Consider the following 288,358-nt stretch of genomic DNA (forward strand, 5'->3'; position numbering starts at 1 on the left):
CCCCTCCTCAAAATTACTGATGGTCCCACCCAGGCAGCCTTCAGCCCTCTCTCCTCGAAATCTCTTTCCAGGTCTGGGCCCTTCCCAGCCGGAAGAGGCACGAAGCAGCCTCCCATCTCTCTGTATTCCCAGCGCCTCTGACAAGGTAAATGTTGGTTGATGGGGCCTGAGCCGACCCGACAGGTGGTGGGAACTTGGGAAAATGAGGTGAAGCCGCCGCGAGGCCCCGGGGCACGCCTCCCCCTCCCGGCGCCCCGCACTGCAGGCCCGGTGCTCCTCGCACTGAGTTCCTCCATCCCTCCACCCGGGTGGCTGCCGGGGCGCAGGGGCGCAGGGGCGCGCGGAGCCCTCGGGGGGCGCAGGCCCGGGAGGCCGGCCCGCGCGTCTGAGCCGCGGCGCCGGCAGACGGGCCCGGCCGTTCCGCGCTCGGAGGTAGGTGGTGCTGTTGCCGTAACTGTCTTCCTCATTGGCGCGGGGCGGAGAGGCGGAATGTTCAACTCCTGACTCGGGCGGAAGCGTGGGAGCCGCGCGGGCCGCCGTCCTCTCGACCCCCCCCGACCCCCACGGTCGCCGGCCCTGCCCTCGCCGCGCGCGGGGCCTCGGCGCCCCCCGGCTGCTGCTCGCGCCCGGCCCGGGAGCCAGGTAAGGGGCCGGCCGGAGGCCGCGGCGGGCGAGGGTGGGTCGGAGGCCCGCCGCGCTCGCGAGGCTCGGGGCCGAGGCCCTGGCGGCCTGCGGGGCCCCGCGGCGCACCCTCCCCGACCCGGGGCCCGCGGAGGCGGCTGCGGCCGGGGCGAGCGTTCCCGGCGCCCGCGGAGTTTCGCGCGGCGGCCCAAAGGGCCCGGCGAAGTTCGGGCCGGTCCCACGCAGAAGTTGGCGTCCGGAAGGGCGGGCGCAGCCTGTCGGGCTTTCCCGGCCCTGCGCGCGGCGGGGTGCGGGGGCCGCCGCTTCCCCTCGCCGGGCGCCGGACACCGCCGGCCGAGCCCGCCAGCCCCGGGGCCTGAGCGTCGCAGCGCCGGCCTGGCCGCGGGCGACCCGGCCCCTCTGCGAGGCGAAACGCGAGTCTTCCAGATGAGGGCAGGGCGCGGGCCACTTCCCAGCAGAGGGCTGTGCGTGCGAGGAGGGACCACTGACTTCTGCTTTCCGCCCGGCCGGGGTGGCTTCTCCCACCGCGAGCCGCCCTCCGCGGCCCCCCCCGGGGCAGCGTGCAGCTCGCGCCGCCCGCACCCTCCAGCGGCCCCTCTGCCTCCCACGTGGGGCGAGGGTGCTGTTCGGCGACCCCGTGGCGTCCCTTGGTCCCCGGGCTCCGAGACTTGCCCCAGGCCGGGAGGGCCAAGCGGAGGTCCTGACAGCTTGCAGACCAACTTTACTACGGACCCGACGAGATGGCTCCGGATTGCCTAAAAAACGGGGCCGGTCGTTGTTAGATTGCTGAAAATGTGTGTTTCTGATGCGCCTCGAGATGTTCGCGAAGCCCTGTTTATGGAGGACTTAATTAGTATTTCTGTTAGTTTCTTTAATAACGAAAGCAGCATCATTTAGTGGCCCGATCCAATGATATTACAATAAGCAGCTCTCTATTAATAACGGTGTTTTAGAATCCGCTTACAGAATTAATGCGAGGGTATCTGAGTTAAGATGGTTGCTCAAGTATGCTCCTGTGTTATCCCTGAAGCTGTTTTAGGAGAGCCTTCTTGCTTTCCTGACCTCAGTTGAAGTGAACGGTCGGGATTCAGTGGATCCGAACCAACAAACACATAGAAAGACAAAAATAAACAAGCGCTTCAAGGCAGTTAATGGCTTCTTTGTGGTAGGCCTATCTCCACAGCGAAATTTCATGTCGTTTTTTGATTTTCAAAAAAATACACGACGGATGCATTTTAATTATGGTTTTGGTCATTTGTAGAGCCTTTGTTTAAAGTTCCTGCTACAATAGTGAGAGATTAGGGAGATTGCAAATGAACATGAATTTGGTTTGTTTGGAAAGAGTGAATTAAGATAAAGGAAAATGGTCCCATAAAGCAATGTGTACTGTTTATTTTAGTCTTTCACAACATAATTCCTATTATAACTTTTCTGGGAGTTTTTTTCTTTTTTAACCTGGAAAATATTGTTTGATTCAGAAGTTATAGTGATGATAATTCCAGAGTAAATGACCACAAGGCAGTGGCAAGGACCCTTTTTTTTTTGTCTAGGAAAGCAAATAGATGACTGATCTCTTCTTACTCTTTTAGGGAACACATAAGACACATTAAAAAGAGAGAGAGAAATACCCAAATATTAAGCAGGAGGATTTGGATCTAAAAATGGATGGTCAAAGATCTTGGGAACTAAGGGACCTTCTTGCCAAATAAGGAAACTTGGCAAGCTGCACTGTGTATTTTAAGTTAGCACAAGAGTGAGTGTTATTGGCAATATATTGGCCGAGTGCCTATCTGGAATGAGCGGTGGAACTGACTTTGACAGGGCTACAAAACTATAAACAGGAGTTATGAGGGGTGTGGAGGGAATAATCTAGTCAGAGAAAACACGGGGAAATTACAGTGATGTTTCGTGAAAAGAGGTCAGACATACAGTGAAGCTATTAGTGTGGCGTAAAAGAGAAAAATGGATAGTTTTTAGAAATTGTTAGATTCAGAGAAAAGAGAGGAGAGAATCAATGATTCTTTTCTTTTTAAACCCAGAAAAAGGTGTTTGTGTATAGTACTTCTTGGAATAAGAGAGCTTTGAATCTGTATCCAGAGATACTGAAAATAAAAATCTATTTGGATCATTTGTTTTCCATTTTATTCTACCCAGGACAGATTGACAGGGAGGGTGTCTTGTCTATCTAAATGTAATAGGAATAGCTAAGGCACCTTTTGGTCTTACTGCAGTGAAGATTTAGGCTACTTCTTTTGTGGCTATTAACCTTTGCCCCACTACACCCAAATAAGCAAGAGTTCCAGCTGTGACCAGAAAACTGTACCTGTTAAGGAAAGAGAGCTATAAATGCTAGAGTTTAGATTGGTTTGCCTGATACATGGGTGCTTTTGTATCAGACCCTCCTACGGACAGCTGAAGCATCGATTATGCCCTAATAGCAGTTAAATAATCCCAACACAGGAGAAGATTCTGTGAGAACAAAGCAGCTGCGCATTGACACCCTAACCCCGCATCACAATTGCTAATAGGAAATTAAAGCCTCAAATTGAACTTTAGGTGGATAATAAGCAATCTAGTGATTACTGTCACGAGGAAAGGGTTTGCTTAAAGAAAAAAAAGGCAGATTTGAAGGAGGAGACAGAATGATACAGTGGGAAAAAGACATATGATATGGTGAAAAAAAATGATAACGACTCTGAAGTCAGAGCTGAGTCTGAATCCTGGTCATGTCACTTGTAAGTTAGGTGGTTGGCTTGGGCAGTTTTCACTCCCTTCATCATCCGTTTTCTCTCATGTGTAAATTGGGGACAATAATACCTGCTTGCTGCATAAGCATATGGGACAGCCTGTGGAAATGCTTGAACCAGCACCCGAAACTTCAGCAACCATACCTGAGTGGTAGAGAACATTTGTTTTTCCACATTCCCCAGTCAGACACAGAGCAAGCTGCTTGTTTAACTCTACCCAGGTAAGACTCGCCCTCGGTAGCTGGCCCCGATCCCAAAAGCATACTTCTGGTGAGCATGCAGGGCTGGGAGGATTTCCTAGCCACTCTCCTGCCTTAAGTATAAGGATTTGTAGAGCAGCTGTGTGTACCTCTGTGTTTATATACAACTTTATGATATTTTGGGGAAAGAATCTGAAGATTATTGCATTTAAATATCTATATGAGGAATTTGAAGAACTCGGGAGTGATATGAATAAGGGAATGTTATGACCTAGAAGACCAAAACCAAAGTTACTTGGAACCATTCTTATAGCTGGCTTCGAGCACAGCTTATCTTCAGGGGCTGACATCCTTCTTTCTGGAGTCTGTATAGGAAAACCAAAAACCAAGGCAGGCAAGACTCTCTATCTAAAGGTCATGGAATGAATCTTTGCTTATGAAACTTTCCTACCAAAGTACCCTGTTGTGGAGAAGAATGTATTTCTTCAGGGATCTGTAAATATAGCCACAAATACCACCCCCCATGTAAGCAAGCACTTTCTTTAAAATCTTGTACTTCATCTTAATTCATGTGAATGTTGCATTCTCTTCTGTTGAAGAGACCGGTACAGACAGTTTTATTGAACAAACCAGTACAGACACTCGTGGCGTGTTTATTCCCCAAAATCGACTTGTAGGACGGGTTTTTTTTTTGTTTTTTTTTTTAAAGATTTTATTTATTTATTTGACAGAGAGCTAGAGAGAGAGAACAAGCAGGCAGAGAGGCAGGCAGAGGGAGAGGGAGAAGCAGGCTCCCTGCAGAGCAGGGAGCCCGATGCGGGGCTCGATCCCAGGACCCTGGGATCATGACCTGAGCCGAAGGCAGCCACTTAACCGACTGAGCCACCCAGGCGCCCAGGACGGGGGTTTATTACACCTTCTGCACAGTGCTGGGTACTGCACATGTGGAGGACGAGGAGCCTGGTTCTGACAAATGGATGTGCACCATTAGGCTTTGCAGCCTAGCCCACTACAGGGGGTAACGCACTTCCATTTTGCAGAGAAAAGAATAGCAGTAGATCATCATCCAGAGAGTTTTTGTTTTTGGTGGTTATCCTGTGGCTTTCAGTGTGAACAAAGTTCTTTGCTTTGGGAACGGAGGAGAGGGAGGGGGGAGGGGAAAGGATAGTTGTAGGATAGAAATCCGGAATATGACTCTTACCTTCCCAGCCAGTTTGGGAGGAGAAATTGAGGAGTATGGCCCAGTCATCCATCGTCTTCATCGCTGACGGCGATCGCTGCTACTCCGCCTTGCCAGGGACTCTTAGGTTCGTGACTGTATCCCTGGGAAGGGAGACCATCCATCCTTTCTAGTAAGTTGATGTCCTAGAATACTCATAGGGTCGCTGCCTGGCTGTTGCAAGAATCGCCTATTCCGCATGCCCACCTCCCGTTGAACACTCTCTTCGATAGGCAGCTCACTACTAGACAGAGAGGCATATTTTCTTCTTTGGCAACTCTAATAACCAGGAGTTCTCTCTGTAATTTTTAGGTTGGCGATGTATAATATGGGGTCTTCCGTGGCCTTCTCTGGTTTTAACAATCCCCATTTGCTTTCATCTTATGTCGAGGTTACCAGGTTTTAACTGTCCTATTTACCTTTCTCTGGGAACATTCGTTCTAGGTAATTAGTCCAAGACTGTACCTATTTGTTAGCAGCCAGGATGGGTCAGATAGTTTCTGTTTGACAGAAAATGGTTCAAGGGTAGAAACAAAAGCCAAGTAGTAGAAGCATTGGGATGGGTAGGCCTGCTGACTGAAGTAAGCCTTGTTTACTCTTGTTTTCTCCCCCACCCCCACTGCCACCCCCAATCTGTGAATTCTTCTTCCAGCCAGCCCGTGGAAATGTGCCCTCTCAATGCTCCTTTACTCGTAGACTCTGTCCCAGCTCTCTTCCCAGGCCTCCAGTCCTTGGACACAGTGCCTCTGCAGGGACCCCATGTCACCGATCATACCTGCATCATGTCGCCTAGTTGGGCTTCTGTTAGAGCACACACACATTTTCACACAGTATTTCTGTGGTGTAAGTGCCCCTGCTTCCTGCATTCCTCTTTCTCCAGTGTTTTGCCTCCAGTAATGACATTTCTGGCAAAGAAGTGTGTCATGGAAGTCTGTTTTCATTAATTGAAATATTAAGGTACAAATAAGAATGTTTCTTTTAACTGGCTCATTTTTATTTTAACCTTTGCTCTAATTAGAGGGATTTGTTACTTGTATGGTGAGGCATAGACACAAAAAAATGAAACAGTAGCTGTTCTATTTTTTAGAGTCTCACAGTCTACTTCTCTCTGATATCCATGACTAAAGATCCTGTTCACTGGGCCCAACCTGTTCTGCACAAGATCTGCTGCTTTCCAGTGGCAGCCTTGGAGGAAAGAAGGAATATCTATGATAGACACAAATACTGGTTGGTCCTATTTGCATACTTAGTCTTACAGATCTTTTTTGAGTGGTTTAAAAACAAAAACAGTGGAACAGCCCTGTCCAAGAACAGAATCTTAGAATCTTTGTCCTTGCTGTTATGAACAAAGACACCAAACTCAAGCTCTCCCCATGTTTTGAAGATTAGACTGGTAGGAAAAAAATCATTGTAGAAACATAATCCAAGTGGTATTGTTTTAAGACACATGATGATAAAGCACATTTTTTTTAATTAAAAAAAAATTTTTTTTTTAAAGATTTTTTGTTTTTTTTATTTGACAGCACAAGCAGGGAGAGTGGCAGGCAGAGGGAGAGGGAGAAGCAGGCTCCCCAAGGAGCAGGGACCCCAATGTGGGGCTCAGTCCCAGGACCCTGGGATCATGACCTGAGCCGAAGGCAGATGCTTAACTGTCTGAGCCACCCAGGCGCCCCTGTTTTATTCACTAATCTCTGTTAAGGAGGCTGAAACAATACTAGCATAAATAAATACTAGAGCAGCAAGGTTGGCGGAAGAAGTTGTTGAGGGCTGTTTTCTAAAAGGTTTTTTTTTGGTCCTATTAAGGTCATTCTAAAATAAATTAGTTTTTTGGGGCACCTGGGTGGCTCAGTCGGTTAAGCGTCTGCCTTTGGCTCAGGTTATGATCCCAGGGTCCTGGGATCGAGTCCTGCATCGGGCTCCCTGCTCAGCGGGAAGCCTGCTTCTCCCTCTTCCACTCCCCTACTTGTGTTCCCTCTCTCGCTGTCTCTCTCTCTCTCTGTCAAATAAATAAATAAAATCTTTAAAAAAAATTAGTTTTTTTTCTATAGTGAATCAAAAATAAACTTGTAACTTTTGTGAAAAAGGGAAAAAGGAAAATGTAAATTAGGGATAGAAGAAGAGGAAGAATCTGCATTCAGAAATTATAGGCCCATATAAATCTAAAAAATAGAAAAATCCAGAAAAAGTCCAAAGACCTATTTTCTAGTAAAGTTAGTTCTTTTATAAGGTGGATTTAATTTTAAAAAGTTACGATTTGCAGGTATCTAATGAAGGTAGTTGCAATTTCTTGAATCCATTTGATATGCAGTAGGTAAGATCTAAAGGCAGGACAGTGGCCAGCATGGAAAGTAGGTATACTCTAGGAACCTACCAAAGTGAATGCTATAATTGAAATAAATAGGTCCTAGAAACTCTGTTATCTAAAAAGTGCAAAAAAAAAAAAAGGTATCGTCTTTTAATAACTTATTTTCCTTATGAAAAAGTTTAAAAGAAAATTATAATTACGCACCAATAAGACCTTGCAAAAGTGGCCAAAACCAAAAGCAGCAAACAGAGGGGTGAGGAAAAAATTAAAACATACACAGATAAGAAGGATTTAGGGGGGGCACCTGGGTGGCTCAGTTGTTAAGCGTCTGCCTTCGGCTCAGGTCATGATCCCGGAGTCCTGGGATCGAGCCCCGCATCCGGCTCCCTGCTTGGCAGGAAGCCTGCTTCTCCCTCTCCCACTCCCCTTGCTTGTGTTCCCTCTCTCGCTGTATCTCTCTCTGTCAAGTAAATAAAATCTTTAAAAAAAAATAAAAAAGGATTTAGGGACCAGTAGTACATTTATCTATTAATCATTGCTCTGCCAAACTAATGGAGATGTAAAACGATTCTGAAAACAGAGGGAAGAAAACTATGGAGGAGAGCATGCCGAAAGATGAAAGCCGAAGAAATCGATGGCTAAATATAACAAGACTTACTAAGATAACTTGACACCCGTCATTTCCATTTGTTGAGTATTGTATACTTGGCACTGGGCACTTTCAAAGCATCTCCCACTTCCCGGCACCAAGCAGGATGGGTATTATTACCAGTGAGAAAACTGAGATCAGAGAGGCACCGTACCTGGGCCAAGGTCTAACAGCTAGTAAATTCACATTTGCTACTTGATCTAACTGGGGTCTTTCCCCTGGACCATGCTGCTTTTGTGTGGAAATAGCTGTTATTTGGAAAGAAGACTCATTAAAGAAGTCAAATAATATTCTGCAAACTTGATAACTTTTGAGCTAGCAACTTTGAGTCATTTGGTAACAGAATGGAAGAGATTTCAAATTTTTTACTTATTGGGTCTAGAAATGTCATGGTCAGAAAATGTGATTCGTTGAAGGGTTAGCAAGAGCTAGAGGCAGAGTTCAAACTCATCTAATCCTAAATCTTGTGGGGTTTTGTTTTGTTTTTTTTTTATGTTAGAATGTTAGCAGGGTTTTTTCTTGTTTTATTTTGTTGTTTTTAATTCAGGACAAAAGTCCGTTTTTTGGACTAGAAAGCTGAAAACTTTAAAGTCAAATAATACTCCCATTTAAGGTTTTCTGGTTCCATATGGTTTCACTTTTGACAGTTCTCTAATGGTCATATACACACACACACACACATACATGCTTTCAGCAATTTAGTTAATAGTTAAAAATCTTTTTAAAATTCAATTTTCACATTTTAAAAAAAATTGAAGAAGTTTCTTACTATTCAAGTACTCAAATGATTGAACTCCACCAGCACATTAGCGATTTTCAGCATTTTCAGTGCTGTGACACCCTGTTATACTTTGATTTTTGTAATATCTCCGCTCTAGCTTACCCTTCAGGGCTGTGTGGTAGATACTTATTAATATTTAAAACAGCTGTGAGAGTTTATGAAACAAAAGTTAAAATGCTACAAAATTAGGACTGGGAATTGTTGCATGGAGAAAAATTGCCTTGTGTAAAAGCAATTATTTTAACATGGTGGAATATACACATCATTTGATTGGGTATGCTAGGTAAATACATTTATATAGATGACTCATTAAATTTGGGTGTGTTCACTGGAGAACACCTCTGAAAAATTAGAACATAATTTGATCAGGTAGTAGTCTTCCCCAAGATGCTCTAAGTATGATTAATCAGCAACTCGTATTTTCCATTCTTCTGATCATAAGTTGATCCTCTTAGAATAATGATTTTAAATTAAAGGGGGATAGCTCAAGGGGAAAAATAAATATACAAGTATCTTCCACTTTTTGAAAATTTGCGTTACACCACTTTGCTCTTATGAAAGACCTACATTAATACCTGGTTTTGCTAACTGAAAGAAATCTGAAGAGGATTTTCACTTTTAGGGGGAAAAAAGGCAAAAAGGGAAAATCGCATTTAGCGTTTGTTTTGCAGAGAGCTGTTAAAAGAGGCGGCACGCACCCCAACCTCCTCCCCCTGGGACCACTCTCAGCATCTCAGCATCAAGCCACCATAGCTTTGAACTGTGTCTGAGAGCATCTGTACTTTATTTCTCTTGATTTATTTTGTGCCCTAAGCTATCCGAAAAGCCTAAGAGGGGTTAATTTTGGAGTCTGGAAATACTCAAAATTTTCTCCTTGTAAATTAATGGCAGTTGTTTTTTTGCTTTACACCATTTTGGCTAATGAAAGGTTTCATAGGAAGGCTCTACTTTTGGATAGTGGGGGAAACCTGTACGGGGTCTGACACTCTTATATATAGAAGGCAGTGGGAATTTCAGTCAGGTTTTTCAGCTAAGTCCGTGATGGTTTGCCAAACTCACTGGAATTAAAACCTGTATTCATACTCCCCAGAATTGTTAGTCTCTTCAGTAATAAGATGGGACTTAATTTTTTATGGTCTCAATAAAACATTCAAGTAACTACATAGTTCCATTCATACATAGCCATTTTCCAAATGGCAAGATGTATCACAAAGTGAGTAACAGTGATTCTGGGAAGAACACGATTAGTTGCCTCATCCCAAGGAATGAAGGTCCTGGAGAACAATACTTCTCAGAGGTCAACCTTCCTCTGGTATCCTTAGGTCAGTTTCAAATGTAACTGATCCTACCTCACTTCATCCATATTCCCTGGACTTGCTCTGTACAAAAGGTTTAGATTTATTCATACTGATCTCATCCTGGTTTAGATCTCTAGGTTTGTTTTGAAAAGAATTTCCTTCCTCTTTCTCCTCTTGTTCCTCCTCCTTTTTTTTTTTTTAATGTTTTATTTATTTATTCATGAGAGTCAGAGAGAGAGAGAGAGAGAGAGAGGCAGAGGCAGAGGGAGAAGCAGGCTCCCCGCCTAGCAGGGAGCCCGATGTGGGACTCGCTCCCAGGACCCCGGGATCATGACCTGAGCCGAAGGCAGACGCTTAACCATCTGAGCCACCCAGGCGCCCCCTTGTTCCTCCTTCTCTTCCTGTCCTTTGATACCCAATGCTGGAGTCCCAAATATACTCTCAGTTTCCCAACAAGCCTAGGTGGCAGTTTCCAACTCAGGATTTGCTTCACGATCCTTGGGGAGAACTTGTAAACACTACAGATGTCAGATTTTACTTAGCCTGATTGGAATCTTTCTAGCTGCAAAAAGTATAAGGGAAGAATAGCCAGAAACTGTTCATTCATTTGTTCATTCAGCAATTTTTGAATGGAAAATGTGCAACGTGCCTGGCTGTGTACTAGGTGCTGGAGATCCAGATATAAATAGAAATGAGCTTTGCCTTTAAGGGATTTATAGTCTGGTGGGAAGTAAGTGGGAAAGCTGAATGGGTAAAGAAAGGTGCTAAGGCCCAAAAGGAGAATTTAATTTGGCTTATGAGACTTGAAGCAGATAGTCAGGGACAGGAGTTTCCTGGGCAGAGAAAGACCTTCAAAGTAGAACTAGGTTATGCAAAGGTATGGAGATGTGAGAGAGGTTAGCAGGTACTGGGAACTGCATGTAGTTCCTCATGTGTGTATGAGAAAACAAGAAGTAAAAGCTGTAAGTGGTAAAGGAATAGCGGAAGAAAATTCCCGGAATTAAAAGACATGAGTTCACTGAGAGTACAGGCTGAGAGAGTTCACTGAATGTCCTACCAGTGAATGAAAAAGACTCACTCTAAACATGTGCTGTTAATTTCAGGCTTCTGGAAATGAACACAGGGTCCTAAAAGCTTTCAGGGAAGAAGTAATAGTATAAAAAGGGTTAGTTACCAGAGCAGTATCAGGCTGCTTTACAGCCACATTAGAAACTAGAAGACTATGAAGTAATACTTCTGAAATTATAAGGAAATTTGGGGATGATGGTGAAGGGAAGTTCCAGTCCAAGTCAGGCCTATGTAGCAACCATCCAGCCAGATTGAGTCAAGATGAAGAGTACAGGAGGAATGTCTCTAAGAAAACAATAGAACACTCTCCCCCAAATTACCTGATGTTTTCACTTTATTAGAGGAGTTTTGCAGCTTGGGAGAGTTTGATGAGGTACGTAAGTGCTAAGAATATAAAAAGCTAAGCAAACAACAAAAACGGAGCAACTAATAATTCTAAGAGAAACAAAAAGTTACCCAAGAAAGGAAAAATCATTGAATCCTACATAGCAGTTCTGGGAATATTTACTTTGTCTACAGTAGTTAGACTACTGACTATTGATTTAACTAAATGTTACAATGTATTTGGAAGCTAGGAGGATTGGGCAAGTGTGACGTATTTCTGTGCAAGGAGTAAAGAGGGTATATGCAAACTAAATCCTCTTCCATAGGGGGAAGTTAATAGGTAATATCTGAAATGGAACAATCAAGAAATAGAAATATGAACACATTTTGTAGAAATATGGAGGTAAATAGCAGAAGAAAATGCTAAAGGAGTTAAAATTAGTTCCCTCTGGAGAGAGAATTGGATGTGCGGAGGGATGGAGTAGGAGAGTTCTATTTTTTATTATAAGCTTCGTAGTCCTATTTTATTTTTATACTTTGATAAAATTAAAATGATAACAATATAGGCCTAGCATCAGTGACACTGAGGGAATCTTGCAAGTAGTGCTTTGCATTTTGTTGAACCAACTTTTTAGCTTGCCTATTCTTTGTACCTACCTTTGGCACATTCCTAAATTTTATCCAAACTTTCTTCTTTTCTATAATTAAGTAAATATGAATTGAAGCAAAAGTTAGTAAGGTAAATTGTTGACTCACATGTGTGTATAGACTAAAGCTGGATGCAGTAGGTTTTTTTGCCCTGTATTTTTATGTAGACTGTAAGCTAGCTTTTAAACTTTAGATGATAAACAATCCTCTCTCTTGCCTTCTCCCCAGAGCAGAGCAGAGTTTGACTTTGTGTAAGAAATCAGCAATCTTGGGGCATCTGGCTGGCTCAGTAGGTAGAGCATGTGACTCCTGATCTCGGGGTTGTGAGTTCAAGCCCCCCATTAGGCATAGAGCTTACTTAAAAAAAAATCCGCATTCTTCAGTGACATGATGTTCCTAAAATGGGATTGCCAGTCAGCTGCACATTAGGATCTCTGAGCTGACTGTGTACATCACTCAGCAGAGCTTCAAGTTGTTTATGAAGAAACTTTGACCATTTATATAGATACAAACTGCCCCCTCCACCTTTTTATTTTGAAAATAATCAAACCCCACAGAGAAATGGAAAGAGTAGTGAAACACTCCTATAACTTTTGCCTAGATTCACCAGTTCTTAACATTTTGCCTCATTTGCTTCCCCTCTCTATATACCTATGCACTGTTTTTGGAGGTTGAGGGGGGCTGAACCATTTTAAATGAAGTTATAGGTATAATGCTTAAATGTGTCTCCCAGTAGATCTCCCAAGAACAAAGACATTCTCCTACCGGACCAGAATACCATTATTATCCATGGATAAAATAATAGTACGTAATATATAGTTAGTATTCAGGTTTTCCTCAAATCCCAATAATACTTTGTGTAGATTTTGTTTTTTGATGCCAGTATCCAGCAGTGGTCAGTCATTGCCTTAAGTCATCATATTTATTTATGTCTCCTTAGGAAATTTTCCTGCTTTTTGTTTTTTTTAATCTTTCCTGACATTGACTGTTATGAGGACCCCAGGCCAGTTGTTTTGCATGCATATGGATATGTCTTTTCGCTCCCTCATTGTGAGATTCTGGTTTACAGTTTGGCGGGAACTTGTGTACAGACTTTTGTTATCTACTTGCTTTTTATGCAGGTTCAAAATTTTAGTCCATTGTTTTCTTGTTTGTATGTTTTTGTTTTGTTTTTCCTGCTAATCTGTGGTTTGGCATGGGGTGTAAAGAATGACCGCTTACCCGGGTAATAGTAAAACTCCTTAGACTGCAGAAAATATCACTGTAATAATCTCTGGGAGGGGTAATCTGTTCCTCTGGAGACAAACATAATATTTTTTTTTTTTTAAACATTCTTGGCAGACTTCTTTGGATGACTTAATATATTGTAATCAAGGGCAGATTTTCTCCTCTTTAATTAAGTTCTGCTACAGTATACAGTCCAGGGAGCTACTTGTGGAAAACACTTGGCCAGCTTTCCTATCATCCCTAAACGGAACGTTTGCTCTCGGACTAGAAACCCTGAACGTGTGCTGAGTTTGCAGCATGGTGGCCCTCCTTGTGCAGGATGCCCCGGAGCTTAGGTTATGTATATTTCGCGTAAAGTGAGCACAACGTGGAGAGCCGGCGTGCCTCGGATGCCGGGAGAGCTATGCAAGCGTGCTGCCGAAAGCATGCCTCCCGCTTGTCAGGGCTTAGTGATAGACCTGGTGACACAGTAGCCTTTAGGCAGAGCTCCTGGGGATGTGCAGGAAGTGCCGCGACGGGTTTTGTCGGGGGGGAAATCTGAGCCATTTCTCTGTGGACAGCTGTGTTTCAAAGTCTAGGACAAGTGGCTGTTGACTTTTGCCCGGGCTGCCAGGGTAAGGGTTTTCACTTTGACTCGTTCATAGTCTCGCTTTCCTTTCTCCTAAGTCATCCGGTTCTTTCTGGAAGTTTCACAGTGCTTGTTACACGTTATCAAAAGTGGGATTCCGAGGATTTGTTCTAACATGTTTATAATCCAACTTTTGCTTTCTCTCTGCAGATTTTGTGGGAGTCTAATACTTTGTCATTATGAGATGTCGTCTCTCGGTACCTCCTTTGTGCAAATTAAATTTGATGACTTGCAGTTTTTTGAAAACTGCGGTGGAGGAAGTTTTGGGAGTGTATATCGAGCCAGATGGATATCCCAGGACAAGGAGGTGGCTGTAAAGAAGCTGCTCAAAATAGAGAAAGAGGTAAGGTCTTTTTCTGCTGTCAGAAATGGTTGCGATTGCACTTATGTAACTTTTCAACCGAGTCAGAGGGCACGGGCTGTCAGGGCCCTAGCAAGTGAGGCCTTTGGGGCTGATCCATGAGGCTGTTTCCCAGTTTCCATTCTGGGAGCCCCATAAATAGAAATCATTGCCACATGTGCTTTAGGGTTGAGTTCTCCTAGGGGTCATCTGAACTGAGAGGATTTCTTTCCATGGCATGAAAGACCTGAATGTTCTCTGAGCTCTCCTTGAGGGGAAGGTGAGGTTTCAGACCTTCCTAGGCTTCAGGCTTTGCTTTTCCCCAGGTCAGCCGAGAGGGGTCAGTAGAGAGTAACGTGTGAACATTTTTATTCCCTTTCTATTTTGGGTTTCGTCAGTTTGTGGCCATCAGGAATTGTCTTTTAAAAAATAAAAAGCGTTGGGGCGCCTGGGTGGCTCAGTCCATTAAGCGGCTGCTTTCGGCTCAGGTCATGATCCTGGGGTCTTGGGATCGAGCCCCACATCCGGCTCCCTGCTCAGCAGAGAGCCTGTTTCTCCCTCTCCATCTGCCTGTCACTCTGCCTACTTGTGCTCTCTCTCTGTCAAATAAATAAATAAAATCTTTAAAAAAAAAAATAAAATAAAAAGCGTTATTTTTCTACTGAAATATAAACAATACTAGATTCTTGGATTTCACCTCTACTAGAAGCCAAAAGTGATGGACTTTGTTTAATAAGGAATTAACAGGTGCTAGACAAAGAAAGGGCTGCCCTATTTGTAACATCAGAAAAGAGTCTTGGCCTCCCGAGTCTGGGACTTGTGCTGGTCCTGGAGGGAGCGCAGAGCTCCTACCTAGGCCCTTCCTCTTCCTTAGGAATATGACACAGCTTGGTCCCCACGTTCAGTTTGGGACCTGGAGAATAAAGCTAACGGTGGAGCTGACCTGCAGGGGCTCAGTGCATTGATAGCTTTTAACAGCTACCCTCTGGAGCTTGTTCCGGCCATTTCTCTTTATGTCCTCTTTTGGCTAATTATTGGTTTTTTTCCCCAATGTCTTTTTAAAGGGAACTTTTCCATAAATATCTTTTAATCTTCCCTGAATGATTTCATTTTTTTTTTTTTTTATTAACTGCTGTCAGTGAACCATAGCAATTGATTAGAGAAGGAGACCCGAATGGCAACACTTTGTGGCATTTCCTCCCAGCAGTGCTGTGTGACTCTGTGGTCACCAGCTGGGTTTCCAATTGTTGAAGCCAGGTGAGAAGGACTAAGATCTTTCTGCCTTGGCGTAACCTGTAGGTTGTGGAAAGCATTAAGGAGCGATAGCTTTTAACGCCAGCGTCCACACAAAACAGAAGGGTGCTATGTAGAAAAAGTTTCCTCCCCCTTATTTCTTGATCAACACATTTGAAAATAGTAACCACATAGTAAAACCATTTCTTACCCTGGATGGAACCTAGCTTCTTTTATCTAGTGAACGCTACGTCCTTTACAGGCAAACATTATTGTACCCATTTTATAGATGGGGAAACAGAGATTTGAAAAATGTATTAAGGGGCCTCAGGAGGGGCAAGTAAAATCCAGGAGATCAGACCCCGTTCTGTAGTTCTTAACTCTGATATCTGTAGTTGACCAGGTTAGACAGAAAATAAACCAGTTCCATCAAATTTATATTCAAAATATTTAAGCATGCTAATGTTTGTAAGCATTATGTCATGCAGCTTCTGTACAACAAGCATGTTCTTATATGATTGTTGGATGTGAGAAAGACTTTTCGAGTCATAGAACAAATTTTGCCAGGAAAACAGTAATTGCAACCTATTCACTCCACCCCCACCCCCCATACATAATACCACTTATTTTTTAATTTTTTTAATTTTATTTTTTTTACTATCTTTGAGAAAGCTAGGGAAATGACATAGGAAAGCACAGGGGTGAAAGCAGGAGTTGGAAACCACCAAGTCCTGCTCTTACGTAGGTATTTAACCTAAATGGGTTATCATTCAGAAATTGAGTTGATTTATAGTAAACTGCAGGAACATAACTCATAAACTTTAAGTAGGAAAACCAGAAACTCAGTTTCAGCTTTGGGGGCTTGGTTAGTCAGTGACTGTCAGTGATAAGGAGACATGGTCAATTATTGCAAAGCATCCCCACACTTACTGACTCAACATGAGTTTGAGATGTAGAACATTTTGGCTAGGGGTTGGCAGTTACTGGGAAAGAAAATATGCATTTCTTAGGTTGATTTTTGTTTATGAACTGTGTACTGGCTTTCCAGCTAGGTGTTTTCTAAGTAAGGTAAAGGTAATGAGCTCTGGATTTTTTTCCACCGTGTAGATTCAGTTTTATGTTACTTGGTCATTTTTGCCAAGAAGCAATGGGACGTTTAATAATATGTTTGAAGCTCACTCATGTAACTCTTGAAGGGTATCTGATATCTGATTATGTTTTATGAACTTCATGAAAGGTGGAGAAAATATTTACCAAACTCTTGAACTTCACATATGTAAGGGGATAGAGAATGACTTTCTATTTTGACTTTTTTTTGTAGACCTCTAATTTAGTATGTATTACTTTTGTCTGCTTTAGTGAGTATCTATTACTTTTTTAATTTAGAAGAAAGAGAAAAATGGAATTTACTTAAAATCTATGTAGTTATTTAAAACTTAATTTTTAAAAAATTTTTACACCTAGGGAGTAACTACAAGAATAGTACCTTGAATTCTAGCATTCTCCTAGAATCACCACTTACTAACATTATTCAGCATTTGCTTTCTCTTTATATATTATATTAATTTATACATATTCATACATGTTTTTGTTTGTTTAGAGATTTATTTATTTTGAGAGAGATTAAGAGAGAGAGAGAGAGAGAGAGGGCAGAAGGAGAGAATCCTCAAGCAGACTCCCTGCTGAGTGTGGAGCCCGATGCAGGACACAGTCTCATGACCCTGAGATCATGATCTGAGCTGAGACCAAGAGTTGGATGCTTAACCGACTGAGCCACCCAGGCACCCCTGTATTCATACATATTTTATTGAACCATGAGATAAATTGCAGATACTAGGTACATCCATCCCTAAACACTTTAGAATCTCCTGAGAATGCAACCGTAATACAACTATCCAATCAGAAAATTTAATACTAATGCAATAATATTACCTATCCTACAGTCTGTATTCAGTTTTGTTGACTGTCCCAATAAGGACTTTTTATGGCAGTTTTTTTCAACCCAGGATCCAATCAGGATCACATATTGCACTTAATTGGTGTATCTATTTAGTCTGCTTTAATTGAGCAGTTTCTCTGGTTTTCTTTGTCTTTTAAACTTTGACATTTTTGAAGAGTGCAGGACAGTTGTGTAGAATGTCCCTCATTTTGGGTTTATCTGATTTTCCCTTCCTCTTGCCTAGTTTAAGGTTATGTGGTTTTGGTAGGAATACTTCAGAGGTCATATGCCCTTGGCATATTTTAACGGGAGACTATGATGTCCGTTTGTCTCGTTATTGGTGATACTAATTTTGAACCCTCGACTAAGGGGTTCGCCCAATTTCTCTACAGTAAAAATACCTTTTTTCTCCCCTTTGTAATTAATAATTAAGCTGTTGGAAGATACTTTGAGGCTATGTAAGTATCATCTCCCAACACAAGTTACTCAATGTTTTAAGCATCTGTTGGCGATTCTTGTTTGAATCGGGTATTATTATGACAGTTACTGTGTAGACAGCAAAAAGGTCTAGCGTAAATGAGAGCCTTCCTTTCTTCACTTGTTTATTCACCTGTTCATTCATTTATTGTTTCATTGTAGACTTATGGATTCTTTTTCAAATTCAAATGTTGTATTACATTGTTACTCACTTTCATGCTGAAAATGTCCCGATGCAAGAGTCCCTTCAAGTTAGTTCCTGTGTCCTTTTGATGTCTCCATCACTTTTTAGCATTTTCTTCCTGGCACAAGAAGATGTTCCAGGCTGATCTAGTTCCTTCCTGATTCCAGGAATCAGCCATTTCTTCAAGAAGCCCTGGTTCCTGGGGCACCTGGGTGGCTCAGTCGTTAAGCGTCTGCCTTCGGCTCAGGTCATGATCCCAGGGTCCTGGGATCGAGCCCTACATCGGGCTCCCTGCTTGGTGGGAAGCCTTCTTCTCCTTCTCCCTCTCCCACTCCCCCTGCTTCTGGTCCCTCTCTTGCTGTGTCTCTCTCTGTCAAATAAATAAAATCTTAAAAAAAAAAAAAAAGCCCTGGTTCTGGGTACTTGATTTGGGACTATGATATTTAGAAACCAAGATTTGGATACTAGTTTTGTTTATTGTAGACTTACTTTTTAAAAAGAGCCTTTGGGGGCACCTGGGTGGCACAGTTGGTTAAACATCCGACTCTCCGTTGCTGCTCAGGTCATGATCTCAGGGTTGTGAGATGGAGCCCCATATTGGGCTCTGCGTTCAGTGCGGAGTCTGCTTAAGATTCTCTCTGCCTCTCCCTCTGCCCCTCCTCACCCCACACTGTCTCTCTCTTTCTCTCTCAGATAAATAAATAAATCTTAAACAATAAAAAAGAGCCTTTGTTCTTTGGGAGAAAGAATGGTTATAGATAAATTTTACTTCTGGAGGCGTTTAATGTAAACATTAATGTCACATGTATGGCTAGCTATGATCTGTGATATGCTCCTGTTAGGGATGTAAGTTCTTGGAAAGAGATTAGCAAAACGTATCAAAAATCTTAAAATATTTACTTTCTTTGAGCCAGAAATTTTACTTCTATGACTTTATCCTAAGGAAATAATCAGAGATGTGCAGAAAGATGGAGGTAATGGCTGCTCATCTCAGAGGGATAATGGTGAAGAACTGGAAAGGACTCAAGTGTTCTATAACAAATTATCTTATAAATTATGCTACTTCTCAAACACACACACACAAATGCAAATATGGGAGGTGATAGATGTGTTACTCCTATTGTGAATCCTTTCACAGTATATACATATAGTAAAATCATCGTGGTTTATCCTTTTAAGATATTACAATTTTATTTGTTGATTATACCTCAGTAAAGCTGAAAAAAATTATTCTATGTCTGTACAATGGAATTCCGTTGCATTTGGAGGAATGTTGAAAGAGCTAAGGAAATACTCATTCTGTACTGCTAAGTGGTAAAGCAAGTTACAAAGCACTGTATGTAGTAAGACCTTCGGTGCCTGCTTGCTGTCTCTATGGTGTTTTTATTTTTCTTATACTTCCTTTGTTTTCCATATTTTTCTGTAATGATCTCATGTCTTTCCCCAACATTTTATTATGAACATTTCAAACATGAAGAAGAGCTGAAAGAGTTTTCTAGTGAATATATGTCTACCATCTAGGGTCTGTCATTAACATAAATACTTGCTTCACATATATATTCAGCTACGTGTCCTATCCATCAATCCGTTTTGTTGCATTTCAAAATAAGTTGCAGGCATCAGTACCTTTCCCCTTAAATACTTCAGCATGCATATTCAGTCTGTGTTTACTATTTTGTTTTCTTTTGAGGTAAAATTTACATACAACGAAGTGCACAAATCACTCGCTTTTGACAAATGTGAACACCATGTGAGCCATATATTTACTTTTATAATTGGAAAAAACTCAAAAAAAAATTATAGCTCTCACAATCCATGTCCCTTTCTCAGGATGTTCAAGTGAATTGAATTTTATAAAACTCTTTAATATGCCACAGATTACTAATTTTACAGTCTCAATATGTGCCTCTAAAATGTTTAATGTTGGGCGCCTGGGTGGCTCAGTTGGTTAAGCGACTGCCTTCGGCTCAGGTCATGATCCTGGAGTCGCGGGATCGAGTCCCGCATCGGGCTCCCTGCTCGGCAGGGAGTCTGCTTCTCCCTCTGACCCTCCTCCCTCTCATGCTCTCTGTCTCTCATTCTCTCTCTCTCTCAAATAAATAAATAAAATCTTTAAAAATAAAAAAAATAAAAATAAAACGTTTAATGTTTACTATTCCGTCGATTTTCTGTAGCAGTGCCAAGGAATTTTTCCGTGTTAATTTAGCTTGTTTATATTAGTTGCAGATTTACTTACAGTGCACTCCTTATTTTTGTTTAAAAAAAAAGTTTTCAATGGGAAAAGAAATAGTACCTTAAGGATCTATACCAAAGGTTAAGAAAAGAAGCCAGTATTGTATCTTTTTGGTAAATTCCACATGAGTTGAGATCAAACCATACCGTGCAGGCAGAAATCGAAGCAAGGAGTGGAGAGGGCAGAGAAGGACGTTGTGGGTCAGTGTCCTTTTTCCAACCACTGACCTCACACAATAAGGAGATCATCAGCTTCACAGCCCTTTCAGGAAGGCTTAATCACAACAGCTTCATTTTGCTCTTGCAGTGTATTTAATGGTATGTTGAACCAGACACGTCTGCACATGGTATGTTTTTCAAAAAGGTGGAAACCAAGCATTTATGTTACCTTGATACTTGTGGATATCCAACTGATAGTAGGAAACCAGACTTAAGTATGAGATATGAAACATGATTCTTTTTGTTTCCCCAAAAGAATTGAAAGGTAACAGAGTGCTCAAGAGGTGAAAGATGAAGATTCATTTGCCTTGCCTTTTGCAAGGCACCACTCCCTTTGTTAAAAAAGAAAAAAATTCTTACCAAATTTGTTGTAGAAATGTTGAAAGCCAGATAAATTCAAGTTTCGAAACTGTCCCACACTGTAGATATTTATAAAGAGAGAAGATCAAAATGTCAAAACAGGGCATAAGAACAGGAACAACCAATAAGTTTTCATATAAAAGGGGAAATACCTGTGTGAAATAGAAAATACAATCTCGAAATAGACACAGAACTCAGTGAACCAAAAATGAAAGTTTTCATCATACAGACTTTATCAACGTGACAACATTTAGTGCTTCATAGAAGGCTAGCGAATGTTTTTATCACTTTATTAGCTCGTTGGAAGACCCGTTTACCTTTTCTTTGCAGTTCTGTAGCTGACTTTTTAATAAATTATTTGCATTTACTTTTAACTGTAGGAGTGCTATTTTAGTATTTTCCCGTCTCCGAACACAGTACAGAAGAATAAAACGGCAAAATCCTCTCTGTATTTCAATACATTGATGAGACCAATGTAAACAAAAATCTCTCGGATACTTGATACCTGCCGAGTTCTGGCATAGTTGCGGTGATAATTTGTCCAGAACGGTGCTCAAGCTTGGCCACGTGGTATTTTTAAGCACCCAGAGGGCAGACTTCACTATGCTAGACCTGCTATTTTAGGTTCCTGCTTTCAAGTGCCCGTATGCTACAGCATCTCCACTTACCTAGTCTGATTCTTCCCCTTCACTCAGGAGTCCTGTCCTGAGTTCTTATTTAAGACAACCCCATGCACAGTTTTGCCTGTCCCCAGTCAGAATTTACCCATTCTGGATTTTTTTCTTTGAGGTCAGCGGTTCTCAAAGTGTGCCCTTTGGACCAGGAGCATCAAGCATCACCTGGGAACTTGTTAGAAATGCAACTTCATGGGCCTCACGGCTACGGAGTCAGAAACCCAGGTGTGTGGGGCCTGGCAGTGTGGGCTGTAACGAGCTTTCCAGATGTTTCTGACGCCCACCAGAGTTTGAGAACTCTAGCTTGTCTCCAGCCAATCATAGGGCACATGCGTATGGTCAGGATATTACCTTTAGTTTGGAAGTTTAGGTCCCCTGTCAAACCTGGTAGTGGTTGTTAGAGGCTTTTCAGACCCTTAAATTTCCCATGTTCAGGTGACCCCCTGTGCACAGGGGCTGCCTGGCAGGCTCACTGAGCATGATGAACGAAGGCTGACTTAGCAGTGGTAAACATCTGTGGAACCTCAGGCAAATGCCTTCGGATTCCAAACTTTCCCCTCTTGGCTCCTCACCTGCCTTGGCAGCCGTGTCTTTCGTTTTCTGACCCGAACCCCCCACTCCTGTCGCCCTTTTCCATTTCTGTGACCCTGTTCCCTCTTTCCTGCAGCTGTAATGCCCTTGTCCTCCCCGCCTGGGCAGATCCTTCCCACTCTCTGGCTTTGATTTCTTCCTTCCCTGCGAGAAATAGGCTCAGGTCCTACCAGCATCCTTTTTCTTCTCATTCTGAACTTACTAACGCTCGTACTACTAACATGACTTGTGATTATAATTGCCCTGCGACACTAGGACACTGGGAGCTACCGCCACTTAACTTTTCCTGTGAATGTGCCAGGTCACCGTACTCTGAAGTCACGGTGGCAGATTGGTGTCATGTTGGTTCCTAGAACCTTATGTGGGAAAGGTGTCAGAGGCCACGTTTGCTGTCTGCAGGCAGGAGCCACGGCAGGGCTCGGCGTGCTGGTGGAAGGGCAGGAGGGTACACGGTGTATTCCCCTGTTGGCAGCTCTCTGCGGGCAAGGGCTGGCTTTACCTTTGTTGCCAATGCTGTCACCATCCTGACCGTCTTCACTGTACCAAGTACAACTACCGCCATGGTCACCTGGTTAGGGCCTTTACCTGGCTGATATAAACAGCGCCCTTCCTTGCCTGCCTTACCTCACCCAGCACTGCGCCCCTTGCTCACAGTAAAGTGTCTGTCCCTTGATACTTGGTATCATGATGCAGTCCACTGTCCTTTCTTTCTCATCCAGGGAAGGCATCCTGTATCAGTGTACCTACATTTTCTTCATTTACTCTCTGAGCCGCCAGGGAGGATGGAACACCCCAGTCTTTGCTTATTGGTGCTGACTTCCCTCAGCTACACAGTAACAGAACTCTTAGTTGTTCCCTTTTCTTTAAGGTACCTGATGTGGGATTTTGACAAGTGCCCATGTTTTGCTACCTTTTATGCTGGCATGCCATTTCCACGTAAGAAATTTTAAACAATTCAGTGTGCCGTACTTTGATTTTGTGCTACATATATAACTCATCACTTGGAGAATAAGCAATTTAAAATGAATCATTTTATTTGATAATTCATGTAGTCATCATCCAGAAGTATATACTGAGCAGCTATCCATCACTCAGCCCTTTTCCTCAAGGCAGTTCTGTTCGTGTCTTATCATTTAAGACACCCCAAAGTGACCCGCTATCAAGAGATTTAAGAAATGAGACACATATTGAACAAATGCACAAATTAAACGAGTAAGCATGTATTACTGATCTTTCTGAAGGCAACATAAACCTTACAGGAGAGGTAACCTTAGAGTGAGGAAAAGCCACAGGAATGGTTTCTCCTAGAACCAAGAGGAGTTTAGAAAATCACCTGAATTATAATGTTCTTATCATTGTATGTGAAATGCAGTTACACTAAGACAAACTTCACTTTTTCAGATTAACGATATGACCATAAAAATGTTTTATTTGCAAGAAAAACCCCCTGTCCTTTTTATTTTTGCTTCTTAGCTGTTTTACATTTTTAAAATCCTTTCAAAATTTTGTTAGATTATGTTTACTTGCACGTGGAAGTCATTTTTGACTGGCCATATGAGGAACATTATTGCAGCTGTTATTTCAGCTTTTCATTAAAGTATTATTGATCTCGGTATATTAAGCAATAAACATCTCAGTTAATATTACTCAGTTAATTAATATCCAGCCGTGCTCTAAATATTGTGCTGAAACCAAACCAATGAATATTGATTCCAGTAAAAACGTTATATTCTGACTGGTGTTATACAAAGCTAGGCTCTTGCTTCATAAAAATAGTATGAAGCACAAATTGGATTTCTGTGAAATTCAAAGCCTAATACAGAGAGACCAGTTGAAAAATTGGAGGAGAGGAAGAGCCATCTGTGAGTATTTCAGACAGTTTCAAAATAGATATGATTGGCTGTCTTCAGAATAGGATTATCTCACTTGGCTATTAAAAAGGTACCTCGGGGTGCCTGGGTGGCTCAGTTGGTTAAGCGTCTGATTTTGGCTTGGGTGGTGATCTCAGTGTCCTGGGATTGAGCCCCGGGGTCCAGCTCCGCCCTCAGCAGGGAGTCTGCTTGTCCTTCTGCCCCTCCCCCTGCTCATGCCCCCCCCAAATAAATAAAAATCTTTAAAGATAAATAAATAAATAGGTACCTAGAATTTTCTTCTCTGCTTTCTGGTGAAGACAGGAAGTCACACAAAATTACCCAAGATAGAGACTATCTTATCAATTCTTTTTTCACTCATGCCTAATTCCTGCTCCTGGTTAGGACACCCCGTTTCTGTTTGAATACTGCCTTTGATGACACGTGAGCTGCAGGCTGTTTAGTGTAATTCTTAGAAAGTTCTTTTTTTTTTTTTTTTAAGATTTTTATTCATTTGTGAGAGAGAGAATGAGAGACAGAGAGCATGAGAGGGAGGAGGGTCAGAGGGAGAAGCAGGCTCCCCGCCGAGCAGGGAGCCCGATGCGGGACTCGATCCAGGGACTCCAGGATCACGACCTGAGCCGAAGGCAGTCGCTTAACCGACTGAGCCACCCAGGCGCCCAGAAAGTTCTTTATTAATATAACTTCCAGACATTAATAATGGGCTCCAGCTCCGGGGCCACATAGAACAAATCTTACCCTCTTCTATACATCAGCTTCTTGAGCACAGGATCTAGATCTTATTGATCTTTGTATTTCCTGAGCTCACTATAAGCAATCAATGTATAGGGCATAAATAAACAAAATAATAAACACGGTCTTCACACCTCAACTTTCTTCTTTTGTAAGAGTTACAGAAAGGTTTTGTATTCCTGAGTCTACAGAAAAGAACACAGTTTGACATTCCTAGTCTACTTCATAGCCTTTCCTTCTCCATGTTTGGCTGAGTTTTTGAGGTCTTAATAAATTCGTTTTGTCTTTGAATGAAAGGTTCTGTTCTGTAGCAGCTGGGAAGGCTTTTCCTGGCCATGGTTCTTACTTGGTTTGTTTTTTTTTTAACATGTTTCCAAAAAAGGAATCCACGATGCCTTTTTCTTAGCTCTGTTAATATCAGATATTCATTGATTGATGACCTGAGAAAAATTAAGGTGTCCTAAATGAAACGAGACTGCCGGAATCTTAATGACTTGAGAATATGACTTTCATCCCTGTTGCTGTTCTTCAGAAAGTAGTGCTTGGTAAAATTAGCTCCGTTAGCACAGTTATGCTGGTGAGGGTGACCGAGTCTGGTGCGCGTTCGTGCGGGCTTTGTTCAGGAAGGAGGGAGCTATACGGCTGCTCTGCTTTTAAAGAGAGATTATATTAAGCAATTAATGGAACAAAATCCGTTTAACTCACTGAATTTTTAGAACATGTAGAACAGCGCTCTTTAGTGAGAAACTGAATTGCTTCTGTTATTAGAGAGTTGGAGAGTCAATCTTAAGCAACAGGTATGCATTTTTACATCATCGGATGGGTATTTTAAATAGAGTCCATAGTTCACTTGGCATCTCAACTGACTTTTCCTAAACCAGTTCAATTGTGGGCAAACCTTTAAAGTTGTGAAAGTGGACAACTTTTTCCCCTTAGAATCTCAGGACAGTTTCTCAACCACAAACTAAGGCCCCTAAGTGTAATTTGCATTCTTCCTTGGGAAACAGTTCATACTCCAAAGAACCTGGGAACTGGGGCTAAGGCCAGATTACATGTCTCAGAACAATGAGGATATGTGGGGAACTCTGATTCTAGATAGACTCACCTCAAGTGCTCAGCAGGCCAAGAACAGATTTTTAGTAAGAGATTAAGAAATTAATAACTGGACTCAGGAATGTGGAATGTTAAAAATTTATACGCTGCCTTGTTTCGAAAATGATTTAAGATTGTTAGCAGACAGAATAAGTATATTTCTGAGGTTCCACGGAAGACCCTATGAGTCCCCAAAATCTCTCTCTCCCAAATGTAGGGTAAAGAAATAAAATTGACATTTCTTGAGTTCCTGTTATTTGCAGCCGCTATTCTAAGCAGTTGATCTATATTTTCTATTTAATCCTATTACTAATGCCTCAAATTTTGGTATTGTAATTTCACTCTTTAAAATAGTTTCTCCTGGGCTCCTGGGTGGCTCAGTTGGTTGAGCAACTGCCTTCGGCTCAGGTCATGATCCTGGAGTCCGGGGATCGAGTCCCGCATCGGGCTCCCTGCTCAGCAGGGAGTCTGCTTCTCCCTCTGACCCTCCTCCCTCTCATGCTCTGTCTCTCTCATTCTCTCTCTCAAATAAATAAATAAAATCTTAAAAAAAAATAGTTTCTCCTAATAAAACTGCAAATACCACTGAGAAAGGTAACTCAACATGTTAGTAATACCTTAGAATGAATGACTTGTGATTTTTCTCCTGAGCACACTTTTCTAGGTGAGGGATATATAATTGTTGCTGTAGGACACTATGACCTAAACAGATTACTAGGAAATCTCCTTTTTGGTATTCTGTCATCCAAAAATATTATTACATGCTAGGTACTATTTTAGACACTGGAGCCATATCGGTAATAAAATAGACAAAAATTCATGTCCTTTTAGAGTTTACCTTCAAATGTGGGAATAAAAAAATTAAATTGTATGTTAAAACATAAAGATGCTTATCCCTCTTAAATATGGGCCTGAACTTAGTGACTCACTTGAAAAGATTGGAGTATAGGAAAGGAAACACTAGGAACTTTAGGCTTAGTAACTTTATAATGGGCAGACCTGGCAGACGCCACCTGAACCAAGTGATCTGGGTTAGCATCACTAGGGATAAGCCGCATCAGCACATGTACCCCTGATGTGATGAGAAACAAAACCCATCTCTGTGGTCGTCTTCCCCAAAACCTATAATCCCCGTCTAGTTGTGAGGAGAACACCAGATAAACCCAAATTGATAGATATTCTACAAAATACCTGGCCACTGCCTCTCAGGGTGTTGTTAACAGAAATGTCACAATCCAGAAGAGGTTAAGGAGGCATAGAAACCAAACATTTGGTATCCGGAACTGCATTCTAGAATAGGGGGGGAAAAAAAAGGCATTGGTGGAGAAAATGGTGAAATCCAAATAAAGTCCTGAGTTTAATTAATAGTAATGCGCCATTGATGGTTTCTTAGCTTTGACAAATCTGAGTGGTGCAACATTTTAAATTAGGGGAAACAAAGGACTGTCTGCCCTATTTTTTCAACTTTACATCTGAAATTATTCCCAAATTAAAAGTTTATAAAAATATAAGGAAAAACACAGAGTAAAGGAAATTAGGAGTACCAGCATGGGGTCAAGGTTGCAACTTAAAATGGGTTGGGCAGGGGAGGCCTCACTGAGAAGGTGATTTTGGGTAAAAACTTGACGGAAGCGAGAGAGGGAGCCCCATGCTTACATGCAGGTAAAACTGGGGACAGGTAAATGCCAGGTGGGAGCATAGCTGTTACATTGGAGAAATAACAAGGAGGCCATTGTGGCTGGAGTGGAGCGGATGAGGGGAGGAAACACAGGAAATGGGGCCAGAGAGGTAACAAGGCTGAATGGTATAGGGCTTGGTAGGCAGCTCTAGGAGCTTCTGATTTAAATTGGTGGGAAATAGGGAGCAAGTGAATGCTTTAGGTTAGAGCAGTGAAATTATTCGACTTACGTTTTAATATGGCTACTCTGGATACTCTGTAGAAAAGACCATATGGGGCAGAGGCAGGGACAGAAAGACCAGTTAGGATTACCGTCCAGATGAGAGGTATTTGTGTCTGGGGCCAGGAAGGTTGCAGTGGAGGCAGTAAGAAGTGGTTACATTTGGGGTATGTTTTAAAGGTAGAGCTCACCAGATTTGCTCACTGATTGGACATGCCGTGTGAGTGGAGAGTCCTGGAAGCCTCAAAGGCTTTGCTCTGAGGAGATGAAGGATGTATTTGCCATCTTGTGAAGTGGGGAAGAGTGTGGGTGGGACAGATATGTGAGGGAAGATCAGGAGTTCATTTTTGATACAAGCAGTGAAAAGGTGGAATTAGCAGCCTAAAGAAACACCGTTTGCAATACAACAAAAATATGAAATAGTTGGAAACATCCCAAATACCCATCAACAGATGAATGGATAAACAAAATATCGTATGTGGATGCAGTGGAATAGTATTCCGTCCTTAAAAAGGAATGAGATTTGGATACATGCTACAACATGAATGAATCTTGAAAACAGTATGCTAAGCAAAAGAAGCCAAACACAAAAGGACAAGTACTGTGTGATTTCGCTTATATGAAGTACCCAGAATAGGCAGATTCAGATGCAGAAAGCAGTATCATGGTTACCAGGGGCCGGGGGACATAGGGAATTATTATTTAATTGGTCCAGAGTTTCTATTTGGGATGATGAACAAATTCTGGAAGAGGATAGTGGGGATGGTTGCACAGCAATGTGAAGGTACTTAATGCGTTGTGCACTTAAAATGGTTGAAATGGTAAGTTTTATATTATGTACCACAACTAAACTATAAAGTTCTATTTCTAAAAACTATGAAATACTGAAGGATAAATTTAACAAAAGAGCTGTGTAAGATCTTAGACTGAAAACTATTAAACCCTGCTGAGAGAAACAAGAGGAGGCCTTAGTAAATGGAGAGATACACTACGTTCATAGGTCAGAATGGATGCGATTAAGATGCCAGTTCTCCTGAAATTGATTTGTAGCTTCAGGGCAATCCCCATTATAACACCAGCCAGTTTTTGGTGGCAGTTGGTAAGCAGGTTGTAAAACCTATATGGAAATGTAAAGGACCTGGCATAACCAAAACACTTTTGAAGAAGAACGATGTTGGAGGACTCATACAATATACTACCTTATGTCGTTACTTACTCTAAAGCTCCAGTTATCAAGCTTGTGCGGTATTCATGCCCTAGATCAACCAGTGGAACAGTCCAGAAATAGATCCATATTTGGTCAAAAGATTTTTGATGAAGGAACCAAGGCAATCCCATGAAGGAAAGGTTAATCTTTTCAACAAATGGTGCTGAAACAATTAACATCTATCTGCAGGACCCTGAGAACCATAGGACTAAGGAAATGGAGGATGGCGGCTGAGCAGTGAGAATGGTGTGTGTTTTCTCAGCCCTTTTCAGCTCCACAGGTACAGGAGTGGAATAGACAGAGAACTGGGTTTTTTAAGGGTCGTGGTTTTCCTGAGTACAGTGAAGTGAAAAGTGCAAGGGAGGTGAGGATGGATGCAAAGGAAGGTTCTGTGATTTGCCAAGGGATTTCGGCTAGGTAAGGAAGGAAGGGAAGACCTTTGGGAGGCAAGTGGCGCCAAAGCGGTGCTTCTGGGTCGTGGGACCTTAGGAGCCCACGTCCTAAAGGTGGAGCTGGGAATAAAGGAGGTGGGATGGGTGGGTTTCGGAATGTGGGGGGGGTGCGGTAATGAAAATGCTGGGTCTAGGGTGTGACCAAAGGAATGCGTGACAGAGGTGTGGTGCAGGATTAGATTGTTGCAGGGGAGTTCAAGGACTTGAGAGGACAAGTGCCAGAGCCTCATTTATGTGCCTGTGAACATGCCCACACTGTGAGACAAGAATAGTCATTGGAGAAAATGACAGTGAGCCAGGAGCTAAAATCATCAAGAAATGAAGGGGAGCTATTTGGAATTGTTGGTGTGTGTTGGCAACAATGAAGGATGACGGGTGATGCAATCTAATGACATAAGATTCAGCTTTGAGGGAGGAGGGGGGAGAGCTGTCTGGAAGTGGTACCGAGGAGCTGCAGGGAGGACACCTTGCTCACCTCCAGACTTGGAGCAAGTGCTGAGAGAGACTGGCCTGCTGCCATTGAGAGAGAGGCCCGCAGAGGAGAGCCCGGCTTCCGTCAGAGAAGATGAGGCAGAGTTTAGGGAAGAGGTTCAGAATAGAGGGGTCTAGCTGCGGGTGGAGCAAGAGGGCACAGTGGGAGGGTTTCAGGCGTTGTGGAAAACTGGGAAATAGGGTCTAGCTGGACTCTGTGGTGTCATGTAGGAGTTAGCCTGTGGGAGATGGTGGCCGGGTAACCTGGGGCCCGGGCTGTCTTGTGGTGAAGACATAAACAGGGACCACAGGCACAGTGAGATTAGTCCTGGAGTATTCCAGTCAGAGAGTAGTGGCCGGGCCGTGGAGGCAGGAAGGGGTGGGTGTTAGGGCTCCTCTGACCTTGGACACAAGAGACCTGAGGAGGAGCATACGGACTAGGAAAATCTCTTTAACAACAGAAGGGATTTTCCTTGACTCCAGGTTGTGTCATCTGGAATTTGTCAGTGACTCTCTGAGGCGATAACTGTCTGAGAACAAGGCCATTCTAGACAAGCCAGGAAAAACTTCTTTCCAGCAGCATGTCCTTAACAGGGAATCCGTCCACGGGCTGAGATAGCAGTCACAATATTTACGAAGGCTATAGAATGAATTTTCATTTGCATCTTAAACCAAATTGTCGGTCTTTTGTTGAAGATGGAGGCATTAATTCCTAGGAAGCTCCCGAGCCAAGTGTTTTAAGAGCCTGCCCTCTGGAGTCAGGCCGTGGAGATTCAAATCCTGGCCGCACTAGTCATTACTTAGCCAGGTCTTAGTTTCCTCCTCTATAAAATGGAGATAATAATAGGGCCTGCTTCATAAGGTTATTAGGAGGGCCAGATGAGGTAATCCATGTCAGTACACTCAGCATGCTTCCCGGCACCTGGTCAGCTTTCAACATTTGTGACTGTTGTTATTACTGTTAGTTCAGCAGCTTATAGTCCGAACACACCCAGTGCTTATGCTCTCCTCTGTGGCTTGGTGAGCACATTTCAGAATAGCTTTCTTCTTTAAGAGCTGTCGGTAACTAGGTACTTACATTATCCTATTGTAGAGTGTTTCCCAGACTTCTAAAATGCACGTTTTCTGTGGTGCTTTCTTATCCTATTTTTTTTTCATTTTCTTACCAGCCAATAATATTTCATCATTTACCTAATGTATTTGTGTCATTAAGTAGAATATTTTAACCTTTTTTAAAACTATACCTGTTCCCTCCCCTTTCCCTGTCCTCCAGAAGTTGGTATCTTCCCCCCAGTGGAGAATCACGGTCACATAGGACCCTTCCGGTGGCATCATAGAACAGTATGGAGATATTTTCCCCCATACAAGATTGGTGCGGGTGGGAAGGAATGATGGCACTTAGTGCTGGGTGAGAGTGTGCGATCATGGGCACACTCCTCTCTTGGTGTATGCTGGCAACATATGAACAGTGAAGGATGATACAGTCTAATGACCTAACATTCAGCTTTCAGGGAGGAGGGGGAGAGCTGTCAGGAAGTGGTACTGAGCAGGGAGGACACCTTGCTCACTTCCAGGCCCAATGGAGCAAGTGCTGAGAGAGACCGGCCTGCTGCCATTGAGAGAAAAGCCTGCAGAGGAGAGCCCGGCTTCCGTCAGAGAAGAGAAGCAGAGTTCAGAGAAGTTTAGACTTTCAGTGGACGTCTAAAATGGCATGACCTTCTGGAGGGCAGTTTGGGAGATTCACAAAAGTCTTGAAATGTCATTTGACCCCTCGCCCTCACTTGTGAGAATTTGTTCTGAGGGAATAATTGGAAAAGATGCACATGCAAATGCATTCAGTGTTGTGTATGGCCATGAAAAATGGGAAACAAATGCATGGAATCTTACTTATGGCACGGAGACAGGGAAAATATCTTTATAATTGGTCTGTTCTGTACACATAGGCAGTTCACCTCCTGATTAGTTTTGAATCATGCAAAGTACTTTGAAGTTTACTCATATATATTTTTAAAGATTTTATTTATTTGAGAGAGAATGAGAGAGAGAGCATGAGGGGGGGAGGGTCAGAGGGAGAAGCAGACTCCTCGCTGAGCAAGGAGCCCGATGCGGGACTCGATCCTGGGACTCCAGGATCATGACCTGAGCCGAAGGCAGTCGTTTAACCAACTGAGCCACCCAGGCGCCCTACTCATATGTTTTTTGATATTTTCTGCTTCACCTCTCCCAGAATATCGTTGATGACCCAGAATTTTAATCTCCTTGTTTATCTTTTTCCTCCCAATTTCTTTTCTGTCATGAAGCTCTGCATACATATGGTATAAAGTAAACATGAATTCTACTTAAGAGTTTCTCCAGGTCTTAGTTGATAGCTGGAGAAACACTACAGACATTTTAAGTTAAATGTAATTTGCATTTATCTGGGCACTTGGCACCTTCCTTTTAGTATTCTTTAGGAATACAAATAGAACATTTGGTTGCTAACCAATGAGGCTTTAGAACCTTGCCCGTGTTTCTAGTTGTTCCAGATCTGGTAATTATAAAGGGGGAGAAATCTGTATTTGCTCTGTAGGTGAAAATGTATAAAGAACCTGTAACTCAGTACTTGGGTGGTATTCAAAATATGTCTTTTCCTTTATTGTGGTGGATTTTTTTTTTCTCTTTGTTTTAGCAAACTCATAAAGGTTCTGGAATGTTTACCCACAGCCATTTGTCAGGATAAGTTAGGAAGAAATTTTCCAAGAATGCTATATAAACAGAGAAAAACATTTCACACCTGTTTATCTTAGCAGGGCCTGCAGAAAGGGGAGGGGGGAGGTAGATTCTCCATTAACTCTTCCATTAAGAGAGGAGTTTAGAAAAGAGACAGAGTATCCTGTGACCTTGTCAGCTTTGGATAAGAGCACTCAGAGCCAGATGGAGGGGTCCACCATTTGTGTCTACACACAAAGACCTTTCCAAAGTTTCTCTTTTTGAGCCCATCTTTCAGCTCACCCTGAGCCCATCTTTCAGCTCACCTAGCTGAATTGTCTATGTTCATAAGATACTTCTTTAATACATTTTCAGAATAGACTTTGGGGTTTAGAATTTTTTTCTTTAATGAAAACCATCTTTCAGTTTTGGTCCGCATTTGATACAATAAATATCTCTCTCATCCTAGTATTTTAAGAAATCTTGTTGGAGGGTGGCATATGATATATTTGTCTCCTCTAGAGGAACGTTTGATGATCCTTTTTAAAGATATTATTAATTCAATTCTGTAATAAGTAAGACATAATAAATTAATACTTTAAAAAGAAAGTCTTTTTTTTTTTTTTTTGGATGTGTAGTGTTCCATGATTCATTGTTTGCGTATAACACCCAGTGCTCCATGCACTACGTGCCCTCTTTAATACCCATCACCAGGCAAACCCAGCCCCCCACCCCCCTCCCCTCTAGACAGAGTCCTTTTTTTTTTTTTTTAAAGATTTTATTTATTTATTTGAGACAGAGAGAATGAGAGACAGAGAGCATGAGAGGGAGGAGGGTCAGAGGGAGAAGCAGACTCCCTGCCGAGCAGGGAGCCCGATGCGGGACTCGATCCCGGGACTCCAGGATCATGACCTGAGCCGAAGGCAGTCGCTCAACCGACTGAACCACCCAGGCGCCCCTAGACAGAGTCCTTTTTAATACAACTTCTAAATCAAAACAAGTGGTGTCCTCTTTGACAGAATCAGTTCATAAGCTAGATAAGAAAGTTAGTCTGTTTTTCTGTCTGCCTCCACGTCTTCTCACTGAGTCTCTCTTCATGCAACCACTTGAAGCACTCGATCTTGCAGACATTCCCACCTTACGTGCTTTCGGTGCCTGCCTCGGTTAATGTCTCTGCCCTGTCTTTGACCATGCCCCTGTGTGAATTTGGTACCCACTCGACGGCCCTCTGAGCCGACTGCGGACTCTCTCACCACCCGGCTCCACTGCCCTGCAGCCACTTATGGGTAAAACCTTCAACATCTCCTAGCTTAGAACCGCTCTACCTGGAAAATAGTGAGCCCGAGCTTCCCTTCTCTGCCCATAATTTATCTTACCCAGTCTTCCAGCATCTCTGCTTTTCTTTACCCTTATCATGACATCTGGCCTGTGTTCTTCAAACTCAGCACTCCCTTTTTAAAAAACAAAAACAAAAACAAAACTTTTTGTAATTGAAGTGGTGTCGACATACAATATTACATTAGTTTCAGGTATTCCGCATAGTCCTTTACTGTTATATACATTACGAAATGCTCACCACAATAAGTGTACCAAGTTAGTACAGTGTCATTGACTAGGTTCCCCCGTTTGGATTCACTTACCTCCAAGCCTGCAGGTTTCCTACCATGTACTTCTTTCAGTGCTCACCTCTTAATCCTATTAAATCCCTTTCTTTTCATCTCCTTAACCTGCTACTCCTTGCAGACAAAGACAGTGGCTTTGTGCATCTGTGCATCACCTTCAACAGTGTGTATTTTCTTAATACGCAAACGCAAGTTAACATTTTCACAGATTTAGTTCTAATAACTTTTGGCTGTGTCAAAAATTAATAAACCTACCATCAGAAGACAAATATTTATCACATCAACGAACCCAGTTAATAGAATTGCAAGGTCTGTACTTTCAGGGCTGCAGACTCCAGAGTCTATACACAGTAACCTACGGGAGCGAAGGGGGCCAGATGTCACACAGTGGGACGTGCTGGAGCTGGGGAAGCCCAGACGTAGCCTCTGCGCTGTGCAGCTAGCTGTGTGCTAGTCCCCCAGGGCTGTCATTGTTCAGGGCATGGTCCAGATTGGTAGCTCTTGGGGGCATCTGTACTGCAGATGCATTCTGTTTGGTCCACGTAGTAGTCTAATTTTTGAAAATTCATTGTCAACATTTAAAAGTTTGATGATTTTAGGTAAAAATCCAGATCCTAGCTTCCTTGAAAAAGAAGCAAACTGGATCTCTGGTGTTGATTGGTAACACTGGTGGCTTCATTGATAAGAGCAAGGCTCATTTGGAAGTGTCAGGTTTTTTTGGTTTTTTTAGACTTATTTATTGTTCAGAGAGAGAGAGCATACGCATGTCGGGGGAGGGGCAGAGGGAGAGAATCTCAAGCCGACTCTCTGCTGAGAGCGGAGTCCAACACGGGCTCCATCTCATAACCCTGAGATCACAACCTGAGCTGAAACCAAGAGTCAGACTCTCAACTGACCGAGCCACCCAGGCGCCCCTGAAGGACCAGTTCTAAAGGATTAGTGAAGTTCAGTACTATAATTTTATAATGAAGTCTCATATAATAAGATGCGATTTTCATTAGCATTTAACAATGCAATCAATAAAATAAAAGCCTTGGTCTTTTCAAAATATTTATCTGTGAAGTGTATCTGAAAGACTAGGGAGTGTTAAGCTGAATTCTCTTAAGAATGCCCAAAAGAGTTCCTCTTATGAAGTAGGGATATATCTGTATAAACTTCTAAATTTCCTCATTAATTTTTTTTCCTAATAAAACATACTAAAATTTATTCTTGGAATTCATGGTAGCACAAAAAAGCTTACATACCAATACAAACATGCAAAATGTAAAAAAACAACAGCTGAAATGTACATTTAAGCAAGCAGCAGCTTTCTGAGAACGGCAGATGCCACGTCCACATGTGCTGAATTATTTCTGATTTGATAGCAGTATATTCCTTGCCTCTACTCGTTTTCCCGAACTACAGCCATAGCGATTATTTTTATGTGGTGTAAAGTATTAATGCAGTGATTCTTTTGTTCCACTACTGCAGTGGCAATAAAGGAATGAGACGAAAACCAAGAACAGTGATAAGATCACTGTCTCTTTTCCATTTTCTTCTCCCACGTGAAGCTCTCTCTGACCTCTGTTATCCCTGTGAGGAAAACTACTCTAAGAAAAAAAACCTTTCTTTGAAAATTCTGGAATGATCAGGCTGTGCACATTCCTCTTGTTTTTACTTTTATTGCTTCTGTGATCGCGAAAGATGTAAAACACGTAACATCTTATACATGGTAGAATATTATATTAGCAGACATTTCCATTCCATTGAAAGGCTTCTCCCACCCTCAGCTCTTTCAGGATTTTTTTCCAAAAGCATAAGGAGTGTTAAATGCATTGGTATATTTAATTTTTGGTTTGATTGAAGAGTTTTTTTTTAAAAAATGATGACATTTGTAATAGTAAAAAGATAAGATTGTATATGAATTGGCTTCTCGATGATTTACCCTTACATGAAAATAATACCAAGGTTCTCACACACGTCATCTATTTTGCTACTTATTTTCTTAATAAAATTTTACCTTTTAGATTGTAACATAAATATCCTTAATTGTACAGAAGAACTGATTACGAATTTCCAAGCTTATACAGGACCGACCAAATATTAGGATAGTCTAGAGGAGTGCTTATCTAGAAAATGCATCTGAATGAGGCAAACAGACATAAATCATTTTTAGCTACGGAAATTTTTATTAATCTCTTCTGGCACCTAATAATGAGACACTGTCCTCTTTCCCCCTAAGGCATATTAGAAAACACCTAAGTTATATAAAGGCCTTCTCTGTTTAGTTAGAGCGATATACCTGCCGTTAGTCAAGGTAAGGACGGGAGAATGGATGGCAGGTGCTTGGGAGAGTGATAAATGGAGAGAGATGTGACAAGAATGCAGATCTAAGTCTCTGGTATGGCAGGAGATTTGCCTCAAGGGGTTTTCTGTTCTTTATACAATCATCATCAGAAAATTTTGAACCTGAAAGCATACGATCTGAGGCCAGCTCTTTTTGGCTCGCATATTTTACAAATGGAGGGATCTAGCCATGTAGCAGACCATAAGATTAATTAGGTTCTGTTTCTTTTCTCTTTGTAATTCCATTTTCCTTGAAGTCAGAATAATTCTTAGTTTATCGTATTGTTTACATTGAAGGAGATAAAAATCTTTCTTTAAATAGATGTGCCTCAGAGAATAAGATCTGAGGTTAGTAACGTAGTGAGTCTAGTTGGGGGAACAAAAACTAACCACAGAGTTTTATGGACCTCTTAGTTTCTTGAAATTACTTCCAGATTCTTGTCCCTGTGTTATGGGTTTGTGGTAGGGGAGCAATTTAGAAAAAGCAGCAAGTAAAAAATGTCGCCTATAACTATCTTGTGTGTTGGTGACGCGGGTTCCCCGTGCATCTAAATCTGATCCCTGTGGCCACGAACACTCAGGGGCCACATGCATGCACACAGCACAGCCAACACACTTCCCCTCAGCTTTTTACAAGCCTTTGTTCCGGATACAGTGATCTTAGAAGGTAAAGCGTGCAATGGAGACTCTGTTCGACAAAGAGACGTCCTGGATTCTTGGACGGTGAGAGTCCTTAATGGCAAGACTTGACTTAGAAGCTGGTAGCGATTGTGCCCGTTCCCCAGCCTTGTTTGCATCTGTGTCATCATGGTATGTTAGACTTGATTTCAGACTGTCTTCTTTCATTCAAGAATTTACAACTTCCTGTTACTTACTGGAAATATGATCAAAATAATTTTAAAGTCATTGTAATTAAGTTTTGAAAGGACAGTTTGTACAGTTAGTAAATCTAGTCCCAAGGGTAATACCACGATTTGGGAGATTCTTCAGTACAAAACAGTAGATCCTATCAGTCAGGATCCAGTCAAGAGCCAGAAAGCATACCCGCAATTTGAACAGTGCACATTTAATACTAAAATTACCAACTAGCAAAGGGTCAACTGCTATTAACTATCAAAAGCCTCTAAAGAGTATAGGAGTAGCAAATGTAGGGGGCAGCTACCACCTCTAGAGCTTAGGGAGAATACTGCAGGGAGGAACAGACGTAGAACGTAGACCCCCCTGGAGAGGATCTGGCTGTAGCCCACTGGACGTTGGAGGGCTCTGCTGTGCCGTCACAGGCTGGAGCCGGCTGGCAGGTAGCCGTCCGCTGGGCTACTTGTTCTCTGTGGTGCCATGGGCTGGGGCCGGTGTGCAGGAAGCCGCCTGGTGAGATATGGTTGGCTGAAGCTGGTCCATAGAGTCTTCCCACGGAGGTGCTAGTAAAACATTTGAGGGTGAGTAACATTGGATCTGGCATGTGCTGCTGGTGACCATGGCCAGTGGGAAAAAAGTCCCACGGGAAGCAGGAAGAGAAGTCTCCTCCTCTGCTGTGCCTTGCAGTGTCCCTCCAGTGCCCTTTACTGACACAGCCTAACCTTGTGCCAGGTGGCAAAGGAAAAATGTTTGTGGGGGCTAGCTCCGGTATCACAAGGCAGAACACAAAACAATAGATAGGGTGCTGAGACGCAGCAAATTATTAACTGGCACAGTTCTTGCCTTTGGCTGCTTGGCTTCTCTGTATACCCTTTACGCACATTTGAACTTCCAAATAATAATGAAACAACGCTATGCTTTTACCAGTTAAGGTCAGCTATCCTCCGTACAAATGAAGTTCTTACCCTTTCCTGCAAATAAGGAGACACACGGTGCCAATAGTCATTGTATCCATTGCTGACTTTATTAATTTCTCTTTGAAGTCCATCATAGTCCCACTGAATACTCTCTTACCTAAAATCTAAATCATAAAGTGAACCTCTAACAATGTGTATGTAAAATATGGAGGAAATAGACATTCTTCCAAAGAAGACATACAGTTAGCCAACAGGTATATGAAAAGATGCTCAACATCACTCATCATCAGGGAAATACAAATCAAAACCACAGTGAGATACCACCTGACACATGCTAGTCTGGCTGTTATCAAAAAGTCAAAGGATAACAGGTGTTGGCAAGGATGTAGAGAAAGGGGAACCTTTATATACTGTTGGTGGGAATGTAAATTAGCACAGCCACTATGGAAAACAGTATGGGGTTCCTCAAAAGAATTAAAAATGGAGCCACCATATGATCCAGCAATCCCACCTCTGGGTGTATGTCCGAAGGAAGTAAAATCACTGTCTTGAAAAGAAATCTGTACTCCCATGTGCATTGCAGCATTATTCACAGTAGCTAAGATATGGAAACAACCTAACAACCTAAGTGTTGTTGATAGATGAATGGATAAAGAAAATGTGGTATGTAAGGTACAAACTTTCAGTTATAAGATAAATAAGTCCTGGAGACTTAATATACAACATGGTGACTATAGTTAATACTAATGTGAAATTTACTAAGTCAATCTTAAGAGGTGTCATCACACACATGCGAGATGACAGTTATGTGTTAATTAGCATGATTGTGGTAATTTCACAATGTCTATGTATATCAAACCATCCTATTGTGTATCTTAAATATATACAATTTTTGTCAGTCGTACCTCAGTAAAGCTAGGAAAAAGATAAAATAAGGAGAAGAAAAAGAAGAAATAGTTGATGTACACAAATAAGGGTATATATTTAGATATGGATATACAGATACCAAGCAAAAGGAAAAATACACAAAGCTACTACCATCCTTATTTACAGTCCTCATTTCTGTAATTAGTCACGATCTCTGGCTTTCTTCCACTCCTCATTTTCTATTTCAGTTTTCCCTCAGCCAAAACCCCAGCTGGCTGGGAGTCTTTACCTGCTGGGGTGACCTGATTTGCATTCCTGAAGGTTCCGAGTCCTCAGTAGTCCTGCCTGTTATTGGTTGTTATAGTGTTTCATTAACTTTTATTCTTGGGCATAGAAGTACTAGGAGTCACCCCATAGAATCTTCTGGGTTTCAGACTTAGACTTCCTTGCCCCGACTATTTGGCAACAACCCAATTTTCCTTTGGTAATTGGGATCCATCGCTTTGGTCAGTAGAGGAAACTCTTTTTTTGCTTGTTGGCTCAGTGACATAAAAAAGCTAAAATAGCCAAGTGGCAGTATCCAGTTTCAGTTCACTGGAATCATTATTGTGTCCCCTGGTGGAAAAATTTCCGTCACTGGGAGCTAAGACCTCCACACCAGCAGAGCTCAAAATTGTTGGGATGGGGAGCAAATAATCTGAGAATAGATGATTATATACAATAGTGATAGGAACCATTCTCACTTCCCTTTCTTTTCTTCCTTTTAAGATTTATTTATTTATTTTAGAGAGAGAGAGAGAGAGAAAGCGCACAAGTGCGTGCACAAGTTGGGCAGGGGGGAGGGACAGGGGAGAGGGAGAGAGAGAGAGAATCTCAAGCAGACTCCACACTGAGTGCAGAGCCCAAGACCGGGCTCTGTCTCACGGCCCTGAGATCATGACCTGAGCCAAAACCAAGAGTTGGGCACTTAACCGACTGAGCCTGGTTAGATGTGGTTGGCTGAAGCTGGTCCACAAAGGCCCCTCCACCAGCCTTTCTTGATTACCAGATCCAGTGGCCTCTGATTCAAAGCATATGCCTCATCCTCTAAGTCAGAAATGCTTTTAGGATGTTCTCTCAACTTGATGATATAACCCAGACTTCCTAAGCCATTCCACCTTTCTGTTAGGCTAGCTGCTTCTGAGTGAATTGATATGTGGTGAGACCAATTAATCCCAGGTGTTTGAGCCCATTGCTGTACTTTCTTTGCTGCGAAATGGTTTCTCCCACAGAAGCCGCGCAGTGTGGAAGACTGTCATGGTGAAGGAGGCATGCATGTTGCAGCTGGTGAAGATTCGGTCAGTGACAGGTGTTACTGCTGTTCATTTTCGATGCAGGGGAAGTCCGTGTTGTTGGGCTCACTCAGAGTCTCCATCCCTGTCAGTGGTAGCATCTCCTGTGGTCATACCTGGTCTACAAATGAGAATGGCCAGAGTTCTTCAGAGATGCCATATTGCTTTTTAATGTATTTTTCAATGTCTTAGTGCAAGGAGAGTCTCTGGTCCTTCACAGGAGATGTAGTTGGGGTAGGTGGGTGGAGATGCAGTGTGCATAGGATAAATCCACTCCAACTTTCTTTTCTTCCTAAGCCTTTAGATTCCTTCCTCCATATCATGCAGGGAAGCCCTGGCATCTCAGCCTTATTACATGTAGGCTACCATTGGGCTCAAGTTTCAGTCAACCAACCAAGTAAGCTATTAAGACACTTCTGGCTTCATGAGCTAATGCATTAACCTGGAATCCCTAGGAAATGCATCCATATCCATGAGATCAGTCAGATCTATATAGTCCCACCCTCCTCTAACACCTTTGGTATTTACTCCCCCCACATATTCCCTGGGTTTTTCCAATATATATTAACAAAAACCTTGTAGTTTTTTTGGCTGTAAATTATTTTCTTCTGGGTGGTACTATGTACCTGACCCTCTGAAGCATGTTAAAATTTGAGAACAGTGGGTGGTTTGGGCAGGTCTTGAGAAGAACAAGCATCCCTTTGTCCTCTCCAGGCAAGGCTATCCAGCAGTTTTCCAGCAAAAGAAAGCTAGTCTCTTGAGACACAGGAGGACAAGCTACCTCCCTAGGTAGGGGAGCCTCGGGATGACTTTAAGGTTTGAAATTGTGAGTTTCATCTTGAATCCAAGCAGATGTACCCCTTTCCAGGTGTCACGTCCCATTCTTCTCCAATCAGTACACTGACTTCCCCAGGAGGAACTTGGTGAGGTTGTGAATTCAACTGATGTTGTCATTCAGCAACACACACAATAAAGTTTGTTCTTGATTTCTGGAAATATCGGCCCTGTGGCTACAGTTAAAAAAGATTTAGATCCGCTATGGAAGCGTTGTGGTTCTTAGACTATGACTTGGACTGGGGATTAAAGGACCTGAACTTGTCATTTTCTTCTGGTAAATACCTCCTTGCTCTCAGAAGACTCCGGTCCTCCCCACAACCCTTCTGTTCATCATGGCTGCCGTAAGGGCGGCAGCCACTCTGACTGTCGGGCCTTGTTTCCGTTGGAACTCCGTGCACTTAATCACAGATGTGAGCATGACTGATTTTGATGCCACTTTAGGCTGTGGATTATTAATATCCCGTTTCTCATTGACAGGAAACCGCCCCCTGCATTCCTGTCCAAGCGTATGAGCAAACCCTAAAATCCTATTTTTGAGGGTCTGTAGCCTGGGACCACACCCTGTACCAGTTCTGTATTAGTCAGGAAAATTAATGTAGAGAATTATTAACTAGTGAAAGACGGCAAACTACTCAACGCTCCAGCTCCCTGGCGGTGAGGGCCACTACTCCGGGAAGCCGGCTGTGATGGAGCCGCGCTGGAGACGCTGGGGCTGTGTCGGGCGATGGCGGAGTGGACCGCGGCCGCGTGCGCCCAGGCCGGTTCCCAGGCCTGCCGGGCTGCTGGCTTACGCGCCCCAGCAGCCCCTCGCTGCGTTACCTGTGGGCCAGCGCTGGTGGGCAGGCAGCTGCCCCTTAGGATGTGGCTCAAGAGTCCAGCTGCCCGGGCGCCGGGAAGCTTGCTGGAGGCCGAGCTCCCCTGGATCTCCCCTGCAAGCTTGGGAAGAGCTGAGGAGCAGGGAAGAGAAGCCCCTTCCTCTGATTTGCCTTGCAGTGACCCTCCCATGCCTGTATTAACAAAGCCTAAAAGGACACCCACTAAGGAGAAGTGCCTACAGGGTCCAGCTCAAGTATTACAGAGGAGAGCGAAGTGTAGGCGCAGAACTGAGAGGCAGTTAATTCATACCTGGCATGTCTTTATATAAAGTACCAGGTCATTTTGAGAAGAAATGGATGTACATTGAAAATCAGTTGCCTAGTCATTTGTTTATGTATTTTGTGGACGATGTGCATGTTTTGTTCACTTTTAAATAGATCCCTTGTAGAATGTCACACATCTAACCTCCTAAAAGAAAGCACTTTCTCAGTGTAATAAATTCTTGCCCATGTATTTCAGTCTTCAGATCATTAATATCCCCATGATTCCTGGGACTATAACTAAAGAATGTATATTGTTTTATGGCTTTTTAGCTCTCATCACAGCAAAACAAAGTTCTCAGATTACCTTGGTAGCAGCCTCAGTTGCTTGTGTTTTCCTGCCTAGAAGCCTCTTCCTTACAGTTTGAAAATAGAAAACAAAGTCAAATTTCAGATATGTTCATTGCAAATAGAACCTTATGTTATTGAATGTACAGGTATGGTCTAACACTCAAAATATCAGTACACACTGAAGAATAGAAGATGCGTTTCATTCCAGAGAGGAGTTTTCTCAAAAGGCTTTCTTTTCTTTTACTTTTCTAAATTGAGGGATGTAGAGCTTCAGTTCTGTTTTACAGTGCATTATACAGTACAATGTACATTGCGCAGTGCAGTGTGCATTACACTATACCACTAGCATGATTAAAGACAAATGCCTTGAAGCGACATCATTAAATTTCTCTATGGAACTTTTAATACGTTTAATCCAAAGAACGAGACGTCGTCTCTAAATAGGTCTATTCTAAAAGCACTTTGTGTGAGGTTTTTGTCCATGGTACTTCCATAGGATTTATATAAATCAGAGTATAGAGTTTTGGATTTGGTGCTGTATAGCAGGGAATAGAATGCCCGGCAGAGGACATGACAGAGAGGATGCTAGGGTTTCCCAGCGCTGGTGCCCAAAGTAACAAAGCAGGCTTCTTTACAAAGAGAATATTCATTTCCTATTTCTTTGGTCAGTCCAGGAGAGAGAGCTCCAGTTGCAGAAAGCTCTGGCAGACCATTTGCGACAGTGAAGCTTGCTGAGAAGAGCAGGGTAAATAGGCAGCAGCCCCATGCTTAACCCTGCCATTGGCCACTACAACGAGTAGGAGGTTTGTGTTTTCTCGATTTGAGAAAATGCAATGGAGCCTGCAAGGATTGTTCACCTATGTGACAGCCATGTGGTTTCGAAATGGACATTTATTCTCTCGCCAAACCACAATCCTATCTGGGTTGGTTTTCTAGTGTTTTTTTTTTTTTTTTTGAACAGCAAGAGGAAGTAGGGACTAGCATTATAACCACTTAGTAAACACCAGGATTTTGATCGCAAAACAAATACGGAGTAGGAAAGCAAATTTTTTTTTTTTAAAGATTTATTTATTTATTTGAGAGAGCGAGAATGAGAGAGAGTACATGAGAGGGGGGAGGGTCAGAGGGAGAAGCAGACTCCCTGCTGAGCAGGGAGCCCGATGCGGGACTCGATCCCGGGACTCCAGGATCATGACCTGAGCCGAAGGCAGTTGCTTAACCAACTGAGCCACCCAGGCGCCCCAGGAAAGCAAATTTTAATTGCAGAGGACCACCCAGTGGTCATTTCCCTCTGATTTCTTCAGTGAGCCTAAGAAAGAACGTAAAGGTGGATGGATGGACATACACTGATTATAAACTCTCATTCCTGCATTCCATTTTCCTACCTCATTTATTTTTTTTAAAGATTTTATTTATTTATTTGAAAGAGCGAGAATGAGAGCGTGAAAGAGCAAGCATTGGGGGTGGGGTGGGGAGCAGGGGCAGAGGGAGAAGCAAACTGCCCCCTGAGCAGGGAGTCTGATGCGGGGCTCTATCCCAGGACCCTGAGATCATGACCTGAGCCTAAGGCAGGCGCTTAACTGACTGAGCCACTCAGGTGCCCCTTCCTACCTCATTTAAACATTCTGTTCATAGTTAAATAATGTAACAATTTACTACTCTTTCACCCTTTCTTTTAAGACTTGTGCTGTTCAAAATGGGGGAAAGAGAGGAAAAATACTTTTGTAAATAATTTGCTTAGAAGCAGAATTTTGCTTTTCTGAGCATTCCATTAAAAATATGACCTTTAGAATTAGCATCTTTCAAATTTAGGACCCCAGCTGAAAATAAGCATGTTTATATTTTGAGTTCTTGGTGGGGAAGAAAAATGATGAAAACTGGTATGAATAGGAGAAAAAGCTAAAATGTACGCTTTTAGTAAACAAACCTTAGACCCTCTTTCTTGGGAAGCTTTAAAAAAAAAAAAACAACAAACGCCTAATTCCTAAATGAGATGGGGAGGAAAGTTCTCACCCCAGAAATGTATATATTGATTTGGAATACAATGTTAGTAAAAATTGCCCTAAATTTGGGCAAAAGAAGTAAGAGATGAAGTCAGAAGCCCCATAATTTACACATAACAACTAGTAATAATATTCAAAATCCTTTATTAAACTTTTCCCATTTGCCAGCACTCCGTGAGCATAGGTAACAGCTTAGTGAGTTAGGTATTGTGACCAACACACAGGTAAAGAAATGCAGAGAAGTGAACTTACTGCCCAAAGGCACGTAGTGAGGGGTAGATCTGAAACTTGAACCCAGGCCGTCTTGGCTCCCTGTGAGCTAAAGCACAGCTCGTGGAAACCTTCCCACGCCTGGTTCTACATTTCCTCTCGACTCCGATGAGAGAGAGATTCAGTGAATTCATTTTGTGGCAGAAAAATTCATGAAAATTATTGAAAGAGCAAGAGAACGTCAGTTTTCCCTCTAATACTAGGTTTGTCCCACACTCCTGCTTGCGGCCCTCCCCAGGATTTCTCGTGAGGAGTTTCGTCCTTGTAAGTCCCAGGGAACAGTGCTGTGTGGTGGTGCATATGCAACAGATCCCGTGACAGAGCAGCAGATGGGGAACATTACGGTTACACTGACTGTAATTGGAAGTGTCCACGCTGTTCTTTGCATTATTTTTTCCCATAGCTATTTGGTGACTGTTTGAGATCATGATTTTAAGATATTACTGAGCGATTCTTTCCTAAAAGTGCAAGGTAATAGATCACTTCCTGCTCAAATAGGATTTCCTTTAATGGACATTATTATACTAGCACCTGTTTTATCTGTAATAATTTTAAAATGAAGAATGTTCAACTGTTTTACAATAAAATATGGTTCAAGGAACTAAAAAACATTCTTCAACTCACTTTTAGAAATCTTAAACATTAAAAACAAAATTACAGAACTGTGTAACACTGCATCAATAATGAGTAACATTCCTGGAGTGTTTGTTGTGCTAAAACTCAGAGATGCTTCATGTCATTTCATCCTGACCACAGCCCTGTGAGGTTGGTACTACCGTGTCTCATCAAATCTAAGGTGCTTTTCTTTCTTTTTTTTTAAAGATTTTATTTATTTATTTGAGAGAGAGAGCACATGAGAGGGGGGACGGTCAGAGGGAGAAGCAGACTCCCCGCCGAGCAGGGAGCCCGATGCGGGACTTGATCCCGGGACTCCAGGATGATGACCTGAGCAGTCGCTTAACCAACTGAGCCACCCAAGTGCCCTCTAAGGTGCTTTTCATTTAAAATGAGCCATTACTGTATGTACCACAACGAAAGAGAAAAGGCTGCCTGTGAAAGTTGTTGGGGGACACCCGTTTTCATACGACCTTAATGCTAGTGATACCTGGAGAAGGAAGTGTACATCTTAGAATCCATGAAATTCAACATTGTTGCCAGCTTGACATATGATAAAATTGAAACACAGAGAATGAAATAACTTGTCTCCGATCACTAGGTGCTGGGTAGGAGAGCGGAGATTGGGGCCCAGGTCTCTGGCAGTGAGTTTTATGTTCATAATGGTTACATTTGTGATTTCACAAATGCTTTCCTTAAGGGATTTGGGAGTATTTTGAAGTGAAACTTTACTATATTTGACCTATTAAAACTAAGTTGAAACTGCCTTTTGAAAATTTATACATAATTAGAAATTAGAGTCAAACCCATTTAAGTAGAGTCAAGAACTTAGGGCCAAACACACTAATATAAAAAGGACTTGAAGGGACTTTTCATGAAAAAATAGACTATTCACTGTCGATAAAGACTAATGCAAATTCTCACTACTAGTGAGGATGGATACTCTCTTAAATTGTAGGTAGAAGCATAAGTTGATATACTTCTAAAGTGCCTCTTTGCATTATGTATAAAAACATGCGTGTTTTTTTTTAAAGATTTTTATTTATTTACTCAACACAGAGAGAGAGAGAGGGAGAGAGTAGGCACAAGCAGGGGGAAGCAGCAGAGGAAGAGGGAGAGGCAGGCTCTCCGCTGAGCAGGGAGCCCGATGTGGGGCTTAATCCAGGACCCTGGGATCATGACCTGAGCCGAAGGCAGCCGCCTAACTGACTGAGCCACCCAGGCGCCCCAAAACGTGTATTTTTTGACTAGGCATTTCACAACTAAGAATATATCCGAAGGTTATGGGTCAACAGGTGCATCTGGTAAATGTATAATTGTACAGTGATGTTTTTATAGCCATGGAAAATTAGACACAACTGAGGTGTTCAACAGAGGACCAGGTAAATCAGTTCTGGTATTCCCATTTGATGAAAATTAAGCTGGTAAGGAAAACAACAATCCTGATCCATATTTATTGACATGGAAAAGTGTCCATAGTATATCACTGTTGGTTTTTTTTTCCCCCAAGAAAGCATCTTATACCCAATATATATATACTTAATGAAGAACTGTTTTTTTTTTTTTTTAAGATTTATTTACTTTAGAGAGAGCATGAGTGGGAGGAGGGGCAGAGGGAGAGGGAGAGAATCTCAAGCAGACTCCCCACTGAGTGCAGAGCCTATGCTGGGCTCGATTCCAGGACCCCGAGATCATGGCCTGAGCCAAAATCAAGAGCTGGACACCCAACCAACTGAGCCACCCAGGTGCCCCAATGAAGAACTATTTTGAGATGATACCCACTTAATTTCTGTTACTATATATGAAAAAAAAAAGGGCACAAAAAGCATCATGAGACTAGTATTTCTATGCTGTCAAGTAGAAAGCAGCATTCATGTTTTTGTCCTAGATTCTGGAAGCATCCTTTACCACTCTGGTTCCCTTCTGTAAAATGAAAGGGTTAAAAAATAGAATGGTAAAAATGATGAGACTCCTTCCAGTTCGAAATTTAAATACACCTTCACTAAAGAGCAGAATGGCATATGACAGGAGAATGTGTTGGATCCCATCCAAAGTGTGCTAGTCCGCAGGGATGCCCAGAGAGGGTGTGATGGGGCTGGGACAGGCGCTGAACACCCAGCCAGGAGAGTGCTCTGCAGGGGTGGACTTTGCATTTCTGCCCCGACTGTCTAGTAGATGAAATGAGATCAGCATTGTGAGAGGGACAGTTAGGCTGATGATTGTTAAAACCACTAGAGTGTCATTATATCAGTGTAAAACAAAAACTTCGGGGTGCCTGGGTGGCTCAGTCGTTAAGCATCTGCCTTCGGCTCAGGTCATGATCCCAGGGTCCTGGAATCGAGCCCCGAATCGGGCTCTCTGCTCAGCGGGAAGCCTGCTTCTCCTTCTCTACTCCCCCTGCTTGTGTTCCCTCTCTCGCTGTCTCTCTCTGTCAAATAAATAAAAAAAATCTTTAAAAAATCTTTAAAAAACAAAAACTTCAGCCGCACCAGGGTTCAGAGTTTGACAAGATTTGAGAATCTACCAAAATTCTATTGAAATGTGGTAATGCCTAACACAAGAGGCCTGTTTGAGATTTTGACTAGTCTCTCGGCACCTTTGAAAACAATGTGCATACAGTTTCTTAGGGATTATAATTACTTCACATAGTAGTGGCATTTGTACAGAGTTTTTGTCTGCCTGGATAAAATCGTTGGCTGTGTCGTCTAAGTTGGAGAAAATAGCAGAGCCAGCACCAGGCCAGAGATCTTAAATCATCCTTGTGCATACACTCATTTTGTTTTTCTGCTCTGGCTTTTATCCGCTAGAGGGGATAATGCATTGTCTCCGGAGAATTCTATGTGCCTTATAGAATATAAAGGAGATTAAGTAATACACACACATATAAAGTTCCATGTATAGTAATTGACATTAGGTGCTCCATTAAACAATGAAATGCCACAGTGTACCAGTTCTTCAGGACATGTTGCCATGGATACCCAGTGTGATGGAGATGGGGAAAGAGTTGCTTAGGAATTCAACAGTTTCGTTTTGAGGTGGAGTGAAAAATAAACCATCCAGAGATGAGAACCATTAAACCAGTTACATTTATAAATTGTTTTCAAAATTGTCAATGAAAAGAAAAACACATTTCAAAATGAGTATCAATTAACAACCGTAGCAGTGCAGAATTCATCATTTCAGCTAGAAAGTGATGTGGCATTTAGATATTCTTAAGAGAAGATATTTTAATCACAAATAAATAAATCTCAAAAAATCAAGTGTAGAAATACGGAAGGATGACAGAGGGACAGCGGGAGGCAGGTCCTCTGAGGGTCTGCTCGGATGCACTCGGTGTTGTGGACCCTTGGCTGGCTTCTGAGTTTGTTGAAAACCATTTGGAAAAGGAGCGAGTTTTAAGAACTAATAGAAGCAGTGGTAAGGATGGCAGCTAACTGGTTTGATGTGATTTCCTGTCCTCCCCTGTGTCTGAGAGTAGTTTTGCAACCAAGACCAGTTCTAATCCCTCCATTTCCTGGAGAGAGCCCCCCTCTCACCCCCAGCCCTCCCCAGGGGAATTCTCATCTCTAATGGAATGCATTTCAAAACAAAGTCCCTGGAATGGAAAGACAGAGCTTCTGAGGAAATGGGTTCTCCTTTAGCTGTAATCTTAGCCATGTAAATTTTGTTGACAACGGAAAGTGGGGCTTTTTGTTTTTGTTTTTGTTTGGAATTGGTGCTCTCTTCTCTCCATCTCTGCTTCTCTTAATTCATTATTATCTCTCCGTCCAGAATCTGGCTATTTTCCCCTTTCTGATCCATCTGCCATATGGATACCAAATTAAAAAAAAAGAAAGAAAGAAAAAGAAAAACAGATCAGATCATGTCATTTCTGCAGCAGAAACTTTTGATAGTTCTTCATTACCCATAGAATAAATTCTAACTCCTTAAGGTGACATTAGGCCCTTTAACAAAATTTCCACACTCTCCTGCTACCTTCCCCTCCTGCAGGCTGTGTATCAGCTTCGGGAGAGGACAGAATGTTCTCCAAAGGGGCAGTGTGCTTTCCTGCCTCCAGCACTTCTACCCGCTCCCAGGCAGTCAGGAGCCTGATGTCCTTAAAATACCTGTCCCTAAAAGCTCTTCCAACCCTCCCCCCCTCCCCAGCAGAGTTCAGTTTTCCCTCTGTGTTTTCATAGAACTCTGCTGACACCTCTCTGGAGCACTTGTCTTAGGCTGCTTTTGTGAGCCTTAACCCTTCCTTCATCGGGACGTGGAGCGGCGTGGTTAGCAGTACGGACTCCGTGTACTGCAGTGGCTGGAAATACAGGCTCGGAAGTGGTCGTCCTGGTGTAAAGTCTCTTGCAGCCGGTCCACTTACCAGCTTAGTGCCCCAGGGCACGTGACTTCACCACCAAGTCTCACTTTCTTCATTTGCAAGCTAGAGAGTAGATTGGTAGTTCTCATAGGCTTGCAGGAATTGCAAGAGAAAACGCACATGGTAAGCATTAGACAAATGTTAGGAATATGCACTGTGGATCGCTTTTCATCTTCCATTTCCCACCTCCCAGTGGCACTTTACATACAGTAGGCACTCAGAAATATTTATTGATTAAAAACTGGCTCATTTCAAGAGTCCTCAGTAAGTTTTTAGTACGAAGGTGATGGAGTTACATGAAATTTAAGAAACATTATTATAATTATTATTTTAAATATTTATTTGAGAGAGAGAGAGAGGACTGCGTGGGGAGGGGTAGAGGGAGAGAGGGAGTAAAGCAGACTCCACTAAGTGCGGAGCCCCACCCCGGCCAGTCTCAAAATCCTGAGATCATGACCTAAGCCGAAATCAAGAGTCCCACGCTTAACCGACTGAGCCACCCAGGCGCCCCAGGAACATTATTTTTGAATGCTTGACCTAAATATTTGTGTATTCAAAGAGGGGAAATATGGTGAAGAATACAGATTTTATATGTAACTTCTAAATTTTAGAAGACCATAGCGAAGCGATGTAAACGTCTCACAGTCCTTCACCCATAAAGCTGATGTCATTGTTTTTCTGCATCGTCACAAAAGTGGCTTGGATCTGAAAACAGATTGGGTAACGTGTAGAAAGATGACGCGCAACTGGGAAACTCCAAGTGGACACTGACTTCCTGGAAAAAGCTCTCACAATAACTGTTAACAGAAAGGACAAAGTGAAAGGAGAGTTTGGTGTAAAGAGAGTCAGTCAGGGACCATAACGTCTGTAGTACTTCAGAAGTTTAACTGCAGCAATAATAAAGTGAAGAGACAAATGAAAGCACATCTTCATAAAATTAGAGCTTAAAGTTGAGAAGAACCTCACAAGTCTAGTCTTCCTAATTTTGGCCACACATCAGAATGACCTAGTGGGCTTGTTAATACACACATAGCTCGGTCCTACTTCGAGGATTCTGATTTAGCAGTTCCAGAGAAGAGCCTAGTGTGTGTGTATAAGAAACATTTATCCCTGATGTAGCAGGTCAGTGGACTGGTGTTTAGGAACCACTGGTCTACCCTAACCAAAGATTCTCAGGATGGGGTTATTTCCCCCCATTGTCTGGTCATCTGGACACTTTAAATACCACTGATAATAGGAACCTTATAGTAAGGCACCCTTTTTTTTTCTCTTGTGGTGTTCTCTTTTAAAGGCCTTAGTTGGTTTCAGTTAGAATTTGCTACCCTTTAACTCGGTCCATTGATTCCAGTACTGTCCACTGGTACCGAATAAATTGGGTCCGGCACATCCTCCTGGCAGCCCTCAGATATTTGGAGACAGGTGTGATGTCTTTTTTAAACCTTTTATTTAGGCTGTAGCGCCCTCTCCATCCTTATTGTGCTGTGATTTCACCTTACTTCAGAAGCCATTTATTAAGGACTTGATCTATGCCAGAACTTGGTGGACGTTGGAGGAGCCACAGGGATCTTACAGGGGAACCGGGAGAGAGAAGCTTGTAGACAAACACCTTCCATACAGAGGCAGTGGATTGAAGTGTGGGTTCCAGAGTCAGACCTGTGTTGGAATCCCTTGCGCAGTCGCTTGACTAGCATAGTCTTTGTGCCCTGTGTCCTCAGGTCTCAAGTAAGGACACTACCAGCACCTACCTCAGAGTACCTTCGGGGGAAGGCAAGGTTTTCAATGCAATGCTTGGCATAGAGCAAGTGCTCAATACATTTTGGCTCAAAAACACGCTAAGGATCATAATAGTGATAGGAACAAAGAGGATGGATTACAGTGTGGAAGGCAAAATTTATCTGCTGCTGCAATAAAAATATCGAAATAAAGTTTCCATGTACAAATTAGGTGAATTTGTACATACTCTTACAAGTACGTAAAGAACACCTAATCTTTGTGCAATTAAATAATTTTACTCATGTCCTATTCAACACTTAGACATTAATAATTTAGGTAGCACCTGACTCAGTATGATAGTAGGAGAAGTAGTTGACGTGTTAAAAGGCACAATAAGGTCAAGAATCTGAAAAGAGGGGCGCCTGGGTGGCTCAGTCGTTAAGTGTCTGCCTTCAGTTCAGGTCATGATCCCAGGGTCCTGGGATCGAGCCCCACATTGGGCTCTCCGCTCCACGGGAAGCCTGCTTCTCCCTCTCCCGCTCCCCCTGCTTGTGTTCCCTCTCTCTATCAAGTAAATAAAATCTTAAAAAAAAAAAAAAAGAATCTGAAAAGAATTCAACAGATGACAGCAATGAGCCAGGAGATGGGAAGGCAACATCTTAGACATTGGAAAGCTAAGTGGAAATAGATGATGAGGACGATATGGCTTAACAGAAGGACATTTTGTATTTGGCTTACTGTGAGTTAAAGTGTGATGTATTTGCTGGAGAAGCTAATATGATTTTTTAGACTGTGATAAGAGAAACTTAGGATCCTGAGCAATGGAGACCATGCCCTATTCTTCTCTGTTTAAACTTCTAGAGCTTCTTCTACTTTGCTCCTATTGACCGGGATGTAGGGCAAGTCAGCTAACTCTGGAACTTAGTTTCTTCATCTATAAAATGGGTTTAATTCCTGCTTAGTTATATTTCCCTTGAATTGTAAAAATCAAATATAATGAATGCAAGTGGTATTATTGTCACTCTAGAGAATTTTGTCGTATTTTATTCATATGGTTCAAAACCCTTTTTCCTTGATGTGACTGATAACATCACTAGTCTTTATTAACCATCCAGAGTTTTAATGAACTGACATTTAAACTAACTAAAATCTTAGAGATTGTAGTACAGATATTATTGCTCATCTTGTTTTAGATTCAGTAGAAATATGGGCATCCAAGTGGCTGGTAAACGGTGAATTATTTTTTACCTTTTATTTTGTGTATTCACTGCCAAACCTAACTGTGCTAAACTGACCGGGATGTTTTAGAATAAGTCAAATTGAACACCTTAACGGCCTCAGTGCTAAGATTAGCTACAGCAGAGCAGCATGAACCACCTCACTGAATAAGCCTGTGTTCTACTTTTAGGGAAAAAGGGTACTCCAGGGATGTAGGAAAAGAACAGGGTGATAGTTTCTTCTGCAGTCTTTGCTGCTGGTGACTTGTGCTTTTTATGGGGGGGAGGGCGGGGAGTGGGGAGAGGAGGCTCCTTTTTCCAGTGCTCGCTCGCTCTCTCTCTGTCCCTGTCTCTTTCTTACTCCACTGTTAGAACAACAAAAATTCATAATATGGAGATCAAGATCCTGCAGACTAGAATTCTTTCTAATTATGTTTTAAACCCAAACATGAAAATTAGAATCCTTCTACACACAATCTGACCATTTTCCATCAGCCTTAAATTGGCATTTTGGATTGTGTTCTACTGAAGAGCCTTGGTGGAGGAGGAAAGAGAAGGTGAGAAAGAAAGGAAGATTGTAAATGACAGTCTTTTGAATAGTGTAAGTTCAATCCCTAAAACAAAAAGCAAGATCTTTTTTTCCCCTAAATAATGTGCTCTCCAGCTTCACCTCTCATCCTGGGAAACATGAAAGGGAAAGTAAAAGAGGTGACCCAAATCACAGAGTGCCTTTGATAGGAGAAATTCAGCTGTTTTGAACACTTACAATCAAAGGAAGTGGTTTCCCTAATTACATGAACTATGTGAAATCTCTCAGAATAGCTCTTCCACCCCAGGATTCCTTGCACTTTAGAAGTTTGCATAAAAGCTCACATGGAGAATCAGATGCAAAGTGTTTGATTCAGATTTTATTAGGCAGAAGAGTGCCCACATCCATCCTGCGGTTTGCCAGCTACTTAGGTTAGGGCCACTATACCTGGTTTTGATGTGGGTATCCTTCAGACCTGCAACATTAAGATCTTTGTTCTATCCTTTCCTTGCAAGAGGTACCACTTTTTTTTTTTTTTAAGATTTTATTTATTTATTTATTTGAGAGAGAATGAGAGAGAGAGAGAGAGCACATGAGAGGGGGGAGGGTCAGAGGGAGAAGCAGACTCCCTGCTGAGCAGGGAGCCCGATGCGGGACTCAATCCTGGGACTCCAGGATCATGACCTGAGCCGAAGGCAGTCGCTTAACCAACTGAGCCACCCAGGCACCCAAGAGGTACCACTTTTCAGGAGCAGTAGCTATGAAAATATTCAGGCGATTGGTCTTCCCAATTTGTCTCTCAACCTGAAAAGGATCATGGCTGTGTTTGTGCACTTTGCCTGGGAAAACATGATTTCCTGTGTTTGTTGCTAGGGAGTGTTAAACTGCTGGATTTTATTAAGCTCTTCGTTACATTTTTTTATATTTTAAATAATGATTTACCAGAATTTATATGCAGAATTCCCCGTTTACTGTCAGAATCTAGAGTCCGGATCTGCCAAAACACTTGGTCGAAAGAATAATAGTGATTATGACTGTATTAAGTCTTTTGTATTTTGATAGTCACCTTGTTCCTGAGGCATACAGTGTGGTGCAGGTGTGTAAAGAAGAGAATTATAAATATCCCAAGTTCTCTGTTTGGGGAGGCAGGCTCAAGAAGACAGAAGCATCCATTTTAATTAAAATGTCAGCTTGAAAAGATCTTTTTCTGGGCGAGTAATTTTATGTGTAAGGGAGATTGTCTGGTAATCATATGTAGCAGTAAAATCTCTTCCAGTGAATAGGTATGCTGCTCTTACTGTATTTTATATTCTGTTGAAAATCTGTGGATGCTAAGAAACAAATGGGAGTCTATGAGCAGAAACAGAAGGAAATTTGATTTTGTCTAGTGTTTAAAGTACAGTAGTGACTGAAATTGTAACCCACATAAAATTTTCTGATACGAGGACTGTTGGCTCTTGGGCAGCCAGGATTAAGTAAAAGAAAGTAAAAGTGCTCTTCAGTCAGTCAGCCTACAAAAATTTATTTAAACAATTATCCAGCCATTTCTTTCTACTTTAACAGTTCTCATTTATTCCAGGTAAATTAATAAATATTTGTGATTTTAGGATATTTAAAATCTGAAAGTGTTCATGATTGAACTAAGTGACTTTCTTTTCTGTGCGTTGTGAACTCCTAATTATGGATGGCTTAAGATTTAGCTACTTTGTATATAGTCACGTCAAGATAGTAAGAGGGGATTTGAAAGATGATGCAGGATTGATACTGTGGTAGGTGTTTTGCTTATTGGGTTGATTTGCACATAATTATGAAAAGGTCTATTATCTTAGAAATCTAATACAGTAATCAAACTGAACTTTTTTTCTTTTTTTTTTTTTTAAAGATTTTATTTATTTATTTGACAGAGAGAGACACAGCGAGAGAGGGAACACAAGCAGGGGGAGTGGGAGAGGGAGAAGCAGGCTTCCCGCTGAGCAGGGAGCCCGATGCGGGGCTCGATCCCAGGACCTGGAATCATGACCGGAGCCAAAGGCAGACGCTTAACGACTGAGCCCCCCAGGCGCCCCCAAACTGAACTTTTAATAGCTGTTTTAATCTGACGGTCCCAAACCTCCAAAAATCAGTAATTGGAAGTACAGCATAGTTATGTTGGGTAGCAATAAATCCAGTCCTAGGGCCCAGGTCTTTGCTTTGCCAGTTTGGAGCTCTCGTCAGGAGCACACTGTCAAGTTCCTACTGTGTGTGTTAGATCTTAAATGACATTCAGCTGCCTACCCTATGCTTTTATGCCTTAAAGAAGGTTAAATATGGCATTTGGTAACACTTCCACATTAGCAGTAAAAGGTCACTTTGCTTTTCTTCGTAGTGTTTCTAGGAGCTACGGAAGTAGCACCACATAAATCACAATTGAGCTTCTTGTTCTAGATCAAGATTTTATCTAAGTCATCACAGATACTGAAAATATCTATCTCTTGTTAAAATTCCACAGCTTCTCTGGAAAAATGGGTTCTATGATCCTTACCATTCAGAAATCTGCTTAATGGCTGGCTTAAATAACTTCTGTTAGGGTTTTAGCCCAGTATCCCTTGCATTATCCTCAAATGATAATATTATTCAGCTAGCGCTTTTATCATTTAGAAAGCACTGTTATTTATATCATTTCCTTTATAAATGGTGGAACAGGTTTAGTATGATTCCCAAAATTATACGGGAGAAAACAGAACTTTATCTTGGGTTTTCTGGCTCTGGATCCAGTGCTGTTTATCCTTGGAACCTCAGCTTTGGAAAAGACCTCAATCAACCATATTTCTGATGCCCAAATCTCCTCTGCAACATTCCTGTTGCAAATAAGCATTTTGCTTCTGTTTGAATTCTGATTACTAATGATGGAGAACTCATTAACCTCCTGGGACAATCCATTTCATCTTTGGAAAACTGACCATCAGAAAGCTCTTCTCTAAATTATTCTGAGTCTATACCACATGCTAACAGTTTTGGCCCAGCATTAAAAGAATAATGCAGTACTGTAATGTGATTTTTTAAAAGAACATTAAAATTATACTCAGGAAACTCTTACCAAGTGATATTTATTAAGTGTCTAATTGTCCCCTAATTCTTATCTTATTAATAAGTACTATAGCTCCATTTATTGTGACTTTTTAGGTTTCTGCAAAATTTTTGAAGTGGTTTTTTTTTTTTTTTTTCTTTTTGGAATCTCTTCCTAGTATTAAAAGTGATCAGTTCTTACTTAAATGAATGTAACTTGGAGACAGTATACTAATAATAGGAAAATAGATTTCTAAATAGTATATCTTATTTGATATACTTCAGTATCATGCCTCTTCTTTATTTTTTTTAAAGATTTTATTTATTTGACAGAGAGAGAGATAGCGAGAGCAGGAACACAAGCAGGGGGAGTGGGAGAGGGAGAAGCAGACTTCCTGCCGAGCAGGGAGCCCAGTGTGGGACTTGATCCCAGGACCCTGGGATCATGACCTGAGCTGAAGGCAGACGCTTAACGACTGAGTCACCCAGGCACCCCCATGCTTCTTCTTTAAGTTTCTACTTTTATCCATTTGTTCACTATGCTATACTTATAACCAGATATTTCCATATTATATTTATTTTCCAGATTTTATTTTTTACATTAAAAAATGATGCATGCTCATTCTAAAAAAAAAAAAAAATCAAACATTACAGCAGCCTGTAAAGAAGCAAAACATTTCTCCTCCCTATAGTCTTATACTCTAAAACTTATCAGTTTATGAATAACTTTCCAGATTAATTTTTTCTCTGCATTTATAAGCTGTACTAATATTTTTCCCTCCATAAAAATGGATTATATTTCCAGAAAGGGTGGCATGAGGGAAATTTATGATGGAACTGCCTATATCTTGATTGTGGTGGTGATCGCTTGAATATATGTATGATAAAATTGTCTAGAACTTAACATACGCACACACACAAGTGCATATAAAACTGGTGAGATCTGAATAAGATCTGTGGATTATATCAGTATCAATTTCCTGATTATGATATTGTGCTGAAGGTATGCAGAATATAAACTGGGTAGAGTATATGGGATTTTACAGTTGCATAGTTATCTCAAAATAAAATGTTAAAAACTTGGGTCATGCTGTTATATGTATATATTGTCTTGAAACTTGGGTTTTAAACTTAGTATATTGAGGTACTATGTGACTATATAGAGAGCTCTTTCATTTCTTTTAGTAGCTTTTATATTTTGTGTTTAAATAGTATTCATTTACCCTTACTTATTATAGCAAATTATATTCTTGGCCAATGTACAATAAAAAATTACTGGACACATGGAGAAACATGAAAATGTTTTACTGGAAACTCTGAGATGACCCAGATGTTGTAATTAGCAGACAATTTAAAGCAGCTTTTATTAACAGGTTCAAGAACTTAAAGGGAAACACGGTCATAATGAAAGAACAGAATGGGAAATTCAGCAGAAAGAAAGGAACTAAAAATTCTAGACATGAAAAACTGCTGTCTTTGAAGTTTTTATTTTATTAGATGCAGCTTAATAGCAAATTAGGGAAGGCAAAAGGAAGAGTCAATATATATAAAAACAAATTAATAGAATTTATCAAATCTGAAGAATATAAGGGAAAAAAGACTTAAAAAAATGGAAAGCTCAGTAATATGAGACAGTATCAGTCTAAAACATATAATTGGACTTCCTGAAGGAAAGGAGAGAGAGGGTGGACAGAAAAAAAATTGAAGAAATGATAACTTAAAATTTCCCGACTTTGGTGGAAAATATATAGGTCCTAAAAGTTAAGCAGACCCCAAGCAAGATAAATCATTTTGCCTACTTTCGCCATTTGTGTTCGGTATTGTACTGGAAGTCCTAGTCAGAACAGTAAGACAAGAAAAAGAAGCAAGGGCGCCTGGGTGGCTCAGTTGGTTAAGCGACTGCCTTCAGCTCAGGTCATGATCCTGGAGTCCCAGGATCGAGTCCCGCATCGGGCTCCCTGCTCAGCGGGGAGTCTGCTTCTCCCTCTCCCGCTCCCCCCTCTTGTGCTCTTTCTCTCTCTCACTCTCTCTCTCTCAAATAAATAAATAAAATCTTTAAAAAAAAAAAAAGAAAAAGAAGCAAAAGGCTAAAGTTTGGAAAGGAAGAAATAAATCTGCCTTTATTTGCAGATGAAATCATTATTTACATAGAAAATCTTAAGTGTTCAAAACAACTCTTAGAAGTGATGGATTAATTTAGTAAAGTTACAAGAAGCAAGTTGATTATATTGCTATATACTAGGAGCAAACAATTCAAAAAATAAAATTTCTTTAGAAAACATTATTTAGAATAGCATCAAACAAGAAATACTGAGAAATAAATTTAATGGAAGGTATGAAAAATTTCCACGCTGAAAACTACAAAACATTGCTGAGAAAAATTAAAGATGATCCAAATAAGAAGACAGAGATCATGTCCGTGGATTTTAAAACATACTATTGTTCAGATGTCACTTCCCCCTAAAAATTGATTTGTATAAGAAGAACATTGTTGAAGGATTCACACTTCTTGATTTCAAGACTTACTGCAAAAGTCCAGTAATTCAGATGGTGTGGTATTGGCGTAAAGATAGAAACATAGATCAATGCAACAGAATTTCAGATTTAGCCCCCCACATATTAAAGTCTGTTGAATTTTAATAAACATGCCAATGTAATTAAATGCAGAAGAGGAAATATTTTTAGTAAATATTTCTGGAATAGTAGGTATGCATAGTTAAAAAACTTAACTCCTACTTTACACCATACACAAAAAATTATTTCAAGATCCATTATAAACCAAAATGTAAAATTTAAAACCAAAAAATTTCTATAAGAAAAGGAATATTTTACAATCTTATGGTAGCCAAACCACAAAAAATGTCAGTAATAAAAGTAAAAATTGATGACTAGAGTTTCATCAAATTTTAAATTTCTGCTCATGAAAAGAAATGGTTTAAAAAATAAAGAAGCAGGCACAGACTGGGAAAAAGTATTTATAATAGATGTATCTATCAAAGGACTTATATCTAGAATATTTAAGAACTCCTACAAATCAATATTAAAAAGATAAATAAAGGTGCCTGGGTGGCTCAGTTGGTTAAGCGACTGCCTTCAGCTCAGGTCATGATCCCAGAGTTCTGGGATCAAGTCCCACATCCGGCTCCTGGCTCAGTGGGGAGCCTGCTTCTCCCTCTGACCCTCTCCCCTCTCATGCTGTTTCTCTCTCTCATAAATAAATAAATAAAATCTTCAAAAAAAATAAGATAAATAAGAAAATTTTAAAATAGAAGATTTGAACAGTCACTCCACAAAAGATATTCAGTTGCCTCTTGAACAACATGGGTGTGGATTGTGCAGGGCCCCTGATATGTGGGTTTTTTGATAAATACAGCACTATATATATATATATTTTAAGATTTTATTTATTGACAGAGACACAGCAAGAGAGGGAACACAAGCAGGGGGAGTGGGAGAGGGAGAAGCAGGCCTCCTGCTGAGCAGGGAGCCCAACGCAGGGCTCAATCCCAGGACCCTGGGATCATGACCTGAGCTGAAGGCAGACGCTTAACAACTGAGCCACCCAGGCGCCCCACAGCAGTGTATTTTTTTAATGATTTTTCTCAACATTTTCTCTAGCTTACTTTATTGTAATAATACAGTATATAGTACATATACAAAATATGTGTTAATTGACTGGCTACATTATCGGTAAGGCCTCTGGTGAACAGTAGGCTATTAGTAGTTAAATTTTGGAGGGGGGTGGAGTCAATAGTCTTTTGACTGCACAGAGGGTCAGTGCACCAATCCCTGTGTTCAAGGGTCAACTGTAGATGGATAATCAGTAAGCATGTGTGAAAGTGCTCAATAGTATTAGTCATTAGGGAAATGCAAATTAAAACCACAGTGAGATTCATTTCACACCCATTAGAATGGCTAAAATTTTTAAAACCAGCAACACCAAATATTGGTGAGAATGTAGATTAGCACCTTTTCATAGAGTGTGAAATGGTATGACCACTTTGGGGTGTTTTTTGCCTGTTTCTTCAAAAATTAAGCCCCCAGCTTACCCTGCCTATGATCTAGCGATTCAACTTACAGGTATTTACCCAAGTGGAATGAAAACGTATGTTCAAAAAAGACTAGTATAAGAATATTTGTAGCATCTTTATCTATAATAGCTCAAAATTGAGAATAACCCACATACTCATTAATAGGAAAATAGATAAATAAACAATATTATATTGATAAAATGGAATTCTAATTAGCTATAAAAAGAATGAACTGATAAATGCAGCAACATAGATGAATCTCAAAAACATACTGTTTAGTAAAAAATCGTACATATGGTATGATTCCATTTATGTGAATTTCAAAAGGCAAAACTAATCAGTGGTACTAGAAAGAATAGTTTTGGGACGCCTGGGTGGCTCAGTCGGTTAAGCGTCCTACTCTTGATTTTGGCTCAGGTCATGATCTCAGGGTCATGAGATGGAACCCCACATGGGCTCCAGGCTCAGTGGGAGTCTGCTTGAGATCCTTTCCCCTTTCCCTCTGCCCCTCCACCTGCTCACGCACTCTCTAAAATAAACAGATCTTTAAAAAAAAAAAAAAAAAAAAAAAAACAGTGCCTATGAGGGGTGGTATTGACAAAAAGGCACATGGAAAGATAGAAATAGTCCATATCCTGATTGCGATGAAACACAAATACCTACATGTATCAAAGCTCTTTACATTATTCATTTAAAATCTGTTTATTTTATGATATATAAATTTTACCTTAGTTAAAAAACGAAAGTTCAGTTTTTTAAAAAGGCGAAAGAATAAGCCAATCAAGTCTGTTGCCTTTTAAAGGGCTTCTCCCAAAGCACCAATCAATAATTTCATATTTATAAATATATACATGTATATTCATATGTAACACTGAATATGAAATAAATATCCACACACCATATAACCCATGCATTTAAAGTGTACAATTAAATGGTTTTTACTACATTCACAATTACGCCGTTATAATCATAATCACTTTTAGAATATTTTCACCCCAAAAAGAAATCCAGACCCGTTTACAGTAATATCTCATATTCCCTCAACTCCCCCACAACCTAGCCCTAAGCAACCACTAATCTACTTGCTTTTTCTATAGATTTGCCTTTTCTGGATATTTCATATAAATAGAATTATATAATATGTGGCTTTTTGTGACTGGATTCTTGGACTTTGCATGTTTTCCGGGCTCATCCATGTTGTAGCATGTATCTACTTAAATGGGTTCCTGGACCTAATTCCGGTGTGGGGAGGGGTTGTTTCCACACAAACCAGTAGGGTGTCCTACCATTCAACTCAATTCTGACACAGTCTGCCTGGAGACAGCCGCAGACAACACAGGCTAAGCCCAGGTTGTGACCGGTAATTGGGACGGACTGACTGAAAATCAGAGGTTTCTATGATCCCCTTCTTGGGTTCATTTAATTTGCTAGAGCGGCCAATAGAACTCAGGAAAACATTTTTACTTACTGGATCATCGTTTATTACAAAAGGATATCATTCGGGACCGGCCAGATGGAAGAGATGCCTAAGGCAAGGCCATGCGAGGCTGATGAGACTTCCTTCCCCTCTTCAGGCATGCGCTCCCCCAGCCCCTCCATGCGTCCACCAGCCTGGAAGCTCCTGAACCCTGTCCATCTGTGGAGGCTTCAGTACCCAGGCATGATTGACTAAATCTTTGGCCATTGGCAAATGATTCACCCTCCAGCCCCTCTCCCCTCCCTGGAGGCCAGGGGGGAGGGGAATGAAAGTTCTAACCCTCTAATCACAGGGTTGGTTCTCCTGGGAACTAGCCCCCAACCTTAGGTGCTTTCCAAAGTCACCTCATTAACAGAACAAAAGACCCCTTTTCACTCTCATCAGTTAGGAAATTCCAAGGGTTTTAGGAGCTCTGTGCCAGAAATGGGGAAGAAGACCAAATATATACTTATTATAAATCACAGTATCACATACTTTATTTCTTTCTATTGCCAAATATCCCATTGTATGGATATGCCACGTTTTATTTATCTGTTTATCAGGTGATAGACATTTGGATTGTTTTCTACTTTTTGGTTATTAGGAATAATGCTGATATGAACATTTGTGTATGGACATAGGATTTTTCTTTTCTTGCCACTATTCCTAGGAGTAGAATTGCTGAGTCACACGATAGCTCTGTATTTATTGTTTGAGTAGCGGTCAGTACTGTTTTACATCCCTACTAGAAGGGTGTGAAGGTTCTAATTTCTGGATAAATCTTTACCAACACTTGTTATTCTCTTTTTTATTATTATTGTAGCCACCCTAGTGGGTATGAAATGGAATCTCATAGTGGTTTTGATTTGTAGTTTTCCAGTGAATACTGGTGTTGAGCATCTTTTCATGTGCTTATTGGCCATTTGAATATCTTTTTTGGAAAACTGTTCAGATTCTTTACCTATTTTTAACTGGGTTATTTGTCTCTTTATTATTGAGTTGTAAGAATTTTTATACATTCTAAATACAAGTCCCTTATCAGATATATTATTTACAAATGTATTCTTTGATTCTCTGACTTTTCTTTTTCGTTTTCTTTGTGGTGTCTGTTGAAGCACTAATGTTTTTAATTTTTATAAAGTTCAATATACTGATTCTTTTGTTGCTCTTGCTTTTAGTGTCATATCTAAGAAGGCTTTGCCTGACCCAGGGTCACAAAGATTTACTCTGATATTTTCTTCTAAAATGTTTTGTAGTCTTAGCTCATTGTTTGTGTTTATAATCCATTTTGAGTTAATTTTTGTGTATGGTGTGAGGAAGGGGGTCCAACTTTATTTTTTGTATGTGAATAGTAACTTCTTACCTCTTTTAGCCAGAATTGTATTCCATGGCCACGTTTAGCGAGGAGCCGGTTGGAAGGTGAAAGGCACGGTTGGGGCATGGCTGCCAGAAACACAACAGAAGGCAGCCAGCAGCAGTTGCCACGGCATGCACCCTCTTTACTTTTGACTCAAAACAGTATGCCACCAGACTTCACAACGAATAATCCAAACCTCTCTGAAATATGAATTTGATCAAGAAGCGTTCTATAACTGGCTTCAGAAAAGACTTAAAAAAAGTTTTCAGGATTTTATTTGTTAATATGGTTTTCCTGAAGATAATGCTGAAAGCTGAAATAGCTGGGTTGCTATTCATTACAACTAAAGAAGTTACTCTTTCTTGTGCCTCTGCTCAGCTGTTTGTCCACCATCTTTTTCTCTCTGTCCCACTCCCCTGCCCTCTCCCTCCCTCCCACATATTGGAGTTTTTGTCTGCTAACATTACATTATATTTAATGGGTTTGACATACATACTCTTAAGTGGACACTCAGTCTAACACCCAGCCTTCCTCTGAATCTAAAAATTACTCCAGAATACTAAGTTTATTTTTAAAAATTTTATTTAGAAGTTCTTCCTATCCCCTATTCCAGAGATTTCTAATGTTTGAAAGGCTAGGTAGCTTGCTGTCTAGCGCCCAGGGGAGTGGAGAAACCAGACCCTGGAACCCAGTCCATGCATTGCCAGCTCAATGCCTGTGTTCAGTGCTGCTTCAGTAAGAACGCACTGCTTCCCATGGCAGCCTCCGCACGGATAAGATCTTCATTTTACAACCAGTAGATCACTATGATCTGTGTTCACTACTGGAAAAATAACTCAAAAAATGTTTGCCGTTGAGGTTGAGCCAGTGGCCCTTCCATATTTGAATGGAGAAGATAGTACATGTCTGATTAAACCAATACAATAGAAACCTCACCATGATGAATGATGACAGGTGTTTTGAAAAAAGAATGATGGCATGGTGTGGTCTTCTGTGACCCCTGACGCAGAAACCTGAGGATGGGCAGGCAATAGAAACACAAGCACGGCCCCATCAAATTCAGATTCATTCCACGGGTGCAGTAATTGGGAGGCTAGTGATGCTAAGCCAGATTCCTTACCCTGGGAGTGGCAAGGAGAAGTGATGTTCAATGTCTTCAGCTTGGCACTTGATCTTTTAAAATAGTAGGGTACTTTAAGAGATTTATTTAGAGGTTTAAAGAATCAGGCTTAACACCTTTGGTCATCTTGGTGTATTTTGGTCTTTTAATTAGAGGTTCTTCCCGGGTATGATTATTACGGGAGTCTGCTGGATGACTTATGCCTTACCTCTCTACTGATGCTGTATTCACTGGACTCTCTGGTCTGTGCTCGGTGTCCTGCCCAGACCTGTGCTTTGGCCTCTTTCTTTTACGAGTTTCACTGGGCTGTTGCTGCCAGTCTGTGGATCTCTTTGCTAGCAATGCATAGTTCTAGCTGATGTTCTGTATATCTGAGTTCAGTTCTGTGTATCTTTTAACATTTTTTTCTTTGAATCACTCTAGGTACAGTCGCTAGTAGCTAACATTTATTGGGGAAAATTGGGGTCTAGCGAGTACTTTCCATTTAAATTTGGTCCTCACAGCTATTTTAAGTAGGTATCAGTTTTCTTCATTTTGTAGATAAAGACCAAGCTCGGTGACATTAAGAGACTTGCAGGGTCACGTAGTTCATACCTGGTAGAGCTGATATTTAGCCCAGGCATTTTCTGACTCCATAGTAACTAGACCACCATTCAGGTTTGCCCCAGAACCACCCTCCAGGCCGGTGGGTCTATGTCCTGGCTGCTCACCTAAGCCATGTTAGAGTCACCTGAGAAGCTTCCAAGAAACACCCGCACCTGGGCTCCACCCTGTACTAATGGAATCTGATTTAAGACAGAATTATAGAGTTGAAGAGATTTTAGATCATTCATTCTGTCTTTTTTACCTTCACATTTTGACATTTTATCTGTAGGTAAGCTGACTCCGAATCACACAGCTGTCAAGTGTCAGAAGCAAGACTAGAATGCAGATCTCTTGATTCTGATTCTAGAGTTCTCTCCATACTTGGGTCAAATAAATATGTTAGAGTATTTACTGTTTACAAAGTCCTAGGCACAAGTATCATCATAGGTGAGTTTATCCGTATGTAATATCTAGAAATATGTGTGCATGTACATCTGTGTACATGTATACACACGTACGTCTGTGTGATTTTGGAAATTGATATTCATTTGAGAGAGAGGCAGTATTGCATCACGGTTGAACTCCTGGTTTGAGTTTTGGTTTAATTGCTTCTTACACCGTGGGCGGTTACTTAATCTCTCTGTTCTTTGGGGCGCCTGGGTGGCTCAGTCGTTGGGCGTCTGCCTTCGGCTCAGGTCATGATCCCAGAGTCCTGGGATCGAGCCCCGCATCGGGCTCCCTGCTCAGTGGGAGGCCTGCTTCTCCCTCTTCCACTCCCCCTGCTTGTGTTCCTGCTCTCACTGTCTCTGTCAAATAAATAAATAAAAAATCTTAAAAAAAAAAAAATCTCTCTGTTCTTTGGTTTCTTAGAGATAAACTGGGGATAGTAATAGTGCTTACTTCATGGATTAAATGAGCTAATGGATGTGAGGTGATGAGACAGTGTTGACACACAGGAAGCTTTCCATTAGCATTAGGTAGAGTAATGTATGAGGAAGGATGTACTCAGCTTCCAGCTTTCGGAACTCCATGGCTTCTACATCCATTGATTACAAAAGAATTACAATAATGATAGTATTTCTTTTTTTTTTTTTTTAAGATTTTTTATTCATATATTTGAGAGAGACACAGCGAGAGAGGGAACACAAGCAGGGGGAGCGGGAGAGGGAGAAGCAGGCTTCCCACAGAGCAGGGAGCCCGATGCGGGGCTCGATCTCAGGACCCCGGGATCATGACCTGAGCCGAAGGCAGACGCTTAACGACTGAGCCACCCAGGTGCCCAATGATAGTATTTCTGTGATGTGGGTCACCTGTATGAAATCCCTTTCTCTCAGCCTTAAAGACATATGTATAGCTTTCTGGAGGCCCTTAACAGGGTCTATACACGCATGATTTATAGTTCACAATCTTCTATCTGTCTTCTAAAACATGGTGGTGTTCTAATATATTTTCTTCTTTATCTCTTGGCCCGCTGTTACATCTCAGCCATATTCAGCCATGACTTTCTGTGTGTTTTGTTAAATGCCTTGGGCTGCCAGAGGTTGCTCTGGTGTAGGTTGGTATATGGCATCAATCATCTCCAGGTTTATATTTATTTACATGCAAAACAGTTCTCGTCTCTTCAGAGTCATGTGTAGTTGATAAATAGTTTTATACAGAAAATTTTGAATTATTTTCTCTTAGACTTTTAGTGATAAAGTCTTTTACATGAGACAAGTTCCACCTAGAGAACTCCAGGTACCAACTGAGGCCTGTCCCTGATCTCACCGGGGTCCTTTGCATTGTTGCAAGAAATAAAAGGAATCCGTTACACAAACACTGCTTTAGTTAACCAGCATGGAAGAATGGATCCATTTACAGTATCATTAAGTACCATTTACCAAATGCCTTTAAAGGAACTCCTTCTCTTCCTTTCTGCTCAGAGGTATTAAGTAGAGTCATAGTCAGATTAAGGATACCAACTGACTCTTCAAGCAAAGAGAAAAGTTGGAATTTGGGGTGAGGGGGTGTTTGGAAATGAGATAAAAATCTGAACTGAAATGGATCTAGCAAGCAAGTTCAATTCAAGAACACAGGAAGTTACATGAGTCAGCTCTAGTAATTTGAAACGATTAAAATAGGCTATCATGAAAAGTAGTTTCCTGCTATAGGAGATCTTAAGGCTCCCAAGGATATAGTAAAGGTACGTCCTAGGCAAAGCTCATAGCTACCCAAATAGGTCCCTAGTAAGGTAGCTTTTGCTTTATGTGTTCAGAAATTTCATCTTCGGAGCGGCGGACTCAGGATGCTAAGTCCCGTTAACATATTTGACTGTGACTGAGGAATAAAATCAATTTGCTAATTTGAAAATTTTCTATTTGTAGGTGAGTTATATGGGAAACAAACTTACAAAGACATTGCTTTATGAGTGTGGATTCAGAGCAAGAGGAGTTCGTAATGGGATGTGAATATATTCTAATACTGCGTTCTGCTAACAGTCTGATTTGTCTGCCCTTAAACAGGAGGCGCCTTCTCCCTGGGCAAGTTCCTCTGCCTTAACCCCTCCCCCTGTCTCTCCTCCCTGCCAGTGTTTACTTTTTTTACTTTTTTACTTTTTACTAAAAGAGTCTTTGACTCTTTTCCAGGCCGTGGTGGTTGACCATCTCTAACTATCACCAAATACACACATACGTGTGTGCCCATGCAAACACACTTCTTTATTAAATATGTTGGTACTTTCAGTCAAGTTATCTCCTGTCCTCCGGTCCTGGAAGGATCTTTCACTCTAGGGTGACTCAACCCATCTCCAGTTTCACCCATTTAGATCAATCATTTCTCAGTTCCCAATAAAACATCCTCTGGTGTTGACCTGTCATTGGGAGTGTTCAGTCAGAGGTTGGTGTCTATTTCTTGGAATATCCCTACGGGGATAACTTCATTAAGAGGCCAGTTGGAGCAGATGACCTTTAAGTTCCATGGGGTCATAAATTAGTAACTCTTTCACCTCCATAGACCTCACTGATCCTGAAAGGTTCTCTTTGAACCTTTGAAGTGTTTTTTCACTTTTTAGGAGTGGCTCCTAGTGAAATGCGACGTGAAAATCAGCTTGGCATGTGTTGCCATGTTGCTGCGTGTTAGCAATTCCATTACCTACTTCTGTTTCCCTGCATGTGTTTCACATTCACAGTCAAACGGAGGTGCTTCTGTTCCTCGAGCTTGCTGCCCTGTGCTGCCTGTCCACCAAAGCTCTTGCTCTTTCTTCTGCTTGGACTGGCAGACCTTCCCAGCTATTAGTCAGCATCTTAACCGTTCTTCATGGTCCAGTTGAAGCTTTCCATTAGCCCATGCCATCGCCAGATCTGCACATGGATCCTCCACAGCACTCTGTCCTTCTCGTGGTTATTTTGCACTTCTCTTTTCCCTTTGATACTGTGTAAGCCCTTGACAGTAGTGGTTTATTTATTTCCATTGGACTTACAGTGCCTGTCCCATCCTTGTTTTCATTCGTATCAGGATATAACACAAGTACAGAAGCTAAAGACAATATCAGATGTTAAGGGGAAGGGGCGCCCGGGTGGCTCAGTTGGTTAAGCGACTGCCTTCGGCTCAGGTCATGATCCTGGAGTCCCTGGATCGAGTCCCGCGTCGGGCTCCCTGCTCGGCAGGGAGTCTGCTTCTCCCTCTGACCCTCCCCCCTCTCATGTGCACTCTCTCTCTCTCTCTCTGTCTCAAATAAATAAATGAATAAAATCTTAAAAAAAAAAAAAAGAATGTTAAGGGGAAGAAGCATGGTTATATTTAACTAGAAAACTGAGAATAGAAACTATGTAGAATATTTAAAAGATCAGAATTCAGTTATTAGGGAAATTTTAACAATAGAATAAAAATCCAGCCAAACATAATGCGATTAAGGGGTGAATAGAAAGTGAGGAAATAGAATTTAAGGTGAAGTATTATTTCAAGAAGTTTTGATGTTTAGGAAAGTAGGTTGAGAAGGAGATGAGGGTCAAGGAAAGTAGTTTGGTTCTTGGAGAGATGAAACTCAAGCATTTTTTAACCTAGAGGAGAGACTTAGAAAGAGATTAAAGATTCCAGAAAGGACATAATTGATGGTGTATCACATCCTGAGGGAAGAAAGGGGGATATAAAGAGCACAGGTGTCAGGGTAAGGTCTGGGGGGATGGAAGGCTCTCTTTTTCTCTGGGGCAGAAAGGAAGACCGGGAGTGTAAGGTAGGAAAGCTGAAGGCGGTTATACCTGTTTCCCCAGCGTAAGAGTATTCATAGTAATCTGAGGATGACAGGACTAGCTAAAGGACATAAGACTTGAGGTTTATTATAATTGACTCCTGAAAATTGTCTTGTTTTTAATTTTTTTAAAGATTTTATTTATTTATTTGACAGAAAGAGAGAGAGAGCACGAGCATGAGCAGGGGGAGCATCAGGCAGAGGGAGAGGGAGAAGCAGGCTCGCGGGACTTGATCCCAGGACACTGGGATCATGACCTGAGTTGAAGGCAGACACTTAACTGACTGAGCCACCCAGGCATCCCTCATTTATTTCTTGATATCATTGTCTTCCTCCAGTAGATCATAAGCTCCATGAAGGCAAGGGTTTTGCTATCTTGTTCACCACTATCCTCAGCACCAAAAAATTGTGCCTGGCACATTGACAATATTTGTTGGGTGAATGGAGAATGAAAAGGGGAGCCAGTTGCAGATACTCAAAATTATTGCTATCATCTTTTAGCTTTCAATAAATGTACAGACTATAAATATACCATGTTAATTGTCTCAGGACGTTTCTGTCCTAAAAGCTTCTCTGAAAGCACTGAGAAACATAGAAAGGTAGTTATTGGATTTTTTCATACTTAGAAATTGGTAGGATGAGAACTAGAGCTTTAGAGTTTTGCAGTATTTGACCAAGGAGTGTAAAGTTATGTGTAGTATCTTGAAGACCCTTTTATTAGAAGCTTGATCGCCAACAGCTTGGTGCTATGGCATTAACTATTAGTTATCCACCCAATATCTATTCCCCTTGTCTTTCTTAGGATTCATGTATTGTTAGATATGCTACTGTAACTTAAAACTACATTCTCCAGCCTTCTCTGAAAATAAGATGAAATTTCTGAGAAAGCTCTTTAAAAGAGGCTGACCTAGGAGGAAACTGTTATGTACTATCCTCCCTCCTGCTTCCTGGAATGTGAATATAATGGCTTGGAACCCCAGGAATTATATTGTGACCATTAGGTAACCTTGAGGATGCAAGCCAATGCTAACGATGGTGGAAAAGAGTATAGTTGTGGAGCAGCCATATTGGGCTTCCTGCAGCCTTCTTGTTTTTGAGACAACATAAAGTGTTTTGTTTAAACTACTGTTATTTTGTATCTCTGTTTCTTTCAGGAGAACTCTGTTGATTAGAAAGGAAAAACTGAAAGGAATTAAGGGTAAGAGACCTCAGTGGGCCAAATGAAGAACAGTTTTAATGGGAGTAAGGATAAGAGGTTGAGGTCAGAGAGGGGTTTTTAAGCTTGAGATGGGTGGGTAATGAAAGAGTCTAAGGAATTGTTATACGTTGCTAAAGCAGAATGCTGTTGATGTCTCCTGGAGAAGAGAAAGTCAAGGAAATAGTATTTGAATACACAGATAGGTAACCAGGAGCTAACTCTTCAATTAGACCAGTGTATCTTTGAATTTTGATTTCATGGGCCACCAAGGATCTCTCTGTAGACCAGGAATCTTAAGGGTTCTAATTTGAGACGCACTACAAAATATTATTTTATTGTATGGCTTTCTTGTCGAAATGATTTAAAGCAACTAATAAAGATACTAATTGTGGGGTTAAAAAAATTTAAAAATAGGAAAATGGGGGAGAGAGCAAACATGGTAAAAAACAAAATGGAAGTAGGAATGAAGTTAGTATGATAAAAACGCACCCATGAGGTTCTCTGTATTTTTAGATGTAGGCAAGAGATTTGGGTAGAAGCTTTCCAGCAGTCAGCATGAAAAATGTAACATGATAGGTTCTTATAGTAATCACAGGAGGAGTGGTATAAAAACAAGTCAGTTCAGGAAAATTAGAAATAATTTCTTTTACTAGGACTATTTTACTTGAATCCTAACTTTATGTGATTGAATTACATAATATCAGAAGTTTTCTTTTAGGTGGGGGAGGAGAATATCAAAAGACAGGTTTTAGGAGAACCACCATAAACAAGTTTACACCATACCCCAACATCAGGGAAAAAAGTGAATATAGTTGGGCAGCTCTACAGAATGCCAATTATCTGACCATGTTTTCAGAATGACTATTGTCTTTGCATAGACATAGGTAGATAACCAAAAGACTGAAAAATAAGACATGTCAAGAAAATTGGTAAGAATTAGAATGGTTAGGCTTAGGAGAAACTATCCTGGACATTAGCCTTCAGGAAGTAGTCATTAGGCTTCAGGAATTCTCTTTCACTGTCTCCTACTGAGCACCAATACAGACTTGTATTTCAGCATGAGGGTAAGTAAAAAGAAAGGATATCGTGGTTGCTGGTGATGGTTATTAGGTATTGGAGGCTCTTTTCATTAAAACTTTACGGGAAAACGATCTTTTGCCTTTAAAAATGAATTGCTTTAAGGTGGGGCTTGTGGTTGGGGGCAGTGAAAGAAAAGACTGGAAGACTTCAAATCCCTTCCATTCTTCAGAATCTATGACTCAAGACTATTTTTACCATATATTTGTTAGGGTTTGGTACTTAAAAAAAAATCCGTAATCTGGCAGGTGTCACCCACATACCTTTGTCATTCATTGTTGCTTGAGTATGCTGACAGAACCCCGAAATAGTGAGATCATTAATTTAGCTGAAGAATCCAGGTATTCAAGATACTGTCTAAGTGGCATCTACAAGATATTAAAGGACTTTTCAGACTATTTTAATATTAAATTTGCCTGAATTCTTCTAAATGATTTTGCAGATTTCCATAATAAATGTGGCAAACATTTCTCTTATAGGATGTAAATAATCAAACTCTGTTGCACTGTAGAGTAATATTATAAAGCACTTAGCTAATCAGATTGTGAGAGTCGCTCAAAATTCCTAACCGTGTAATTTTTGCATAGAGAGAGGGTGCTTCATGCTGTGCAATTAACTGGTTTTATTAGCTATAAATTTGGTTGTTGCTAGCTGGCCTGACGGGCTGGTGCCTGTGGAGAATTGGATCTTGGTTTTTGACTTGATAACTGCACAATCGAGTGTCAGGAAGGCATGGGAATTTGTAGTGGGGGCAGCAGCTGAGGCCCTAAGAGGGAGTCGATGAGGAGTTGTTTTTCACACTTGTGTAACGAACTAGAGAGAGCTTTGGAATTTTCTAGGCCTGTTGTAATTTCTGGATGTTCTATAAACTAATATTCCATTCCATATTCAAATAAGGTTTATGAAGTAAAATGGGGTGGTTTAGTGATTGTAAGTAGGACCTCAAACTACCTGTGTTGAAAATCTGGCTTTGCCATTTATCATGCCCTTGGGCAAGTTTTAAGATTTCTCTGTGCCTAGATTTCTTCCCTTGAGTAAGGGCCATAGTAGTAGGCCCTAGGCTCATGGTGTGCTGTGAGGGTTTGAAGGTTCAATCTGCATGATGCGCTTGGCCTGGCTCATAGTGGGCACTCAGTAAATGGTAGCTATGATTGTGGAGGAGTCAGCAAATTGGAATCTCTTTGAGCAAGGGCAGCTTCTAATAAAAAAATGTTTAGATGAAAGGACTCATATTTTTATTGGCCTTTTTTTTTTTTTTTTGGAGAGAGGGAGGAAATATATAAAAAGAGGCAGAGGTAAGAGATCTAGACTCAAATTTTATTAGACTTCAACTCGGCTCCTGGAAAGTGAACTTAAAGATCCAGTTTTCTTCACTCTTAAACACGATAAAATAGCTAACTTATTTGTGAGGATCCTATAAGACAAGTGTTTTGAAAATGTTAAAGTGCTATAATTAGGGAAATATATGGAAATATTTTTATCTACACATGGAAAGTCGCATATAGTGAAATAAATGAAGCTAATTAAAACAAGCAGATTATGACAGTAGCATCCACTGCTGGAAGAGATCTGAATTTGCTCAGAAGCTTGACTTGAGTCTGAAGAATAGATTGATTATCAAGGAAGGGGAAAGCTGACAGAGAACGGAATTAGCATTGGTCAAACACCTGGCATTTGCTGGGCACTGGGGTAGGATTACTGTCCCCATCTTATAGATGAGGAGCCTGAGGCCCAGACAGGTTAAATAACTTCCTCAGAGTCACCACGTTTATAAGTGGCAGAGCCACCACTCATGCTCAAGCCTGTTTGACTCTAGAGGATGTCCTAACACGCCATGGTCAATTATTCTGTTGAGTTTATCCAATATTTATTGAGTATCCACTCTGTATAACGTACTGTTAATAAGACATCAATTTTTTTATAGAAATGGATAGAAATTTAAAGCATGAAGGAATCTGAAAGATAATTCTGTCCAGTCAGGTTATTTTCTGGGAAGAAAACAAGGTCCACAGTGACCAGGAAGCTTTAGGGCCATGCATTTTGGAATTAGAATTTAAATTCCACTCACCTGTCAATATTTGATTAAATGGTATTGCTTTTAATCTTTTAAAAGCCTAATCATTCATTAGTTCATACTTCAAGCCTTATTTAAAGGCTATCTTTGGGGTGGGGGAGGGGAGATTCTGTGTAATTTTAGCGCCAAGTGATCTCAGCGACCAAGCTACAGGAGTTGTTTTGTGAAAAGCAGGGTGCTTTTTTTCCCCCCAGGCCATCAAATTAGGTAGGACTGTATGTAGACAGAAGAATGAAGAAATGCACCATGCACAGCTTTTGTCACCCAAACTGAATGCAGATTGTTTACAATGTGTTTGACTTTTTCTTTCTTTTTTTTTTTTTTTTTTAAGATTTTATTTATTTATTTGCGAGAGAGAGAATGAGAGACAGAGAGCATGAGAGGGAGGAGGGTCAGAGGGAGAAGCAGACTCCCCGCCGAGCAGGGAGCCCGATGCGGGACTCGATTCTGGGACTCCAGGATCATGACCTGAGCCAAAGGCAGTCGCTTAACCAGCTGAGCCACCCAGGCGCCCCTGTGTTTGACTTTTTCATGCCATCATGGCAACATTCTCTTGCCAGCATGAAGAATGTAAAATCTCTTAGCCTTTTTATGCTTTGGAAAGATGTCTTCATTTCTTAAGTCTTCACTATTTGTCTCATTCAGTTTTAGCCACCCTCCTATCCTCCCAGGTTAGCCTGCCCTTAGTCAGGTATGGCCTTAACTAGAGAGCAGCCTAATCCCTGGAGGGGAGCCCCCGCTGCTGTCTGAGTGACTGCGCGTGGAGTCTGCTGCAACTCACCAGGAAAACCATTGAGCAATAGGCTTCCCAGCACTAGTGATGTTTGTAATAAATCCCACATGGCTCCATCTTGGGTGTTCATGATGAATGAGCAAAATGATTGGCTTATTTTTTCTTCTTAGTATCTCTAGCCATTTTCCTTCCAAAGAAAAGTCTTCATGATGTCAAACATCGTTAGGAATATGGGCTATATGATATTATAGAACCTGAATTCAGTTCATTTATCCTTCTTTACTTCCCTGAATACCTAAAGGACAGCATTTAAAAGAGAACCTACAGAACTGTGAGGGTTGCTGCTTGTCACATGACTTGTTATTGAATGGGTCTGATTAAACCTAAAGTGACTCGGAGAGCATGACCTGTGTCTGACACTCTGGTGATTAAATATGGGATTGAAAGGCATCCAAGCCTACCTTTATAAGTTATTCTTGTGGCATAGCATTTTTAGGAGCAGAGGGGCTGGTTTTCCCTCTTGCCATACACATAAGAAAACAAGCTTTTATTTTAGGAAAATGCTCCTAACCATGATACTCTTGGGGTAAAAATGCAATTAATTAAACAGTATTTTGGGGATGCCTGGGTGGCTCAGCTGGTTAAGTGTCTGACCCTTGATTTCAGCTCAGGTCATGATCTTGGGGTTGTGAGATTGAGCCCTGCATTGGGCGCCGAGATAAGTGTGGAGTCTGCTTGAGATTCTCTTTCTCCCTCTCCCCCTCCCTCTGCTTACTCTCTCTCTCTTTCTCAGTAAATAAAACCTTAAAAAAAAAATTAAACAGTATTTTCTTGGTTTTGACCCTGGTTTTGTGGTCTGATGCATATAAATCTTTTGATTACTGAGACTGAGCATTCTGCCGCGGTTATCTTTATAATCCGAGCCTACAGCAGAAGAGAAGTTCTGCCTGTGCCTTGCCTGAAAAAGCTAGGTGTGTTGACCTTACAGATTTGTAAGTACTATTTTAGGACTTTTTAAATCAAGAATTTCCCTTTGTCCCTTACCTTTTGCCGCTAAGTACAATAGTTCTGGGCTCTGTGGTGATAAAGAGAAGAGGTATGCTGTACAGAGAAGACCAGTGGCTGTGTCTTTTCGAATCGTCCTGTTGGTAAGAGACCTGGTTGAATTACTGTGGACTTTTAGGACACTGGCCCAAGCTGGCTCCTTTAACAGAACACTAAAGACAGGGTGATTTATAAACAACAAACATTAATCTTCATAGTTGTGGAAGCTGGGAAGTCTGAGATCAAGGTATTAGCAGCTTCCGTGTCTGGTGAGAGCCTGCTTCCTGGTTCATAGATGGCCATCTCCTTGCCGTGTCCTCACCTGGTGGGAGGGGCAAGGGAACTCTCTGGGGTCTCTTTTGTAAGGGCGCAACCCCATTCCTGAGGATTCTACTCTTATAATCTAGTCATCTTCCAAAGGCCTCATCTTCAGATACCATGACACTGGGGATTAGATTTCAGCATATGAATTTTGGGGGAATACAAACATTCAGTGTACAGCAGGGAGCATCTACCATGGTGTTCAGGTAGAACAGTGGGTATGGAAAGTGTGTGGACTTGATGAAAGGCTGGTTTATCTTCAGAGGTGATTTTGGAAATAGAGTTGATCCTTGAACAACGTGGGGTTAGAGGCACCAATTACTTTCCACCCCAAGCACAGTCAGAACTCTGCGTATAACTTTTGACTCCCCCAGAACTTAACTACTAATAGCTACTGTTAACTGAAAGCCTTACAGATAATATAAACAGTTGATTAACAAATATTTTGTATGTTACATGTATTATATACCCTATTCTTACAATAAAGTAAGCTAGAGAAAAGAAAATGTTATTAAGAAAATCATAAAGGAGAGAAAATACATTTAGAGTACCATACTGTATTTATTTATAAAACCCACGTATAAGTGGACTCGCACAGTTCAAATCTGGTCAACTGTATGTGGTAAAACGTATTGGGTAGAAAATTGGAAATGGAAGGTTGAAGACTAAGCAAGGCTCTGCATTGTGAATCTGAAAGAGTACAATGTCAAAGCAAGGGCATGCCAGAGAATAGCAAAGCAGGAAAGGACTCAAGAAATTGTGCTCATGTGATCATCTTGGGCTGCAGACGCAAAGTGCAAGTCTTGATTCTGAAAGTTTAAATCAACAATGAGCTAGTGAGCACAAATTTTGGATGGGGCTTCTACTACAGTTATGTAATTGATTGACTGTCATTCTTATCAAATACCAGCCTTAGAAACAGCCTTTATGCATGTGGAAGAACAGAATGCATACTGAAGCAAATCTACATCCTCTGGCATTTTACTCTTCCCACTTTGCTGTTCAGAGTAAACATTTACTAACGTGCACTCTCTCTAGCAGTTATTTAAACACACTAAATATCATTATCATCAAATACTGTATATTCGTTCTGCAGACAAGATTGAGTGCTTCCTATATATAAAGTATTTGGCCTTTCTCCCTCATGCGGTATTATACTAGACATTTTACAAGATGAGCAGTGTAGGAAAGGCTTCTCTAAAGGGCAGCAGGCCACAGAAGCAAATGTAAAAAGGTGGAGGAGATCATTTAATAAAAGTGCAGATACTGAGTAGGTTGAAATCAATCTAGATTTCAGTTTCCAGCACCCACATCTGTGGTCTTATGGCCTCTCAGGACCTGTGGCCTTCTTCAAGAATAACTCAGGTGAATATTAATTTGTTCCAGACCCAGGTCAGTAGAAACTCACAGCTCAGAGGTTAACTGAACTAGTTTTTATATGTCTAGGGTAGTTCTGGGAAGGTAAGGAAAGAGTATTACTTCTTCCTGATCTAATCCTAGAGAAAATCAGAATTTCCATGCAAATAAATATTTTTCATTTTATATTTATATTTTCTGGTCATATATATTGCATGCATGCTTTTTGTGATTAAAAATTATGTAGGTTTAGGATTGCCTGGGTGGCTTAGTCAGTTAAGCATTTGCCTTCGGCTCAGGTCATGATCTCAGGGTCCTGGGATCAGCCCCATGTTCTCCCTCTCCCTCTGCTCCTCCCCCTGCTCGTGCTCTCTCTCTCTCTCTCAAATAAATAATCTTTATTTTTTATTTTTTTAAAGATTTTATTTATTTATTTGACAGAGAGCGAGAGCAGGAACACAAGCAGGGGGAGTGGGAGAGGGAGAAGCAGGTTTCCCACGGAGCAGGGGGCCTGATGTGGGGCTCGCTCCCAGGACCCTGGGATCATGACCTGAGCCGAAGGCAGACGCTTAACAACTGAGCCACCCAGGCGCCCTAATAAAAATAATCTTTAAAAAAATTTTAAAAAACTATATAGGCTTATTGTGAAGAATTTTAGAAATACATAAAAATTTAAAATCATTTGATTCTTTCTGCTACCTAGAGATGACTGTAATTAATATTTTGTTTCTTTTCAGTCTCTCTTACATATATAATTTCTATTTTTAAAAAGGGGGATCATCTCCTATCTTCTTGAACTTTGAGAGAATATACTGATCCTGGATCATATTGGTATTTTGGAGACAGAGCTGTCATTGGAGAAAGCCTTTGACCTTGAATGCACAGTGTGAAGGACACTACTTCTTTTGAATGATTGAATGAGCCACTCCTTTTTTTTTTTTTTTTTTTTTACTATCATACTCTGATGGAATCAGAGAATCTTAGAATTGTTGAGGACCTCAGAGATCAGGGTCCCGGGAATGTTTTAAATGTTATGTGCGCCAGAGGGCAAGAAGGAGCAGTTGACAGTGGGCAGTAGACGCATACCTTGGATTTTATTATACCCACTGTCTTTGTTGTCAGTATCACATCACAGGCAGAAGGATACATTCCTGTTGTTATGTGGAGGATAATAGCTATTGACAACCTGGGAGAAAAGCCTGTTCCTAAGAGAAGATGTAAATAGAGCCTGCCAGCCTAATGCTGTGGGTCTTCAGAAACTATTTCTTTCGTTAATATTGTCCGTAGATCAATAGAGTGCTATCAATATCTTTACTTTCTTTCAAAAAGGAAGTGAACTCACTTTTATTAACAATTTATTTATCTCAGGGGCACTTGGGTGGCTCAGTTGGTTAAGCGTCCAACTCCTGATCTGAGCTCAGGTCGTGATCTCAGGGTTGTGCTTGATCTCAGTTCAAGCCCCATGTTGGGCTCCATGCTGGGTGTGGAGCCTACTTAAAAAATATATATATACATATATATATATTTATCACATAAATACATATGGACTATGTCAGTGGAATGTAAAAAATGTAAAACAAGCCTTAAAAACAGAATCTTTAAGGATTTTATGGCAGCTCTCCTAATTTAAACAAATTTAAATTTGGGATAAGGTTGAAAAACTTTTAGTTATAAAATAAGTCATGGAGATGTAATATAGAGCATGGTGACTACAGTTAATAATACTGTATTGTATAGTCGAAAGTTGCTAAGGCAGTAGGTCTTAAAAGTTCTCATCACAAGAAAAAAGAACTTGTCATTGTGTGTGGTGATGGATGTTAACGACTAATTGTGGTGATTAATATATATAAATATTGAATCATCATGTTTTACATCTGAAACTAATATAATATGTGTCAATTATATCTCAATTTTTTTCAAAAAGGCAGTTTTGCCAAAATAGAAAATAAGTTTTTGTTTTGTTTTGTTTTGTTTTTTTAAAGCTTTTATTTATTTGACAGAGAGGGAGAGACAATGAGAGAGGGAACACAAGCAGGGGGAGTGGGAGAGGGAGAAGCAGGCTTCCCGCGGAGCAGGGAGCCCGATGCGGGGCTCGATCCCAGGACCCCAGGATCATGACCTGAGCTGAAGGCAGACGCTTAATGACTGAGCCACCCAGGCGGCCCTAAAAATAAGTTCTGAATTGAGGGAAAGGGATTGCTCTGAAGATAAAGATACTAATTGACTTAAAATCTTCTTTTAAGACTGTTGCAAGTACTTTGAAAGAAGAGGATTAAAACAAATTCCCTTAAATTTATTTAAATTATGATATTTAGTTAAATTTAGTTTAAATTATAATATTTAACTTCTCTTAATCTCTCTGAATCGGCCATTTGGAACCCGTATGCTGGCTGACTTCTGAAAACATGGTAAATTGAGCTAGCAGCTCATCGGTCCATATAAACATAGAGAAGGGCCAGATAAAATAAAGCCTGTTCCTAAGAGAAGATGTAAGTAGAGCCTGCCAGCCTAATGATGTGGGTCTTCAGAAACCATTTCTTTCGCTAGTGTTGTCCGTAGATCAATAGAGTGCTATCAGTATCTTTACTTTCTTTCGTTAGTGTTGTCATATAACAAAATACCTCCTCCCCCTGGATCTGTTCACTAAAATGCCTGTAATCCTTCCTATAAAGAAAGAAGAAGAGAAGTAGGAAGGGAGGGGAGGAGAGAGGAGAGAGGAAGAAACCAGCCTGCTGGAAGTAGGAGCAGTCACGTATCTTACGTCTGTGTAGACATTTTTGTACTCTGATGAGGACATTTTTATGGATAGACTGTGGGAACTTCTCTTCTATATCAGATTGGGACCCTTTATGGAGAGTCTCTGGGCCAGAGTTAAAATTGTTGTAGTCTGTCACAGACTTTCCTTACTTCCTTAAATCCTAATCTGGAAAAGTACTTATTTACCCAAGGATATTTAGACCTTGAGTTCTGTAACTTTGAGATGATTATTATGGTGTATGTATGTATGTGTACACATATATGTATATAAATATATAGGGAAAGAATATGATCATCTCTATAAAAGTCTAGAATAGCATTTTTTATTTATTTTTTGAGAGCTCTCCTATTTTATTTTTTAAATTTATTTTATTTAAATTCAGTTAATTAACATATAGTGTATTAGTTTGAGAGGTAGTAGAGTTCAGTGATTCATCAGTTGCATATAACACCCATTGCTCATTACATCATGTACCCTCCTTAATGCCCATCACCCCAGTACCTGAGCCCCCCAGCCTCCTCCCCTCTAGCAACCCTCATTTTGTTTCCTATGCTTAAGAGTCTCTTCTGGTTTTTCTCCCTCTCTGATTTCATCTTCTTTCATTTTTCCCTCCCTTCTTCTATGTTCCTCTGTTTTGTTTCTTAAATTCCATATATGACTGAAATCATATGGTAATTCTTTCTCTGATTGACTTACTTCACTTAGTATAATACCCTCTAGTTCCATCCGTGTCGTTAAAAATGGCAAGATTTCTTTTTATTTCTGATAGCTGAGTAGTATTCCACTGTATATAGATACCACTTCTTCTTTATCCATTCATCTGTCGATGGACATCTGGGCTCTTTCCACAGTTTGGCTATTGTGGACATTGCTGCTATAAACATTGGGGTGCAGGTGCCTCTCCTGATCACTACATTTGTATCTTTGGGGTAAATACCTAGTAGCACAATTGCTGGGTGGTAGGGTAGTTCTATTTTTAACTTCTTGAGGACCCTCCATACTGTTTTCTAGAGTGGCTGCACCAGCTTGCATTCCCACCAACAGTGTAGGAGGGTTCCCCTTTTTCCGTGTCCTTGCCAACATCTGTCATTTCCTGACTTGTTAATTTTAGCCATTCTGACTGCATTTTTAAAACATTTTTTATTGTGGTAAAATATATATAGCATGAAATCTGCCATTTTAACCATATTTTAAGTGTACACTTTGGTGGCATTAATTGCATTCACAGTGTTGTACAACCATTACTATGATCTATTTCCAAATTTTTTTCATCACTCCAAACAGGGACTCTGCACATTAAGCAGCAGCTCCCCATTCCCTCCTCCTCCAGCGCTGGTGTAACCTCTAACCTGCATTCTTTATCTCTGAATTTGACAATTCAAGATATGTTGTAAAAGAAGGGTCATGTGATATTTGTCATTTTGTGTCTGGCTTATTCACTTAGCGTAATGTTTTCAAGGTTGATCTGTATTGTAACATGTATCAGAACTTAAAAATTAATGCCTTTTTATAGCTAAATTAATATTCCATTGTATTTATATATCACATTTTGTTTCTCTGCCCAGCTCAGCTTGCTTCTGCCTTTTGGTTATTGTGAGTAATGCTGCAGTGAACACTGGCATACATATCTCTGTTTGAGTTCCTAGAATGGCATTTTGCAAACTGAGAAATATATAGAAATATTAGTCATCTGTATGTCTAATGTTGATTAAAATTATTATTTCAGGGTGCCTGGGTGGCTCAGTTGGTTGGGCGACTGCCTTCGGCTCAGGTCATGATCCTGGAGTCCCGGGATCGAGTCCCGCATCGGGCTCCCTGCTCGTCAGGGAGTCTGCTTCTCCCTCTGACCCTCCCCTCTCTCATGTACTCTCTCTCTCTCTCTCATTCTCGCTCTCTCAAATAAATAAATAAATATTTTTAAAAAATTATTTCAGTGTAACTTAAGTATACACAGCATAAAACTAAGACCTACTTATCCTTTTTTTTTTTAGGGTTTTATTTTTAAGTAATCTCTATACCGAACATGAGACACAAACTCACAACCCTGAGATCGAGAGTCCCATGCTTTACTGACTGAGCCAGCCAGGCACCCCAGAAGTCGTGCTTATAGCGCTTGTAAAATCAAAACCAATTTTTCAATTAAGTAAAAATAAAAGTATAAAGTCAACATAACTAAAATGAACCATTTTCATCAAATTACATTTACTGAAAATAAATGGCTTTTGTTGATGTTGATAGTGTAAAAAAAATTTTTTTGGCACAATGAACCATTATATTTAGCCTTCATCATTAGTATGTTTCCTTAATAACAGTGAACTTCTTAACCACTAAGCCATTATTTTGATGGGCAGTCTATTTGCTAGAGTATTCCAAAACATAAATCTGGAAAACAACAATTTAAAGAGAAGCTTTTTGTTACTATAACAGTTGCATTAACGAACTGTTGGCAAGCAGGTGCCTATAAAGGCAGATCTACAGAATACATCCACTTGCTGTCAGATGCTGATCGCCACAGCCCAGATTTTAGTCACTTCGCTAATCCCACAGTTTTTTTTTTCTTTCTTTTTTAAGATTTTATTTATTTATTTGACAGAGAGAGACAGCGAGAGAGGGAACACAAGCAGGGGGAGTGGGAGAGGGAGAAGCAGGCTTCCCGCTGAGCAGGGAGCCTGATGCGGGGCTCCATCCCAAGACACTGGGATCATGACCTGAGCCGAAGGCAGACGCTTAACGACTGAGCCACCCAGGCGCCCTCCCACAGTTATTTCTATTGGAGCTTGCTTCAGTTGCTCACATCAAGACATTACTTGATCTTCCTTTATTGCAAATATCATTTATTTAGTCTCTCTCTGCTTATTATAAGACCATTTACATGGAACCAGTACAGCACTCTAAAGTAGTATGTTGTTTTTATAATGTTAAATCAAAATCTTAGTTTGTTAAATTAGAACAAAGTCTTATTCTGTGAAAATGTCTTTTTTTTTTTTAAGATTTTATTTATTTATTTGAGAGAGAATGAGAGAGAGAGAGAGCACATGAGAGGGGGGAGGGTCAGGGGGAGAAGCAGACTCCCTGCCGAGCAGGGGGCCCGATGCGGGACTCGATCCCGATGCGGGACTCGATCCCGATGCGGGACTCGATCCCGATGCGGGACTCGATCCCGATGCGGGACTCGATCCCGATGCGGGACTCGATCCCGATGCGGGACTCGATCCTGGGACTCCAGGATCATGACCTGAGCCGAAGGCAGCCGCTCAACCAACTGAGCCACCCAGGCGCCCCTGTGAAATTGTCTTTTACTTACAAATTATACCACAAGAATTTAGTTTTTGCTAACTATAAAAAAAGTTTAAATGAGCTAACAATGGGACACAAAATAATGGTTGTTATTTTAACATCTGCATATGTTTACCAGCACTTGAAAGATAAATTTTGTCTTTCCAAGGCAGCACTTGGCAATATCTTAAATGTAAACATGAAGATTAGCTGGAACATTGAAAATCCCATGTGGTGCTGAATTATAAAATGGTCATCCAAAGATTTAGAATATTCTTTCTTTTGTTTTGTTTTGTTTTTAAAGTAAGTTCTACGCTCAACGTGGGGCTCGAACTTACAACCCTGAGATCAGGAGTCACATGCTCTATCAACTGAGCCAGCCCAGGCACCCCTTGATTTAAACATTTTTAATGGTTACAGAATTTGGATACCCCAAAGAATACACCAAAACATACCAAAGGCTAACACTCCCCTATTTTGATAAATATTGGTCCAAACATTAGTGCTTTATTGCATTGAATTCTAATGCTCTACTCACAAAGAGTTGATCTGCTTTGAAAATAGGGGCGCTTATGTTTTCCAAACTTCACATGAACTCTTTTTTTTTTTTTAAGATTTTATTGATTTATTGGGCGGAGGGGAGAGAGCATGAGAGGAGTAGGAGGCAGAGGGAGAAGCAAACTCCCCGCTGGGCAGGGAGCCCTACTCAGGGCTCCATCCCAGGAACCCCAGGATCATGACCCGAGCTGAAGGCAGATGCTTAACCGACTGAGCCACCCAGGTGTCCCTCACCTGAACTCTGTTTTAAGAACAAAGTTCATTTATTATTTCTTAATAAGAATAGAATTGCCATACTGATGAATAATTGTCTTGCTCAGTGAATGCATTTTCTTTTTACTTGGAAAACTAAACTATGGGAAGAAAGTTGTTTGATGAACATAGAACTAGAACCTCTGCACACAGTAGGCACTCAGGGAGTGTGAAAGAAGTGTTTTGATAGCCCCCTTCAGCACCTGCATCACTAAAAGAAGAACACTAGCAAAGAAGCTTTGATAAACGTCTCATCCAGTCAATGATAATTTTCCTTTCTCTTGATTCCATACTGACCCCATGCCAACCCTTAAACTTCTGTTTTTGTACTTAGTTATACCACCTTAAAAACAAATTTCACAGTGTTTTTAATGAAATCTCGATTCATATCCTATGACAAAAAATTTGTAACAAATAATACTAATTTACATTGAGCAGATTCCCAAAGGGGAGTCCCCTTTCGAACCAAACCCTGTTCCATTTTTCCTTATTTGCTTACCTTCTGAATACCCTTTCTGGAATGGGGAATTATAAATCTCCTATTTATTTACTTACAATAACATGCTTTTCATTTAAAAACAAATTTTTTTTGCACCTAAATGATTTTGTATCTAATTGTATTTATAATTCCTGATTAGCCATATTTTATCTCCACAAAAGTAACAAGTACATATGACTTAGTTAATTTAGAGAATGCTCTTCTTATAGACATTAGCAGATATACACTGCAGTATCTCTGTTTTTTCATTTAAAAAATTAAGTTTCATGTTTTTTATGATGTCACTCTGCAAGAGAGTGTTCTGGTATTTAATACATTTCAAATATAAAGCATGGCTCCCCTACTTCCCAAATCACTACTGAAGGGCAGGAACCCACCACTTTGCTGCATACAGTACAAGAGCAAGGATATATTTTGAATGATTAGATAAATAATATAAATGGGTATTACCTGAACCTGTTTCAGTAATAGTTAAGAAATCCTCCATTAATTTTGTCATGACTACTCATCCAACTGGTAGAAGTTCAGTTTTGAGTCTCCCGCAAGAGACACGATGCAGAAAAAACATATTCAACTATTAGGAAGAGGGCTTTTCTGTAAACAGCTATGGCCTCTCGCCTCGCCGCCACCCTCCTCGCTTCCTGTCCTGCTGGCTTGCTAGGACGTACCTCTACTGCTTCACCTTCATCCCATTTCCTTTTTATTTTTTATTTTTTTATTTCTTTTTAAAGATTTTATTTATTTGACAGCGAGAGATACAGCGAGAGAGGGGAACACAAGCGGGGGCGTGGGAGAAGGAGAAGCAGGCTTCCCACGGAGCAGGGAGCCCAATGCGGGACTCGATCCCAGGACCCTGGGATTATGACCTGAGCCGAAGGCAGACGCTCAACGACTGAGCCACCCAGACACCCCCCCCATTTCCTTTTTAAATTGTCAGAAAGCTTCAATCAAAATTCTTAAACTTTTAAGAAGGCTGCTAAAGACAGTTCTATCAGTATCGCATACTTGTTGAGCACATATCTATCTTTGTAAATGTATGTAAAAGGAAACTGAATGGGAAACCTCTTTTATGAGACTTTTATAAATGTGAAATCTTACGTAACTTTGTATTTGATTTTCGTACAGGCAGAAATACTCAGTGTCCTCAGTCACAGAAACATCATCCAGTTTTACGGAGTAATTCTCGAACCTCCCAACTATGGGATCGTCACAGGTAGGCACGCATTATTTGATTTCTTTCTTTCCCCAATTACCTAGCTTTAGACTCCTTAATATGCTAAAATGCTTAATATTAGGTTCAGTCGTGAATTGTGTGCCACTGTCAGATGTCACTTTTGTTGCTATAAAGCATTAATAAAACTGATTATATCAATATAATTAAGAATGGTGTTTCCACTTCTACCCATGTTTAATTGTGCTAATTATATCTGCGTAAATGCTATTTAAATGCACTCGCAGCTGCAATACCAATATTTAAAGGTGTCGTTTAACTAAAATTTCATTTAATTAGCTGAAATGAGCGATGCTTTTTGTAACTCTGTGACCTTTTACAAATTAGGATTTCTTGAGCTGTTCATGTTGTAATTCTTTACAAGGTATTTCAATCCCATTAGAGCATTCTTCCTTCAAGGTCTCTGACGTGAGAACAGCATTTTTCAGGTTTGGTCGTCTGGGTTGGTAATGACCTTGATCTAAATTATCTCATTTGGAGCAGTAGTTTGTAACTGATGGGAATACCCTTTCCAAAGAGGAGCACACAGAAAATTTTGCCATATAAAAACAAAGACACATATTTTTAATACTCTGCACTCAAACTTATACAATCCAGTGAGCAGCTTTAGGTTCATAGTAAGTATAACGTTCAATTTTATAATAATTAACTTTGCTCAGGTTCTTTATCATGACAGTTCTTTGATGAAAACAAAACCAACAAGAAAACCTCAAAAGATTAACCCCGTCTTCTTCTGCTGTAGTGTTAACAACTTGGTTTGTCTTTACAGAGAATAAGAACAAAACATCCTCAGTAAAGAGTTGTGGGTTAGGTCCTCTTTATAAATGATCTCACCTAATACTTACAATGACCCCATGAGATAGGTAAAATAATTTCTATAAATAATTTTTATAAATAAGAAACTAAGACTCTAACTTAAGTACACTTCCCGAGGTCATCCAGCTGGTGGTAGACCACTAGTATACATTTCTCAGGTTGATCTTTTTTTTTTTTTTTTTTTTTTTTAAGATTTTTTTTATTTATTTGAGAGAGAAGATGAGAGGAGAGAGAGAGCACATGAGAGGGGGGAGGGTCAGAAGGAGAAGCAGACTCCCTGCCGAGCAGGGAGCCCGATGCGGGACTCGATCCCGGGACTCCAGGATCAGGACCTGAGCCGAAGGCAATCGCTTAACCAACTGAGCCACCCAGGCGCCCTCTCAGGTTGATCTTAATAGAAGCTCCTCTTCTTGTACATGGGCTAGGTTCCAGAAGGCTGCGCACACTGGTTCTTACCCGCATAGGGACATGGTTGCTGTTATTTCCACCTTCAAGCAGCAAGCAGTTTAACATTGCTTTTACTCTGATAAACAGCGTTTTTACCTAAGTTCTTACATGGAGGGCATTTTATCCCCATTCAGCTATGTTTAGATCTATGCCTAAAACGGGGTAATGTGGCAGCTTTCAGTCTTGAATCTGTACATTTCCTATTAACCTGAATACCTAAGAGTGGGTTATATTGTTGGGGTGTAAACCACGTCTAATCTTTTAAGTCATATTTCTGATTTTTAGTTATATCCTGTCTCTGACCCAGTTACCATATTGCTCCGCCTTTCCCAGTCCATTGTATTTACTTTTTTACTAGTTGGGTTTACCTTAAAAATCTGAATCCAGTTTTCTTTTTTAAGATTTTATTTATTTATTAGAGAAAGAGCACAAGGCGGGGAGCGGCAGGCAGAGGGAGAAACAGACTTCCCCCTGGGCAGGGAGCCCGAAGAGGGGCTCAATCCCAGGACCCTGAGACCATGACCTGAGTCAAAGGCAGACTTTTAATGGACTGAGCCACCCAGGCACCCCTGAATCCAGTTTTCTGATCCTTGTTTGTGGCTTAAGTAATTCTTTCTAGCAGATGAAAATGTGGTGCTCTAAAGAGATTAGAAACTGGGCTTCTTGTCTTGTACCCTTGACCTAATTTGATGCTTTTGAGTGGAAGACTTTAGCTTTAATGAACTCAATAGACTAAGTTTTCTAGTTTCTTGAGGTGAGGATGAGGAATAGAAAAAGGACTTAAGTCATGGTGTGAATTCCTTTTTCCAAGAGTTTATTCTGAGTCCCAGGAGGATGCGAAACACATTCATTGCTAGCCAGCATTCTCAACCCGGGTCTTCTCGAGCAAAAGAGGAAGAAAGTATCCAAGCAGTTGGATGAGTGAATTTGATTTTACTTAGTTACTTTATGGACTAGCCAGTCCTCTGTTTCCTGCACCTCTCTAGCATTCCCTCCCTATACCTACACCAAATCTTTGGTTATAATTGATTAGGTCTTTTTAGATCTATAACTGTTTCCCTGTAGAGCCAGGAATAAGCAACTGGTAACAGTAAACATTTCTTTAAAACCACACAAGTTTCACAACTGTCAGGTGATAGTAAATTATGTATTTATAGCTCCTTTATTGACCTGTGAGGTTGATTATTAAAGACGCTTCTTAACCAAGTTTTGGTGTTTTAAAATGTATTAATTTGATAAGATTAGTTTTGTTTCTAGAGATACTAATTTTAATTATATGTTTACAAGTATCTACCAAAGAAATATCAGAGCTCTTCAAACCACCTCCTGCAGCTTAAAGATCAAGCTGTGTTCTGTGCATGGGTAGAAGCAGTCCATTTGCCAACTGAGCCTAGTTCGGGAGCTCAGGGGTTGGGGATTATAGCACTTCTGCCTCTTGAAATGAACACAAATACGTCTTAATATGGGAAGGTTAAGAGAGAAAAGAGAGACAAGCAAGCACAGAGGCCTTGATCACTCAGCTTAGCTGCCCCCCGCTTTTGACCTCTGTCATCTTCCTCAGTTGTTGGGGTTCTGGGGGGGGGAACTTGAATGGCTTGAATCCATTCCACTTGAGTTTGTTCACAGGAAAGCTGGTGCAGTAAAGCAGCTGTTGGTACTCAGATGGAGGATTTGAAAGAATGATTTATCGGAGTGTCAGAATGGAATGTCACTGGTATGGGGACTGGGAGACGTGAGTCTTGTCATGATTCTGCCCAGGCTGCACAGATGGGTCTCCGACGATCAGCGTCTCAGTTTTCTTCTATGTGCGTGAAGGGTGGGAGTGTGTATGCGTGTGTGTGCAGGGGTGCACGCATGTGTGTCAAAACTTTTCATCACAGACTTAGAAAACCTGCTTATAGGGGGACCCAGGGAAGAGTCCAAGAGACAGCTGCCACTTGATATCCCTCAGAGGGTAAGGAGGGGAAGTGAGCATCTTTCCCCTAGATCTACAAAGAAATGGAGTGACTACAACCTCAGACTCCAAAGTCAAAAGAAACAATACGATAATGGATCACATTTTCTTGGATCTTTGGAAACCTCTTAATTCTGTATTACTCCCATTCTTTTATCTTTTTTTTCTTTCTTTTCTTAACAAGTATTTATGCAAATCCTTGATGGCTGGGAGTGTAACAGTGAGATAACTCCTGGGAAGGAGGGTGGGATTGTGAGATACTGGGTCGTGTTGTTCTTCTGGAGCCAGTTTGGAGAGGAACGCTGCACAAAGTACCTAGAAGCAGGTTGGGTCCCGGGACTCCAGAGGAAGGTGGCTGAGGGTCTCAGAGGCCTGGGGAATTACATCTTTGTGCTCTAGGGCTGCTGTCACCTCTTAAATTTGTTACAGATTCTACATGACCTCTTACTACTACTCTAAGAGAGGATACTGGTTCTATATGATTCTTTGACAGGCCCAAATCCTCATTAAAACTCAACCATGGAAAACATACTAATTTTTAAGTACCTGAACTCATTTCCTTGAACTCAATCTTGATTTATTTCAGTCAGAGACCCATTTAATTTGCATGTTTTGATATTGTGCTGGTCTTTTCTTATTAGCCAATTAGAAATAAATGTCATGTCTTGTTAAAACCATTTCCAGACATTTACCTAAATTCGTTTGTACTATTAGTCCAAACTAAGCTTGCTTGGTAATATTTTATTATAAAGAGATTTTGTGATAATGGTATTTGTTTCAACGAGACTGACTATATGTTTACATTTTTCAAAGCCAGCTATGGTTGCCATAAAACTAAAAGGGAAAAATAAACTTAGAAATCAAAAGGAAATGTTTCTTTAATATGGTTCTTAATGACCCTTTTTTAAAGAATTAAAACAAATACTTTATACCAAAGTCCAATAAACTGTGTTCTAGGGAGAAGTGAAGTGGTTTGTAAAGCATATAATCATGTGTGTATAAGGTGGGTCCTCAATTTCCAATGAGAAGACCAAAAAAATGAGAAGAATTATATACCTTTTTAAAATGGTTTATCTACCAACGTATTTACAGATCATGTTTTATATGAAATAATATAATAGTACTGCCTTTCTTGCACCCTCACGTTCATGAAGCAATTTCATTTCATAATGTATCTTCTACATCCATGTTTTTTTCATTATCTGAATCCATTTTTAAATGATCTTAACATGGTTTTCAGAGTACATCTCTAATGGAAAAACACCGTGCTGTGTGTCTCCTCCACTCCCAGTACTGTCTTCACTTTGCGCACTTCTGGTCACCAGATGTGCGGTAGTTTTCCCACACCAAGTGATTCTGTGATACCATCTGGGTATTCTACAGTTTAATTCTCTTCCTACATGATCTACCTGGAGATAGCGTCAGATATCACAGGTTAGGGTTCAGTCCCACACGAGTGCCCCCCCCCCCCCAGATGCCAGTTTCAAGTTCAGGTTGTCACCTGCACTTTTGCCTACTGGCTATAAATAGGAGGTTCCCACTATGCCCTCTTTGGATTTGACCAAATTTTGGAGAAGCTCTCAGAACTCAGGAAAACAGCTTACTTACTAGATTAGTACTGGTTTATTACAAAGGATATTAAGGCGTATCAGATGAAGAGATACATAGGGTGAAGTCCAGAAGGGTCCCGAGCACAGGGGTTTCTGTCCCTTTGGAGTTTGGGGTGAGCCCTCCCAGCATGTGGATGTGTTCTCCACCAATCTTGAAGCTCTCTGAACCCCATCCTTTTGGATTTTTATATGTTTCATTACATAGGATGGTTAATTAAGCACTGGTGGTTGGTGATTTTCAGCCTCCAGCCCTCTCCCCTCCCCAAAGGTGCATGTGTGTGTGTTGGGGGGGAGGGATTCTAATCACAGTTGCTTGTTCTCTTGGAGAATAGCTCCCATCCTTAGGGGCTTTTCAAAAGCCACTTCATTAACATAAACGCAGATGTGGTTGAAAGGGGCTTGTTATGAATAACAAGACATTCCTTTCACCTTGATGGCTCTGGAGCTCTTTGAGGAACCAATGACAAAGACCAAATATTATAACAAAAGATGCTCCCATTACTCTTATTGCTTAGAAAATTCCACGGGCTTTAGGAACTTTGTTTCAGAAACAGGAAGAAGACAGATACATATTTTGTAATATAAATCACAGTATCACAAAATCATCTTCACTGTAGTCTAAGATGTTCAAAGTATGGTAGGTTTTGGATTTCTGTATGAGCTATGTCTGGATGTTCCTCTCAAGCTTCAAGTAGCCAATGGCATAACATTAGGATTGTTGGATATTTTAGTCCCACAGGGCATATTTGTAACCATAACTGTATTACTTTTTTTTTTTTTTAAGATTTTATTTATTTGAGAGAGAGAGAGAGAGAGCACACACGAGCAGGGGAAGAGGGAGAAGCAGGCTCCCTGCCAAGCAGGGAGTCCGATGCAGGGCTCAATCCCAGGACCTTGGGATCATAACCTGAGCCGAAGGCAGATGCTTAACCAACTGAGGCACCCAGGAGCCCCAATAACTGTATTACTTTTTAAGTGATCTTTAGAAGACTTGTTTTCAGTGACATCCCACAGTTGCAGTTGAGAGTCCATAGGTCCAGAAGTAATTATTCTGTCTGTGTTAAGTTTTGTTGCCTCTTTTTTGTGTTTCTCGCTCATACGGGTGACTTGATAAGCCTTTAAAATTTGCCTTTGATTAAGGTAATCTCAGGCTCAGATATTTTTCCCCAAATATGTTTTGCTGTACAAAATAAAGTAATTGAGAGAGCACCCTATGAGAGATTTTAGAAGTATCTTAATAAAAGGTGACTCTTTTCTGAGGAGTAATTTTTTTTGGTGGTGGGGGTGAACATTACCTTATATTTGGCATTTACAGTAACTCTTAAAGGTGCTGAGAGAATCTTCTACTAAATGCTATTTTAGTAACCAAAAACTATTTGAATAGTGTATCACCAGGGATATTTTTATTTATAGACAGCAGCTTACTTGTCTAGATTATGTGGTAGTATAGACTTCTAATGCCTTCATTGTTACATTGGACCAAACTATTTCATAGTAAAACTTAAAGCTCTTCTTTGCCATTCCTTTGTTCATCTAATATTATCATTGTAATTTTATGCTATTTGGTGGCTATTAATAACTTTGAGGTAAAAATAAAAATTACACACACACACACAAAAACAGTGAATCAAACAACAGAGACTCTCATCAAGCCAATCGAATTTTTTTTTTAAAAAATAGGACCCCATGGAAATTCTGGGGTGGAAAAGGACAATAATTAAAATGAAAAATTCTCTAGACTGACTTAACAGCAGATTTGAGATAGCAAAGAAAAAAAAAGATCAGTGAACTTAAAACTGGGCCAATAGCAATTATCCAGTCTGAAAAAGAGAAAAAATTTGAGTGAGGATGAATAGAACCTCAGAGATCTATGGACAACATCAAGTGTACCGATTAATGTATAGTAGCAGAGAGAGAAGAGGAGTAGAAAAATATAAAAATAGAAAATGGAAAAAATAGAAAAGTATTTGAAGAAATAATGGCCAAAAAAACTTCCTGAATTTGATAAAATGCATTCATCTACATACTGGAGAAGCTCAATGAACTCTAAGTAGGATAGGTGCAAAAGAATCCACCCCTAGACACATCCTAGTCAAACTGTGTTGTTAAAGACAAAGTGAAAATCTTGGAAGTAGCAAATAAAAACAACTTCTTACCTATAAAGGAACAACAATATGATTAATGGGTAACTTCTTATCTACAACAATAAAGGCCAAAAGCAGTAGGCATTTAAAATGCTGAAAGAAAAAACTATACCAGCAAAAATTATCTTTTAAAAATGAAAAAAAAGCAAAGATGTGCTTGGATAAAAGATGAGAAAATTTGTTGCTATTAGTTCTGCCTTACAAGAAATACTAAAGGCAGTCAATTCTTCAGGCAGAAAGAAAATGACAGTAGATAGTAATTCAAGGAAAAATAAAGGGAACTGGAAATGATAAATATGTAGGTTAATATAAAAGACTCCATGGATATATTTGTTCTTATTTCTTCTCTTAACATCCTTAAAAACATAAGATTGTATAAAGCAATAATTAGAACACTGTTTTGCTTACTTAAAAAATGTAGATGGGGTGGTTCAGTTGGTTAAGTGTCCTACTCTTGGTTTTGGCTCAGGTCATAATCTCAGGGTCGTGAGATTGGGCCCTGCGTTGGGCTCTGCAGTCAGTATGGAGTCTGCTTGTCCCTCTCCCTCTGCTCCTCCCCCTACTCTCTCTCTCTCTTTCTCTCTCAAATAAATAAATTTTTAAAAAATGTAGATGTATTTTACAGTAATAGCATAAAAATGAGGGAATGGAGCTGTATCAGAGAAAAGTTTCTGTATTTTACTAGAATTAAGTTAGTGTTAAGCTAAAGTAGATTATACTAAATTAAGATGCATTTTATATTCCCTTTAGCCACCACTAAGAAAGTCCACTAAAAAAATACAGAAAAAAATCAACTGAGGAATTAAAGTGATAAGTAAAAAATATCAGCACAGAAGGCAGTAAAGGAGGAACAGATGACTGAGAAGGACAGGAGACATGTAAAAACAATATGGCAAAATCAAATCCAAGCATATCAATAATTACATTAAATGTGAATGGTGTAAACATCCCAGTTAAAAGACAGAGATTGTCCAGAATGGACAAAAAAACCAAGCTCCAACTATATGCTGTCTACAAGAGACACACTTTAGATTCAAAGACACAGACAGGTTGAAAGTAAGTGGATGGAAAAAGACATACTATGGAAACAATAACAATGAGAGAATGGGAGTAACTGTATTAATTTCAGACAAAATAGACTTAAAAAAATATTAGAAATGAACAAGGTAATTTCATAAATGATAAAAGGATCAGTACCTTAGGAGGATATAGCAGTTGTAAAGGTATACATACCTAACAGCAGGTCCCCAAAGGACATAAAACAAAAACTGACAGAATTTAAAGGATAAATAGGCAATTCAGCAATACTTGATTTCAGCCCAACAAACAATACATATTCTTTTCAAGTACACATCCAGCATTCTCCAGAATATAGCATAAGTTAGGCTATGAAATAAATCTTTTTTTTTTTAAGATTTTATTTATTTATTTGACAGACAGAGATACAGCCAGAGAGGGAACACAAGCAGGGGGAGTGGGAGAGGGAGAAGCAGGCTTCCTGTGGAGTAGGGAGCCCAATGCAGGGCTCGATCCCAGGACCCTGGGATCATGACCTGAGCCGAAGGCAGACATTTAACGACTGAGCCACCCAGGCACCTCTTTGAAATAAATCTTGATATAAATCTTGACACATCTGAAAGGATTGGAATACTGCAATACTGTTCTCTAACTACAATAAAATTAAGTTAAAAATCAACACCAGAAAGAAATCTGAAAAATCCCTCCAAATATTTTGAAATTAAACAACACACTTCTAAATACTCCGTGAGTCAAAGAAGAAATCACAATAGACTTTAAAATATTTTGGACAGAAAAAATAATGAAAAATGCAACATAACAATATTATAGGAGGCAGGTAAAGTAATACTTAAAGGGAGATTTATAACTTTAAACATCTGTGTCACAAAAAGAAAGGTCTGACATCGATCATCCGAGCTTCAACCTTAAGAAACTACAAAAAAGAACCATATAAACCCAGAGCAAGCCAAAGAAAGGAAATAATAAAGATGAAAGCAGAACATGATAAAATAGAAAACAGAAAAATAATAGAGAAAAATCAGTGAAACTAAAAATTTGGTCTTTGAAAAGATCATTAAAACTGACAAACCTTTAGTTAGATTGACCAAGAGAAAAGAGAGAAGATACATATTAGCAAACTCAGAAATGAAGGAGAGGACAGCACTATGGCCTCTACAGATTTAAAGGGATTATAAGGGAATGGTGTCATCAATTTTATGCCACCAAATTAGGCAATTTAGATGCAATAAACAAATTCCTATAAAGATACAAATTATCAAAACTGACTCAAGAAGAAACAGAAAATCTGAACAGACCTATAATAAAGAAATTTGAATTAATAATATAAAATATTTCCATAATGAAAAGCCTGGACCCAGATGATTGCACTCGTGAATTCTATCAAATGTTTATGGAAAAAAACACCATCAATCCTTCCCATATTCTCTCAGAAAATAAAGGAGGAAGGAACACTTACTAACTCATTCTGTAAGGCCAGTATTATCCCAATACCGAAGCCAGACAAAAACATATTAAGAAAAGAAAACTATAGACCAATATCCTTCATGAACATAGACGTAAAAATTCTTAACTACATACAGAAGGTTCCCAAACTACAGTGGTTCAACTTACAGTTTTTTGACTTTATGTTGGTGCGAAAGCAATGTGCATTCAGTTGAAACCGTACTTCAGGACTTGAGATACTGAGGTTTGATCTTTCCTGGGGCTGATAATATGTGGTACCGTGTTCTGTGATGCTGGTCAGCGGCGGCAAGAGCCACAGCTCCCGGTCAGCCACATGATCCCAAGAGTAAGCAACTGACATACTTACCACCGTTCTTTCCCCGTACAGTCATCCTATCTTTCACTTTCAGTACAGTACTCAGTAAATTACACGAGGTATTCAACACTTCCTTATAAAACAGGTTTTGCATTAGACAATTTTGCCCAACTATGGGCTAATCTAAGTGTTCTGAGCGCTTAGTTTAAAATAGGCTAGGCTGGGGTGCCTGGGTGGCTCAGTCGTTGAGCGTCTGCCTTCAGCTCAGGTCATGATCCCAGAGTCCTGGGATCGAGCCCCACATCGGGCTCCCTGCTGAGCGGGGAGCCCTCTTCTCCCTCTCCCTCTCTCCCCCTGCTTGTGTTCCTGCTCTCGCTATCTCTCTGTCAAATAAATGAATAAAATCTTTAAAAAAAATAAAAGAAAAGAAAATAGGCTAGGCTAAGCTATGATGTTTGGTAGGTTAGGTGTACTAAATGCGTTTACTATTTTTTTAAGATTTTATTTATTTGAGCGGGGGCAGAAGGAGAGAGATAATCCTCAGACTCCCCACTGAGCACAAAGCCCAGTGCGGGGCTCGATCCCACAACCCTGAGACCACGACCTGAGCTGAAATGAAGAATCGGATGTCCAACCAACTATACCACCCAGGTGCCCCTAAATGCATTTTTCAACTTAACTGTGTCTTCAACTTATGATGGGCTTATTGATATGTAACCCCATTGTAAGTCGAGGAAGAGCTGTATTAGCAAACTGAATCCAGCCACCTGTAAAAAGGATTATATACCATTACCAAATGGAATTTATCCCAAAAACGCAAGGTTGGTTTAACATCTAAAATCAGTTAACGTAAGGCACTAAAATTGATAATAGAATAAAAAGACAAAACTTTTTGGCATAGTACAACAGCCATTTATCATTAGAAATCTCAACAGAGTAGGAACAGAAGGGAATTTTCTCAGCCTGATAAATAGCATCTAAACCCACAGCTAATGTCACACTTAATGGTGAAATTGAATGTTCTTACCCTAAGACTGGGGACAAGGCAGTGAGGTTCTGCTCTTGCCACATCTATTCAACATTATACTTATACTGAAGGTTCTAAGCCAGTACAATTAGACAAGAAAAATAAAAGGAGACCATACTGGAAAGGAAGAAATAAAACTGTCTTACATGACGTGATCCTGTATGTAGAAAATCCCAAGGAATCCACAAATTAATTAATTAAGAAACAGTTTCATTCAGGGCATGTGGCTGGCTCAGTCAGTAGGGCATGTGACCCTTGATCTTGGGGTTGTGAGTTCGAGCCCCATGGTGGATGTAGTGGTTACTTAAAAATAAAATCTTAAAAAAATACAATTTCATTCACAGTAGTATCAAAAAGAATAAAATAGTTGAGTATAAATTTAATAAAGTGTAAGACTTTTTATCATGAAAAGTATAAAACATTGCTGAGACAAACTATAGATCTAAACAATATGAAGAACATTACATGTTCATGGTTTGGAAGACTCGTTATTGTCAAGATGGCAATTCTCCCCAAATTCAAAATAATTCCTATCTAAATCCCAGCAGGTTTTTTAAAATAAGAAACTACAAGGTGATTCTAAAATTCACAAAGAAATGCAAAAGACATAGAATTTTAAAAGAACTAAGGTTGAAGACTTAGACTACCTCATTTCAATATTTACTATAAATCTGTGGTAGTCAGTGATATTAGGATACATGCAATATCGGCCCAAGGACAGGCATGTAGCCAATGGAACAAAATTAAGAATTTAGGGGAAAAACTCTTAACACTGATTGATAATTGATTTTCAACAAAGGTGCCGAGACAATTCAATGGGTAAAAGATAGTATTTTCTTTCTTTTTTTTTTTTTAACTTTAAAAAAAATTTATTTTATTTATTTATTTGTTAGAGAGCACAAGCAGGGGGAGTGGCAGGCAGAGGGAGAAGTAGGCTTCCGGCTGAGGCAAGGAACCTGATGCGGGGCTTGATCCCAGGATTCTGGGATCATGACCTGAGCCAAAGGCAGATGCATAACTGACCGAGCAACCTAGGCATCCCAAAAGATAGTATTTTCAACAAATTGTGCTGGGACAATTAGAAATCCACATGTAAAAAAATGGTATTAAATCCTAAACCATGGGGCGCCTGGGTGGCTCAGTCGGTTGAGCATCTGCCTTCGGCTCAGGTCATGATCCCAGGGTCCTGGGATTGAGCCCCACGTCGGGCTCTCTGCTCAGCGGAAAGCCTGCTTCTCCCTCTCCCACTCCCCCTGCTTGTGTTCCCTCTCTCTCGCTGTGTCTCTCTCTGTCAAATAAATAAATAAAATCTTTAAATCCTAAACCACACACAAAAAATAAGTCATAGACCCAACATGGGTCATAGACCTAAGTGTTAAGAGCTAAAACTGTAGAACTCTCAGAAGAAAAATAGGAGAAAATCTTTTTACCTTTGAGTTAGGCAGAATTCTTAGATACGACACCAAAAACAATCTATAAAAGAGAAAATGATGAATTTGACTTCATCAAAATTAAGAATTTCTGGTCTTTGAAAGGTGCTGTTAAGAGAATGAAAAGACAAGTTCCAGACTGGGAGAAAATGCTTACAAATCATAAATCTGATAAAGGACCTGCTTCCAGAATAAACAAGGAAATCCTAAAATTCATGTTAACAAAACAACCAAATTTTAAAGCGGGCAAACTATTGGAATAAACATTTTGCCTAAGAATATATTCTCGGGGCTCCTGGGCACGTGAAAAGATGTTGAACTTTATTAGTCATTAGGAAAGTGCAGTTAACAATATGAGATACCACTGGAATTATACTCACTAAAACGGCTGTGATTAAGAACATGGACAGTACCAGGTGTTGGCAAGGATGTGAAGAAACTGAAGTCCTCGTAGAGTGCTAGTGGGAGTATAAAATGGTACAGCCTCTTTGGAAAGCAGTTTGACAGTTTCTTAGAAAGTTAAACCGAAACTCCCTATATGTCCCAGCAGTTCCACATCTAGGAATCTACCCAAGAGAAATGAAAACATTATTTCCATACAAAGGAATGTACACAGTGTTCATAGGACATTATTCCTAATAGCCAAATATCAGGAACAGCCCAAATGTCTGTTGCCCGGTGAGTGAATAAAATAATTGTGGTAAATCCTCACAACGGACTGTTACTGAGCAATAGAAAGGATTGAAGTTCTGATACATGCTACGGCATGAATGAAGCTTGGAATCATCTTGTGAAGGAAAAGAAGTCAGACACAAAAGGCCACACACTGTATGATTCCATGTATATGAAATATCCAGAAAAGGTACATTTGTAGAGCCAGAAATGAGGCTGCGGGGCTGGGGTTGAGAGTGGGGCTGAACTGCAAATAGGGACAAGGGAACTGTTCGGAGTGCTGGAAAGGTTCTAAAATTGGATTGTGGCGGTGGTGGCCCAGCTCTCTCAATTTACTGAAAATCACCCAATTGTACACTGATAGTAGGTGAATTTTATGGTATGTAATTTATATCTCAAAGCAATTTTTTAAAAAAGATTTTATTTATTTATTTGACAGCGAGAGCAGGAACACAAGCAGGGGGAGAGGGAGAGGGAGAAGCAGGCTTCCCATGGAGCAAGGAGCCCGATGTGGGGTTTGATCCCAGAACCCTGGAATCATGACCTGAGCTGAAGGCGGATGCACTCAAAGCCATTTTTAAAGGAATTTTCTCACTCTCTTGTGGTTTTTATGTGTGTGTGCTTAAGTTTTGAGAGCTCTTCTAAATCCTGATGCAACAAGGATTGATTTGTTTACCTTGTCACATAAATGCTCTGCTTATATATTTTAATTTCCTCTGTCTCATTAGAATGATAGTTTTTAAAGAAATACCTGTATACATGTCTGCCTTTGTTTCAGATGCATTCTTCCAACACCTCCCTGTGTTTCTCAGTTCCATCCAGAAGGCTCTTGAGTTCATCCTGAGTTGAAGTTTTACCATTCATTCTGTCAGTGGTCTTGTCCTTAACAAATTTCTTTTCAGGAGGATAATGACTTTTAGAAACCACAGCGTGGAACAGTTTTTATGTGCTTTTAATGTCCTTTGGTAAATTCTTTAACACATTTTCCTGATGAGAATTAAAGTCTTATTTTTTATTGTTTTTTGTTTTTTCATTTGGGTAGAGTTGATATATATTAGTTTCAGGTGTACACAGTCTTATTTCTGAAATGCCCCTTGGTTTTAATTGTATGCTTATCTTTTTCTTTGAAACTAGAATATGCTTCTCTGGGATCACTCTATGATTACATTAACAGTAACAGAAGTGAAGAGATGGACATGGATCACATTATGACCTGGGCCACTGATGTAGCCAAAGGTAATAAAGCTTCCTGTATTCTTACAGAATTGGTGGGGCATGTTTTCCCTTCGTGACATGGTGACTTAAGGTTGAAGATTTGTTACTCTTTTTTAGACTATAACTAGCAAGAATTCTGCAACTTTCTGTACAGATTATTTTATTTTATTTTATTCCAGTATAGTTATATAACAGTGTTACATTTGCTTCAGGTGTACAATATAGTGATTCAACAATTCTGTATATTAGTCCTCATCACAACAAGTGCACTCCTTAATCCTCTTCACCTGTTTCACGACCCGCCTCCCCCCACAACCTCGCCTCTGGTAAACATCTGTTCTCTATAGTTAAGAGTCTTTTCTTGGTTTGTCTCTTTCTCATTCTCTCTCTCTTTTTTGGGGGGTTGGGGGGGTTTATAGATATTTTAAGTCACTGCCTATCCACTCCTGCATTCCTTTTCTTTCTTCACTTTTTTTTTAAAAGATTTTATTTATTTATTTATTTGAGAGAGAGAGAGAAACATCATGAGAGGGGAGAGGGTCAGAGGGAGAAGCAGGCTCCCCGCTGAGCCAGGATCCCGATGTGGGACTCGATCCCAGGATTCCGGGATCATGACCTGAGCTGAAGGCAGTCGCTTAACCAACTGAGCCACCCAGGCGCCCTCTCTTCGCTTTCTTTCCCTAAAACTAAGTTCTAACAAAATCAGTGATTTTCACGGAAATCAGTAAAAACAATAAAAAATAAGACTTTAGATTCTCATTTGATTCCAGAAATCAAAGAATGAATAATTCATTTCAAAGCCATTTTTGCCACATTTTGTGACATTGTAATTGACCAGCCTCCTTGACACATTAAACAGAAAGCTCATAATTCTGTTGTTCCGCAAGTCTCCACTTAGACTCAGTACCCAGAAAAAGTGATTTATTGTAGGATTAGTCCTACTCAATTTGTGTACATAATAATATGGTAAAAACCGTAACCACTTTGAAAAAAAAGTTTTATTTGCCCTGCCATGTGAAAGCAATTCAGATTTTATTTTCTATTTAATGTAAACTTGGAAATCACCCTGGAAATGAAATATTTTTAATACACAGAACCCCTAAACAAGGTGCCCAGTTCTTTTTCCCTCATAAATTCCGGCATAGACTAATGCTTTCTAAGGCAATTTAAATTCCATTTATTTTTATCTTTTTTTTTCCATTTTCCTAACTGAAGGTTTCTGAGTTTTATTTATAACTGTCAAAGTTGCTTTGGAAACAGCTTCATCTAAATAATGAACACTGTTAGTTACATTTGTATTCTAGCAACCCCTAGAAAGCAAGTTGTCCAGATTTTACCAGGGCAATTCACTCCTTTGCATTTTGCTCCTCCAATCTCTACAAGCATCTCTTTACAGATCAAGTCAAAGGATATTTAGCGCTCAGTAAGGAGAGCAACTCATACTTGGCTTTCACTGGGAAGTCATACAATGATTTCCAAAAGTAACAGTCTTTCCTTTGGGGAATTTTCTTGTCAGTTTTAAGTTTCATCAACACCTGCCAAATTCTTCAAATAGGGAAAGTGAAAAAAAATTTTTTTTTTAATTTCATGCAAAATGCTGCTGCTGAACGATACTTCATTACCTTATAAGAATAATAAGCTCTATGTTTAGGATGGTGTACTTAAGGCTTTGGCTGTGTTAATTAACTTAATTGTGTATTCATGATCAAGCATTTCAAATCAAACTTAAATTCTCGCATTCTTCAAGACATTTTCGTGTAACATCATAGTCAAGTCTGTAGTATGCAGGAACCACCTGTTTGTAAGCCGGGAGCCGCGAGAAGCATTGTGGAAGTACACTTCCATAAATGTAATATATATCCCAGCAGTCTTCGACTGAACGCACTTCACCTTACAGACATTTGCATTTAGGGTGCTTAGCCAATTACACCCATGTTATTAGTTAATGGCACTTAGGATAGATAGACAGCAAACAAATCAACTGACATCAGTCACTCTGCTTCCTGCTGTGCACACGCTCCGTAAGCTTCCTTGGGACCCCCGTTCCCCGGGCCTGGGCTGGGCCTGTAAACCTTGTCCCTCCCCGCCCTTCCCCAGTGCAGTCCCTGTCTGAGGGGCAAGTCCCTTGGCTGCAGATCAGCTCAGTTATTCCTGGGCTTTCTCAAGCCCGCTGGCACTCTATCAGAAGGACAAAGAAGAGAAAGAACAGGGCTAATGAAGTAGCAGACTGGAACTCCAGGTAAATAGGGGAGGGGGAAGTGAGAGAGGGCAGGGGACCGTGTGCCAAACTGCAGCGCAATAAAATCACCTTCTTGTGGCTGCGGAATTGCCCTGAGAGGCAGGTTCGAATGTGTTTGGCCCCAGGTGAGAAGAGTGAGGCAGAGAAGAAACTTACTTATTTATAGTCACGAGTAACACTATTTAAAATGGCCTATAAAAGGAAGAAGAAATCAGTGCTTTCAGAATGAGTTCAACTCTCTCTGGCAGAGCTGTGCACAGAACTCGGAGATGAAGTAGGAAGCCTTGATTTTTGTTGATTCTGTGTCCCATTCAGCTCTGCAACCTTTCAGTCTGACCGTGATGGAAGACACTGGAGCAACAAGATGTTGAGAAATCAAAGAGTGAATAATTCATTTCAAATAAGAGTTGATTCATGCATTTTGAAGTAGGCATTGCTTAACATCACTGCCGAGAGAATACCTCCTCAAAGCCAAAAAAAAAAGAGAAAAAGGGAAAAAAAAAGCCCTTCTCCTTTCTGGGTAGAAAGGGATGTGAAGGGCGAACCAGCAGGTACATCTAAAAGTCTTGTGAGTCCCTCCCCAGTGTGTACGCGGAACAGTTCAAGCAGGTGCACCGGGATCCAGTCTCAGAAGGGTCCTCACTGATTCCCCGTCTCTCCCGAATGACACCAGTCAAATTTTTTATTTTAGGAACCCTGAATCTTAAAACCGATGATGGTGGGGTTTTTTTTTAGCCTTCTTCATTGTTTGCAATAAAAATAAGGCAGAATTATGGATGGCTCCATAAAAACAAGTTAAACAGACTTTTCTATGATTGTGATTACTACTGTGTTTATGCACACTAAATATAAAAGCATACTATACATTATACCCAAATAACTTAGTTTTTTTTTTCTCATAGTATCTGCCATAAGGAAGAAAATGCCTCTATTTAAAGCTTTAGTCCCTGAGTGTTGTTTTTGGAATTCTTTACTTGTCAGCCAGTGTAGACCCTATCTAGCCCTTCCTCTAATGGTAATTAAACAGATTCTACCTGACTTTAGTTCTTAAGCAAGAAAGAGGTAACTATGAAATTCAGTCCTAGAAGTTATTAAAAGTTATCCAGGTTGTAGCTATTGAATCTTCAGTGTGTAGTATGTAGAACTTTGTGTTAGAAGAATGCTCTCCTGTATTCTAGCTATATCTTGTTTAAGATCGCTAAAATTACTGATACTTTTGTAAATGGGACTCTTTCCCGTCATGTCTTTGTATCTCAGGAGTTTAAATTTTTTAATTTTCTTTGTTCTTACAGGACCTTCAATATCTAAGAATCAGAATGGTAGAAAAAGAATAGATTATTTTTAAAAATTAGCCTTTATAAAATTGAAATTTTCTGTATGCTCAGAAAAAGAACCAAAGCCTACTTATTACATGTAATGGATAGTTCATTAACAGAAGGAGCTTGTTTGGTTGTGGCAGTGGGGAAGCTGTTTCTTCCATTATTTAGAAAAGACAACTTGAGAAGTAAAGGGAAAGGAAATAATATATTTCAATAGAAAATGTTCTTTTGCTTTATCCTGAGGGGGTATACAATACATAAATACAGAAAAAGAGTCAAATACTACTAAGAGGATCACTATGAAATATGTCTTTTAAAGTATAATTTTAAAATATATTTTATTCAAAATAATAAAACTATATACATTCAGTTTACTGAAGTAACTTGATACACATTCTCAATTTGTTGGACAGAATTTTGGAGTGCATTTAAATATAGATTATCCCAAAGATTCATCCTTGTAAAGAGAATATTTTGTAACTACTGTAAATTTTTCTGAGGATCATAAAGCCCTTTACCAACCACAACTTATGAATCCAACCAGTTCCCTCCGCGCTCCACCTCTCCCAAGGTCTTACTGGAATGAGTACTGAGAAAATAAACCAGGCTGCAACTGGGTAGCTGCAGACATCCAAATGAAAGCTGAAAACCTTGGTCGGAGCTTTGGCGGATCTAGAGCGCAACTGGTAGTGGAATACCTTAGTCATTGGAGCACTTCTTTTAGTTGTAACTGTGCTGTTTTTGTGCAGACTCCAGAAAAGGTGTCCTTAAGTATTGTAATAACTTTACCCACAATCAAATTCTAACTTCTAAGAGATTAAAGCACATGAATTTTCCTTAGCATATAAATTTTCCTAATGTAGACATATCCTGTCTCTATTTTATCAATCATGTAAGAATAGAACACAAGAATTTAGTTTCTGCTACTGAATCCTTTGCAAAAATATGAAAGGTAGTACTGATGTTTTAAAATAGAAAGTTAATACTAATGCAATGTTGGAAAATGATATTAAAAGCCTTTCTTCCTTCTTGTATGAAAAGGAATGCACTATTTACATATGGAGGCTCCTGTCAAGGTGATTCACAGAGATCTCAAGTCACGAAATGGTAATGTAGTCCTATGTTTTTATTTTACTTATTTTATTACGAAATACGTACACCTTGTTATAGAAATAGGCTCGTGTTTTTCATATCTTTTGTACCCTGATGTTTTGACTCATCACTGATACCATGAAAATCTTTCCATTGTTAATGAATATCAGAATTCTTTGTTATTTCAAGGAGCTGCATAGTATTCCATTGTATCAGCACAGAATGTGGACATTTGGGTTATTTACATTTTTTTCTATGATAAAAAATGTTGAGCTTGATATTTCTCAGCAAAAATTTTTAACACATCTTTAATTATTTCTCTAGAATCACTTTCTAGAAGAGGTATTGCTAGATCAAAGCATGTAGTCATATACTTCTAGTCTCCTATTTTTAGATGGTTCTCCGTACTAGCAGTTTTGAGTTTTGTTCTTTTTACTCCTGAATTATTTGGTGTAAACTTTTTATGTCTGTCATTTTACCTGGTGTTGTGCCCAAAAATGATCAAAACATTTCAGAGTTTGGAAAGCAAAGGCTTTCTTTTTCTTCTTTCTCTTCTTCTGTACTCTCTAAAGTTTATTTATGATCTTATATTTTTTAATTTAGAAAGTGAGCATTTTAAAATGTCTCGCAGGATTAGACATTATTACTTTTCAGTAGGGAGGTAACAGAATGCTTCTCCTATTATGTCACTTGGAAGTTAATGGACAAAGGCAGTGAGTGGGATTATTTAGCTGGCCCACACTAGCTAAAGTAAATGTTAGAGCTTGCCACTTAAAAAAAAAAAAAATCTTGCTGTCAATTTATTTACATGTTTTACTTATTTACATGCTTTCTAAGTAATTCTTCTAAGTAAGGAGGAAGAGAACTAATTTTTTTTTAAATCTTTCAATCACTGCAGTTAAAATGGGTGCATGCTAAGAGTGTGATCCTTGCAGTGGGTGGTCGTGGTAAGTGGAGGAAGAGAAGCAGGGGCCCGGCCGGCTGTCCTTGCTGGGCCTCCGGGACCATGAGGTCTGTGGAGTGGAGAAAGGGAAGTTCTTGGCGGCTGCCACTCATCAGCCATCCGGGTTGGACCACCAGCTCGACCCTACCCGGCAACTGGGGCTGACTGTTCTCTCCTTTGTCTAGGTCATCACTTATCCTTTGGCTCTTCATAGACATAAACTTCCTGGAGCTAAACACTTTCGAGATGAGTTGGCTAAGAGGAAGTTGTTAGGAAATAATTTAGAATCTAGTAGGAAGTATCAGAATCTTATGACTATAGATTTTTATTTTTTTTATTTTTTTATTTTTTTTTAAGATTTTATTTATTTATTTGAGACAGAGAGAATGAGAGAGAGAGCACATGAGGGGGGGAGGGACAGAGGGAGAAGCAGGCTCCCCGCTGAGCAGGGAGCCCGATGCGGGACTCGATCCCGGGACTCCAGGATCATGACCTGAGCCGAAAGCAGTCGCTTAACCAACTGAGCCACCCAGGCGCCCCATGACTATAGATTTTTAGTTCATGCTCAGAATTTCAATCCACACAAGTTACTTGACTTCTCTTTTTTAAGTCTGTTTTATCAGAATATCTTGAATATCTCATGGGATGAGAATGATTAAGTTACAGATTTATCCATGCTCTCATTATGAAAACTAAGTAACAATGGAGACTGTCCGGATTTTTACAAATTACAATTTGTGCAGTTACTTGATGGGAAAACACATTGAAAAAATATTGACCTAACTTTTAGCAATTTTTTTTTTTGGTTCTGAAATGGAATAACAAGACTCTTATTTTCTATGTTACATGTTTTTATGTTAGGTTCTTTTTTAATGAAGCACTTGTTAATCTTATAATGAGAAAAAAGAAGCAGAGGTATTTTTAAAAAGTAACTGAATATGGTATTAACAGTATTTCTATCTTTATTTGAAAAAATTGGCAGTTTATATATAGTATCACATTTACCCTTAGGCTATTCCATGCAAAGAGTCTATTTTCCCCACTTACCAAGGTCATTAGTAATAGCTCAGTAAGAATTGATCAGCTAGTGTGTTCAGGGCGCTGTGTGGCTTACAAAAGAAATGCCAGGGGGCACCTGGGTGGCTCAGTCAGTTGCTTCCAACTCTTGATTTCGGCTGGGGTCATGATCTCAAGCTTGTGAGATGGAACCCTCCATCAGGCTCTGCACTCAGTGCAGAGTCTGCTTGAGATTCTGTCTTTTCCTCTGCCTCTCCCCCTGCTTGCTCATTCACTCTCTCTAATATAAATGAATAAAATATTTAATTTAAAAAAAAAGGAAAGAAATGCCAGACGGTTCTTTAAGGTCTACCTTGGGTCTCCTCGCCTCTTCTCCTCTTATTTACCCACTCCCATAAAAGCCCCATCTGCATATTAGGACTCCCAGACAGAGCGTAGCTGCAGAACTACGTGTCTGTCTGCTTAGTGGGAGATGCCACATAGATATTTGTATGACCCTAAGATATATCATGTCCCCATTGATCTTGTCATTTCCTCTCTGCCCCCCAAAAGTTATTTCTATATTCCTTTTCTCCATGAATGGCAATACCAATTGCCTAAGCCAGAAATGAGATAAAAAGGAACAGTTTGATTGCAGAGATCTTGCTCTAATCATTATGCTGTATTGCCTCGTTATTTGATTTCATCCTTGAGTCCTCCCCCCCCATTGCTTAAGTCCAGTTGATTTGGTCTCCTAGATGTTTTTTTTTTCTTTCTCTTTCTTTCTTTCTCTTTCTTTCTTTCTTTCTTTCTTTCTTTCTTTCTTTCTTTCTTTCTTTCTTTCTTTCTTTCTTTCTTTCTTTCTTTTTCTTTCTTTCTCTCTCTCTCTCTTTTTTCTCTTTTTTTCTTTCTTTCTCTTTCTTTCTCTCTCTCTCTCTCTTTCTTCTTTCTTTCTTTCTTTCGTTCTTTCTTTCTTATTCATTTATTTGAGAGAGAGTGTTCCAGTGAGGGAGCACAAGCAACAGGAGGGGTAGAGGGAGAGGGAGAAGAAGACGCCCCACTGAGCAGGGAGCCCGATGTGGGACTCGATCCCAGGACCCTAGGATCATGACTTGAGCCAAAGGCAGACGCTTAACGACTGAGCCACCCAGGCAAATATTTAAAAATATTTAAAATATTTAAAAAAAATATTTTAGAGAGATACAGTATGTGAGCAGGGGGAGGGGCAGAGGGAGAGGGGAGGCAGACTCCCCACTGAAGGTGGAGTCCAACACAGGGCTCCCATAACCCGTGAGATCATAACGCATGAGATCACAACCTGAGCCAAAACCAAGAATCCAGCGCTAAACCAACAGAGCCACCCAGGTGCCCCTGATTTGGCCTCCTAAATGTTTCTTGACTTGGTCCACCTCTCCTGTTCTGTGCCACAGCCTTTGTCTGGGCATCCTTTTGTCCTTTGGACTACAACCACTTGGGTGCACAGTGATCTCCTTGCCTCCAGTTCTGTTCTTCTCTCATATGCTCTCCCCTCTGCACATTTGACCATTTCATTTCTCTGCTTAAAATTGTTCATTGGATTTCCATTTCTCACAAAGGCCCTCCCGGACCAGGCCCCTGCCTTCCAAAATTGCCTGCATTTCCCTCTGCTCCTGACCTTCTGCAAGGTCTTTTTTCTGCCTAGAAAATGCTGTCCTCCCGCAGCGCTTCTCTGTCTGGTTAGTCCCAGCATGTTCTTCAGGTCTTAGTGTGAGCACCATTTCTTCCAGAAAACTCCTGCTGACCTTCTTAGACTTAGATACCCCTGCTCTTTGATTCCAAGGCAATCTCTGTGTCTCTCATCATAGAATTTATCCCACATAATTATATATTTAAAAATTTTTTTAAATGTTAATTCCAGTATAATTAACATACAGTATTATATTAATTTTAGGTGTTATCCCATTTGATTATAGACATTGGTTTCAGTGTCTCTCCCATGAGACTGTAAGCTCCACAGGGGCAGAGAAAAGCCAGTCTTGCTCACCTTCCTCTTCCAGAACATAGTACATTGCCTCGCCCATAACAGGTGCTTGGCAAATATTTGTTAAGTGAGTGAATGTATGAATAAGTGAATGAATGAATGTTGTCCCTGCCTACAAGAGAATCACTCTTCAGTTGGGAGGAAAGATAGATACCAGGAAGTGGTAATTGCTAGTGACGTCCTCAGTACCACGCTGGTAGAATCGTGGCAGAACCCAAGTAAAAAATTTGGTTCTTGGGGTGCCTGGGTGGCTCAGTCAGTTAAGCATCTGCCAGTCAGGTCATGATCCCAGGGTCCGTCCTACAGCGGGCATGCGGAAAGAGAGAGAGAGAGCATGAGCATGGGGAAGGGACAGAGGGAGAGGGAGAAGAGACTCCCCACTGAGCGGGGAGCCCGCCATGGGATACTGAGGAGGTCACTAGCACTCTCTTTCTCTCTCTCCTAAATAAATCAATAAAATCTTTAAAAAGGTGTTGGTTCTCTTTACTGCTACTAAGCTGTGCCATTTTTACAGGACCTTAGTACTACATTTGATTTAAACAAATGTTTCGAAAGCCTTTTAGTCAGTACCTCATGGAATTAGTTTTTTGTTCTTGTTTTAAAAGCTTCAGTGCAGTAAATACTTCAGTTTTACCTTTCATATGCCATATGGAAGATAGAAGTAGAAGTTTATGGGTTTTTTTCGGCATAAGATGACTCAAATAAATTAGATGATTGTCATAATTTTTTTCTTTCCTTTTTTTTTTTTTAGTTGTTATAGCTGCTGATGGGGTATTGAAGGTAGGACTCCTTTTAATTTTTTTCAAAAGTATTTGTTAACTTCGGATGTAAGTTTTTGTGACAGATAATTCTTTTATTAATCAGTGGTTGAAGGTTGATACTTGTTTCTCTTTTCTCAGATATGCGATTTTGGTGCCTCTCGGTTCCATAACCATACAACACACATGTCCTTGGTTGGAACTTTCCCATGGATGGCCCCAGAAGTTATCCAAAGTCTCCCTGTGTCTGAAACTTGTGACACATATTCCTATGGTGTGGTGAGTTCATTTCTAATTTTTTTTTGTTGCTCAGGGAAATCTAAAAAAGCAAACACCTCCAGGAGTGGGATACAGCAATTTAACACAGTTTTAAGACAACGATGCTGTTTCCAGTGGAATGCCTAGAGCAATGGCCACAGACAGAACACTTCCTAATTGCCAGAATGTTCATTTTGATCACTTTTCTGCATCCGAGTTATTTTGTCCTGTGTTGAGAAGAAACCAATGCTACTTCCAAAGAGCAATTAGATGGAATCTAAAATAATGCCGGGCCTGATGCACTCATGTGGAGAGTGCTTTCCTGGGCTGGACGCATGACTGTGGAGTATCCGTGTTAAGTCAGTGGAAACGTGGGTCATCTGGAACAGGACTTCACTGTAGTAAGTTGCTCAAAACACACTAGGTCTGCCCCATGAGTGAATTACAGGAGATTTTTGAATGTCAACTATTAAAATGATTAGTGAGTTTCCGGAGAGTACAGAAGAAAACGTACTTAGCTTTTATGGCCTTGTCCAAGCCTGCTGCCAGTCTTATAAAGTAGTGTGACTCTCTGAGGCGTGACTCTAAGGTATGTAAAAATCACAACAGAGCAGCACAGAGGGGAACAGGATAATGTGGGGGTTGGGATGCTCAGGGAATGGAGCCACAGGAAGGACTCCCTTAAGGAGCAGAAGCTTCTGGAGGAAGGGTTTTGAGGTGGATCATTCTTGAGGAATAAGCAGAGAGAAAGAAGTTAAGTGGAATGGGGGAACAGTAGGGTGGGAGGGGAAGAAGGGCACAGTGGTTCTTTGGTGGTAGAAGGAATTTATTTGTTGTTTTTTATCCTTAAAAATACTGTGTATCTTTTAAAAAGTCCGAAGTAGTATTTGACACTCCTTCTCTTCGGGTCTCATCTCTCAATCATACTAACCTCTATATTTATATTATTACTCTTAAAAGGACATTTTCATAATAACGGGAAAAGGAGCAGACTGATTTTGGCCCAAACCCCCATGCCTCCTCTTCCCGGACTTCTGTGGTTTCTATTGAAAGTGACAGCTGATGGCCCAAGAGGAGACCTGCATTGTCACATGTATTCCTGATTCTCTAGAGGCCATCAGCCTCTCGGGATTTACTGCTGGCTTCATTACTTAAGTCTTGGGCTTGTTTTCTTTGGCAAACTTTTTCTAAATTATAATATATCTTATGTGTACCAAATTAATTATTTTTTTAAAGATTTTATTAGAGAGAGCACAAACAGGGGGAGCGGCAGGCAGAGGGAGAAGCAGGCCCTCCGCTGAGCCGGGAGCCCTACTTGGGGCTCGATCCCAGGACCCTGGGATCATAACCTGAGCTGAAGACAGATGCTTAACTGACTGAGCCACCCAGGTGCCCTACTAAGTTAATATAATAGAGATGAATTTTATTGGCTATTGGAAAAAGTCATTACAAGAATGAGATATGTGCTTTTAGCAAAAGGCTAGAATTTTATTTTAATAGTATTTTTTTTTTTTTTTAAGATTTTATTTATTTATATGACAGAGAGAGACAGCGAGAACAGGAACACAAGCAGGGGGAGTGGGAGAGGGAGAAGCAGGCTTCCCGCTGAGCCGGGAGCCCGATGCAGGGCTCGATCCCAGGACCCTGGGATCATGACCTGAGCCGAAGGCAGACGCTTAACGACTGAGCCACCCAGGCGCCCCTAGAATTTTATTTTATTTTTTTAAAGATTTTATTTATTGGGGCGCCTGGGTGGCTCAGTTGGTTAAGCGACTGCCTTCGGCTCAGGTCATGGTCCCGGAGTCCTGGGATCGAGTCCCACATCGGGCTCCCGGCTCAGCGGGGAGCCTGCTTCTCCCCCTGACCCTCTCCCCTCTCATGCTGTTTCTCTCTCAATTAAATAAATAAATAAAATCTTAAAAAAATTTTTTTAAAGATTTTATTTATTTATTTGACAGAGAGAGGGAACACAAGCAGGGAGAGTGGGAGAGGGAGAAGCAGGCTCCCTGCTCAGCAGGGAGCCCGATGTGGGGCTTGATCCCAGGACCCCGGGACCATGACCTGAGCCAAAGGCAGATGCTTAATGACTGAGCCACCCAGGCGCCCCAAAAGGCTAGGATTTTAAAGGTTGGAAGACAACAGTAGCTTCAGGCTAAAAATCTCATTTCCCTTAATTCTGGGTATTTCTAAGACTGAAGGCTATAAACTACTATAGACAGCGATCAAATAAGTCTCATTGAAAGATGGGGAAGAAACATAAGTTCCTGAAGAGACCTGATTCTAAAACTCTTCTCTGTGTCAAAAGTTACTACATTCTGACCATCCTACCAATCACCTGCTGGGGAGGTCTGAAAATGGGGGAATTTGTTGCAATTTCAGACTTTAGTGAGATGTTTTCTCTTAGGAAGTTATGTACCTTCATTTTTAAGCACCAGTGTGTTTATCGTGCCAGGCAGGGTGTTAGACACGGATGCGGGTAATGTAAATTGGACTTCACCTGCTCATTGGGACCAGTGTTCTATCCTGTGGAACAGGAACAAGCAAACTATTTCTGTAAAGGACCAGAGAGTAAATATTTGAGACCTTGAGGCTCACTAGGAGTCCCCATTGTGTATTCTTTTGTGTTTTTACAACCCTTTACAAATGGTAAAACCACCGTGCGCTCCGCAACAGGGCTCAGTCCACAGAGAAAGCTGTGTGGAGCTGGAGGGAGGGAAAGGAAGCCGCAGGGCTGGAGTAGGTCACAGTGAGTCAGCAAGAGACCACACTTCTCACACTCTCACTTGCCTGTGCATATAGATACACACACACATATTTAGGCTGTTATAGTTTTTAAATTATTTTTGCATATGAACTAGGAGACTTTAGAGGCTCATTTTAGGACTCCCCAAGCTCTGGTATAGCACTTGTACTTTGAAAATTCTCCCCAGTTCTTGGACTTTTCCTATCTCAGAAATGTTTGCTCTGAAAGACAACTGTGGGTTCCAGATAGAGTGAACTTTTGGTTTCAGTATTACTCACTTATGAAAACAAACCTCACACCGCTTCCTTCTAGAACCTTACTGAATCAGGGGCGTCACTGGGTTTCCTGAGCCAGAGTAGAATCTCAGTCCCAGTAACCAAGGACCAATTCATTTTCACAGGCAAACTATCAAAGATATTAGTGACTTCCATGTTTCCTATATCTTTTTAAATCCTTTTCACTCATTCCTCATCGACCCCCTCATGTTAAACATACTTTGAATCAACCTTTCCGAGGCTGCAAATGTTGCTTACATTATTAAGCTTTTCTTTCAAGTAACTGTGCGCAACCTCTTAGTAGATGGGCCTGAACGTTTCTATTGGTGAATGAGGTTTTCTCTGGACTTGTTTACTGACCCTTCGTTCTGTTCTGAGGGATTTAACAAATGCTTAACAAATCATTCCATCAAGTAGTTTCACTTACTGTCGCAAACTCGATAGCCACTCACTGAACATTTGCAGTGTCATTTGATATTTAGACACTGGATGCTGCTCTGCGGGACCTGTCCGCCCCAGTCACCTGCTTCTGCGGTCAGGTTAGAGGCTTCTTTTGACTGGTGGAAACAAAAATGCCTTTCCAGTGACTCTGTTTGTTTTAAACAGTATCTTAAAGAGAAAGGTTTACTTGGAATTCTGGTTATGCTCAACCCATAGCTGTATCAACAGAGTTCCACTCAAAGTTGCACATAGGGGTGCCTGGGTGGCTCGGTTGTTAAGCGTCTGCCTTCGGCTCAGGTCATGATCCCAGGGTCCTGAGATCGAGTCCCACATCGGGCTCTCTGCTCCGCGGGAAGCCTGCTTCTCCCTTTCCCACTCCCCCTGCTTGTGTTCCTGCTCTCGCTATCTCTCTCTCTGTCAAATAAATAAATAAAATCTTAAAAAAAAAAAAAGCCCTACATATAAAGTTGCACATAAACCAGTTGAATTATAAATGAGAATTCAAGATTTTATTTAATACTGACCCCTTCCCATTATGTTCTAGATAAACACCATTTAGTGAAAGAAATAGTACAAGGCATGCTTTCCAGAGCTTTTTGTTTAAACAATCACAAATTTTTGAAAAATAAAGAAAGCACTGCATGGTCAAAGTAGTTATTACCTAAAAGAGCAGGAGAGAATGGTTGTTAAGGTAGGGGCATGTTAGTTTTAGAACTTTGTTGTCCAAAGACTGAAAATAATACTCACCTAGGAAAGCAGTGTGGTTATTTAGAATTTTTAATGTCCTTTCAATAATAGGTGAGTAGCCAGGACCATTTGTCAGTACAGTATCTCTTGGCATAAAACATCCCATAGTTCATGAAGGGTCCATTCTGTTCATGTGCCTACACACACACACACACACACACACACACTCTCTCTCTCGCAGATGAGTAAGACCCTAAAAAAGAGTGGTCCTTTTTTGAAACCCACCTCAAAAAAAAACACCTAATATATTTTTGCTTTTCATTTTTCTATTTTTCAGACTTGCTGTAAAAATGTAGCCCCTAGTATTATCGAAGTCCCTCACCCCCGCAACTTGATAAACCTGTGTTGCTTCTTAACTCATGGCAAGACCAACCAGCCTTAGCCAGCCTTAAAATAAATGTGCTGTGAATGCCAGAAGTGGATCTTGTGATCCTTGCTTCTAAGCTGATAAACTTTGCTGGGCAGGCAGTTGTTTCTCTCTCCATTTTACAAGAGAGGAGATTGTGCTACCCCTTTACAGTGATCTCTCTTGAAGGACGCAACCAGAGGAGTGTTTAGTATGTTATCCACAAAAAAGAAAAGACTCAAGGAAAGCAAAAATCATTGACAGAACAAGCCTTCTGAGAACACAAGGCCTAGCCACTCTTCAAAAACAAAGCTGTCCTAAAGACAATGCAGAAAGGATTACCTTCCCAGAAGCTTCTGAGCCAGAACCACAATTTGAAGAGAGGGGCTTAGGAGTGAGCATCTGTGTGTGGCTTGTGTGTGAGCCCTGTTCCAGAACAATCCGGGCTCAGGTAATGGCTTGCCATTGTTTGTCAAAGAAAGGGCAGGAAAAGTACACAGCCTTGTCCAAGTTTCTCTGCAAACTGAAAATAGAAATTTTTCCTTGTGAGCACAGTTCAGACGTAAATACGTCTCAAGATAGAATGAGCTGGAAAGTATTTTTAAGGGGAAAGATCACAATAATGTTTGGCCTGCATTCCCGTCACTGATGTTTTCAGGCCTAGTTTAATATATTTTTAGACCTTCACATGACTTCCTCCACAAAGGACTGTGTTGTGCCGAGTGCCATTGTTTAGTGCAGAAACCGCTGTTGTCCTGTCTCGTGGCGCCTGCTTTCTGCCACACTCCTGCACCTGGGGGATCGGTCACAGGGACTCGGCGCGCGCTGGCGCTGGGCTTACGCGGGGACTTCACGTGGCCCCGGCGGCGCCTGGGCCGCGCCCGCACCCCGCACCCCGCGCCCCGCACGTGCGCCGCCCGCACGGGGCCCCTCGGCTGTGGCGGCTCGCCCGCAACCCGCACGCGGATGAAAACGAAACTCTTATTTTTCCAGGGAAACAGGACTCAGACCTTAGTAGATTTGGGCTATTTTCCAACTGAATATTTGGGAATAAAGAATGGCATAAATCTTTTTGTCTGTCACTTCCCAAGCTCTTGGTTTTGCATTTTACCTCGTAAAACCCAGTCAGCCTTTGTGTGTGCGCCTGCGCAGTGGGTTGTGCGTGCAGCCCAGGGTCAGAAAGCAGGGGCGGGGGGCTGGAGGCCACCTCCCTGGACGTTTTGGGGTCTGGAGCATTTGATTTATTTGAGGCTGAGTCACTGTTCCCTTTCTCCTTAGGAAGGCCAAATTCCTCAGTTTGCTTGCTCTGCATATCCCTCTGCCTCCCCAGCCTCAGCACCAGGGGAGTGGTAAGGGCGTGCAATGGAGGGGCTTCATTTCCTGCTCAGCCCTCTCGCTGCTCCATCCCTCTCCCCTGTGCGGGCAGGGTCTCAGGGGTGATTGCATACGTGGTCTGGTCCTCACGCTGCCTTTGCTTACAGTGCTTGCTAGAATCATCCCCTTCTGGGATGCCCCTTACCTTTTCCTAATCACTTCTGGGATTCAAATAGAATTATTCAGTAGCTCTTCTAAAGAAGTACCTTACACACTTGATTAAAAGCCCAAAGAGGCTTCAGTGAATTTTTTTTCTCCTGCTTGAGCAGCATCTGCCAATTTCCCTGATTTTCCTGCTAATTAGCCAGAGTTCATTTAGCATGTTCTGATTCGAATATGACTGAGCACTGGCTGAGGAAACAGTGGATACAGAGTTAAAGGTTTGTAGGACCTGCTTGAATAGAGTACATGTTCTCAGTCTACATTCTTATTTAGAAATGGGTTTTTTGTTTTTAGAACAAGAGCAATCTAAATCAAAACTGCTGAATTCATTTGCTTGTCACCTCTGCCATGGCTCCACACCTGAAATATGGCACGTCACATTCTCTCTCACTGCAGCCTCCCTACTCTAGACTTATGTCAGGTGAAGAGCTTGACCATTAGGGTGAGGCAGCAAGTTCATATTCTTGCTCTGCCACTTGATAACAGAGTGGCTGTGGGCAAGTTTATTTGACTTTCTGAAGCCTTAGTTTCCTCATCTATAAAATGAGGATCACTTCTATTCGCTGGGATTGATATTAACCATGACAACACCTGTAAAGAGTTTAACAAAGTATCTGGAACATAATCACTCAGTAAATGATAGTCGTTGTTATGAATATTGATAAAATTATAATTGTTTTGCACTTCACAAAATATTGGTAGACTCAGATTTTGATGCCCATCTGTATAAATCGAGAAAGTTAACTGAATGTAAAAATCTCCATTACTTAGTATTTTAAATGAAACTCAAATCATTGGCTGTTTTCAGCATTCCTAGCATCAGTTTGCTTTCTTTGGGCATACCAGTGCAGATTTATTAATCGTGCTGATCTCAAGGATTGCAGAGAGATGAACACACACATACATTCCCCCCCCACACACACACACCTAGCCTATATATATGAACATAAAGTGTTTATTATATTTTAGAACAGATAGTAAATTATGTTATAGGTGGAAGAAAATGACTCCCTTAGACCAACTCATTTTGAGAGAGCTTCCTCCAAAACACAAAATTTAAATGTTACAGTTCTGCGAGTACCTACCATTATGGGGTGAATGGTTTAGCCAGTGATTTGGATTTAGGGCTCAATATTTTTTATCAGACCATTACTGATCCTTTAAAAATACGGTCGAATTCCCAGTTACTATCTTATAGAGAAATTTATTGGTGATTGAAGGTAGAAAGAGTTTGACTAACAAAATATAAAACCTAATTTGTGGGAATCTGTGAGAATTCTAGCAACTTACAAGATAAATTATGTAGGCCCATTGGTTTCATAAGTCTGGCTCTAAATGTTCTGATTTCTAAACTAGTTTTTTTTCTTTATAAAAATGAACAAAAAATGAATGTATGTCTGTGTGTCTGTGTGTGTGTGTATATATATAATGTGTATATATATATATATATATAATATGTGTGTATGTGTATATATATATATATAATATTTGGGAGAAGTCCTAGGCATGAATATATATGTTTTTTCCAAGTTTCTACAGGTGGGGTTGGTTTTGTCTGGTAATTGGATACAGTTAAGTGTTAGATAAAGTTTCAGTAATATACCAAAAATATAAAGTACAAGAATAAAAATTCCATTTTCTTTTTGTTCCAGGTTCTCTGGGAGATGCTAACAAGGGAGGTCCCCTTTAAAGGTTTGGAAGGATTACAAGTAGCTTGGCTTGTAGTGGAAAAAAACGAGGTAAGACTACGATTCTCCATTCAGGTACATAGATCAGAAAACAGTATTGGGGTTTTGCAAAAGACTTTTTCATCTTCTTCAAATTGAAAGTAAGTTCACGCTTATGGAAAGATTAGCAGTAGGAGCTAACACAAAGGGTCAAAGTGATGTTATTCCTCATGAATGGACCCTTTACATCTAATTGTTGCAGCTTCACGTCGTGATGCTGTAGATCAAAAATTGTACAAGTACTGTACTAGTTTCTCAGTCTCAATTGTAAAACCTAGGGGTTTGTTCTTAGTGATGAAAGAAGCCATTGCGTCCAAGGTAGGGGAACAGTTTAACTCCATCTCCTGCGTTTAGGACATCTTTTTTACTGGCCGGGAGTTGATATATCTGTAAGAGACCTTCAGCTACTTCAACTTACCTCTCCCAGCAGGAGTCACTATAGTACAAGAAACTGTCGCTTAGATGAGAATTTCAAAAATAAAAGAAGAAAAAATAGTTTCAAAAAAGGGAAAAATTACAGTTTTGCCACCTACGTTGAACACTACATTGAAGATGAGCTCCTCACTGGAATTGGCGAGGCAGTGGCGTAACTGTTCCCGTCTTCATGCAGAGCCTTTCCATTTCAAAAGAACTTCAGTGGCGTAAACACCGTTTGTGCTGTGTCCCCAGCCTCGCTTTTCTTCTTCCCACAAATTGAGGCTTTCAGTTAGTTGGACCTATGAGCCTACATCAGAGAACGTGGTACATTCATATCAAAGAGAGCAACTACATTTTGAAAGGCTTAAAATTGTGACTGAAATGCACAGGCATGGAAATCCTCAGCATAAGGATGAAGCATCCAGTATCAAGGTACTATGAGAACTTAGATCCGGTAATGGAAGCACGCAGTTGTCTTTGCAATGCAAAACAACCTTACTTCACAGAGCTTCCTTTCCAGATCTGATCTGTGCGCTCTGCAGAAGGTAAGAGTGCGACCTGAGGATAAAATAATTTGCAAAAAGGTGAATACGTGGAGATAGGCCCTTTTTAAGGCTATGAAAGAATGAGATTGATCTGCTCCCCATGTGAGTGCAGGAACAGACTAGATTAACCAAACAGCTGCTATTGACTAAGAGAAACCAAGTTTCCGTAGTTTAGATCACATAATCCCGCTACCTTATTAATTTGTCCTCCTGAGCTATTGAGAACAGATGAAATGTTCATGATAGCTGAACTTGATGGGAGAGAGCTGCCAATTTAAGAAAAAGCAAAAGGAGTTATATTCAAGAATGTGTCTTGCTCAGTGTTTCACAGGAGCTGTTCTGTTTTAATTAAGTGTCCTGCTTATTCCCGGTGTGCTATTAAATCAGACCCTCGTACACAGGATAACTGATATTTTCATGATAGGAGAACCCGCTTGTCTCTGTTCTATTTCTCTTGCCAGTGAGGTGATTAGATGTTTGGTTCTGGGTTTACAAATGGGAGTGAAGAAAACAATTGACCTAATGTTGACTTTGGAGTGGAACACTCAATGTAACTTTTTCCCCTCTACATTGTTCTAAGAAAAATTAGAAGAAAGTGTTTTAAAAGCTGACTGGACCCTCCAAATACGTATAAGAAAAAACAATATTTTAAAATAATATTTCATCTAAAGGATGGCAGAAGAGGTGCGCTTCTAAAGCACTTTCAAAACATGAGTATCCATCAAGGATGATTAAAGCAGACAAGAAAAATGAATTTAGAAGCTGCCTTTGGATAGCTGGCTTGGGGGCTGGAATCACCCATAAATAACCTTGAGAACTTCCTCAACATGTACAGGAGGAGGCTGTAAACCCCCCCCCCCGCCCTTTTCCTCAGGGATTCCCTGGAGTAGAACGTACTGTTTTTTCCGTGGTGTGACCTGATTGATAGTCGCCTAATAACCGATGGAGACCACTCAGGTACCTCCCCTTCTGTACGCAGAATAGTAAGTTCAAGGAACCCCACATGGTGAAACAAGTTTTCTCAACTTTCTACTGAACTTAAGGAAAATTGGGTATTGAAGGCTACTTACCTGTCTACTCTCACTCTGCACAATATTTGTCAAAAATATGGAATTTAAGTTTAACTGTACTTTCCATTGTCATCATTCACAAAGGAGTCTTCATTTCATCTCATAAATGTAGACACGTATTACCAAAACAAATTCTGTTGACATAACATTAAAAGAATTGCCAAGTCTCAACTATATAGAACAAACTGAAGGGGTTGCTAGAGGGGAGGTGGGCGGGGGATGGGCTAAAGGGATGATGAGGACTAGGGAGGGCACTTGTTCTGATGAGCACTGGGTGTTGTATGTAAGTGTTGAATCACTATATTGTACACTTGAAACTAATATACTGTATATTAACTAACTGGAATTTAAATGAAAACTTGGAAAAAATGGCCAAGGATTTATTTCATAGAAAAATTGAGACTCTGACTTAAAAATAATTTACAAAATCCTTTCAACTTCCAATTATTTCATTTATTTTTACTTTGGAATACCTTGGATTCTTGAGTTGAAAAGAGCAAGCTGTTTTGTTTGTTTTTTTTTTTAACAGGCCTCATTTAAATAAAGAATGATGTGTTTAAACCTAGGGATACATTTTAAATGTAAGCCAGTCACCCTAGAATGCACCTATATCCAAATATTAGAGTTACCTTTTCTTTCTAACTTTTTATTTTGAAATAATTATAGACTAACAGGAATTTGCAAAAATATTAGGAGGGATTCTGTGTACCTTCATCCAGCTACCCCCACTGGTGAGAAACAGGTATAGGCCAATACCAAAACCAGAAAGTTGACATTGATACATTACTCTTAACCAGACTCTCGACCTTATTCAGTTTCACCATTTAGATTGCTTTTTGGATCTATAGGAAGATCAATACGGTCTAAAAATATCTGAAGGTGTTTGCTTCTAAATGCTTAATATAATTTTTCCTAATAGTAAATCCCATTAAAACTAGATACATAAAGCACTGTTAAAGACTGAACCCTTTAGGAGGGTATTACTAATAAATTTTGTAATTTTTATAGACATGTATGTTTGTCTTCGTAATTTCTATAAAACTGAATTAGTGGTCATTCAAAATATTCTGACAGTATAATTTCTATCTTTACAAATACTTAGATTCTCATAAAATATGTTTTGTTCTAAGTAGCAAAACAATTTTTTTCTTTTAGAGAGCGCGCACAGGCACACATATACGGGAGCAGGGGGAGGGACGGAGGGAGAGAGAGAATCCTAAGCAGGCTCCCTCTCTCGGCCCTGAGATCATGACCTGGGCATTGTCAGTCACTTAACCAAAGTATTCTTAATAGGCGCCCCAAACTATTAACAGAAATCCTCAATCCATTGTTGACTACATTTTGGAAAAAAGATAATAAAAAATAACTGACAAAAAGTAATTTTTTGCATCTTATGTAGAAAATGGTGCAGAAAAAGAATATGCTTTTTAAAAAATGTCATGCCTAATTTAGTGGTTGGGAAATATTTTCATTTTAATTTTGGAACTTTTAAAATATTTAAGTTTGAAGTAGTACGGCTAAATCTGTTGCTAATATCTGGTTATTTCGGGATGTTTTAATGCATTAAGAATGCCCACAGTTCTGTAAACAGGACTTAAATACTTCGATTTTCTTTTAAAGTACTTTTTAATAAACCAAAATAAACCCTTACATTAGTGTCTGAGTCTAGATTTAACTGATATCTGACCATATGAGATGATCTAAAATAATTATGTCTTCTTTCATAATGTCTCAGATGCAGTAGCTAAGAAGTTTCTCAGTAAGAAAAGATGATAGAAAAGATTAACATCCATCCATATTCATCCAGGTCACATTTCAGTTCTTAGAAAAATGTGAAAAAGTTATATTGAAAATGTTCCCTTTTATGAGAAATTTCCATGGGGTGCATTTAGCTGAGTAATCGCAATCACTTTGTTTCTCTTAGTTGCCAAATATTTTTAAAAAATAAACACCTGATTTTCCTTTTGATCTTCATCAAAAGGTTTCCAGTTCACATTACAGTAAAATAAGAGTACAGCTTACCAGATCTCCTCTCTTCTATGTAATCAGTTAAAAAAATGTTTAGCATAGCCTTTAATTTGGCGAGGGCTGTTTTGTTTAAAGCTTTCAGGTTTTATATATTTTAGTTTATTTTTATTTTAAGGTTATCTGTAATTCTAAATACAGATCCCCATCTGTTTTCTTGCCAGGGCAACTCTTTTTCTAGTTTTATGCGTAGCCTCCCCCAAATCCAACTAAGTTCAGTTTCAGTTTTTTATTTGCAAAACTTCTTTGGTAAACAATACTGCATAATAAATCTTCTTAGTACTTCTTAGTGCGGTGGTTCTCAACCGTCATACCCAGGCCTCTCTTGATAACAACTCTTTTCATGCTCCCTCTACTTGCTGGAAGTGAAATTCAGATGTAGTACAACCTACCCACACACATTGTACTTTAAAGTCAACATAATGCTCTCGTCGTAGTACACAGAAGAAATAAATACGTATTACGGTGTATAAATGCGCAGGCACAACCGCAGGAGAGGAGAAAATGGAATAGTTTCAGAGCTTGTACCTATGGATAAATAGGATTCAACAGCTACAAATGCAGAATGGAGTTGAATTGTATCAATGATTCCAGCAGCATGAGCAATGCTGTTGTAGGTGACATTTTCTAAAAATCTTGGTAAGGTTATGAATAATGCAAAGATCAATCTGCCCTTGATTTATTTTATTTGGTAGTTGCATTCTTAGTTCATTGCATTTTAAATCTGCTCAAAATATACTTTGTGTTTATTGTAAATCAAAGAGAGTCTAGAGCCAGAAAAATGATTAAACCTCGTTGTTTGATTGCACAGGGGGCATCTGAAGTTTGGTGGAGTGCAAGGGAGTACTTAGAGATTTACCAACATAGTGAAGGATGTCCAGCATTCTTGACCCGCTCCAGGTGCAACTCTCCAGTCTTTAAAACAAAAATGCCTCCATAGATATCTAAAGAGCCTCCAGGGGCATGGCAAGTTCTAGAGAAGCACTTCTGTAAAATGTTGGAACAGGACAGATGCTCACAGTGTAATCTTTGTCGTATCCAGCCCTTGTGCTTTAGCCATAATGAGTCATATGTCCAGAATCTCTTATTGGCCAATGAGAAGAGGCACACTTCTTTCAAATGATCTCTGGGACGGTCTGTGCTAAACACGTTTCCAGAGGTGTCACGCCTACCGCCAGCTGCTTTCCTAGCTGCCTGGGCTGTGTGCCTATTTCATAACCGCCTGCGCAAAGATTGGTGGTTTTAGGCCTTGCCCTTCTCCTACTGTAGTTTCCTTCAGACTTGAGTCTATGTTTCATTGTATTTGTTGTGCGGAACCCGACTTCTCCATCCACTGGGATGCCTTTTTGGAAGAACAGTATTAAAAGTCTCTTTAGAGATACGATGTATCTAAACATAAATTCTCATCTGCCATCTATCAATCAATGGAAGCTTAAAATTTAATGACCTGTTTGTGCTCTAAATGTTACTCTTTTATGAACTTTCAGTGAGGATCTGCTTACCTTCATGAGTAAATCCTTGTGTTGTCTTTCCTTCTCTGTGGTAGAGATTAACCATTCCAAGCAGCTGCCCCAGAAGTTTTGCTGAGCTGTTACGTCAGTGTTGGGAAGCTGATGCCAAGGTATGTTAAGTCAGGTTTTTTTTTTTTTTGGTCGTCATTCAGAATTCTGAAATTTCACTTGTTTGTTTGGCTTTGAGTTAAAACTTAGGGTAATGAGCGTCATTACAAAGTAAAGCTAGATTGCTGTTCCTGTGAGCCCCAGATGGACTGTTAAGGCTTTCTGTTGTTATCTGCTTATCTTGATCCTTAGAAATTCATTACTGGCTCTTTCTTACAGCCTCTCTGGCACTCTTGATTCAACAAAGAATTGCATTCCTTTGTTTTTAATCTTTAATAAGAACTGTTGCACCTTCGTGTTCTAAAATGGCCAGCACACAGTGCTTATTCTGTGCCAGGCACTATTCCAAGCACTTTATGTACATTAGCTCATTTGTTCCTCAGAATAGCTCTATGATACAAGTTGTGTTATTCCACCCATTTTCCAGATGAAGAATCAAGGCATGCAGAAGTTAAGTAATGCTCAAGGCCACAGCTAGTACATGCTGAGACTGGAGAATGAGCCCAAGTGGTCTGAACCAAAGACCAGGCCAGAGTAGCACTTCTATTTGTTTTGTTTTGTTTTTTTTTTTTAAGATTTTATTTATTTATTTGACAGAGACACAGCGAGAGAGGGAACACAGGCAGGGGGAGTGGGAGAGGGAGAAGCAGGCTTCCCGCAGAGCAGGGAGCCCGATGCGGGGCTCGATCCCAGGATCCTGGGATCATGACCCGAGCCGAAGGCAGACGCTTAACGCCTGAGCCACCCAGGCGCCCCCAGGGTAGCCCTTCTGGAGAAACTCGGTACATACTCCTTGTTCGGATTCATGCTGTTTTGAAGCCATCACAACAGAGTTGGAGACATTCCAAAATGTGGACTTTCCTGTGGGTAGCACATCTGAGCATGAAGGCCCATTTCCTTTCCCTGCAAAGATCGTTTTAAAAGACTCTTACATACATACGGAAATATTTATGGATAAAATGACAGGCGAATCTTGGATTTACTCCAAAATAAAATGAAAGGACATAGATGGTGGTGTAGATTAAACAAGATTGGCCATGATAATTTTTGAAGCCAAGTGATAAGTATATGGAGGTTCATTTTTTTTTTTCCTAAGAATTTTTAAAACTTGAATACAGTTCAAATCAGTGGGCTGGGTTCACTTCAGCTCTTTCACTGCCAAACCTGGGAGCAGGGACTGCTTCAGTTGCTCTGCCTTCTCCTTGTCCGTGATGACCAAGGTGTAAAGGTGTCTGCTGCACCGAGCTTTAAACTTCACGTTATCCTTATTTTTCTTAATCTTGACGGATTTGGCGTCCTTTCGCCTGGCCGTGAGCACAAAGTCCTTGATTTCCTCGATTTTGGGAGGCATGGCCACCGGGGGGCGCAGGGGAGCACGCGGCCGCCACCCAATCATGGGTTACCCCGATTAGTGCCCCGTTTGCCGCCCGAAACACTCACCTATATGGAGGTTCATTACATTGTTCTCTCTACATTTGTTTGTTTGAAATTTTTCATAATAGAAAGTTAGAAAGTAAAAAAAGACCCTCACAGATTAAACACAAAGAAGAGACAGACCCAAGAAAGGAACTGTAATTCTATCGTTCAGATTTGTCCACTCTTTCATGGAAATAGATATATTGCAAACTGACTTTTTAAATAGAGATCTAAAAACAAAGACAGGAATGGAATTTCTTCCTTAATTTAAACCCCGTTCCAATCGGGCCCCCAGGAGAATGCATGCGGGTAACACACAGCATCTTTCTCTAGTGGGAAGGACGCACAACCGCTAAGTTGGAGTCCTCACCGCCGAATCACACACGTGACGCAGCACGTGGCTCCGCCCCACCACGTGAGAACAGCTCAACGCCAAGTGCAGTGGTCTGTACGGTAGCGCAGCCGATAGAGCAGCCGGGCGCGCGGATCTGCGAGGCCTCTGCCCCGTGTGCGCCCTGCTGGCTGGCCCGGCCCGGCCGGTGCCTTGTCTCCGAGGAGATTGTTGTGGGGGCTTCCCGGATTTGCACATGTCACCTTTGACCTGAGAACCAGCAGCCTTAATCTTTGCTTTCACCCCTGTTCATCAAACTACCTTCACCCTTTTTTTTTAAAAGGGGAGTCTTATATTTACTTAGTATTGTTTGTTATTAAAGAATTTAACATTTTTAAATTCTGTTAGTGTTTTTATTTAGTATCACTTTTTATTAGCATCCATGACAAAGTTGCATAGGTATGGCATGGTCTGCCCTGCCTCTGTTTAGGTCCTATTATTTTTATTTATTTTTAAAAGATTTTATTTATTTGACAGAGGGACAACAGCGAGAGAGGGAACACCAGCAGGGGGAGTGGGAGAGGGAGAAGCAGGCTTCCCGCCGAGCAGGGAGCCCGATGCGGGGCTCGATCCCAGGACCCTGGGATCATGACTTGAGCCGAAGGCAGACGCTTAACGACTGAGCCACCCAGGCGCCCCTAGGTCCTATTATTTTAGTGTGTGATTTGCAGAATATGGGGTTTTTAAGCTTTAAGAGAAATGCCTGCACTTTATAGCTAATCCAGCAGAAAATATACTCAGCCATTTACAGGCTTGCTCTAGAACATTTGTATTTTTAAAATGCTATCGTACTACCTTCTCCATACTCTTCCTACCAGTTGTGTCCATTGTGGCATATATAGTCATTTTGGCAGTATTTTTCTGCTACTTAAATAAAAATTTCACCTGAAATTATTTGCATTGAATTAGATTAATGCAACTAGATTCTCTGTAATTGCAATTATATTTCAGTATGCAAAGCAGGTTTTGAATTTCTTAATCGGAAACTGTACTTCATTAATTAAAATTCTAAGAATATACATTTATGGTGCATTAATTAAATAATAGTGTAAACACCTAACACAGAAAGGACATTAGGCCTGCTGTTGATGCTATGAAGCTGGCATGTCTTTAACATGCAGCAAGTTTATCCTTCTTTAGGACGAGTGGCATCTTGTGTTCTAGCCAGGTGAAGTATAAAGAAAGTTTAAGATTGATTTTTACTTCCGAAATTCAAGGTATTTTATTCTGATACAATTAATACAGCCCCCCTGTATTTAAGTATACACCCCACATTTCCAGTGCTCTCTGTGGCTGATCTCCAGTCAGGCCTTACACACCTTCCTTCCCTAGGCATGCCCTCTTCTTTTCTTTCCTCCCTGAGGTCTTTGCTGGCCCGCCTTCCCTAGCTGTTCTATTTACCCCAGCCCATACTTTGTCCTCCTTTTCCTAAACCAGAGTCCGGGCTACTGCCTTACCCTGTGCGGTTGTATTTTTCAAATCTCTCTTCCTACATGGATTGCAGCCTCTTTGAGGGAACGAAGCTGCTCTTAGCACCTCACACATGCATAGTAAGTAGAGGCCCAGTGTGTTGACTGAAGTAGCCAGACCAAGGCACATTTTAGTTCTCTGGCTGTAAGTATGTGGCAGTTCAAGCTCTCGTGGATGCCACTCCTGTGCATACAGAGAGAGCTATTGCTGGCTAAACACTTTCGTTTCTTTTTTTCTCCCTAGCCCTTAATGCTTTAAAAACATAGATGAAAATACTCGGCTCACCTGTAGAAAAATGTTCTTTTGCAGTGAGGAGGGGGAAGGGAATACAAGAGAAAGCTGGTGTTGGGTAAATGTCAGGTCATGCCAGTGGCTTACACCAGGTGCTCAAAGTGTTGTATCGAAGAGAAGAAGGAAGTAAAGGTGGGTATTGTTTCCAGTTCTAAAATGGCATTTCTAAATAGGGAAAAAAAAAAAAAAGGCAAAAAAGCCCTGAGTTTGATAGGAAGTAACATCTTACCCTCATGTGATAAAACACATTGGAGGGTTTAAGAGCCTTGCCCCTGATTCAGAAACTTGCTTCATGTGTGATACTGGGCAATCCATACTTTTCTGAGATGGATTTTTCTTATCTATAAAATGAAGATAACAAGGGGCGCCTGAGTGGCTCAGTCGGTTAAGCGTCTGCCTTCAGCTCAGGTCATGATCCCAGGGCCCTTGGGATCTAGCCCCGCATTGGGCTCCCTGCTCAGCGGAGAGCCTGCTTCTCCGTCTCCCTCTGCCTGCCACTCTATCTGTGCTCTCTCTCTCTCTGTCAAATAAATAAAATCTTAAAAAAAAAAATGAAGTTAACAAATAATGTATATAGATGCTTAATAGGTGATCCTAGCTATAATTACCACAAAATTCTACATTGTTGTTTTTAAAATGTTAACTTTGAAATTTCCATCTGAGAGTATATTCTACCTATAAAATTAACGTTTTTCTAGGGATACTTGTCACCTAATTTCAAGAGTTTTACTTTATTTCAAGAATGATTAAATGTAGGGAAAAATATTCTTTAAAAATTCATTAGCCTCTCCTGCTTTTCCATGCAAAATGAAAATTCTATATTTATTATATAATTCCTGTGCAAACAGCTCAAACATTTTTCCTTTCACACAGTGACACACAGTAGGAGGAATTAAATGGGAATAAAGTTAAAAGAAGACAGTATTTTTCAAATTTCCTACTTCAGGCATTTACTTCTTTTATTAGAACGCTTTAATGTGGATCAGATACTTACGCCCTCTACTTAAAACACACACAGGCACACATTCCCTTAAGAGTGCAATGAAGGCAGAACTCAGAATAAATATCCCAGTTTTATATTTATATTCCTGAGAAATGGAAAAATCATCCCTCTTAATGTAGGAAGCACTCAAGTCCTGAGAGCAAGCCACCTCAACATTGTTCCTTCTTGTTTTGTGCTCCTAAATTAAAATGCATGTTTTAATTGCTGCAACTGTAATTTGCTCAGAAATGGTATAATTATGAGGCATGATGAAGAGAGAATGTGCATCATCCTTTTATTATCTTTCTTCCATTTTTGTTTTAACCTTTTGTCTCAGCTTTGGCTAGAGTCTAAAGAGACAGACAAGTACAGTTACTGCTGGCTGAAGAAATGCAGCTAACCGCTGCTTTATCATTTCTAGTAAACAGTACCTTAGAGTTTCACGGCTCCAAATGGGTTATGATGTGGAATAAACATTGGGAACAATGAAGTTAAGATGGCTTGAAAATTGGGGAATTTTTCTCTGAGCAAGTGGTTGAGGAAATTGTATTAGTTCTCATAGATTAGCTAGGGTTTTCCCCAACATTTTATTATAAGAATTTGAAACCTGCAGAAAGGGTGAAAGAATCTTAATGGTGAACACCAGGACCCCTACCACGCAGAATCTACCGTTAACTTTTCCTAAATGTGCTCTATCCCATAGGTTTTTAAAGGACTTGCCTTTTCCCTTTTAGGAGTCCTTAATCAGACCCAAGAGAGAATTCGTACTTTCCTTACCTGGAGAAAAGCTGTCATTCCAACCTTAGGCCACAAGATAGAATAATGACATCTGACTCTGTTCTTATAAGTTATTGAAAGTAAGGAATATGGTCCCCTTCAACCTGAGCAGTCTGACAGTTGTAAGAGAACTCAGGACATTGTGGGCCATTTTATTTTGTTGTGGTGTGTCGAGCTTATTGCTGTGCTTGTGGATTTTCTCTTCAAGACTTGCTTTCTTAAGTCCCAGCAAGTGATTATTTTCTCTTCCTCAGAAACGGCCATCTTTTAAGCAAATCATTTCAATTCTGGAGTCCATGTCAAACGACACTAACCTTCCCGACCAGTGTAACTCATTCCTGCACAACAAGGCAGAGTGGAGGTAAGTAAGCCTTGTACCAAGTCATGACCTCTCGCTTTGAAAGACCATGACCAGCTTCACTGAAGAAGAGCACCAGTGAACTTGAGGACAGTCCTGACTTCTAAGCATAACTTAGAGTTTTGTTTGTTGTTTATGTTAAATTTTTTTGGACATCTAATAAGTCCTCCTTTTCATATGTAAACAAAAAAGCAATCCTCTAAGCTTGTTGCCTTATCATATATCTAAGTATTTGGAAAGAATATTGAAATCACATCTTCTGAGACAAAAGATAGTTACCAGACATTTCTCTGTATTACACGCTGTGTTAGGAAGCCTTGGCATCTGTCCAGTGAGAAATAAAAATACTGTTTGCCTAGGGATTTGCAGAGTACTGTATCTGTTGATGGAGGGGGTAGGGAGACTATAAAAACACTTAAAAGAAAACTTTTGATGTTATAAATCCTATTAAATTTTGTCAAGTGTAAAACAAACTTAGTAATGAGAGAATTGTATTGTGTGAGTGGAAGAAGCAAGCCTGGGATGAGACAGTTGAGCCGGGTCACGTGCTGCAGGAATATAAATAGCATGTTTGGGAGCTGACATTATTCCTCCCTGACGCAGCAGAGATTTAAGTAACTTCTCTCCGCTCTTGAGAGCCTCCGTGGTAGTGCGATGCCTTACGCCACCTGCTGATGCCCAGGGAATACTGCATGTACTCTGAAAACGATGGCGTTGTTAACTCCTGTGATTAGACATTTCCTTGGGCTTTCTGTTTGATTGTGTTTTACAATAACCTTATTTATTTTTATTCCTTTGAACTCTATCCAGGGCCAGTGAGTTAAATGGATTTTTATTTAGGGAAACAAAAGTCATACTGTCTGCTTGAGTGTAGGTATGACGGGTTTTGTTCTGGACTTAAATAATTAACAAAACAAGTAATAATGTTGCCTACAAGATCAGTGGAAATCTAATCAGATGACCCCGCTTTTAAATCCACGTAGGGGATTACTCTAGTACAAAGGCCAATGCTTCACAAGACTCATGAGACCCTTTGTGCTTTGACCTCAGCAGTCTTACCTCAGGAGCATAGTTCTGCCTCTTAATTTCTGGCTTCTGGTCCCTCAACAGATGCGTATTTCTTCCTCATGCAGAGTCCTTGCAAATGCAGTTTCTTCTGTATAAAATTCATCCCTTTCAGCGGCGTACCACCCCTGACACCCACATCCAGCTTGGCTCCTATTCGTCACAGAGAGCAACTGAAATAACATGTCTTTAGGGAAATGTTTCTGACCCTAGATAGATGAGGTTCCACTTTATGTGCCCTGAGAGCACCTCCTTCATAGCCACGACTGCTGTTGGAATGAATAAGTTAGTTCTGTAGTCTGTTGTTTAATCTGTGTCTCGCTGGCCGAAATGTAAACGGGTCAGATAATTTCTTTTGTTCATTACTATAACTGCAGCATCTAGAATGTGCCTTGAACACAGCAGTGGCTCCATAAATACTAGAGGAAGGAAACACCACGGTGGTAGTAATATTAAAAGACATTACGGTATTACACAAGGGAAAATAAATATGTAAGCTACTTTGCTGACTATGACAAGTGTGCCTCTGACATTCGTTCATTCAGATAGTGCCTGAATCTCTGCCGCGGCAAGGTGCTCCTGTCCGGTGCTGTGGCGGTGAGCAGAAGGGCCCCAGTGCACATGGACTGGGGTGTCTCATGTCAAACTGCTAAATATAAATATACAAGTAACGTTTTAGGACTCTTGATAAGTATGATGACAGAGAAGTACTGGACATGTGAGACTATACAACTATGAAATCTAATCTAGTCTGACAAGGTAATAAGAGGATTTCCTGGGGAGAAGCTGTTTGATCTGTTCTCCAAAAGATCAGTGGGATTTTAACATTACTACTGATACCCTTGAGATGTAGTATCTCAGATACTGTATATCAGAATATAGGGAGGGAGTTGGTAAGTTTTCGATATAAAAATGTAAAAGCTCCCTATGGCCAAAAGCAATAGCCGTCACGAACTTCCAACGCAAAGGCCATCTGCTCGACAACCATTTCCCCCCATATAATAGCTCAGCACATCTCAAAGTTTTTGGTCTCAGGACTCCATTATACTCTAAAAAATTATTGAGGACTACAAAGAGATTTTGTTTCAGTGAGTTACATCTGTCAATATTTACCACACTCAAAATGAGAATGGAGAAAAAAATGTAAATATGTAGTTATTGATTCATTTAAGAAACAATAAATCCTGCCTCTACATTCAGCCTGTGGCTTTGCCACCTCTCATGAAGCCTCTGGAAACAGTCTGTACGCTCGTGAGAGAATGAGAGTTGAAAAGGCAAATCATGTCTTAATGTTATTCTGAAAACAGTTTAACCTCTTGAATCGTTTGAAAACCTCTCATGGGTCCCCAGATCACACTTTGAAAACCGCTGTAGTAGACAAAGTTACTGTCTAAAATAATACTTTAATTATAGTCCCATTCTAAAGGACATGAAAGGCATTTCACAAAAGGGGAAATCAAATGGCCAATAAATATATGAAAAATAGTTAACCTCACTTACCAATCAGGTAACTATAAGGGAACATAATTCATTTACCAGATTGGCAAAGTTTTACATTATGAAAATATCCAGCATTATAAACTTTCTAGTATGTTGCTGGTGAAAATACTACCTTTCAGACCCCTCCAACACTACCATTTTATCTCTAAGAAAATAAATGGAAAGGTTGTGCAAGAATGTATGGACACCTGCTTATTAGCACAGCGTCGTTTAGAATTGCAAACTAGAATGGCATAAAGTACAATAAAAAGATTTTGGGGTTTTTGTGGTTTTTATGGTTTTAAAAACTGATAATATCTCCATATACAGAATAGATGGAGCCATTCATGATATAACAGATCTGACAGATGATTTAAAAATAGAGGCACTAGGGTCCAGTATGACTGGAATGATTCCGGTTTTTTGTAAAATAGACATATTTATGTGTATATGCTGTGTGCACATAGAGAAAAGTATCAAAAGGCCAGTATTACCATTGGATAATGAAATTATGAGAGAGTGGTTTCTCTTTGGAGATCTTTATGTCCTGCAAACCTGGATAGTTGAATAATACATTTTTTAAATGCTTCACAATGAAAAGATGAGGAAAATAACATTGGTAGTACATTAATGTATTTTTAGTAAAAAGCAAGCAGTTGCCTAGCTGGCTTCTTCCTTGGCTGTCCTTCAGGAGCTAATTAATCCTGAGGGCTGGTGAGAGAATACCTATCTTTACCTGAACCACTAAACTAGTCTGAGAAGTCGTAGAGCTGTTTTAACTGAACTTGGCAACTGGTTAAAAACATAGGGGGTAGTAATGATGTTAGAGTCACAATACACACAGCTGTCATTCATTATATTCTTACCAGATGCTTGTACTTTATCTGGATCATCTTGTTTTAATCCACATGACCATCCTAACTTCTTTCACAGATGTAAAATCTGAGGCCTGGACAGGTTGGGTCACCTGTCCCAGATCACACCGTGTAAGACAGAGCCAGTGCTAGAACCCACGTGGTCTGGTCCCACAGGCCTGCCGGGGCACACAGTCTATGCGGTGCTGTTCCTGGACCCCCATGGCCGGTGCCAAGCCTTCCACTCATCTAGCACGCGGAGTTCACTTGACTCGATTCCTTTGCGCAAAGAGAAATACTACAGAGCATGATTACTTTAGGTTATGATTAAGACAAAACAACTATCCTACTCTATGCCACATACTAGAAAGAATTAAATGCTTTGTCAGATCATCTGGATATTTCTAAGAACAACACATTCAGACTGTTCCCTTTTGTCTGGTGTCTGAAACCACGTGACTAGGGCCAAAAGCATGTGTAGGAAATCTGGTGTTTCTGGCAAACGCTTGTTTTCTGGTAGAGCTTCCTTACACATAGACCCGATGAAACATCCTGTTTTAGAGAATTAGATGGTTCTTAAAATTGTTTTTAAAACTAGGTTATTAACAACCACATAAACTATGTTTTTTTCTTTTGACCTATTAGATGATAGGAAAGAAATCTGTCAGGCATTTCCTTGTTCATCATATCTTCAGCTTGTCTCTCCTTTTATTGACTTATTAGCAATAATAGCAGTGAGTATTAAGAACAGGAAATGTGTCACCCTCTTGGTCATGTTTGCAATTTTCATTGCCCCACGTGACTGTCTCCAGACCCGTGGTAATCCGCACTGAGCAAGCTCTGTGGTGCTGGATGGCGTGTTCGGAGTTGGGCCTCTTGTCAGAATACTTTGCTGGTTGTAGTCCTCCTTGGTGATCAGAATACTCTCGCTGTGGCATGCCTTGTTAAAAACAAAAAACAGATAAAAAAATGTAACCTTTGCAATTTGGATATTAGCACCAATCATTTAATATATAACATTACTATACACTATACATACTACCTATTTATCGTCAGGTATAATATGGCTGTTTTTACAAATTGACCTTAAAAAGAGAACTCCAGTTCACTCTGTTTTTCGCATATGGAGAATTGATACTAGGGGAAGTCAACCTTAGTTAGATTTGGGTTAAGAAAAAAACCATAATTTTCATCAACTAAACACTTTTTTAAAACACTTTTATTTATCGAACAGGAAGGTGATACAGGCACATCAACAGATGCTTTGATGCAAAACAGTGCATGGGCAACACAGGGAACAGCGAGGGGGGCAGCTGTCCTGATGCCCCCCTGGGGTCTGCGTTGCATCCGACACTCCCTGCAGACCCGGGGCGCCTGGGGGAGCAGAGCTGGAAGTGCTGAGCCTGAGGAGATGGGTTGAGGAAGCACATTCTACTCAGTGTTTGGTTCCCTGTGTCGCAGCTTTCAGCTTACTTAACTGTTGATCTGTTTTCCAGAAGGGCTCAAAATCACAGTCGGCTCCCAGAGCTGAAATGTGGCTTAAATTACGAGGGAACTCGAATGTGCTGGCCGTGTACCCCGACCAAACGGTCTGGGCGCGCTCCGTCCCTCTGGCAGGGGTGTGGGCGGCGGGGCTGAAGCACTGAGCACACCGCAACCGCAGCCCCAGGCCCCGGCCGTCCGCCACGGAGCGTGCAGCCTTCTCCCATCACCCGCTCACCCCCTCCGTTTCCCAGGGTGGCTCGTCCGTCCTTCCTTCGTCACACAAGTTTCACCTAAGGTTTCCCACAGTGGTTTTTTCCCCCTCAGTCCTCCATTTGGAAAATAAACGCAAACTCACCTCTGAAGGGGCATAATACTCTTGTCAGAAATACCCAGAAATATACAATCTGGATTTTAGGACAGTCATGATTCTGAAAGATTGCTGACTTAGTGCCTTTCTTTAGGGTATGTAGTATGACTCTATCGTTCTATCATTTTCAAATGGCACCAGGAAAAGGGCTGGAGCGCTGACAGCAGATGCTTTTACACTCACTTGCTACCTCCCTGGCGCCAAGGTGTACCTTTCAGACAGCCAGGGAAGCAAAGTGCCGGGCCGAGATCCAGACCCCCCTCAGTAGCTGCTCCCTGTCTTGGATGTTGCCAGTTAATGCCCATAGCATTTTTGTTTTCATTTCGTTCTCATCCACAAGGGCATTGGAATGAGATGGCCGTGTATTCTAATTTTCCCTGGAGCTAAAAGGCAGATTTGGGTTACATAGGTCTGGGGCAGTACCTTCCATAGTCAGGGTCCCAGCCAGCCTCATGCCATGGGTACAGCAGGTGTGGCTCAGTGGCACCCGGAAGCAGCACGTAGTTAACCTCCAGCCATCAGCTGCTTCCAGGCCTTTCAGAAACCCAAGGGAAGGCACTTCCAGCTCTCAGAGCGTAACTGAGACTTACACACTGTGACAGCCTTGAAGGAAGACAGCTTGTGTTGAGCAATGTCAACAGTTCATTTTCTACAAAGGACGGGTTCCTAGAACTGGACAAATTCCAAGGGGTGAGCTTGGTTGGCCTATTGAGACTAAGGAGGGAACTTCCAAAAAAATGATTAGACTTTGAAAAGAATCGTAGAGTTCATCTGGCCCACACTTGCCTGATTATAAAAGTCACCTGGGTCTTTTATTAAATAATGGAAATTCCTAGGCCCCACCCAGCCCTACTGAATCATGAGCCCTAAAGAAGGGTCCTGGGAATCTGTGTTTTGTTGTATATTTGTTAACAAGCTGCCCAGGTAGTTATTAGGATCAGGCAAGGGGGGAACCCTGATGTAAGATAATCATCACCCCCTAGAGCTGAGGAAACTGGGTCAGTTAATCAGTTGACTGAGGCACCCAGCTAGGGAATAAGCGAACGTGAGTTTACTGGTGATGTGGTGTGGATCACCTAACCTGAATATCATTTCCCCATCTGTATGGGATTAGTACCTGTTTCTGGGGGCTGTTACAGGAATAAGATGAGATACTGTGTAATAGTGCTTTCTGAACTGTAAAGGGCTACCTGAAGGTCAGCATTCCCTAACTAGCTAACCCAGGATGCAGCTCTGTAGCTCAGGCTCTACCCCAGGGGGTCTTCAGTGCTTCGTTAAAGAGGTGATTTTAAAGAAGTGTTTTGAACTTCTTTTCCCAAACTAGAAACTACCTGTTGATTTTACAGGATATGACAGATTTTCTTCTTTGATAGTTGACTGTTTGGTTTAGAAGCACGTTTTCCCAACCTCACAGGTAAAAAGGATCAGATTGACGGTTACCAGAGGTTGGGGGGGAGGGCATATAGGAGGAAGGTGGTCAAAAGGCATAAACTTCTAGTTACAAGATACGTAAGTCCAAGGAATGTAATGTGTAGCACGATGACTATAGTCTAATGTATTATATATGTGAAAGTTGTTTAGAGAGTCAATCTTAGAATTCTCATCACAAGAAAAAATTTTTTTTTGCTTTCTCTGTATGAGATGATGGATACTAACGAAATTTATAGTGGTCATCATTTCACAGTATGTGTAACTCAGGTTAGTATGCTGTACACCTTAAACTTCCACAGTGATGTAGGTCCATTAGATCTCAATAAAACTGGTGAAAAATAAAAGCGCAAATGTTAGCCTTTTACAGTGATTAAGCATTCTGATGAACCACTAAGCGTTTACTAACTCTTGAGCAAAGCTGAGACTTAAACCAGTCATCCCTGTGCAGGTGCGAAATCGAGGCAACTCTCGAGAGGCTGAAGAAACTCGAACGGGACCTCAGCTGTAAAGAGCAAGAACTCAAAGAAAGGGAAAGACGTCTGAGGATGTGGGAGCAAAAGCTGACGGAGCAGTCCAACACCCCGGTGAGTGCTCCCACCAGGGTGGCTCAGCCCCCCACTTAGAAAATGTAGCCAAGCGGGGCAGCATGGCAGCCCCCCCCCCCCCGCCACTAGTGGGCACTATTACCCCCACTGCCACCACCTCACTTGCTGCCTTCTGCCTGCACAGGAACAGGGCTGTGTTGACACTCAAGTAACACGCAGATCTAATTTCAATTAACAAAATGCCAGAAATTTAAAAGAAAAGCTTAGCCTATTTCTGGCTCTTTCTCTAAGAACTGTTATTATCAGTGTGTTTGTATATTAGAATTACAAAAATAAAATGCAGTGAATTTTCATACCATCTGTTAGATCCCCAGAACATGTGCCTAAAGGCTGATTAACTCCATGGAGTCCATCAGTAATTAATAAGCGTAATGCCGCGGCAGCTAGCTGTCCAAGAGTCTTGATGTGGCAGAACTTAACCAAGTTTTCCTCCTAAAAGAAAGCAAACTTAGTGACATATAAATGACAAGCATTAATATTCCTCGCTCGATTTAGTGTTATAATCATTGCAGCAAGAGATTGGAAAAAGACTTCCCTTGGGACAAGCCTCCAGTATTTACTACACTTAGGAAATACCTTGGTTTTCTTCCAAGTCTTCTATTTAGAGGAAAATAAAAATTCTTTTTAAGGATTTCACTAGTTACATATTTAGCTTGTGCCTATATCTTGCCATGATATATTAAAGTCTAATCAAATTTTAGGATTCTTCCCTATTTTGAATGATTTATCATTTCAGGAATTGTTTATCATTGGCTTTTCCAGGGTTCTTAATGGGTAATAAATCACAAGTAATGGTAAAATTAGAGGTAATCTTGTTATGTATCTTAAATTAATTTTGGTAGTTGCTGTGGCAGTTATATCCAAAAAATACTTAAATGCCCTTCACTTTGTAATCTTCAAAAAGGTTTCCTATTTTTAAAAGCCTTAATCTTCATTAAGCAGCCAGTGCCCAGGTGCAAAGTATTTTCCAGTGTCTAAAGAATAAAAGAGTTTGCCTCCTTTTCCAGTTCATGTGGAGAAGCAACCTGATATCCAGAAAAGGGAAATACAGTGAAGTTAAATGTTTATTATCAGATTTAACTTTTTCCGAAATGACTTTGGCTGTGCAGGGATTTCCAAAGTAAGAACTGAATTGCTATACGTAAGACTACCAGTACTAAAAGGTACCACATTTTATAAGTTCAGTGAATTTAACTTGCCTCCCAAGAAGGAAGTCGAGGGAAGTCTCCTGTTCTGGTTGAATTGGTACCAACCGGCAGACTCAGAAAGCATTACCCTAAGGGTCTGCAAGGAGCACTGCTTCTCCCAGAGCTCAGGAGAGGCAGAAATATGGCTGTCTTCTGAAGGCTGAGAGGTGTTGTTTTTTGTTTTTAAGTACATTGAAATCTTAAGCTATAAAGCACTGCATGGCTTGACTCCTTCTAAATGTAGCATTGTTAAAAAAAAAAAAACTTTAAAATACCTGTTACAGTATGCCTTAGAATCTTTCTTTGGTTTATTGGCATTAGTTTTGCTAAGAAATCATGGGCTGCCTTGCACACATTATTGCTATTAGTAACATTGTTGTGTAAAACATAATGAAACCGTAGGAGTGCTCAGTAGGTTATATGCTTGCGTTTTAACTCCAGAAAACTTTCTGTAAAGGACCTGCTCTGAAGGCTACCATCTAACAATGGACAGTATGAAGCATGGTCTCAGATTTTTTTTTTCTTTCTTTTTTTCTTTTTCTTTTTTCTTTTTTTTACCTATGAGGGCTAAGTTTTCTTTCTTACAGTACTTGCTTTTAATGTCTCTTCTGCTTAGAGCTGGTATTTCTGAAGGAAAGAAAGTTTGTGCTCAGGCATTTTCTAAGTAGGTATTTTCTTTTATCCTTACATCAGTTTCTAGTTGACTTTAAATGAGGTTTCTGAGAGAAAGATAAAACAAACCTTTTTAAAAGGAAGTAGCTGGAGGCTTAGGCTTTCCATATGTGTGTAGCCTCATCTTAATTATAAAAGTTTAACATTTATGTAACTTCATAAAAGATGGAATTATTGGATTTTTAGGAAGGACACTATTATCTTTCCTGAAATTAAAACATTAGTTGAAGGTATCTGGGAAGATGAATTCTCCATACATAAATATGGACAATGTTTATTTTTTAATTGTTGTTGTAGCTTGATGTAAAAATTTTTTTTCAAAATAAAAACTTACTTGAGAGACAGCTGTTGAGAACTTAACATAATGTGAGGAAGGACCCATGAAATAATAAAATAAATCAGCAACAAAGCACTCCCTAAGAGAATCTAACATTTGAAAACAAATCTGAAAAGCTGGGAAGTTTGACTGCAAGGGAAGTAACATCTGTTTCCAGTGTTAACGGATCTAAAGCAATTTTTTTCTTCCATATAACTGGTACTTTTTAGCTGAAGCTTATGAAGTTGTTAATGAGCTAACAACTCTGGAGATCTTTTCCTAATAGAGTAAGATATTTTTTAAAAAAACTTGTGACTCCAGGGGGCGCCTTGTTGGCTGAGTTGGAGGAACATGCAACGCTTGATCTCTTGGCGTCATGAGTTCAAGCCCCACATAGGTTGTAGAGATTACTTTAAAAAAAACAAAAAAACAAAAAAAACTTAAAAAAACAAACAAACCCCAAAACTCCAATTTAAAAATTAGGAAATCGACCTTAAAATGTATCTTTACATCCAGGATGTAAAGGTCATTCCGTATGTTACTTGTAAATTGTTTATCATAAATTTACCAATATTTAAGCAATACCAAAAATATAAGCCTCAGTTTGCTTATTCCTCAAAAGAAGCAGGAACACTTTTTAGATCCTGACAATTCTACCTCTGAAATGAATATGATCAATACTTAATGGGAATAGGTTAGCTGTTCAAAATAATTACATAAGGTAGAAAATAGATGTCAGTGTCCACGGTGAGAGGGGGAATTCCTAGAAAACAAATTTTGCTAAAAGGACACTTAGAGAATAGAGCACAAGGTAACAGTCTAAATTAATACTAATTCCCTCTCCTCCCAATTGTCATTTGTATTTACATACTTGTTTATAAATTATTAGAGACAGATCTAGAGTTTGTTTACATGTGAATTATGTCATAAGTTGAATAGCATATTTGGCTGTAATAAATAATAAATGGAAACCAGTGAATTCTAGACTCATTTTTAGTTTAGTGTCAAATAGTAATCTAGATAAAAAGGAGATTAATGGCCCAGGTTTCCGTAGAAGGGTATTTACCACTGAACTGTTCTCACGCTTCCTCTAAGCTTTATTCTTTGGTACAACATTTCTTGATTTTTTTACTTGAGATTTAATCTCTACTTATTTTCTTTTTTAATTTCATAGTTAGCTAAATGTTTCTGTGAAAGTGAAATTGGGAAAAATTAAGTGCAATCCTCAAAACTATTTTAAGTGATATGAGGGCTTAAAACTTGCAACTTCCTTCCCATTTGAAATTTGGCCTGCCATGATGCTTTGCAAACTTTTGGTTGTGATTTACTCTGTCATTTATAAATTACGGCAAATATGCTGGAGCCAAACCTGCCATTAAATAAATTCTCACATAATTCCCGACATTCATTTGTTTCACTAATCATTTACCTTCGGTGCAGCACCCACTAATTTTGTGGTATCTGTTTCTTTTATTTAAATTGGTCCTAATTTCTCTTTTTACTTCTGTCCTTTCTTTCCTCATGATAGCTTCTCTTGCCTCTTGCTGCAAGAATGTCTGAGGAGTCTTACTTTGAATCTAAGACAGAGGAGTCAAACAGTGCAGAGATGTCATGTCAGATCACAGCAGCAAGTAACGGGGAGGGCCATGGCATGAACCAGAGTCTGCAGGCCATGATGCTGATGGGCTTTGGGGATGTCTTCTCCATGAACAAAGCAGGAGCTGTGTTGCATTCTGGGATGCAGATAAACATGCAAGCCAAGCAGAATTCTTCCAAAACCACATCTAAGAGAAGGGGGAAGAAGGTCAACATGGCCCTGGGGTTCAGTGATTTTGACTTGTCAGAAGGTGACGATGATGATGATGATGACGGTGAGGAGGAGGATAATGACATGGATAACAATAGTGAATGAAACCAGAAAGCAAAGTAATAAAATTGAAAATGTTTGGAAAAACGAAAGAAACTTGCTATCTCAGTCTGTACAAAAACCAGTAAGGAGGCAGAAAACTAAGCACTGAATTTGTAGGCCAATCACATTTCTATGACAGTCATTTCTTGAATGATTTTACTTTTTTTTTTCTGCTTACAGAAAAATGGGGGGCGGGGGGGATTAAGCCAGAAAGGTATATTTAATGAGTCAGCAAATGTGGTGCCTGATTATAGAAATTTGTGATTCTATTACAATATAGTAGTTTTAACTAATTACATTCTGGCTTTTTTTTTTTTTAAACAAATACTTTAACGTTTGTATTTGATTTGATTTCATTTATTTAATTGCTTAAGAAGACTTACATTTTGAAAAAGCACTCTTACCTCCTCTAATTCTTCTTTGACACTGATTTTCCTGTAACACACTACATTTTTTTTCTTATGATAATACACTGCACTGTCAGAAATAATTGATAGTGACTACAAAATCTTACAATAAAAAAACTGAGATGAAAGAAGGCTATAACAAATACTTCTTCCGAAATACCGAAATGCCAAGAATTTTCGATCCTTAATGGCACAACTACTCACAATAAAATCTGAGAGATATTCTCAATAGTACATTGGGAGAAGAAATGCTCTAATTTGAAACCAACAGCAGATGTTGTAGGCTTTCATACCAGTGCTAGTCCTGGAAGCTTCTGAACAACACACAGTCATCTAAGGCTTAGTTTATAAAAGGAGAAAGAGATGGTCTTAAAGGGCTACTTGTAGGCTGATACCAAGTGCTGACACAGACCAGCTGTGCACCCCCCGTGCGGTGTGCATGTGTTTGTTTTCCAGAGGGGCAGGAGCATCCTGGGTTCTAGATACATGTATAAAGGTTTCAAAGAGGGAACGAAAAGATTATGAAAGGAATAGCACAGGTAAGTTAAACTTACTGAGACAGAAGTACCCGATGAAGGGTCCTTTTTAGATCAAATCCAGCCTTCCAGAGTTGTCTTTTTTTTTTTCTTTTAACCCTGACTCAGCCATGCCAGTGTTAAACGGGAGTAAATGCAGGTGCTGCTCCGACAACCTAGTTCACCAGAGAAATATTCTCAGAATGTTATCATATTTGTCAAAGCTTGTTTAAACTGTAAAACACTGATAAAAAAACTACAAAACATTTGTAGTCATATATATGTACGCATACACACACACGCACGCACGCGCGCGCACACACACACACAGAAAGGCAAAGGCACAAGAACTTTTTTTCACTCTGCATTGGGAAGAAGTGCCATTCATTTGACTATTAAACTAAAATACTTCTGGTGGTTCTTTTTATGGGAAATTTAAGAAAGGATATCATCATAGATATTATCTAATACTATTTCCAACTATATTCAATCATAAAAAGCCTCTTGAAATTTGAAACATGACATGCTTCTAATCCCTATTAACAGCTGAAAAATATCACAAAATGATCAGTACGCTGTGCCAGCTTTATTTGGAGAAAAATAACTATTAAAATGTTCTGGGTGTGAAATGTAGAACAATCTATATACTATACACAGTGAGATAGAAGAATCCGGAGTCAAATTAGGATTCAGAACTGCTGTGTAATCTGTTAAAAATTTTTTAACCTCTGTGTGTCTGTCTGCTCATTTTTGACATGGGAATAATAACAGGACCCACTTGAAAGGACTGTTGTAAGGATGAAATGAAATATTACATGTAAAGCACTTAACACAGTACCAGGCCCATGGTAAGTGGTCAGTTAATTTTAGCCAGTGAAAAGATACTAAAAAAATAAGTAGTTACAGTAACCTGGAAAACAAAACTATCAATTTCAAGTCATGTTTGTTGAGTAGTAGGAGACGGAAGTTAAAGTGAATAGCTTTCAAGAAAGATATAAGAGAACATTCTTAGAATATAAACTATATAAACAAATTTAATCTGTTGCTCTTTGAAGCCTATGTACCTGAGGCGTTTGCAGGCCCTGCCTCCACCCACAGACTAAGTAAAAACAGAAGGAATAGGTAGACCTTTCCCCTAGAGGATGGGTTCCCTAGTAGCCAGTGGCACACCTTCTGTCCATGCAAACATACACAGATACGTGCTCACCGCCAAGCTAGTCCTGGCGGCACCCAGGCACGAGCACATCCAGGCATCCTGTCTGTGCTCAGCAGAGATGTGCTCCCTCCCTCAGGCTGAGCCCCTCAAGCAGAACATCTGGGAGTGCAGCAGAGGGATGGTTTTCAATTCTCGACTTTGCAGCATGTCCAGGTCACTGTGGTCTAGCAACCTGAAGGAGAGAGCCAAAGAGGAAGCAGTTTAAAAGCCTCTTGCACATCTTTCTGGTAAAGATAGTTACTCGTTCCACAGATATTCATTGAGCCCCCTCTCTGTGCCAGGTACTGTTCGAGGGACCAGCTAGAGGGGAATGCTTGCGCTCATGGAGCATCCATGCCAGTGAGCAGAGAGCCTGACAATCAACAAAACAAATGCCTTACGTTATGTAAACGTTTGACAAGAGCATGCTGAGAAGGGGAGCAGGGGAAAGAGGATAACACACACAGGGGAGTGTTGCGGAGTTTACACTGGGCAGAGAAGGCCTCACTGACAGGAATCTCTGGGCTGATATTGGGATCTGTGCCCTTTACATAAGAATCTAAACCCTGTCTCTCCTCTGTAAGAATCATCAACAAAATTAGAACATATAAACAGAATGAAACTGATATTTTTCTTCATTTACATAATAAACCTATTGTAATTACACATAAAATTTTGGTGCATTAATAAAAGGAGCCAGTTAGGGCCCAAAGTGAAAGGTAATAGGACTCTCTATACTCAGACCAAGGTTTACCATTAATTAGGTAAGATTTCCCCAATCTCTCAAGTGCTGCCATTTTCCTCACCAGTATTCCAGAGATGGTTGTAGCTCCATACTCTTACCACGAAGAAACCTCAGGGATTTAGGATACAGCAGAATTGAAAGCTTCAGTGATAAGCATGAAATTGTTCTCCACTTGGCATCGTATTTTAATTGCCACACAGCATTATTTTACTCTGTTCCAAATCAGTGTCTTTCTACGGTTTTGAACATCCCTAAAATCTGAATCATATAAACAGAATTTTAAAGGGGTCTCACTCTGTGAAGATTATGTAGAAGACTTTTAGACTCTATTATTAGTTTTATTACTTTTTAAAAGAACTGTTTATTACATAGAATTTCTAAAGATGATGTTAATTGTGCACCTTCTAATTCACTTTTCAGATCAGTTTTTGAAATGGCAAATTACTGATGTTGGATGTATTTCCAGTTACTTGACTTACAAGAATGTACATTTATAAAGAGAATAATTAAACACTAAGAAATTTAAAGATTCAAAATGATAACAAACTCTGTAGTAATAATTGTCAGAGCCATACAACTGAAAACATAACTACTCTTCTTCATCTTTTTTTCTGTATTCATATAGTCGATCATACAGATCATACACTTTCCTCTGGGGCCCCTAATGGTGTTCCCGAGTGCTGGGACAGATTTTGGGTTGTCACAGGGACTGGGCGTGTGTGGAGTGCCCAGCGCCAGGGGCAGCCCCACCCAGTGAAGAACTCCATCCACAATACCAACAGCATTGTCCCTCCCCCCACTGAGAAACTTGCTAAAGCTGGCAGTTTTAGAGTTCTACATCTCATTTCCCACCTAAACAAACTTGCTCAAGTCAAAAGATGCAGTTTCAAAATGACAACTGCTATACAATATGAATTTTGTAGGTTGGTGACATTTATCTTAAATCCCCACCTGTAGAAAAATGGGTTCTTTCCCCTGAAGAATGCTGGTGGAGACTTTATAAAATAGCAAAATGATGTATTTGGGGGAGGGGGTCCCTCTCCTATCAGACTAATTCCAAAATAAAAAAGAAACCCATCACCGAGGGAGGTTAATTTAAAAGGACTCCCTGTTGTAAAATCACATTTTAATATTCTACATTTCATAACCAAGGGGAGGCAGTTGAAGGCACAGAGCACACTTGTTTTGGATGGTCTGGAAATGTTGAGGGCCGGCGTGCAGCCAGTGGTTTTTAACACGCAGCACATTTGTTAGACTTCAGCAACAGCTGAGGTGTTCAGAACAGATCCCCATTAAAATCAAGGAGTCGGAGGTAAGATGTGGGAGAGAGCCAGAAGGACTTCTCATAGCACTGTGATGTGTACATAACTTTATTTTTCAGAGTGCTCACTGAGCATTTCATAAAAGATCATTTTAAAAGCTACTCTGAGTTAAATGTTGATACCCTTTTTGGTTTTTGGTAACACTGGACTCGCTGCGGGCCTGTTACACCGGGCATTGTCTCACCACACCACGTTTATGGTAGAGCATCATTTTTCTATCATCAGGCACCTTTTGCTGCTTTGGAGTCAGACTGCTTTCCTGTTCTGACTTTAAGCGTTGCCAGAGAGAAGAATCTGTTCTGTTCTGTTTGGGTTGTGGCCCAGCCTGCAAGTGGTAGCATTTCTGTGATGGAAAGGGAGTGTGTACCAGGGAACCCGAAGGGCTACGCCGTTCCCTCGGGCTGCAGCTGAGTTGCATTCTGTGGCCTGGGAGGAGCTTTCGGGCATGTGATTACTGACTTTACAACTAGCGTTTTCAGCAGCTACATTAATTATTTTATATAATGTGCAGAATAGCTTATCTTTTAACGGCAGATACGATACACTGCACATACTGCTTTTGCGCTCTTTTAAAAAATTTTGTACTAAATAATAGGAAATATTTATATTCTTGGAGTGTGCGCTTCGAATACAGGATGGCATTATCACTTTATTTTTTTAACAAAACCTTTTCCTCAACTATTCTATTACAATGTTATTCTGAGCAAATCCTATGCCATATATCTTGTATAATGTTTTATGGAAGATTACATTTCACTCGTGTGTGGTAAGACTACTCATTATCGATTTCGTAGTTGGAATTTGATATTCCAGCACAGAGTCCACAATGTATTCAGAAATCCAAGTTGGTGTCATACATTTCATTTTGATGTGAACTTTTCTTTGCTTTTCTTTGTTTTAAGACTCCATTTTGCAATAAACGTTTTGACAGTAAATCCCTTTGTAATGTGTTGCTGTGTATATTAGATCTTTGCTAGACTGGATTCCCAACATCCTTGGAAGGAATCACTGTCACATGCATGCACACGAATGTGAGCTTTTCTCTCCCGACATCAGTTGGGTATAAATAACGAATTTGCAAAGTGATGGGACAGTCCACAAGGTGGATTTTTTTTTTTAATCCCCAAAGAACAAAAGGCTTAGAGCTCACCCTACAGCAGATACACTGACATGCTAAGAAGGTACAGAAAGCATAAAGGAAATGGTAAACCACAATGTGGCTGGAGATCATTAACTCTTACCTCGGTCTTGCCAAATTCAAACCGTCTTGAAGTAGTGCCTGGCTCCCGCCTCCCCCTCACTGATCTCTGCAAGCCTGGGGCAAGAATCCTGCCGGAGGGATTAGCAAGCTGAATCTGTGCCTTTCTCTCGGCATCAAAATCTTGCTGAGTCACCCTCAGAAGGCTCGAGAACTCTTCCCCTCTCCTTTGGACCCTAAAACCAAATATGTTGGTTTTGATTAGTTGTCACGTGTACAACTTTTATTCAAGAAATACTTATTTCTCTATTTTGTTTAGCACACCATTTGGGAATTGTATACAAACCAAAACACTACAATCGCCCCACTCCCTGTAGAGGCTAGCCTTAATGCAGGGAAATATTTCTGTAACTCAGTCTATTGTTCCTTGAACTTTTCAAAAAAGTTCCTTGTTTCACATTGGTTTCTGTGATGGGAAAAGGGAATGACACATTTCTGCAGCGTGTATTCAGCTGCCTTGTGAAGACATAAGACTTGTCATGTACCTTCTGTGATCAAATTCAGTTTTAGATTTTCTTCAAGTCATTTTCCTTTCTGCATCATTGAAGCAGGTGAGTGCATGTGACGATTCTGACACATGTCAAGTATTTCAGAGGAGGAGAGGGGCAATCCTGAGGGAACTAGGGCACATGGGTACATACAGAAGAGCAGTGATTTATACCCTTGCAGCTTAGCCATAATATTCAAACTCTACACATTCAAATATCCTGTAACTTGCAGGTTTGTTTTGTTTTGTTTTAAACCTGCTTGGCTCCCTAGAGATTTTAACCGTTGCCAGCGAGAATTTAAGCATTTTCAGCAAAGCTGTTAAGCGTTTCCCCTTTATCCTCCAAACATGCTCACACTGCATCCAGTGCTCCGGTAAGGCAAACATGCCCCCCTTCCCTCCTCTGCCCCCTACCACTGCCAGTGTTTGGCCTTCTTGCCTCTCCTCACCCAGAATCGCTTCCCTCTTTCTTGCCCTATAGTACCCAGCTCAAACCACCATGCCTTCTGTTCCCCCATCTTAGTCTGTGAAACCCTCGCTTTTCCCGTGCTAAACCCAGAGAACTGAGCATTTTAGTTAAATGTACCTTGCAGTTGTATTCATTCAAAAACATGGTTCAACAAAAACTTACCAAGGATTGTATGCCAGGCACTGAGTAGACCAGCGTGAAGGTAGCCTTGAACTCCTCCATCTATAATCCATATCTATTTCATATCTATTTCACCCCCAATTAAATTAAAAGCTGCTTGAAGGGAGGGGCATACTTTTCCTAGCAGGGATTTAAGCATGTGAGTTCAAAATATTTGCAGATTAGAAGGATTAACTCACCCACCCTCTGATTTTGAGAGTAATATGAAAAGCAACCAAATTCAACTTCTTTTTTCCACTCATTCACAGAAAAAATCTCTGTAACAAAGGTTGAAAGACACTTTGCCATGTTCTCTTATGAGCAATCCAACCATTCTGGCAAGATAAGTTAGTTAAAGCTAATGCCTATGGCAAACTTTAACTCAAGACACAGGACACACCAAGATTTTTCAGATTATGGAGGCATGTCTCATTTAGTCTGTGGCCATGGGCACATATTGAAACGAGTAGCTCTCTGGCTTTGCAAATGATGCAGGCCAACGTTCTTTTGCAAAGGCACCTTTCGTGTCTACCCCTGATAGGTTAGTTGAGTTTCCATTATAGCAAACTCTGCAACCTGGGTTTCTTGGGACAGAGTCCCATCTAACTCGTCTTTCATCCATGGGTCCTAATACTTGGTTAATGCCAATGAGTCATTTGGTTAAACACTTAGAAATTCTCCTGTGAACAGCAGCATGTAAGTCATCTGAGTACCAAAGAGTTGCTTTGGAGTTTTCTTTAGTAATCATGTGATCTTCATGCTGACTGTGAATTCCAAGGGCGGCTCTGGTTTCTGGCAAATGTCAGCAACTCTTGACTGCCAAGCCCCATTGAGGGAGATGTGTGTGTCAAGTACCAAGAGAGGACGGTATCAAGATCTACAGTCCCGCTGCCACAGTTCGCCAAGTGCAAGGAATTGTCATAGAGGAGCTGGTGCCCGTGGTTGGCTTCTGTGGGCACAGTGCTTGGGGCACTGAGAAATGGCCCATACGGTCAGGAACCTCACCTGTAGGAGGAACCAAGCCAGAGCAGCAGTGGAAAGCTGAAATGGGAAGACAAGGGATAAGCCAAAAAGACAATGGTAATATTGCTTTTGTTTTTCACTGCGTTCGTATTTCCCATGCAGCTGCTGCCCTCCTTTGAGATTGGCTCGTGGACTGAAGACGACGTGGTAAGCCTGCTTCTGTTAACGCCTCGTTTGGCCCGGGCAGGTGGTTCAGACGTTCGTCCACAAGTTACAAATGCAGCCCGAGGGGTCTGGGCCTTAGCAAAGTCTAAGTAGGAGAAGTTGACAAATTCCTTGCTTTTCTATTTTTAATGCAGTAATGATTTAAAATAAGGCCTCAAGAGCAAAGCAAGTATCTCTTCAAATCTTACAAGAGGATTCCACCTCCCTATTTGCTCTGAAAGGTATTCCAGAATACTACCATGAATACCAATGACAGTGTTAAAGGAGTGATCCAGGATACCGAATGAACATTTGTGAAAAAAAAATTTGATCTTAAATTTTCCTATAATACCAAGGATGGACTTGAACCACAGCGGAAAAAGATGTGGTAAAGGCAGTGCTAGCTGGGATTCTGCAGAACTGGGTTTCCTTCCTACCTCAGGCCTGTTTGGAAGTGACAGGTTCATCTTTACTCTGGCCTTCCCAAGGAGGAATGGCCGCCAGCTCCCAGACATTCTCTGCAGCTGGAGCCAAAGGATGAGGACAGATTATTTAGGTCCAAAGGAAGTTCTATACCTTACACTTGGGTAGAAACCCTAAGGGGTAATCCTTCTTAGCCTGTTGCGTCTCTCTGTGTCTTTAGTGAAAGGCCCAGAAAATTCTTGATCAGAGACCTCAGGGGCTTACGCCTGTCCAGGTCCTCTTTATATGCTCAAGGTATCATTATATGAAAAACAGCTGTAATGCCAGGCCGCAGGGAGCCCCTACCCCAGGGGACAGACCGGATGCCACAGGGTACAAACTCACTACTGCAAACTCTTAGGAAGGTCTGTTTACCTAACTCAACCTGGTTTCTGGACTGGGGCATTTTCCTCTCTGCCTACTGTATTCTGGTGAAGTAAAACTGTTTTCAACATTAGCTAACTTTGGCTTATAGCATAGGGTGTAAGAAAACTTGGCACCACTTGTCTCCACTTCTTCCCATTCATTGGGCCTCCTTGATTGTAAAGTTCCACCAGCCCTGCTTTAACAAGGAAAAAGAACTTAGGATCTCCTTTTTCATGGGCCTGGATAGAATCTCTTTATCCCGAGCTGCAAAGTTGGCCCCTCTCATTTGAGAAGAAATTTTTTAAAAAGCACTGAGCTCTAATAGTTATTTTTAGTCTTTTCTCTGAGGTCGAGTGATTTTCAAGCCATGTAAATAAAATCCCAGGGTTAAGGGCTCCCCAGAGAATTGCTGGGACTGGGTCTGGCCTCCCTTCCATCTATGTGAGAGGCTACCAATAAACACGTGCCAAGTTAAATTCAGGGACTGAGGGTCACTGGGTCCAACTTCATTCTATACAGGAAGTTCTGAGCTTTAACCTGTCTTGGGCCACATAGCTACTTCCTGACCAGGCCTAGAACACAGGGCATATTCTGCCCACTCCTCTGTCCACCGCTGTGTGGTCCCTGTTCCTCATACAATTCCCGGGGAAACCAGTACCTCTCAGCAACCCCAGGGACCACCAGCACATAAAAAGAAAAATCATTATAAGTAAGAACCTTCTTGAAGGATTTTTAAAAATCTCCCAAATAAGGAGGAAAACCAACATTCCCTTAAGTGTCCCAAGACTTCCACAGGGAGGGATATCTCCTACTTGAAAGCTTGAAGTTTTAAAACCATAAAGAGAATGTCTTTCATTTTACCTTTGTGGTTGAGTCAGAAAATTACAGATATTTTAATCTATTGAAAAGTGTGTTTTACTGTGAAGTCGGCCAATGACCACGTGTGAATCTTCAAAACCATGTATGTCCTCTCTTTCACAGTATTTTTGGGTTCAGCAGCTCGTCAGAAAAGGCAAGTGGAATAACTTAACCTTCTTAATTCATGCAGTTAACTTTGCTCTGGACAGGATTTCTTCTAATGTTGTTCTGCCTTCTGATCCCTTCCTTCAGGAGACTCTTCAGCAGAGATGAGCATATATGCAAGCTTGTTTAAGGAAAACAACATTACAGGAAAGCGACTGCTTCTTCTGGAGGAAGAAGACTTGAAAGACATGGGCATTGTCTCCAAAGGGCACATCATTCACCTGAAGGTACCTCAGAGAGGGAAGACGTTCGGTCAACAGTCTTTGCTGAGCGCCTACCCTGTAGCAGACCCTGTGCGAGAGGCTGAGGATACACATACACAAAGGCACTGGCTGATCCAATACTGAATACTTCCGCACCAGCTCCTAATTAGCTGCCATCCCCATGGGACCCGTACTCCCTCCTCATAGTCCAACAGCAAAAGGGTTAACATCCGGCACAGCAGAAGTCACCTAGATACACCTGAATATCACTCCATGGCCTCAGGAAGTCTCCAATCTAGTAGAGAAGATAGGTGTTAATCATGCAAGAATGGTCAAATGACAGTTGTAGGAAATGCCACAAAGGAGAAGTGAGGTTGGGTGAGGAAAGTCTTCTGCAGAGAAGTTAAGAAGGAGAGCTGAAGGGCGCCTGGGTGGCTCAGTCGGTTAAGCGACTGCCTTCGGCTCGGGTCATGATCCTGGAGTCCCGGGATCGAGTCCCGCATCGGGCTCCCCGCTCGGCAGGGAGTCTGCTTCTCCCTCTGACCCTCCCCCATCTCATGCTCTCTGTCTCACATTCTCTCTCTCGCAAATAAAATCTTAAAAAAAAAAAAAAAGAAGAAGAGCTGAAGGACAAGCAGGCGTGAATTAGGTGAAGGGGACGCTGGGGAAGAGGTGTTCCAGGGGTACGGCACTGCCGGGGGGAAAGGCCGTGGTGTGGGACAAAGCTTAGTGTGCCAGAAAACCTGGAAACCTGACGGGGGGGGGGGGTGCCGCGGAACTGCCATCCACCCAGGAGGCAAGGAGGCGACTTCATTTAAAGCCAGAGAGGCTAGGTATCCACTGGGAGTCCCTAAGGATGCCGGACCTGTCCACAGACTGAGCTAAGCCACCGTAGCACCTCACATCGTGGGGACATGACTTCAGTTTGCCATGTCTGTAATTCTGACCTGGAACTGACACCACCACGTGGGGATTTCATCATTTTCTCAGGAAATCCTAACATGTACCCTGAAACTGAAGTCTTGAACAGTTGCAAAGCTAAACCCGTTTTTGTTGCTGTTGCTTTTTCTTTTTCTTTTTTCTTTTTTGGTAGTTTAGCAACCAGATCTGTTTGTTTTGTCTTGTTCTTTAGTTACTCAAACCAAATAATTGCTGGCATCTGTGTGGACATTGTTATTAGTCAGAGGTCTGTTTCAAGAGAGATCTTAGGATAAAATCAGTTTGTTCCCTGAACCTCCTCAACCCCAGTGTGGGTGGATGGAGGAGTGGGCACAGGTTAGAAAGAAGAGAAATCAAAGAAGGAAATGTAGAAAAAGCAGCTTCTTAGCCAAACCCACATCTCACCAAGTCTCTACCAACATACCAACTACTTGGCCCTTTACTTTGGTTAGAGCCACCAATGTGGCCTTTCTAAAGAAATCCCCTCTGAGGTCCAAAGACAACCCATCTACCTCTATTCTGTGGGTCCTGGACCCATGCAAGGAATAGCCTTACAGCCCCTCAGCACCCACTGGATGATGGCTTCGCCTTAACCTCACTATCTTTTCCCTCTAAGGATATGGGTAGGAAACCTCATGCATAAACATACATCTCAAAGGCTAGCAAGTAATTTAATCTTGACCTCTGGGTGTGGGCATGCCCATCTTGAAAAGCTAAGCTGGCTTAGATGGGCTGCAGTAGGAAAAATTATTTTCTCTAGTGCAGAGAAGTTTCAGGGTTCCAACAGAGCAATGTGGTAAATCTTGTCCTATTTGGCAGAAGACAAATAAGATGCTCCCACGTCCCCTTCCCCTCTGCCATCTCTGATAAAGGACCCAACATTCCTTAAGGAGCTGTCAGGAGGAAAGGGGGTGGGCAAGCTGTAAATCACAAAACCATAGTGATTTAAATATCCCGAGTTGGCCTAGGACAAAGTGCCCCCTCCGAGCTGGTTGGTATCAGGGCAAGCGATGTCCAAACTTATTATTGTTCAACAAAATGAGGGAATGCCTACTAACTGCAAGACGGGGCCTGTGCACATACCAAGGAGAATCCTGCCCTTCAGGAGTGTACGTCCCAGAGAAGAGAGAAACCATGTACATACAACTTCTCATAAGAGTCTTGGCAGTTGGGAGCAAAGGAGCTATTCTCTACCTCTGCTTGGGAGGGGCCGTTGGGGATGGCAAGAGGTAAAACTTCCTGGAGTAGGGTGGACCCCTGAGCTGGATCTTGGAGAAGGGCAGAATTTGAAATGTAGACAGGAGCAGGAAAGGCAAGAATGTGAATCCAGACAGAATAAGGAGTTAAGAGAGAAAGAAACAGAAGAGGTTGTAGAGGAACAGAAAAAAACAGGTCCAATGCAAGGAGCAAGAGGTGGTTCTGTCGATGGAAGCCTCAGTTGGGGGTAGGCTTCATGCCACAAAAGTGGGGGAGAGGCGAGGCCAGACCCTGGACAGCTCAGGGGGCTTCAGGCCAGGGGTCTGGAATTGGACCAGCTCTGGGGAGTACTGGAAGTTTTGAGAATTGACATGTTTAAAACTTTGCTTCTGGAAGTTGTGAAGTGGATTAGAAAGGAGAGGCTGGGTTTTGAAAGACCAGTTCAGAGGTTATGATGCAAAATAATAAGGCCTAGCTAGTATCATGAAAATGTGAATAGAGAAGGGAAGGATTCCATGGGGAAGAGATCTGTTTTCAGGTTCAAGAAGGAAAGCACTGTGAACATTTGCCACAACATGGAATAACCTCAAAACCACCACACGGAGTGAAAGAAACCGGACACTAAAGGTCACATATTGTAGGATTCCACTTATATGAAATATCCAGAAAATTGGTAAATCCATCGAGACAGAAAACAGATTAGTGGTTGCCAGGGACTGGGTGGATGAGGGAATGGGGACTGCTTACTAATGGGCACAGGGTCCCCAAATGTTCTGGAACTAGACAGAGGTAGTAGTCGCACAGCATGGTGAGGATACGAAATGCTGCTGACTCAGCACATTTAAAATGGTTAATTTCATGGTAGTGAATTGCACCTCAATAAATAAATAGAAAGAAGGAAAGCACAGCTGCACGTACACGCCTGACCACGCACGGTCTTCCAGCTGGGAAGCTTTCTCTATTTGAGGGCCTATCCGCCCAGGAAGTAGGAAAAGGAGGAGAGAACGGTATCACAGATGCCATAGGTTGAAAAGCTTCATAAAAACAGAGTCTAATGCTGCAGAGAAGCCAAGGAACACATGCATAGAGAAAAAGCCCTCACTGGAAGCAGCTAGTTGGGATGCGGTCAGTGCAGCAGTCTTCTGCTCATGAAGCACGGTGTCTGCCTTGAGCTCCAAAAGAAGGAGCAGGCCAACTATCTGTGCGGGTACCGAAGACTCCCCTGAAACTCATGGGTGAGAATGCTTATGTGCATAAAGACAGTTCCCAGAGAGGGGAGTCTCAGAAGTCAGGCGTATGGATCGTCCACCTACCTGCCAAGACCATGGCTATGTTACTGGCCACTCATGGGGTGCTCAGCCAACACGTGGCACTCCTTTAAACTCAGCTGGGTCATGGGTATTTCTGACAAATAAGCTTCTAGGACAGAGAAAGATTAGGGGGAAAGGTTGATGGAAGCTTGCTCTGGGAGATCTGTATATACTCATGGCGATATGAGGATAAATAATGCTTTGAGCTGGGCCTCTGGAGACAGGACACCAGGTGAATACCTCCAGACTAAAGGAGCCCTCCTGGTACCTGTCAGACATCACACACTCACACGCACACACCCCCACCCCCACCCCCACCCACCCCACCCCCACCCCCACACACCCACCCACACCCGCCCCACCACACCCACCACACCCACCATCACCCTCCAGTGGTGAGAATGTGCCCTCCATTCTCTGCTCTTTCACTAAGGAAAGCACAGTCATTTCTGGGTACTTTCACAGAGAGACTCTCAGCCCTTACATGGTAGGTCACGAAAGTGAACAGTCCTTCTGCCTACCCTTTTGCCACGCGGTTGCCCCTTCCAGCCCGTCTCAGCATCCTTCTCCCTGTGCCCGGAAGCCTTCATGTGGAGGGACCATGTGGAAGGAATAGGGCTGAATATCCATAAGTGTTCATTACATTGTCAAGTGTCAACAGCTTTCATTTCACTTTGAAAAATGCATCTAATTTTTCTCACATTGGCACTTTTTTTTTACTCTCTACGTGATATGTTCAGTTCACAGAAAAGCTGGATTATACCTGATGAGTATTAAAAAAATCATAATTTAACTTGTCCTCCTTTCCTTTAAGAGTTCTTTGTACTCCATTGGGCGGGGGAGTGTTGGACACATACCCATAGAAGAGCCCTTACAATGCAGTAAACCCTTTAGCGACATTTCAGCCTTGATGAAAGTCTCTGGTGATATATTCATGTTCTTTGTTGTTTTTCCCACAGTTACTCAGGGCGACAACCGCATTCTGTATACTAGAACATGAACTTGTCACAAGTATACCCTACCAGGGTTTGAAGAGTGGTTTTATATATTATGTCATCTGAGATTTAACATCTTTAAAATATCTGCCTGTTCCATTAAATAATTACAAACTACCTATAACACTTTGAACAATCAGTTTTAGTCTCCATAGATGGTGGATAGTAACATCCCCAAGATATTTTATGGGCTACATAAATAAAGAATGCCTTTATACGTGCACAATAATTTTAATCCTCTCTGGGCACTATTGGATCATTAATAAAGTCATGTGTTTTGTTTTGTTTTGTTTTGTTTTTTTACAGTCTGCCATTGAGAAATTAACCCATGATTACCTAAACTTGTTTCACTTCCCACCACTAATTAAGGTAAGAAAGGTTGGTTTTTTTCTTACCGAGAATGTGCTATTTCATTGATGTATGCACCTGCCACATCCACACCTAAATTTGCCAATGTCGGGACCTGTTGTTTGAAGTGAAATTTAATCTTTATCTAACAAAAGGCCCTTTGAGTGAAGCTTAGGATGTACATAAATTGAACATGCTTGATTCCTGCAAGTTGAAATATTAACAATATATTCGTGATAAGAACAACACACGTCACCTTAGTGGCTAGGGGATATAAGTACTAACACTGTAGCTTAGTATAGTGGCCTCCCACCTGTCTCTGGAGACCTTTGTCCCACACATAAGTCACTAAAGGAATTCACACCCTAGGGCTCTGGATTATCTATCACTAGCACTAGGGCGAGGAGGTGGGAGGTTTATTGTTTGAATGATATGTTAGTATATTTGACATATTATTTTGAATATAGTCCAAAGGTATATGGCATATTTTCTTATACAATTAGTAGATATTTGCAATTAATACACAGAACTCTTCTTGCTCTCTAACTATGGTTTTCCATCTCTAAGCTCCTGAAAGTTCATTCTGTTCCTCTTCTTGGCCCTTCATCCTCATCTGCTCTAGCAAGCACACAGCTCCTCTCTGGGAATAGCTTGCAAATATCTCGAGTGTTATGAAACTCTCAGAGTGAAGTCTCCTAGTGCATCTCTAGGTGTTAAGTGCATTTCTAGGGTAAAACTGCACAATGCAAGATGCATTGTGAAACGCTGTAAGACGGTGACATTCACTTTGTAGCTCGTGAGATAAATCATGTGGAAATGTTCTCAAAGGCTTAAGATGTCATTTCTCTTGCTTTAAGTAATTGTAATTTGGAGCTTAATCCAAAATAACCAAACATGAATCAGTAGGTTAGAATGGAAACATTAGTGCTGAGAAATCATCTCTTTTACATGAGAAGTAAAAATAAAAACACAACGTACCATCAAGAATAAATGGTGCTTGGTTTTCCTTTTTAGGACTCAGTAGATGAACCTAAAGAAAATGAGGAAAAAATTGTGAACCTTGAACTTGTTTTTGGTTTTCACTTGAAATCAGGAACCGGCCCACAGGTAAATCACATTTTAAATCCTTTGGGTAAATTTCAATCTAATTTACTCTTTTCCTCTCTCGGAACTCTGTGGTTTCACACCTCCTTCCTGCCCCCATCCAGCCGATAACTGAATTCTGAGTAAATTTATGGGCTTTATAAAACAATTCGGCTGAAAAGCTGCCAGTCACGTATGTAATCCAGTCTTGGAATCTTACTCTTGTTTAGCTGAAGAGTCCCATGTGAGGCCACCCAAACCATCAAGGAAACTCACAACAAAGCTTGGGGTGGAGGTGGGGGTGGGTCGGGGCATATCTGAGTGATTGTTCATGCTCCTGGGCTTTGAGCATCCCATCTTCGTATTTTTGTTTTAGAATACTGAGAGTAAAACGACACCGAGAGTAGAACTATAGGCAATATGGAAACCCAAATTACCAGCTCGAAATAGGACAGCAGGGCATTTGACCAGCACTCATTCAGTCAGGCTTTCACTTTATGTTAATTTTAGAGTATGGCACAGTTATTTGACCCAGATGGCAGATGAACTGGAATCACAACAGGTCTGTGTTGCTTTGGATTCCTGTAAATAGGTAGTCATGACGATAACGCCTACTCATCAACCACTTACTGCGTTCCAGACCCAGGAGAACAGTACTGAGGTGTGGATGCTACTTCCCCACCATGTTACAAACGAGGGACCTCAGGCTCCGTAGGGTCCATGACTTACCCCAGGGTGACCAGGCTGGCAAGCAGTGGAATGAGGATTTGAACGCAGGCCTCGGGGACCCCAGAACCAAGCTCTTACCTTCTGCACCATCTGTACCTCTCTTCTGAGGCAGACAAGAGACCTGGTGCATACAACTCCTTGCAACCCCTGGCCAGCCGCTCCGGTGGGGCTACTGTAGGCACAGCTGGCCCACGGGCCCGCCGCCCGTCACACCGCGCTTATCCCAGGCCGCTCCTGAGACCCGCGCTTGGGAATGACTGGGAATGGTTGGGAGGGGCTGAGTGTCGCCCAGGGCTTCCAAAGATACACTTTCTAGACACCTGACCGAGCGTCCTGCCTGCGTCCGCAGGTCTGCTGCTACTTCTGCTGAATGGAAACCCTTCGCCTCCCTAGTTCGCCCCATAGAAGCTGGTTGAGCGAAAGCTGCTGTGACTCCAGGTTTCTTGTATACGGACACTTTCCTGTCTTTCCTCGAGGGGGTCATTGTCTATTTGCTCCTGTTGTTAGAAGCAGCTACAGAAAGCAGGCCAGGAGAGGCAGATCCTCTCTCTCCAACAACAACCAGGCGGCCTTCTCACCCTGAGATTCTGTAGCTGTGGGCACTCCCAAGTCCATGTGATGGCAAACAAATTATATATTTTAACCTGCTTTCTTTGATATCCTCAACTCCAAGGCACTTAATACTCGCTGTTTAAACCATTTTATGGCTTATAGGTAGTAAAAGAAGAGGGAAGAATTCTCTTGAGAGAGACTTGTCAAAAGCAGTCTCAACCAAGAAAATCATTTTCAGTTAACAAGGAAATGACTTGTTAATGTGGAAAACTAAAAAATCCATCTTTTTGTAAAAACTTGGATGGTATAAATGATCTTTGAGACCAACAGTGGTCTGTTTTTGGCCACAGTTGTGTAGACTTCTTGAGCCAGAGGTTTTTACAAGGCCTAATGTCACTGCAATTTTTGTCAGTCTGCTGGTACTTGATCATGCCTACAGAGTAATAATTTCAACCATGCATTCAGCAGACATTTACTGAGGACCTGGCTCTATGCAAGATGGCCAGAATACAAAATCAAAAAGCATAGTCTCTGACTTGCAAGAAGAATTGGAAGAAATCTGATTGGAAGAAACAGACAAGATCAATGAATGGTTGTAGTACAGAATGATGTTTTTTTTTTTTTTTTTTTACAACATCAAGCACATCATTCAATGGAAGCACACTGGATGTGCATTGAAAGCAGATGCAGAGAGGGGTCAGAGAGGATCTTAAGGTCTTTTTGGTAGAAGTGAGGCTTCAACTAAAATTTTAAAACCATTCGGAATTATTCGGTAGGGAGAAGACGAGGAAGGCAAAAGGAATAGCATATGCAAAAGCTCAGAAACCCAAAGCCACGAACACACAGGGAGCTCTTCTTTGGGCTAGTTCCTATGGGACCTCACAACTCACCTTGAGCGGCACTGCCTCTGGGACTTGGCGTGAAGCCAGTGGACTAGTGCGGTGAGAGTTAAGGCCAGAACAGTGGCTGGCAACCAGTGAGAGAGCTATCTTCAGTGCTAAACCAAGGAGTTTAAAGAGTTTTAAGCAGGGAGTAGATGGGATCAGGTTTTAAGAGATAGCTCTCAGCAGCACAGGGGAGGATGAACTGGAAAGGACCAGGCTAACTAACATGAGAAAGATTGGGAGCGGGAACTGCAGACAACCTGGTTAAAGGGGCCGAGGAGAGGAGGTGATGGCAATGCCATGGAAGTGCCACGAGTCCAAGGACTCCAAGACAGAACTGATCAGCCTGGGTCACCCGCTGGAAATGGGGGTGGGGGGGTGGAAGGGAGGAGCCAGGATAGTACCGAGGTTTCCAGTGTGGGCAGCTGGACAGACGATGTTATAATGTAATAGATCAAGAGTGAAATGTACAAAGTGGATGTGATGCCCTGGTGCTAAAAGTATAAAGAAGTGACTGGAATGGATGAGGTCAACCAGGAAAAGCTTTTTTGGAAGGGGTGAGTTTTGAAACGAGACTTGAAGAGGTTCATGGTCATTTGCAAATAATTTCCTGAATATAGTATTTAAAGCTGATGCTTAGAGAGTACTTCTTTCTAAAGAGCTCAGGTTATTTCATAAATGTCATCTCATTTATCCCCCTGGCATTTCTGTGAGATGCGGAAGGTACAGTGTTGCCATCATTGATGAGGAAACAGCAAGAGGAAATGTGTGAGCAGCCTTAGGTGAGGCGAGGACAGAGCTCAGACCAGAAATTACATCGTTATCATTACCTTCTTCTTAAACATGTGTTAGCTCTCATACCTGACCCAAGATATTTAAGCCATCTGTAAATTTTCATAAAATAATCCTAGAATAAATTACTGTCCAGTTCTAAACTACCTAGTCATGCTAGCCTATATGTGTACCCCAGCATCATGAAACATTTTCCCAAAAATGTGCTTTGAATTGAAATTCCAAGTCCCCACATGAAAACCTTTTTACCTTGACCTTTAAAGGTGGAACCCAAGAAAAAAAAAGACATCCTCAAAATCCCAACTAACTGAGGGGCGCCTGGGTGGCTCAGTCGTTAAGCGTCTGCCTTCGGCTCAGGTCATGATCCCAGGGTCCTGGGATCGAGCCCTGCGTTGGGCTCCCTGTTCGGCGGGAAGCCTGCTTCTCCTTCTCCCTCTCCCACTCCCCCTGCTTGTGTTCCCTCTCTCGCTGTGTCTCTCTCTGTCAAATAAATCAATAAAATCTTTTAAATAAATAAATAAACAAACAAATAAATAAATAAATAAAAAAAATCCCAACTAACTGAGTTCTCATAAACCCATCTTCACAGAAAAGGTGAAGCCTTTCCATGACTCAAATAGTTACAAGAGGACACTGGCGCTTTGCAAGCTCTCTCCAAACCTGGGCCTGCATAGCAGGGAGATCTGCTTGACCATTTCGCCTTTTCTTTTACAAATGAAAAATGCGTTCTAATTACAGCCACTGGGAATAATATAGGACAGTGACTTTATCATGAAAATGAGAGCTACATTTTCCCATTGCATCTGAGAAGGCCTACCAGCTCAACGATCACTTAAAATTGGTATGTTGTTTTAGTAACTGGCCTACTAGGAGGAGAGAAAGAAAATATGACCTTGGACACAAATATACAAATACATGTAGAGGAAAAAGCCTTTCGTTGTAAGACCTGTCAGCCTTTTGTTCTAAGAATTCAGATACAATTCTTTTTTTTTTTAGCCTCATTTTACAACCAGATGGATTCTGGCACAAAAGTGAGGTTGATTTGCTCAACTGAGGACAGCCATTCACATCTGAGTGCCTGTATGCCAGCTAGAGTGGCTCAGTGCCACTTGGAGACGCCTTGCTGTGATCCGTCTTCCTGCCACACCCTCTGGAGAGCAGGACCTCAGCAGGCTAAAGCCCCATACATACTTGGAGAATTCTCACACAAATGAAGTAGGCTTTTTCTCTCTCCTTTGTAGGACAAACTAGCAGGGAAAATACGACTGGACCAAAGGTTTCATTGGCAATTTAAATTGACAATAAGTGAGAATGGTTTTACTCATGTATTTGACCTATTCTAAAGAATAAATTATTAATTTAAATAATGCTATATGTTGAGGCAACTTCAAGTTGTGCCAGTGGAATTGGCAGAAATGGGGTCTTTCTCAGCTCAAAATTTTCCCATGCTCAGGCTTGAAATGCTTGATGATGATTATTATTTCATACCTCTGCCAGATAGTGTGGTAAGTGCTTTACAAACATTTTTCTCGTTTAATTGTTACAAGTCACTGTCCCAGGGAGCGTCATCCCTGTATCACTGTCCAGGAGGAACTGAGGAAGGGAGAGGTAAAATTCCTTACCCAGAGGCCCCACCAATTTAGGGGCAGATCCAGTCTAAGGACTCAACCACTGTGTCATACTCCCCCAAAATGGGCATATTGGTAATAAAAAAGATAATTTGGGGGGATCACTTAATACTAAATTACCACTTTTTGTGTGTGTGTGGGAACTGCCTTGTGTTTTGTCATCTAAGGCCTTCTTCGACTTGGCACAGAAGGCAAAAGGCTTCCAGAATCTCAGCTCCATGCTCCGCCCCCTCCAGGGTGGCAACCACCCTTTTTTACTGACATATTCAGCTCCATAGAGTTTATTATTATATCTCGTATAAACTCGCCAGTCAAGAATATTGATTCTGGGGGCGCCTGGGTGGCTCAGTCGTTAAGCGCCTGCCTTCGGCTCAGGTCATGATCCCAGGGTCCTGGGATGGAGTCCCGCGTCGGGCTCCCTGCTCAGTGGGGAGCCTGCTTCTCCCTCGCTCTCTGCCTGCCACTCGCCCTGCTTGTGCTCTCTCTCTCTGACACATAAAATCTTAAAAAAAAAAAAAAAAAAAGAATATTGATTCTCAAATTGTCAAGGAATAAACTATCAAATCACCCAGCAGTTTTCTCACCAAGAAACTTTCTGAGACTGTCTTAAAAATTCAAAAACAGGGGGCTCCTGGGTGGCTCAGATGGTTAAGCATCTGCCTTCGGCTCAGGTCATGATCCCGGAGTCCCGGGATCGAGCCCCATGTCTGGCTCCTGACTCGGCGGGGAGCCTGCTTCTCCCTTGCCCTCTGCCTCTCCCCTGCTCATGCTCTCGCTCTATCTCTCTGTTTCAAATGAATAAATAAAATCTTAAAAAAAAAAAAAAATTCAAAAACAGGGCTACGAAGGAACTATCTGGGGAGTCGTGCATTCCTTGTGCGTGCTGGACAGTCACCGACTTTGCCCCTCGAGTCCTACTTCCCTCCTTCTCCCCAGTGAGGCGCAAAACTAGTGGGTCTAAGTTGAAAGCCATGACAGTCGGTGGGGGGAGCCTGGGAAGCAACACCCCATCTCTCCCAGCATCCTGGCTCCAGCGGACCGCAAAAGAGAGACAGGTGTCTGGACTCTGGTAGTTCCTACGAGAGGACTACCACTTCGGATTTTCTTCTGAGCGGAATTCTGAAGGAGCAAGTGAGTGGGGAAGTGAGAGGAACGTTTTGAAGGTGCTGAAGCCTTCAAATAGGCCCCCATCAGAGTGGAAGGCTTTTTCTGTCCGCCCTGGCCCTCTGGCTCCTGCCACACGCGTGACAGGCAGCACCTGGGCCCCTTCTCCCACACCTCACCAGGAGCAATTCAGTCAATAGTTGTGCTTCTCTGATTGTTTCACCTAGAGGTTAGAAGCCCTGCTTTTTACAAAGACTTCCCACCTACTATTGTGCTTTTAGGTCTTTATTAGTGGATCACTTATAAAATGTTGCATTTAATAAACTTAATTGAATCTCCAGGCCCTTTCTCAGAGTACTGTAAATATAAAAAACTGTCAAATAGGGCTTTTTTTCCCCCTATTGTGTAATTTTTATAAATGGATAGATAAACATGAATAAAATAACAGGGCCCAAAGAAAAGGATTTTGTAAGGAAGTAAAAAGCCAACACTTTTTGTAAATTTCAGAACAGCTACACACAGTACTTTACTTTGCTATATCTTGCATTTATTAAAAATGCAGTGGAAGGAAGTTTATTTCCCATGATCGACTATTTTTCAGGGGAAAAAATATATGTACACATACGTGTTGGTGTGCCTGAGTATATGAGCTTGCAGTAGAAGGGTTCTATAAGAAATACAGCTTTTAATTGACTGCAAAGGAGCAAATGCAGCTCAGAATATGACTGCGTGACTTGCTCCACATTTCTAATCGCAATGGGGCTATGCTTCCCCAAATGGGTCAAGCCGCTGCCTACGGAACCAGAGCAGAACCGCTCAGTACATACTTGCTGATAGACTCGTAGTCACATGTAGAAATGGCACACCAGAAAATGTCTAACCATGGGAGAAAACAGCCCTGACTTGTAGAGTTTGCAGATCGCTATGGTACAAATATTTTTACCATGGCCAATTTCAGGTTACCAGTCTGATGCCACCGAACTTGAGGTTGGGAAGAGGGTTTTTTTTTTTTTTTTTTTAAGATTTTATTTATTTATTTGAGACAGAGAGAATGAGAGAGAGAGAGCATGAGAGGGGGGAGGGTCAGAGGGAGAAGCAGACTCCCTGCCGAGCAGGGAGCCCCACGCGGGACTCGATCCCGGGACTCCAGGATCATGACCTGAGCCGAAGGCAGTCGCTTAACCGACTGAGCCACCCAGGCGCCCAGGTTGGGAAGAGGTTTGAGCAACCATCTCGTGAGGGCAGCTCCAGTACGCCGTGACTGGATCACTTGTGGTCTTCTTAATCAAGACCCTGAATTCCTTTTAAAAAATGAACAGCACGGAAGCATACATGATAAAACACAGGTTTGACTACGTGACACATTATTGTTGGTTTCCAGCTGTAATAATATGTGTAATTAGCTCACAGAGAGCTCCTAGTGAATCCTAGTTTCCTAGTGAATATATAGTTGGCTGAGGTTTTCGTGGGTTGCCATTGGTTCATATAGATAGACTGACCATATTGTATGAATCAAAAATTAGGATTTGAGTTTGTAAAGAGTGGAATAGCCTTATGGAGACAGAGAAACAAAATGTAAATTTGTGATTGTCTTTTTAAAATGTTCCGTCATAAGAGACGACATCTCTGCTTTTAGAAGCAGATTTTCCAAAGCCATTGAGGATCACTGCAGAGAGAAGACCTTGATAACTCACAGTAACTTGTGTTTTCTGAACCAAAAATTAGGTCTTGAGAATAATCAATTGTAACAGGGACTGATTATTTGAAATGAAATGAAAAGCACTGCATTGGAAAAGCAAAGATGTAGGCCAACTGTATCAATCCTGGACACCAGGATTTGGGCTGAGAACAGCTCAACTGGTAAATAATGCCTACTAACTAGGCCAGTGTTGTGGGTTTTTGGTTTTTTTTTCTTTTTTCAAAAGTCATAATTTTTGGCATCACCTCTGAAGTCATGGGAAGGGAGGAGAATTTAGCAGTCAGAAAAACTGTTTTTATATTTTGAGTGTCCTGGGGAAAAGTCAATTTGCAGCCCATTTGCCCGCATTTAAAAAAAGCTCATGCAGTAATTAGGTAAGCTAGAACACCTTCTATATTGGTTAAGAAACCCAGTCTTGAGAATAGATTCTTAATTATTCAAATATCAATAGCAAGACTTACTATTTTTTTCCCCAAGATGAATACCTAGTGCCTTCCAATTCTAAATAGAGTAAAAAAAAAACAAAAACCAAAACAAAAAAACCCTAAAACGAAAAGCCCTTTCTAAACATGTCAGCTAACATCTGAACCATTTCAGGTAGTCAAGTGTGCCATGCATCATATGAAAGTATGTCTCACTTGATTTCTTTCACTTTAACATCATCCCTAAAATCCCTTTTTCATATATAACTCCAATAACAAGCCCCCAAAAGGCAATGTAACAACCTTATCTCTACTGGTGTCTAGTTGGCACCAATCTGCCCTGACCTTAGACACAAGCCATTGTTAAGGGTATAACGCATTTACATATTTTGCAATAAAACATCAGTTATTTGCATTACTGTGTCAAGTTTTATTTGATTCTTTCACCTAAAAATGACTCATTTTCCTTTCTTGTATTTTAAAAACCAACTACTCTAAGCTTGTTTGAGAATAATCAAAAATTGCCCATTTAGCTAGAAGTCATTTTCTTTTCAAAAGGCAAATGTTATTTAATCTTTCAGCTGTTCATTGTGCCATCATAAATACTTTCTTTTCAGCACAGTTGTGGGGACTGAAATGAGCCCGCTAATTGCCTCCCATTCCGACTGACATGTGGTGGTTTAGTGGAAAGAGAACACAGCGGGGAGAAGGAAATAGAAGGCTGAGAAAATGAGAGCTAATTATTTCCACTGCCTCATGTCAGGCTCTGTGTCAGCCTTGTTTTTACAAACTGGAAGGTTGAGCACTAAATAAAACAAACCGGCGTCATGTTTTTATATACTGGCAGAGTGTCATGGAAGCAGCTGCACTTCTCAAAGACAATATAATGCCTGCGTTCGCATGGACACCATCTGACAGACACTGTGAGCCACGGCTAATGAGGACATCACAGTGGTGCCAAGTGAAAGGTGCTGAATTATGTATGATTCTTCATCAGTACAGCAATAGTCCTGTACATCATTATGAGACATTGTTTTGCTGAAGAGATTAAAACATTCTGAGTTCCAGACCCTGCAACCTATACGCGCTGAAAGAGGTTATTAATGGAATTTTTAGGGAGAGCTTCTTGTGGGTTTCTTTTTGGTTGAAAAACCGATCTCGTGGGACAAAGCCGTGGTGGGTCATGACACCGTATAGATAAAGAAGAGAAGCAAATGAACCGTACTTGCATTATCTTCTTTTTAAAGGCGGCATAATAAAATAGAGAGTAGTGGGGTTATCCATAATGATAAATAACCCAGGTGCTTTCACGGGATGTTCCACTCTCCTGCCTTTAAAACAGCAGGTTTCAGCAGCTGAGCTACATAATAGCAACGCATGTAAAGGAGCCTCCGGAGGCCTAAATCATCAACATCTTACTACTTTTAATACCGGCATGACCAACAGTTCTACCGCATTTTTATTTCATCTTACGTTACTTCTTACATTTTCCAACAGTCACCTGCTAGGAGACTGTCTCCCTTTCTCCCCCTCTTGAATCTTAAAAAGTTTATTCCGACCTCTATTTTACATTTTAAAATGTTTCCTCCGTACAGGCCTTTCTAAGGTGGAGGGGCCTCTCTGCTAGAATCCTGAGCAATGTCTGGTGATTTTGCTTTTTCTCCATCCGTGGTTGGGGGGCGGGGGGAGGTGGAGACGGGGGTGGGATTTTAAAACTCAGTGTCTTTACCATTAGACAAGGTATGCCCAGGACCTAAGTCCCAGCCCCGGCGCAGCTAAGTGACATTGCCGCAAATCTGCGTTTTTCTGAGCCTCAGTCTACTCATCTGTAAAATGGAGATAGGGCTATCTACAACAGAGTAAGGCTGGAAGGGATTAAGTAACATGGACAAATCTCAAAACCACCATGCCGAGTGAAAGAAGCCAAACAAATACAAGTGTTTCCTGTAAAGTTCCAATTTGGTCAGGTTCTAGAGCAGGCAAAATGAATCTGTGGTGACAGAAATGGGAAGAGTGGGCACCTCCACTTGTGCGGGGAGCATCCGCTGGGAAGGGACATGAGTAAACTTTCTAGGGTAGTGGGCATATCTAGTTTGGGTGGTTACGCTGGTGCATACAGTTGTCAAAATTCATTGACTGGTGTACTTAAAAATCTGTGCATTTTACTGTTTGCAAAGTATGCACCACCTCAATAAAAAAATCCATCAAAAATTTTTTTTGTCTATAGTCTTCAGGTAGAAGTGATCTGTAGGAACCTGAAAGCCTAATGTGGGGTCTGTTTCTTTCTGAAATGTCCTGAAAAATCTTGGCCCGAAATTTTTTAAGATTTATCTATGGTGTTCACATTTCCAATAAAATTTTGGTAGGAAAACAGAAAGAGCAAGAGAGAGAGAGTGAGCCATCGATTGACTGTTGTCTCTGAACTGCCCAGAACTTGAAACAATATTTAAAGTTAATTTCTGTGCTATCTTCAATCCCTTTTTCTATTTGTAAAATTTACCTCTATATGGATCATTTCTTTGTACTCCCTCCCTTCTTTTTTTTTGTGGGAGGGAGAAGGGATATCTGTGTTTGGCATCACTTGTACTAGCTTGGAACTCCAAAGAATTTTAAACAGCTTGCAAAGAATGTAATAGTGATTTCTCACAAAGAGATACTTAATCTAGCATTAACTGAGTGTTGTTTAGGATTTTGTCTTCACAGTGTTAAGAGTTTCTGTTTTACTTGGCCAGTAACCTTAATTCAGAAAAATTTTTAACATAATTGGCAATACAGAAGTGGTGCAAATGGAATGCTTTCTCCTCCTCCATTAACCACACTTGCTTCTAAAATTATCCAGGTATTTCAGCAGCTGCCCAGATAAATAATACATATCCTGGGCACCCAACAGCACTGTCATTCTTTTCATCAGTTTCAAATGCAAAAAACTCCCCTCTTCCCAACAAAATTCCATTCATTTCTCGTAGATTTGCATTGAGAGGCAGATAATCCAGTTAGTGGAAAGGTTTGGATGGCCATGTTTTGCTATTCAAAGCAAAGAACATCCCAGGGCCCAGCACTGCTCCTGGCCAGTGCCTTTTTCCTACTGATTAGTAGTAGCATTCCCTCGAAATGTGCATCAAGATAGAAATTTGAATAGTGAGAACGTTCTCTTGGGTGGGAATCTAGCTATGAAATAAAAATCCACCGTGGTCAGACCTGTCTGCACGATCCACTTGTGCAACTAGGTGGGAGCGGGTTGTTTCTGGTTTGGAGAGTGGAAGTCATGCCTAGACACACAGCCTAAGCCAGGGCTGGAGGAAAGTGCTGGTGATTCCAAATACTGACCCGATCAATCAAGGAAAGGAGCAGACAGTGGAATGGCAGCATCTGCATTTTTAACAAGGAAGGGTCTTTGTCAATAAGGGAGGGAAAGTAGGTTATGTTGGACTTATTAGAGACCCGCTATTTCAGTCTCTGCCATGGAGACTTACAAAGGAATTTACCAAGATAATCTGGACTGTTTGTTGCTTTCGGAAGACGGAACTCCTCTGTACTGTAATTCTTACTTTTGTCAACCCATAACAAGGAAGAGTTCAGGATTCAGAAACGACTGAGGCTTTGGCAACCCGCTTGTTACAGCAGCCAAGAGACCACTGAGGATCAAGTCTGAACTCCACCCCTTGCTGTCTGTGTGATCTTGCTCAAATTACCTCATCTCTGTCTGCTTCAGTTTCCTCGGCAAGACGGGTCTCTCGGGCTGTCAATCACATCTCATAGCCATTGTCCTCCAGACATCCGCTGGCTCCCCCTGATAGGGCTGCATTAGGATCTGTGGACTCGGGAAAGGGCAGAACTGATGTTACATAATCCATCTGTGTCAGAATATACAAGTTTCTTCCCTCTTCTATTTATTTCATAAGACCAGTCCTTGTTATGTTGCTACTGGCCACACCCTCTTCTTTTTTGCAACACTGATAATTCCCTTGGCACCAGACTTATTCAGTACCCTCTGGGTCCCCAAACTCCTGCCCAAGTAATATGCTCTGACCCAGCCTGCCTGCTCTGGCCGGATCCCTTTTCTAAACAAGCTGTACTGTGCACTCAACTTCTGGCCCAGTCCCAATCTTAGATGGTTGCTGGACGGTGGGCCGGCTAGTCTGATAAACTCATTGGAGCTGTGCTGGGGACTAATATTGGTAACCATAATTATAATTGCTCCTTTCCAAGCTCCTCATTTGGCTCTGGCACTGTGCTGAGTACTTTATTTACATTATCTCATTTCATCTTCACACAACACAACAACCCACTTGTGTATAAAAAACACCGAGATTCAAACAGGTTGTATATTGGCTAAGGTTGTGGGGGGGGGAGTGACAAAACTGGGATTCAAGCTCAGAGAGTTGGACTTTCAACTGTCCTCTTTCACGCCCTGCTACTCCCCCAGTAACGGCTTAATGTGTACTCCTTTTCTATATTATTTCTATCTTAACAATTATCATCAACACTTTAAACCAAATGAGAAAGGAACGGGGCCATCTGAGACTGCCAGGGGTGCAATGGTTTTGGAAAAGGAGTCCGTTGAGGCCCCCATGGGCTCTGAGAATACAGAGTTGTCTGCTTTTGATTTCTGCCTGTCAGGATTGAGAGTTGTTCTCAAGACATCCACAGTGACTCTTGAATGTTTCCGATTCAAAAATCAATACCCACATTTCTGTCACTCATATCAAGCCAAAATCAATAGTTCACCCTGGTAAAAGTGAATGGTTTTTAAATCTGGGCCCACATTCCCACTACCTGGTCCCTACCACTACCAAGAAACGGAAAAGGTAGCAATTTTGCATGTAAGATTCTATATTAGGCTCATAAATATGCGGAGTTGTTACTTCTAGTGATGTTATTGATGATTTAATTCACCTTCCTGTTACGAAAACCTTTTCAATGATCAATTGGTTGAGAACTCGTTACATGGCGTTCTGTCTCAGTTGGGTCCTGTGGAATTCAGTACCTTGTTTAAATCCTGGTAGTTGAGAGCAATGCTCATTGACAACTTAATGACTCAATGTGTAGCAAAAATGCCAGGAATACCTGAGGGTAATAAGAAATTGAGCAGAATTTAAAGAATTCCATGACTTTATTTATGGGTTACTTTTCTTAACTAGGCAACGATGAAATCATAGATGCCCTGAAAAAAAACTAGCAATTATGTCAGGGCACTGACAGATTGTTAATAATTTAGGTGAACACTGCATATTCTTTTCCTTTCCCACCCAGCTTTGTAATTTAATGAAATGGATAATGCCCCCCTTGTCTTATAATGCCTTTGAGTATCGTTTTATTGCTTCTGCACTATCTTTTATGGTTCAGGTAAAAGCCTTTCTTTCAGATAAGAGAAAACATTTCGAAAAGTAAAAGGTCTGTAACCCTATTACGGGGATCCTTGTTCTTCCAAGTTGGACTCTGGGGACCAGGCAAGCAGTTGCTGCAGGGGAGGACCTGTCACCACTTGCCTTTTTGGTTGTATTAGCAAAATCTTTTCTGGTCCTTCTCCCACTTGCCTGTTGTTGATACCTGGTCCCATTGTGGAGCTCTGAAAACCATCCAGGGAGTACATCCTGCCACCCCTCCCAACTGTCCTTCCCTCTTTTTTTTTTTTTTTTAAAGATTTTATTTTATTTATTTGACAGAGAGAGAGAGAGAGAGACAGCTAGAGAGGGAACACAAGCAGGGGGAGTGGGAGAGGGAGAAGCAGGCTTCCCGGCCGAGCAGAGAGCCCCATGCGGGGCTCTATCCCAGGACCCCGGGACCATGACCTGAGCCGAAGGCAGACGCTTAACGACTGAGCCACCCAGGCGCCCCTGTCCTTCCCTCTTGGTAGCTCCTCCAACTTTGGAACCAGGCAGCCTTGCGCTATCATAGTCCCACCTCCACCACTCACTGGCCAGGAAGCCCTGGGAAAGTTCCTTATTTATCTGAGCCTTCTTTTTCCTCACCTAAGGGGAAAATAAACCTAACCTGCAGGGTTATTGTGGATATCAAACAAAACAGCACCATCTAAGCACCCAGCAGCATGCCAGGAGCAGATGAAGCAGTCCACAAATGTGAGTTCCCACCTGTCAGCCCCTTCTCAACAGAGAGCCGCTCTGAGCCTGTGCACAGGAGGGTCTGATCACGGGCCTGAGGTCAAGGAGAGTTCTTGGGCTGTCGGGTAGGAGAGTGGAGCAGAGGGAATTGGGCATTTCCACACAACCTGAGGTCTTTCCCTTGTAATTTGACTCAATTCCAAAACTGGACAGGCGAAAGGAAAAGATATAAGTAAAATTCATCTTTTCTAGGGCTTTTTTATTCTAGCCACTGTTTGAGGAGGCGCTTGCCATTTCAGAGAAGAGCAATCACGACTGCCGTCATTATCCTGCCCAGTTATCTCAGGGCCCACGTTGCCCGGGCAGCAGTGACTCCAAAACAAGGAAATACTGAGAGATTTGTCCATTCTGAGCGACTAATTTGACTTACGTTGGCCAAGAGCTCAGTTTTCACGTTACTGAATAGATCTTTTCCTTCACTAATTGGCTCTCCATCTTGTGAATGTGGTTGGGCAAAGAGGGTCACTCCCCTCAGGCATGGGCCCTGCTTGGTTCTGCAATTTGCCTATAAGCTTTCCTAAAACACTGAGCTCCCCCAGCTTTCTGTTGAAGCCAACAGGTTTTCAACAGCCTCTTTGTTAGTATTTTTCCATAATAATTTTGTCTGAGCCTGCTCAGGAGACATTCCAGGTCTACTCCTATGAGAGCATTTTCTAGTTTCAGCATGTAAGGTGCTCGGTACATTATCCTTAACCTCTCAGAATCCTTCATTCTTCAAATAACATGAGAGAAGGTGAATTTATGGTCCAGGGGTCCAGTTTGGTGCAAAGACATGGCTTATTTTTCCTTTTAATTGCACACACAGTGTTTGTCCCCCCACGTTCTTATTAAATTACTCAGACAGCAAAGTTAAAAGATATTTATAGTGAACCCTCCTGTACACACCTCCTAGATTCAGCCATTAACATTTTATTCTACTTGCCTTATCACATATCTGTCCATCTATTACACTAGCCATATAAAGCAATCTTTATTTTTTTGATGCATTTCAAAGTAACTTGCAGACATCAGTACGCTTCCTCCTAAATACCTCAGTATGCTGGAGTTCAGTAAGAAGTACACACATCTTAAGTATATATTCGCTGAGTCTTGACAAGTGCATATGCCTATGTAACCCAAACGCCTGTGAACAGAGTATTAGCATCCCCAGAAAGTCTTGTCATGCCCCTTCCCAGTCAATCCCCATCTGCAGAAGCAACCCCTTTTCTGAATGTTTTCCACCATAGATTGTTTTTATCTGTTCTAGAATGTCATATAAATGGAATCCTTAGTATGTTCTTTTTTTGTGTGAGACTTCTTTCACTCACTATAGTGTTTGAGATTTATCCATGTTGTTGCATGCATCAGTGATTTGTTCCTTTGTATTGCTGAGTAACATTCCATTCTACAAATATATCACAGTTCATCCATTCTCCTAAGGATGAACACTTGGCCGGCGTCCAGGGTTTTGTTTTGTTTTGTTTTGGGGGTAGGGGGGTTGGCTATTATGACAAAGCTGCTCAGAACAACACTGTGCAAGTCTTTTTTCATTCCTCTTGGGTAAATACCTAGGAGTTGAATTTCTGGGTCATCAAGTAGATGTTACGTTTATACATGCAGCTATATGCTTATAGTAAATTGCCAAAACTTCCCCAAAGTGACTGTACCATTTACACTTCCACTAGCAATCCAGTACCTCCAAATCCTGGCCAACATTTGATGTTATCAATCTTAGCCATTTGGTGGGCATATAGTGGTATCTCATTGTGGTGACATTTTATTTCACATTCCCCTAATGATGTAGAGCACTTTTTCACTACAGAGTGGTTTTACTGAAAATTTAATTAACATCATTTAAAAAATCTAGAGGTTTCACATAAAAATCCAGATACCCAGCTTTTCAAGAAACCTCAAAGGACCTAGCAAGACTGACCTCCGATTCCCACATGGGGACAATCAACAGAAGTTGAGTGGTGGCTGTCCCTTTAGGGCAGATGCCCTTTAGACCCCCCATGTCCTAACCTTCCCAAAACTCCCCAACACATGGGCCAGTTATCAGTCACCATATATCACGTTTGCAGTTATCCTTCCTGTTAAGAGGAAAGTGAGGTATTTCTTGAGCCCATATTATCATCAATACTGGAAAAGTGGAAGTTAGATCAAGAGGGTCTTATATTTCAAAATGGGAAGTCTACATTTCTTTGTGTGAATGAAAAGATATTCTGACAATGTTTAATATGTAAATTAAATGGGTCTACTTTGAAAGATTATAATTTAGGGCTCTATAATGAAACTGCCTGGCTTTACTCATTTTTATTATCTGCCTGGCTCCTTTAGGATTTTGAGTTTGCAACTCCTATGACAGAACATTTACATTGATGAATTATGTCTCAAGACTGCACTAACTGGGGTTATTTTGGTATATAAAGAGATTTAATTTCACATCCTTTTTTAGAACAAAGAAAAAATACTTCAATAATATTTCATTCAGAAAACTTCATGTGTTATAAAACATTGAGACTAAAACAAATTGTTTCACTTTCTGAAATTCTATAATTTTACTTTTAATTCCAGGATTGTAAGTGGAAAATGTATATGGAGATGGATGGGGATGAAATTGCAATAACCTACATCAAAGATGTGACATTCAACACTAACCTACCCGATGCAGAGATTTTAAAGATGACAAAGGTAGGGTTCTATTTACGGCTTAAAAGCTTTTTTGAATTCACAGATATCAAACAAAGACATTAAAATCCCCCAGCAGTGTGCTTTTGTGCTTGTCGATGTTCACATCAGCTCGGCCTCAAGCTGGCTGTTGAAAGGCACATTTTATTTAGCAGATTGAGATCATAATAGTTTTTTGTTAAAATTCCACTTATGCTGTGTGAACTAAAAAGTACTACAAAAAAAGTGTCCTTTAATTTTTTAAAAAATTTCCTTCTTTATTTCTTTACACTTACTCCATCACTTACTAAAGGGAAGAAAGTGGCATCATGAAAATATTTATCTCAACTTTGGGGTCATTTGAAACTTTGAAAAACTTGGAAGGAGGAAGGCTTTCTTGGTTTTCTTCAATTTTTTGAAGGACTGAGGGGAGGTTACTCATGAGGCATTTGTTGACATCTTCTTGGCTTCCTTGAGTTCGCACCTCTGGCCAGAGAATACCTCACTACTTTAGGGTCAGTGGTAGAAGTACATCCATTAAAACACACAAGACAGACTCAGAGAAATGCTTACCTTCTCCTCAAAATGGAAAAAAAATCAGTTCTGTCCCAATAATACTGAAAAAAAGATACATATGAGACTTCAATAGTAGAAGGTCAACAACTCAGGTAAATAACCATGATATCCATTGGACAGTCACTCGAAACATCACAGAAGCCATTCTTGAGTATACTATGAACGGTGTATTTGGTTTCAGTGAAGAAAATGGGGTTTGTAGCAAAGAAGAACCTGGGTACAAACACAAGTGGCGAAGTGAAGAGTCTTCAAAGCCACAGCATTAGACTTGCAAATGTGTTCCTTCCTAGGCATAAGATTGCTAAGCATCCAAGTCCTTTGAATTTGCAAGTGTATTCATCAAGTCGATTGATTTGATATTCATTGTTGGAATCTTCTGAGTAACTGGGAGTTATTTCAGTGGTGTTATTTATCTGTAAAGGTTATGCCTTGGTTTTAACTTCCCTTGATTTTGTTGGGACATACTCTGTTTTGATGTCTTGAAGACTGGACAGATGCCTGCTCGTTCCCCCCAACCTATGCCATTTAAAAGTAAGATCCCAGCCCTTGCCTGCTACCAGAAGGAAGCTGCTCACAGCAAAAATGACAGGGTAGAGTTGTAAACCCCAATACAGGTGTTTCTGGTATAATGCCACATATGCACTCCCAAAGAAGCACATCTTCGGCAACATCACACACCAACATTAACTGGGATTATAGGAGAAATAGGGTTTGGGCAGACCATTCAAAATCTGTAGAACTTTTTAACATTGACAGACTCATAACAGTCCTCATTTAAAAAAGAAGAGAAAAGGAAAAAAAAAAAAAGAGCCCAGTTAAATCTCTCCCACGTGGTGTGCTTTGTACCCATCTCAAGCCCAGTCGGTCATTTGTAACCTTAAAGCTAGAATGAAGGGGTGGAGGGTGGTTAAGAGAGTGGAGATTCATTTATAATAAAGACCATTTTCATCAAAACTAAAATAGGATCCAAGGTGTCAGGGTGAAAAAGTTTCCTTCTACCCTTCTAAGTTCTTTGGCTGGTCTGCTAATTAAAAGGACCTAAGACAGATTAACAGGAGAAGAATTTAATTTTGTACATTCAGGAGCCCCAGAGAGAGGAGACTCCAGAGCAAGTCAGGCAGTTGAGCTTCATGTGCCATCCTGAGCTAAGGAATGAGCCAGGGGCCTGGGGCATCAAAGGGGAGGAAGGCAATTCACAGGAAGATAAGAAGAGCAGATGCTTGATAATTAGAAGCTTGCCCTGCCACGCAGACAGGTCTTTCAGATAAAAAGTTACCTCTCATAATAGCTCTCTTTCTGGGCCAGGTGCCCTATCTAAATTCTTTTAGGCAGTTACAGGAGAGGTAAAAGTTTTTCTTGAGTCTGCTGGGGTTTGATGGCCTTCAGCTAAAAATACAATACATATGCCAAAGTGACATGTTTTGGGGTGACGTATTCTCCCCTTGAAAGGCATAGGCTTCTTTATTAATCCTTTGTTTTAATACAGTGGGGAGATGTCGCCACGGTTTCATCTGCACGCACAGCCTGGTAGCTGGATAGCCGGATACAGGGAAAAAGCAGAGTAGTTGTTGAAGTCACTAACTCAGCTACTGCTTGCACTCAAAGGAAGGTACATCGGGGTCTGTATTAAGGCTTTGTCTTAAATATGAGAAAGCTTTCTACTGATACTTTAAAACGTTCGCATGAATGAGGACGTAATGACAGGACTGAGTGGTATATCAGAGGAGAGAAGATTATGGGACTAAGACTAGGTGTTTATAACTACAGAAAAAGATGTCTTCTGAAAATCAACACCCAAAACATTAGCATGTTGTGAGTAATCACATGTGAACCAACAACATGACTTCTGTGATAATCTTGAAAAAATCGCCCTATTTGCCAATTGCATATGGCGTAGCTGGCCTCAAAGCTGCCCTGTCGCAGGGCAGGCTCTACACCATCCTAACTTTTGTTTTTCAGCCCCCATTTGTAATGGAGAAGTGGACTGTAGGAATAATGGAAAATCAGACTGTAGAATGCACGGTCACCTATGAGGTAAGCTTGGTGTTGGGGAGGGGTGGGGCGCCGGTGGTTTTACCGTCAGGTTCTCAGTGGGAATTTATTTGCTCCCTCATAGGGCTTAAAATTGGAAGAGAAACTATTTAACCCACATGAATATGGGAAGATGAACATAATTACGCTAACAAAATGTTGGTAAGGAAAGAGAACAGGATATTCTCACCTAGATAAACACTGAAGTAGTAATTCATCCATTCATCAGTTAATGATTGAACATCTTCCACATGTCACGTCACGTGTTAGGTACTGGGGGAGACCAAACCGTGACCAAACCGGAGTTTTGCCTTCTTGGTGCTTAGAGTTTAGGGGTGAGGGTAGATCAGGGATCCTTCACAAGCACAGCTTCTACTATCACCTGGCAGGCAGGGAGGGCTATTACCAAAAACAGATTCAATATATTTTATATAGAGAAAAATGGAAAAACTGACACTTTAAGAAAATATGCTATTAAAATTAAATTCATATATTTAGCAAATACCTACTGACAGTTACTGTTCTATGATTAGGATAGACTAAATCTATACTCTCTCTTGAGGTTTATATTCCAGCGGGAGGAGACTGATAATAAATAGGTAACAAATAAGTAGAGAGTGGTAAGTGGTAACCAGAAAATAGTGAGACTTGGGGCATGAGACTGGGTGGTTAGGGAAGACCTTTCCTCTGATAAGGAGGCAGCAAGAAAAGGCAGCAGAGGAAAGGCAAACCCAAGCTCCTGAGGCACAGAGGACAATGACAGGGGGTGGGCAGGCCGGATCACAGAGCTTCACAGGGTCACAGTGAGGAGTTTGGATTTACTAAAAATGCAATAGAAAGCCAATGGGGTGTTTTAAGCAGTCTACTGCTTAAAATAATGTAATTAGCAATATCTTCATGGCTGGTGGGACATACACTTTACAAGGTAGAGAAACCCTGCAGAAACAGGGTGGAGGGGAAGAAGCAGGGCATAGTCTTGTCACACATGGAATATTAGCATGCATCTGCCATCCAAAAGACATGCACTGCATTCATTCGTTCAGTTATTCATGCAGGAAACATTTAGTAAGGATTCACCATGACCTAGGCATTATAAGAGAAGTTTACACCTGTTTTCTCTCATTAACCCTGTATCAGTACTTAAAGATAGGGAGCATTAGCTTCATTTGGCTGCTAGAGAAAACCAGCTCAGAGAGATGGAAGGAAGTCCTGAGGTTTGGGGTAGTCAGTGACAGTCAGTGGAGTCACACCCAGATTCTCCGACTATAAATCCAGCTTCCGCTCTTCCTCAGCTGTCCTACTCGTTCCCTTCCCAGCAGTAAGATGAAGGAAATCAGTCTCAAATTGGACTCCGTGCACTGCTGCGTTGTTGACGGTCTCCTGAGTTGCCAGATTAGCTTTGATTCGGCGTTAGAAATCCAAAGCCTGGCCACTCCGCTTATCCAGGGTGACCTGATGCTGGAAGCCAATGAGTATTACAGCACTTACTTACCCTCAGCAGCCAACGAGCACAGCTTATCAGGATGAGCTGCCTGAAAAACAGCAGTAATTGTGAAAGTGTTGCCTGTAGGACACAAAACCTAAATGAGAGCAGTTGATTGGAATCTAGACTATTCTGGAATCTGGTGACCAGTCCCCACTGTGCAGGACAAGCCTTCTTTTTAGTAATTGGACAGTTCTAACAGCCAGATTTCATCGCTGCCTGCCTTAGTTGTGGAGACACACCACACTAAATTCTTTTCTTCTCCTCTCTCTCGCTCTTTTTCTTCTTCTTCCTCCTCCTCCTTCTCATGGTCTGTGATGATGCGCTACTTGTGTTTGTCACGGTCACTTCATAACCATAATGAGGTGATGAAGGCTTTCAGGACGAGAAGGTGGTATGTCTTGGATCTGGTGTCCTCTCCTTTTTCTAGTCATTATTCTTTTTTTTTTTAATTAAAAAAAAATTTTTTTTAAAGATTTTATTTATTTATTTGACAGAGAGACACAGTGAGAGAGGGAACACAAGCAGGGGGAGTGGGAGAGGGAGGAGCAGGCCCCCCACTGAGCAGGGAGCCCGATGTGGGGCTCGATCCCAGGACCCTGGGATCATGACCCGAGCCGAAGGCAGACGCCTAACGACTGAGCCACCCAGGCGCCCCTCTAGTCATTATTCTTAACTCCCTATCCTGTCTCACTTTTGCACCTGTTACTGTGCACCCTCCATGGGGATAATTAGTCCACCACGCTGCCCACAGTCACCCAGTTACCCGGACGATCCAAGGTCCGGGCAAAATAGTGGTCAGATATTTATGTATTCAGATCTGTCTTCACGTACTTTAAACAGAAGAAATTGTCTTTCATTTCTCGGTAAACAAAAAGGTAAGTTGAGATTTGCCAAATAGAATACATTCTGAGGGAAGACAACTGCGTTTTGAAGTATTATATAATCCACTAAGGAATAAAGTGGTTAAAACTTTCCTTTTAATCAAAGAACCATATTTAGGCAAACTGTACAAATATTTCACCTAATGCCTTATGATAATAGTATTCTAAGGAGTTAAACTGAAGTGACATGATAACCTGATTTTCTTTCCTTCCTATTTTATAAACATGAGCATTTGGTCATGAGTTACTTTTTTTTTTTTTTAACAGAGTGATGTTCGAGCTCCAAAGAGCACTAAGCACGTCCACTCAATTCAGTGGAGTAGAATGAAACCTCAGGATGAAGTGAAAGCTGTCCAACTTGCCATTCAGACATTACTCCCTAACTCAGAGGGCAACTCTAGAAGCAGGTCTAACTCAAGTAAGTTAGATGTGTGCTAGACTCCAAAAACTTGAACATCAAATTCTCATACCCAGGATAAGTGCCACTTTGTGAACAGACATAGATTTCTTTTTTTTTTTTTTTTTTAAAGATTTTATTTATTTATTTGAGAGAGAGAGCAGGAGAGGGGGGAGGGTCTTGAGGGAGAAGCAGACTCCCTGCCGAGCAGGGAGCCCGATGCGGGACTCGATCCCGGGACTCCGGGATCGTGACCTGAGCCGAAGGCAGTCGCTTAACCAACTGAGCCACCCAGGCGCCCCCAGACATAGATTTCTAATATAAGACTTCCATCTTTTATTTTTAGAATATTGGTTTTATAGACAGACTATATGGACAGTAGTATTTATGGACTTATAAATGAGCATTTACAATAAATTTCAGTATTTGGATAACTATGATAAAAGATGAAAATTAATGATTATGTTATATTGGTAAATAAGAATATATATTTATACATATATATTCAGTTTCCCAAAATTGTAGATAGGAATATGAATCTTCTGGGTCCAGCAAACATTCCTATGAAGCCAAAGGTATCACTGGGGCAGTTTTTTGCGTCCTGAACACCACGGATACATCAAAGCAGAAGAATGATGGTTGAAGGGAGGGAGGGGAAGAGGAGAGGGGAGAAATAAAGGTAAGGAAGGATAGAGAAAGAGAAAACATGAAATGGGTATGATGGACAGTGGTGACAGTAATTACAGATGCTATACTGAAACAAATTAGCATTTACATGGGGGAAGGTCAGCTGACTTGCTGGGTTTTTTTTAAATATTTTATTTATTTATTTGAGAGAGAGAATGAGAGAGAGAGAGCACATGAGAAGGGGGGAGGGCCAGAGGGAGAAGCAGACTCCCCGCTGAGCAGGGAGTCCGATGTGGGACTCGATCCTGGGACTCCAGGATCATGACCTGAGCCGAAGGCAGACGCTTAACCAACTGAGCCACCCAGGCGACCGCTGACTTGCTGTTAAATTGGTCATTATTTGGTAGATTCAGGGAAGAGGTCCTGACCTTCACCTTCGCAGGTCCAGAAACTCAGGTACAACCCAGAGATAGGCTCTGCGGGACTACAAGCTAACAGACCTGTGAGAATTGGATGCATAAACCCCCATGCAATTCACTTTTTACCAAGAGAAATACACCTGCCAAACGAACCAGAAGTACCTGTTTTCTGATCAGTGTGTTATTTTTCCCAGTAAGAAAATACACCTGAAAAGCCACACCAGGAGGTTCTTTGATGGCCTGGAAACGAAATACCCCCATGGGTAGTGTCACTGAGTTATGAGAACCTAGCTAATGTGTCCTCTACTGTAGAACGGGCTTGTCAAGTGCACCAGGCCTTCTTCTATCCACCAGCCCGGGGGCCCAGAATCCTGGGCGCTACTCAAAACTCACCAACAAATTTTTGACAGCATGCTGGACCTGCCTGCCTTTTCAACACAGTTGATTGGGTTCTTTTCTTTCACAATTAATCATGAGAAGACAGTCTGGCTACCATGACTGACTTGGAGTTTTTACCAAGCTTTCTCAGCCACAAAACACATTTTCACATAACCTCTTACGGCATGATGTTTCTATACTTGACTAACCCATATAATAGGTGTTGATTCTCAGTAGCATAGAGCACTACATTTCTAAGTTCTTTTATTTGCTAATTCAACCATCTTGTCTTGCATGCTTCTTATCATGCCTTTACAAGGACTTCTTATTATAATAACTTTCCCATCCCAGTGAATTAATTTTTATAGGGCACATTTTACTTCTGTAGGGCTTTCATAGCCACGATCCTATTTGATCCCTACAACTCTTGTGAAATCTGTGGGGGTCTTCTCTCTCCACTTCTGCAGTATTTTTCTCTTTTACTAAAAGCTGATTTTTTTTTAAAAAAGATTTTATTTATTTATTTGACAGAGAGAGACACAGCGAGAGAGGGAACACAAGCAGGGGGAGTGGGAGAGGGAGAAGCAGGCTTCCCGCCGAGCAGGGAGCCCGATGCGGGGCTCGATCCCAGGACCCTGGGACCATGACCTGAGCCAAAGGCAGACACTTAACTGAGCCACCCAGATGCCCCTAAAAGCTGGTTTTCTGTTTCCCAACCCACATGACGCAAAATAGGTGCCAGCTGCCTCCAAGTTCATGGAGTTCAAATGCAACCACTTTGAGAATCACCAAATACTTCATCGGTCCCAATTCCAGATTCCCTGGAGTAAGACTTATTTGTGCTGTTTTTGTCCAAGCATTCTCCTCTGGACCAGTTAAGTCTCTCCTCAGGAGGAGGTGGTGGTAGGTGGCAGTACCCAGCGGGGGAGGCAGGTGGTGAGGACATCCCCAGCGGGGGAGGCTGGTGGTGAGGACGCTCCCAGCGGGGGAGGCAGGTGGTGAGGACACCCCCAGCGGGGGAGGCAGGTGGTGAGGACATCCCCAGCGGGGGAGGCAGGTGGTGAGGACACTCCCAGCGAGGGAGGCAGGTGGTGAGGACATCCCCAGCAGCGGAGGCAGGTGGTGAGGACACACCCAACGGGGGAGGCAGGTGGTGAGGACACACCCAACGGGGGAGGCAGGTGGTGAGGACACACCCAGCGGGGGAGGCAGGTGGTGAGGACACACCCAGTGGGGGAGGCAGGTGGTGAGGACACTCCCAGTGGGGGAGGCAGGTGGTGAGGACACTCCCAGTGGGGGGACGCAGGTGGTGAGGACACACCCAGCGGGGGAGGCAGGTGGTGAGGACACTCCCAGTGGGGGGACGCAGGTGGTGAGGACATCCCCAGCGGGGGAGGCAGGTGGTGAGGACATCCCCAGCGGGGGAGGCAGGTGGTGAGGACATCCCCAGCGGGGGAGGCAGGTGGTGAGGACACTCCCAGTGGGGGAGGCAGGTGGTGAGGACACCCCCAGCGGGGGAGGCAGGTGGTGAGGACACACCCAGCGGGGGAGGCAGGTGGTGAGGACACTCCCAGTGGCGGGACGCAGGTGGTGAGGACATCCCCAGCGGGGGAGGCAGGTGGTGAGGACATCCCCAGCGGAGGAGGCAGGTGGTGAGGACACTCCCAGTGGGGGAGGCAGGTGGTGAGGACACTCCCAGTGGGGGGACGCAGGTGGTGAGGACATACCCAGCGGGGGAGGCAGGTGGTGCACTGAACTGTAGCCATGTAGGTGGAGACAGGCTAGGGACATTCCCCAAAGAGGACAATGGGCAGAGGTCTAACAAGTGTCCTGCACCTCTCTGAAATCTAAATCTTTTGGGAGAAAGCAAATTATTTCTCTAAGAGAGTTAGGAATGGTCAATACCCTTTAAACTCCCAGTGGAATGGCTTTGGATCAACCATTCCCTGTGATTATAATTAACAGGAGAGGTTGCAGGATAAAAGGAGGGCGTGACCTCCCTTTGGCTTACCCCAGTTTCAGCTAGTGTGCCTCCCTTCCTTCCTCCTATTTCTTTTTCCCTTTTGATGTGCAGACTCAAAGGACACTACCTGGATCAGTTAGGATATATTTTTTAGCAGCAAGTAACAGAAAACCCAACTTCCACTGGCTTCCTCCCAAATGGACCACTAATCCCAGGAACAGCAGCCTCAGGATCAATATGAACTTGTTAGAAATGCAGATTCTCAAACCCAACCCCAGACCTGATGAGTCAGAAACTGGGGGACCAGCATGTAGGCATTCTAAAGTTCTGAAACCACGAGTTTTAACTGTAATAAAATGTGCTATTTTCTGTGCAAGTCCAGAAGAAGGCTGGGCTCAGGTGCAGTAAGAGCAGCTGGGTTGCCCATGTTAAGGACAATGAACAAACCTTTCCTTCTTTCCACTCTGCCATCCTCAGTCTGTTACCTTTGCCTGCGGCCTAGCTCCTCGCAGTCACAGCCATGGTGTAAAGATAAGGCAGTGTGCAGAGGACACGAGGGGCCGATGCCTTTCCTGCTCTCACGTTGAGGGGTGAGAAAGACTTGCCTACACACCCCCAGCAGATGATCCCTTGGGTTGCTTTGGCCAGAAACTGAGCAACGTGTCCATTCCTGCCCACGACATCACTGCATCTGGCTCAGGCTAATCAAAGTCTGCCACCAGAGCCAGAATGTGGTCAGCTTCCCCCAGTGCACATGGCTCCATGAGGAGGTTGAACACCGAACAAAATCAGGGCTCTGTTAGAAGCGACAATTTCAGAGAAGTCAAGGGGAAGGCAAGAAGGCCCTGTGGTTGGGTGAAGCTGTGAGGAATGTCTGGACACAGGAGGTCACCTGTATTGGGACAAGTCACTCACCTCAGAGGTGTGGTCACCTGTGCAGGGCAGTGAGGGGGGCTGCTTGCTGGAGAGAGAAGTGAGCACGCTCTGTTCCTCTCCAGAAGCTCCTCCTGACAGGCATGGTGAGAATAGCTCAGGGAGGACTAGGAGTGAACTCAAGGATGTGGGCAATATGACTCAGGCCCTGGGGAAGGCAGAAAAGATCCAAGGTGTGACTTGCTTATTCACGGAAATAAAGCTTACTAAATGGTTCTTGTTTATTTACATTTTCTTTTACCTTCTCTTCCTGTGTGCCATGAAGCTTCACTTTTCATTGGGGGGGGGGGACATTTCTTATTCCTGAACCTCAGAATCTCTCCTCTAGAGATGTGAGCTGTCTTTCTTCCAGACAATCCCCAGCTGTCTCAACCACTGGAACCCCATTTCTTTTATCTGCATTAGGGTTCTTGAGGATTTAAAAGTGCCTGCTGGCAAAAAACCTTTCATTTACTAAACATGCCCCTACCATCCAAACACATGCAAATAGCAATTTCTAGAAGTGATGACATGGCTAAGTGGGAAGAAGATGGGATTTAGATGCAGAAGAACCTGGAATTATTAGCTGAGTGACCTTAGGCAAGTTGCCAAACCTGCTAAGCTTTAGTCTCCTGGTTTATGGAGTAAGATTATTTGTACTTACCCTGAGACCATTGAGAGGAGTAAATGAGACCATGTAAGTAAAGCCTCTGGAATGAGGCCAAGCATATAGCGTATACTCATTTAGTGCAATGCCCTTACTTTTTTTTTTTTTAAAGATTTTATTTATTTATTTGAGAGAGAATGAGAGAGAGCACATGAGAGGGGGGAGGGTCAGAGGGAGAAGCAGACTCCCCGCCGAGCAGGGAGCCCGATGCGGGACTCGATCCCGGGACTCCGGGATCGTGACCTGAGTCGACGGCAGTCGCTCAACCAACTGAGCCACCCAGGTGCCTGCAATGCCCTTACTTTTAAAGAAGTATTTATAATAATAAAGGAGGGGTGCCTGGGTGGCTCAGTCGGTTGAGCGACTGCCTTCGGCTCAGGTCATGATCCCGGAGTCCCGGGATCGAGTCCCGCATCGGGCTCCCTGCTCGGCGGGGAGTCTGCTTCTCCCTCTGACCCTCCCCCCTCTCATGTGCTCTCTCTCATTCTCTCTCAAATAAATAAATAAAATCTTTAAAAATAATAATAATAATAAAGGAAATGTCCTTATACCTAGCCTAGAATTTCTATGAATGGTAAAGCTTGGAGCATCCTAAGCAGGCTTGAATTATCTTGAGACAGCCTTATGAATTAGACACGCAGCTTTACTGTGGCTTAGAAGATGCTCATTTCCATTTCCTCTGCAGGTGCTGATCGCCAGTGGCTGGATACTCTGAGGTTGCGGCAGATTGCATCCAATACTTCTTTACAGCGTTCCCAGAGCAATCCCATTCTGGGGTCACAGTTCTTCCCCTATTTCAATGACCAGGATTCCTATGCTGCTGCTGTAAGGCGGACCCAGGTGCCCGTTAAGTATCAACAGATTACACCCATAAACCAATCCAGAAGCTCCTCTCCTACTCAGTATGGACTGACCAAAAACTTCTCTTCTCTACATCTCAACTCCAGGGACAGTGTCTTTTCCAGTCTTCCAACTGACAGCTCTTTAGAGAGGGGTCGATACTCAGATAGAAGAAAGAACAAATATGATCGTGGTAGCGTATCACTAAATTCTTCTCCTAGGGGAAGGTACAGTGGGAAAAGTCAACATTCCACACCTTCACGAGAAAGATATTCTGGAAAATTCTACAGGGTTTCTCAGTCTGCACTCAATACTCAGCAGTCATCTGACTTCAAGAGAAGCCCAAATGACTGCCATCGACCCAGGACCATACCAGGGATGCCTTTACACCCTGAGACTGACTCACGAGCCAGTGAAGAGGATAGCAAAGTCAGCGAGGGAGGATGGACAAAGGTGGAATACCGTAAGAAACCTCACAGGACCTCTCCTGCCAAGACGAACAGGGAAAGAGCCAGAGGAAACTACCGTGGAAGGAGAAACTTTTGATGAATTGAACTAGATGAGTTTTCCTACATAGGCTCTTTTCTTTTCTTTCTTTCCTTTTTTTTTTTTTTTAAAGATGTAATGGATTTTAATAATATGATACCTTCAGACAGAATTAACAGAAAGACAACTTTTCCATTTTTGGATTTAGGAAATGCCTTCTAATTGAGACTACAGCCAAACCGGAGCTAAAATGATGGATGTTGATTGCCCAAGGATGATAACTAGACTTAAACATAACTATACATATCCTCCCACCCCTGAATTAACATTTTGAGAGGAGATAATGCCACCTTATTTCCCTAACCACTGCCATTCTGGTTAGCAGGGCCTCGACTAGGGTGATGTTAAGTGGGGTCCTTGCCTTGGGTGCAGAATTTATGGGGAGCCAGAAAGCTCAGTAATCAAGATACATAATATCCTAATGCAATATTTAAATAAATGAAAATGCAAAAAATTCTGTGATAAACAAAAAATCAAAATTCTCCATAAATATAGGATCAGTATTACTGATTTTTCCTCTTGTCTAAGGCTCCAATATGGCTTGGCAAGGCACTGTTACGGATCCTGTCTATTGAAAATTTTGATATTTTGTTCATCATGAATTTTTGCATTAATTTTTAAAATATTGCATTAAAATATCATTTATCTTGATTACTGAGGTGTTGGGGGCTGCTTGTTTTTCTTGAGGCCTCCTTAATTTTGTGCCCGAGGCAAGTGCCTCAGTCTTGATACTGCTGGTTAGTATTTATAGTAAGGTATTTGGATTTTTCTCATGGTCAGAGCTGAAGTGGTTTGTCATTTTTAGACAATAAAAAAGGTTATTGAACTTAATGTTTATTGCAATGCATATCTCTTTCATTTAGACTCATCAGAAACCAAAGATCTAAAATTGCCTAGGACAACTGTGGTTATTCCTTTCCCAAAGCTCCCAGGGACTGCTTTTGAATATTATTTTCTACATTTTACCAAAGGAGGAGCAAAGAGGGAAAAACAACAGTCCATAAAGACCTCCCGGAATGTCAGAAATCTAAAATCTGGAAGAAAACAGACACAGAGCAGGATAATAACATCACAAGCCACAAGCCAAAGAAATTTTAAATTACCAACATCCTTGTTAGAGCAAGATGGTAAATACCATCCTTGCAGCAAGAAATCTCTAAGCAGCTGAGGGGGGTCGGGGGGTGGGTGGGCTGAAGGTAAATGGTGCAGGTGGGAGGAAACTGCCTGCAGCTTAGGGCAGGAATTGTGATATCCAACTTGTAAAATTCTTCATATTTTACAAATCAAAAAGTCGGGAGGTAACAAACTTATATGTCAAATAAATAAATGTTACTTTCAATATATTCTGAGATTCTGTTCAATATTCACTAACCCTGAATATCAAGTGTCCTTTGCCCTGCACAGGATTCTCAATGCTCTGGACAAGTTCGAATGACACACTGTAATTCCGTGGGGCTGAGTTCTCTTCAGTAGGAACCAGTCATCAAACTTGAGCGAATGTTCCCAGAGTAGCTGCTGTGCTCTGATAAGTGCTTGGGGCCTGGTGGGGAAAACTGTGTTTGGGACGCATTAAAGTCAAGGTTATAGGAAACGACCTTTATTTACAAGGGAAGTTGTGACCTAAACATTGATTCGACAACTCAGTTTTATAAGTTGTAGTACATGTTTGCCATCTGCATTTATAAGCAAAAACAATGGGGAGTGGTAAAATCAGAGGGCAAGGTACTCTCTTCCATCATGCATAACCCATGTCTCTAAGGTTGTAAGCTCCATTGTGGTCCTTTCTCACAAAGCTTATAGCAACTGCAGTCTGTTTTCAATTATTTTCTTCTTGTCCTTTGAGTTTAAATTTAAAGAAAAATAGACTAATAGAAAGTATGCTATCTTAATAGCATGCTGCTTCCAAATAGGCAATAAAATATTTTCTTTGATTAGAATTTTTGGTTAAGTGCCTGAACACAGAACAGAGTCTTAACTGAGTCGCTCTAAAAGTATGGCTTTAATTATTAAACAAAATGGGCATTTTGGAGATTTAAGACTCTAGTTTAAAAAGTGTTATGCAAATGGTTGCTTGTTACAGGCTGTTTTCTCCTCTTCTAGCTTTCTTGGGCTATGGGCTGGAGAATCCAGGCTGGTAGTGAAATGACTTAATGACCTCAGCCCTAGTTAGTATAGTAGCTGATCACACAGTGGTTATTCCAACAGCCCACAAAACTGACCACTTTGTAATATCTATTGGAAAAATACTTGTCAGTATCAATGCTCCCAGTCCAAAACCAGAATAAGAACATCCGGAATCTGTTTCTTAGTTATAAAGCCAAAGTAAGAGTTGTTCTTTTCTTTTCTTTTTTCTAATGATGTTTATTCTCCAAAAGTTGATTGCCAGGTTGAAAGATGAATATAAGTCAAGAACAGAGCAAGGATTAATAGGATTTTTTTTCCATCCAAGTAAATCAGTTGTCAACAATGACAAACTATAGAACTTTGAAGAGACTGAAGTTAAAAAAAAAAAATGATGCCTGGGTGGCTCAGTCAGTTAAACGTCTGCCTTTGGCTCAGGTCATGATCCTAGGATCCTGGGATTGAGCCCCACATCAGGCTCCCTGCTCAGTGGGAAGCCTGCTTCTCCCTCTCAAATAAATAAATAAAATCTTTTAAAAATAAAATAATAAAAAAGGATATTTTAAGAGAAAAATTACCTTAGAAACAAATTAAGAAAGTCTATCTTGAGTTGGGCATCTCTAAATGTGGGGATTTAGTGGTCCTTAAGTAGGCTTCTGATGGAATCTAGAACTGCCAAATCTATGTTGCTTGCTACCACAGAGGTAATGATTATTCCAGGCATAGCCCAGACAAAGCAAGATATTTTGCTCTTTGCAAAGTCACTGAATTAGCAATTCTATAGAAATAATCTGAGTCCTTTTTTTTTTTTTTAAGTAGGCTCCCCGATGTGCATGGAACCCAGTTCCAGGGTGGGGCAGGGGGCTTGAACTCAGGACCCTGATATCAAGACCTGAGCTAAGATCAAGAGTCAGATGCTTAACCAACTGAGCCACCCAGGTGCCCCTCTATAGAAATAGTCTGAATAATCAAATAATCCCAAATCTGTATAGGAAAACTGGAGATTATCGAGGACTACTTTAGAAATAAATACAAACTAGCAACTGTTTTCAACCAATTAATAATGAATATAGTTCATAAAAATTGAACTGCAATATTTAAGACTACTCATGGTAAAACTGAGAACAGTAAGATCTGACCTGGGGGGAAAATCAGATTAAGAAACAATGGCCACAAAAGAATCCTCACAGTGGCACAAGCGATAATTGGTAAAATTTGGCATGAACAAAACAACTTTTGATACATAAAATCTTCAATGTAAAATTTAAATTGTAGAGAACTGGTCCCGTGGGGGAAAAATCAATACGATAAAAAATTTAATATAAAAATGAGAAACAATTTTATTACGTTGGATAGAAAAACCAGGAAATTAAATTAACAATATTTACTTCATGAAATTCTTCCTTGAAAAAGAATTTTTTCATTAGTTGTATAGTTCTGATAAAAATATTTTATCCATATAGAGTCAAATGTCCTAGGGTTAAAACAGCAAAGTCAGAATGTCCAGTAGTTCAAAGTGGCAGAGTCAAAACATCTTGGACACAGCTCCAGGCATTCTGACTTCATGGAAACTTTTCCATTTCAGAAGTACCAACTAGTTCATAAGTCTTATAAGTACCTTCTCCATAATTTATCGTTCACCTCAACAAGTTGGTACAGATACGGCATGCTTCTGAAATTTGGCTGTCAGAAACCACTCAGTTATAGGATGCCACGATTGGGTCGTGCCAACTTGTTCAGGATGTAGCTCATTGAAATTGTAAATTATAGACACTGTCATTTGGAGGCTTGTAAAATCTCTTGCCACCACTGGCTTTGAGAAGCTACAGGTAGGCCAGGATGCCCTGGGGACGTCAGAACATAAGACCTGGGCCTACCACCTCTGTCTGTCTGCTATTACTGAAACTGGTTTATAAGTCTGCAGAGGAGGAAAAAAATGCCAGCTCCATGGTCCAACTTGTCAAGACTTCAGCGTAGCAGGCTCCAGTGACTTCTTGCTCAATTGCCCTTTCCCTTTGACTAATGAGCTGGCCAAATAATGCGTGGCTGAATCAAGACGGTCACCGAATGAAGACGACATGTGACCTCACAGTTCATTCATTCAAAACTAAAACCAGTATTTATCTCCAGAACCAATGATCCATATCCTCAGCAGTCCCCCCGCAATGTGTTCCTTACCACCTACAGGAATCTCACTCAGGCCTCAAGATCCCAGAGACGTCCTGCTTCTCCCTCCACAGTTCCAGCCATTTTCCCCATTCTGTACCCCTCTTGCAGGCCTTTTATCACTCACTTCCTTGCACCATTACTTAACCCTTCAAACCCACTCCCCTGAAGGTCCTCTGTGAGAACAGTGCAGTGCTGCCCAAGAATGTGTTGATAGGGAAGCAACACTAACCTCCGATATTTAATCAGTGGAATGGCCACAAATGGTGCAACACCCCTCAGGCCCGAAAAACATGTTTGCAAATCAGACTGGAAGTACGAAGCAATCCAAAGAGAGCATGAGTCTTTTAGAGGCGGTGCGAGGGTTAAGGGATAGGTGTGGAGACAGCCAGAGGTGGTCAGTCTTGGAAGGCCAGAATAAGGTGACCCACAAAGGAAAAGGTTAGCTTTCCTATCCATGCCAGGCCTTCATGCAGGGCGCAATGTGTCCAGTCGTTCGTGGAGACCCCTTAAGCAGGACAATATTATCCAGCAGAGCCCTTTCCAAACTGACATGAGAATCCACTCAGTTGGGGAAATCTGACCTTGCCGTGGAGATGGTCATATGGTCCCGCTCCTGCTTACCTCTTCTGCATCTCCCCACAGCAATCAAATACTATGCTGTAGCCACACTAAACTGCTCCCGTGTTCCCTCTTGTCTTCGAAACGTTTAATCCCTCCATGCAGCTTCCCCTGCACTGAGCAGCTAGGTCATCCTTTAGCTCTCTGCTAAGACATCACTGCCTCGAGGAGACCTTCTCAGATCCCCAGGTCTGGGTAAGGCCCTTCCTCATGAGAACCTTTTGGTTACTCAATCATATGTATCCCCACTGTTACAATTGTCCCCAAATTTGTTTATCTGTATTCCTTACTAGGCTATTAGATCTATGAGGGCAGGGGCTGTGCCTATCTTGATTACCAGTGTGTCTCCAACACACAGTTGGTACTCAGTCTATTTGCTGAATGAATGCATGGATTAGTTTATTAATCAGGCTAACAAACAATTAAATCATCTAAATTCTTGTTCTAATCCTATGCTCATTAAGTGACCTTAACAGGAGTCTCCAGCCCACTTTAGAGTTGTATTTCTGGTGTTAAAATAATTGCCATTTGGACTTTATACATCAGTCTTTTGTGAGCTTTGCCAGCGTGAGTTGGCCCCTGAGAATAACTCTGTGACACTGATTAAATTTGGGGCTTATCACTGACGCAGACTGTGGACATGCCAAGTGCCCCAAGGAAAACATCAGCTCAAGAAGCAGCTCTTTGTATCATAGTGAACTTTACATACTTTCCATTTTGAATTTCTAGAGCATAGCACTATAAACATGGGCTCTCAATAAAGACTTGCCATGGGAATAAAAAAAAAAAAAAGGAAAAACAGATATACTATGTATGTTAAAGAAATTCAAACATAGACACTGTCTTTTTAGACATTATAGAGTCTCACTACAAGGCTTTCCTTTCCAGAGGCCCAAAGTTCTGTCTTTTTAATGACTCGCAATTGTTCCTAATCCTAGTGCCCTTTCCAGTGCGGCTGTGACTGCTTCTGAAAGGACATAAAGCTTACTGAAAGTCTGACCTGGCAGTTTTCCTTTCTCATACCCACAGGTACCAGGAGCATTCCCGATGCCAGATGATGCCTGCTTTCTGGCTGAGACTGGGGGGGGCTTGACGTTGCTGCAGGGACAATTCAAGATCTGTCAGCTGGTTGTGGCTGATTATCAAGATGTCCAAACTGGCTCCTTTGCTATGTGTAAGCAATTTAATTTTGTGCCTAATTTTAATCTGCAGTGTACTGTATGTCTACATCTGCTGTGTTAAAGCATTCATTAGCATTTAAAGGGGGAGCTGATGGTATTGATCACTCTTATTAAAACCAAAAACAGTCATTCGGCAGTAACTGATGAGCATTCTCTTCAACCGCTGAAGTCACAGCCAAAGTTTATGTACTCAAAACACCGGCAGAAATGGAAAATGCAGTATTAAAGCAGGGATATTAAAGTGGCATCTGTTAGAAGCATTTACGGTTTGCCACCACCCACCCAGCCCCCCGGCCTCCCAGATTATGAGCTTCTCCATCACAGGAAACTTCATTTTTTCCTGAATTTCACCACCAGGCAGAGTGCCTGGCACAGAATAGGTTCTCAATAAAGTTTTTGATGAGTGAATAAATGAAGGAATGAAGGTGAACTAACCAGCGCATGTTACATAAACCCTCTCTATGTGAATATATTTTTCTTACAGACATTGTAACAGCTATATATTGCTGTGTAATAAATCACCTCAAAACTTTCAGTGGCTTAAAGTAAGAATAAACATCTGTCATCTCACATAGTTTCTGTGGTTCAGGAATTCGGGAATGGCTTAGCTGGCTGATGCTGGCTCAGGTTTCTGATGAAGTGTTAGTCAAGGTGTTCACCAAAGCTACCTTCACCTGAAAGCCTGACTGGGGCTGGAGGGTCTGCTGCCAAGACGGTTCTCTCACATGGTGTTGGTTGTTGGCAGGAGGCCTCCGGTCCTCTTCATGTGGGTATTTCTACATACTTAGGTATCCTTGTGACACGGTGGCTGGGTTCCCCCAGAGAGAGTGAGCAAGAAAGTAGGGGGAAAGCCACAATATCTTTTATGACTTAGCCTCAGAAGTCACACATAGTCACTTCCCATAATATCCTACCGTTCACACAGGTCAGCCCTATCAGCATGGGCGGGGACGACCCAAGGGTGCGAACACTAAGAGCTGAGAGTCACTGGGTCACCTTGTAGGCTGGCTACCACAGACATCATTACAATCTCTGTACTACCCACCCCCCCGCAACTGCAGTTTGAGGTCTTTCTCTCTGAGCTTTGCCTTTTCTGCCTCTTGTACATTTTCCCAGAATCTGAAATTTGAACCTGAACATGCTTCAACTGAGTGTTAGAGTAGGAAGGCATCATGAAGACCGTCAGACGTTCAGGGCCCTCACTTCACAGATGCAGAAACCAAAGCCTGTTGGAGCAACATACCCACCCAGCAATCCAGCCAGTCACACGCAAAGGCAGGCAGAGCTCAAGGCCACCCCTCGAGGCTTCCCTCTACACTTTTCTCATGGAAGCCTCTGTTTTGCAAAATGTTTGATCACATGTGAAATTGGTGCTGCTGAGGTCTGGCAGCTATCAGTTAACACTTAGGTACAGTTGGATCGTCTTAAGTCTCCACAGCAACTGGGGGAGTCTTTGTGGATTAGGAGGTATGACTAAATGCTTCTAAAAACCATCAGGGCAAATACATTTCCTCTGTCTTTCATCAGACCTTTGTTGGTTTCCTCTGGATTTCTGGTGCTTTAGACAGAGCATCTCTTTTATGGAAAAGTATTCCTAATAAGGTGGTCTGCAGAGTACCTTTTAATGCTCAATTCAGTCAAGCAAACATTTGCCAAGGTCCTGCTGTGTGTTCGACGCTGGCCCTGCATTCTGTGTGATTTCCATTGTAAATTCAGAAACAAATCTCAGAGGTAGGGGGAATTATTTTTCTAGAGACTAAATTAGAAAGATAAAATGGAAGAGAGATACCATTTATTTTGTGGACCAGGAATAATACCTTCCCCACGTCTTTGTGGTTCTTTGGCTCTTTCTGCACACCAGCCCCGTCTCCCCTTCCTCTCACTGCATTTCATCCTGGCCTGGGGCATCTGTGCCTCTGAACTTCCAGGTTCTCAGGACTTAGCTTACACAACTATGCTTTGTCTTTTTTTTTTTTTTTTTTAAGATTTTATTTATTTGAGTGAGAGAGAAGGAGAGACAGTGAGAGAGTACAAGTGGGGAGGAGAGGGAGAAGCGGGCTCCCTGCAGAGCAAGGAGCCCGATGTGGGGCTCGATCCCAGGACCCCGGGATCATGACCTGAGCCGAAGGCAGACGCTCAACTGACTGAGCCACCCAGACGCCCCTATTCTTTGTCTTAAAAAAAATGCCTAAAAATCACTAGTTCCTGCATTTAATATAAAACACTCAAAATGATCCATCCTTAAATTTGAGCCATTATAGCAAATCACAGTCTTATGTTATCAAAGAATCAAAATGAGTTTACTGAAAATGAGATCCAATGCTAGGTGGCCAATTTTCAGAAATCCCACACTTCTTACCAATGTACAGATGAAATTCCGGGCAAACTCAAAGGAAAACACCACCATCTGCTTGTTTTACAGAGGTTTCATGATAAGAAACAGAGTCCTATCCTAGCCAGTTCAAACACAATTAAATTTATTTTCATGTAATATAAAATATATCATGGAAGAAATAATTGTGATTAGAGTTCACTTTTATTGACTGATCACTATGTGCCCAGTCTCATTCAAAGCCCTTCCCTCATTAATCTTCATAATCAACCCTATGAGGTAGACTCTATTATGTCCATCTTACAGGTAAAGAAACTGAGGAATAGAGAGGTTAGCTGTTTTCCCAAAGTAATTCAAGAAGTGGCACTGCAACAGGGTGTGACCCCACAGACTGGTGCTGGAGGGTTGCTCGGAATTCAAGGTGGCTCTCAGCATCTGGGTCAGGTCACTGGATCCTTGTCGCCATGCTCTACCATTAATGTGACTCAGCTACGCCCACATGGCTGCTGCTTTTCTATGGCACCAACATCTGATGTTTGCTGCTCTCCTGTATTTCAGTCTGCACCAATAAGGCTTCCCATCACTGATGCCTCCTCATAAACGTTCAGCTACAGCTCCTACCTTTAACTGGTAATAATTCCTTCCATATTCCTTGTTTCAAAGTCCCCAAAAAAGAGACTGATTCAACTTGGCCCAGCTCATGTTTTTGAGATAGACCTGAGAAGTCACAGGTTGCTCAGCAGACCCTAGGCTGGCTAGGTGCCCTCCCTGGTCCTGTGGCCTATCAAGAGGAGTGTGAGGATGGCATAAGATAGAAAGTATGGCCATCTAGGCTGTAAGGTCTTGTAGCTGCAATAATTTCTCTTAAAACAGGGTATAGGCATACTTTTGCAGCGCACTTATCCTCTGATATCTAATCTACACCGTTTACTAGAAGAGCATATTCCAAGTAATTGGCCGAGTTTAATAAGTATTTTTTTGGTGGCATTTATAAACTATACCAAGAAAATTATGCAGATAAAAAGTTCTGCTTTGTAAACAGACTGGATTGTGAGTAGGAAACCTATACCTCCTCCTGTGTCTCTCCTTCACTCTCACATGACTACCACACTCATAACACTTCTGACACCAGATGTGTGGTGCTTTTTGCCCACACTAAGCAATTCTGCAAATCCAGCGGGGCGTCCTACCATTTGACTCAGTTCTGACACTATATTCCTAGAGATCCAACAGGTTAAGGGCTCAGCGCACAAGACTGCTCCCCCTCACTTCAGATGCCAATCGCGAGCCCAGGTTGTGACCTGTGCTTCTGACCAGCTATACGTTGGAGGTTCCCAGGCCGCGTCCTTGGGTTCAATAATTTGCTAGAGCAGCTCACAGAACACGGGAAAACAGTTGACTTATTATGTACCAGTTTATCATAAAAGGATCTGATAAAGATACAGATCAACATCCAAACAGAAGAGATGCAAAGGACAAGGCATGTGGGAAGGGGCGCAGAGCTTCCCTGTCTCCTTGGGTATGCCACCCTCCCAGTACCTCCATGGGTTCACCAACCCCCAAGTTCTCCAAACCCCCTACTACTGGGATTTTTATGGAGGCTTAATTATGTAGGCATGATCAATTATTAACTCCACTTCCAGCCCCTCTCTCCTCTCTGGAGAATGGGTGATGGGGCTGAAAATTCCAAGCTTCTAAATCAAGCGTAGACCTTTCTTGTGACAAGGTCTAGAACAGACATTCCTATCACCCAGTAAATTGCAAAGGATTGAGAAGCTTAGTGTCAGGAACCAGAATCAAAACAAAATATTAGAACAAAAGATGCTCCAAGGTGCTCTTCTTACTTAGGAAATTACAAGGGTTTTAGGAGCTCTGTGGCAGCAACCAGGAGCAAAGACCAATATATATATTTCCTATTATTTCACAGACTGGATAACGTTATATACCAAAGTATAATCAATTCAAACCAATATTTAATTGAGCACCAACTATGAGTAACATCAAGGATTAACTTCCTAAGAGTAGGAATAGAGTTTGTAGGATTTGAGAGCTAGGCAAGACTTATTGTTCCACTCAATGTGTTCCCAAGTGTCCCCCAAACTGGGGTCAGATGTATTCTAAAGGTCACACATTCTTTAAGAAATCTTAAGTTTTGTGTTTGTATTCTAATAATAATCTAAACAATATATGAGCACATTTTGGATCATCTGCATGGCCACTTCAAATCTATGTACTGCCATGCAATTTTGGTATTTGAGGTCCGTTTTTGTTGATTCTAAATAGCATCAAAATTCATTTTGGTGGGCAAATGACAAAAGGAAAACTTGACATACATGAACTACATTTATGCCAAAACTCACTGCACACAGGTTTAGTTTCCCAGTGGTTAGACCAGAGAAAAATGGTAACAGAACTGAGTAAGTGAAGGCACTGTATTCATGATGGGAACAACAACTTTACTTCAAAAAACACCATTCTTCAAACCCAGGTAATGTGCTCAAGTTTGATTTTCAGCTTATAAATTCATTTGGGTTGTACAGTTGAATGACAATTACTATATAAGGCAAGAAGTATATGCTTTTTGGGTGGTGGTATTTATTTTTAAGTAACATTATAACCAAAATAATTTATTAAATTTAATAATTCTTAATTTAATTTTCTTTTTAATTTAATAATAGTAATTTAGTTTTTAGAATTTCATAATTCTTTTCCTTTTTTTTAAAGTTTTTATTTATTTATTCCTTTAAGTAATCTCTACTACACTCAATGTGGGGCTAAACTGATGACCCTGAGATTGAGTCATATGCTCCTCTGACTGGGCTAGCCAGGTGCCCCAATTCTTTTCCTTTTAAAAGAAGAACATATATTACTAAAGTCTGAGGAACACTGATTTAGGTTAACCCTACTAATTTTCAGATGGAAGGCACAAGGCCTGAAATACAAAGAAACCTCTGAGCTACCTGAAATACAAAGAAACCTCAGAGGTTTCTTTGTATTTCAGGCCTTGTGCCTTCCATCTGAAAATTAGTGCCTAAGATAGGCACTATGATAGGCACTATGACCTATTCATCCCAAGAGCCCAGAACTTGGATCCTCAGTAAACCATTATTAAACTCAAGTGCCCAGGACCATGGCAAGATGGTAACAGAGCCAGGATTAGCTTTTTATACCTATCTTCTTTCCTAGACCCCACCCTGGGAGGCCTGTCAGTCCTTGCCTAGCTGGGTCACCTGTGACTTTCTGACTTTTTTTTTTTATTTAAATATATTTGACATATATCATTGTAAATTTAAAGCATGCAACATGTTGGTTTGATACATTTATATATTATTTGCCATTGTAATGATAATTAGCACCTTTGTCATATCACAAAATTATCATTTCTTTTTAATGGTTGGAATAATCAAGATCTAGTCTCTTAGCAAGTTTGATGATGATAATACAATATTGTTGTCTATGTTCACTATACTGTGCATTGGATCTATAGAACTTATTTACTACTTGTTGCAAGTTTGGACCCTTAACATCTCTCCTATGTCTACCCCTCACCGCCACCCAGCCCCTGGTAACCATTATTTTATTCTCTATTTTTATGAGTTTGGTTTTTATTATTTTTTTTTTATTTTAAAGATTTATATATTTGAGAGAGAGCGTGCAGGCGCAGGAATAGGGGAGGGGCAGAGGGAGAGGGAGAGAGAATCTCTTGATTCTCTTGAGCACTTGAGTTTAATAATGGTTTACTGAGGATCCAAGTTCTGGGCCCTTGGGATGAATAGGTTATAGTGCCTATCTTAGGTAGCTCAGAGGTTTCTTTATATTTCAGGGCCTTGTGCCTTCCATCTGAAAATTAGTAGGGTTAACCTAAATCAGTGTCCCATCAGACTCCCTCCTGAACGGGGAGCCCCCCAGCACTGGGCTTGATCTCAGGACCCTGAGATCAGGACCTGAGCCAAAACCAAAAGTCAGATGCTTAACTGACTGAGCCACCAAGGCGCCTTGAGTTTGGCTTTTTTAGATTCAACATATAAGTGATGTCATACAGTATTTGTCTTTCTCTGACTTGTTTGGCTTAGCACAATTTCCTCAAGGTCCATCCATGTCATTGCAATGGCAGGATTTCCTTCTTTCTTGTGGCTGAATAATATCCCATTGTACATACACCACATCTTTTCTACTCACCCACTGACCAGCACTTCGGATGTCTCCAATATCTTTGCTAATGTGAATAACAAGGCAATGAACATAGAAGTGCAGGTATCTCTTCAATATCCAATTTTCATTTCCTTTGGATATATACCCAGAATTAAGATTGCTGGATTGTAAGGTGTATCTGTTTTTAATTTCTTGAGGAACTACATACCGCTTCCCATTACTTTTCCAACGTCCTTTTCCTGCCTTTTTTCCCTCTCCTATTCTCAGTAGTAGAACAATTGTAACTACAATTTTAACTATAGTTTGCTTACTTGGGGTGCCTGGGTGGCTCAATCTGTTGAGCAGCTGCCTTCAATTCTGATCAGGTCAAGATCCCATGATCCGGCTCATCGGGGAGTTGTTTCTCCCTCTGCCCCTCCCCCAACTTGTATTTTCTCTCTCTCTCTCTCTCTCAAATAAATAAAAATCTTAACTATAGCTTACTATGTGCCTGGTGCTTTATAAACATTACCCTGTGTAATGTTTAACTAGACTTCTCAAATCTTAAACTGTTTCCAGTTTTGTTTTGTCTTACCATTTTGTTTTTCCCAGGTCTTTGTCTCTTAGAGGTACTCCGTTTTGTTTTGTTTTAGCTCAGCAGCTTTTCAAAATGAACAGCTGCTGCCTGTTCCTGAAGGCTGGCACTTTCAACCTGAATCATGCTGGTCTGCCGAATTAATGATACTTATCTCCTGAATTAATGATACTTGTCCAGTCATTACCTTAAGAGCTTTCTGTTGTCTTTAGAGAGAGAGAGAGTTCATTTTGCTTCAGATAGAGCTGTGGTGATCTGGTGCTCAATGCAAGCCAGTTTACATGCTAGTGAAAACCTCTGTTTTTAGTGTTCAGCTGCGAGCTGCTTTCCATAGTCAGGTTCCCCGAAAGAAAACATCCCTCCTCTTCTCTCAACCCATTTTTCACAGGTTTTTCAAACACACACCGGAAAAGTACCAAATGTAACAATGTTCTTCCTTTCTGCAGTGCTTTATGGCCACAAATGCTGGGCCCCATACCCAAGGCCGCCGCTGTGTTGAAAACCCTTCTCTCTGATCTACAAAGGCGAAAAGATTTCCCTGTGGTGTTAGAAACACCTAGAGTGTCGTCTAAATTGGAATACAGGAGAACTTAAGTTTAGTCTTTAATTCAAATAAATCATTGTAGTTCCATTCACAACACTGTCATTACAAGACTGATTCCAATGATAGCTACAGAAAAAATAGAATGAGTGCTGTAGGGAAGGAAAAAGTTTTTCTCATCCCTCTTACAGTCTCTGGCTGGGTCTGAAAATTAAACTGACAAAAACGGATTAACAGGAGAAAAACATACAATAGAAAAACTTCCCTAACTTGATGTGTATCTTAAAAGAGAATTTCTCAGAAGATCGCTATTCCCCCATCCCCACTGCGAATCTGTTACATGGGATGGGTATCTCAAACTTTGTTAACAAGTTATTTTTGTTAACAAATTATACTAAATAAAGTCTAGGCATATCTAAAAGGTATATTTTTTTCTGTAGTTCCTGTAGGGGAGAAACACTTTTCCTTTCTTCCCTTCTAGTTTCTTTGGTCTAATAATTAAGTTCACATTGGACAGGTTGACAGGAGAAAAACAAATTTAATTTCATATGCACAGGAATCCCAAAGCTATGGGTCTCCCAGACAGGCAATTGAGGTTTATACCCCGTTCTCAGCTGAGGAGAAGGGGGCAGAGGTCTAGGACTTCAAAGGTAAGGAAGACAATTCACAGGAAGGTGGGAAGAGCAGACTTTGGTAAACAAATGTTTGCTGAGCAGATCAGTCTTTCTAATGTAAAAAGTTATCTCTGGGGGCGCCTGGGTGGCTCAGTCATTAAGCGTCTGCCTTCGTCTCAGGTCATGATCCCAGGGTCCTGGGATCGAGCCCCGCATCGGGCTCCCTGCTCCGCGGGAAGCCTGCTTCTCCCTCTCCCACTCCCCCTGCTTGTGCTCCCTCTCTCGCTGTGTCTCTGTCAAATAAAAACAATAAAAAATAAAAAAGTTATCTCTGGTAATAGCTCTTTTGCTGGTCTGTCCCCCTATCTAAATTCTCATAGGCAGTTAAGGGAGAGGTAAATAAAAAAGAAAACTTCCTGGTCTGTTAGGTCTTGAATGCCTTCAGCTCAAAATAATCCACATGCCAAAGTGGCACATTTTGGAGTCATATGTTCTGCCGCATGTCACTCCCTAGCATTGAAGTTATATCCAAACTGAAAAGAATGACTTCATGTTGATTCTAGTTTAAAAACAAATTATTGAGAACACGAAAACCTAAAAAATAACGCACTGGTTATCAACACACACTCTCGAGTTTGCTGACTGCAGCATTTGGAAAAACAACACGATGCCATTAACAGGCAAGGGAAGGAGAAGAAATCCCATCTCTTCTGCACTTACAGGCTTTGACCTTTAACACTGGGCACATCTGTAAATTCGCCAAAGTCAAGCTGGGTTGAGGGTAAGAAGGCCACCTTTAGCTCATTGGGTTGTTGGACCCACCACTGAAAGTACTGGCTCATTTACCAAAGTAAATAGAACTGAAAAGACAAAACAAAACAAAAAAAACCACACACAAAATAAAGAATTCGGATTTAAAAAAAAAAATTTATTTATTTGAGAGACAGTGAGAGAGGGAACAGAAGCAGGGGGAGTGGGAGAGGGAGAAGCAGGCTCCCAAGGAGCAGAGAGCCCGATGCGGGGCTCGATCCCAGGACCCTGGGGTCACGACCTGAGCCGAAGGCAGACGCTTCATGACTGAGCCACTCAGGCGCCCCGAATTCTGACTTTCTTTTAAGGTCATCCTAGAGATATTATTTTTTCTCCTGCCTGAAGGGTAGCCAAAAGTGCCACCCCAACACAAGCCTCTTTAGTATAAGGATTATGTTAAGCTAACCATTTTTAAGAAACGGCAGAAGCAGGAGAAGCTCTGAAGAGTAGATGTTACCCTTTTGTAAGGAAAATCTACATTTATAAGGGAAATTTACATTAGAAAGGGGCCTGCACCAGGAAGAGAGCTATTACCTGATAACTTTTTCACCTGAGGGACTTACCAGTAGGACTTTGTTTACCAAACCTCTCTCTTCTCACCTTCCCCTGAATTGCTTCTCCCTTTGAGGCCCCAGCCTTTATCCCCATGCTTAGCTCAGGATGATCTACATCTCAATTGTCTAGTCACTTTTTGAAACTCTTATTTTTGTGAGACTCCAATATGAATGTATGTAATTAAGCTGGTTTTATTTTTCTCCCATTAAATTGTCTTCTATTATGGGGGTAGGGGGGGGAAGGTCTCGGCCAAGAACTCAGAAAGGTAAAGAGAAAAATATTTTTCCTCCCCTATATCACCTTGAAAGCAAAGCCCTTAGCTCCTATTTCATTAAGATTACTACAAAATAAGAATAAGATAAGCATCTTTTCTTTTTTTGAGAGAGAGAGAGAGAGAGAGAGGCGAGGGTAGGGGCAGAGAGAGAGGGAGAGAGAACCTTAAGCCGGCTCCACACCCAATGTGGAGCCTATGCAGGGCTCGATTCCAGGACCCTGAGATCATGACCTGAACCGAAATCAAGAGTTTGACACTTAAGCAACTGAGCCACCCAGCCGCCCCTTTAATAAGTATCTTTAAAAGATAAAAGGGTAGGGCGCCTGGGTGGCTCAGTAGGTTAAGCGACTGCCTTCAGCTCAGGTCATGATCCTGGAGTCCCGGGATCGAGTCCCGCATCGGGCTCCCTGCTCGGCAGGGAGTCTGCTTCTCCCTCTGACCCTCCTCCCTCTCATGCTCTCTGTCTCTCATTCTTTCTCTCGCAAATAAATAAATAAAATCTTTAAAAAAAAAAAAAGATAAAAGGGTATATATGTAAAGTGTTCCGTTCACACCTGGCTCCCACCATGGGCTCAATATATTATAGCTATTAATTATTTGTATTTTATTATATAGCCATAGTTATTAGTATTTTATTATATCTTAAAACTCAAATTAAAATGGCTAGGCCTGAGATGAAAACAGCTAACACCCAGGTGAGCCCTAACATATCTGTTGTACTCTTGTTTGTTCATCCTTGCTCACACCATTGTCCCCAGCTCTCTTCTTTGTTTTGTTTTTATATTGCTTTAAGGATGCTGTAGTAGTGGTAGGTCAAATTTTAAATTCCTTAAAAGTTTACAATCCAGTTGGCTTTCCAACTAGAAGAAATACACCTGTTGCCTCTAAGCCTTGGCTATTTTAAGGATTGTACATTAGGGACTCGGTTGCACAAGTTTTATGTTCCTAAACACTAAATACCATGGTAGCTTGGTAAATTGCAAAATTCTATAAATTTTTAATGGATCCCAAGATTCTAATCTGGTATTATTGCACAAAGAAGTTTAAAGGTGTGTATGTGATGGGGCACCTGGGTGGTGCAGTTGGTTAAGCATCCGACTCTTGGTTTCAGCTCAGGTCCTGATTTCATGGTCGGGATCATGGTCGGGTGATCTGGCTCCGCACTCAGCACGGAGTCTGCCTGAGATTTTCTCTGCCCCTCCCTCTCCCTCTGCCCCTCCTGCTAGTGTGTGCATTCTCCCTCTCTCTCTAAAATGAGTCTTAAAAAAAAAAAAAAGTGTGCGTGTCTGAAAGAAATCTGGAAAGATATACAGTAAAATATTTATCTCTGGGTAGTAGGATAACAGGCACTTTGTCTTTTCTCCTTGTTGTGCTCATTTAATACCTCAAAAATGAGAGTGAATTACTTGTATCTTTTTTTAGTTAAGAATGTACTTATGTAAACATTACAATTGAATATCTTTAGATAAACCTACTAGGGAGAGCTTTCTTTCTCCTCCGCCTGGTGGGTCCTTTTTGTATTTCACCAGGCTCTGAAGGAATCATACCAGCTACCCATGATGTGCCCACTTTGCTGTCTGCACCCTTAATTCCAGCCAGGCATCCTCAAAAGGTAACCAACAAACCTTAGTATAAATCAATACCACTGCTATTGAAAAGATCTCCGAATTCTTGCTCTATCAGATGTGAGCTGAGAATTTCATCTTTGAGACTGAGACAGCCCTAAATTTTAATTTGTCACTTAGGAGCTGTATCACGTAGGACACACATTCCCAACCTATAAAAATGGGTACAAGAATCCTGTCTTCACAGGAGAGTTGTGACTATTAGGGATGCGTGTACAACTCCAAACAAAGTGCCTGGCACGAGCCAGCATTCAACATGCAGTTGCTATGCTTATGATTCTTCTCTGTAGGTACAACAGCAAGTGGTCCTTGTTCTTTCCACCACCAGCTAAGTATGAACATCTCTGAAAGACAGGCTCTCCTACACAGCCTTGCCAGTGAAAGGGAACCAGACTGCACTCTTTGCTACTGAAATGATGAAGATGCATATACCTCTTAAGACAGTACTTTTTATATATCTATGTGTGAAACATGTAAAATCTGTACTTAGATCAACTGTTATGCTCATCTAGCAGCTGATTAAATGACTATCAAATCATAAATGTTACTGCTAGTCCCAGAATAACAAAGCTTTTTCCTGCTTACCCTTCTAATTTAGTAACCACCTGTATTCGTAAAGACCTTCTTGCTCTCTAAATAATTACACTGATAAAATACTTTATGGGCAGGTTTCATTTTCAGATTCAATATCTTGGAATCTTTTTTTTTTTTCCCTAGTTTTTGACATTTACCTTCTAAGTCTGTATCTCTAAAATTGTCAAGGCTACAGCCAGAGGCCTCTCAAATCAGACTGCCTTGGCTCAGATTCCAACTCACCATTTTCAAACCATGTGATAAGTGACTTAACCCCACTGTTTTTCAGATTCCTCCCCAGTATAATAAGATAACCATAGTACCTATCCTATCTCATAAGGTAAAGTGCTTAGAACAGTGAGAGCCCAGCATACAGTAAGTAGCTATTATTATATGTTATACATGAGAATATTATAAAAGTGAAATACAGGGGCGCCTGGGTGGCTCAGTCAGTTAAGTGTCTACCTTCAGCTAAGGTCATGATCCCAGGGTCTTGGGATCGAGCCCAGCATTGGGCTCCCTGCTTGGCGGGGGGCCTGCTTCTTCCTTTCCCTCTGATCCTCCCTGTCCTTCTCATACTCTCTTCTCTCTCTTTCTCTCAAATAAATAAATAAAATCTTAAAATAAAAGTGAAATATACTCCACAAACATTTGGCAAACTGCCTACCTGCAGGATTCTCTTTCAAATGATAACCATTGTCAGAAAACTATTAAATGTGCATACAGGGGCCCCTGAGTGGCTTAGTCGTTAAGCATCTGCCTTCGGCTCAGGTCATGATCCCAGGGTGCTGGGATCGAGCCCCGTATCAGGCTCCCTGCTCGGCGGGAAGCCTGCTTCTCCCTCTCACACTCCCCCTGCCTGTGTTCCCTCTCTCGCTGTCAAATAAATAAATAAAATCTTTTATTAAAATAAATAAGTAGGGCGCCTGGGTGGCTCAGTTGGTTAAGCGACTGCCTTTGGCTCAGGTCATGATCCTGGAGTCCCTGGATCGAGTCCCGCATCGGGCTCCCTGCTCGGCGGGGAGTCTGCTTCTCCCTCTGACCCTCCCCGCTCTCATGTGCTCTCTCTCATTCTTTCTCTCAAATAAATAAATAAAATAAAATAAAATAAATAAAAAATAAAATAAATAAGTAAATAAATGTGCATACAATCGTCATAGCAAAGAGAACATGACATACATAGACAGTCTCTAAAGTAATTTCTGCATGACAGATGTTACTGGAAGTTGAGTGGCAAACATTATTCACTCCTGGGGAGAAACTTGGTTTGGGGGTTTCCAATAAACTACAGTAATAACTAGTTGGCTCTGCCATCAGTCAAGTTCAGTCATCTCAGATGTGTTTGAATGCTGAGTTCCTTAGTATTTGTTTAATCCCCGGTTTCCGCTCCTTTATTCCGGCCTCCCCCAGTAGATGTCCCCACGCATGTGGGAGTACTTGAGGAAGACCAGCAGAAGCACGCCCCGCAAGGGGACACATCAAAACTATTCCCTGACCATTATCTAGAAACTGGCTGAGCTGATTGAAGGCCACAAAGTTTCTCAGACATTCTTTGTTCTTCCCTCCCCACTGTGCGCAATCACTCAAAACAAAGATCTCTGTGTGAGACATCGCCGGCGAGGATTCCGTTACCAGTTTAAGCGATACTGTGGAGGATCATAACCTCTGCCTTTTAAGGCTGTGTTTTCCACAAACCCAGCTCCCAAAGATACTGATGATGTGCTTCACAGATACTCATTTGAATTTTTACCTCCATGGTGCAGTGCCCTCTGTCCTAATTACTATTATTACTCTAAGCCAGAAAGGACGAGTTACGTTACTTGGCAATTGAGGGGGAAAAACCTGAGCCAGAAAGACCTCCTGACATTTCATACCAATAAATTAGAAGAAAATAACCATACTCCCCTGAAAAAGATGGAGATCAGCAAAAATATTTTGTGATGGGCTATATGTGACGTGGAAGCAGTTTTGTCTAATTTTTTTTTCTAATAAACTTCCAGAGCTCTAAGAATCACATTGTTGGTTGTGACAGGGTGGAGGTCATGTAGTTTTTTATGTCTAAAGTTAGTAACAGTCTGTGGAGATTGTATTTAACCAGATGTAAACATCTGGTGTGGAAAAACAGAATTGGCCCCATGGTAGGCCCAGCCAGAAAGCACCAGAGTGGTTAAGCTAAAGACTGCAGGGGCAGCACAATACCCACCAGCTCTCTGCTAGGGAGATTATCAGGCAGGAAATACCTCCCAAGTGATTTTCTGGCCTCCTCTGAGGATCCAGGCTCACATAGAGTTTGATTTTCCTTTCTCAAAATTCCTATACTACTGACAGTCTGATGTTTACGTTCTATTACTATTTTAATGAGACTATGTAATAAAGTGTTAAAATGGTCTAATTGTTTCCATAGATTGGTCTTTTCTCACTATTCAGCTCTCTCCTTATTAGGGTCATTGATAATGTCCTTTGAACTTCTAGTAACTCCACAAAAGTAATAGGCACAGAGAAGCTGATACTCTCAACTCAACTGGATAAAAACACCAGTGTTCAAATGTCACACCAGCTCAGCCTACTCCTTCTTTCCATATGTCAACAGGCAAACAAAACATGTGCCTCATAAAACAAAAATTTCTTTTTTTTAAGATTTTTTTTTGGGGGGGCGCCTGGGTGGCTCAGTTGGTTAAGCGACTGCCTTCGGCTCAGGTCATGATCCTGGAGTCCCGGGATCGAGTCCCACATCGGGCTCCCTGCTCGGCAGGGAGTCTGCTTCTCCCTCTGACCCTCCCCCTTCTCATGCTCTCTCTCTCTCTCTCAAATAAATAAATAAAATCTTCAAAAAAAAAAAGAGAAGGAAGATTTTTTTTTAGTTATTTATTTAATTGACAGAGAGAAAGAGAGAGAGACAGCGTGAGAGAGAACACAAGCAGGGGGAGTGGGAGAGGGAGAAGCAGGCTTCCAGCCAAGCAGGGAGCCCGATGCGCGGCTCGATCCCAGGACCCTGGGATCATGACCTGAGCCGAAGGCAGTCACTTAACCAACTGAGCCACCCAGGTGCCCCAAAACAAAATATATTAAAAAAAATTTTTTTTTTGTAATCTCTACAGCCAACATGGGGCTTGAACTCATCATGGCCCCAAGAACAAGAGTCACACACTCTCCTGACTGACCCAGCCAGCTGCCCCCAAATAAAATATATTTAAATACTTATGTATTTACTGCATTTTTCTGGTGTGGTAGAAAGATTTATTAGCCAGGTGATCTGGTTTATAATACTAGCACTGCAAACTACCTGTGTGACCTGGGGCAAATCACTTAACCTCTCGGTGCTCTAGGTCATTTAACAGATCTTTATTATTTGATTTTTGCAGAATGAGGTTCTAGAAAGAGATACAAAGGTAAACAAGGCTTCCTCAAATCTATCTTCCAACACCTATATTAAGGTTTCCATTTCTGCAATTTTATTTTTTATTCTGAAAGCTCTCCTTTTCTTGTTCTCTGAGTGTTCACTCTGTCCTCATTTAATATCTCCTCATCCCTTTAAGAATATTAATGTAGTCTTTTCCTGTTAATGTTTATTTTTCCATGTAGAGTCTCTGTTTTCACCAAGTTTCCTCTATTTTTTTTTTTTAAGATTTTATTTATTTATTTGAGAGAGAGAATGAGATAGAGAGAGCATGAGAGGGGGGAGGGTCAGAGGGAGAAGCAGACTCCCCGCCGAGCAGGGAGCCCGATGCGGGACTCGATCCAGGGACTCCAGGATCATGACCTGAGCTGAAGGCAGTCGCTTAACCAACTGAGCCACCCAGGCGCCCCTCCTCTATTTTTTGTTAGTTGTCTGTCTCTATCATTTTACATGCTTTCCTCCAACGCCATCTTTTAGACTGAGGAAGAAAAACTGATAGGAAGCTATGAAAAACTGAGTGTAGCTTGTCACCTGTGTTCTCACTACAGAGCAGTGGCTTTCAAAATGTTTTGACCAGAGATTGCTGGGAAGATGACAGAGTAGGAGGACCCTAACCTCACCTCGTCCCACAGACACTACTAAATAACACTCGCATCAGTGTAAATGACCCAGAAGACGACCTGAAGACTGGCAGAAAAACTCCACAAGTAAATGTAGAGAAGAGGCCACATGAATAGGGTAGGAAGAGCGGAGACCTGCTGGGGAGCTAAGCAGACCCGTGGGGCTGTCCATGGGAGGGAGGAACTGCAGGTGTGGAGCAGGGAGAGAAAAAGACTATCATACAGGGGAGGATGAATCCCCATAACTTTTGGCTTTGAACACCAGATGGGCCAAATTTCGTGAGTTCCTACAACCAGGACTGAAAACCTGGAATGTTAAAAATCAGTGGGCTCAGCTCTGGGAGAGCCAGGACAGCAAGAGGAAACTGTGTCCTCCTCCTTAAAGAGAACACAACAAATAGTCTGCAGAGTTACACCATAGAAGCAGCAGTTTGAAAAATGTCTGGGATATATGGTAGGGAGAGTTATTTACTAATCTCAGGGCATGTCCTGGAGAGACAGAGATCTCTAGGGGGACTCCTCCAGGAACAAAGGAACAGGGAGGTGCCATTTCCCTCCCCGACACCCCAGCATAAAAACATAGCCACCTGTGGGAACTAGCCCTGTGCCTACATGTACTACCTAACTTCTTTACACCAAGCCCTGCCCTGGGCTTCATGGATCTGCCCTGGGCTTCATGGATCTGCCCTTTCCAGTCAGGCTTGCCTTAGTCCCGGTGCTGTGGGTCCCCCCTCCCCAAGAAGCCCATTGCAAACCTTGCTAACACATTGTCTCCTGACCCACACACTTTGTGGGGCCTTGGTCCTGGCCACAGTAGGTCCCCTCTCACAAAGGACCGGTGTACAAACCTTACTAAAACTGCCTGCCCTATCCCCACACACTTTTCATACCGCCCCCCCTCCAATATTCCCTCAGATGGAGCCCATTCAAAAGGGGCCACAGCCGGGCAGTGTGCAAGCAGCCCAGACAGGGACCAGCACCACTCCAAAGTGACTCGTGACCCGGAAAGAGGGGAAGAGAACCACACACACCACTCAGAATTCAGACCCAGCACTGGGTTGGAGGCAGACATCTATAGTCTGATTGCAACTCCTGGCCACCAGTGAAAGCTCCTCAGGGGACAACACAGGGAAAGCATCCCGCAATTTGGTGCTACGGCATCTCTGGCAAACACCTCATCTGACTCAACTCAAGCCCAAAGCAACCTCAGCCTGGTCCAGTAACACCACACAGACCAAACCCTGCCTACAACAGGCAAAGAGTCTCCGTACACAACTGGACTGAAGGAAAAAGCTGCTTGGCCACAATAGCAGGGTGTATGCGACATGCACAAGAGACACCCCTGAAGCACCAGGTGCTGGTAAACAGGAAACACTGCACTGCAGGGCACTACAGAACCTCTTCTTCATGCAGGAGACATAGCTGACTTTCCTAACACAGAGAAACAGAAACAGACAGATAAAATGAGAAGACAGAAGAATATGTTCCAGATGAAAGAAGAGGAAAAAACCACAGCAACAGATCTAAGAGAAACAGAAATAAGTAATATGACCGATAGAGAATTTAAAGTAATGATTGTAAAGATACTCACTGGACTTGAGAATAGAGTAGAGAACATTAGTGAGACCCTTAAAGAAGAGATTAAAAAAAGAATCAGAGATTAAGAACACAAAATATGAAATTTAAAATACACTAGATGGAATAAATAGCCGACTAGGGGAAACAGAAGAGCAAATCAGCAACCTGGATAATGGAATAATGGAAGGTAATCAAGCTGAGCAGTGAGAGAAAAAAAAATTATGCAAAATGAGAGCAGACTTAGGGAATTCAGTGACACTGTCAAGTGTAATTACATTCACATTATAGGGATCCCAGATGGAAAAGAAAGAAAAAGGGGGCAGAAAATTTATTTTAAGAAATAATAACTGAAAACTTGCCAAATCTGGAGAAAGAAAGAGAAACTCATATCCAGGAGGACAGAGATCCCCCAACAAAATCAACCAAAGTCCATACTAAGACACATAGAAATTAAAATGGCAAAAAGTAGTAAAAAGACAATTTTAAAAGCAGCAAAAGAAAACAGTTACATGCAAAAGAAACCCCATAAGGCTATGAGCTGATTTTGCAGCAGAAACTTTGCAGGCTGTAAGAGAGTGGCATGATATATTCAGAATGCTGAAAGGAAAACATCCACATCCAAGAACACTCTATCCAGCAAAGCGATCATTTAGAATAGAAGGAGAGTTCAAAAGTTTCCCAAACAAAAGTTAAAGGAATTCATGACTGCTAAACCAGTCCTACAAGAAATGTTAAAGGGAACTTGTTGAGTGGAAAGGAGACACCATAAGTAAGAGTAATAAAAGCACAAAAGCAGTAAAAATGAGTGTATCTTTAAAAAACAGTCAAGGGACTCACAAAATAAAAGTATGTAAAGTATGCTACCAAATCCCTATAAAGGGGGGGTGGGGAGGTTGCAAAGAATAGATTCAAGCTTAAGTAACCATCAACTTAATATAGACTGCTACATGCAGAAGGTGTTATATAATGAAAAGCCCAAACCAAAAGCCACTAATAGATGCAAAAAGTAAAGAGAAAGGAATCCAATTATATCACTGAAGAAAGTCAAGTTATCATGGAAGTGAGCAAGGGAAGAAAGAAACAGAAGAACTACAAATACAACCATAAAACAAGTAACAAAATGGCAATAAATACATATCTATCAATAATTACTTTGAATGCAAATGGATTAAATCCTCCAATCAAGACACAGGGTGACAGAATGGATAAAAAAACCAAAACCCATTTACATGTTACCAGCAAGAGACTCATTTCAGATCTAAAGACTCATGCAGATTGAAAGTGAGGGGATGAAAAAACATTTCTCATGGAAATGGGTATGAAAAGAAAGCTAGGATAGCAATCCTTCTACCGGACAAAATAGACTTTAAAACAAGACTGTAAAAGACTTTAAAACAGGAGGGCGCCTGGGTGGCTCAGATGGTTAAGGGTCTGCCTTTGGCTCAGGTCACGATCCCAGGGTCCTGGGATCGAGTTCCACATCAGGCTCCCTGCACAGTGCAGAGCCTGCTTCTCCCTCTCCCTCTGCCATTCCCTCTGCTTGTGTTCTTCTGTCTATCTCTCTGTCAAATAAATAAATATTTTTTTAAAAAAAGACTTTAAAACAAGAGAAAAAGGACACTAATCATAAAAAGGACAATCCAACAAAAAGATAAAATAATTGTAAATATTTATGTATGCAACATAAGAGCACCCAAATACATAAAGCAGTAAATAATAAAAATAAAGGAAGTAATCAATGGTAATACAAAATAGTAGGGGACCTTAACACCCCACTTACATCAATGGACATATCATCCAAACAGAAAATCCGAAAAGAAACACTGACTTTAATGACTCTTTGGATCAGATGGATTTAACAGATTTATTCAGAAAATTCCATCCTAAAACAAGAGAACACATATTCTTTGCAAGTACATATGGAACATTCTCCAGAATAGGTCACATATGAGGCCAGAAAACAAGTCTCAACAAATTTGAAAAGATGAAAGTCCTACCATGCATTTTTTCTGACCACAATGCTAAAACTAGAAATGACCAACAAGAAAAAATCTGGAAAGAGTACAAATACCTGGAGGTTAAATAACATGCTACTAAATAATAAATGGGTCAAACAAGAAATCAAAGAAGAAATCAAATGATATATGGAGACAAATGAAATTGAAAACATACTGGTCCAGGGGCACCTGGGTGGCTCAGATGGTTAAACGTCTGCCTTCGGCTCAGGTCATGATCCCAGGGTCCTGGGATCGAGTCCCGCATCGGGCTCTCTGCTCCTTGGGAGCCTGCTTCTCCCTCTGCCTCTCATGAATAAATAAATAAAATCTTAAAAAAAAACAAAAAACATACTGGTCCAGAACGTTTGGCATGCAGCAAAAGTGGTTCTAAGAAAGTAGTTTATAGCAACACAGGCATAGCTCAAGAACTAAGACAAATCTCAAATAAACAACCTAATCTTACACCAAAAGGAGCTAGAAAAAGAACAAAACCCCAAACCAGCAGAAGACAGGAAATAATAAAGATTAGAGCAGACATAAACAATATAGAGACTAAAAAACAACAGAACAGACGAATGAAATCAGGAGCTGGTTCTTTAAAAAGATGGCCTAAATTGATAAAGCTCTAGCTAGATTCATCCAAAAAAGAGAGAGAGAGAGAAAAGAGAGAGAGAAAGAGCAAGGACTCAAACAAAATCACCATTGAAAAAGGAGAATTAACTGCCACCACAGAAATGCAAACAATATTAAGAGAATATTACAAAAAATTATATGCCAATAAAGTGAGCAACCTAGAAGAAATGGATAAATTTCTAGAAACATCTGTCTTCCCAAAACTGAAGCAGGAAGAAATAGAAAATTTAAACAGATTGCTTACCAGCAATGAAACTGAATCAGTAGTCAAAAAATTCCCAAGAAAAGTCCAGAACCAGATGGCTTCACAGGTGCATTCTACCAAACACTGAAAGAAGAGTTAATATCTATTCTTACTCTTTTTTCCTTAAAGATTTTATTTATTTATTTGAAAGAGAGCATGCAAGTGAGCACCAGCAGGAAGAGGGGCAAAGGGAAAAGGAGAAGCAGGCCCCTCCTGAGCAGAGAGCCTGATGTAGGGCTCGATCCCAAGACCACAGGATCATGACCTGAGTGAAAGGCAGAGCTTAACTGACTGAGCCACCCAGGTGCCCCAAACATGCTCTCATTTTAGATTATTTCCTTAGAATAAATTCCCATAAAGGGAAATATTATGTGAAAAAAGAGAGAATGCAGATAGATGAAAGAACAAGCAAATCCTCAGAAGAAGTCTACACCCATGATCCTCAAACTCTGGTTGCCTCAGAGTAACCTGGAGGGCTTGTTAAATACCCTGCCATCCCTAAAGGAAATAATTCAGTAGGTCTGGGTGGGCTGATAACTTTCATTTTTAACAAGTTCCAAGACCTTTGCTAAATCTACAGTCACCCTGGAGAATATTGATCTAAACCACAGAGTGGGGCTCCTGGGTGGTGCAGTCAGTTAAGCATCTGACTCTTAGTTTCAGCTCAGGTCATGATCTCAGGGTCATGAGATGGAGCCCCACATCAAGCCCCTCACTGGGCTCCACGCTCAACAGGGAGTCTGCTTCTCTCCCTCTCTCTCCGCCCCTCTCCCACTAAAATAAATAAATCTTAAAAAAAAAAAAAAACACAGAGGAAAATAGTCTTGAACAAGAGAAGGAGGGAGATTAAGAATAAATGAGCAGTGTTTATTAGGTGGAAACCAGTCAAGAAAGTGCGTCTTTATTTCTGACTGAAATAGGAGGTATAATCCTGAGCCAAAAAAGGAATTAAGTGTAGCATGAGTAGTGTGATGAAAGGGATAAATGGTTTGGGTTAGCCTTGGTGGGATTTAATGAAGGAACTGACATGGAACCCTATAAAGCATTAACCAGTAGCACTGAGAATCCATCTTAAACTATACATCATAAATTCAGAATGCTATCAGTCCTCATCATCAAATGAAGTCTTTGTTTTTTCATCATACGAGGTTTTACAACAATGCTCAGCTGCCAGAGAAGGCCCATAGATTTTTTTTTGGCTTTTGGGTTTATTTTATTTTTAAAATTTTTTTATTCTTATATTATCCCCATACATCATTAGTTTTAGATGTAGCGTTCCATGATTCATTGTTTGTGCATAACACCCAGTGCTCCATGCAGAATGTGCCCTCCTCAATACCCACCACCAGGCTAACCCATCCTCCCATCCCCCTCCCCTCTAGAACCCTGTTTGTTTTTCAGAGTCCATCGTCTCTCATGGTTCGTCTACCCCTCCAATTTCCCCCCCTTCATTCTTCCCCTCCTGCTACCCTCTTCTTCTTCTTCTTTTCCTTAACATATATTGCATTATTTGTTTCAGAGGTACAGATCTGAGATTCAACAGTCTTGCACAATTCACAGCGCTCACCAGAGCACATACCCTCCCCAATGTCTATTACCCAGCCACCCCATCCCTCCCACCCCACCCCCCACTCCAGCAACCCTCAGTTTGTTTCCTGCGATTAAGAATTCCTCATATCAGCGAGGTCATATGATACATGTCTTTCTCTGTTTGACTTATTTCGCTCAACATAATACCCTCCAGTTCCATCCACGTCGTTGCAAATGGCAAGATCTCATTCGAGAAGGCCCATAGATTTAGTAGGGCAGTAGCACAAGCAGGGAAGGAGCTGAGGCTGGTGGTGAGCAAGAGACTGAAGCAATGGACCATGAGGTCTAGGTCAGACAGGAAAGGTCTAAGCATGATGACCACCGTGCCCGAGTGCAAGAAAAGAGCTGTCAAAAGGACAGCAGCTTTTGGTAAAATATAAAGAAGGCCTTGTGCAAGTAAGCACCTGAGCAAGCAAGAGACAGAACAGGAGACAGTTCTTGAGTCATGCCATTAGGTTGATCATTTGGCAAATGGAACGGTTTTGAGGTATGAGAAGAATTTGGGGACCATTAGAACTAGGTATAGGGAGTCTGGTGGTAAGCTGTTAGATGCGTCATTTGCCTAGCACTAAAATTCCTGAGGATAATGGCAAATCCTGGGTCACCTGGAGGCTGGTAAATGAGAGCCATGGAAGCAGACAGTGGAATTGAAGGCAGGTGTGGGGGGAACCTCAAAAGGCTTTGGCATCAAAGCTGGAGACCAATGAACTGAAATCAGCCATCAAGAACTAGGAGAATTTGGTTTTTTTTTTTTTAATTTATTTTTTATTTTTTTTTATTTTTAAAGATTTTATTTATTTATTTGAGAGAGAGAGAATGAGAGACAGAGAGCATGAGAGGGAGGAGGGTCAGAGGGAGAAGCAGACTCCCCGCCGAGCAGAGAGCCCGATGCGGGACTCGATCCCGGGGACTCCAGGATCATGACCTGAGCCGAAGGCAGTCGCTTAACCAACTGAGCCACCCAGGCGCCCAAGAACTAGGAGAATTTGTATGCTTTCTTGTTTATGGTAGGTGAAGGGTGGGAAGATGTAGGGTGTCATCTGGAGCCCTGAAATTGGCCAGGTGGGCATGATGAGGGGTCAGCCCTGTCAGAAGTTACAGGTGCTGAGTGCTGCACTAAGATTCATTTCTATAAGAGCTGGAGGGTAATCAGAGTTCCCATAGAAAAGCCTGAGGTCCATAGGGTTGTTATTGGTACACAAGACACTTAGACATCTATTAGCCAGGATGAAGGCTCACAAAGAGAATGCTGATATACTATTGTGACCATTAATTCATTAATTCTTTCATATTAAGCCAGAGTTGAGGGGCTACTGTTCTGCCCTACTTCCCCAGGATCATGGTCATTCTCAATGTTCCAGGCAATCACTACCAATCCATCAGTTTGTACTGAAAAATGAAGCTCCCTTTGTCATTCTTGTAGTAGGTATCAGGAATGCTAAGTCCCTATTCTCAAGCATCTTAATGATGGGTGAGAACAGTCTTAAGATATGAAATAGTCTTGATGGGAACTCAGAAAAGGAACACCTAACTAAGTCTAGAAAGATAGAAAATGACCTCTCAGAGGTCATTTTTCTATGAGGCAAAAGCTCTTTGAGACAGGTATTTCCTAGGAAGGAAGTCCTCAAAATGCAAATAAACCACTTAAGACAAAGCAAATCTATTTCTCATTGGCTGCTATTTCTGGCTTAATTTCTGAGAAAAGAAGTTAGCCTGAGACTAAGTGAAGAGAGCAGGAGGTCAAGAGGAGGTATTCCATGCTGGGCTGTAGTCTATTAGGTGCACCACTAAGATGGATGCTTTGCAATTCCAGGGCAGCCCAGCTTGTAGGGAGAAAGGGTATAAACAAATATACCGCTCTTAGATTTTGTTCACTCTCACTCTGCCTCTAGAATTATCAGCCTTTCTTCTAAAGAGAAAGACACCCTATCTCTAAAGACTTGGCCCAAAAAGGGGTGAGTAGGGTAAGAACGAGAAAGGAGAGAGGAATGTTGTATGTGATCAACCACTAGTGTGTGTAGATAGAGGAGAACACCTAGATCAAAACCCCCAAGAACATTTTTAGAGTGGAAACAGGAAGATTGCCTGTAAACTTGGGCCTGTATGGGTTCCTGGGGAAATGTGACCCATTCCATAGCCAGTGTTGGGAAAGGGAAAAAAAGAATACCAAGTGATAGAACAAATGGTGGATCCTGGAGATTTAAGAAGAAATGAGAAACACTTGAGTCATTGGAGAGGCCAAAGAAATAAAGACCAATAGGTAACAGGGCTGGATTGAAATTATTGAATTTTTGTTCAGGAGAGTCATTGAGGAATTGCAAACAGGGCAACTATATGGTTGTGTGTGTATTAAAAACAGTAGCTTGACATGTATCATATGACCTCACTGATATGAGGAATTCTTAATCACAGGAAACAAACTGAGGGTTGCTGGAATGGGGGGTGGGGTGGGAGGGATGGGGTGACTGGGTGATAGACACTGGGGAGGGTATGTGCTCTGGTAAGTGCTGTGAATTGTGCAAGACTGTTGAATCTCAGATCTGTACCTCTGAAACAAATAATGCAATATATGTTAAGAAAAAAAAAAAAAGAAGAAGAAGAAGAAGAGGGTAGCAGGAGGGGAAGAATGAAGGGGGGGAAATCGGAGGGGTAGATGAACCATGAGAGACGATGCTCTGAAAAACAAACTGAGGGTTCTAGAGGGGAGGGGGGTGGGAGGATGGGTTAGCCTGGTGGTGGGTATTGAGGAGGGCACATTCTGCATGGAGTACTGGGTGTTATGCACAAACAATGAATCATGGAACACTACATCTAAAACTAATGATGTAATGTATGGGGATTAACATAAGAATAATAATAATAAAAAAAAAACAGTAGCTTGCCAGGAAGAAGCTGGGTGGGTGGGTGGGTGGAGGAGAGATAGGAAGCAGGGAGATGATTCAGTCTCTTCACATTGCTCCTTCATTCTTTGTTCATCATTTTCTCTCTTCCACTCTCTATAGGAGCCTACGAAGGCTAAGGCCAAAGACTTATTTTCCTTCCCAGGCCATGAGGGTTAATTCTTCCTTTTTACAATTGTGAAAAATCAAAGTGACAAACCTAGGCTCATTCTCACTAAAAAAGAAGCCTTGCTAGGTTTTAACAAAAAGGAGACTATTATAACAATAATGTAATAAATAGTATAACCAAGAAACTCTCCATAGGCTTTCCTAGCATACGCAGGTATTCTTTTCTTAATTCATTCAGCATTTACTATATGCCAGTGTAGGGGGGAGGAAACTTCTTCCTTCCTTTCTAGGTTCTTGGCTGAGACTACTCAGTAATAAAAAGATTAACAGGGAGAAGGAAAACTAATTTAATTACATTCATACTTATGGGAGCCCCACAAGGATATGAGACAGAAAGAAGTGACCGGATTTGAGAAGAACTGACAAGACAAAGGGGTTTGCGCCAGAGGTAATAATATGGTGAAGAAATAACAAGGTTTGTTTATACAGCATCTTGGCCCTAAATTCCCGGAGATGTCTTCTACTCTTCTAGTACAGGTAGGGTACCTTTTAGGGGATTTATCTCCTGTTTTCAGGGGGCCAAAGGAAGGTGAGTATTCTTTCTGCACCAGCTGTTTTTCCAGTTCAATTCAAAATAATATGCCAAAATGGCATATTTGGGGGTAACATATACTGAATCTCTACATCAGCCATGGTACTAAGATGAGAGCCATGAACAAGACAGACAGGGTCTTTGCTCTCCTACAGTTTACATTCTAGGTAGGGTGTGTGTGTTGGGAGTAGGGTATGAAACATATTTTAATCAAATAACCATGAAAACATCAGCTTCTGAGAGGAACTGTAAGGAAAATAAATAGGGATAGGGTATTGTAATAGAAAATAATAGGGCTTAGGGAAGGCCTCTCTGAACGTAATAGAAGGCCTAGGAAGGTGACATCTGAAAGGACTTGAAGGAATCAGAGTACAAACATCATTCCATACAGAGGGAATAGCAAGTGCAAAGGCCTTGAGGTGGTTATGAGTCTGAGGTTCTTGTGGAGGAATCACACTGAGCAAGGGGATCACTAGTATAGGATGAGCTGGAGGAGGTAGGCAAAGGCCAGAGCATATAGGACCTGGAGCAGTAGAAAGCTAATGAAGGACTTTTTAAACAGAAGAATGACATAATCTAAGTCACCTGTCTAAAAACAACAACAACAAACTGCTCTGGCTCCTATGTATCTACAGGAAATTTAGGAAATCAAAGGAGTATCCAGAGAGATGATGATGGTTTAGACTAGAATGATGGCAGTGGAGATGGAGAGAAGTAGATAGATGATGGGTGATGGACTTGTTGAAGTAGAATCTATAGTATTTGGTGCAATTTGATGTGAGAAATAATGGGTAGAGAGGAATCAAGAATAACACTTGAGTTTTAGCTAGCAATACTAGGTAGATGATGATGGGGTTTACTGAGGTGGAAAGATCTGAAGATGAATGGATTTTGAGGAGGGAGACAACAGACCCATGACTGATAATGTTATATTCAAAATGACATCAAACAGCAAGTTTAATATGGGAGTGCGGAGTTCCGATAAAAAAGTCTTTGCTGGAGATACAGTATCGGGAGTTATAGGCTATAATGACTCCATTGCCCAAGGGTTGAGATCATTTGTTCCTCAAAAACATTCTGATAAAGTCACATCTTTGCTAATGTAAGAGCAGGTCATCCCTCATGCCATCATTCAGTTACCCCACATGCCAAAGGCAATCACTGTTCTGATTTCTACTGCCAGTTTCATTGTGCCTGTTTTAATATTCTACTTTATGATACAATTCAAAATATTCTTCCCTTATGATTTCTTTTCTGGCTCATGGATAATATCTAGATGTGTGTCGTTTAATTTCAGAATATGTGAGGCTCTTCTAGATGTTATTCATTTCTAATTTAATCCTCTTGTGGTCAGCAAAGATACTACACATAACTGCGATTTAAAATTTTTGAGACTATTTTGGGCGCCTGGGTGGCTCAGTCGTTAAGCGTCTGCCTTCGGCTCAGGTCATGATCCCAGGGTCCTGGGATTGAGTCCCACATCGGGCTCCCTGCTCAACGGGAAGCCTGCTTCTCCCTCTCCCACTCCCCCTGCTTGTGTTCCTGTTCTCGCGGTCTCTTTCTGTCATATAAATAAATAAAATCTTTAAAAAAAAAAATTTGAGACTATTTCATGATCTAAAATAAGATTTATCTTGATGAATGTTCCATTTGCACTTGAAAAGAACATGTATTCTGTTACTCTACAGTTGCTGGATGAAATATTTTATGTCAATTAAGTAAGTTGCTTAATAGTGTTTTTCAAATTCTTCATATCCTGGTATTTGGTTGTGTGTGTGTGTATGTTGGTCTGTCAATTTTTGACATAAGGGTGTTAAAATCTCCAAATGTGATTATGAATTTCTTTAGTTTTGTCAAAGTTTTCCTAAAATTTTTTTGATATTTGCTATTAGGTTTGTATACATTTGGTACTGATAGGTCTTCCTGGTGAGATAATCCCTTTATCATTATAAAATATTCTTATATCTGGTAATATATTTTTTAAGATTTTATTTGAGAGAGAGAATGAGACAGAGAGAGAGAGCACGAGATGGGGGAGGGTCAGAGGGAGAAGCAGGCTCCCCGCCGAGCAGGGAGCCCGATGCGGGACTCGATCCTGGGACTCCAGGATCATGACCTGAGCCAAAGGCAGTCGCTTAACCAACTGAGCCACCCAGACGCCCTTATATCTGGTAATATATTTTGAAGTCTAATTTGCCTCATATTAATATAGCCACTCTTCAAGTGGGTCTCTTTTAGATAGCACACTATTAGGTCTTCCTTTTTTTAAATTCAGTCTGACAATCCTAGCCTTTTAATCAGTGTGCTAGGTTCATCTACATTTGATGTAATTATTGGTATGTTGAATTCAGTTCTATTTTCCTGTTTTCTATCCATCTCAACTATTTTTTGTTTCTCTATTTTTTCTTTCTATCCTTGTTAAGTCTTTTTTTTCCTTTCTTTTTAGTATTCAATCTCTTAGTTCCTCCATTAGCTTCTTAGCTCTGACACCTCAAGCCAGTTAAGACTGCAGATTTCTGCTTGAGTTCTGGTGGCCCCATGGTGCCTAGACATGGGAATATCTGGATAGATGTGGATCTCATCCATTGCACGTAGTTCCCTTAAGGTATGAAAGCCTCCCGTTAGTATCTGCCTGCTTTTGTCCCCTCTTCAGAGTCTTCAAATAGTTTGGCTACACTTTGTCCAGAGTTTATAATTGTGATCTCTGGGACAGTTATTCTCATACTGGCAACTCTGCCATTATCAACACCAGAATTCTCAGGTCTCTTTTAATCCTTTAAAAATCCTTATTATGTAAGGGGATAACCTTTTATCCAAAAGAGAACAGGTCTCAAGCTTTGGAAGACAATAGCATCTAATTAGAATTTAATAATCAGGTGTTGTATTTTATCCATTTATCATTTTACAGATGGCTAATGATACTGCTTTTCCAACTAGAGCTATGATTTCAAGTTTTATACAAGCAAAATTGTGAGTCAATGTACAGAAAATGAATAAAAACTAATAGTACCAGGGTTATACAGTTATAGCAAAACATGAGGCAAGAGTGCTGGAATGGCTGAAGTTAGGAAAATACTGTTCAGTAACATACTTCCTCTAACCATGAGGCAGTGGTGAATGCCAGTCTACAGTTAGGAAGAGAAGTCAGGACTGGAAATAGAGATTAGAGAATTCATTCAAAGGCTTAAGACCTTCAATCCAGTGCCATTGTTAAAATCGGGTTTTATAGCTTTACTGTAAAATGTTGTTGAGAATACAGCCATTCTATGAGGTTCTATCTTTGGTTCCCTGAGATATTTTTATCTTTATAGGTTGTTAAATTTTTTAAGAATCAGTGTAATATGTTCAATTCCACTTCTGATTTGTTTTTTTTGTTTGATTTTTGCTTTCTCTCCAACCGTTGTGAAGGTAGCTTTAAAATACCTCTATAAATTATTTGTTTGAACGTCTCTGATGACACTTCAATTTCAGAAATATATATTGTTGCTTTTCTCTTTTCCTACATTGATCTTGATCCTGAGGAGAGTTATAAAATTTTCTTTTAAGTCATCTGATTCTAGTCCTGGATCAAGTCAATATCACCTGAAAAGTAACACTTCTGTTATCCAAAGAATAGAAAGAAAATAAACCCCTAGGGAGATAGCACTGACTAGGGATTAGAAGAGGCTGTCAGGATGATAATCCAATTTAATCAGCGATCCTGTTTCTAAACTCTACCACCAGTCCTTTCTACTCTAGCTCTTCAGGGGTTGGTAGGACAACTTGGGTGTTAATATTTATATAGTGAAAGCACAATTTTCCTAAGTAAGTAGGTTTTCATCAGTCCAGTATGTAGTAGTTGGTTCTTTGATCTCTTTTGAACAATGGAACTAAACAAAAAATTTCCAGTAATTCTGTTAAGGACTTAGTATCATGAACATGTGTTCTACTGCTTTTTTTCTGACTGGTAGTATGCTAAAGTTGAATTACACTAAAACACAGATTTTGGAATAGTTAAATACTTTTGATGAGAAGCCAATGGTCATTTGTATTGTATTCTCCTGTATACAATGTATTTTTAAAAACTTCTTTTAAAGTTTTTCTCTTCATCTTTGGTCTTCAGAAAATTTACTAAGAATATCAGAGATGTGGCTTTCTTTATATTTATCCTATTGGGATTGAGTTTCTTGAATCTATAGGTTTGGGAAATTTTTAGCTATTATTCCTTCAAATATTTTTGTCCCATTCTCTGCTTTCAAGACACCAATTACTCATATATTACAATTTTTTATATCGACCCATGTCACTAAGTCCCTGTTCTAGTCTCTTCCTTTCTCTCCAATCTTTTTTCTTCCCTATTCTTCAGACCAAATAATTCCTAATCATCTACCTTCATGTTCACTTATTCTTACATAATCTCCAGTTTTCTGTTAAGTCCATCCATCAGACATTTTATTTAGGTTATTTTCCAGCTGCAGAATTTCCATTTGGGTTCTTTTCTAAAGATTTTATTTGACAGAGAGACAGAGAAAAAGCACAAATAGGCAGAGAGGCAGGCAGAGGGAGAGGGAGAAGCAGACTCCCCACTGAGCAGGGAGCCTGACCTGGGGCTCGATCCCAGGACCCTGGGATCATGACCTGACCAAACGCAGCCACTTAATCGACTGAGCCACCCAGGAACCTCTGGGTTCTTTTTTTTTTTTTTTTATTTAAAGATTTTTATTTATTTATTTGATACAGAGAGAATGAGAGAGACAGAGAGCACATGAGAGGGGAGAGGGTCAGAGGGAGAAGCAGACTCCCCACCGAGCAGGGAGCCCGATGCGGGACTCGATCCAGGGACTCCAGGATCATGACCTGAGCCGAAGGCAGTCGCTTAACCAACTGAGCCACCCAGGCGCCCCCTCTGGGTTCTTTTTTAAAATACTTTTGATTTTTCTGATATCTCTTGTTTATTAATTACAAGATATTTTCCTTTACGTCCCTGAGCATAGTTATAACAGCAGTTTTGCAATCTTTGCCAACATCAACATCTGGGGAATCTTGAAGTTAGTCTATACTGAATGCGTGAGTCATGTTTTCTTTCTTTTATTCCCTATATCCAGTGATTTTGGATTTTACTCAAGACATTATTAATAATCATTGTAGAAACTCTGGATTCTTTTTCCAAAGAGTCTTGATTGTTTAACAGAAAGTTAACTAGGCCTGCTTCAAACTCCAAACTCTAACTCTCCTGCAGTTAGCAGCAGCTGAAATCTGTTTAGTTCTTTTAGTCATGGGTAAACTTCTTGGATCTGTGTCACACATGTGTAGTTTAGGAATCAAAGATTTGGGCAGAATTTGTGTGATTTCGAGATTATCCCTTTATGTCTCTCTTCTGAGATTCTCAGTCCATTTCCAGCTGCTGTGGCCACTTCAGACTCTGGTTCTTCAAGCCAGTAAGAATGCAGGTTCCTATTGGAGTTTTAGCCTGCCTTTCTGGTGCAAAGTAGGGACTTCCCTCAGGTAAAAGTTACAAAAATGGGAAACCCCACAGAGCTAGTCCCTTCCTCCAACTCTGAAGTTCCTGATTGCTTTTGGTCACTCTCTTGTACCTTCAGGCAATTGATTTTTTTTATCGTTGTCTTTGTCCAAAAAAAAAAAAAAAAAAAACTGGACTGTTTTAGGGACAGTATCTTTAGACTGGCGCTTAACCAACTGAGCCACCCAGGCGCCTCAGCTTTATTTTTTAATCAAACTTTGATTTTTGAGATAATTGTAGATTCACACGCAGTTATAAAAAATAAGAGAGACCCCATGCACACATTACCCAGTCCCCTCCCCGCCATGGTAACTTCTTGCAAAACTATAGTACCACATAACCACCAGGGTAAAAAATCAAGATTCAGAACATTTCTATCACCACAAGGAATCCTCATGTTGCCTTTTTATAGCCATGCTTACTTCCCTCAACCCTCATCCTCTCCTTAATCTCTGGCAAGCACTAATATTTTTCTATAGTTTTGTTGCTTCAAGAATGTATATAAATTAGGATGCCTGGCTAGTTCAGTCAGTAGAGCATGCGACTCTTGGTCTTGAGGTCGAGTTTGAGCCCCACGTTGAGGGTGGAGATTGCTAAAAAAGAATTAAAAAAAAGTATATAAATGGAATAATTCCGCAAGTGATCTTTTGGGATTGGCTTTTTCCACTCAGTGTAATTCTCATAATTCATGCAGGTTGTATGTATCAGTGATTTGTTTCTTTTTAATAATAAGTAGTATTCCAAAGTTTGGATATACTATAGTTTAACCATTCAGCCATTGAAAGACATGTAAATTTTTTTCCCCCAGTTTTTCACTATTATGAATAAAGTTGCTATGAAAATTTATGTAGTTTTTATGTGAACATAAGTTTTCATTTCTCTGGAATACATGCCCAGGACTGCAAATGCTGGGACATATGGTATTTGCATGTTTTGTTTCTTAAGAAACTGCCAAATTGTTTTCCAGACTGGCTGTGTCACTTTATATCCCCTCTGGCAACATATGAGTGATCCAAGTTTCTCTCCATCCTCACCATCATTGGGTGATATCTTTTTTTTTAAATTTTAACCATTCTGATAGATGTATAGTGCTAATCTGAATGTGGTTTTAATTTCATTTCCGTAATAAGTAAGGATATCAAACATTTCATGTGCTTATTATATATTTTTTTCAGTGAAATGTCTCTTCGAGTTTCGTGGACATTCAAGTTGGATTGCTTGTTTTACTGTTGAATGTTGAGAATTCCTTATAGGTTTCAGATACTAGTCCTTTCTCAGATAAGCAGTTTGCAAATATTTTGTCCTAATTAAGGACAAATTGTTTTAATTAAGCTTAATTAAGTTTGTCTTAATTCTTTAAATGTTCGGTAGAATCTCCTTTGGGCTTGGATAGATCTTTTATGGGGAGTTTTAAAATTATACATTCCATTTCATTAATAGTCATAGGGTATTCAAATGATCTATTTCATATTGGGTAACAGTTTATTCAGCCTTAAAAGCAATGAAATTCTGATACTATATGAATGAACCCTGAAAGTGTTAAGTGAAATAAGCCTGACACAAAAGGACAAATGTTATAGGATTCCGTTTGTATGAAGTACCTAGAAGAGTCAAATTCATAGAGACAGAAGGTAGAAGAGAGGTTGCTGGGGCTGGGGTGGGAGTAGGGAAATTAATGGGTACAGAGTTTATGTTTGAGATGATGAAAAGTTCTGGAAAAGGACAGTGGTGATAGCTATACCACACCAAATGCATTTAATGCCACTGAATTATATGTACACTAAATAGCTCAAATGCTACATTTTGTGTATATTTTACCACAATACACAACAGAACAAGAACAAAAAACTAGTACACCAGAAGTCCTGATTCTGTGAGGACTCATGTGGTCAAGTAAAAGGTGGTGGGAATGAGGAGGAGAACCAGATTTCCACCCCACCCTCTCCCAGATTTCCAGAGAGAAGAAATTACTGTTGTAAATATGACAGAATTATAAATACTCCATAATGTCATACTTCACAGCTCCCTTCTGCTCTAACAGTGTTTAAAAATGGCAGTTTTTAAAAACCAAAAAATAAATTTTACTATCAGTGGAACATAATCTCTATACCCACAAACATATACTCATTTTCTGGGCCATCAAAAAGAAATGAAAACACCCAGAATTGTCAATCTGACCCAGGTATACAGAGATCCAGCAACTGGAGAAATGGCATCCCTAGCTCTTAAGTGAATGTCATTCAGTGTGAAAGGAAATAACTAATAGAGCACTCAGGCTAAGTTAGGTATCTCCTGGAACACTGATGGAGTTTTGGTACAAACAGATGTTTTGGAACAGGACACAAAGATTCTACTCTAATAGTCTCCAAATGGTCCTGGTGAAACTTGTTTCTCCCAATTTGTAACTCAGAATGGCCTACTCCCTTTAGAATTTAATGGAAGGAACGCTTTTGCTGTTTCAGAAGGACCAACATCTATACTTAAAATGTCACCAAACATCTGCATCAGTGATTGAGGGGATGATGGGGTGATATAAGTTGCAACAGCAAGGATCTTGCTAATTAGGACCACCAGGCAATGGAGTAGAAGAGGCACCAACAGGCGTAACAGGGGTGATTTAATGGCAACCAAAGATATCACAGGAGCCTCTTGGACTAGGATTTGATGAAAGGCCTAAGTTTGGGTTGTATCCTGAAGGCAATGGGGTTTAGAGCAAAGGAACAATATCATAAAATTTGCATTTTAGAAAAAGCACTCTGGCAGTAGGATGAAGAATGTATAGGAAGAGGGGCAAATAAGCTGGATGCGAGAAAACCAGGAATCTATTCCAGCCATTGGGACAAGAAATCATGAGGGGCTAACTTAATATTGTTCAAGTGGGATTACAGGGAGGGATGAGCATAAAACTGGATGTAAAATTTTTTTAGGATTTCAGAGAAAGAATAAGAAAGCTGTAGTAGATTGTAAAATAGAATTAATAAAGATTTAGAGGGCTGTCATTAAAGAAAGAGAATATCATTAGTGTCCTCAAAAATAAGCCAATGACCTACATTCATAATAGTATATGTCTGTAGATATATATATATATATATTTTTTTTTTTAAGATTTTATTTATTTATTTGAGAGCGAGAATGAGAGAGAGAGCGAGCATGAGAGGGGGAGGGTCAGAGGGAGAAGCAGACTCCCCGCCGAGCAGGGAGCCCGATGCGGGACTCGATCCCAGGACTCCAGGATCATGACCCGAGCCGAAGGCAGTTGCTTAACCAACTGAGCCACCCAGGCGCCCTGTAGATATATTTTTAAAACTGAAAACTACAAACTAAAATTAAAAACCATGATTCCAAGAATCAAATAGATATCAGAAGTTAAAGTAAAACATTGGTCTCTAGTCAGAATTATAGAATTATTAGGGTGAAAACAAAGTTTAAGAAAGACCTCACATCCTCTAACTGCCATCTTGCGTCCCGGCGTGTGTGCACCTAATCTCAGCTGGTCCGCCCGAGACCCCCTGAGCGCCAACCCTATTCCCCCACGCGGTCCCATTTCTGCTCCAACAAGATGAAAGAAACTATCATGAACCAGGAGAAACTCACCAAACTGCAAGCACAAGTGCACATTGGTGGGAAAGGAACTGGTCCCCGAAAGAAGGTGGTTCATAGAATGGCTACAGCAGAGGAAAAAACTTCAGTTCTCCTTAAAGAAGTTAGGGGTAAACAATATCTCTGGTATTGAAGAAGTGAATATGTTCACAAACCAAGGAACAGTGATCCACTTTAACAACCCCAAAGTTCAGGCATCGCTGGCAGTGAACACTTTCATCAATACAGGCCATGCTGAGACAAAAGCAGCTGATAGAAATGCTACCCAGTATCTTAAACCAACTTGGTGCAGACAGTCTGACTAGTTTAAGACGACTGGCTGAAGCTCTGCCCAAACAATCTGTGGATGGAAAAGCACCACTTGTTACCAGAGAGGATGATGATGATGAAGTTCCAGATCTTGTGGAGAATTTTGATGAAGCTTCCAAGAATGAAGCAAACTGAATTGAGTCAACTTCTGAAGAAGATAAAACTTGAAGAAGTTACTGGGAGCTGCTAGTTTATATTATGACTGCTTTTTAAAATTTTGTTCATTGATCTGATAAAATCTAGATCTCTAATATTTTTAAGCCCAAGCCCCTTGGACACTGCAGCTCTTTTCAGTTTTTGTTTATACACAATTCATTCTTTGCAGCTAATTAAGCTGAAGCAGCCTGGGAATAAAGTTTGAAATGAGGTTAATAAAGTTCTTTGCCTGGGGAAAAAAAAAAAAATACCTCACATACAAAAAAAAAATATTAAAACAAGTAACAAAATGGAAGTACATACCTATCAATAATTACTTTTAATGCAAATAGACTAAGTGCTCCCAAAGACTCCCCTATCTGCAGCCTACAAGACTCACTTCAGATCTAGAGACACATGGAAATTGAAAGTGAAGCAATGGAAAAGCATTAATCATGCAAATGGATGTGAGAAAAAAAAGCCAGGACAGCAATACTTATGACAGACAGGATAGATTTTAAAACAAAGACTGTAATGAGACAAAGAAGGCACTATATAATCATAAAGGGAAGAATATATAACAATTGTAAATATGCACCCAACACAGGACCATCCAAATACATAAAGCAATTAATAATAAACATAAAAGAACTAATCAATAGTAATACAATAATAGTAGAGGACTAACACCCTCCTAACATCAATGGACATATCATCCAAACAGAAAATCAACAAGGAAACAGTGGCTTTGAATGACACATTAGATTTAACAGATATATCCAAAATATTCCACACTAAAACAGCAGAATACACATTCTTTTCCAGTGTACATGGAACATTCTCCAGAAGAGATCACATATTAGGCCAGAAAACAAGTCTCAACAAATTCAGAAAGATCAAATTCATACCATGCATCTTTTCTGACCACAATGCTATGAGACTAGAAATTAACCACAAGGAAAAGCCTGTAAAGAGCACAAATAAATGGAGGTTAAATGACATGCTACTAAACAATGAATGGTCAACCAAGTAATCAAAGAGAAACTCAAAAAAATATATGGAGACATGGGATGCCTGGCTGGCTCAGTCAGTAAAGCATGTGATTCTTGATCTCAGGGTTGGGATTTCAAGCACCATGGTGGGCACAGAGCTTACTTAAAAAAGGAAAAAATAATATATATTATTAGAGGGGGGAGGGTGAGAAGGAGAGAGAGAAATAAAGATGAAAACACAACAGTCCAAAATCTTTGGGATGCAGCAAAAGCAATCCTAAGAGGGAAGTTTATAACAATATAGGCCTACCTTAAGAAGAAAAATCTCAAACAACCTAAACTTACACCTAACGGAGATAGAAAAAGAACATGAAAACAACAGAAGAAAGGAAATAAGATTAGAGCAGAAACAATACAAAAACTAAAAAAATAATACAATAGATCAATGAGCTAGTTTTAGGTTTAGAGCAAAGGAACAAAGGAAACACTGTTTCCTTCAGAGCTAGTTCTCTTTAGACATCACCAAAATTGGTGAACCTCTAGCTAGACTTATCAAATGAAAGAGAGCGAGGACTCAAAATCAGAAATGAAAGAGGAGAAATAACTGACAACACAGAAATACAAGTGATTATAAGAGAATATTATGAAAAATTATATGCCAACAAATTGGACAACCTAGAAGAAATGGATAAACTCCTAGAAACGTATAAAGTAACAAAACTGAAGCAGGAATAAATAGAAAATTTGAACAGATTACCAGCAATGAAATTGGATCAGTAATCAAAGACCTCCTTGGGGCCCCTGGATGGCTCAGTCAGTTAAGGGTCTGCCTTCGGTTCAGGTCATGATCCCAGAGTCCTGGGATTGAGCCCCATTTTGGGCTCTCTGCTCAGCAGGGAGTCTGCTTCTCCCTCTGCCCCTCACCCTGCTCGTGCTCTCTCTCTCTAATAAATAGTCTTTAAAAACAAACAAAAAACCTCTTAACAAACAGAAGTCCAGAACCAGATGGCTTCACAGGTGAATTCTACTGAACATCTTCTCAAACTATTCCAAAAAATAGAAGAGGAAGGAAAGCTTTCAAATTCATTCTATGAGGCCAGCATTACTCAGATACCAAAACCAGTTAAAGACACCACAAAAAAAAGAAAACTACAAACCACTATCTCTGATGAATATAGATGCAAAAATCCTCAACAAAATATTAGCAAAGTGAATACAATAATACTTAAAAAAAAAAAAAATCATTCACCACGATCAAGTGGGATTTTCAGGATGCAAGGGTGGTTCAGTATTTGCAAACCAATCAATGTGATGCATCACATCAATAAGAGGAAGGATAAAAACCATATGATCACTTCAAGGGATACAGAAAAAGCATTTGACAAAGTACAACATCCATTCATGATAAAAACTCTCAACAAAGTAGGTTTAGAGCAAACATACCTCAACACAATAAAGGCCATGTATGAAAAACCCACAACCAACACCATACTCGACAGGGAAAAACTAAAAGCTTTTCTCCTAAGGTCAGGAATGAGACAAGGACATCCACTCTCACCACCTTTACTTAACATAGTCCTGGAAGTCCCAGACACAGCAATCAGACAAGAAAAAGGAATCAAAGGCATCCAAATGGGCAAAGAAGTAGTTAACCTTTCACTATGTGCAGATGACATGATACTATATATTCAAAAACCAAAAGACTCCACCAGAAAACTACTAGAACTGATAAATGAATTCAGTTAAGGTCTCAGGATATGAAATCAACATACAGAAATCCATTACATTTCTATACCCTAATAACGAAGCAGCAGAAAGAGAAATTAACAATCCCATTTACAACTGCAACCAAAAATAATAAAACACCTAGGAATAAACTCAACCAAGGAGATGAAAGACCTGTCCTCTGAAAACTTTAAAATACTGATGAAAGAAACTGAACATGACACAAATGGAAAGACCTTCCATGCTCACGGATTGGAAGAACAAATATTGTTAAAATGTCCATACTACCCAAAGCAATCTACAGATCCAATGCAATCCCTATCCAAATACCAACAGCATTTTCCACAGAACCAGAACAATCCTAAAATGTGTATGGAACCACAGAAGACCCCAAATAGCCAAAGCAATCTTGAAAAAGAAAAACAAAGCTGGAGGTATCACAATCCCAGATTTCAAGATACACTACAAAGCTGTAGCAATCAAAACAGTATGGTACTGGCACAAAAACAGACACAGAGATCGTGAGATCAATGGGACAGAATAGAAAGCCTAGAAATAAACCCACAATTGTATGGTCAATTAATCTTCGACAAAGGAGGCAAGAATATACAATGGGAAGAAGTCTCTTCAACAAATGGTGTTGGGAAAACTGGACAGCTACATGCAAAAGAATGAAACTGCACCACTTTTGTATACCATACACAAAAATAAACTCAAAGTGGATTAAAGAGCTAAATGTGAGACTTGAAACCATAAAAATCCTAGAAGAGAGCACAGGCAGTAATTTCTCTGACATGGGTTGTAGCAGCATCTTCCTAGATAGGTCTCCTGAAGCAAGGGAAACAAAAAGCAAAAATAAACTATTGGGACTACATCTAAATAAAAAGCTTCTACACAGTGAAGGAAACAACCACCAAAACTAAAAGACAACCTACTGAATGGGAGGAGATTTACAAAGAACTTACCTGATAAAGGGTTATTTTCCAAAATATATAAGGAACTTATACAACAGCCAAAAAAAAAAAATAATCCAATTAAAAAATGGAAAGAAGACATGAGCAGACATTTCCCCAAGGAAGACATACAGATGGCTAAGATACACATGAAAAGATGCTGAACATCACTTATCAGGGAAATGCAAAAACTACAATAAGATACCATCTCACACCTGTCAGAATGGCTAACATGAAAAACACAAGAAACAAGTGTTGATGAGGATGTGGAGAACAGGAACCATTGTGTGCTGTCTGTGGGAATGTAAACTGGTGCAGTCACTGTGGACAACAGTATAGATATTCCCCCAAAATATTAAAAATAGAAGTACCATCTGATCCAGTAATCACACTACTGGATATTTACCCAAAGAATACGAAAACAGTAATTTGAAGGATATATGCATCCCTGTGTTTATTGCATTATTTAAAATAGCCACATTATGGAGGCAGCCCAAGTGCCCCTCGACAGATGAATGGATAAAGAACACGCACACATACACACATACAATGGAATATTACTCAGCCATAAGAATGAAATATTGCCATTTGCAACAAGGATAGACCTAGAAAGTATAAAGCTGAGTGAAATAAGTCAGTGAGAGAAAGACAAATAGCATATGATTTCGCTCATATGTGGAATTTAAGAAACAAATGAACAAAGAAAAAAAGAGACAAACCAAAAAACAGACACTTAGCTATGGAAATCAAAGAGATGGTTACCAGAGGGGAGGTGGGTGGGGGAGATTAAAAGTACACTTATCGTGATGAACACATAGTAATGTATAGAATTATTGAATCACTGTATTGTACACCTGAGACTAATAACACTTTATGTTAAATATACTGGAATTAAAATAGTCTGTGAGTGATCTCAAAGTATAGGGTGAAGTAGTTGTCTGTTCATTTGATAGCATTTCAAATCCACTTGTTTATGGCAAAGACAAGAAAGTTGTTCTTAGTAAAGTTGTTTTGATACAGGAATGGAAAAAAGAGAAAGACCTCACATTAGTGTACTTGCTCTATCTAAAAAGCTACCATGTGCTCAGTGGTATATGGGCATATATGTATACACATACACACATAAGGTAGGAAAACAAGGGATCTGACCTTCTGGCAGCAAGGCTCATAAACTGAGCTCATCCCTATAATTACTTTAATTCTTAGACATTTATATTTTAAATGTCTGCATTTAGTAGATAGATCTGTAAAATATATTTCAATACTTCCATATACTTTAATATGTTGAAATATAATATTTAAATACTATGTCAGCAATATTGATGGTGGTTAAAGGTACCACTTATTCCACAGGTTGTGAAAGAGCAAGAAGGGGTTGTAGCAGCACTGGAGATGGGATGGATACTGCCAGGAGGTTGTGAACTCTAAGACTGAGAAGCACCTTTAATATTGCCCCATGATAACCTCTCTAGATTTCATAGCTGGATATGATTTTAGGAGTTTTTGTTTTCTGTTTTGTTTTTTTAAGAGGAGGAACAGCAATGTGAGCTTATGATTAGAAAAGTGACATGAATCATGTTAATTGAGGGCATCTCTGGAACCACACCACGGGAAAAGTCATGTGCTTATCAGGTTCAATAATAGTTTGAACTTGTGAAATGGAAACTCTCGTAGCCTGTGAGAAGTACGATAATACCTAGCACAAATAATATATAAAGAGATACACTAAGTTATAAATAAGTCAAAACTGAATTTTAAAAAATGTTCAAATGGGGCGCCTGGGTGGCTCAGTTGGTTAAGCGACTGCCTTCGGCTCAGGTCATGATCCTGGAGTCCCAGGATCGAGTCCCGCATCGGGCTCCCTGCTCGGCAGGGAGTCTGCTTCTCCCTCTGACCCTCCTCCCTCTCATGTTCTCTGTCTCTCATTCTCTCTCTCTCAAATAAATAAATAAAATCTTTAAAAAAATAATAAAAAATGTTCAAATGACCCACCGGAAAGCAGAAAAAATAAAACAGGGAAACAAAGAAACAGGAGAAAAAACTGGAAATAAAAAATTAAATGGTAAATTTAAGCCCCAATAATAGTTAAAATGTATTGAGCACTGAATATATGCCAGATATGTACTCACTGAATCCTCATGCCAACCGTAGGAGGTAGACTTGGATTACGATCTCCGTTTTATAGATAATACAACTGAGATTGAAATTAACTTACCCAAGATCATAAAATATAGATAATACAACTGAGATTGAGATTAACTTGCCCAAGATCATAAAACATGTGGTGGGTGGCAGAGCTAGCATGCAAACCCAGGCAGAGCCCACACTCTTTACCCTTATACTGTGCCAGACAGCATCTGAATACCCAGCCCCAGCTACTTAGGCACCACGTTTGATACCACATGATAATTCTCTCATGCTCCCAGATAGCACAGATTGGATACCTGACATAGGGGCCACTGATCCATAATACCATAGTGGTCCCATACACATATACTAGATGAACCTAAGCCAATCATTTTCTTTCTCTTGGCTTAATCTCTTGCTAATACCAAGAGAAAATGCGGGCCAATGGTAAGATTGAAGGCAAAATGATGCTCTGTATCCAAGGCAGACAAAAGCTTGCTGTAAAGTCAGTGTCATGAAGGAGCGGAAGAGAACATGATGGACAGTAGGAAAGCTGGGTTGATTAGGACCGTGTTAAGGACAATTATCTAAAACTTGGAAAAGTTAGAAACTGTAAAAACTGGCTGTTAAATAAATAAATCTTAGAATAGCATTATTTATTTGAGACAGAGAGAATGAGAGAGAGAGAGAGAGCACATGAGAGGGGGGAAGGTCAGAGGGAGAAGCAGACTCCCTGCCGAGCAGGGAGCCCGATGCGGGACTCGATCCTGGGACTCCAGGATCATGACCTGAGCTGAAAGCAGTCACTTAACCAACTGAGCCACCCAGGCACCCTGTTAATGCTATTCTAACAAATATACCACAGGATGCATGGCTTAAACAACAGACATTCATTTCTCACAGTTCTGGAGGTTGGGAGGTACATGATCAAGGTGCCAGCCATCCAGTATCTGGTGAGGGCCCTCTTCCTGGTTTGCAGATGGTGGTCTTCCTTGGATCCTCACAAAGTGGAGAGCAGGGAGAGAGGAAGCAAATTTTTCTCATGTCCCTTTCTATAAGGGCACTAATCCCACTCATGAGGGCTCCACCCTCATGACCTGATTACCTCCAAAGGCCCCACCTCCAAATATCAGCTCATTAGAGAATAGATATCCACATATGAATGGGGTGGGTGGAATGGAGGGCAGGCATACAAACATTCAGTCCACAGCACTGGCTCCATAAGTCACGAACACTAGCTGGAAACTGGGAAAGCCTGGTTATTCTAGTTGTCTTTCAGATTAAGTTTGAAAGATCTAATCTAGTTTGTCACCAGAGTTGTAATGGCCATCCCATCTCTATCATGAAAGCCTGGTCAAGCTGGTTCTGTTTGGACTCCTCTTCTTTAGAGACTGGAAGCCAATGAGGTTGTATTAATTTCCCATGGTTGTCATAAACATTACCACAAAGTTTGTGGCTTAAAACAACAGAAATGTATTCTCTCACAGTTCCGGAGACCAGAAGTCTGAAATCAAGGTGTGGGCATGTCTGTGCTTCCTCTAGAAGTTCAAGGAGAGATTCCGTTACCTGCCTCTTCTAGCTTCTGGAGGCTGTCCTTGTACCTTGGCTTGTGATTGCTCACTCCAATCTCTGTCTCCATCTTCAAATGACCTACTCTAGGTGACTTCTCTTCTGTCTCTTATAAAGACACTTGTCATTGGGTTTAGGGCCTATGTGGATAATCCAAGATGGTCTCCTTTCAAGGTCCTTAACTATATCTGCAAAGACCCTTTTTCTAAATGAACATTTACAGAGTTTGGGTATTAAAACAAAGAGATGTATTTTGAGGGGCCACAATTCAGCCCCCCTACAGGTGTCCTGGGTGTGGTACCAGGTGTTTTTCTGATAAGCCTAAGGAAAGGCAAAGTAGAATAAACGTTCAGGGATGCCTGGGTGGCTCAGTCATTAAGCTTCTGCCTTTGGCTCAGGTCATGATCCCAGGGTCCTGGGATTGAGCTTCGCATCGGGCTCCCCGCTCGGAGGGAAGCCTGCTTTTCCCTCTCCCACTCCCCCTGCTTGCGTTCCCTCTCTCACTGTGTCGCTCTCTGTTAAGTGAAAGACTGTTAAATAAAATCTTAAAAAAAAAAAAAAAAAAAAGCATTCAGCTTTCGGTCAGCGTTCCTTAATGAATTCTGTGGGTTGGGATGTATGAAATTCCAGAGTGAGTGGTAGAGCAAGTATTAGTCCATAGCAGTTTGTATGCTTTATATTTGAAGCCTGAAGAAAGCGCTTTGAAAAACGATTGAGATGAGCCATACCATTTTACATCTGGAGACTCCAAAAGAGATAAAGAAGCTGAAATTCTGCCAGTTGACCAGTGGAATTGATGGATCATATGGTGTCTATGTTTAAGGTTTTAAGGACTGCTGGTAGACTGGTTTTGAATTCTATATGTCAATGTGCAGATTAGCCTGCTCTCTGGGTCCCTCACCATCTTGAATTTGGTTCACTCCAGAAATTAACCAATCTATAGACAATCCGTAAGTCTCCTTTTAGCTAATAAACTTCCTCTCTCTGCAACAATTCTCTTTCCAAAGAGCTGCTTAAAAGGAAGAAATCTGAAGAAGAATTCTAGGATCTGGAAAATTCACAACTATAATAGTTTAGAAGAAGTTGTCTATGCAATGAACAGAGACGGCTCACAACTAAAACAGTTTTTTGTTGTTTTTTTTTTTTTGCGCATCCTCGTTGTTTCCAGAAGGGGAAGTGATCAAATTAAAAACAAACAAGTTCTTGAGTAAAACCAAAAATCTTGCTAGGTGCCTATGGGCCACAAGCTGCTCAGCAGGACTTTGCCACCGTGTCCTAGAAGGCCAAGCAGGTGCTGGTCAGAGCCCCCAGAATAACTGAGAAGCACTTCATAGCTGGCTGCCCCATCAACAGACCCTCCCTTTCCTTGACTCCATTTTCCCTTCACACACCACTCCCCACCCCATCTTTCATCCCCTCCAAATCACCCTAAGTGCCTCAGCCTCTCTTTCTTGGCATGGTTTGTTTGTTATTTTAAGGATAGGGAGCCACTCTTGGTTTTTTGTTGTTGTTTTTCCTGTGGTTTTGAAAATCATTTGAGCTCAGTCCAGATAATTTGGAAAGAAAAAGGGGAAAAGAGTAGAAAAAAAATCACCATTAGGTCCCCTATCCCAGAAGAAAGCTCTGCCAACATTCTGCTACATATCTTTCTGGACTTCTTTCCTCCCCTCATTGTGTTTTCTGAAGTTATTATATCAAAAAGATAAGAGATAACAAGTGTTGGTGAGGACTTGGGGAAAAAAAAGGAAACCCTTGCACCCTGTGGTGGAAATACAAATTGGTGTAGCCATTATGGAGATTCCTCAAAAAACTCAAAACAGAAATACCATATGATCCAGTAATTCCACTTCTGGGTCTATATCCAAGGGAAATGAAATCCCTACCTCCAAGAAATATTTGTACCCCTGTAAAAACACTTTACCAAGGGCAAATTTAAAAAGTTATAGAAGGAGAACAAGTTAGAGGGGAGTTGCGGTTGGTAAAATGTAGGCGGTTAGGTTATAGTTATAGTTCAGCTTCCATAATATTGGAACTGACTCAGTAATTAAAACATGACTTTATCTCATCTAGTGTTCAATGATGCTTTAACGCTTTATACAGTCAAATATTTCATAATGAACAATGCTTATCCATGAAAAACAAGTATTTCCTCTTGCTAAAAACGACCAGATTTGCATTCATGTTTCCATATTCCTTTCTCTAACCAGGTATCCGATGTCTGCAAACTGACCTGCTCAACAGTGTGGACATATAATCAAAAGCAAACATACCAATACAGCTTGGAGAAGTAGGATTTGTGGACTAAACTGAACCAGGGTGGTTATGGGCTGGGCCCTCCCACAGAGTGGCTTCTGGCAACGGAAGTGTAACTTTAGGCCTTTTAGGTTTCTTGCCTTTGTACGTCCTGAAAGCAGACCCGGGGGGAGGTAAATCTATAATTACGGGGTTATTTAGAATAGAGATTTGTGACCTGACAGACTGCAACCTGTCTGTAACCACAAACACCGTGAAACCCCGCACCAGTGCTTTGTCTCTGGGTGTGCATGGTCTATTGAAGGGCTCTTATTTACTGAGCCACTTGGGTTCACATTACATTTCCTGAGAGAAGGAAGGGTGTATGGGACAGAGAACAAGTACATCTACGCATCTAAAAATGATATATCTTATTAATTCTTGCATTCTTTGTCTTAAAAATCAATTATCTTGAGTTCAAGTTTGACTTCACCTTACCTCATTATTTAAGTGCTGAGTGGTCAAGTTTCAAACCCAATAATAGGAAATGGAATTCTTTGTGCAAAGTGAATAAAAGCTACAGGACAACACATACCGATCCTTAAAGCTCTTCAATAGGAGACAGTATTTTAGAAAGTTTTAGGTTTAAAATTCCATCTACAATCATTTTAGTTGGTAATAAGTATTTTCTGAGTACTTGTATTTACAGCTCTCATACCAGATACTGTCTGTAGATAGCAGGTATGTGCCTATGAAATGTCATTCCCTGTTACCTGTTGCTGAGGCCTGGGCCCTCATCATTCTCTGCACACTGAATTTCCATTCTTATGCTTTTTGTGTCTTTCATTTAAAATGAACATATTTACCAGTATATGATTAACATAGTGACTTAAGACCTTTATGAGGTACCTAAAATTGCAAGATGAACTTACATTCCCATTTATAGGGCCCTGTAAAGGGACTGCATATTTAACGCTACAAACATAGATCTTGATCAACAGACAGGTCAAGTGTTTCAAACTTAAAAATTATAAAATGTTTCAGATCCAAAAGAAAAAAGAAAACCCCATGGAAAGTAAAAATATAAAAGACATTCACGTGCCCACCACTCACATTTAACACTTTGCCATATTTGCTTCACACTATTTTTAAAGAAAGTAACAACAACAACAAAAAAGCATTAATGATAGAGTGGAAGGCCTCACCTCCTCTCTTTCCTTTCCATCTTTCCCTCCTCAGAGTTTACTGTATCCTGTTTTGTTTGTGTAGGTTTTTTATACTTTCACAACTTAAGTAGGTTTTAGGTTGCTTTTGTTTGGTTTTGTTTTAGGTTTCTAAAATTTGCCTAAGGGGTACAGTTTGCAGAAATGTTTGCAATTTGCTTTTTCGTTCAATATTAAGATTTATCTACATTGATGCAAGTAAGCCATACCATTCATTTGAATTACTGTTCAAATTCCATTCTATGAATATACCACTGTCTGTGCATCCATTTCCCTTCTGAGGGGCATTTAGTTTGTTTATTTGCCATATTTTACTATGATACACAATGCTAATATGAATGAACCATCCATCCCTCCAGTCCCATTAGCTCTATCTTCAAAATAATATAGCTGAGTTCTCCCCACCCTAAAACTACCCTAGTCCAAGCCATCATTTTCTCCTCCAGGGGCTCCTAAGTGCCTTGAGCTTTCAATCCTGCTCCCCTTCAACCTACAGTTCATACAGTCCATGGGGTCAGATTGGGTCTCTCCATCAAAATCCTTCCCATCACACCTGGGATAAAATCCAAAGCTCTTCCCATGGTCAGGAAGACCCCACATGATCTGGCCGCTCTCCCTTTCTTACCCTAGCTCTATAGTCACAGCATACTTGGCTTCTTCTGTTAGGTGCCTTACAGAGCCTTTGAACCAGCTGTTCATTCTGCTTAACCAGCACTTCCCTTATCTCCCATGATTTCTTCCCTTGCTTTACTCAGGCTCCTGATCAGATAACACCTCAGAGAAGCCTTTCCTGTTTTTCTTATTTGAATTAATACCTCTTTCATTTCCTATCTTCTTATCCTGTTTTTTTTTTTTTCCCAGAAGTTATCACACCTGAAATTATCATGTTTATTTCTACTCCTCTACTAGGATGTACACTCCCTGGCCTATGTGTCTCCAGTTCTCAGAATAGTGCCTGCTGTAATAGGCATGGTCTATACTTAACTTGAATGAATGAGAGAACATCAGTACAAGACTCATCATGCACATTCTCCAGGATGCTATCTTGAAAATTCTGTCCATGGCAAAGCGCAATATGAAATACGCCTTTATACAAAACACACACACAAAAGTGACACACAGTTCGAGAAAACAATACTCACACTTACTACTCATATTTTTTACCCAATTTCAAAAAGAAAGAAGAAAGCGTGCTAGTTGTAACCCACTAAGTTGATTTCACAATTCACCAATGGGTTCTAACCAGCAGTGTGAAAAACTTTGTTTTTGAGTATATACCTGGAAGTGGTTTTGCTAAATATCTGAACTGCCCTGTGAAGTAAAAAAAAAAATTACACTCCTAACATTGCAGGAATTTCCTCATGTCCTTACCAGCACCTGGTCTTAATCAGGTTTTTAAAATTTTTGCCACTGAGTAAAACTGTATCTGTTTTAATTTGCATCTTTCGGTTTACTGAAAAGACTGATAGACCAGACATCTTAATCTTAATATGTAAATTATTTTCTAGTGCCCCAAGAGAATTAAGAATTTTCCTATCAGAACTTTTCAGAGTCAAAGGACTTAATCTTCCCTTACTTTATGCATTTCACAATTCCAAATTCTCACATATTTCAGTGGCAAAAAACTGTATTCCCAAGGACACAGCACCAACGACAATTTTAGTTCACCATTTATATAGTTATTTACTCAACAAATACTTATTGAGTCACTCACGGCCCCCCCTCCCCCATCACCACCACTGCCAAGAATTTCGCCAAAGCAACCGCCTCTCTTGGCGCCTACCTTCGAGACCGTGAGTTCTTTGTCCCTTGCACTGTGACAGTGACCATGGGCAGGCGTGTTTTAGAGAGGCTCGAAGACTCTGACCAAGACCCTCCCAATTCTTCCAATCCATTGTTCTTTTCGTATTACTTGCTTACAAGTTTTTGTATTCAATACATCCAGAGAAGAACGCGGTGTGTTCACGCATGCTCTCTTAACTGCAAAGGAATTATTCCCGAAAAGTTTTTAAGGAAAAAATTCGAATGGTTTCATTTCAAGCACTTGTCTTAAATGTAAGATTATAATTAGTGTCTTTTAAAGCAACCCAAATCATCTTACTTTTTCTTCTAAAAGCTTTTTTTCCTGCTCTCTACAGAAGAAATTTTAAAACCTCACACTTTATTGCGTCGGAATGTCAGGTTTGATTAAAAGGGCAATCAGAAAATACCTCACGGTCATTCCAATCTCGGTATTATAAATTCTGACGAAAGAAAAGATAGTCAAACCACATTAATGGTCTTCAGCTTCTACCCTCAACAGATAAATTTTAAAGCCTGTATGATCCCGCCGATGTTAACTAATGGCAGCGCCTTTTTGTCCTAATTTAAAAAACCACTAGTCTTATGTAAAACAACAACGGCTTCCCGTGCTTTCTGGAAAAAAACATCAAGATTTAACTCATTTTACTGCTGCAGATAATGATGTGGTTGCCAGATAAGAGGTGCCACACTCAGAGACAGTGACTGGACTAATAAGGGGGGGAATTCATGCTTAATTCTTTGATTTTTGCGCTTAATAACGTAAACCGCACGCCGCAATGCAAGTGATAAGAGCCAAAACCCGCAAGACTCTCGCTCTGCTCTCCATTACCCCGCACCTCGACTTTCCCTCTCCCAGCCCGGGAATTCATGCAAATCAGCCTGCTAACCCCGGGGCAATACGAACCTCTTTCGCGCCATTCGCTCAGGACCGTGCAGCAACATAAAGAGAGTTGTCTAGAGCCCTAAAAGCGCCGCTTTTCCACGGCGGACTTCAGGGCATTCCAAGGCTGGGGCTTGGGGTCATAATATCTGGGGGGCCGCTTTTTTCCCCAGTGCCGAGAGGGTCTCGCGCCTGGGTAGGCAGTTACCACAGCTTGCAGGACCTGAGCCCCAACGCGGGAAAGCCGGCCGGGGCCCCGCCCCTCGGGTCCCGGGTCTGAGTGCCCCGCCCGCCGCAGCTCCAGCTCCTTTGGCTCTGCGGGACCGCGGCGCGCGGTGCTTCGTTCTCCCGTCCCAGAGCGCCGGCCTGGGCGCCCGCCGCCAGCATGGACGCTCGCCGCGTGCCGGTGAGCGCTAGGCTGATGAACCCGAGGGGCGGGCGCGGTGGGTGCTGGGCGCGGACCGACTCCCTCTACCTCCGCGGTCCGAGTACTGCTTATCAACTGGTGGCGGTCCTGGGCGGCGCCCATTTAGGCAAGCCCCAGATTTCATGCATTTCGTGTAATTCCGAGCCCGGGGCCGACCCCGCTGGGCGTGCGCACCCGGCGCGCTGGCGGTCGGAGATTTGAGCAGTTTTCAGGTTGGTTGGCAGCGCTGGGGAGCCCGAAGCCACGTGCGCCTGAAGTGCACGTGCGCTCGGGGCCGGACAGCGGCCAGAGCTAGCGGGTCCCCCATTGTGCCTGCCGGCCAGAGCCCGAGTGGAGGGGAACGCCTCCCTCCCTGCACCTGGGGGTTTGCCCTGCAGCGGTGCAGCCTTTTCCAGCGTGCAGCTGCGGGCGGGTGGGTGGCTCGCTGCGGCAAGACCGGCGCGCACTGGGGGCCCCTTTGGACCCGCTCCCCGCCGGATTTTGCGCCTGCCACACCAGGATCCGCTTTCTAACCGCTGAGTACCTGTGGGTTTGAAGTTTAAAGGTCTTGCAAAATGGTCTCTTTAGGACTTGGGTGCGCACATGGGGGGAGGCATCTCTAGTTCCAGGCGGCGATTAAGAGCACCTGAAGGTGCTGTTCAACAACCATTTGCTCGTTTCCCACTCCTCCACCCACCAACCTTACTCGCAGCTGCAGGACGTTTCCCTGAATGGAACGTTACTTTTTGCTCTAACGGAAACCGGAACGTAGGGTCTGCCCCAGGAGATGTTAGAAGATGGGGGTTGGGTGGAAAGGAAGAGTGTGACATGCTTAAAATAAATAAAGAGCGACACGTGGGGAAGCTGTGGTTCTAGTGGGGGTGGGGGGTGGGAGAGGGCGTGTTGGGGGCGTGGTTTCAGACACTACTCTTGGGTGTAACCCGGCATTAGCTTTTAGATTGGAGAAAGCCATGTGTAACAGGACTTGGGATTTGACGTGCCTGGGTTCGAATTTGGGCCATCCTGTGACGAATAATCCACTTAACCCCTCACGCCTCGGCTTCCCCATTTGTTAGGTGGGAATAATGATAGCACCTTTGTTGCAAGGAATTAAACGTAATGTGAAAAACATGCTTAGGGCCTGGCACGAAAAAAACACCTACTAAGTGGTATTAGTTATTACCTTCCTGCCAGAAGAGTTCATCTCAACCGTAACCATTTGCCTTTTTCTACGTCTTTTCCTCCAAACATGCATTTGCCTGCTAACTAACTCTTGGCATGTGCTGACGTGTTAAAGCCCAGCGTATGTTTCCCTGTCAGCTTCCAGTAGACTGCCTCCCTTGAGGCTGTCTTGGGCCTCTGACTGCTTGCAGGTAGATTGATGAGTAAATTGCTGTACTAGTGCAAGGAGCACTGCTGTCGTAGGAGATTACAGAATTGGGTTCTCCTTCCAGCTGTGTCCTCTTGGGCACTCTATTTCACCTCCCTGGAGCCTTGAATTTCCTCGCTTGGAAAATGGGGTGTTTGAGACCCCTTCTAATAGGTAGTAGCACTACCTATTATCACATTTTTCTGCCTTTCTGAAAGGACAAAAGACATGATAATTTTATTTGCAAGAAATTGAAATGAAGTGCCTAATGTTAGATGTACAAGGAAGGTCAAGAATGTTCTTTCCACCTGACACCTCAGATCTTGGCTTTTTTTTGTGGGACCCATAACAGAGCTTGCCTTTTAAAGTTTTCAGTGGGAGGAGTCATTTCTATTGTGTGGCCATATTTAAGAAAATTAAAACATAGGAACTAAAAACACTTAAGTCTCATTAAATGTTAAGAAATGCCAGAAACTGCTGTCTCTATATTTAGATAGATGCTAATTGCATTTTCTGATGAGCAAAGCCAGGCTTTTCAGTGTTTATGAACAAGTAACCTACAAGTAATTTGTGACTTACAGAAGGAATTCTAAAAAGAATTGTATAGGAAGGGGACTTTGGAAAGAGCTGAATGTCAGGCCAGGCTGATAGAATGCTGAGGTGGAATCATGCATTCTACCTGGGTTTGGAGTGCTGTTTGACCTTTAACTTGCCTCCTTGTATGTTTGTTCACTCGGTTGATGTACTTGATTTGTAAGGGCTTGTGCTGAAATCACTATACCCCTCCTGGTTAGAGCAGGGCCAGCTTGAAAGTCTGCCATCTTGAAGTAGAGGTGCTGCCCAGTTCTTGTAGTTTGGGAAATTAGCATCACAGTACATAGGCCAAAGCTTATATAAAAAGACCTCATTAGCTTTTGGCTGAGGGAGAGAAATCACTCTACCATTTTGTACTTTTGAAATTTCCTTTTGGAAGTGCAATCTAATGTTTTTAACAGGCAGGTTTTAGGAAGTCAGCATTAAGCCCCTTGGGAACTCCATATGACACGCTTAGCTTGGGGGAAAGAGGTGTTCAGTGAGGTAGTTCTGTAGATGTTTGATTGAACCGATAAATGTCCTTAACAATATTCCTTCAAAGGGATCCCCTTTTAAGATTTTACCAGGTTTTGAAAATATTGTTGTAGCATTTGCAAATCCTCCTTCTACTATGTAGGGTATAAGAAATGGATATATCTACTCTGTGCTGAACTACTAAACTCAAAAATGATGTCTTCAGTTAGTGTAAGCATCCCACTTAATAGTATTGCCATTTTCATTTACAGCAAAAGGGTCACGGAGTAAAGAAGAACGTAAAGAAATTTAGATATGTGAAGTTGATTTCCATGGAAACGTCGTCATCCTCTGATGACAGTTGTGACAGCTTTGCTTCTGATAATTTTGCAAACACGGTAAGTGCTGCCTGAGAATAAACAGAATTGAGTCTGCAGTGCCCACAGTGCCCCACATGCTTTGTGCGTGATTAAAGCTGCTTGCTTTTTGCCTGCATTTCTATACAGCCGCTGGAAAATACAGTATGCATTGTAATTTCATTTCACTTTTTGCTGTGGTTCTAGGTAGTAATTGTTGGAGGTAGATTAGCTACTTATTCTATCTTTTTGAAATGTCGCCTAACCTAACATGCCTGATGATTTGCCATAACAACTCAGAAATCATTTGTAAACCTCTGAACCATTTTTCTTTGTAACAAAAGCTGTTCTCTTGTAGTGCACTTGTAAATGTGATTTGCTCTCTGCACGGTTTATGGAAAATTGGTTCTTGAAAAAGGAAAAAAATGCACAACCACATTTATTTATTTATTTTACAGAAACCTAAATTCAGGTCAGATATCAGTGAAGAACTGGCAAATGTTTTTTATGAGGACTCTGATAATGAATCTTTCTGCGGCTTTTCAGAAAGTGAGGTGCAAGATGTGTTAGACCATTGTGGATTTTTACAGAAATCAAGGCCAGATGTCACTAAAGAACTGGCCAGTATTTTTCATGCCGACTCTGACGATGAATCATTTTGCGGTTTCTCAGAGAGTGAGATACAAGATGGAATGGTGAGTTTGAGAACCCATGTCAAGAAGTACAGTACATTTACAGGCATGACACACTTGTTTGAAGTGTTTTTTTTTTCTCGTAATTTAAAGTTTTTTTTCTTGTAATTTTCATTTTAGTCATGCCAGAAGATTTTGTTGACCTTTTTAAAATTTTAACATTTTCTTCATGTCTTACAACAGTTTTTACTAATGTAGCCCTACTTGTAAAGCTTTGAACATTTTGTAGGCTCTGAAAGTCTTGGAGACCGGTAAGATAAAATTGGCCAACCTCCAGATTTCTGTTGCCACAGAAATCTAGCCTGATGATCAGAAGCCCACATGTCCTCAAGATTAGCTGTATTCGTATGTAAGTTCAAGTGCCCAGCCCAGTACTGGCCCCGGCCTGGAGCAGGCCTTTGGTAAATGTGGGTTCGAGTGCACATAATGACAATTAGGGCCCTTCCTGCTTTCACTTGTGCTCCTTGGCTGGCTTTTCTTGTGCACGCTGCTTTACCTTTAACCTCGGTCCTTCTGCTCAGGCCACTGCTGCTGTACCTCGGTCCCGCTCTCCCTGAGCATATTGCTTAGTTCTGCAGACCCTGGTTAGCAGGACTGTCTTCAACAAAGGAAGCAGTGTGTTGGTTTACAGTCAGGTGCATGCTCTTCAGCTCATTGGGGTCTGATGGGGAGCCACTCCCTGCGACCACAAGGATAGTGACATAAGTGAGAACATCTGGCCGAGGAGTGTTTATCGCGGTCTGACTTGGTGGTAATGTAACATTGCCTCTAAGAAGTGATGGTGGTCCAAATCAATGCAGATTGGAGTTCTTGCAGAGGCTGGTCTGTAAGTCTGCATGTGACCTAAACATTGTCTAGCCTGAGTCATTTCGGGGCAGTGAATACACTCTTTGTAGATGCTGGTTTGTTTTAATTAATAAGATGCCAATCGATTAAAAGTCTTAAGAACCCATAAAAGTTTGTCATTTTCTCGTCGTTGGGCACACTAAAAGTACATGAAGAATACTAGAAGCTGCGCAGATTTAAGAAGTGTTTGGATGTTAAAAAAAAAAGTGGCTGTTCCCTTTCTGGGACTTTATGGGTTATATATTTTCTTTTCTCAATCACTTTTTTTCAGCCATCACTACAATCAATTTAGAATATTTTCATCAGCTCCCCAAAAAAACCTTGTCCCCATTAACAGTCACTTCTCATCCTTTCCCAGTACCCCCAATCGTCAATGGGCAACCACCAATTTGTCTGCTACCATTATAGATTTCCTACTCTGGACACTTCGTATGAATGAAACCGTACGCTATGAGGTCTTTCGTGAATGGCTTCTTTCACTTCATGGAAGATTTTCAAGCTTCTTCGATGTTGTGGCATGTGCTAGTACTTAATATCTTTTTACTGATGAATAATATTTTGTGAATGTACAACATTTTATTTATCCTCTTCATCAGTTGATGGGTTTGGGGTTGTTTGCACTTTTGACTATTGTGAATAGCACTACTGTGAACATTCACTTACAAGTTTTGTGTGGACATAATACTATCGGAGTATATATACGAACAAGTCCTATGGTAACTCTGGCCTTGTAACGAACTGACAGGCTGTCTTCGGCTGCGCCTTTGTACATTCCTACCAAAAGTGTATGCGGTTCCAGGTTCTCTACATCCTTGCCATACTTGCTATTGATTCAGCTCCACTAGTGGGTAATGAAGCGGTATCTTGTGATTCCGATTTGCTTTTCCCTGGTGGCTAATTTTAATATATTTTTAATGATGGAACCCCACTTTAATTTTGGAATCTCAAAAAATTTTTTAAATTTTAAGTTTACAGTAAGTAGATTAGAGAGGTACCTCAAATAGTCAAATTCATAGAGACAGAAAGTAGAATGGTAGTTTCCAGAGGCCAGAGGGGAGTGGGGAGTTAGTGTTGAATGGGTGCAGAGTTTCAGTTTGGGAAGATGAAAAAGTTCTGGAGACAGATGGTGGTGATGGCTGTACAACAGTGTGAATGTCCTTTATGCCACTGAACTGTACACTTAAAAAGGGTTAAAATGGTGAATTTCATGTTATGCCTATTTGCCGCAAATTTTTTAAAAAGTAGATTAGAGCACTCAGGCACCTGTAATATAGTTTAATGCCAAACATTGAAACCATGGTTGTGGGAGAACACATATTTGTTTTTATAGGAATTCTTTTAAAAAACAAAAGATCTGTTTTTGAATTAAAAAGGGAGCTGGGATTTTCACATTAAAAAAAAAGATTAAGAACCACTGGCCTAAGGGCTATGAAGATGGCTTATAAAGACCTGTCTCAGGCTACAGGAGTTCAACTACCCTGATTATTGTATTTATTTGTAATTCCTGATTTTATTGCCCAGAGCTGTCAGTTAAAATTGACAATTAAGGTGTCCAATTAAAATTTATTTGATGTCAGTGTCTTTTGTTCAGAAGGGATTTTGTAGTCATATTGGTGCAGCCTGTCGGACAATCAACAAGTCATTAACGACTCCATTGTTCCTGATTAACTAGAGACTGCAGTCAGACCACACTGGCTACAGGACTCGCAGCCAGTGCCGACGGTCCGGACCCCTCCGGGTGGCCATGAAGTTTCCAACCCAAAAAGCCAGGGGAGCCGCCAGCAAAAGAGCAGTGCCCCCCCAGCCCCCTGAGAATACTGTGACCGATTCCAGTTCTGATTCAGAAGATGAAAATGGAATGAATTTTTTGGAGAAAAGAGCTTTAAATATAAAGCAAAACAAAGCAATGGTAGGTATCTGACTTTGTGCTAACACTAATAACCCTTCCCGTCCTTTCTGTAAGCTGCTCATTGCTTACACCTGTGTCCTAAGAATTATTTTCAGTGTAACTGTGAAGTCTTCACAATGTGTGCTTTAAATGTGCTGCTTTTCCTAAATTAACTTCTCTTTTTTAATCTATTAAAGTCTTGGAAATGTATAAGTGAAATCAGAAACTCGAGATGTGCTACTAATTTCCAGAAGTTGCTTTTTTTCAGCAGTTATTCTAAACTAATAATTTCTGTTGAATATCCTCCCTTTTTAGCTTGCAAAACTAATGTCAGAATTAGAAAGCTTCCCTGGCTCATTCCCTGGAAGGCGTTCCCTACCAGGCCCCAGTACAGTAAGTGCAAATCCTTCTTTATATTGTAGTATTTTGGACAGGTCTAAGATAGATTTATTTTTAAGATTTTATTTATTAGAGAATGAGCAGGGGGAGGGGCAGAGGGAGAGGGAGAAGCAGACTCTCACTGAGCAGGGATCCCAATGCCGGGCTCCGTCTCAGGACCCCGGGTTCAGGACCAGAGCCGAAGGCAGACGCTTCACCGATTGAACCACCCAGGTGCCCCTAAATTTGTTATTTTAAAATCCAATTTCCTTATTTTGTGTAGTCCTACAGACAGAGAAGTAAACCTAACAGGTCTCTGGGACCTCTTCTGTGCATGCTAGGACAGGTGTGGCCTCTCCAAACCATGCTTCTGCAGCGCTTAAACCCCTTTTGATTGGCTAGTTCTCTCCTTCCCAACTAAATTAAGCCTCTCAAGGGTAGGGAGTAAAGATTGAATTTTTTTTTTTTTTTTCTGTATCCCCAGCATTAGGATATTCCTTCCTTCCTCTGCTGCATTTCCTAATAATAGAGGTTTTTAATAACTGAGAATGGGAGAAAAAAAGGGAAAAAACAATTTCCTAACCAAGTCACGGCCTAATATATGTGATTATCTTCTGAGGAATAAGCTGGTGCAACTAAGGGGCATTTGGTGTGTCTGCTCCCTGAGGAGAAAGGGAAGAGGCAAGCAAGAAACAGAAGAAGGAAAACCATACATACATTTCTCTCTTGTGCCATGTAGAAATAGTGGATATGTTTCAGGGCTCAAGAGATATTGTAGAAAGGGTTTTTTTTGGGAAAACGAGATCTGTTCTTAAGTGGAAGAATAAAAGGATCATCTCTCAGTCTGAGAGAAATGGCTTGTTGTTAGAAGAGCACAATTACAACAGCTGTATCATTTTGGGGCTCACTTCCCATGCATTATGGAAAGGACAAAGGATTAGGAAATGGAGCTCCCGTTTTACTTAAACAAAAACGTACTTAAGGAGAAGGTGCCACTTCTCTTCATTCTTGAATAAATGGGTTCCATCATGTGTGTTTTGTTTAGCAGTCAAAGACACCCCGAAGGCGTACATTCCCAGGTGTAGCTTCCAGGAGAAACCCTGAACGAAGAGCTCGTCCTCTTACCAGGTCAAGGTCCCGGATCCTTGGGTCCCTTAGTGCTCTACCCACAGAGGAAGAGGAGGAAGAGGAGGAGGATAAGTACATGCTGGTGAGAAAGAGGAAGACCATGGACAACTACGTGAATGTGAGCTCTCCACATTTGTGTTTGCTCTTCTGTTTGTCATCTTCTGTAAGCCCAGTATCCAATACACAACACAGGGACCCATGTGGCCTCAACATAAGATGACCCGTAGTAAACCTTCTCAAATCATTCAGAATTGTTAATGTCGTATAAACTTATTTGATGTGTTTTGTTAGCAGGTGAGAAGGTCAAAGCTTGTTGCTTACTTGCCTTTTTTTTTTTAAGATTTTATTTTTAAGTAATCTCTACATCCAACATGGGACTCAAACTTATAACACCAACATCAAGAGTTGCGTGCTCTACCAACTGAGCCAGCCAGAGTGCCCCCCCCTACCTTTTATTTCAAGATTTTATTTTTAAGTTGCCAAAGCTTTCTTCAGCTTCTTAATGTAGGAATCATTTCCATGACGTTGTCCCATTATCTTTAGTAAACTTAACTTGCCCCTTCTCCATAAGCTATAAGAAAGATTTCTAGGTTGAATTCTTGGTGAAGAAATTACAAATCATGTATCTGGGATTCAGAGCTGGGGAGAGCCAGTAGAAACACCATTCCATGAATTTTGTCATGCAGGAAGATGACATGCCCAGAAGTCGTCGTGCCGGATCCATGACCCTTCCACATATAATTCGCCCTGTGGAAGAAATTACAGAGGAAGAGCTGGAGAACATCTGCAACAACTCTCGAGAGAAGATCTATAACCGCTCATTGGTACGAACCTCTCTCAGTCATATCTGTGAACATGAACATCTGTGAGAGAAAGGATAGCTTCTATCCTTAGAGTTTTGCTAATGTTAAAGGTCTTAGCATATTTGATATGTGCCTGGGTGTTTTTTTCATATAAGGAAAGTTTTTTAGCATCCTTGGGATACACATCTCTTAGTGAGTCTGCAGTAATGGTATTTGCCTAGTAAGCCTTTGGTAGCATTTGATTTTTCTTTAAATTTAGAAGTCGATTCAACATATGTTTACTGTGTGTACGTCTGGGGTACACAGGTGCTGGGGTAGAGTGGTGTGCTAAAAAGAAAGATTGGGGTACTTTTTTTTGCGTAAGATGCTTTCTTGCAGAAAACTAGTTTTGATAATATTAACTATTGCATCTGCCAATTGATGAAATCACCATGCTTGATTTATTTTTCATGCCCTTGGCATATACATGTGTGTGTAGATTTAACATAGGATTGAAAGACGAATTGTCGGACACCATCTACAAAGAAAGACGTTCTTTATGCTGTTTTTCTATACAAAAAGCAGTGTTTTGTTCTTTTTTCCGTCTTATTTGCCTCTTTGTAGGGATCTACTTGCCATCAATGCCGCCAGAAAACTATTGATACCAAAACAAACTGCAGAAACCCAGAGTGCTGGGGTGTTCGAGGCCAGTTCTGTGGTCCCTGCCTTCGAAACCGTTACGGTGAAGAGGTCAAGGATGCTCTGCTGGATCCAGTAGGTGCCTTGAAGGGTGGTCCTGTGGACTTAAATGTTAGCCATGAGTTGAAAGGGCCAGAAAGGGTAACAGTGAAAGGATCGAGCCTTAAGAGTTGTGGGGTGCACATTTCAGGGGAGGCTGATGACTTCATAGACCAGTATGAGTCCCCCTCCAGAGTGCTTGGTTGGGACCAGACCTTACAGGGGAAGTTGACTCTACCCTTGCTAGTTGCTGTGTAACCTCTGCTGCATTTCCTAAGAAAACATCAGGACTAATGGAAATTAATCATATTAAGCTTTTGCTGTTACTTAAAAAAAAAAAAAAAGATGTAAATGCAATTGATGTACCTACCTTAGAGGTTAAATAAGAATAGATAAGTAAGGGGAGGAAAGTAAGATTTGATTTAACTGTGCCTTTTCACAATTCTCCTTCAGAATTGGCATTGCCCGCCTTGCCGCAGGATCTGCAACTGTAGTTTCTGCCGGCAGCGAGATGGGCGGTGTGCGACTGGGGTCCTTGTGTATTTAGCCAAATACCATGGCTTTGGGAATGTGCATGCTTACTTGAAAAGGTAAATGGCTGGTTTTTCTCTCTTCCACACCCAAATCTTACATTCATGTTTGTGTCTTAATAAAAAGATAATAGTGGGGCGCCTGGGTGGCTCAGTTGGTTAAGCGACTGCCTTCGGCTCAGGTCATGATCCTGGAGTCCCGGGATCGAGTCCCGCATCGGGCTCCCTGCTCGTCAGGGAGTCTGCTTCTCCCTCTCCCACTCCCCGTTTGTGTTCCCTCTCTCGCTGTGTCTTTCTCTGTCAAATAAATAAATAAAATCTTTAAAAAATAAAAATAAAAAATAAAAAAATAAAAAGATAATAGAAGTGAAAATAGTGTTTGTCTCCGGGGGGTGAGGACTGCAGGTTTTGACTGCAAAGGGACACACTGGGAGTCTTTTCCAATCTTGGAAATGCGTTCTGTCTTCATCTGGGTGGTGGGGACATGTGTGTGAGTGCATAAAAATTCCAGTTGTATGTTTAGATGTATGCACTTAACTATATATACTATAACTCAATGAAAACATTTTGAAAACTGAATTAGGCTTTCCAAAGAACATTCTTAGGTTGAAAACCATATCCTGACCTGTTCCCTTCTCTCTTTCAGTCTGAAACAGGAATTCGAAATGCAAGCATAGCATTTGGAAGATCCACTCCCCGTCTTCAATGCGCAAATCTTCCTACTAAAGTTTTCGGTTTTTTCACATGATTGAAACCCGAGTTAAGAATTTTGATGATAAGCCAGTTTTATAGGAAACGCAAATCAAGTTAATCTCAGTAGACACACGTGTCTCTGACCATCACAGAGGTATATCGCTAGCTATACTTTGCCCTCCTGCAGTTTCTTCTTTGCTTCCCCCCCACCATCCCCCCTCTATTTCCATTGGTTCTCTCCCACCATTTTGTTTCTGATTCTTTTTAAATGGCAAGTTTAGGAAAGCATGTTTGATTTAATTGGCGTTGAAATAGCCCTGGAATCCACCCATAAAACCAAGCACTTAGAAACACAGTAGTAATGTTAACTAACTACATCTATTGAATTCCAGAGAACAGCCCTCTAACTTGTTTACGAGAAAGCTGTGTAATTTTAGCTTTAGCGTTCATACTAGTTGATGTTTTTTAACAGAATCAAGGCACACAAGTCTTAAAACCATGTGAAAAAATTCGGTAATTGTTGGAAAGTGGAGTATATTACTTTGGATGCCTCTCATGAGAATATTCCATGTATTATGCTTATTTTACAAGTTGCCCTGGTTGAGACTCAGTTGCTTCTGCTTTCTTCCACTACAAGGTCAAGTGATGCATCTGCCTCTCACAGTCACTGCCCAAAGGTCCAAGGGCAGTGCTGTATTCAAAGTCATGTAGAAAAGACATCCCAGGGAGTTAGGATAGTGAGGTTTCAGGAATAGGCTGACTTGAATTTATGCTGTAACACGTCAGCATAATTGTAGTTAGCCAAGTTTATTTTGGTTTGTATGTAAGGTGTTTCAAATTCCTGATCATTTTGCATGGAAAATTAATAGTAATACTCGTCTACTACTAGTCTTTGCGGTGTTTGCTTTCTTGAAGTTATAAACTAGGCACAGGGTTCATGTTCAGCTTTTAAGCACTTTTATAACAATGAGAAGTGCCTTTTTAGAATTGGGTGACTTTCAACAGTTTGTTAACTTGCCATCTCTACCTTTTTAGTTTCTGGGCAGATTTCATGTGTCGTGCCCTACCCCCCCTCTCCTTTTGTATTAATCAAATCGTTTTGTAGAAGTGGAATCTTAAGTGTTTGTGTGTCCATTTTCTTTGCATGTGCAGCCTTTTGCTGTGCCTGTTCAGTGTTTGATGCCTAATTGGATATTGAATCAGTAAGTGTAAATAGAGCTTTTGATCTGTAATGCTTTTATACAAAGTTTTTTATTTTAATAATAAAACGTTTTATTCTAGCTTGTCTGGTTTTTTTTCTTTAATACTCATCCTTACTGGACTGAATTCTAATTTTTTCCTCATATTTAAACAAAAGACCATTTCTACCTTTTAAGTTTCTGAAGGTCAAGGGCCAGCTCTTTTGAATAGGACCTAGCTTGGTGATATAAGCAACCAGTAGCTGTGCTCAGAAAATCAGCTGAGACAGCTACATCCCAAGACAGAAAATAACACAAGCTCATGAAGTTTTACAATATTGTTTTCCTTCAACATTTGCTAACCCAAGAACTAACAATACCTGGCTTGATTTTATCAACCATCTGAATATTTAAGGCATGCTGTACCTTGAGGCCTGTTCTAGGAGTGAGAGAAGCAAAAGACAAGGCATGGTCTAAAAGCACTCATAACCCAATTTATTTATTATTATTTTTTTTTAAAGATGTTTATTTATTTAACAGAGATAGCACAAGTAGGCAGAGCGGCAGGCAGAGGGAGAAGCAGGCTCTTAGCTCAGCAGGGAGCCCAATGTGGGGCTCGATCCCAGGACCCTGGGAGCACGACCCAAGCGGAAGGCAGACGCTTAACCGACTGAGCCACCCAGGCGCCCCTCTCATAACCCAGTTTAGACCAGAGTTGGCAAACTACAGCCTTTGAGTCAGATCCTACTGTAGCGGATATTCATATGGCACTTGCACTAAGTATTACGTTTTGAGAAGGTTGTTAAAAAAAAAAAAGCAAGTGGCACTATGGTCCGCAAAGCCTGAAATGTTTACCGTCTGGCATTTAACTAGGTTTGCTGACAGGCTCTAGACTTATCTCAGAAATCGTATTCACATACTCATTCGGGGAAAAGATGAAACACAACTGGTATTCTAGATAGATGCAAAAGAATCGGGTATTTCTTCTAAACTTGGGAATCTTAACGCAAATTCTAATCTGACCCTTTTTTAGGGAGGTAATTGGGAAGGTTAAATTTTGGGGAGTTTGTAAAATTGGTGGCTGTTGGGAACATTTTTGGTGTTCACCATGTTTCAATATGAAGTGGAACTGAAGTGGTTTTTCATTCAAAAATAGTGACTAGCAACAGCTGATTCTGAGACACCCTTACAGGACTGACAGTCTAAAAATAAAGTTCTGAGTAGGAATGAAGAGAGAAAAAGGCATTTTCTCAGTGTCAGGTGTTTTAGAACACTCGATGGGCCCGTGGGTTTGGTAATGGCTCCCGTCTTACAAAAAAGAAACCCATCAGTTTATCAGTCTCAGCCCTGCCTGGAGGCCCCGAACTTTCTCCCACACGCCCCACTGCAAAGCTCCACACACCGTACTTACAGTTGAAAGAACTTGTGTTTTTTTTTTTTTTTTTAAAGATTTTATTTATTTTTTGACAGAGAGAGAGACAGCGAGAGAGGGAACACAAGCAGGGGGAGTGGGAGAGGGAGAAGCAGGCTCCCCGCCGAGCAGAGAGCCTGATGCGGGGCTGGATCCCAGGACCCTGGGATCATGACCTGAGCCGAAGGCAGACGCTTAACGACTGAGCCACCCAGGTGCCCCGAAAGAACTTGTGTTTTAAGAGATGTCTGTGCCTTTATTGGCTGAACAGGTCAGTTACAGAGGGATGAAGTGGAAGGAGTGGGTGGACCCGATGCCAGGCCAGTCGAGCTTCCCTGGCTTGCAGGTAATGGAGAACTCTCCCAGGTCGCAGCCAGTCATCTCCGGCTTGATACCCACCTGGCTGGAGGTCTTGCCGCTGGAAACGCACCCTGCTGCTCACCCTCCCGGTGGAACAGGGGCGCCCTAGCCTCCTGGTTCCCCTCCATGGGCGGTGCCTCTTGGGCCTCGCGTGCTGCTCCCTCCGCAGGCGCCGCGTGCCCCCAGGGAGGCCACCCAGCCGCGGGGCCCCTGAGGGGGTGCATGAGCTGCTCGAGGGACAAGTCCAGCAGCCGGGCTCCTGAGCAGGTGCGTGAGCTGCTCGAGAGACTAGTGCAGAAGCCGGTCAAGGCCCCCGCGGCAGTGTTTGGCTCTTCGGAAAAAGAACTCGAGGTTTGAGCTTTTTTTTTTTAAATATTTTATTTGTTTATTTGACAAAGATTGAGAGAAAGCACAAGCAGGGGGAGCGGCAGAGGGAGAGGGAGAAGCAGGCTCCCCGCTGAAGGGAGAGCCTATTGCGGGGCTCTAACCCGGCGGACCACCCCCCAGCCCCCCGCCCCGCCTCATGACCTGAGCCGAAGGCAGGCACTTAACCGACGAAACCACCCAGGCGTCCCAGAGAGAAAACTCAAGTTTCGACAATTAAATGTGTAGAGTAGTTTACAGCATTTATGCTCCAGGAATAGTCTTTCCATTTGTCTCTCCAGCCTGGGTTCCCGAGGTGGAGAGGATGTCCACCGTTATCTTCACCGACTAAGGGTTTGAGGAATGAAATTGAGACTGTAATAGCCTTCAGTAGTTTAATAATGAAGAGGGGGAAAGGCAGTAGGGGATGCTGCAGGAGGGGCATATTTGTGTTTTATTTTGCTTTTAAAAGAAGTGAGAGGGAGCACCTCAGGGCTCAAGGTCAGGTGGAAAATTGGGTTATTTGCATACCAGGGGAATGGAGTAAGAGTTCAGTGCTTTGAAGCGTGGCTGTGAAGTATTACGTTCTGAGAGGAAAGTGATAGCAAGTCCTAAGGGGAATAAAAGGTGAGCAAATGTTATTTTATCTTAATGTTAACCACACATCTTAAGGATGAGGAAGTAAATCCATAGAAGTTGAGAAAAATGCCCAATGCCACATAGCTAAAATGTCAGAGCTAGAGGGTTGTTCCAGGGAAGCAGTCTTTATCTTTTTTTTTTTTTTTAAACTAAGCTGAGCTGGCCTGCCTTAGAAAAGCAGAAGGAGGTTCTGTCCATGAGAACAAAGGCATACTGGGTGCTGAAGTGGCTTTTGCAGAAACTTGAACGGGAGACAGGAGGTCTGGGAGGGGACTGAGAGCTTCTGTGGTCAGGGATAGTGGGAAACCAGGGTATTGGATCGTCCAGCAGGGATGTTGGCAACCCCTGAGGCTTTTAACTGTAGGGCATTGAAGTCCTGTGGGTAGAAGACAACCTTTTAAATAATTACGACCTTGAGGGAGGCTGAAGATAAGAGGGGACAAGAACCTCAAAAGGAGGTGTTGTTGAGAGTGGAGGATGCACTAAAGCTTGGAGTGGCAGCAGGAAGCTGGGGAATCTGCTTAGGGATGGTGTAAGAAGTGGACTCTTGGTTGCAGAGAAAGTGGCATGTTCCAGATACAGGCATCCATCCATTATAATATCCAGGTGATGAAAGACTTGTTTGAAAGAGCAAGAAACGAAGGAGACACCATTTAAGGCTAAAAGCCACTAACATTTTGGTTTTTTCAATCTCCCTTGCATTTTGTTTTATAGGGTAGTATTTATACTACATGTACAACTTTTTTAGCATTAAGGATGTCAAAACATTTTAAATGGCTATCCAGTATTTGTTTATATGGATGCTACATATTTTACTTAACAACTTCCAATCTTGGGGGTGTCTGGATTATTAATAATCTTTTGCTATTATGAGTAATGCTGTAGTTAGTATTGTTATGGCTAAATCTTGAGTTAAAAATAGAGTTCTAGAAAGTAAAGTAACCCTTAATTACAGAGATGAAGGAAGGCAGTAGATTAGGAATTTTGGAGAGTGTGGAGCTGTTCTGTAGACCTAAGCTGGTAAATTTGGGTGCAGCCCACGGATGGGAGGAGAGGAGGTGAGCTTCTTGACTAGACACCAAAATAAGAGGCATGGTTCACTGTAGGTGAACTCAATCTGTAGGATTGCAGAAGTGCTTAGCTGACCAAATAAGAAACAGTATTTTATGTAATCCTGTGCCTTGAATTTAAGGAAGTTTATTGGAAGTGTTCACATGAAAGTATCTGCTGGTAATGGGTGATTGCAGCAGTGCTCAATGCAACTTTACAAATATTTGTCAGAGGAGGAAAACTAGAATTGGTTGAACACCTCCTAGGTGTGAGGCACAGTGCTCAATACAGTATGTATGTTAGATTTTCATAGCAGGTGTTTTAAAGATGAGGAGACTCAGCGAGGTGAAGTAACTTCTGAAGACTCAAGACCCCATGCTCATTCCCCTAGCCTAAGAAAGTAGATATTAGATCAAACCTGTTCTGAGGACTTCTGATGGACCTGTCTACATACCTTGATCATAACACGGAATACCTGCCACCTAGTTATGTGTTTATTTTAGTTTTTCCTGTTGTAAGACCATGAAGCTCTTGAGAGCAAGACCATCTTTGATCCAAATCCCCTTAACTTGTAGTAGGTACTCAATAAATGTTTTTTAAATATTTATCAAAGGATGATTGAGTGTCCCAGGCAGGATATTTCCTTAGATTTGGGTAGAGAGAACTAAAGTTATGGTGGAGGAGAAATAATGAGTAGATCCTAACACTGAAAGCATTAACTCCTATGAGGCATAACATGTTTTATGATATAACACTTAGCTTGCTGTGAAGCTGCCATGGTCAATTCATTTAAATTTATGTATTTCTAATATATTTTCTATGGGAAAATATAATTTACTTCATCATACTAACTTTGAAAGAATACCTCTATTCTACTGAGTAAAGTATTGTTGAGTAAAGTATTATTGAGCTACAAATAAGCTATAAATTGAGCTACAAAAAGATAATTTTATTTTTAAGTAATCTCTACACCCAACATAAGGGCTCTAACTCACAACCTGGAGATCAAGAGTTACCTGCTCTACCAACTGAGCCAAACAGCCATTCCTAAATAGAGAATTTTGGATACAGTAGCTTTAAGTGCTACCATGTGTTGGGGGAAAACTTTTGGTGGCAAAAGCTGAGTGCATAGAACTTTTTTTTTTTTTAAAGATTTTATTTATTTGACAGAGAGAGACACAGTGAGAGAGGGAACACAAGCAGGGGGAGTGGAAGAGGGAGAAGCAGGCTCCCCAACGAGCAGGGAGCCTGATGTGGGGCTCGATCCCAGGACCCTGAGATCATGACCTGAGCTGAAGGCAGACGCTTAACGACTGAGCCACCCAGGCGCCCCCCCCCTTTTTTTTTAGAGAAAAGAGAGGTCCACTCCATGTGCCCATCACTAACTTCAGCAGTGATAACCTCATGGTCCATTCTGTTTCAACTATATTTCTTTACTCCTCCCAACCCACTGATTTTTTTTTTTTTAAGATTTATTTATTTATTAGAGAGAGAGTGTGCGTGAACACGCACATGAAAGGGGGGAGGGGCCGAGGTAGAGGGAGAGAATCTCAAGCAGACTCCCCACTGAGCTCAGAGCCCAACATGAGGCTCGATCCCAGGACTCTGAGATCATAACCTGAGCTAAAATCAAGAGTCCGACTCTCAACCAACTGGGCCATCCAGGCCCCCTGCACCCCCCACCCCCCCTCCCCCTGCCATGGAAGAACATGCAACACTTGATCTCAGCATTATGAGTCTGAGCCTCACATTGGGTGTAGAGATTACTTAAAAATAAAATTTAAAAAGAAAAAATAAAATACCAGACATTATATGTCATTCATACAGATTTCAGTATTTCTTTCTTTTTTTTAAGATTTTATTTATTTATTTGAGAGATAGAGCCAGAGAGCACAAGTGGAGGGAATGGCAGAGGGAGAGGGAGGAGCAGGCTCTGCACTGAACAGGGAGCCTGATGTGGGGCTCGATTCCAGGCCCCTGGGATTATGACCTGAGCCGAAGGCAGATGCTTAACTGTCTGAGCCACCCAGGCACCCCCAGACTTCAGTATTTCTAAAAGATAATGATTCTTTTTTTAAAAAACTTAGTCAAAATATCATTGTTAAACCTGCATGAAATAAACGAGTTTCTAAATATCAAAAATGGAGGAGTGCCTGGGTGGCTCAGTCAGTTGAGCTTCTGACTCTTGATCTCAGGTCTTGATCTCAGGCTTGTGAGTTCAAGTCCCTTGACTTGATTATGTCAAGTCATAAAAAGTATTGTGGGGTACCTGGGTGGCTCAGTTGGTTAAGCATCCAACTCTTGATCTCACCTCAGGTCTTTTTTTTTTTTTTTTAAGATTTTATTTATTTATTTGACAGAGACAGCGAGAGCAGGAACACAAGCAGGGGGAGTGGGAGAGGGAGAAGCAGGCTTCCTGCTGAGCTGGGAGCCCGATGTGGGACTCGATCCCAGGACCCTGGGATCATGACCTGAGCCGAAGGCAGTCGCTTAACCAACTGAGCCACCCAGGCGCCCTCACCTCAGGTCTTGATCTCAGGATTGTGAGTTCAAACCCCACATTGGGCTTAAAAAATAAAAATAAATAAATACGTATCAAATATGGATATTTCAAATTTTCACTATCCTACACCCCTCACCCTTTTTATATAGTTGTTTTAATTTGAATTCAGGACTGTTAACTCTTATTTATCTATTTAATTAATTGTTTTCCTCTCCCTTTATCTTCTTTGCAGTTTGTTTAAAAAAAAACAGGGCGCCTGGGTGGCTCAGTCATTAAGCGTCTGCCTTCGGCTCAGGTCATGATCCCAGGGTCCTGGGATCAAGTCCCACATCGGGCTCCCTGCTCGGCAGGAAGCCTGCTTCTCCCTCTCCCACTCCCCCTGCTTGTGTTCCCTCTCTCGCTATCTCTCTCTGTCAAATAAATAAATAAAAATCTTTAAAAAAAAAAAAACAGTTAATTTTCCTGTAGAATTTTCCACATTTTACTAATTGGCCCCATGGTCTCATTTAACATGTTCTTCTGTCTTCTCTGTTAGATCCAGAAACTTGATCGGATTCTGATGCAACAATACCTTATAGCTAATGTTCTGTACTAACATCAGAAGACTTACTGTTGTCTCCCTTTTCGTATTGTTAATAGCCACTGATGAACATTCCCTGTAAATTCTCTTTCCTTCTTCATTTATCAACTGGAAATGTTCCCTCGTGGATGATTTAATTATTCAAGGTATATACAGTTTGTACAGAAAAAGCATATTAAGGACTTGATTTTTTTTTTTTGACCAGTTTTCAGAATCAAAAATTAGGTTTCTAGATCCTTCAGTGGTGCCTACCAAGGTTTGGGGGGGTTCTGTTGTTGTTGTTTGTTTATTTTTAAGTATCATATGACCTCCTGAATTTTTCAAATATTTGATGTGTTGCATTCCATTGCAGTTACTGTTCTTATTGATGTCCAATTTTGGCCCAGTGGGAGCCTCTTCAGGTAGACTCCTAAATCCTTCTGATATGACCCCAGTGGTTTTTTGATAGTTTCTTTTGTTTTCTGGTAAGACAAAATGTTCTAGGCTTACCTTATACATTTTCTGTCCCAAACCTAGAATCAATCATTTCTCCAAAGTGTTTTGTTTCCAAAACACATTTCCTTCATGTATATCTACTATTTATCTGTATATTATACATATACATGTATACACTATTATATAATTGTGCTTATATAGAAGCAATATATACTTTAGTATTTATATGTTTATTAGTAATATATTAGTAATATCACTATATATACATATCTATATGGTTTCAGAATAATACCAATATTATTACTAAAATATAAATCATTTACTGAGAACAGTTTAATATTTTTTTGGTTTGGTCCTCAGTGTAAGTCCTTTGGTACAAATTACTGTTTTATTTATTTATTTATTTTTTTAAAAAAATTTTTATTTATTTGAGAGACACAGCGAGAGAGGGAACACAAGCAGAGGGAGTGGGAGAGGGAGAAACAGGCTTCCCGCTGAGCAGGGAGCCCGATGTGGGGCTTGATCCCAGGACCCTGGGATCATGACCTGAGCCAAAGGCAGACATTTAATGACTGAGCCACCCAGGCGCCCCGAAATTACTGTTTTAAAAATCATTTTGAACACTTCCTCTTTATGTGGTTAAGCCACAAACTTAATACATTGTGATGTCCATTTGTTTTATTTTGCTTTTGATTTTAAAGATTGCTTTTTTAAAAATTAGGATTTAATTTAGTTTTATAATGATGTAAAACAATTACATATTTTCAAAGTCAAGCTTACAAAATAAGATGTTTTTAGAAAAACTAGTTGATATTTCTATCCTTTCACTCTGATCCTCTCTCCCTCTATAGGTAAACATTTATAAAATTTTATGACTTTGATTTTCAAAAATGTAAGCAAATATGTATAAATATTTGTAGCCTCCTCTTGCCATCTCAAATAAATGGGAGCATATTACTCACTACATACTTTTTTCTGTCTTTCCTCTTTTGTTTAACTGTATGTATAGGAGAGAGAAACATTAATTTTATTATACATAGAATATAAAGAATTCTGAAATGTACTCACACATATGAACATTGAACTAAGCTTTAAAGTTTTAGATAAAAAGATGTGGAGGAGAGTCGTTTTTTCTCCTACTCAGACACCCAAGGACAAACTGTTCTGTAAGCTTATGCTAGGAAAGTCAATTTCTCTTTTCTTGCATGCTTATTAGGCAAGCCATTTCAGCAGGAACTAGTGTTTCAGTTTCTCCTTATTTTTATTTGATTACATGTTCTTAAATAGACTGATCCTCAAGTTTGTCTTTTAAATTGAATAGCTGTAAATGTTTCTCACTTCTTGAAGACGATACAGTATGGCTTTTAAAAAGGTAATAATCACCGCTGGAGCTTGCCTGAATTTCCAAGACGTGACCATTTTGAGTATCCTAGTGCTTAAGGAGGAAAAATATGTAAATAAAATTCCTTTATGCAAATGTTTCCTGCAATTCTCATTGCCATCCAAATTCTTGTAAATCATGATAAACAGATGCTACTGAACTAAATGACTAAGTAAAATTATGGAGATAGATTCTATTTATCTTATTTTTCAGTGTTGGGGAGGGAGAGAAGGATATTAACTAAATTTTATCTGTCTGCATGATGATTAGGGCAGACACCAAGAACTCTATTAATTGAGTTCAGCAAGGCGAGATGTGGGACTCTTCAGAATTGGAGAGCTGCCCTTGGTAAGGGAGAGGTTCTATTGCAACTTGGTTTGCTTTACCAGAGAACTGTGTTTTGGAAATAATTCAGTATCAAGCTTGCTGGGTCTTTGCCTACTGTTTAAATTTCTGTTACTTTTTTTTCTTAAAAAAATTGAAGTAAACTTCACTTAACATAAAATTTACCATTTTAACTATTTAAGAATGTGCAATTTGGTAACTTCCAGTACATTCACAATGTCATGCAACCATTGCCACTATGTAACTCCAGAACATTTTCAGCATTCCCAGAAGAAACTGGGTACTCATTAAATGGTCACTCCCCTTTTTCTCTCCACACCCCCCCAGCCCATGGCACCCATCTGCTTTCTGTGTTTATGGATTTAACTGTTCTGGACATCTGGGAACATACAATATGTGGCTTTTTGTGTCTGGCTTCTTTCACTTAGCATAATGTTTGTAAGATTCATCTTGTAGTAGGTATCAGTACTTCAGTCCTTTTTATGGCCAAATAATACTACATTGTATGGATATATCACAATTTATTCATTCATCAGTTGATGGATATTTTGGTTGTTTTCACCTTTTGGCTATTGTGAACAGTGCTGTTATGAACATTTGTTTACAAGATTTTATTTGAACACCTGATTTCAGATCTCTTGGGTATATACCTAAGAGTGGAATTGCTGGGTCATATAATAACTATTCCTAATTGTTTGAGTAACTGCCAGACTGTCTTTTCAAAGGCTTGATTGTGTTCTTTGATGCACAGAAGTCTTCATTTTAATAGAGTCCAATTTACCTAGTTTTTCTTTTGTTGGTTGTGCTTTTGGTGTTATATCTAAGAATCCATTGCTAAATCCAACACTGTGAAGATTTACATCTATGTTTTCTTCAAAGAGTTTTATAGTTTTAACTCTTTTTTAAAAAAGATTTTATTTGTCAGAGAGAGAGAGAGAGAGCGCACAAGCAGGGGGAGTGGCAGGCAGATGGAAAAGCAGGCTCCCCGCTGAGCAAGGAGCCTGATGCGGGACTCCTTCCCAGGGCCATGGGATCATGACCTGAGCCGAAGGCAGACATCTAACCAACTGAGCCACCCAGGTGTCCCTGTAGTTTTAACTCTTAGGTTTAGGTCTATGATCCATTTTGAGTTCATTTTATATATGGTGTGAGGTAAGGATTCAACTTTATTCTTTTGCATACGGATATCCCATTGTCCCAGCACCATTTATTGAAAATAGTCTTTTTTTCCCCATGGTTGAAAATCAATTAACCATAGATACATGGGTTTATTTCTGGACTTTCAATCCTATCCCAGTGATCTTTATGTCTGTCTATATGCCAATACCACACTGTTTTGATTACTGCAGTTTTGTGCTAAGTTGTGAAATTGGGAAGTGTGACCTTTTACCTTCTTTTTCAAGATTGTTTTGACTATTTAGGATGCTTTGCAATTTCATATTAATTTTAAGGTCAGCTTATCTATTTCTACAAAAAAAATGGAAGTTGGAGTTTTGATAAGGATTGCATTCATTTGTAGTTAAATTTAGGGAATATTGCCATATTAACAATATTAAGTCTTCCAATCCACAAACAGGGGTTATCTTTCTATTTATTTAGATTTCCTTAATTTCTTTCAGTGGTATTTTGTAGTTTCCAGTGTACAAGTCCTGTGTCTCCCTGGTTAAATTTATTCCCAAGGATTTTATTTTTGGTGATGATATTATAATTGAAATTACTTTCTTAATTTTCAGATCATTTATTGCTTATATATAGAAATATAATTCATTTTTGTATATTGAAGTTACTATTATTATTATTATTATTTAAGATTTTATTTATTTTTTTGACAGAGAGAGACATAGCGAGAGCAGGAACACAAGCAGGGGGGTTGGGAGAGGGAGAAGCAGGCTTCCCACAGTGCAGGGAGCCCGATGTGGGACTCAATCCCAGGACCCTGGATCATGACCTGAGCCAAAGGCAGACGCTTAACGACTGAGCTACCCAGGTGCCCTGAAATTACTATTATTATTAATGGAACTGTTTTCCCACCAGTGCATCCTTGAGAATTTTTGCTAATTCTTTGGGTTTAATGGTCACTCTCTGACCCTCAGTCTTTCTAAATGCTGAAGAATATTGCCACCCTCCTTAGTCTCACCCATCTTGATATGAGCATTTATTTTTATTTTATTTTTTTTTAAAGATTTTATTTATTTATTTGACAGAGAGAGACACAGCGAGAGAGGGAACACAAGCAGGGGGAGTGGGAGAGGGAGAAGCAGGCTTCCCGCTGGGCAGGGAGCCCGATGTGGGGCTCGATCCCAGGACCCTGGGATCATGACCTGAGCCGAAGGCAGATGCTTAACGACTGAGCCACCCAGGCACCCGATATGAGCATTTCAACAGTACTTTATTAACAAGAAGTTATGCCCTTAAATTAACCATAGGTAATACTTTATTTGAAAATGCTGACTGAAATGTTGGGGAGGAGAAAAAAGAGAGATCTGGGAAATAAGCTTCTGTTCATCTTATTTTTAAGTGAATTCTTATTTTATTTTTTTCAGTATATTTGGATGGTTATAAAAAATGTCTTTTGATTACTTATTATATAAAATTAGAGTTTCATGATTAAAATCACCCATAATTCCACCACTCACAGATAACTACAGTTAATATTTGGGTTACTCATGGATGCTGAACATGAGTATTGTTAACATTGCTAAGATTATGCTCTGCATATAATTTTTATCTCCCCCCCCTTTTTTTTTACATCAGAGTTGTGTAATAGTGCCTCACTGTTAGGAAACACTAATTTAAATACACTATAAGGATAAGTAATAGTAATTTTTTGACATTTATTTGGGACAGCCACCTCTGGCAGGTCTTTTTATGGGTCCTTCTTTTTCTTTCTTAAAATTAAGGTAATGCATGCATTTGGTTAGAACAATCAAATAGTTCTGAAGGATTCATAATGAAAAACAATAATGCTTTTCCTTACTTTTCCAGAACCCAGTCCTACTCTCCAGGAGGCAGCCACTTTTTTTTTTTTTTAAAGATTTTATTTATTTATTTGAGACAGAGAGAATGAGAGACAGAGAGCATGAGAGGGAGGAGGGTCAGAGGGAGAAGCAGACTCCCTGCCGAGCAGGGAGCCCGATGCGGGATTCGATCCCGGGACTCCAGGATCATGACCTGAGCCGAAGGCAGTCGCTTAACCAACTGAACCACCCAGGCGCCCCGAGGCAGCCACTTTTAATAACAATTTTATAACTTTTGAGGTATAACCACCATATTTCAGATATTATTTCTCTCCTGATATTTCTTATCAACTTTAGACATTATCTGTTGACCTCCTGACCTCTTTTCCCTACTTTCTCATCACCTCACAAGGCCTTACCAGATATTAAGGGGCATTGGCCCTAAATATTAAGAGCAACTAGAATTTCCTAAGCACTTTTTATGTGTCAGGCGCTCTGCTCTGAAGTTGTCGTTTTAATCCTTATAACAATCAGATGAGTCTATTTACATTATTCTAGTTAAAGGATGAGGAAACAGGTTCAAAGAAGTACAGAAACTAGTGCAAAGGTGGCAGACCATATTTTCCAAAAAATGGCCACAACAATATTTCTTGTTCCACCTGCTTTCCCAGAACACAACCCTTTCCTCTTGCCTTGGAGTCTACTTCCTCTCTTTTTGAACCTGAGCAAGCATTTGTAATTGCCTTGATGAATAGAACATTCTGGAAATACTGCTGCTTCATGACTTATGAAGCTGGGTTTAAAAAGGTAGAACAGCTTCTTACTGTCTCCCTGAGGGGATTCTTGCCCTTGGAATCCAAGTGCCATGCTGTGAGGAAGCCCAGGCTCCATGAAGAGGCATATGTCAATTTTCTGACTAACAATTCCAGTGTAGGTCCCAGCCAACGGCTGGCATCAGTCACCAGATATGTGAGAAAACAGGCCTTGGAGTCATTCTCATCCTCCCAGTCTCCCAGCTGAGGCCCCAGATATTATAGAACAGAAACTAATTTGCTCCCATTACGCCCGTCCAAATTCCTGGACCATGGAATCTGTGTGACAAAGAGGTGCTTTATGCCACTGAGTTTTGAGGTCATTTGATACACAGTGATAGGTAACCAGCAAATCAAGGCACAGACATCTGGTAAGTGACAGCCCTTGGGTTTGCATGTGGCTCTATCTCCAGAATCAACTCTTAGCCGGTAGGCTCCATAAATGGGAAGCCTATTGTATTAGTTTGCTATTGCTGCCATAACAAAGTACCACAGACTGGATGGTTTAAGCATATTTTCTTACAATTCTGGAAACTAGATGTCTGAGATCAAGATGTTGGCAGGGTTGGTTTCTTCTAAAGCCTGTCTCCTTGGCTTGCACATGGCACATGGTCTTCCCTTTGTGCTTGTCTGTGTCCTCATCTCCTCTTCTTAGAAGAACACCAGTCATATTGGATTACAACCCACTCACATGGCCTCATTTTATCTTAATTACCTCTTGAAAGGCCCTATCTCCAAATATAGTCATATTCTCAGGTACTGGAGGTTAGAAGTTAAACAATGGATTTAGGGAGAACAGAATTCAGCCCATTAAAAACTACCCACAGGACATTCTGGTGGTCTTGGGCCTGTAGCTCTGGCTCATGTCTCGTTTATCTACCTCCTGCCTTCATCTACTTGAGTCCCAGGGCAGTGGTTTTAGACCCTGGCTGCCCATCAGTATCCGGTGAGTTCCAAACAAGTTATAGCTGGGTCCTACCCCAGAGCAACTAAATCACAATCTGTGGGGCAGGCCTGGGTATCACCATGTTTTAACCATGATTCTAATGTGCAGCCAGGGCTGAGGATGACCTTTCTGGGGAGCAGAAGAGATCTGACAAGAGCAGTCAGTGAGCCAGCCAGGAGAAGTGAGGGTCACTTGGGGCAGCAAATTGTTGTTTTGGTTAGAGGGGGAGAAATAAAAAATCACAGAGAATCCCTTCATGTTTCACAGTAGCTTAGGTATGAGGAGAATGGGGTAGTAAGTGGAATAAAAAGCAGAAGATGTGGGGAAATATCCATCCCACTAGTTAAGATGCAGAATTTTACTACAGGACATTGGAAACCAGAAAAAGGAAAACAGGAAAGCACAAGATACTTAATGGAAGTGAAGAAATGCACACGAATAACTAGGGTTTGTTATTGCTAGGGCTGCCAGCTCTGTTGTAGCCTGGTCTTCATGATTTACTTTGGAAATTTGTAACTGAGCAGGATTTGACTCTATTTTATGAAATGCAAAAATCAACTGCTGGCGTTATCGTTCAGCATGGGAGCTCATTACCCACATGCTAGGAATCACAAGTTTCCATCTCTGCTCATAATCGGAAGTCAGAGCAGCCCCGACCAGTGCCCCCCTCGCTTTGCCTCGGCCACAGACACTCAGCAGACCTCAATTCCGGACAGATTTTTCTTTCCTCCTGACTCCCATTCTTCCCCTTCGGCTGTTTCTGGGGCTGTATGTTGCTTGTGCATCGACATGGGGGATGTGGCCTATTCCTGAAGTCATTTATATTGGTATTACTACAGTAAATTCTTTATGAAATGAAAATCAATAGTCACCGACATCCTGAGTAGTGAGGAAAATAATTGTTTATGGCACTCAGCTTAAGCTGTTCTGGTAATCACGTTGAAAAATACAATATTTATTCATTAGATCAAATTTAATGAGGCCTCCTGGCAGTAATTATAAAAATTACTGTAGCAGTAAATTACTAATGAGTTGTGATGTGCTTCCTACCTGTGAAGAAGGACTGGGGGTTGAAAAAGCCTGCTACCCAGATGAGGATGTGAGGGAGGGAGCCCCACAGGCCCAGCACTGCTCTCTCACCCAGGCAGGAAAGGATCAGTGTACCCAGACCACAAAAGCAAACAAGAAAAAAGACCTAGGACACGCAACCGGGGGAGGGGGGGGGTTCTTGTGGCTTCGAACAGGATCAAGATTAGAGCATTCTTTTCCCCAAAGGTGAGCATCATCTCAGCGACTTGGTGTTGCTGGCATGCTGGGGTCACAGAGGAGCACTAATCTTATGCCTGGGAAGGACAGAGCTTCTTATTAAGGCTGGGAAATGATTCCAGACAAACGCCGCCCTTCAAGTCTGAGGGCTTGACTCTGACCGCGGAGGTGCAGGTTCGGCTCAGCGTTTTCAAAACCAGCCGCTGAGCGGGTGCCTGCTCTAATGCAAGCACAGTTGATGGTTTTTACAAGCTCCTGGGGGTTTCTTCCTCCTCGGAAGGCTCAGAACTAGCTAGAATCTTTGCTCTTCTATTTATAGCATGGAGCTAAGTTGTGTGTGTGTGTTTTTAAGGGATGTGAGTAATTAATTTGATTGAGAGCCTATATGTAAAAAAGCCAAAAAAAAAAAAAAAGTACATTGATCTGAGGGCAGGCACAGTTTTTAAAAAATACTGTAACAGTTAAATGGGAACATTAAATCTTGACAAGGTATGGTTCAACATAGCTTGGTACTATAGTTTTCTGGATTAATAATAGACAGTGGATACCAGCCTTACCCCATAACGGGGCTGCCGTGTCAGTTCACAAGAGTAGCCTTTGTTCGCTAGACACAGAACCATGGCCTGCCCATGAGGGACCAGCCACACCAGGTGAGGGCCTCCCACCCACCAGCAGCTGGAGTCTGGAAACCAGCAGAAACGCCCACCGAAGCCTCAGCGCAGCGTCCCCCTCAAAAGCACCGTCTCTGAATAGCAGGCAGGCTGTCGTCTGGAGTGACAGCTATCTATTCAGGTAGCGGCTGCTATTGTCTTCTTACTTGTAACGCCAAAAGGATTTTTGTTTAACTTTAAGAATTCTGACAGCATCTCAGAATGTCGCACTCCAGGCGGGTTCAGCCCCTCCTCTCATGGGGAGGGTGCAATGACATTAGAGTGTACATTTTTTTCTTTAAATTGCAGATGCCTTAAAACGAGATTGTCAGGTTTGTTGGCTTGTCAGACTAAAGTATCAAGATTGTCACAGTGTATTATATCACTATAATATGATCATTGTACACGGAACTCATGAGTAATATTGTACTTAGTGGTGGGACTGAGTCACATTAACTTAAGAACGGTGAAAGCCTCGCATTTTACCAGAGAATCTGGGAAAGACAGCTGGCTACCTTGCGGGATGTCATCATCCAGGGCAGGTCAGGAAGCCCTCTGTGAAGAGGGAGGGGCAGTGGCAGGGGCAAGCCAAGGGCTGTGCTGGGAGAAGCAGAGCAGAAGGGAGTGGGGGGCTCCTCAGGGAGGCTGATTGGGACACCTGATAGGAACTCAGGAAACAGTTTTCGAAGGAAGGAGTAAATGTCAATTTGTGAGTTTTCTCCACAATTAAAATCACCTGTGGCTGAACTAGAAGCAATTTGGAGAGGAGTGTTACTTTAGTATCTGCCCTGCCCTGCTTGGCCATTTATTCACTTATTCATTCATTCATTCATTCATTCATTCATTCATTCATTCATCCAGCCATCCATCAAGTGTTAATAAGCCCTACCATGTGACAGGCACCAGGCACCCAATGGTGTGGGTCACAGGCACAGGCCTGCCTGGCAGGCTCGCAGGGTAGGAGGGTAACTGTTGAACAAGTACAAGTACAAATGAATACCCACCGTCCATGTGGAGGAAGCGCTGGGAAGGCCTAACTTATTTTGAGGAAGTGATGGGGAAGCTGAGAACTCGGGGGGGGGGGAGGAGCAGGAAGGGTTAGGATGGGAAAGGTGGGGGCGGAGGGTTTTGGAGGCACAGGAAACGGCATTCCTGGGCTGAAGAGTGCTTGGTACCCACGGTAACTGGTGGAAGGTCAGAGGAACTGGAAAGAAGCGCTGACCTCTGGGGCCAGAGAGACTTGAGTTTCATTGGGGGCCAGTCAACCTCTCTTAGTTGTGAAGGACTAAGTCACAATCTGTGAAGGCCTCAGCACGTAGTAGAAATTTGGTGCATGGAAACAACCAGTCTTGCAATTTATTGCTATGTGGCGGCGTGAAGACACCCAACTACCTGTCCTGTGCTAGATGGACTTTGGGGGCAGGGGTTGGATAGACAAAGGTAAAGGCATGTGCAAGTATGCCCCCGCCATTATACCCAAATCAGGATGCCCAAGAGAACAGAAGAGCAAGTACTTAACGTTGATTCAGGAGAACAGTATCCCAAACTAAACATTCATTTACTTTGTTGGTGTTAAGCAGCACCTTCACATATAGTAGGTTAGCTCGTACATCATAGTTTATTTGAGTGGTACCCCCTGGATTTGTTCAGTATATAAACTATACAACCATACTCAAAATCCCTGAATCCAGTACACTGTTCTTGAAGTGCCTACAAAGTGGTCAATTCGAAGTCTGTTCTTTTTTTCCAAGGCAAACTAGTCTTGTGCCTCCTGCTATTGAATGTTCCCCAAAACTGATACGATTTACAGGGCTTATCTTTCCCAAAAGATGCATGTAGAGGGGCGCCTGGGTGGCTCAGTCGTTAAGCGGCTGCCTTCGGCTCAGGTCATGATCCCAGGATCCTGGGATCGAGTCCCGCATCGGGCTCCCTGCTTGGCGGGAAGCCTGCTTCTCCCTCTCCCACTCCCTCTGCTTGTATTCCTGCTGTCGCTATCTCTCTCTGTGTCAAATAAATAAATAAAATCTTTTAAAAAAAAAGAAGATGCATATAGATTCCTTTCACTAATGTTATGGTGAGCTGTGTTCAGATTTGAAGAAGAAAATTTTCCTTTAAGAATTGCTAAAGTTAAAAATTTATACCCTGAACCCTTCTAGAAGTCAAAGATATCAGTGTTCAGAGTATGGACAGTTGGTTTTTTGACACCCATGAACTCCATTTCCCCATACCCAAGAGTTACATGGTAAGGATGAAGTGCCAAAGAGCGTCCTTGGCGGTCCTACTGTTAACAGCATATCAAAGCATGGCTGAGATAATTTTCATGGGCAAGTTGTGAACATATTTATAAAGGACTAATCTAGGGCTGGTATTCCAGGAAATTGGCTTGGTTAAATGCATATTTTATTCCACTTGTCTTCTTCATTGATATCTTCCCCTCGTTATTCTTCATATTAGTCGTTGTTGAGGGCATAATGTACTTCATTAGTATTCCTTCTGGGTGAGACGTAGCTTTTTCCAGCCTGTACTTCCAGAAGATTATAAAGCTCTTATTTGCTGTAAATTTTTGTCTGGAGGCAAAGCATTCACTGATGAGTTGACTGAGCTTTGTAACCAAAATGGCTGAACAAATGAGATGTGGGGATTCTATACCGGCTTATCACTTCAGAATGCGTAAAGCGGGGAGTTCTGGGGAGGGGAGAATGGGGAAGAAGCAGGAGAAGAGCAGACACAGGCTGGAGACTCACCAGTCCTGCCAGGCACGCCTTTGTTTGGCCCGGACTGTCTGTGGTAGGCAAGGGCACACGTATATCCTCACGCGGCTACACGCTCCCTTGCCTGCAAGCCCGCTGCCCCTGACTCTTTTTAGAGTGCCCAGGTCTGAGTGTGGCTGAAAGAGCCGTCTGCAGAGCCTGCCACGTGCACATGGTCAGCTTTTTGTGGAAGCTGCTTATTGGGGGTACTTTAGAACTCAGCCTCTTTGTCCCACAAACAGCATACTTCTGTTGGTTTTTTCCCCCTAAATTGAACCACTCCTGTCCCTAATTGTGTCACTCCTGCTGTCACCTCCTAGCCATCAGAGCCCGTGGCATGGTTCTGATTGTGTTGCAATGCGTCCTTGAAGCATTCTTTTTGTTGTGTTCAATGGCTCTCCTTCAGCTCATAACACAGTGGTCGCAATGGTTTCCTAGGGTCACCCATTCTCTGCTGAGGACCAGCCCAGAAAAGCTCAGTCGTAATGAACGGGGCTTCAGACAGACAGACGCACACACAGGCTTGAGAGCCCTCCTGGCTTCGGCCACTCTAACAAGATTTTGTCATTTGTGGCTTTTGCACATTGGAAAAACTTTCATCTCTGAGTTTCTATGGGCTATAAATACTTGGTAGGTTAAAAAGGAATCATTCAGAACATGAAATAAACATAACCTGGCACGTACACAGCAACACACCTCAACGGAGCCCTTCAACTTGTAGGCCAGAGCTGCAGGAATCCGAGACAGGGTTTCCTTCATCTTCTCTCTCATTCACTTCCCTCCGGGGCTGGACACTGCTCTGGTTGATGACCTCTTTTGGTTGGATATTTTCCTAATGAGGCAGGAGGATTAGGTCTCCATGTTACTTATACCTTTTAACCATGAAGTGAAAACTGTTGATTTAGTTGAGATTGGGGGAAATTTTTACAATGTATAGAAAAAATGATATGGATAATCTACATCTACCGCCAATCCAGAAATGAGTCGGCCCGTGGGACACTCTATCATGATTCTGAAGAATCACTGCAATCCTGGTCTCTATGACTTTATTTGTCTCCTAAGTAACTGCTTTTTTTAGTATTTTTTTCAGAATATAAAAGAAATAGGTGGCTCTTGTAAAAAATCTAATAGAGAAAGATAGACTATGAAAAATAAAAATCAACACTATTTTCCCAAGATAGTACCATTAATATCTTGGTCCTATGTTTTTTTTTCATTGACATATAAAATACATGTAGAAAAGTGCACAAATCGTAAGTACACATCTCAATATTTAAAAGATCTTTAAAGATAGTGTACATCCATGTCACCACCATCTAGATTAAAACATTTCTTGTGCTATAGCAAACTCTATTGTGCCCTCTCCTAGTCAGTACCGTCGCCGTGGTCTCTCTTCCAACATGTGTAATAAACCTATCACATCTTTATACTCTGTTCTCTCTGTATTATACCGTTGACACCTTGTTTTACGTATATCAGACATTTTTACAAAAATAGATCAAATTCTTTATGGAATATTGCAGTCAGATCTTCTCACTTTATGTAGTATAATAAAATGTACATTTTAATTATATAGTATTTGGTAAAATATATATTACCTTAAAATATCAATAAAATCTCACGTTTACATTATTACAGATATGTAATTTATATAATTACTGCTTTATATGTTGTTCTATGTCAGTAAACATAAATCATCATTTGTAATGGCTGCATCCCATTATTAGTTGTACCATAATTTGTAAACTACTTCCTTATGGATAGACACAGCATTGTTCTCTTGTGATTATATTTACAAATTGCCATTAGGGCAGCATCTATGGTCAAACTTATTCCAAAGGCTTTGTAATCCTCTTTTCCTGTTATTAAGTTTGAATATTCTTAAATACTTCCACATTTTTGTACTGTCCATCTCTTTTGTTCTTTCTAGCATGCAGTCATAGCACAGCTAGGAGGACCGTGTGTGCATGCGTGAGCGAGTGTGCGTTCTGTGCCTCTGTTACGCAGCAGCCCCAAGCCAGGCCAGTCTTGGAGCAGGAGACAGAAAGTGTGTTTGGGTCCACACACCATGTCAGGAGGTTTTAGAAGTCATTTAAAAATTCTCATCAGGTTGCATTTCCTTTCTTCACAGATCATTCTAGCCTCTCAGTGCACAGGAGCAAAAAAATAAAGTATCTGGCTCAAGTCCCCTGATGCAGTCAAATTGTTGTAATGTCACCCCTTCCACTTGACTGGAGAGCACCTCCATGGATACTCTAATCCATGAATATCACTGCTCTTGTTTCTCAAACCCTGCCGCCCCCCCCCCCCCCCCCAGCTTTTGGTATAATACTCCTTGCTTTTTATTAGGACTTAGAGTCTCTCATACAAAACTCCAGTCCTGTAGGTTGGCACATTTGCCGAATTTTCAAATCAGGGGTTCATTTAAAAATTTTTATTTTTTAAAGACGTCTTTCATTTTCAGTCAAAAAGACAAGTAAAAATAATTCTCAGAGATATGTGTTTAAAGTAAAAGGGGTTTTTATTAGGATGTTTGTTTATATTGACTCTACAGAATTCTTTTTAGTCTAGAAGCCACAGGGATTGTTATTTCTTTGTCGTGGAATCCCTAGATCTTTGTGGGAGGCCTAGAATAACCAGTTTCTCTTCCATTTAAGCAAATTCAATTCAATTCACTTGCATTGGCAGAGAAGAGATTGAGCGCAGCAAAATCTTGATTTTCTCAGCCAAGGAGAGCAAAGACTGCCTGGGAGTTTTTAAAACATGGATTTTTTTTTGGCCCAGAGATACAGGTAGGTAGGTAGGTAGGTAGGTAGATAGACAGACAGACAGACCCTCTTCTCCAAAGCAACAAAAGCACATGAATTTTCTCTCTAAAACCCTTCCTGTCTCAGAAGATTATGTATGAATGAAAGAAAGTAAAATTTTCTTATTGGCTTAAAAGAAATAGCCAAGCAAATAAGTACTTGTCTTAAAAAATTCAAACATCTGAAAAGTAAAAAAATAAAATTTGTTCTTTCATGGTCTCATTACCTGAGGGTTAATCATTATTAAGAGTTGGTGTTTGTATCATGCTTTTGAAATCAAATACGGGATTGCACTATACATATCATAAAGCAGAAAGCTGTTTTCACTCCACACCAAATTGGATACTGCTCTGTGGCAGTGAAGGGGAGCAGAATATGTCACCCCAAAATATGCCACTTTGGTATATGGATTATATTGAGCCTAAATACCACTGAGACCCAGGAGACTCAGGAACAACTTTTACCCCTCCTGTGACTGCCTAAAAGAATTTAGATAGGGCACCTGGCCCAGAAAGAGAGCTATTATGAGAGGTAACTTTTTATCTGAAAGACCTGTCTGCGTGGCAGGGCAAGCTTCTAATTATCAAGCATCTGCTCTTCTTATCTTCCTGTGAATTGCCTTCCTCCCCTTTGATGCCCCAGGCCCCTGGCTCATTCCTTAGCTCAGGATGGCACATGAGGCTCAACTGCCTGACTTGCTCTGGAGTCTCCTCTCTTTGGGGCTCCTGTACGTACAAAATTAAATTCTTCTCCTGTTAATCCGTCTTAGGTCCTTTTAATTAGCAGACCAGCTAAAGAACCTAGAAGGGAAGAAGGGAAAATGTTTCCACCCCTATAGCAGAGAACCAAGATCTACCTCATTCTTGAATGGCATTGGAAAATCCCATAGTATGAATCCCTGTAATTGTTTAATCATTTTCTATCAATGGGCATCTAGGTTTTCTACAGATTTTTCTCTTTAAAACCTATCTCTTTATTCTAAATGTCTCACATGGCCAGTTAATAATTCTAGCCACAGATCTTAGCCAGGCTCAGGGATAGTCACAATAGGTGGTTAGTGTTTTTTTTTTTTTTTAATCCATTTCTATTCCTAGAAAGAAAGGAATGGGGCAATCCACAGCCAGTGCCTAGCCTGCTTACCCAGTACAAAAATGTGAATACAAAATCTCTTCTTCCCTTCTCCATCCCAGCCTCCCCAACTTCTTCCTCCCACATGTCTTTCCCTTTCTTCCCATCCATCAGATGGGAAGAAAAGGTTCCAAGAGAAAGTTTGGGGCTTGAACTAGGCTGATGTATACAGACTCATTTGGAGAATTGACCACATTATATTTTTCTGGCTCCACATTCCACATAGTTTTCCCCTATAATTCTCCAAAGTCTTTGGATTGTTCTCCATCTGGAACGCAGTGACTCTTGTCTATGAGAGGATTGCCAGTTGTCTGGAAGGCGTATGTGGTGGGTGATGTAACTTTGTAGCAATTTCACACCAAACCCAAACATTTCTAACTCTAGGCGCTCTCAAGCCAAATGCATGGCATTTCAAGTCTCCATGTTTGTGTCCCCCTTCCTTCGTCATCAGTAAGCCAGCTGAAAGCTGCGTGCAGAGGTCAGGTTTCAGACTTGGGTGTTAAAATGGCAGAGTTCTGGGTGTTGTGTTTATATTGTCAGCCCAGGAAAAACAGACAAGATTTAGGAAGAAGGAAGGCTATTTACTAGAATAAAATACACGATAGTTCACATCACATATTTTCTTGATGGACACAAAGTGACATCCATACTGATTGACTGTCGGCATGTGCCTCTCTGCTCTGAGCCAGGCTCTCTGTGATGGATCAGCCTGGCTCAGGCAAGTGTCAGAAAGATGATCAAAAGAAAGAGCTGTCTGTAGTTGTTCCATTTCTGAAGAGATTGACAACTCACCCTAACAAAAGGAAACATTAGTGTGCTATTTGCGTCTCCAAAAGAGACTGTGATAAGATGACGTGATAAATGGTGGGGTGGGGTGGGGAGGGAGGTTGCCATAAAAACACTTAAGGTAGCTAAATGGTGAAGAGCAAAGAAAACCTCAGCTCACACAATTGATGAGGCTTGTTTATTTTAAGAAGGCGAGCGGATCTGAACCTCAAGAGAGCCTCGGGATATCTCAGAAGACAGCCTACTTCTCTCACCAATGGTGCCCACAGCTTCAAGAGAAGTCTGAAATACTCCATGCCTTCCCCCCATGCAGTCTTCCCCCCGAGGTGCTTTATTATGACCACTGATAGCTTGCACAAGAAGACACTGTGTACCATGGAGCAAAACCTACCCCTCCTGAGAAACCCAGAGTGGGGTGCGAGGCTGGCGCAGCCCCGGGAGCAGGAATTTGTATATTGGATTCAAAGAAGGCGTTTATTATGATTCTGAAACAAACTGGATGAACTTGAGTGTATCCAAATAGGAAATTGACCCCTAGAGAGGCTTTTCCCACACCTGCGGCCTCCGTTACCCTCATTAATTGTAGGGATGGCACCAGTTTCCAACATTTTCAGGTCATCTTGGCAGGCTCGCTTCCAGAACGTGTGGGAGTAGACTGTGGTGAACAGGTTGCATTTGGAAGTGAGAATGCTTTGACAAACGGCTCAAGTCCACACGGCACCTGGAGCACCTGTTTTCCTGCTTGCTGACCCTGCGTTTTCACAGCATTCCCAGCCGCCACAGGGCTGCTAGAAGTTCCCCAGCCCTTGGCAAACTGGGCCATGTCTAGCAGGTGACGGGGCTCCTCCAGCCGGGGCATAGGTGATTCCCAATCTCAACTGCCTGCTGTAGGAACCCACCCTTGGGTCAGGCTGTTTCTACTCAGTGTCCTCAGAGTCTGGGCTTGAAGTGGGTCCTCAAGAAATGCTTGCTGAACTTGGCTGATGCAGAGGAGCTGAGGGCTCTAGAGTGCTTTGTTTAGCATGGATCTCAAGACAGGATTCTGACGGAGCCTGGGCCTCTTATTCTAGGCCCCAGGGATCCAAGGATCTCTGCCGCTCCTTCCCATTTGCACAAACTAACTTTTGCTTTTGGAGCTTAAGGTGGAGGCTACCAGTGAATCAAGACAGGTTCTTAAAAATGCAGCTGAAAGGCCAGGTACTAGCTGTGTGGAGAAGAAAGGCTTCTGAACTTTGTGTACTGTCAGTCATATAAGCACTGAGTAGGTGGGTGATGACATTCTGTTGGTAGAAAACATGCTCACTGTCAAATACCAATAATGACAATGGCGAAGAGTGGTTTTCTCATTTCTTAGAAACGGTTTCTTCCTGCTCTGTGGGTGCTGGCCTCTACTATTACATCCTATTTAATGACGTACTTCACTTTATTTTTGAAATGCCGTGCTTTCTCCTGAGACTTAAAGCAGTTTAATCTCGGTGTGATTAATCTTTAATCCCTGGGTGGTTTACATTCCATTTAAAGCTGTTCTGTTAAAGACGACTGGATGGGAGGCTGCGAGAGCCTTCTACTCACAGTGATGGGAGGGCTACAGTATATCGTTGAGCTCCATCAGTGTGTCTCTGCTGGTCGGGGCAGGGGGGTGGGGGGGAATGACACGAGGAGTTTGTGCCAGTCACTAATTGGGTGCCTTCACAGACACTGGGGAGCCATCACTCTGCTCACAGAGGAGGCCAGACACAGGTCTGGTTCTTCCCACATTTAGGTGACCTCTGGGTGAGAAATGGACTCCTTTTCCCTGGGGCCAGTCTTTATCTTTTGAAAGCTTCTTGGACCTGTCTGAGCCCCTAGAGAACCCACCTCACAATGATTCCACTTTGTCTTCTCTTGAACTTCGTCTTCATGACCATGAAAAACCATATTCTGTAAATAAAACCCAACTCTACCTTTTCCACCCTGGGCAGGCTCCTGACTCCGTGACAGGTAACGTGACCCTCTAACCCCTCGAGTACTGAGGCAAACCAGCAAGTTTTCAGGAGGGCCTACAACTAAACGGATTTAGAAACAAGTAGTTGAGGGAAATGGTGAATAAGCAGAAAGTCCGAGAAGGAAACTCTTGCAAGAATAGGAAAAAGAAAGGAGGCAAAGAAGCAGGCTACAAAAAGGAATCAGGGATACTGGAAAGGAGAGAGAACAATAAGAAGGCCAAGTAAAGAAATCAAATTACTTGAGTGAAAAACAAAACAAAAATGGCAACAACCAAACCCAGACAACAACGTCAAACCTCAGAGTCCTCCCCACATTTCCTGAGGGCAGCAACACCCACCAGGTGATCTGACAGTGACACCAGGTGGCTGATGAGGCCACACAGAGGTGTTAGCCTAAATTATTATTATTTTTTTTAAAGATTTTATTTATTTATTTGAGAGAGAGAGAATGAGAGAGAGCAAGCACATGAGAGGGGGGAGGGTCAGAGGGAGAAGCAGACTCCCCGCCGAGCAGGGAGCCCGATGCGGGACCCGATCCCGGGACTCCAGGATCATGACCTGAGCCGAAGGCAGTCGCTTAACCAACTGAGCCACCCAGGCGCCCTAGCCTAAATTATTTTACCTGAGTAAGCCAAACTTTGTTTTGTAAACCAACCTTCCGATTGCAGCAGAATTGTAAGAAAGCTAGAAATCATGTAATTGTGTTCAACTTTCTCATTTTATAGCTGAGGACACTGGGTCCTCAAATTAGCAAAACCAATGGAGCAACCAACACACACAAATACAGAGCACTTCTTTTTAACCAACTCCATGACAGCAGCTTTTGTTGCTATTAATCTTTAAAATATAAAAGCTACCTTTTGGACAATAAGGGGCAACTAATATAAAAACACAAATTGTAATGATCTCGGTGTTATATCTGATCAATTTAGATGCACACAGGAGATTACCATATAATGTTAATCATGAGGAAAATAATCACGAACATATGAACAGTACCTGTTGAGATAAAATAGATTATTGAAGGCAAAGCAGAATTTGACCAGTATTGTTTTCTATTCTGGAAAGTTACAGAGAGCTATCTGCTATTCTGGGAGTAATGTCAGAGATAGGTCATGTGCTTCTGGTAGTTTTTAAAGAATGCTATGTAGGAGAATCATCAAATGTAAGAGAAAACAGAGGCATTCTAAATGTTTTTGGTGTTTTATATAGTAAATTAGAATGCAGGGGTCTGTTTGTCCTAGTTATGTATGAAGATGGTTTCATTTAAATTATATACCAAATGAAGCATTTGAATAAAAAAAAAAAAGCCATGTTCAATATTAGAATGAGGATCAGCAAATGCTGAGCATGCTGAATATCACCCTGGACTTTTATAAAACACTTTGGCTCTTGGAAAAGAAATTCTTACAGGGAGGAAAATGAAGAAATGAAAATATTTGGGGAAGTTACACTGATACGGCATATTGAGACCTGGTTCTCTACCTTAAACACAATTTCCTACGTGCCCATGTCTTATAAATTATTGAAAATAAAGGAAAAATCTTTATGATTTCAGAGTGGCTTATGTAGGTTGATTTGTTTTATTGGCTTTTTTTTTTTTTTAAAGCTGTAAAGCCATTTCCTGCTTTGCTTTTGTCAAATTAAAGGGAAAAGAAAAATCAAGCAAGAAAATAGCTATGTTAAATGAAATCGATGACCATACTGAAGAACACACACGCTTTACCACTTTTGTGAACTATTTCCCATCCCTGTGTGTTTACAGATCTTTCTCTCTGAGCATCTCTATTCACTCACTGCCAGGGATGTCCCCTCATCAATGATGAGGCTGTAGAACAGGCTACCCAGTGTCACTGTCAGGAGGGCGGTAGGGTACAGGACACACAGGGTCAGGCCCTCCTGAGGCACTCTTTCATTCCTGCACCTAGTTCAGCTCTGTAAACCCCTTGAAGAAGCCACCACGAAGTAGGATGGGGAGGGCAAGAACCCATTGCCTTGTCCAGCTCACCCGGCGAAACCCCAGGTTATTTTCATCATTGTTCACAGTAGGTGCCCTGGTCGGATGCACAAGCCAGTGATTCTGTTGCAGCAGTCATGTTGATAATGACCCAACATTTATAATGTGTCCGTGCATGCCTGAATGCGTCCGTATCATTAAAACAACGTGCGCAGAACACAATTATGGACTTTTCATTGACAAACATTCTCGCTTGAGCTGCTCCTGATTCTCTGAACTGTCTTTTAGCTGAATTGTTATTAAATACAAACATGCCCCCCCTTTTTAGAGGGGGCACATGTTTCCTCTCTCATTTTTGAGGCACTATCTCATTGCAAAACCTTATTATTCCATTTGTCCCAAATTAAGCAATTTAATATTTTAGAAAAATACTTTCCCTTATTTAAATGAAAACAAGCAATGTAGTTTGCAAAGTAAAAGGCAGGGTTTCATCTTTTAGACAAAAAAAAAATTAAAACAGAGAGAGAGAGAAAGACATGTATTGTCTATTTGACAATCAAAACACTCCAATAAAATAAAATAAAATCGCGGTATCATAATAATGAGTTCTCTTGCAAATGGTTCGCTCTGAACTAAATTGTGTTCTTTATGTAATAGAATGACAAATGGTTTAATTCAGTATCAAATATTCATGAGCTGTAAATGTGCTGCATCACCAGACGGGTGCAAAATCATAAACAAATACTGTAGCGTGAAGAGAGATGGGAGCGAACAGAAGTGGACATCTGCGTTGGTTTTTCACGGCATTGTGGCTTTGAGTCTAAGAGAGAGGAGAGAAAAGAGTGCTGCTGTGGGGAGAAAGAAGGGTGAGAGAACCTAGATACAGATTTCCGTAGCTCCCTTTCAAATCAGAAAGCTACAAGCAGATCAGGGATTAGGCCACAACGTGACAGAGATTTTTAGACATTTCAGAATGGATCCGGATAGTGTTTCTTTATTAGAAAAGGCAGTGTGTAAACTCAGTTTGGGGTTTTTTCCTTTAAGGTTAGAATGGCTGATTACCATTACCAAATTACATATTCAAATCACCATTTGAATCTAAATTTAAAAATGAAGTGGATTTCTGACCATTCGGGGATCTAGATGAGAGATCATCCTCCATACCATCTACTTGGCCATATTGTTTGCCTTTATGTGGCAGAACTTTGTAGGGAGACGTGTCTGTGGAAAGAATGGAAATCGCAACTAGAAAAAAACAGCTCTATTCTGCAAGCTCTGAGAGTCTTCTTAGACCTCTGTGGAACAAATTGATTAATTTGGAATAACAGATTTCTTCTTTTAGCCTCCGCCATACTGTCTCAGTGCCACACAGGTCTGTCTGTCTCTCATCTAACAGTGTTTGCCTCATGGCAGTGGAGGGGCAGCAGTTCAGGAGAGGGGGTATGTCAGTTGTCAAGGACAGTGTGCAGATTCCCTTTGCCTCGCCAGGGGCCAGATTCCATCATTTCCCAGCTGCTATGTTCACACTTTTCTAGAACTCTTAAGTTCAGAACAGATTGACCACCACCCAGTATGTAAGGCAGTCCATTGGAGGAGTTCTGTTTCCATACTTGTGAGCTGTCATTTGGAGTTGCCTAAGAAATTCCTAAAACTCTACAAAATTGAAATCAACTCTCCCAAATGGCATGAAGAGTTTTTGGTTATTAACTCTACCATCTCCTGTTAGCTAAGCTCATTTGTTTTCCCTCCAGAGAGAAGAGCTCTTGCATCTAATCATACCTAATCTTTCTGCAAAGATGTTTTCCTAAAAAAAAAAAAGTGTAAATCAAGTTTTTCTAAATCTAATCATATGTTTTATGCATCAGGGGAATTTGGAATGTAAAGGAATCCCATGGTGCATCCTTCTGTAAAATGAAGATTTGCTCCCTTATTATTCATTTTTGTAAATCTGAATAATTATTCATTGGGTTGAAGGAGGTATGCCTTTATTTAGGTTTTTGCATTTGGTGTCTTTCCATTTCTTATTTTCAAGGAGCTCTCAAATGGGCACACATTCCACCTTCAGAGGAAGGAAACACAGCAAACATACTCTCTGATTCTCAGGTCTTAAGGAGCCTCCAAATTCTGTGTCAGTAGATCATCATCTGATGGAAAAAACCAGCAGAAAACCTTGCTTCTATCTTGCTCCATAAAGCTAGATATCCATTTCAGAGTGTCTTGGTTCTGTTCCTTCCTTCTTTCCCTCATCTTCCCTTTTGGAAAATAAAAAGATACACAAAGTTCTCAATTTAAAATAGGATGGTGTCTATTAAAATTTTATCTAGTAGGAATTCCCCAAATCATGGGTCATGAAATTATTCAACCACCAAGGATTCTGGAAAATCTGGGCTCTAAAGATGAAGTTAGAAAAGAGGGAAGGTTTATTGTGCATTCAACTCAGCAGAAACCACAGGGTCCCATGGCAAAGAAAGGCTTAGCAATCAGAGCAGAGTGAAACCAGATTCTCAACGTTTGTGCTATAGACCTCACTCAAAGGGGAACTTTTTTGAGGTATTTTTCTACCCCCCATCTACTGGATCCCAATTAAAGGAAACAGTTTTTAAGACCTGTCTTGTTCCTGTGATAGAAAAGCAGGGCTTTTTCTTTCTTCTTTCTTTCTCTCTTTCTCCTTTTTTCCATCTAGATGGGCAATGAAAAGCATGTGATATTTAAGAAATGTAATTTTATAATTAGAAACCTGTCCTACAAGGACTTCCAGGCTCTAATTTGGGAAATTTCCCAAACCTAAATCTGCAGCCTAGAGGAGTCCAGTTCTATATGGACCAGGCAAACTGGACAATCTTTGGGTAAAGGAGAAATCGCCAAGGGGAATTAAGACTCACAAATGGCCGAATATCAATGTCAGCTCAAGTCCTTGGGAAAAGCCACGATATGAGAATAAAGTGGCTGAAAGCTGACTCAATCAGGGCTTCTCACACTCGTGCAGGAATCAAGCAATTCCAGGCAGGGTTACTGGGTGCTTTGGATGCCAGCAGGGGGAGCTCTAACTCTGGAAACCTGTCAGTGGTCACGGAAAGCTATTTACTGGGTCTAGACCTTTCCATGTACTGTTGTTCAGCACTCCTGTGACTTCGGTCACAGAGGTCAGTAACAAGATGCACAGGTAATGTCACTGAACCAGAAACAGGTTTCCCTTCTCATGGTCCCTGGATGAGGAAAATAGTTAATACCTTTATAGAAACAGAGCTGACTCCTTGGCAGAGTAAGAGAGGCATTTTAGGAGCTGGTGACCAAAGTCTTCCAAAGACAGCAAAGAAAAAGCCTCTTCTTCCTTCTTTTTCCTTCCCTCTGCCCCAGGCACAGCTGTTTCTCTGTCAGGTACTTGGGTCTGATCCGACAGGTAGAAAATCCATTTAGCAGCGGGGAGCCATCCCAGCTTGTGCAAGCTGCCTGTGGTTGGGATGAACTAGATTTCTCCATGCCATCAATCAGCTCTGGGTCACTGCTGGGTCCCTGCTGCTCTCACTTTGGGTTCCTAGGAAGGAGAAACAAAACCCTTAAGCTGTAACTGTATCAGGGCCAAGAGACTCCGCCTCTTATGTCTTCTGTACTTGGTGCAGAAGGTTCTACAGAGAGAGGAAGAAAGCCCCACAAAACTCAGACACATAGTATAAAAACCATTCCAGCCCATGAAATATCAGAGAAGCTGTCGGGCTCAGAGCAACGTTTCCCCCTCCCCCATGGAAACTTTTACAAGTCCTAGGAATTCTATAGTTCAAATGAGTAAAAACAAAAAACAAAAAACAAAAACAACCACTGAATTTGCTTGAATCCAGCCTTTCCGTGATTTATCTGACCGTGAAATACCTTTTCCTCTCCAGAGAGTACCTACACCCCAGGCCCTTGTGTTCTGTGGAGCACACTTTGAAAAATGCTGAGTACGGATTAAAAAGCAACATTCTAGGCGTGAAGAAACGTGTATTCTGCAGATTGGCTCTAAATCTAACTGTTGCTACTATTTTTGACCAGTCACCTAGCCCCTCTGGTCCTTAGTTTTCTCTTCTGCAGAGTGACCATTCCTCCAGTTCTACAATCTGTGTAGCTCTCCGCTGGAAGGGGAATGCCAGATCTTCAAAGGCATTCAGAGTTCCTAAAACTTGTGCTTCTGAACATGGAAATTGATTGCACATTTATGTTGAAAGGAAGTTGTGGACTTTTGTTTATGAACAGACAAAATCATATGGCAAGAGGATATTCCTCTTTCTTTGTGTTTGGTTTATAAACCATGCCAATCCTATGGCTCCTTCTATCTGTCCGCTTTGTTTACTCCATAGAACAATGGTACACTCTTTGCTTTACATGTGTAAGACTGCAAGGGTTGTGTTTTAATTTATGTAATGAGTGGATTTTACTTTTTTGAGGACATTTATCCAGAATTTTAACAGGGATTCCATGAATCGTAAGGATTTGCAGGCTCCTCTGAGCATGATCCAGAGCACCTGCCCGTGGTAGTTAGGGACCGACATTAATGAAATGGTGCAGGTTGGAAGGCATACACCTGAAGGTCTATTTCTAAGTAGCTGTAAGGGACGATGGTTAGCATGATTGTGTCCTCTGTGTTAAAAGGACCTTTCTGCTCATTCCCCAAACCCTTGCCTCTCCTTCACTTGGGAGTGGGAATGGTATTACCTTGAATGCCGTTCCTTGGGGATGTTGATCCAGGTGTATCAGAAAGAAGGGAAATGGAGTTTTGCAGTATGAAGTTACTGGACATCCATCTTGCCCATCCCCACATGTGCTTGTTCAACAGTGTTGAACAAATCCAACAAGTATTGATAAAGCGCCTACTATGTGCCAGGTGCTTATTCCCATTAAGTGAGAAGTCCTCTCTTCTAAGCTCCAACTCAAATTCTGGCTCCTCTCTGGACATATCCCTGATATTTCCAGCTTTCACCGAATATCTGCCAAATGCTAAACTGTTCTAGTTGGGGGGGGGGGGTTGGTCACATAGTTTAGCACTCATTATATTTGCCTTGTTGCTGTGGATTCATATGAATCCCTAACTAGGCAGTAAGCTTCACAAGAGCAGGGGCTGCATCCCAACACTCTTTTCCTTGCGTGTGGAGCCTCCATAAGTACAATTCACCAAATCATAGCAAATCACAACAGAATCTGGGGAATCCCTCTGACAATAGTTCTCTGCACCTCAGACTAATAAGCCAGTGATATCTGGTGTGCAGTATGTGCTCATAACTATCTGTTATGTCTACCGTCTGTTTCAGTTGGTTTCTCTTTCAGAATTAGAGGGTCTGATTTGGAGTTGCTTCTATTTGTTATTGATAATGTTGTGCATTTAAGATTTGTTAAACTCCACAGAATTAAGTGCCTTTCTGGGTGGTCTCAATTCATCTGCAAAGGCAACTTCCACTGATGTGGCCTTTTCCCTTTTCTGTTTCACTAGTTTGTGGCTAATTTGAGGGTTTCAGTCAGTTCACCATAGCCACAGATGGCATCAACACCCCAGGTGGCCCAGAAGAGGATTTGCGGGGCTGTGGCGTCTCGGCTCCTTCAGAGAGACCCACAGGGAAATGAGTGATGTGGCTGTGGTTTTGTGTCTCTGTCCCTCTCACACCTCTCCTCCCGGCATCCTCATATCTGCCTCTGGAGCCTCTACCTCTGCCCATCCTGGAGGCCAGCTTAGGTGTTCCCTGCTACAGGGTTACTGCCTACATAAGGTGGGAGCTGGTAAGTGTTCCCAGTGGGACCCCTCCCCAGCGTGTACTTGCATGAAAAATTGATCTTGGATATCCAAAAGTCCTTCACAAAGCTTAACTCGACGGGTCTTTCCCAGTTCTCTCAAATTGTAACCTCACACGTTTTTACAGTCAACAAAACGCTTTCGTGCACGGTGTCAGCTGAGCTGCTGAATCACCAGGTGAAGTCAGGGGAAGTGGTGGGGAAGCCAAGGACGGGTGACCTGGGCAGAGTGTGGAAGAGGTAGCAGGGCCAGAACCGGGTTTTTCTGAGCCCTCCCCCCCATCCCCCGCCTATGTTTTGCCTGGTATCGTGGTTCTTGACAGATCCATCCCTCATTCTCATAGCCTGTAATGGGGTGTAGTAGATGCGTGTTCAGTCTGAACACCTGGGACGAAGAGTAGGTCTGCCCCTCACAAGCAAGTGGACAATGGTGACAATGACAGTAACAGCTCCCCTGTATTCAGTACTTTCTAGGTATGAGGAATCGCATGCGTATTATTTCATTGTCTTAATCAATTTGGGGGCTGCTAATACCAGAGACGAAGTGGTTTCTAAGCAGCAAACATTTATTTCTCACAGTTCTGGAGGCTGGGAGGTCTGAGATCAAGGTATTAGCAGATTGGGTTTCTGGTGAGGGCCCGCTTCCTGGTTCATAGACGGCCATCTCCTCTCTGTGTCCTCACCTGGTGGGAGGGGCAAGCGAGCCCTCTGGGGTCTCTAATAAGGGCACAGTCCCTTTCATGAGAGCTCCTAATCACTTCCCAAAGGCCCCACTTCCACATACCATCACACTGGGGGTTAGGTTTTAACTGGTGAATTTTGGGGGACACCAACATTCAGTCTGTAGCACTCAGGTAATACTCCTGACAGCCCCAGAGGCATGTGCTGATACCCTGTTCTATAGAGGAGCTTAGAGCAGGGTTTCACGGTCACTAACGGATGCTGCTCACAAGAAAAGCCATGTTGTGTCTGCTTTTAGCTTGTGATGATCCAGTTTCTTCATTGGTCGTTGAGACGCTTAAACAAGATAAACAAGTGTCTAGCATGGTGCCAGCCAGACTGACCCGTGGTGAGCTCACAACAAACGCTAGGTCTTCCTGCCCTTTCCCTTGAGCCTAGGGACTTAATCATGCTCCCCACCCCCCTGCCGCCCCCTACCATGTAGATATTCCCTGCAGTATAGTGCTTTGCATAAGTTGGTTCTCAGTGAATGTTCCTTGAGTTAATTGGAAATCAAAGCTGAGAGTGAGGAAATCAGTTTGCTTTCCTAAGCAGGTGGAGGAAATAAATGAAGCAGCCACACTACGGAGGCTGATGGTATCTGTGTTGGAGCTCAGTGACACCAGAGTTGTGGCTTTGTCCCTAACCACTGTTTCCTGGTTCTTTGCCCATCACTCTGGCTGTCCTTTCTTAGTCTCCTTGGTGGGCTTTCGGTTCACCTTCATCTTCCTGTATCTGACGGTTCTGTCTATGCTGATAACTCGCAAATCCCTTTCACAGCACCCACCTCCTTCCTGCAGGCGCGTTTGTATCAACACCTCCTCAGCCTAGAGCCCCACACCTCATACATAGCATATCCTGTATTGAGTTCATTATTCCCTCATCCCGCTTAGCTGCTTTTCATTTTAAGCTCATTTGAATCATTTCAAGTAACGATGGTTTTATTGTAAGGATACACATGTGAGAGAACCTGTTAAAGCTGAAAAAACAAAAAACAAAGCCAGGCCCCAGGGGAAGAGAAACCAGAGTGGATTAGGAAAAGGGGGACCCCAGAGCAGCTCTTGGAACATTAACAGTAGGGCTTAGCATGCTTTCAGTCTGGTTGCCATTGCTAACCTTATTCAGCTATCCTCCGGACTCTGCCCTACTTTGTACTTGTTACTGCGTGGCTGGTCCACTCTACAGACTGTGTGGCTTTTTTTTTTTTTCTTTTTTTTTAACCTCATAGCCTCTGTTAACTTTCCTCTTCCTCATCTTGCCCATAGTGTCTGCTTCTGCATAACCCTGGCTTGCCTTGTCCCCTCACTCCAGCTCATGGAGTCTCTGTGCATTCTGCCAGCTTTAGCTCCCACTGAATGCTCCCACTGGATCCCCCTGAATCATGCTCTCAGTATTTTTGCAGTTCAGACTTGAGAGAATCTGACTGCCAGGCACATCTTTTCTTGCCAGGCCACCTTGCTAGCTGTTGACCAGCATATGGATTGTCTATCATTGGGTCAGATCCAATCCAGTCAGCTCTGGCCAAGGGTGGGACCTCGGGGCTGTGTTTCTCCCAGTGTGTTTCTACAACCCAAATGTCCTATGTTCAGTGAAAAAGTCAGTTGTAAAGGATTGCATATTGCATGATTCCACTTATGTGAAATGTCCAGAATAGGCAAATCTATAGAAACAGACCAGAGATTAGTGGTTGCCTAGGGCTGGGGGTAGGGGCAGGAAATTGGAGGATGATGGCTAAGGAGTGTGGTGTTTCTTTGGGGTCATGAAAATGTTCTAAAATCAATTGTGGTGATGGTTGCAAAATTCCATGGACATGCTAAAAGACATTGAAGTGTACACTTTAAGTGGATGAATCGTATGGTAAGTGAATTATATCTGAATAAAGGTGTTTTAAAATAAGAGCGTTTGGTAGGGCAGTTTTCCATAGAAGGGGCTGAGGACTAGGCAGATACTATATCCTCCTTAATTGTTTTATCTTAATAAGTGCCTTCACTTTTTACCCATTTTGCCAAATCTTAACTCTGAAATTCATCCTGACATCCCCACCTCTTTCAATTTAATGATTACCTACTTCTCCGATGCCAACACTGATGAGTACGGTAGTTGGGCCTCATTCTGGATCAGGTGCCCATCCTCTCTGCTCCAAAAGCATCTCATGCTTGGGCATCTCATTTATTATTCCATATTATAATTGAGACCCTGCTGGCAAGTCTCTGAGGGCCTTTCATTTCCATTCCTATCATTCTACCTGATGATCTAGGTACCTATGAAATTTTATGTGGATGGGATGGGTGGACGGGTTGGAATGAAGGGATGAATGAAAGGAAAGGGCCATTGTCTCTACCCATGACTACAACCTGCTTTTAGAAATCTTACCAATTCCCTAAAATATGTGTGCCAATGGGAGAATGAATGAGGAATAGGTAGATCAGTATAGCTCCACCATTGTGATCTACAGAAGAATCCAAAACACAAATGATGTTAATGTGGTTTAGCCTGTTACTGTTGGAGTAGTTATCTGGGGCAACTGACAAACTTCCAAGGACTCAGTTTCCACTCACTGTGATTTGAGTTGAGTTTCCAGTGTGCCCTGTGGTTTGATATGCTCCTTGGGGTAAGGGCAGACTCAGTGCTAACAACACATTATAGACCCGACGTTTCCAGTCATTTGTCTTCCGTGCCAAGCCCCTTGACTGAAAGATCTGGGGCATGGTGGAAAGGCAGGAGAGGGAAGAGAGGAATGGACTTCTCAGAGAACAACGATTGATTTGAAATACGAAACATCTTATTGATAAAAGCAAAGCCTCGACGGAAGGAAGCAGTTTGATATAGCGCACTGTCTGAAAAAAATCATGTGCATCTGTTTAGCACAATATACAACATAATGACAGCAATCTTCCCTGTTTGTATCTATTCATCTGATTATACAGAGTAACAATTCTTTTAGTTACACATTTATTTACCCAGGGATTTTTTTAATGGATAATAAGTTAGTAAATCAGATAGCATGTGTTCTGGATAATACTTTAGTAAACTGTCTACCACACAAGACAGTTGCAATTCACATTTTATATAACATCCAGTGTTCCATTAATACACATAGCACAATGTGAGGCTCTTCAAGAAGGACAAAGCAGATTTTAATGATTATTTAATATTGTTTGATCTAGACACATATTATGTTGAAAAGCTACAGACTTCAATCCTGCAATGCACCGCAGATGTGATGAGAAGTGTGGATGTATTTGAAGTAGAATCCAGTGGCCTTCTTTTGATGTAGTTGCCATGGTTGTTGGTACTCAAGTTCCCTGTCTTTGACTCAACAATTACATTATGAGCTTTTTCTAACTGGTGAAAATGCAAACTCGAACCCCGAAATGCATATATTGCTTCATGGCAAGATAATGAGCACTAAAGAAGAGAGGATCGTGTTTAACTTAAGTCATTGAAATATGATAATAAAAATATAAATAATTCTCTCTTTCTGAAGTGAACACAGAAGTCAACACAATTTTTGTTCCTTTCCAGAGTGTTGAATGGAACGGGAAGTCTTACTGTTTAAGACTTGAATGGAAGATGGGAAAAGGGCCCTGCTAGGAAAAGGGCTCGCTGCCCCTCCTCCCCCGGGGTCGGGCTGCCAAGAAAACACAGCTGTTGCCCTTGCAAGGCCCACATGTAAGGATGACCTCTGACTTACCCAACAGTATCTACTTCCTCTGTGCCTCATCACAAAGCTCATGGGGCTTCTCAAGGTTATTAAAATGAGATCTGTTGTGGTCTTAATGCCACATTGTATATCTTATTTTAAAGAAAATCCATTGGGTCAGATTCCCATTGCACCCCAGTATCACCGGAAGGGGATACCGGAACCGTTATTATTCAGCAAGTCATTGAACAGGGAGCATTTGCAGGCATTCTCTGGGCTGTTCTGAGGCATTTCCTAAAGGGAGAAGAGTCTACATTTTAGATCTGATCAGATATAGACAACAGCAAGACCTTTCTGTTCCTCCCATGGGGAGGCATGTGACGCTATTATTGGATATGGACTCGTTGCTCCAAAATGTGACACTCACACTTGGCTTGTTCTTGCACAATCCCACCAGACAAGCTCCTTAGCCAGGGCCTCCACAGCTTCGAGAAGGCAATTCCTTGGGACAGGATGAAAAGACATTGGATATTTGAGCT

General features: G+C 41.2%; 3 protein-coding genes and 1 pseudogene across 10 annotated transcripts; 3 read left to right on the forward strand and 1 right to left on the reverse strand.

Moving 5' to 3' along the window:
• The first annotated feature begins 299 nt into the window (after positions 1 to 299).
• Positions 300 to 187,230, forward strand: MAP3K20 (mitogen-activated protein kinase kinase kinase 20). Of its 6 annotated transcripts, none has more exons than XM_045868602.3 (20): positions 300 to 432; positions 13,887 to 14,079; positions 85,372 to 85,459; positions 99,509 to 99,610; positions 104,189 to 104,254; positions 108,950 to 108,978; positions 109,098 to 109,235; positions 116,955 to 117,041; positions 122,633 to 122,707; positions 128,287 to 128,393; positions 135,520 to 135,655; positions 147,443 to 147,487; positions 149,294 to 149,324; positions 149,423 to 149,562; positions 154,286 to 154,348; positions 155,342 to 155,434; positions 171,896 to 172,012; positions 174,524 to 174,598; positions 177,230 to 177,380; positions 183,011 to 187,230. In XM_045868602.3, the coding sequence occupies exons 2-20, from the start codon at positions 13,921 to 13,923 to the stop codon at positions 183,709 to 183,711; spliced, it is 2,403 nt and encodes an 800-aa protein (XP_045724558.1). In that variant the 5' UTR covers positions 300 to 432; positions 13,887 to 13,920; the 3' UTR covers positions 183,712 to 187,230. The 6 variants fall into 6 exon arrangements, with proteins under 6 accessions (XP_045724558.1, XP_045724557.1, XP_045724560.1 ...); XM_045868601.3 differs by lacking the exon at positions 300 to 432 and adding an exon at positions 509 to 642; XM_045868599.3 differs by lacking the exon at positions 300 to 432 and adding an exon at positions 13,092 to 13,443.
• Positions 123,844 to 124,074, reverse strand: LOC123839289 (large ribosomal subunit protein eL38-like). Its single transcript, XM_045868605.2, has one exon. The coding sequence runs from the start codon at positions 124,054 to 124,056 to the stop codon at positions 123,844 to 123,846; it is 213 nt and encodes a 70-aa protein (XP_045724561.1). The 5' UTR covers positions 124,057 to 124,074.
• A 37,228-nt stretch (positions 187,231 to 224,458) lies between the features above and the next one.
• LOC123838389 (transcription factor BTF3-like) lies at positions 224,459 to 225,234 on the forward strand (annotated as a pseudogene).
• Positions 225,235 to 238,809: 13,575 nt separating this feature from the next.
• On the forward strand, positions 238,810 to 250,690 carry CDCA7 (cell division cycle associated 7). Of its 3 annotated transcripts, XM_045867396.3 has the most exons (10): positions 238,810 to 238,963; positions 241,652 to 241,777; positions 242,194 to 242,430; positions 244,946 to 245,182; positions 245,477 to 245,554; positions 246,585 to 246,785; positions 247,354 to 247,491; positions 248,074 to 248,223; positions 248,641 to 248,777; positions 249,364 to 250,690. In XM_045867396.3, exons 1-10 carry the CDS (start codon positions 238,943 to 238,945, stop codon positions 249,392 to 249,394), a joined length of 1,356 nt encoding a protein of 451 aa, XP_045723352.1. In that variant the 5' UTR covers positions 238,810 to 238,942; the 3' UTR covers positions 249,395 to 250,690. The 3 variants fall into 3 exon arrangements, with proteins under 3 accessions (XP_045723352.1, XP_064442763.1, XP_064442764.1); XM_064586693.1 differs by lacking the exon at positions 245,477 to 245,554; XM_064586694.1 differs by lacking the exon at positions 242,194 to 242,430.
• The last annotated feature ends 37,668 nt before the right edge of the window (positions 250,691 to 288,358 follow it).

This window comes from Mirounga angustirostris, unplaced genomic scaffold, assembly GCF_029215605.1.
Source record: "Mirounga angustirostris isolate CCGP_5_RB_7025 unplaced genomic scaffold, mMirAng1.0.hap1 SCAF_3, whole genome shotgun sequence".
NCBI lineage: Eukaryota > Metazoa > Chordata > Mammalia > Carnivora > Phocidae > Mirounga > Mirounga angustirostris.

What these genes read in the sequence shown, in the direction of transcription:
- MAP3K20 (XM_045868599.3), top strand. Translation starts at nt 13,406, where the DNA reads ATGGTGGCCCTCCTTGTGCAGGATGCCCCGGAGCTTAG. An exon ending in AGATCTCAAGTCACGAAATG is followed by an intron (nt 104,255 to 108,949) that starts GTAATGTAGTCC and finishes TTTTTTTTTTAG; the next exon opens with TTGTTATAGCTGCTGATGGG. An exon ending in ACTTCCCACCACTAATTAAG is followed by an intron (nt 154,349 to 155,341) that starts GTAAGAAAGGTT and finishes TTTCCTTTTTAG; the next exon opens with GACTCAGTAGATGAACCTAA.
- LOC123839289 (XM_045868605.2), bottom strand. Translation starts at nt 124,056, where the DNA reads ATGCCTCCCAAAATCGAGGAAATCAAGGACTTTGTGCTCACGGCCAGG.
- CDCA7 (XM_045867396.3), top strand. Translation starts at nt 238,943, where the DNA reads ATGGACGCTCGCCGCGTGCCG. An exon ending in CCATGGACAACTACGTGAAT is followed by an intron (nt 246,786 to 247,353) that starts GTGAGCTCTCCA and finishes TTTGTCATGCAG; the next exon opens with GAAGATGACATGCCCAGAAG. An exon ending in GTGCATGCTTACTTGAAAAG is followed by an intron (nt 248,778 to 249,363) that starts GTAAATGGCTGG and finishes TCTCTCTTTCAG; the next exon opens with TCTGAAACAGGAATTCGAAA.